The sequence below is a fragment of the Pinus tabuliformis genome, chromosome J (assembly GCF_031772625.1).
Source record: "Pinus tabuliformis cultivar Carrire ecotype Pingquan chromosome J, CPIR1, whole genome shotgun sequence".
Classification (NCBI taxonomy): domain Eukaryota; kingdom Viridiplantae; phylum Streptophyta; class Pinopsida; order Pinales; family Pinaceae; genus Pinus; species Pinus tabuliformis.
In genome coordinates, this window is record NC_142295.1 from 414,866,011 (window position 1) to 415,154,368 (window position 288,358).

The window sequence follows — 288,358 nt, forward strand, 5'->3', positions numbered from 1 at the left end:
TCTGTTATTGTTTGTTTGAGAAATTTTGTGCCTTTCCTCCTCTGCTTTTCCAACACAAGTGCATGACCTTCCATTTATGTTAATTATTTCTTAAGATTGTTTGCCATTATTTTTCCTATCCCACTTTTACCATCTATTCTTGTGGATGGCTCTAGAAGGACGATTAGCAAGGAAGTGCCACTTTACATATCCACAAGGAAAAATAACATCATATTCTTTCTAAAATAAAATATTATAACCTCTTCCACCATTGATGTCTCATTACTCCACATACATAATTGTGAAATTTATAGATGAATGCTGATATGACCAATCTCTCAATAGAACATCTTGGAGCCCTCGAAATACATATCTTGCGAGAAGCAAGATCTTTCACTATAATATGCAGTTGAAATCTGATATCATACAACACAAACTCACCTAACAGATTCATACGCTAACAACTACGGAACAAATGGAAGCTTAAGCTAATGATAGAATGAAAAACCATGACCTCTGACACTACGAAATAGAATTACCAAAAAGAACTAGTCTGCAGTTTCATAATCTTCATGCTAAAGTCAGTTCTGCTCGACTCTTATTGCACAATCCATCTTTGCTGTAGTTACGTTCTGTCTCTGCTGAAGAGAATGCCACTCTGTCACGATTTAAACTTGGTGAACTCTCTGTGCTGTTATTCATATGTGTTGTTACTACCACAGGTGTACTGCCAGTGCTGGTAGCTGGCATATGTGTTGTTACTACCACTGTACCACAGGTGTACTGTCAGTGCTGGTAGCTCCTGCAATGAAATTATTATATTGCAAATCCTTAATGTAACCCGGGCGAGAAGTAGCTGGGATGACCTCTACATCTCTAGTCAGCATTGCCCCCACTAGTGACATCGATGGACGCATTGTAGGCACGGCTTGAGTGCAAAGAAGGGCTACTTCAATCACACTGAGGACTTCTTTTGAGCATGTTGATTCTATGTCAGGATCCATCAATTCTAGTAGCCTTCCATACTCATAGAGATGCCAGGTCTGCAATGCCATGCAATATTGAGAAGCAAGCAGTTAGTAATGGCTAAAGTTAAATTACATGGATACCATATTGGAAGATAAGACTGTACACACCCAGTCCAGAAGATGCTTGATTCATGTCCCTTTCTTGGTTGCCAAAAGTGCGGGTTTTAGTATTCCAAAGGAAAACAAACATCAAAATCTTTTTAAAGTGACATTATAATCTTTTCATGCAGAATTAATGTCTCATTTCTGCATATACAAGTTTAAGTTTTGAAAAATATAGATGAAGGCAAACATGACCAATTCTTTGAACGGAGGGCCCTCGTTCACATATACATGTCCTAGGGAGAGGATGGTTTTTGGCTGTAATATATGTACGGAAGTCTCATATCATATAACACAAACTCACCTAATAGACGATAACCTAACAACTGTGTAGCAAATGGAAGCTTAAACTAATTACAGAATGAAATACCATGAGCTTTAAAGCTAGAAAGAGAATTCCTAGCAAACAGTCTGACGTTTCATAATATTAATGCTCAAGTTAGCTCTCATCGGCTTTATTTTCTATCACTATCAATCTTTGATGGAGTTACATTCTCCCTCTGCTGTAGACAATGCCAAGCTGTCATGGCTCAAAATTGGTGAACTTTCTACGCTGTTGTAGAATGGTATTGTTGCTACGACAGGTGTACTGCCAGTGCCAGTACTTCGTGCAGTGGCATTATTATATTGCAAATCCTTAATGTAACCCGGGCGAGAAGGAAATGAAATGACCTCTACATCTCTAATCAGCATTGCCACCACTCGTGACATCGATGGACGCATTGTAGGCACGGCTTGAGTGCAAAGAAGGGCTACTTCAATCACTCTGAGGACTTCTTCTTTCGAGCATGTTGATTCTATGTCAGGATCCATCAATTCTAGTAGCCTTCCATCCTCATAGAGATGCCAGGTCTGCAACGCCATGTAATATTGAGAAGCAAGAAGTTAGTAATGGCTAAAGTTAAATTACTTGGATAACATATTAGAAGATGGGACTGTACACACCCAATCCAGAAGATAAGCCATCTTTTGTGGCAAGCTAGTGTCTGTGTTGCTCCTACCGCTCACAAGTTCCAAAGCAACAACCCCAAAGCTGAATACATCTGCCTTTTCTGTGAGATGACCCCGCATGGCATATTCCGGAGACAAATATCCACTTCAAACATTATGGTAGAATGAGTCGAATTAGATTATTTAACATGGGTTAAATTACAGATAGATTCATACTCTATCATTTTCTTATGAGCCAGAAAATATATGACACTTTCGAGTATAACTTTGCACTCATCGGAAGTAATTTTGGATCTGTATAACAAAAATTATTGGCCGTTGTATTTAAACAGCACACCAAAATGTGATTTCAAACCATTAAAAAAATGCAAAAGACAGGCATTTTATGACCATCAGAAATCATTTAGTGTTCACATATTGACATATTTCATATAAGCATGCTTCATAATTTCAGAAGAGATCACAAATATAGTGAATATTAAAACAAATATATTTTAATTTCAAATTATGGTTGACAGAATGCCACAGGTTTTGATATATTTTTCGCTTCTGCATTTGATACATCTAAGTTTATGTTAATTTATTTATTGTCGCTGTCAAGATGTATGAGGTATAAAAATAGGTGAAGTATGTCATTTTGGGTTTTTAGTTTACAGATGCACACCAAATTGAAAATCTCCCCTGCCTTATAGAGCGTTATGTTTTCTCTAGATGCAAAAATACTATATATTTCGTAAGGAAACCAATACCGAAGACACTAGATTAGCTTACATTGTTCCGGCAACTCTGGTGCTGATGTGAGTTTTCTTCTCATCGCATAGCTTAGCCAAGCCAAAATCTGCTATCTTAGGGTTCAGTGACTCATCCAACAGAATGTTACTGGCTTTTATATCTCGATGAATTATCCGAGCACTGGACTCCTCATGAAGGTAAGCGAGTCCACGTGCAGTGCCAATACATATATTATATCGAGTAGGCCAATCTAGAGACTTCTTATTACCTGCAACATACATGATACCAGCATATTTGTTGATATGTCTTGAATGAATAAAAGGGGAAATTTTCAATTCAGAATTTACTAATACAGTTATATATATCTGTATACATAATTACCGAATAAAGCTTTTGCAAGACTGTTGTTTTCCAAATACTCATAGACCAAGAGCCGATTATTTGCTTCTAGACAACATCCATGCAACTTTACAAGGTTCCTATGTTGCACTGCAGATATTACAGCCAATTCATTTATGAACTCGCGTTTTCCTTGTCTAGAATCAGAAGAGAGCTGCTTCACTGCCACCATTTTACCATCCGAAAGATTGCCCTATTTCAAAGACACAATTTAGAATGACAAACAATATAGGAAGAAATAACACAATTCGATTGTATACGCAGTTTCATAACAAAGAGGAAAATGCAAAATATAGAAAGAGTAATAACACACCTTATAAACTGCACCATATCCTCCCTCGCCTAATTTATTCTCTCTATCAAAATCTCCTGTTGCAATTTTCATATCCGCGTAGCTGAAAATTTTCAGTTTTGATCGGATAACATTTATTGCTGACAAAAGAAGAAATCATCATTAATATATAAACACACAAGGCACTGTTTGTTTCTTGCAACTAAATTAAACCAGAAAATTTGAAGAGAAAACATTTTAGGAGAAGTATGCCCTGCAGGAGTCCACTCTTTTGTCAATACCTTCATCTTCCTCAACATCTGTTGCTGCGAGCTTTTGGACTCTCCTCCTCCAAATGAGAAGGACAAAAAATATGCACATCAATGCTGCAGCGATTCCAATTGTGATTCCAATCACTATTCCCGTCTTACTTTTAGACCCATCCACAGTGGAATTGATTTCTGCACATTTAAAAATCGAAGGTGACAAAGTAAGCTGAAACTGTCAATGTATTTCTCATTTCATAATAGAAAAACAATTTATAATTCTTCATATAAGAAACATTTTAATGCAACCGTCTTGAGCCTAGCCCACTATGCCCGTCCATGGTAGAAAACACTTTTGTCCAGAACTTTTTTGTTTAATGAAACACGCTATTCTTTATCTTTACCAGGCGTAACACTTATAGCTGATACTAATGGTCCATAGGTTCCTTGGACTGGAATACAGCAAGTTCCTTTTCCAGCCCAGAAAAAATGAATTTCGAGGAAGTTTGCTGTTACGCTGGTCTTGTTGAAATATTTAACAACGCCTATATTTGAACCTCCTGCCTCCTTTCGGATGTCAAAATCTGTTAATACTTTCTGCCCCTACAACATCAACATACATAAATTTATAACATTTAGTTATGGCATATATAGACATCATTCACGTAGAACAAATAAAAAATGCAAATATGCTTGCAGGCATTTTCAACTTAGGAATAGTATATTTATTAATAAATACAATCTAAATCATTTGCTAAAGACAAAGATCATATAGTTGCAACTATTCTATGCAAAAGAATAAAAAGATGCACACAGAAATAATCAGAGGAGGTGCACAAATAATATTTTATGTTTCGCAAGAAACAGCAATATCATTGTACCTGAATATAAACGTCAAAAATGCGTCTTCCAATAGTTTGCCAGATTGATGTATCTAAGAACTGTATCTCTGCAAACAGCAATTTTACTGTATATTGTCCATTCTCAAGTCCTAAACCATAATATCGAAGTGAGCTGGCAGACAGGCGTGCTGTCTGATACAGTGATGATTCCAATAACTTTGTGACTTGAGACTGACTAGTTGCTACATAAATTGGATTGCTAGAATAAATTGTATTACTGGAGTTCAAAAAATATCCAGCATTGCTGACTCCCCACTTATGTGTTTTGTCGACATAAAATGATGCAGAATTGAGTCTTTCGCTCTCCTGCTCAAAAACATCTCCTGGAGCAACAATCTTTTGTGGGCCTCCACAATTTAAAGAAAAGCCAGAATCTAAAAAATGACGATTCATAATGTGAGTTTTTTTTAAAGTGGAGATGTGCAGTAATATGTCCAGAAAGCTATACATGTGTCGAAATGTAGATATGAGAGAATCTAATTAATTTGTGCCATTTTTAGCTGTGCATTTGTGATTCACTTCACTATGTGACGAGATAGGAAAAACTAGTGTACGTATAACAGTGGATATCTGGTGATACACGATAGTGGGATAACCAAAGAAAAGCCAAAACATTGAATAAGTTGCAATATTCACAGTCAGTATATATTAAAAACAATATGAAAATATCAATCAAATATGAAACTTAAATATCTCAATAAGAATTGGTCCTCGTTTTTCATGTTTTTTCAAAATCCTTCCATAAATGTTTCAAACATAATCCGTCCACGTTCTTCATGTTTTTCAAAAACGTGTTTGTCACGGCCTTAGCAGGTCCGGGACATTAACACATGCACATTTATGAATTTCCATTTTATTTACAGCGAGAGTTTAGACGAAAAGGTAATCTCTTTGAAGAAAATTTCAAAAATTTAGATGTATTTTTTTATGATATGGATTTAAATAATATTATTAAATTGGTATTAACTAATCTAAATTTTAATGATGGGGATCTCTTTGAAGAGCTATCTTCTGCATCAGCAAATGAAATCATGGGTTGGATATAGAATAAGAGGGGAATAAAAAACACCATGGCAATGATGTGATGTGATTTTGTAATGGTTGTAATTTCAAAACTTTTATTTTATATTTATTGAATATTTTTATTTTTGTATTTCATATTATTAATGAAATAATTAATTATATCAATAGGTTTAAAATTTTTAGAAATTTATATATATATATATAACATTTTTCTTAATTTTTTTGTAATGAAACATTATTTGTATGTACATAGTTTAATGATATGACAGAGTAAAAATTTTAAGGAATATTAAATATGAAAAAAATTTAGTCAATAATTTTTTTAAAAGTCAATAATAATTTTGAAACACTGGTTTTTAATATATATGTATATTAAAATGTAGATGTTCACAGTGCTAGTTTAGGTTGGAGACAATTTCTGGAAAAATTTACATCTAGAAACTGCAATGTTTTATGTGAACCATTTATCTTGAAAATTTATGGCTAAGAGATAACCAGATCAATTAAGTCTAATTCTCTTTAAATTAACTCTGTTAATCTTGAATTTTCAAACTCACTGAAAATGGGTGAAGTATTGATCGGAAAAATCAGATATCACAATTTATCTCCAAACATAATTTTTATATACCATAAATTAAGAAACTATTTACTCATTCAATTCTCTATTTTATTCCCGTACTCTTATTATTTGTTATTAGAATTTATAAAGATGCCTATTGAAAGTGAGAAACCTTGAAAGGAGAGCGGTTATAAAACTAAAACCTGGGGATACACTTAAGTTTGAATATTTTTTGACCTACCTTAGTTGTCTTGAAAGGAGACACGTTTTAAAACTAAAACCTGGGGATACACTTAAAGTTGGAATATTTTGACATACCTTAGTTGTCATGCTAACTGTAATTGCTAATGAAGTAAATCTTAATGGTGGATTTATTTGGAATTGGAATTATTATTATTATTTTTTAATTTAAATTGGAAAGTTAATGGAGAAATAATATAAATGATTTTTAATATTTAATTAATCTTAAAATAATATTTTATTAAAAGAAAAATATCATAAGTATAATAATTATGAGTGTAATTTTTGCAATACTTATAATAATTATAGGTGTAATTTCTGCCATATTTATAATAATTATAGGTGTAATTTCTATCTCATGCCCATTTAATTAGTAGACATCTTTTTTATGGAAAATTGAGAAATGTGGAGATTTCTCAATGATTCTTTCCTATTTTTTAAATTATTATTGTTAAAGCACAAAGAATTGGATGGAATCCTAGGTATGAAGATAGAAAGTTGTAGATGCATAAATTCCCTAGAAGTCTATTCTCCTTTCACTAAAATTATTTTCACTCCTAAAGACATAGACTAAACTTCTTTTTTCATTTCACATATGTGATATTTCTTTTCTAACTATCAAACAAACTTAAGAATCATTTCATAAATAACTTCTCTTTTTCTTTTTCTTTTTTCAAGGAAAACCTCTGTTGGAACCCAAGGGATGCTACCTCAGATTATGGATGGAACACTCGGTAAAATCATTGGTGCATATTAGTGCACCTTGCTTAGGAGGATTCAAAGCAAATACTTGTTCTTATAAAACTAACCAAATCCCCAACAACATTAGCAACATCCAGTTGAGTTAGCCACTTGGGCTTAATATGTTTGGAAACATCTCATCTCATCTCACCCTCAAGCATGAGTGAGATGTTGAGTTAGCCCCTTGGGCTTAATATGTTTGGAAACATCTCATCTCATCTCACCCTCAAGCATGAGTGAGATTTTTAGCATCTTTTAAGCCCCCACTGAATCACAAGGGGAAACCATCTCACAATCAAGACTTCAATTTGGGTGGAGAGAATAACAAATTATCCTCTTAACCACCCAAATAGACCCAATTGAGAAATAACTTCCAAAGCTTACCAACCAAAACAATAATTCAACTCAAAACATCAACAAGGTTTAAAAGAATTCTAAATATTAGAAGTGGTATATGAATCACTATCCTTTGAGAATTTTTATTTTTCATTTTCATTTTTATTAAGGGATATTTTTCATCTATATTCCAGCTAGATTCTTTTTCATGGCTCCTAATCCCAAAAGGCCTCTTAATCAACCATGGTACCATGCTATCTAGATGGATGTGAATGATGCCAAGAAGGTCAAGTGAAAATACTAATCAACTATTATTTCCTTATCACAAATCCCATGTAAAGATGTCATAGTTGTTACTAATTCCCTAAAACTCACATCCCAAGAGACAATTATTTTAGAAAACATCAAATAAAATAAAACAAAGAAATCTAGGATGAAGTTGAAAATTGTAATAATTGGTAGATCTAAAAATCCATGTCCCAAAAGTTGTTCATCAAATGTTGCGAGTTTAACCATCACCTAATATTACTTTCATCCTTGCACAACCCCAAGAACTAAACCATTCTTCGAGAGTTAATGAAAAAAATATGAAGGAGGTAGACCATGCAGCAAGGGGGTTTCAATTCCCTAGAAACCCCTATTTAACCTCAAAAACTCACCATTTTTCATCTTATAAATGTTATTGCAATCAATAGTCCTGAATATAAAGCCCCCTCTTATAATACTTAGGGAGAAAGAACTAGATGAGGAGTTGGACTCTGACAAGAAAAAATGGCAAGGTATTACAAGTTTGTGGGAGTGTACTAGTTACACCATTATGTTAGATAGGGGCAAGTTAAAGGAATAGAACAACCATAAAATTCCTTGTAACATGCCATAAAGGAACCATGTTTTTGAAATGCATTGATGCATCATCACATGTCGAGGACATAAATCTATTGTATACATTATTGGCAGAGGTTGTTGAAGAAGATATCCCCAAACATGTTGTCTTAGTAATCACTAACATTGTTTTGATTGTATGGCAACTAGAAAACTACCATATGATAAATATAAAATCTTTTTGTACATACCTCACATGATGCTCATTGTATAGATCTCATTTTGGACTACATATATAAAAGTTGGCTTGTGTGCATGATATTGCGAAGGAATGCAAGAGAATAACCAAGTACATATATAACCATGCTTGGGTATTGAGCTTTATGAGAGATTCTGTGGAAAGCAAACTCCTTCATCCAATGGTCACATGCTTTGCAACAAACCTTCTTTCACTTCAAATTATTTTGAATGAGTACCAAGCATTGAGATAATTGTATATTATTTAAAAATGACTTTAGTGGAAAGACCACATAAAATTGAGGCAATGGTTGTTTCATTAAGGGAATTTCAAGGTAAAAAATAAGGCTCAAAACATAAAATGTATTATAAAATAAACTTTAAAAGAACCAATAGAATCAAGATGATGATGCCATCCCTAGGGGTAAATGTTTTTGGAGGGAAAAGAAGAAAATTAATTTTTTTACTTGTATTTTTTACTTCTCTCCTTATAGGTTTACCCAAACCTTAAGTAGGTACTCATTGGATGCATGAACCGTTTTTTCATGTATTTTCAATTTTATCAGTGTGGATCTACTCAAACATATGCAATGTGGGTACACATTGGATGCATAATTTAAGTATGCATCCAACAAGTACCTACACTTTACATTTGAGAAAACTTATAAGGAGATAAGTTGAAAATACAATATTAAAAAATATTTTTATTTCTTTTTCTCTAAAAATTTGTAACTCTTATTTATTATTTTCCCTATGAGACCCATTTTTTACCTCAAAATTCTACCGATGCAAGGTCAATTTTTAGAGATGATTTATTGCATTATGTCATTGAGGTTATTAGCATCATTGAGACTCTTGTGAAAGTGTTGAGGATCAAGGATAGAGATAAACTTCCAATGGGATACATTTATTAGGGTATGGATATGGTCAAAGAAGCCATCAAGACTTTGTAAGGGAGAGAAGGACCTAAATGTGGGATCTTATAGGAAAATATTGACACCATGTGGAACATGTAGCTACATTCACCATTGCATGTAGTAGGAGCATATCTCAACCCTTGCATATTCTACAACGATAAGGTTGACATTCAAAGAGATCTTTAGGTGATGAGAGATCTATGATAATCATTTAGAGAATGTACCTAGATCCAACAATTGAAGAAAACATTAATATGCCAGGGGGTTTATACAACGATTTAGCTTGAATCTTTAGATTTAAATGAACTAAATGGCTCAAGGACTAAGAAAATGTATGTAAGAGTTTAAATGTAAACTGTTAAATTATAGTCTCATAGTTTTCTCATCAAGTTGAGCATTGGAAAAAAATATAATATTTCTTTTGTAATAACAAGTTGGTGGATAGATGGGGGCACTAACACATCAAAGATACAAAAGTCTTTCATTAGAGTTTTGAGTTATCCTTGTAGTGTTTCAAGTCGTGAGAAAAATTGATAAGTTTTAGAGTGCATCCACCCCAAGAAGTTCAACATGTTGGAGCATGGGTAGCAAAACAAGATGTTTGTCATTTACTATAACATATTCAAGTCCACAAAATTGAAATCAAACGATATGGATCTATTGCATTAGACAAGATTGACCTAGAATTTGGTTGAGTGGTGAAAGATGATTGTCTTGATAATTTGAGCATTCTTCACACACAACCTAGTGATATCTTTTTCACATTGATATCTTAACACAATTTCACACACCAACATCTCAACATATTGAGACTAGTGCTCCCAGCCCTTGAGGGCATATGGTAAGTGTCCTCAGTGTCATTATATGACACTTAAGATCAGAGGCATTGCCTATTTTAAGTTTATAATTATGTCAAGTTTTATGTAGTAAAAATATTGATGTTGAGTATGGAATTTCATATTATTTAATTTATTTGAAAATTTGATTTATATTTAAACCTTAGTTTTTAAGACAAATTTAAAATTAAAAAATTATATTCACGATGAATATACTATTGGTTTATATATTTTATTTTATCATCATTATTTTTCTTGCACAAAAGTTCCTATATTTTGAGTATTTTCTATTTGTCAAATTTGGCCAATTATTTTTCTTGCACAAAAGTTAATATATTTTGAGTTTTTCCTATTTGTATTGTTTCGCGCTTCCCATGTCTATGCTATTTTACAAACGAAGAATTTGTGTCATAGATGTTAATATATTTTATCTGTAATTTGAATAGCCACCCTTTTAAGAAATAAAATAGCATAGGTAGTATTACCATTTTTCCAACCAATGTTCAAGAATAAGAATAACCATCCGTGGTAGAATCATGCTATAGACCAGGATGGGGTTATAAGAATAAATCACTTTCACTGTTAAAATTATTAGTTTTTGTAACATACATTTGGTAAAAGTTTCAAGGAAATAGTTGTACCAAAGTTTTTCAAAGGATAAGGATCATCAGCTATGAGCTTTTTTGAGTCATTATAAATTTATTCTACAAATTTATTATGTAAATGATGTTGGTAAGACCGTGCATGGATGTAATAACCTAAGTCTTTTATTTTGGTGACGAATTTCATCCTAAGAGGTTTTTCGTTTCATTGATTATTTGTGTGCTTTAAACACAGACGATCAGCATAGTTTTTGCCTCTAGCCTCACCCCAAAGCTAGGGTGGAATTTATCGCCAAAGTCTTAGGTGAGTCCTGGTGTTTTAGTCGAGTCTTCTGTAAAAGTGACTTGAGAATAATTTAAGCTAATTGCCTAAATTATTTTATTACAACTCACTCGGCCTACTAGATCATATTCTGTCGCAAAATTAGGTAAGTTATTTAAGGGTTTATAATGAATGAGCATTCCCCTTTCAGGTTTGAATTTGTAAAATATTATGTAAAATGATCCCTCATACTTAGACACTATGGCTAAAATATTTGAGGGTGGAAAAATAATTTATCCCCTCAAGTGTCGATCAATTAATTTTTCTCGCAAAAATAAAATTAAATCCTAAGCCAAAAAATTAATTAATTAGAGTCACAAATAAAAATGTTAGAGAAATAAATTCTCCAAGTGGAAAAATTCGCGGGTCTTAAAGAAATTAATTTTTGGAGGTCCCCACCTAGGGAATATTGAAAATTCTAAGAAAAATTGGACCCTTAGACCTTGGTGGTTAAGTCAAAGTCAAATTTTTGAGGGAATTAACTAAAAATAATGATTTTTAAGATAAGAAAAAATAGTTTTAATGAGAAATTTGAAAATTCCACAAAAGTAATTCTTTCGACAACAGAGATTAAAAGATCATCAAATTTTATCAATGGTCAAGATTATTTGATGGGGATCAAACCAACTAGCCGTTATTTTCCGCTTAGAAGAATTTCTCTATAAATAGAAGGTTTTTTGCTTCTATTTTCATATTGATCTTGAGCTCCACTATGATGTAACTTTGTAAAAGCTGGTGTAAAGTCATTGTCCCGTTGTGAATGTTTTGATCATCATAATAAAAGACTTTGGGGTGCATTTCATGGTGTCTTTGTCTCGCTGATTTGTGTTATGTGTTGGGTTGTGCTTAAAATATTAGTTAAATTATTATTTCATTGTAGATGATAGGAACATTCTATTGGTAAGTTTTGGGCTTATATTAGGTGATCTAATTCATTATATGTTCTAACGATTTTTCTTGAAAAAATATATAGAGTTTGCAGGTTCCTCGGCTCTTGGGCTCCACGTCCACAAACTGTGGGCACATGATGACTATGTTTAGATTCTAAATATTTTATCTGATTTTCTAACTTATCCAAGACTGTGGTTTAACATTTATTTTTTGAAATACGTCTAGCCATTGTCAAGGTTTACAAAAAATTATATTCTTCAAAATTTCTGTAAGCATTGTACATTTGTATATTTTGTATGATAACTTCTGTAAATTATTTTATATTCTAACCCTTGTTTTGCAGCTAGGGTTTTTTGGGTTTTGGGATTTTGAATTTTTTTGTATATATTGGGGTTGTGGGAACCTGTAAATTTATTTGTTTAGGTGAGATAAAAGGAAATTCGTTGGATTAGAACTAGATCTACACCCTTGAGGGTAAGATCTAGCCTCTACAATTTTTGCAGGGCTAGCAGCTGAAAATTTTTGCAGTAAGATTGAAGATTTGAAGCAAATTCAAATTTTTGAAGCCTCCAAGCCCAACGTCGATCGCTCCTTCCCTAGTCATCACCCTTTATAGCTTTCTGACCCTTCCTTTTTGCTGGTCGTAGCCTCTTAAGGCTTGCGGCTCCCGTTTAGGGTAGTTGTCTAGCCCTTAGAGGGCCTTGGCCACCTCCTTTCAGGCATGCAGTGGCCTATTTAGGCCTCTTTAGCCCCTCTGCCTCCCTCATTTTCCTTTCGTCTAACCTTGGCCCCCTTCAAATCCCTCTCGACCTCCCCTAAACCATTATCTGCAGGTCTCATTGAGGCCTTAAGCCTTGGCCACAACCCCTTTAGGGCCTACGGTAGCACCTCGTGGGGTCTCCTCCCTTAATGCTAACCCTAGTTGGCCTTTTCTTCCTTGTCGTGAGGCCTAACTAGGCCTTCTAGCCCTTCCCTTAGCCTTTCCCTTGCCTTATTCTTCCCTTCCCTTACCTCTATGGGTGTAGTTGATTTTCTGAACTAATTCTTGGTGGTTTTGCAAAGAAATTGAGCTACAAATTTATGTTTTCAGGTGTCACATTCATTCAGGGAAGATTGGACAAGTTGGGAAAGTGATATCCAAGGCCTATGGCCTTTGGTTTTACTTCTAAACCCATACATATCTCTATTTTGTTAAAACAGTCATATCTTTTCTTAATCGTGATAACAAATATAAAAGTGCCCTAAAATCAATTCATAAATGTTCTAACACACTGGCTAGTCATTGGAAAATTTTTGATAAGGATTTCTTAACTTATCTCATGAAAAGTAAATGACTATCAGGCATATTGAAGTCTGATATACATAGCAGTGACTGAATTATTTTTCATGAGTTACATTATATGCTAATTTCTCTCATCTAAGTCAAGGGAAAATTGATGGTTTTGGCACCAATTTGAGTTTTGAGTATAAATAATCTATTGTTGTCATACACATATTTGTTGCTCATTGGAAAGTAACTAGAACATAAGTCACTTCAAGTATTTTCATTGATTCATGCATTGTTGTAAGAAAGATTTTGTTTTCATTATTTAATGTTCTTGTTGACATTGGTAATATTGGATAAGAAAACTAACACTTGTTTGTTCATTATGAGTTAACTCATAATCTTGTCAATTTTGCACTAATTGGCTCACTATTTAAAACATATTAAGATCATAATCTAATGATCTTGGTTTCCTAAGTGAAATGAATCTAAAGATCTAAGTGTTCTTGGTTTAGGCATTGGAGTATCTTATTTCAAATTTTCATTGAGCAATCTTTGCAATATTTTGGGCATTTAAGTGATATTTACTTAAAGGATTTTAATCTAATTAAACATCTCTTGATAATTGGAGTTAAGCAACATTGGTGTTTATCTTGTTAAAATATCTTCAAAGATCTATAATTGTTTCAAGTCATAATCATTGGTATCTTGTTAAGCATTGGTTAAATTGTTCTAAGTGCTTCAATTATCATTGAATAAGTTATTATAGGATTTTGGCACATCCTGTAGTTGTTGAATAATTGTGGGCATTGTTGTATCTTGTTGGCACATTTTTTTGTGGTTAAAAGATTACATCTTGATTTTCATTAATAAGTACTCATTGTTATAATTGAAGGCTAATCATAACTAAAGTACTTAAACACTAAGCAATCTTAACTTAAAAATCATTCATAACCCTTGCATAGGCATTCTAAGTCTAGTTGCATTAATAACATACCTCCAAGCATAAGCTTGGTTGATATACTTTTAGGTCCACCCTTCCTCATGTAACTTGAGGGGCTTAGCGGCTCCTTAGTGGTTAACAAAGTGACCTTGCAGTCATTAGAGCTACAGTCTCTACAATGCCATAGGCATCAGGTATATAGAGCCTAACAGAAGGTATCATTAGTCAATTCATTGCTTGCTTCCTGTTGGCCTCTTTCCCACAACCTACTCTAGAGACTAGCTTCAAAATAGTTAATGGAAATGATACATCTAGAATAGGCATTTAATTAAAAGCAACCAATATTCTAGCATCACACCTAGCTTATAAGATTTGCATAGCATATAGGATAGTTAAGCATTCAAGTAGTGATTTCCCATTTGGTTACTTGGCATCTAATTAACAAACATGGAGTTGACTCCGTAAGGCACTGGTCTCACATTCGAATCAAATATAATCCTTAAGTCTCGCTAAAATTAACCAAGTAGCTAGGCCACTTAATTGTGTCTCCCAGACTCGTTGGTTGCTAACTTGTTCTTCATCTTCACATTTCGATAGGGACTACGCCCCATAGCCTGTTGTTGGGAGACAACTAGAACAGAGTGGGCGAGGATCAAAGTGACAGCTCCAACCCTGAGTTGTTGTCACAGTGTCTGTACAATTTGAGCGACAACATTTTATGGCACCGTTTCCGAGAATATATTTTTCTGTCCTTGGTCCTCAACAATTTTTCTAATCTTTTTCGCTATTTATTAGCCCGTCAAACGACACAACATTTTTTGGAGTCGTTGTTGGGGACAAATTTATCTTGTTCTTGGCGCTTCAACGACATTCTATCATCTTAGCATTTGTCATCTTTTATTATCATTTCGTTTTGAGATATTTCATCTTTTCATTTAGCCGGAAACTCCACAACATTTCTAGCACTGTTGCATCTTTTCATCACCTTATATTTTCTCCTCTCACTAGTATTTTTAGCTTCTCTATCTGCACCTTTAGCACCTGGACATTTCAGTTGGTTTCTTGTTTGGGTGGCAACTCCACTTATTCATCCATTCACAAGAGCTTACTCTAGAATAAATCCTAGTAGCTTGGTCAACCTTGCTTCTGATCCTGAAAAGGCTTTAAGAGCTCGGTTAAACAAATTACATTCTAGAGAGAATTTAATCTTTCTCGGACAAGAAGCCCTCCTTGATATCCACTTTCCTTACTTCAATCTTGCCAATCAAGATTCCATGGCTTATTAAGGTCATTGCAACTTTTCCAACATTCAAGGGGATCCTCACAATCTTCCAATTGTCACTTTGGACAAGCTTCACTTTTCCAAGGGAATAATGTGGTCGATGCTGAGACGCATATAAAAAACTTCACAACCTTTTTACATAGATATGTTGATGTAGCTACATGCAATAATGAGGATGTTAGAATGAAGTTATTTGTCCTCTCATTAGAAGATGTTGCATTGAATTGGTTCCAAGGCAAGCCTGGCAATGATTTTGACTCTCCGCGAGCCCTTACTAATGCTTTCAAAGACAAATTTGGGGATAAAAGAGTAGGAAAATATCTGGTTAAAGAACTTAACTCCATTAAGAAAAAAGAAAATTAGATGGTTGAAGAATTCAACCAACGATTTAATGGTCTTCTCAAAGATATGACTCAATATTACAAGCCAATAAATAAGACAATATTAGAGCAATATCTTGAAGCCTTTGGGGTTGACACTCAATATGAGATTGGACACACCAAGCCTACAAATTTAATTGTTGCCCAGAATATAGCTGAGGAGTTAGAAAAATATAAGAAAGCTTAAGGTAAATCAGAAATCCCTAGTTTTGAAAGAGGTCCGGTCAAGTCTAAAAAAAAAGAAGTTAAGGAAGATGACTGTGACTTAGTTAAAGAATTAACTCAAGTAACTAAGGAAATGAAAATTGAGCATGCTAGACAGATAAGTGATATGCAGTCTAGGCTAATTCAGATAGAAAGAAATCAAGTGCAAAATATGCAGCCAAGAAATAACAATAATAATAGAGAAAACAATAATCCATGTCCAAGAAGGAATCCCCCAAATGATTAGAGGCTTCCTATTCCACTTGAGTCTATCAATGTTGTTAATCAACCTATCCCGTTTTGCAAACCATGAGAAAGCTTCCATGAAGAAAATGCATGTGCTATTGCTAGAAAAATCTTGGATGAAGCAACAAATGAACAAATAAATAATGAAAGCCAAAATTATTCCAAGAAAAGTCGTTGCACAGACATGATTTCCTCATCCTTCACCATCAATAACTTCAGTGACAAAAAGGATCCCATCATGCAAGCATACGGTGAAAATCCATCTTAGGAACAAATTCTAGAAATTGTTAGAAGTAAGGGTTATACTTATCAAAGGAAAGGTAAAGAGCAAAGTCAAAATAAGCAAGTTGCATTTGAAGAGTACAAGTCGGGTTTAAAAGTTGATTGGGTTACATGGATTAATAGTATTAAGAGTTAGTCCCAGTCCTATAACTTTTGAAGATCCCGTTATAAATAGCTTCATTATTCAAAGCTTTAGCAATGGCCCAACAAGATAAAGTTGATTCACACCCTAAAGATGAATAAATTAAGTTAAAGGATTTGAACTGCTACATGACTAATGAGGATCATCAACCTTTATTTCTTACCTTGGATGTTAATGATCGTTTGCTTCACAACTGTATGCTGGATTTTGGTGCCTCAACAAATGTTATGACCAATAAAGTTATGGATCAGTTGAACTTAAGGATTTCCAGGCCATATCATAACATTTTCTCATTGTATTCGAAAAATATTGAAGTCCTTGGTGTGGTCAAAGATCTACAAATTTCCTTGGAAAATTATCCATATAATATCATCACCATGGATATAGCTATCATTGATCTTCCAGATGTGTGGGGAATGCTTCTATCAAGGAACTTTGCAGCTGATTTAGGAGAATGTATTCAGATGGATCTTTCATATGCTACTATTCCCGTAGCAGCTAGTGGTATGGTTAAATTGTATAGAGAAGTGGAACAAAGATACCATGTTGAAGTTCCAAAGAAGCTAGAAAATGGTGAACGTATTGAACCATAGGGTCATCCACCATAGTATGAGACTGAGTTCGTTTAGCCGGTTTATCACTTTTATCTTCTTCCATCATATTTTTCGAGCGGAAAGAGAAGTTGGTTTCAGTTTGACGGACATATGCAACGCGATGATAAACAAATTACACCAACCAAAGAGGGTCAAGTTTCAATAAGGGACATCTAGTAAGCAGCCTATTGATCTACCTATCAACGAGCAAATATTTCAGATTGTGCCACATCGATGGAATTCGATGCCATGACACATCTTTTGTATAGTTTCTCTAACCCTACTCATTTTCATTTTATGTCATTAGTTAGTTTTATTTTATGCACTTATGTTTTGTATCTTTATATTTTCAGTTTCTTAGAGTAGATTTTTTCTATTCTAACAAATTTACTATATGCATGATGATTTCTATTCTGAATGGATATCTATTTGAGGGACTTCGATTTCCTTGGAGACAAGATTATGGAATTCTCACATTACTTCATGGAAGCAACGTGTCCCCATATGGAGCTAGATGTTGCACACAATTTATCAAAGTTCCAAGGAACCAATTGTACCAAACTTTTTCAAAGGATCGTGATCATCAGCCATCAGCGTTTTTGAGTCATTGTAAACCCATTATGCAAATTTGTAATGTAAATGATGCTAGTAAGATTGTGTATGCATGTAATAACCTAGGTTAGCTTATTATTTTGGCAATGAATTTCATCCTAGGTGGTTTTTTGTTTCATTGATTATCTGTGTTTCTAAACACAGATGATCGACAAAGTTTTTCCCTCCAACCTCACCCCAAAGTTAGGGTGGAATTTATCGCCAAAGTCTTAGGTGAGCCTTAGTGTTTTAGGCGAGTCTTCTGTAAAAGTGATTTGGGAATAATTTAAGCTAATTGGCTAAATTATTTTATTACAAGTCACATAGTCTACTAGATCATATTGTGTCACAAAATTGAGTAAGTTATTTGGGAGTCTATAACGAACGGGTATTCCCCCTTTTAGGGTTGAATTTGCAAAATCTTATGTAAAAAATATATTAGTGGATGGTCCCTCATACTTAGACACCATGGCTAAAATATTTGAGAGTGGAAAAATAATTAATCCCCTCAAGTGTCAATTAATTAATTTTTCTGGCAAAAATAAAATTAAATCTTAGGCCAGAAAATTAATTAATTAGAGCCAAAAATTAAAATGTTAAAGAAATTAAATTTTCCAAGTGGAAAAATTCGTGGGTCTTAAAGAAATTAATTTTTAGAGGTCCCCCACCAAGGGAATATTGAAAGTTTCAAGAAAAATTGGGACCTTGGAGCTTGGTGGTTAAATCAAAGTCAATTTTTTTAGGAAATTAGCTCAAAATAGCTATTTTTGAGCTAATAAAAAATGTTTTTAATGAGAAATTCGAAAATTTATCGAAAATAATTGTTTTGACAGCAAATATTAAAAGATCATCAAAGATTTATCTATGACCGAGATTATTTTGATAGAGATCAAGCCAACTAGCCATTATTTTCCACTTGGAGGAATTTATCTATAAATAGAAGGATTTTTGCTACTATTTTCATCTTCATCTTGAGCTCGACTCTGATATAACTTTGTAAAAGCTGGTGTAAGGTAATTTTCCCGTTGGGAATGTTTTGATCATCATAATAAAAGACTTTGGGATGCAGTTCATGGTGTCTTTGTCTTACTGATTTGTGGTATGTGTTGCGTATGTGCATTCCTATATTGTGTCATTCCTATATAGTGCTTAAAACATTAATTAAATTGTTATTTCATTGTAGATGATAGGAACATTCTATTGGTAAGTTTTGGGCTTATCTTAGATGATCTTACTCATTGTATGTTCTAACAGTTTTTTCTTGAGAAAATATATAGCGTTTGTTGGTTCCCTAGCCCTTGGACTCCAAGTTCACAAACTGTGGGCACACGTTGACTATGTTTGAATTCTAAATATTTTATGTGATTTTCTAACTTCACTAAGACTTTGGTTTACCATTTATTTTTTTGAAATACATCTTACCCATTGTCAAGATCTACAAAAAATACTATTCTTCAAAATTTCTCTAAGAATTGTACATTTGTATATTTTGTGTAGTAATTTTTGTAAATTATTTTATTTTCTAACCCTTGTTTTGCAGCTCAAGTTTTTTGGGTTTTGGGATTTTGAATTTTTGTATATATATTGGGGTTTTGGGCACTTGTAAATTTATTTGTGTAGGTGAGATCAAAGGAAACTCATTGGATTAGAGCTAGATCTAGCCCCTACAATTTTTGCAGGGCAGTCGCTGAAGAATTTTGCAGTAAGATTGAAGATTTGAAGCAAATTCAAAATTTTGGCGAAGGTTTCAAATTTTTTAGGCCTCCAGGCCCAACACCAATCCCTCCTTGCCTAGTTGTCACCCTTTCTAGCCTTTCGGCCCCTCCTTTTTCCTTGTCGTAGCCTCTTAAGGCTTGAAACTCCCTTTTAGGGCAGCCGTCTAGCCCTTAGAGGGCCTCGTCCCCCTCCTTTCAGGCATGTCATGGTCTCTTTAGGCCTCTTCAGCCCCTCGGTCTCCCTCGTTTGCCCTTTGTCCAGCCTCGGCCCCCTTCAAATCTCTCTCGGCCTCCCCTAAACCATTAGCCACAGGCCTCATTGAGGCCTTAAGCCTTGGTCGCAACCCTTCTAGAGCCTACAACAACCCCTTGTGGGGTCTCCTCCCTTAACGCAGACCCTAGTTGGCCTTTTCTTGCTTGTCGTGAGGTATTTTAGGCTTTTAGGCCTTAGACGCACACCTAACTAGGCCTTATATACCTTCCCTTAGCCTTTCCATTGCCTCATTCTTCCCTTCCCTTGCCTCTATGGGTGCATTTGATTTTCCGAGCTAATTCTTGGTGGTTTTGTAGAGAAATTAGGCTACAAATTTGTGTTTTCAGGTGCCACATTCATTGAGGAAAGATTGAACAAGTTGGGCAAGTGATCTCTAAGGTCGAGGGCCTTTGATTTGAGTTCTAAACCCTTATATATTTGTGTTTTGTTACAACAATCATATTTTTTCTTAACAGTGATAACACACGCATAAAAGTGCCCTAAACTCAATTCATAAATGTTCTAACACATTGGGTAATCATTAGAAAATTTTTGATAAGGATTTGTTAACCTGTCTCATGAAAAGTGAATGACTATCATAGTCATCTTGAAGTCTGATATACATAGCAGTGACTGAAGTATTTTTCATGAGTTACATTATATGCTAATTGCTCTCATCTAAGTCAAGGGAAATTTGATGGTTTTGGCACTGATTTGAGTTTTGAGTATAAATAATCTATTGTTCTCATACACTTATTTGTTTCTCATTGGAAACTAATTGGAACACAAGTAACTTGAAGTATTTCCAATGATTCATGCATTTTTGTAAGAAAGATTTTGCTTTCATTATTTAATGTGCTTGTTGACATTGGTAATATTAGATAAGAAAACTAACACTTGTTTTTCCTTTGTGAGCTTACTCATAATCTTGTCAATTTTGCACTAATTGGCTCAATCTCTAAAACACATTATCATCATAATCTAATGATCTTGGTTGCCTAAGTGAAATGAATCTAAAGATCTAAGTGTTCTTGGTTTAAGCATTGGAGCATCTTATTTCAAATTTTCATTGAGCAATCTTTGCAATATTTTGGGCATTTAAGTGATATTTACTTAAAGGCTTTTAGTCTAATTAAATAGCTCTTGATAATTGGAGGTAAGCAACATTGTTGTTTATCTTGTTAAAATATTTTCGGAGATCTCTAATTGTTTCAAGTAATAATCATTAGCATCTTGTTAAGCATTGATTAAGTTACTCTAAGTGGTTCAATTATCATTATTATTACGAGATTTTTCCCCACCCCATAGTTGCCGAATAATTTCGGGCATTGTTGTATCTTGTTGGCACATTTTTCTTGTGGTTAAAAGGTTGCCTCTTGATTTTCATTAATAAGTAGTCACTGTCATAATTGAAGGCTAATCATAACTAAAGTACTTAAACATCAAACAATCTTAACCTAAGAATCACTCATAACCCTTGCACAAGCATTCTAAGTCTAGTTGCACTAATAACTTACCTCCAAGCATAAGCTTGGTTGATATACTTTTAGGGCCACCCTTCCTCATCTAACTTGAGGGGCTTAGCACTCTTTAGTGGTTAACACAGTGACCTTGTAATCGTTAGAGCCAAAATATCTACAACACCGGAGGCATCGGGTGGTTAGAGCCTAACATAAGGTATCGTTAATCAAGCCATTGTTTGATTCCTGTTGGTCTCTTTCCCACAATCTACTCTAGAGACTAGCTTCAAAATATTTAAGGGAAAGGATAAATCAATGTTAAAATTGGAAACTAGGACCAAACTCCATGTGGGTCACCTTATTTATGGCAGCTGATATTTTTCTTGGATTCCTCTCTCTGAGAGGTGTAGGATTGATCTAAAGATCATCCAATTCTGACAGGTATTTATGGAGATATGAATTTATTTGTATTATTGACAATTTGTCAAGGTTGGCTAGCAAGAAAATTACCCCCAGCTCAACCTCAACGTTGCATTTAAATAGAGGAGACCTTAAGTCATTTGAGACACACGTCACTCTTGATTTCTCTCTCCACTCGTTTGGGTTTGTCCTCTCACAAAGAGGACGTGGTGGAAAGAAAGGTCAAGAGGGAGACCTAGCCACAGTTAAAGGTTCCCTAGCCACAGTCAAGGAGGAGGCCTAATCTGCAACAAAAAGAGGCCTGATCAGCAGTGAAGTACAAGCCCTATACGTAGTCAAGAAGAGGTCCTATATGCAGCAAAAGGGAGCCCTAATCTACTGTCTAAAGAAGCCCTAATCTGCTGTCAAGAGGAGGCCCTAATCCGCTGTAAAAAGGATGCCCTAATCAGCAATCAAGAGGCCCTAACCGCAGTCAAAAGGAAGGCCCTAAACTATAGTCAAGAAGAGCCCTAAGACGCAGCAAGGAGAGGCCCTTAACCATAGCAAGAAGGAGTCTTAACATACTAGCGAGAATAAGCCTGGAAGGACAACGTGATAAAAGAGGTTGTTCAAGGCATGTTTTAAGGACTATTTGCAAGATAATGAAGCCGCAGTCATAAGTTGAAGAGATATGACCTTAAGGCCAAGAACAGATCAACATAGGGCTGAATAGTATATGCGGATTAGATGCTAGTAAGTGTTGATAGCAAGCCGAGTTCTTGTTGGCTTGATACTGTTGTTTTGATGATGCCTGTAAGTTGTTCAATGGAGGACCATAGGCCTAACTTGCTTCTATGCTAGGCCAAAGGCCATAGCCAGCAGCAAAGGTTGTTTTAAGGGTTGTCTAAGGGTTGCATTAAGGGTATCGAGTCAGACTTGACAATGTGGCAATGGTGGAGTCTCACCTTGGTGCACCGCATCCTTTGAAGTCCTGTACCATTAACTGTATGGAGGATGAGAGCTGAAGATTGCTGCCCTAATAAGTAATGCAGCAAACCTCAATGCTAACATATTGCAACAGTGTTTACTGAAGGGCTACTAGATTGATGAATTCCTCAAGGGTATGCTACAACACTCTTAGTGATTGTTTGAAGATCGTCATAAGAATTTAGGGCTGGATCAAGTGCCCTAACTAGAACAGTGATCATTAGTAGAATGCTATCAATATTATGAGCAACATTTTGGTTGATTGAGCTAGCTGTTGGAGGCTGAAGTTGACTAGTCCTGACCAAGCCATTTAGAGGAAGATTTTGTCCTGTTTGACCAGCATTGACTTCTCTGGTCAATGTTGTACTGTCGCTATCATAAAATATCAGATTTGTATATTTGTAATATCTCTCTCTTTCTACTAAGCTATTGAAGAATATAAGAAGAATTGATCAAGGGTTTCCCCACATTGGGGTTTGTCCCTAGCTGGTGCCACATCTTTTGTCTTCTTGTCTTGGCTTGTCTTCTATTGTTATGTTTATGTTCTCTCTGCATTCTACTATCATGCTAATGCGATTGCTAATCTGGATATTGATGTTGGGCTAGTAAGAAAATTGAAGTAAATTGCTCTAAGCATAGAACATACCAAAAATTTAACATGGTATCAGAGCTGAGGTGAAGACAAAGCCCAGGCAAGAGTGAAAGAGCAATCACCGAAGACAGTTGGACAAGGACAAAAGGCTCAATGGGTTCCTCATCCCACTTCCCGGTTGTAGACGAGCTCTGTGAAAAGTCTGACTATCACAGATGGAAGATGTCTCTTGATCTAGCATTGGAAGAAACAAGAATGGTGGAGCACGAAATACCTTTACTAAGGCATCCCTACTGCAGTCTCCGCTCATGCCAAAAGGAGATTCAATGTAGGAACTAAAGGTCATTCCCATGGAAATCCTGGATCTAAGGGAGGAAGGAAAGGCAGATGCTTTTCTTGCAATAAAGTTTGGCCACTATGCAAGGGAGTGTCCAAATAGAAGGGACACATCACATGATGATCACAATCATTCCAGGGGCATATTCAACAACAATGATTGAAGGAATGACAGGTACAATGGCAAAGGAAAAAGGAATGCGGGACATCAAGGAAATGGTCGACCCTCCAAGAAATCAAGGAACTCCAAGTGTGAAGAATCAAATGTTGTTAATAATAAGCAAAAGGATATTTATCTTATATCAGCCCTCTCCACTACCTCTCCTCTGGACACCTTGGGGAATTGGCTTATTGATAGTGGTGCTTCAAGGCACTTCACTGGATACAAGGAATCTCTCTCTAATCTGATAAAGAAAGAAACAAACATGGAGATTATTCTTGTAGATGATGCCACCTATCCCGTAAAGGGTGTAGGGAATATTATCCTTCAATTGAATCAGGATAACATGATTCATTTACAAGAAGTTCTATATGTACCTGATCTCAAGAGGAACCTGGTGTTCATTTCGACAATGGATGACAAAGGTTACAAGGTGGCGTTCATTGATGGAAAGGTACGTGTTTGGAAAAGAATTTTTAAAAATGGTTTTACTCTTGGATTCAAGATTGGCACTTTGTATCAAGTTGCAGGAAGTCCATTGGGAGCCATGTCTTGTGACACATCTCTACAATCTTAACTATGGCACCAGAGGTTTGCCCATATTCATTGTAAGGCCCTACCTGATGTGAGATAGATGGTGACAAGGATGCCTGAGTTCAAAGCAGAGCATGAAGGTGTATGTGCCGAAGGAAAACTTACAAGGGGACCATTCCCCTCAAGTAATAGCAAGACCACAGATATATTGCAGTTGGTCCACTCCGACATATCTGGTATGATGCCCGTAAGCTCTTGGAAGGATGAAGTAAACACCTAGTCTCGTCACTTCAAAAACTATGTGGAACAACCCGAGAGTTTGAGGTTCATGACCAGGAATCTCATGTATGGAGGTTGAAGAAAGCTCTCTATGGGTTGAAGCAAACACCCCAAGCTTGGTATGAGAGGATTGATAGCTATCTGATGAAGCTGAGATTTACTAGGAATGAAGCCAATCCAAACCTTTACTTTAAGGTTGTGGATGATAAATCTCTCATACTAGTACTTTATGAGGACAACCTCTTTTTAACAGGTGTAGACCCTCTCATTTACAAATGTAAGAGGGATTTGAATTCCAAATTTGAGATGAAGGACCTAGGACTGATGCACTACTTCCTAGGGTTGGAGTTCTGGCAAAAGCTAGGAGAATTTTTCCTATTGCAAGGAAAATATGTTGTGAAGATATTGGAAAGATTTGGGATGGTGGACTACAAGCTCGTGACTACCCCGATGGAGCTTAACTTTAAGAAGTTAGGCGGTAGTGCTGCCAGACCTGAATTGGGAAATGCTTCTGAGTATCGTCAACTCATAGGAGCACTCATGTTCTTGGTGAACTCCTGTATGGATATATGTTTTGTAGTTAACACGTTGAGCCACTATATGGTTGAGCCTCATCACTCACATTGGATTGGAGCCAAGAATCTTCTAAGATATTTTCGGGGCACAATCGCTCATGGACTGAGATACACTACCAAAGATGTGAGGCTGCATGATTATTCTAATGCTGACTAGGCAGGCAACGTGGTGGATCGCAAGAGCACTTTTGGGTGTTGTTTCTCTTTGGGTTCTGCTTCGATATCCTGGAAGAGTAGGAAGCAGAAGTCGGTTGCTTTGAGCACCGCTGAGCCCGAATACATAGCTGCGAGTATGGCCTCCTGTGAAGTTATTTGGTTGAGGAAGCTCTTCAGTGAGCTATTTGGACATGTGTTGGATACCACCATGATCCTTTGCAACAGCTAGAGTGGGATCCGATTATCCGAGAATCCTATATTTCATGATTGCTCCAAGCACATAGACATCAAGTACCACGTTATTTGGGATATGGTACAACGAGGAGCAATAGGGCTCCAACATATTGGGACTAATGAGCAAGTCGTCGATATTTTGACGAAGCCCTTAGGAAAGGTCAAATTATTGACTTTCCGAGAATGACTAGGAGTTGTGGAGAGACTCTCTCCTGAGGGTCCTGTATGCTATGGATATTGAGCTCTGGGAGTTTCGGGGGGCTTGGGGTACTTCTTGGAGCGATGAACAACCATAGGGTGAGTGGTTTGCTATATAGGCAAGATGAGTGGTTCATCCTTCTCCTGCTGAGACACAATCATAGGGTGAGTGATTTAGCCTTCCCCTAGTGATTTTTTGTGTACAAGGTGAGTGGTTCAGCCTTCCCCTGGGATACCCCATGGTGACATGTAGGCAGTATGAGTGGTTCATCCTTCTCTTGCTAAGACATCCTACCCATGCCATCTAGGACTCATGGGAAGTGCCTCTCATCTGGCCAATGAGTAGGGAAATGAGAATAGGGACCATAGAACTACCGATGGACACATCGTGTACTACCGTACTCCCTATGCTAGGATGATATTGATCTGGCATCAACTGGCACTGATTTCGGATCAGTAAGAGTGGTATGAGACACTATCTTTATTTGGAACCGATTTTGGATCAGTAAGAATGGTATGAGACACTCTCTTTATATGGGATTGACTTCGGGTCAGTAGAGAATGGTATGATACATTCTTGATAACTTCTTTTTCTTCATAATTCAACAGAGCAGAGCTAGGCATTGATGGCAAAGATAGTACCGACTAACAAATGGATTAGCAGATGGAGTTCTCCCTAATTGAGAGGGAGTGTTAAAATTGGCAACTAGGACCAAACTCTGTGGGTAACTTTATTTATGGCAGTTGATATTTTTCTTGGATTCCTCTCTCCGAGAGGTGTAGGATTGATCTAAAGATCATCCAATTCCGACATGTATTTATGGAGATATGAATTTATTTGTATTATTGACAATTTGTCAAGGTTGGCCAGCAAGCAAATTACCCCCATCTCAACCTCAACGTTGCATTTAAATAGAGGAGACCTCAAGTCATTTGAGATACACATCACTCTTGATTTCTCTCTCCACTTGTTTGGGTTTGTCCTCTCACAAAGAGGACATGGTGGAAAGAAAGGTCAAGAGGGAGACCTAGCCGCAATCTTGAAGGAGACATAGCCGTAGTCATAAAGATGCCCTAGCCACAGTTAAAGGTGCCTTAGCCGCAGTCAAGAAGGAGGCCTAATCCACAGCAAAAAGAGGCCTGATCAGCAGTGAAATGCAAGCCCTATATGCAGTCAAGAAGAGGTCCTATACGCAGCAAAAGGGAGCCCTAATCTGCTGTCTAAAGAAGCCCCAATCTGCTATCAAGAGGAGGCCCTAATCCACTATAAAATGGATGCCCTAATCTGCAATCAAGAGGACCTAACTGCAGTCAAAATGAAGGCCCTAAACTACAGTCAAGAAGAGCCCTAAGACACAGCAAGGAGAGGCCCTTAACCGCAGCAAGGAGTCTTAACATAGCGAGAATAAGCCTGGAAGGACAATGTGTTTGCTGTAGGTGGAAGCGTGACAAAAGAGGTTGTTCAAGGCATGTTTTAAGGATTTTTTGCAAGATAATGAAGCGACAGTCATAAGTTGAAGATTTCTGACCTTAAGGCTAAGAACAGATCAGCGGAGGGCTGAATAGTATATGCGGATTGGATGCAAGTAAGTGCTGACAGCAAGCTGAGTTCTTGTAGGCTTGATACTGCTACTTTGATGATGCTTGTAAGCTGTTCAATGGAGGACCATATGCCTAACTTGCTGCTGCACTAGGCCACAGGCCATAGCCAGCAGAAAACGTTGTTCTAAGGGTTGTTTAAGGGTTGCATTAAGGGGATCAAGCCAGACTTGACAACGTGTCAATGGTGGAGTCTCACCTTGGTGCACCGCAACCTTTGAAGCCCTGTATTGTTGATTGTATAGAGGATGAGGGCTGAATATTGCTGCCCTAACCAGTATTGCAACAAACAACAATGCTAACATGTTGCAGCAGTGTTTAGTGAAGGGCTGCTAGATTGATGAATTCCTAAAGGGTATGCTACAACACTCTTAGTGATTGTTTGAAGATTGTCACAAGAATTAAGGGCTGCATCAAGTGCCCTAACTAGAACAATGATCATTAGCAGAATGATATCAGTATTATGAGCAGCATTTGGGCTGATTGAGTTAGCTGTTGGAGGCTAAAGTTGACTAGGCCTGACCAAGCCATTTAGAGGAAGATTATGTCTTGTTTGACCAGCATTGACTTCTATTGTCAATGCTTTACTACTGCTGTCATAAAATATTAGATTTGTATATTTGTACTATCTCTCTTTTTGCAAACTATTGAAGAATATAAGAAGAATTAATCAAGAGTTTCCCCACGTTGGGGTTTTCCCATGGGTGGTGCCACATCTTGTGTCCTCTTGTCTTGGCTTGTCTTCTACTGTTTATGTTTATGTTCTATCTGCATTTTACTGTCATGCTGATGTGATTGCTAATCTGGATATTGATGTTGGGATAATAAGAAAATTGAAGTAAATTTCTCTAAGCATAGAAGATACCAAAAATTTAACAATCTAGAATAGGCATTTAATTAAAAGCAACCAAGATTCTTGCATCGCACCTAACTTATAAGATTTGTATAGCATATAGAATAGTTAGGCATTAAAGCAGTGATTGTCCATCTGATTACTTGACATCTAATTCATAACAAGCAAGAATTTGATTCCATAAGGCACTGGTCTCACATTTGAATCAAATCTAATCCTTAAGTCTTGCTAAAATTAACAAAGGAGCTAGGCAACTCAATTGTGTTTCCCGACTCTTTGGTTGCCAACTTGTCCTTTGTTTTCACATTTCCATAAGAACTACCCCCCATAGCCTGTTGTTGGGAGACAACTAGAATAGGATCAGAGTGACAACCCCCACCCTGAGTCATTGTTGCAGTGCCTGTACAATTTGAGCGACAATAGGCTGAAAATGGAGAGTTCATGCTATAGACACAAGGGTGGGTTATAAAAATTAATCCCGGCCATTGCTAAAAATTTTAGTCTGAAAATGGAGAATTCAGAAACTTTAAGTACTGAATTCTGCAATCTTTTCAATCGAGACCAACATTATCAATCTGAAAATGGTGGAGAATTTGGAAGATTGTTTTATAGTCGCTAACATGATATTGAAGTAATTAATAAATAAATGAAAAATGTATATCAAATATAATAAGAAAGTGTGGGGTTATTCAAGTAAATTTGACTTGGTCATACAATCAATTTACTATTGGTGGTTTTGGGGTTTTAGATTTTGATCCATGGTTTTTCTAATGGTATTCTTTTAATGTAACCTAATTAAAGGAGTAAAAGACTCCATTGTAAATATGCCTTTGGGCAATGAATGATCATTCAATAGTTTTCTAGTAAACATTTTCATGGTTAAAAAAACATCGTGTCCATGTTTATGTTGTATTTGTTTATTCATCTAGTATTATTATGTTATTAGTAACAACTTATATCAGAGTTGTGGTGAAAATTATTAGGATAGCATATATGTGTGAAGCAGTTTTTTGCTTGTTGGTGCACGATAAGAGAGATTTGTGGCAGAATTCACCCAGTGACTTAGGTGAAGAGGAAGCAAATACCATGCAAGGAAAGATCATGAAATTTGAGTAAAAAAGAGCATCCAATATTGAGTGTTGAAGTTCATGTGGGTCAGCAAAGGAAGTGTACAAAAGAAGACTTGCTGGTATTTGTTTTCTTTTCATTGTAATGAATCATGGGCGAGCCCACCAAAAGGGACCTCACCCCCATTCAGCTCGACTATCAGAGTTTGACACGAGCGGACTTGAAGGATCAAACGTTTTCAGGGGTTGCACAATACGTAGCCAAGCAGTGTGAATAGTTTGGCAAGGGTTTAGTTTTCCAATTACAGTTGCAGGAAAGTTCGATTTGTCAGGAATAGTGATTCCAGCTGGCAGATGGCGCAACAACTAATATTTTCGCTGAGCAGATTTCTTCTCTGGGCGCAAAAGGGTTTTGTTGCAGATTGTTAGAGAAAAATCAGTGTCGAGTGGAAGAGAAAGTGCCCACACAAAGAGAGATTTCTCTCAGGGGGTTTCACGTTCAGAAATCCAATATTTCCAACTGCCACAGGAAGTTGTAGAAGGCAGTTACTCTCACTCCAGAAGGGAGTGTGAATAGAAAAGCTAGCAGGCAAGCAAGAGAAAGAAGGAATTTTCATCCCAATTCAAGTTTTTGCAAAGATGGCCATAGTCGGGGTTAGAGATCAGGACAGGTTGGAGGGAACTTCCAACTATATCATTTGGAAGGCCAGGATGTCCTTCCTGCTAGATGAGCAAGGCCTGAAAAGCTAAGCAGATAACGTTGTGGCAGTACCTACTAATGTGGATCAACTGAAAAAATATAGGAAAGAAATGACCAAGGCGAATTAGATGATCCTAGATGGAGTCCGAGACCATATAGTCTCACACATATCGGCCAAGAATATGGCCAAAGAGATGTGGGATGCTCTCGCAGGGTTATATCATAATCCTTCCGAGCAACGGAAGATGTTCCTGAGGGAAAAGTTGAGAAACATCAGAATGCAGAAGGTTGAAAGCATTGATCCCTTTTTCACTAGAGTTCAGAATATTCGGGATTAGATTGCAGCTATAGGAGAAGCGACTCAAGATACAGAGTTTATGTGTTTGGCCCTGAACAATGTCTCTAAGGAATGGGAAATCTGTGTCCAAGGCATTTTGGGATGAGATACATTACCAAGATGGGACAGGATGTGGTGAAACCTGCAATAGGAACAGATGAGGTGAACTCTATTGAAGGTCTCGATCAGCGAAAACAACAACAAGGGATCGAAAGGTGTGACGGAGGAAGACAATGTGGCCCTTGTATTAAAGGAGAAAGAAAAAGGTCCCAAATAGGGACAAGGCTCTCAGGGAGAGAAGAAAAAGAATAAGGATTTATCTAAGATCAAGTGCTTCAGGTATAGCGAGTTTGGCCACTATAGTACTCAGTGTCCTCAAAGGAAGAAGGAAAAGCAGGATCAGGAGGCAGCGTCCATAGAGATAGAGAAGTTGTCCTCTAGGTTGGAGGAATATTTCACCATATATGCAGCTATACCTCTAGGAGAGAGGTGGGGTGATATGGAGCTTTAGTCCTAGAGGGTCTACGCAAAGATTTGGGCAGGAATTCAGTGAGGTGAGCATCGGATGGTGTTTCCTTATGGATCATTACCATTAGAGGAATTTTTAGGTCTAAAATGGGTCTCTTAAGGAAATGATAAAATAATAGTGGAAATAATAAAATAAGATTAGATTACATCATCAAATTTTAGAAAGAAAAAATAAATACTATTTTTTCAACTTGTATTTTCAACTTATCTCCGTATGGGTTTACTCAAACTTCGAGCGTCAACACTCATTGGATGCAAAAATTGATTCATCATCCAAGGAATACCCATGTTGCATACTTTCGATAGACCCTGCTACACAAAAAATGAGAAATACATGGAAAAAGTGATTGCAATCACGTTTTATCTCCCTAAGGTTTTACTCAAATTTCAAGCGGGCGTATTCATTGGATGCAAAATTTAATTCCTCATCCAAGGAGTACCCATGTTGCATAAATTTTGATGGACCCTACCACAGGAAAAATGAGAAACACATGAAAAACGTGATTGTAATCACATTTTTCCATGTATTTCTCATTTTTTGTGTAGCAGGGTCTATCGAAAATATGCAACATGGGTATTCCTTGGATGAGGAATTAACTTTTGCATCCAATGAGTACTCCCATTCGAAATTTGAGTAAAACCTTAGGGAGATAAGTTAAAAATATGAGTTGAAAAAATAGTTTTATTATTTATTATTTTTTAATCTTTTTACTTTTTTACTCAAAAAATGGTGAATCATCCCCCATGGTTGACATCATCATCTTGAATCCTATTGGTTCTTATAAAGTTTATTTTGGTTGTACATTTTTCTTAAGAGGTCCATTTTAGACCTCAAAATTCCTCTAATGCTCGTTACGGGGGCCCATAATATTCAGTAGCAGGAGGATCAGTGTCAGTTGATGCAATTAGATTCCAGAGTGATTGTTTCAGACTAGTGTCAGTCAAATACTAAGGAGCACACAACAGTTTTGATAGCAGAGGAAAAGGCTCAATGCAGATTCAGCAACAACGCAAATTTCTAAGTGGACAATGCAGAGGCTAGTATCAGTCAGATGCTCAGGAGACAGTTGCAACACAGAGACATAGTTGATTCAGTATTTTGGATGATTCTCAGTTGTAGTCGTTGCAACAGCAAAAACAACTTGAGAGGGAGTGTTAGTTGGGTTGCAGTGCACACGCAGAGTTTGAAGCAGTACAAGAGGTACAATGTAGTGTCAGTAGCAGCACAAATGCAGCAATTTGTTTTAGCTACAATCAATAGCAGATGAATCAAAGTTAGCACAGAAGTTAGTGGAAATTGGCAAGCAACTACAGTTATCAAACATCAGTAGCATGCTTTGAGGATATTGCAGAGACAGGGTGTTATGACAGTTGTGCAACACTAGTTGGAGAGAACACCTTCCTCGTTAAGAGGGGTGTTAGTTTTTGTAGCATCATATGGTGTTCTAAGCTCAAAACTTTGTGGAGAGGCTAAAACACATGAGTTCTCCAAAACCTAGAAATCATTTCTGGAAATTCCACCTAGAGATGGCTTAATTAAATTAATTGACCATAATTAAAAATTCCTAAGTTTAGCTTAAGAAAAATGGTTAATTAATAGTAATTAATTGAGAAAGCTCAGAATTCTCTAGAAACTCACACAGATCGACTTGGAAATGATCTCAACTATCAATTAAGTTTTAATCGTGGTCGTTAGAGTCCCACTTGGAGATAATAAGAAGAGGTTGATGGATAGATGGAGAACACACCAATGCAAATACTCAATTGCCTAGGAAGTTTGAATTCCCAGTAGCAGGAGTGACACAACAGTGTAGATTGAGCCAGTGGGTGAGTAGCAGAGGGGCAATAGAGCAATATTCCAAAGGAGTTTCTAGTTCTGGAGAGTCAGAAAGAGGAGGCCGAAATTTTCTCTAGGAAGCAGCACAGTGACTACATAATTGCTTCAACAGAGCAGTCGATTGGGCTGAAGGGAAGGTCATTTTTGGTTTTAGAGGTCGGGAATATTTTCCAAAGTGCTGGAGAGACAGTTTCCTAGTCAGCAACAGGAAGGACAACAATTTCAAGCTGAGTGTGAGAGGGTCTGGGCAAAGGTGATGCAGGGCATGCACAGAGGGTTTGGATGAATAGCTTTTCAGAGGAAGTCTAGTGTCGAGATTGCTTGGAGAGAGGGTAAATCCCTCAGTATATATTTGCCAATATTTCTCTTGGGTAGAATCGCTAGTTTGGCAACATTTTATTGTACTCAAAAATTTGTTGTTGCATAATAATTAAAACCCTCATTGTTGCACCGATTTGCCCACATTGGGTTTTTTCCAGGGACATTTGTCCAAAAATAATGGTGTCATAATTTTGTGTGTGTGCTAGCGTTTCTTAATTTCCAACAATTTTATTTTCGCAGTGTTTATTTTTATTTTTGAAGAAATTATAGTGTGAATAATTCGATATTAATCAAAAAATTAATAAACTGAATAATAAGTTAGGAGAATTAATTCCAGTTGTTGCACTTCAATGAATTTTCACATGGTATCAGACCTCATTTGATAGACAAGAGGCTCAAAGGCGGAAGGGAGGAAAATTTTGTTGTTCAGAGGGAGCAGCAAGTGAAATTTTCAGGGGTTGCATAGTGCCTAGCCAGGCAATGTGAATTGATGGGCAAGGGTCCAATTTTTAAGTTGCAGTTGCAAGAAAGTTCGATTTGTCCGAAATAGTGATTATAGCTGATAGATGGAGCAACAACTAATATCTTCGCTGAGCAAATTTCTTGTCTAGGCGCAAAAGGACTTCACTGCAAATTGCTAGAGCAGAATCAGTTCTAAGTGGATGAGAAATTGCACACACAGAGGTAGATTTCTCTTAGAGGGTTTCTAGTTCAGAAATCCAATATTTCTAGTTGCAATAGGAAGTTGTAGAAGACAGTTTTTCCCACTCTAAAATGGAGTGTGAATAGCAGAGCTAGTAGCCGAGTAAGAGAAAGAGAGAGATTTCTATCCTTGTTCAAGTTTTTACAGAGATGGCCACATTCAGGCTTAAAGATCAGGACAGGTTGGAGAGAGATTCCAACTATATCACCTGGAAGGCCAGTATGTCCTTCCTACTAGACGAGTAAGGCCTGAAAACCTATGCAGATAACGTTGTGGCAGTACCTACTGATGCAAATCAGCTGAAGGAATATAGGAAAGAAATGGCCAAGGCGAAGTGGGTGATCCTGGATGGAGTCTGGGACCATATAGTCTCACACATGTCGACTAAGATACGACCAAAGAGATATGGGAGGCTCTCGCAAGGTTATATCATAATCCTTTCGAGCAGAGAAAGATGTTCTTGAAGGAAAAGATAAGGAACACCAGGATGCAGAAGGGTGAAAGCAATGATCGCTTTCTCACCAGAGTTCAGGATATTCAAGATGAGCTTGCAGTTGTAGGAGAAGCGCCTCAAAATACAAAGCTTGTGCATTTGTTCCTATACAATGTCTCTAAGGAATGGGAAATCTTTGTCCAAGGCAATTTGGGACGAGATACATTACCAGGATGGGACAGGATGTGGTCAGACCTGCAACAAGAAAAGATGAGGCGAACTCTAGTGAAGGTCTCCATTAGTGACAATAGCAGGAAGGGATCAAAAGGTGTGAAAGAGGAAGACAATGTGGCCCTTGCACTAAATGGGAAAGCAAAAGGTCCCAGTCAGGGACAAGGCTGGCAAGGAGAGAAGAAAAAGAAAAAGGATTTATCTAAGATGAAGTGCTTCAGGTGTAGCGAGTTTGACCACTATAGTACTCAATGTCCTCAAAGGAAGAAGGACAAGTAGGAGAAGCAAGATCAGGCGGTAGCATCCACAGAGATAGACAAGTTGTCATCTAGGTTGGAGGAAGATTTCGCCATTTACGCAACTATACCTCCAAGAAAGAGGTGGGTCGATTTGGAGTTTTAGTCCCAGAGGATCTACACAAAGATTTGGGTAGGATCCAGTGAGGTGAGCATCGAATCGTGTTTGCATCAAATGGTGTTTCCTCATGGATCATTAACTTGCTATAGGGGCCCACAATATTCAGTAGCAAGAGGAATAGTTTCAATTGATGTAGTCAAATTCTAGAGTGATAGTTGCAGACTAGTGTCAGTCATATGTTGAGAGAAATGATGCAAAAATCGCGATATTATCGCTCGATTTTTATGTGTTTTTTTTTTTGCAATTTTTTCGGAAAAAATCGTGATAATTTAAAAATCACGGTAAAAACAAAATTATCGTGATTCAATGGAATTGTTATCATCGGGCCGGAGGACAGCGGGTTTATAACACCAAAAATCGATTTTTTTATTCATTTCGACAGACAGTGGCAGCGGTGGATTGGGAGTGACATAGGAGAAAAACCTTGGTTGATTGGGAGCTGATTGGAGGAGAAAAATGACTCAAAAACCCTGGTGGATTGAGAGCTGAGGAGGAGAGGATCAATTTTATCCAGCAAACTGGTATGGGCACCAAATTTATGTGTTTTGTTTTGGTTTTTTTTGTTTGTTTTTGGTTGGGTTTGGATAACCCATTGTTTATCAAATATTTTTGAGTTGATTTGATGGTGTTTTTGTATGTTAAATTGTCAGAAATTCAATGTGTTTTGTCATGTTACTCATGTATATAATTTTTTTTTATTTTTGTAACTTGCAATCCTTATTTTGCCATAGGTTCACCATTCAACTTCAAAGTTCAAAGTTCAAACTTCATTTTACAAATTTAAAACTCAAGAGTCAAGAGTTCAACCAAGTTAGAAACATGCAAAGGAAATTGGACCCTCCGTGGGAATTTGGTGAACCTGATGGAGGGTTTGATAGAATAAACTTGAGTTGCAAGTTGTGTGGGCATCATATGTAAGGGGTGGGTTATAGATTGAAGTATCACCTTGCACAAATCCCTGGAATTGATGTAGGGCTTTGCACAAATACAAATCTGGAAATCATCCGAAGAGCCATGAGATCATTGGAAGAATTAGAGCATGAGAGAGAGGCCAAAGAAGAAATAAAGAAGCAACTAGCAAAGAGGGTGTTAGGCTTAGGTGTACAAGGAAGTGGCACTGGTTCTATTTCAGCATCAATATCTACAACCAACCCAGTAGTTGCCTCATCATTTTTTGTTCCTAGAACCACGCCTGGTTCACAACCATCTATCACTTCAATGTTTAAAAAACTTGAGAAAGAACAAGCTGACAAGTTGTTGGCCAAATTTCTCCTTTGGAGTGATATTCCTTTCAGCGTTGCAAGGAATAATCCATTTTTCCAGCCTGTTGTTGATGCTATTGCAACTGTTGGCCGAGGGTACAAAATCCCTTCTTATGATGACTTTAGAGGCCGGATTCTTCAAAATGAAAAGGTTGACTGTACCAAAAGATTGGAGGAGTTTAGGGCATCATGCGCACAAACAAGATGCACTGTGATGTCAGATGTTTGGACCGACCAAAAGGGGAGAACCCTTATAAACTTCTTGGTTAGTTGTCCCAAGGGGACAATGTTTATAAATTCTATTGATGCATCTTCACATATCAAAGATGCAAAAAATTTATGTGATTTGCTGGATGTGTTTATTTTGGAGGTGGGAGTAGAACATGTTGTCCAAGTCATAGTGGACAATGCTGCAAATTATGTTGCTGCTGGTAGGATTGTTGATTTTAGGTATGTTCTATGCTTAGAGAAATTTATAAAGTTACCTCAATATCTTTTCCAAATTAGCAATCACATCAGCATTAAAGTAAACTGGAGATAGAACATAAACATAAATCGCAGAAGACAAGCCAAGACAAAAGGACACAAGATGTGGCGCTAGCCAGGGACAAACCCCAATGTGGGGAAACCCTTGATCAATTCTTCTTATATGTTCTTCAATAGTTCAGCAGAGAGAGAGAGATAGTACATTTACAACAGAAGTCAACACTTTGACTTATCTAGATAAGAGCATAGATCATCTCTAAGAAGATCATACATGAGATCAGTTGAAGACATGTTGCTTCAACTGATTCTCCAAGGTTACTCCTTCACCTATCGTTGTACTGCATTTCGTCATCATGCTGCACCTCACCATGCTGCACCCATCATCACTATGCTGCATCTCATCATGCTTCATTAATCATGACTGTACCCATCACTACACTGCATTATGTGCCATTGCTGCACCATGTTGCCATGCTGACCTATGTGTTGGTTGCATCTTTCTTGCTTGTTGTCCCTTGCTTGCTTATTGTCCCTAGCATGCTTGTTGTCCTTTGCATGCTTGTTGTTGCATGCTCGCTATAACATTGCATGCTTGGTGTATTTACTGCCAAGTACTATACAACTGTCCTAATGTTAGTTAGTTGTCCCTTGCATGCTACTCTCCTTCGGAGACAGATGCTCTGGCTGTTTCGGCAGTTTCGGCAGTTCCCAGCAGTTACGGCAGTTCCCAGTAGTTCCGGCAGTTTCGGCAATTCCAGTTATTCCAGCTATTCCCGGTAGTTCCAACAATTCTGGCTATTCCCGACAGTTCCAGCTTCTACCCTCTAGATTAGGGCAACGTTATCCCTTAGGATCTCTCCTCCTACTAAAACCCAAAGACAAGTAAAGAGGAAGAGATCCCAAGTGTGTTGAAATGACTTGAAGACCACCTCTATTTATACTAAAACGTTGAGCACAAGTGGGGTTTATTTGGTTGCTGGCCAACCTTGACGAAATGTCCCATAACACAAATAAATTCATATCTCCACAAATACTTATCGGAATCGGATGATATTTAGATCAATTGTACACCTCTCGATGAGAGAGATCCAAGAAAAATATCAACTTCCATTAATAAGATGACCCACATGGAGTTTGGCCCTAGTTGCCAATTTTAACACTCCCTCTCAACTAGGGAGAACTCCATCCACTGATCCATATGTCCGACTGTACTATCTCTGCCATCAGTGCCCTGCACTACTCTGCTGAACCATGAAGAAGAAGAATTGATCGAGAATGTCTCATACCATTCTCTACTGACCCGAAGTCAATTTCATCTTAACAGAGTGTGTCACATCACTCTCACTGGCCCAAAGTCAGTTTTATTGATCCCAGATCAATATCACAAGAGAGTGTCTCAAACCACTCATACTGATCCCAGATCAATGGAGGTCATCCTAGCATAGAGAGTACGGTAGATACATTGATGCGTCCATCAATAGTACTACTATGGTCCCTAACCCCATTTCCTTGCTCATTGATCAGATGAGAGGTACTTCCCATGAGTCCCAAACTGCATGGGTAGGATGCCTCGACAGGAGAACTAATCATTTTGTCCACAGGAGAACGAATCATCCTACCCCACAGTCGCCACGGGAGAACTAATCATCCCGTCCCACAGGAGAACTAATCATCCTATTCCACAGTCGCCACAGGAGAACTAATCATCCTGGCCCACAGGATAACTAATCATCCTGTTCCATAGTTTCCACGGGGTATCATAGGGAAGGTTGAACTTGTCATCTTGTACATAGCGCACCACCAGGAGAGGGTGAGTCGTCTTGTGGTCGTATGTTGCTCTAGTAAGTACCCCAAGCCCCCAGAGCTCCCAGAGCTCAACGCATGCAACATGCAGGACCCTTATAAGAAGGTCTCTCAATGACTCCAAGTCGTTCGGGAAAGTCATAGATTTGACCTTTCCTCGGGGCTTTGACAAAATGTACATTAGTCTCAATGCGATGGAGTGTCCTCGCTCATCGACTTACCATATCCCAGATAAGGCAGTATCTGATGTCTATCTGCTGGAGCAATCATCGAATACGAGATTCCTCAATAATCGAATCCCCCCTCTGGTTGTCACAGAGAATCACAGTGGTATTCATCATGTGTACAAACAACTCACTTAAGAGCTTCTGCAACCATGCAGCTTCACACGAGATCATACTCGTAGCTATGTATTCGGTCTCGGTGGTGCTTATAGCAACCGACTTCTGCTTCCTGCTCATCCATGATATCGAAGCAGAATCCAAAGAGAACCAGCACTGAGAAGTGCTCTAGTGATCCTCCACACTGCCTGCCCAGTTAGCATTCGAATAATCGTGCAGTTTCATATTTCTGACAGTGTATCTCAATCCATGAGAGATTGTGCCCCGAAGATATCTCAGAAGATTCTTGGCACCAATCCAATGAGGCTCAACCAAATATGAGCTCACCATGCTAACTGAAAAACATATGTTCAGACGGAAGCTCACCAAGAACATCAACGCGAATGAGTTTATGAAACTCAAAGGCATTTCCCAAATCTAGTCCAACATCACTACCATATAACTTCTTAAAGTCAAGATCCTCGAGGTAGTCACAGGCTTGCTGTTTATCATTCCACATCCGGAATCCAACTCCCTCTTACTTGTGCAAATGAGAGGGTCAGCACCTGTCAGAAATATGTCATCCTCATAAGGTGCTGGTATGAGAGGTCTATCATCCACAACCTTCAAACAATGGTTTGGATCGGCTTCACTCTTCATGAATCTCATTTCATCTAACAGCTATCAATCCTCTCATACTACGCACAAGGAGTTTTGCTTCAAGCCATAGAGGGCTTTCTTCCACCTGCATACATGAGATTCCTGATCATCAATCTCAAACCCCTCGGGTTGTTCCAAACCTGTGGACCTACTACATGAGGGGAATGGTCCCCTTGTAATATTTTCCTGCGGTACATCTCAGACATGTACTTTCATGCTCTTTTTGAATTCAGGCATTCATGTCACCATTTGACTCACAGACCTCTGGTGCTATGTGTCAATGGACATGGTCCCTAGTGGACTTCCTGCAACTTGATACAACCCTGAACTCAAAAACATCTTTGAAAATTCTATTTTCAAACACGTACCTTTTCATCGATGAGTGCCACCTCGTAACCTTTCACTTCCATTGCTAAAATGGACACCAGGTTCTTCTTGCGATCAGGTACATAAAAGATATTTTGTATATGAATCGAGTTACCCTCATTCAATTGAGGGGTAACATTCCCTACACCCTTTCTGGGATAGGTGGCATCAACTCCAAGTATAATCCCACAATTGTTTCCATCTCTGCCAAATTAGAGAGTCCACCCTTCTATCCGATGAAGTGCCTTGAAGCACTGGGGTTCCTTGCTTTCTTTGAAGAGTCAGCTATTTCCTTGATGACCTGCATTACTTGTCATTCCTTTGATCATTGAAGATGTCCCTGGAATGATTGTTATCTTCATCAAGAGATGTGTCTCAGCCATTCGGACACTCCTTCGCATAATGGCCGAAATTATTACAACCAAGGCATTTGCCTTTCCTTTCACCCTTAGATTCGGACTTCCCATTGAAGTGATGTTTAGGTAGGCCATCAGAAACTTCAGCTACACCATTCTGATAATATTCTCTGCTTTGACTTCACCCTTGGTGAATTTGAAGAGGGATGACGAATCCACTAATTCTTTTGTCCTTTCCCAACTGTCTTCGGTGATTGCTCTTTCACTCTTGCTTGGGCATTGTCTTCACCTCAACTCTGATACCATGTTAATTTTAGGTATGTTCTATGCTTAGAGCAATTTATACAGTTAGCTCAATATCTTTTCCCAATTAGCAATCACATCAGCATTAAAGTAAATTGCAGATAGAACATAAACATAAATTGCAAAAGACAAGCCAAGACAAGAGGACACAAGATGTGGCGCTAGCCAGGGACAAACCCCAATGTGGGGAAACCCTTGATCAATTCTTCTTATATGTTCTTCAATAGTTCAGCAGAGAAAGAGAGATAGTACGTTTCCAACAGAAGTCAACACTTTGACTTATCTAGATAAGAGCATAGATCATCTCTAAGAAGATGATACATGAGATCAGTTGAAGACATGCTGCTTCAACTGATTCTCCAAGGTTACTCCACCTATCGTTGTGCTGCATTTCCTCATCATGCTGCACCTCACCGTGCTGCACCATGTTGCACCCATCATCACTATGCTGCATCTCATCATGCTTCATTAATCATGACTGTACCCATCACTGCACTGCATTATGTGTCATTGCTACACCATGTTGCCATACTGACCTATGCATTGGTTGCATCTTTCTTGCTTGTTGTCCTTTGCATGTTTGTTGTTGAATGCCAGCTGTAATATTGCATGCTTGGTGTATTTGCTGCTAAGTACCATACAACTGTCCCAATGTTAGTTAATTGTCCCCTGCATGTTTCTCTCCTTTGGAGACAGATGCTCTGGTAGTTTCAGTAGTTCCCCGCAGTTCCGACAGTTCCGGCAATTCCGGTTATTCCGGCTATTCCCAGCAGTTTCGACAATTTTGGCTATTCCCGGCAGTTCCGGCTTCTGCCCTTTGGATTAGGGTAGCGTTATCCTTTAGGATCTCTCCTCCTATTAAAACCCAAAGACAAATACAAAGGAAGAGATCCCAAGTGTATTGAAATGACTTGAAGGCCACCTCTATTTATACTAAAACGTTGAGCACAAGTGGGTTTTATTTGGTTGCTGGCCGACCTTGACGAATTGTCCCATAACACAAATAAATTCATATCTCCACGAATACTTATTGGAATCGAATGATCTTTAGATCAATCGTACACCTTTCAATGAGAGGGATCCAAGAAAAATATCAGCTTCCATTAATAAGATGACCCACATGGAGTTTGGCCCTAGCTGCGAATAATGTTGTCGCTGGCAGGATGCTTATGGAGAGGCATCCTACTTTATTTTGGACACCTTGTGTTGCACATTGTATTGATTTGATGTTGGAGGACATAGGAAAAATTTCCTTTGTCAAAGATATTGTTGACTCATAAAAAAACATTACAAAATTTATATATAACGATACACCTATGCTTAGCTTGATGAGAAAATTCACCAACAACAAGGAGTTGGTGCGCCCCACCATTACACGGTTTGCCACCACTTTCATATCTCTTCAATCCCTCTTGAATTCTATGTGGGATGTGAAGAAATTGTTTCTTTCAGAGGAGTGGCGTGCTTTGACAATGAGCCGCAAACCAAAGGGATAGGTCATATACAAATTAGTTTCATACCAGGAAGACGTCTGGGCGGGAGTACAAGAGGTGTGCACCGTTACTGAACCTTTGGTAAAGGTTCTTCGATTAGTTGATGGTGAGAAGCCCACAATGGGCTATTTGTATGAGGCCATGGATATGGCCAAAGAATCCATTCGGGCCTACTATGATGATAAGGGAGATGAGGGGTTTCAGAAACAACACCTCCTATGGGAAGTGATTGATGAACGATGGAACACCACTCCATTGTCCCATTCATGCTACAGGACCTAAACCCCGCATTTTCTTACCCATTTGGGTTCATATTTGATGCTGAGATCATGGATGGATTCTTAACATGTGTTCAGAGGATTGTGCGATCTCCAGCAGAACGTATAGAAATATCCAAAGAAATTGAGACACACAGGATGGCAAGTGGCACATTTGGCTTTGACATGGCTGTGACTGATAGGACAACTAAAATGCTAGGTATTTTTTAGTTTGTTTCAAATTTCATTCTATTCAAGTTCATAACTTCATACTTTGCTTCAACTTTCAACTTTCAACTTTCATTTTTTTCTTATGTTTATTTAAAATTTTATTTGTAATTTTGTTGTAGATGCATGGTAGAGAATGTATGGTGCTAGGGTACCCCTTCTACAAAAGCTTGCCATTCGAATCCTCAGCCAAACATGTAGCTCCTCAAGATGCGAGCGCAACTGGAGTGTATTTGAAAAAATACACAACAAGAAGCGCAACAAGTTAAACTTAAAACTTAAAATATTGCAAATTTCCAAATAATTTTTTGAATTCATTAAACAATATTTCTTTTATAATTATTATTTCATGATCTTTGTACATACTATAGGTTGGAGTCCCAGCGACTTAATGACATGGTCTACGTCTACTACAATCTTCGATTGTGGGTGAGACAACTTGAGAGGATACTTGATATGGAGGCCATCTCATTGGATGGGATTGACACCATAGTTACATGGAGGGTTGAGGCCGAGAGGCCTCTTATGGAGTCTGCCGATGATTAGTTAGAGCAGGATGTAGTGGAAGGCATAGAGGGGGAGGAGGAGGTGATACCACATACCCGGGCTACCCCTACCACCAGTAGAGGATGTGGTCTACATCTTATATCTCCTAGTTCTTCAGCTTCTAGAGCACAACAGAGTCCACTGCCAACTCCACCAGTGTCTACATCTAAAGGGAAAGGGAAAGCTATTGCATTTTCTCGCAAGAGGGGGAGAGGAAATCAGTAGTATTAGACTTTAATTATTTGGTTCATTTCATTGTATATGACATTATGACTCATTATATGAGATACATTATTATATTTTTTGTTGATATTTCGAGGCTGAGTTGGGACTCAGGAGTCAGGACTTACTATTCAGGACATGATTCACTGTTATGTGTGATGTAGCACTAGAAATGACATTACACATCTTATATATTAGCTCTTTTTATCATATTTATGTGTCAATGTATCTATTTTATGTTGTAGATGCTTCAGATATTAAAAATTTGAAAAAAAAAATGAATATTTTTGTATTTTATGATTTTTTCCTGATTTTTTCCCTTACCGATATTATCCCGATAATGATAACTGCAACATTGGTTGAGAGCAATGTTGATAACAGAGCAAGAGACTCAATGTAGAGTCAACAGCAGTGAAAATTTCTCAGTGGATAGTGCAAAGGCTGGTAGCAGTGAAATGCATAGGAGATAGTTGTAGCACAGAGACACAGTTAATTCAATATTTGGATGCTTCTCAGTTGCAGTCATTGCAGCAACAACGAAAAATTGAGAGGGAGTGTCAGTTGGGTTGTAGTGCAGATGCGGATGCAGAGTTAGCAGCATTACAGGATGTACATTGCAGTGTTGGTGGCAACACAGATGCAGCATTTTGCTTCAGCTAGAGTAAGTGGTAGATGAATCAAAGTTAGCACAGTAGTTGGTGGATAGTGGCAAGAAACTACAGTTGTCAGACATCAGTAGCGTGGTTTGAGGAAGTTGCAGAGATAGGGTGTTGTTGTGAATATTTCGTTATCATAGCAACTGGAAATTATTTTTTTAATTGTTAATTTATTTAAAAATTTATCTATTGTCTACTATAGAAAATACCAAATAATTCACATTGTGATTTTCACAAATAAACTACGGAAGAAAATAGCGCTAGAAACTGAGAAAATCTAGCACACACATAAATTTTACACAATTATTTTCGGACAAATGTCCCCAGAAAAACCCAACTTGGGAAAACCGGTACAGTATCTAAGGGTTTTTAGTATTATGCCGTAGTGAAATTCTGAGTAGAATCTGGATGTCGAAAACTGGCAATCCACAGCAAGAAAAATTGGCAAAGATTTCCCTAAGCAACCCCGACACTCGTGCTGCCTGCGCTCGCGTTCCTGTACTTGCATGTTCTTGCACTTGCTCATTCCCGCATTCATGTTCCTCCACTTGCGCGTTCTTGCACACACGTTGCCCACACTTGAGCTGCTCGCACTGGGAATAAATCAGCCTCTTGTTGCTGCCTCTCCAGATCTAGAAATCTTCCTTTGGATCACTTTCCCTTACCCTAATTGACACTACGTCCCTCTCTGGCTCCAACTCTACTGTTGCTAGCTCGATCTGCACAAAGAACTGCTGCTCTAGTGTCTCTGGTGTATTCTCCAAGTGTCCATCGAATTCTTCTTATAATCTTCTATTGGAGAACTAATGTCCAAGATTAAGACTTAATCAAAGGCCAAGATCATATCGTAGTCTATCCAAGTGAGTTTCTAGAGAATTCTCACCTTGACTTAATTAATTTTGATTAATTAACCAATTTTCCTAAGTTTAGACTTAGGAAACACTAAAAATTAGGTTAATAATCTAATTATGCCATCTCTAGGTGGAATTTCTAGAAACAATTTATGGGTTATGGAGATTTCATGCGATCTAGCCTCTCTACAAGGTTTTGTGACTAGAACACGTATGATGCTACAAAAACTATCCCTCTTAGCGATGACTATGTTCTAGTGTTGCACTCCCTGCCACAACACTCCTCTGCATAGAGAAAAGGTCAACAGCAGCGAAGAGGCTTCAAAGGGTCAGCATAGAGTCAGAACTCCAGCCACGAGATGCATCATACTGAATACCAGTTCAGTAATTTGCGATGCTTCCCCATTGCTGATGTAGTAGCAGCAGCTGGAGGAGATTGCAGTGCAAATGCAGTATTGGCAGTGGCAGTGGTAGTGCCAGCAGCAACAGGGATGCAAAATTGAGAGGGTGCTGCAGTATGAATGCAGTGTTGACAGTAGCAGGGTCAGCAGTAGTACAAATGCAGCATTTGCGCAGTAGTTGGTGGACAGGATGTCAGACATCAGCAGCACAGAAGGAGATGTTACAGAACAGAGTCATGCATCAGCAGGTTGCATTGCTAGAGCACATTCCTTGCTAAGAGGGAGTGTTGACTTCAGGTAACATCGGATGTGTTTTAAGTCTCAAAATTTGCAGGGAGACTTAGACACATGAATTCTCCAATACTCAAAAATCATTTTGGGAAATTCCACCTAGAGACAGTTTTATTAAAATAATTAATTGTTTTTAATGGGACCCTAAGTCTAAACTTAGGAAATTCAAATAATTAATGGGTATTAATCTAAACTGTGAGTGTAACTTCTAGAAAAGGATGAGGATCAAGCCAAAATAATTTGAGCCATTGATTAGAAGTTAATCTGGGTCGTTGGTTGTCCAAGAGAAAGATATAAGAAGAGATGTGAGGAGCACTTGGAAAACGCACAGAGGGGAGATTATAAGTTCGATTTTCTGAAGAAGAGCAGCTACCGGAGAGATTTTCGATAATGATCTTTTGCAGTGAGGGGCAGGGATAGTATTCGAAGTGAGATCTTTCCCGGTCGGAGAATACTCAGTAGAGAAGGCAGAGAGAGATCCAGTAGTGGCAGCGCAGAGCTAGAGAGGTTGACGCAGGGACACGCATAGGCAGCACAAAAGACAAAAGGGAATCTGAAAATCAGCTAAAGGAATCAATTGCAGAAGCTGAAAGTCGGGGTGTGAGTTTGGGAGGTGAAAATTGAATTTCCTAAGCAACAGATTTATCAGCTAAAGGAGTGATGTTGGGCTGATGCAGTGACTATGCAGATGCAGCTCATTCAATGGCTGGATCAGCTAGGATTTCCAGTGATATCGTGAAGCAACCTCACTTATCCTTTTTCAGTGATATTCTTTGTAACTGAATTGCCTGGAAGGCATCCAGAGATTGTATTAATAAATCACTACTGCATAATAGTAAAACCCTCAGATATGTTGCACCGGTTTTCCGGCATTGGGTTTTTTCGGTGACATTTGTCCAAAAATAAATGTGTAAATGTGTTGTATCTCTTTCCTATTCAGTTTCTTGTTTCTGCTTATAATTTAAATGTTGTAGACTGCAGTGTATTAGTTTCGATATTTACTGTAGGAAACAGTAAGTAACTTGATTCAGAAAATAACAAGTAGGAGAAACTTAATCAATTGCTACAGTAGAAATTTAGGCATCCAAATTTTCACAGCATCTGCTCATAGTCAACCCGCTACTATGATATTGTGGACCCTTATAGCAAGAGTGATGGTTCTACTACAACAATTTGGAACTAATCTGACTAGTGTCCTTGTTGCAACTGCGCTGGACCCTATCCATCTGGCACACTGGAGTCTCATACTCCTACTCCACTTGGATCTGGTGCCCCACTATCTCCTATCGTGCCTAGTCTGTGGCTGGGACCCTTCCTTTCTTTGCAACTCGCACTTCCTCCGGCACTTGTCTCTAGCAACTGGAGGTCGATCTGCTGCCCATATCTGCATTTTGGCTAACTCGCACGACCTCTTCTGGCAATCTCATACGGGCATCCCTCCAAAGCTGCAGAAATATGGAAACTCAAAACTGGCAAAAATAAACCTAGAACCTCCCTCTCTTCCTTGCTCGGTTGCTAGCACTATTATTCACACTCCCTTCTAGAGTGAGAGAATTTACTTGCTGCCATTGCCATCTGCAACTGGAAAATTGGACTTCTAAAGCTAGAAACCCTCTGAGAGAAATCTCTCTCTGTTGTGTGTGTTTTTCTCTTCCACCTGATGTTGATTCTGCAACTGCAAACAACTTCAAAACTCTTTGCGTCCAACTAGAAATCTACTCAGCGAAAATTTATGTTGTTGTTGCTCCCTCTAACTGTTGGAATCACTATCCTGGACAACTCGACTTTTTTTCCAACCTGCAATTGAAAATTGAACCCTAGCCCCAGTAATTTGGTCTGCCTGTCTGGGTACTGCGCAACTTCTAACAATTTTGGCTTCTTGCTTCCTCTGAAAAGCGAAATTCTCTCCTCCGATTCTGCGATTCTCGACAATGAGTCATGCTTTGGTACCATGTGAAATTTTCATCTATCATAGCAACTAGAAATTATTTTTCTAAATGTTAATTTATTTAACAATTTATGTATTGTCTTCTACTGAAATACCAAATAATTCACTGTGATTTTCACAAATAAAATGCAAAAGAAAGTAGTTGGAAACTAAGAAAATCTAGCACACACACACACACATAAATTTTACACAATTATTTTTGGACAAATGTCTCCAGAAAAACTCAGCTTGGGAAAACCGGTGCAGTAGCTGAGGATTTTTATTATTATGTAGCTATGAAATTTTGAGTACAATCTAGATGCCAAAAATTGACAATCCACAGCAAGAAAATCTGGCAAAGATATTCCCTAAGAAACCTTGACACTCGCACTGCTTGCACTCGTGTTCCTCTACTCACGTGTTCCTACACTTGCACGTTCTTGCACTCACGTGTTCCTGCACTTGCACGTTTCCGCACTCACGTATTCCTACACTCACATTGTTCACACTCTCGTTGCCCGCACTGGGAATAAATCAGCCTCTTGTTGTTCCCTCTCCAAATATGAAATCTTCGTCTGGATCATTGTCCCTTCCCCTCACTGACACTGCGTCCCTCTCTGGCTCGAACTCTACTGCTGCTAGCTCAATCTTCACAAGGAACTGCTGCTCTAGTGTATACTTCAAGTGCCCATCTACTTCTTCTTATGATCTTTTGTTGGAACACCAACGGCCAAGATTAAAACTTAATCAAGAGCAAAGATCATATCAAAGTCGAACCATGTGAGTTTCTAGAGAATTCTCACCTTGACTTTATTAATTCTAATTAATTAACCAGTTTTCCTAATTTTAGACTTAGGAAACATTAAAAATAAATTAATAATCTAATTAAGCCATCTCTAGGTGGAATTTCCATAAACGTTTTATGGGTTATGGAGACCTCATGTATTCTAGTCTCTCCACAAGGTTTCCTGATAAGAACACATGAGACGCTACAAAAACTAACAGTTATGATAGTTATGCAACACTAGTTGGAGAAAACGCCTTCCTTGCAAAGAGGGGTGTTAGTTTTTGTAGCATTGGGTGGTGTTCTAGTCTCGAAACTTTGTGGAGAGGGTAAAACACATGAGTTTTCTAAAACCCATAAATCATTTCTAAAAATTTCACCAAGAAATGGCCCAATTAAATTAATTGACACAATTAAAAATTTCCTAAGTCCAACTTAGGAAAAATGGTTAATTAATAGTAATTAATTGAGGAAGGTGAGAATTCTTTAGAAACTCACACAGATCGACTTGGAGATGATCTCAACCATTGATTAAGTTTTAATCGTGGTCGTTAGAGTCCCAACTGGAGATTACAAGAAGAGGTCGATGGGTAGATAGAGAACACACCAGTGCAAATATTCAATTGCCTAGGCAATTCAAATTCCCAGTGGTAGGAGTGACTCAGCAATGGAGATTGAGCCATTGGGTGAGTAGCAAGTGACAAAGGGGCTGTAGAGCAATATTCCAAAGGAATTTCTAGTTCCGGAGTCATAAAGAGGACGCAAAATTTTCCTCCAAGAAGCAGCGCAGCGACTGCGCAGTTGCTTCAAGAGAGCAGTTGATTAGGATGAAGGGAAGGTCGTTTTTAGTTCCTAGGCCCGAAAGATTTTCCAGAGTGGCGAAGAGACAGTTTCCTAGGCAGCAACAGATAGGATGACTTGATTGGTAGCAGTTCCTAGCTGAACGTGAGAGGGTTTGCACAGAGGTGATGCAAGGCCTGTGCAAAGGGTTTGGACGACTAGCTTTTTAGAGGCAGTCAAGTGCCGAGATGGCTTGGAGAGAGGGTAAAATCTCTCAGTATATTTTTGCCAATATTTCTCTTGGGTAGATTCTCCAGTTTGGCGACATTTTGTTGTACTAAAAAATTTTGCTGCTACATAATAATAAAAACCCTCACTGCTGCACCAATTTTCCTACATTGGGTTTTTCCGGGGACATTTGTCCATAAATAACGGTGTCATAATTTTATGTGTGCTAGCATTTCTCAATTTCCAACGTTTTTATTTCCATAGCGTTTATTTTTATTTGTGAAAAAATTGTAGTGTGATTAATTCGATATTAATAAAAAATTAATAAACTGAATAATCAGTTAGGAGAATTAATTCCAGTTGTTGCATTTCAAGGAATTTTCTTAGTGAGAATGTTGATGAATCATGTACAAGAAAAAGTATCCTAGAAAACTGACAAATATAATGGGTAGTTACCCATGCATTCTAGGGGATAGTAACTCTTTTTACATATACTTCATTGGGACTAGGTTATTCTCCCTAAGTCCAAGTTTAAGGGGGGAATGGTTGGCATAGTTTAGGGAAACTTGACTCGGTCATAGAGTCAATTTTCTGTCCACATTTTAATATCTCGTGGTTTTTCCCATGTATTCTTTTCATGTAACACATTACATGTAACACATTTAAATGGGTAAAAACTCCATTGTAAATTTGTCTTTGAACCATGAATGATCATTCAATAATAAGAAATATTTATGTATTTATGCTATATTTATTTATTTTTCTCACATTATTGATATATTTATTTATTTATTTCACATTATTGATATTATCACTAACCACGACATAAAGTAAACCCTATATTTTTAGACTAAATAATAAAAGCTCATCTCCTCAAACGATTACCCGCAACTTCGAAGGTGTTAAATCCTATTTTGACAGGACTACATGTGTAAAATACAGAAGTTTTTCAAATAGCAACTTATTGTACTTAAAAGAAAACCAACTAGAATAACTCACAAATGGGAGCTCCTTTATTGCAAGGAAAGGTCCGCTGAGGCAATCTAATCCTCTCCCGGGAAATCTGCAATGAACAAATTTGTTGATAATCATCCATTATAATGATTAATTATGATGATTCTAACCTTTAAAAAAACAGCACTTAATGTTCTGACATATATAAAAGAGACTAAAATTCAAGCTATCAGTACACAGGTTGCAGAATCATGCCCTGTCCCCTGAGTAAAATATTAGATGGATGATTTTGTAGTCTATCAAAGTCTATTACCGTTCCCTTCAATGAATGAAATAAAATGATATTTCTCAATATTAACTCGATATTATGTGATGTGACATAAAAAGGGGTAGCTATGCTACCTATTGTTTGTTTCATTTGTTGTGAAGTAATTTCCCGCCAGATTCCTGCATATCATGATATTACATATTATAATGTGTACTGCATAGTTGATGGAAAAGAATTGTTCATCATGAAACTCAACAATAAATGCTAACATTTACTAGTAAACAAGGAAGATGATAATTATAACAGAGATGTAAATAAAGAGACGCGATAAGCAAAGAGGAAAAAAAAGCAAAGTGGAGACCGATATCAGAAAAGTCAATTCATGAATTTGTATTTACATACACTTTCAAATTATTGTCACTAAGCCATGTTGGAAGAGCTCCTGAAAACTGATTGTAAGATAAATCTCTGCAGACACGAAAAATTAGCAGTACAGTAAGACAAAATTGTTAATAAAATTAAAATTTCAGAAATAATGCATATCATCAAAATAAAGAGCAGCTTTATGATATATGGTGTTAGTAATTTATTCTTAATATATATTAGGTTAGTTATTAAGTTTGAACATTAAATTTTTAGAATTTGTTTTTTATTATCATTAAAATTTGATTATATAATTATTATTGAAATTATAATTTTGTATTATTTTTAAATATATAAATAAATTTAAGACTTTTAAAAAAATTGTAACATTAAAATTATGCTATCATACTATCTAATATATACAATTTTAATAATTTATTCATTAAAATTATATAATTGATAAGACATTTATAACCCTAACTCATTTTAAAGTAAGTTGAAAAAAATTGCTTTCACACACAGCTGCTATAATCTATCTCATAGGGAATCGCTGAAAAAACAATACATGCATATAAAGCGACTTCTAAAAATGAAATTTTGACTAAGATACTCAATGTAAAAGCCATTAGGGCTTGGTGACAAGAAATGAAAATTGTGGAGTAGAGGATTGTTCTTCTCAATATTACAAATCAATTAAATAAGATTACATTGGAAACATCAGTAATAAATGACTGGAGTGAAACTCAACTAAACTGAACTAACTGAAACTGAACTAGGACACTTGGATGGACGGTTTTGACATCTAGCAGGTGGTTGGAATTAGATTCTCCAACACTCCCCTTAATTATAACCACATAAAAATTTAATTAAGACATCTACTAGTCTATGTCCAACTAGGCTTACAATGTAAAAACTTTGACTTCAACTAGATTTACTTTTCTTCTTTTCTTCTTCTAGCTCATGTGGCCTCTAAATTATTTCAACATTTTCTTGTTGTATCCTTCAAACCTTAGTTTCTTCATTTGTTGGTGCAGGTCTTCCATTGTTCCAGGTTGTCTAGCCATGTCCTAGACTTCTTCAAAGAATGGCTTGTATGTGGTCTACTGCCACATATTTCACCATTAATATGTTGTAGGATAAGTCCATAATACAATTTCATCTCTTCAGGACTCCAATACTAGAAAATTTCATTGATGTTTTTATCATCCAAGTTTCCTCCAACGTTCATTTGTGCAGCTTCTATGCAGACTTTATCAAAGCATGGTGTTGTAAGCCATGCTTCAAAAAAATTAACTCTTCTTCATAATCGTCCTGTTTATCTGCACATTAGAAATCAATGTTAAAATTAAAAATATTTGCAGAACCACATTGATTCTGTTCATTTTGCTCTGTAGTGAGAGCTTTCTCTTGTTACGCTTCCAGCTCTACTTCTGCCTCTGTCTCTGTCTTTGTCCCTTCCACTTCTTTACTAACCTATGTTGTTGCAGATAGGTTGTCTTCCACTTGGTTTGCAGACTCAAGTGGGATTATCTCACCAAATAGCATCATGTCTATATCATGTTTTTGTTGCATCATCTGCAACCATACATCATGAAGTAACAAGTCTTCATCAAATTTTACATCAGCAACATTAATTGTTGGATTCACCATAATATTCACTGCTCCAATGACAGTTTCACTGTCATCAACAAGCTTAGTTGTTGAATTCACCAAATTGTCATCAGCGAGCTCTTTTGCCGGATTCACCAAATTTACATCAGCAAGCTATGTTGCTGGAATCACCAAGTTGTCATTAGCAAGCTCTATTGTTGGATTCACCAAATTGTCATCAACAAGCTCTATTGCTGGAATCACCAAATTTTCATCCACTTGTGCTTGTGCATATTGGGATTCACGAGCATTTATGTGCTCCTTCTCTGCCTCTTCTGCAAATTCTTCACTCATCATCCACTTGTGGTTGAGCATAGTGGGATTCACCAAACTCTTCATCTTCAACTGGATTACTCCCCTTTACATAAAACTCCACTTAAGAGTATCCTAGGCCTCCTTGGTCGTCTTTGATTCATTCATTCTAGCTATTGCTTCTCATCATCAATAAAAAATTCAAACATCTCTTCCTATTGCTTCGATTTTTTTTGCGTCTTGGATTTTTCCATTTGTTGAATGTTGGCGCACTACGGCTCAACAAGCCAATTAGTTTTCAAACATAGAAAATGGCTTCTTTACTACACAACTTCTGACTCTAACAATAATGGTTGTGGCTATTGCTCATGGTGGGAACATGTAGCAATGGTGGCTCAAAAATCCCAAATAGATTCTCCTTCACTTGATTGAAGAAAAACAAAATCATGAATCCCAAATAGATTCACATTTGTTACTCAAATATACCACTTGAATACTTCACCACTCAAACATACTCTTTTTTTTTTTTTAATCTCCGACTTTCATAAACGTGGCTCCTTTTAATATACCTTGAAACAAAAATCCAACTCTTTTAAAAATCCTTAAAATCTCCTTTTTTTTTTTTTTTTGGGAAAAAAAATCGTTGTGCCTTTTCACAACTCATGAGCGCTCTTAAAAAAATAGTGACAAAATGACAAAAATCAAAGGCTTTTGAAAACACTTGAGCCTTTTCAACGAAGGCATTAAAACATAATATGTGACCCAATTAATTTACCATACATTGGAGCCTTTGTCGTTTTATACTAAAGAAACTTCAAATAAAACGTGTGACGCCTATGAAAAAGAGTACGAGGAGTTTGAAAAGAAAAACTCATTTGTCGTTCAGTGGACTTGGCATAAACGATAATCCGCTTCGTCATTTGCACAGTTCTCAATAGGTTCTCTACGCAATTTTGTGCACTCCTTTGATTGACAGGGTGCGTCAATTTTAAAAATTCAATAATTTTGTAAGTTTGGACATTTTTGCGCATTTTCTTTTTTGCTAGGGTACGAAACTGACACATTGGGCTCTCTTGATAGATGCACAATTGTCGCACTTTCTCTTCTTCAAAGGTGTGGAATTCAAGTTGCTTTCGCACTTTCTCTTTGGCCTCTCACGACCCTTGCTTCTTCTTTGCAAACCCCAAAAAAATTTGAAGCACTGCTCTCTCTAGAGTCTTAAGCGACCTAGGGCTCTAATACCATGACAAGGAATAAAAACTAGGGAGCAAAGGATTTCTCTTCTCAATAGTACGAATCAGTTAAATAAGATTACATTGGAAACTTCAATGATAAATGACTAGAGTGAAACTCGACCAAACTGGACTAACTGAAATTGAACTAGGACACTTGGATGGACGGTTTTGACACCTAGCAAGTGTTTGGAATTAGGTTCTCCAGCGCTTGGGAGATGCTCATTATGCAAAGAAAACTCGGAAACAATATCCCATATTTTGATGCATTGATACTTTACCAAAGAAGTATGGAGCATTGTAAGGGGTTGACAAAAGCAACATGAAAATGGTAAAGAGATATGGTTGAAGATGCAATGGAGGATTGGGAAGAAGACCAAGAGGTCACCTGTGACAACAACCTTGTCCGTCTTGGGTTTAGCAGCGCTAACACCCAGGTATGTTGGGAGGGGTTCGAATGATTCTAACACATGACGATTTTCAGATATGTGAAGAAGATACTGAAATCTGTTATTGAGAAATTTCCAATTAATTTCATCTTTTGGGATTTGAAAAGTGAGATTTTGGAAGCGCTCCCAAAATTTCAAAAGGGATTCATCAGGTGCTTTCCGTAATTCTAGAATTTTTTTATTGAGTTCTTTACGATCATAATGATAGAAAGCACGGGCCAACTCTCCGATCATCTGATCATAAGAGTGAATGGAGGTTGCAAGCAATGTGACACACCATTACAGTGCGTGCCCTCTGAGCGTGAATGCGAACAACGAGCAGGCAATGTCATCCTCGAGGACTTCATTCCTTTCACGGAAACCCATGAAGGCAACTCCGTGACTAAGAAAAGTTGCTCTGCCTTCACCATCATATGTGTTACGTGACAAGTCATTAAAGAGATCCTCTGACACTTCAAAATCATGTCCATGAGACAGACATGTCGGAGGTTTAATTGTAATGTAAGTCATGAAGAATGTGCAGAGATTCAAAACAGACTTTGAGGACTCAGCTTATCATCTGGTCCTCCTTCTAGCGCCATAAATATTGACAGTGTTGGACCCGCCAACATGTCAGTGGGTCTCCCCGGTAAGAAGTCCCAATTAGACCTCAGACCGTTTGGAGTAGGAGTCCTAGCAGTGGGTAGTAAAGCAATTCCTTGACTACGATAGTGTGCAGAGGTAAGTGTGATATCTTTGTCGGAAGCAAGTGTGTGATCTTGCAAAGTGTCAAGTGATATGCATGGGGGTTCTAACACACGGAGGGAAAAAAGAAGTGTGTCCCTTAGAAGCCTGTAACAATACACAGGCTGAAAGGAACACACGAGTTGAATGACATCACAAGTTGGAGAGAAGAATAGTCCACAATCCAAAGTGATGGGTTAAACCAACAACACGTTTGCAAAAAGATTCATACAATTGAATACAAAATAGTTCATATACAAATGCGTAAGTTAAATAACATACATTGCTAAAGCAACCAGAATAGTCCAACTACAATAACAACATATGCATGAAAACGTGTTGGCTCTATTATATATCATTAAGTGAAAGTTCCATCCATACATACACCATTGACAACCACTAGCCCCAATAGTGGAACATTACAGTCAACACAGCCTGCTCCTGCAAAGAAATGTACTCGCTCTGCACTATGGAGAAGCCAAAGCTTGTCACAATACTCTCCAAGCCTTCTCGAAGCAATGCCTAGCCAAAAGCTTGGCTCCCAAAAGCCTGTACTATGATTTATGAGGTTCTATATATAGCAAAGGGTGGGGTGACCCTTGACATTCCCCTTTAACTCTTGGACTACCCTCATGACTCTTCATATTACATAGTAATTGTTCACATTCGACTAATGACACTTGGAATTTCACTTACAACATGTTCACAATAATACAATTTCCACATATACCCATGTGGGACAAAAATAGGCTTGAGTCAACCTGACAAGACAAATAACATCACTGGAGGTCTTGGGGAAATACCAACTCAGTAACCTCCTCGTGGTGATCTTCAGTGATGAATTGATACCAAGCTTGGTACTACGTTATTGTGTCCCCGTACTGTTTGGTGACATCTTTGTTGAGGCGGACTCTTGCCTCCATGGCTTCGGGGTATATGGTTCAAAAACCTTTGTCCATCTCATCCTGAAGCATGCGCACCACTGTCCTGAGTGTGGTTGGACCATTGATATACCTTTGCATGTTCTCTGCGTTGAGCTGCAAGTCATCGTTGGTGGCTTCGTGCATCAACTACTCTATGTACTTGTCGACATCCAACATGACTTGGTTCTTCTTCATGGCCTGGGTGAGGGTTCTGATGGAAGGGATCTTGTGCATTCACACTATGACATCCAAACTCCTGAACAACTAGGAAGCCTCAATGTTAGTGATGAGCGAAGGGAGCTGCTCATAGTTCCAGATCAACATCCGAATCCGTGTTTTGTCTAACTCATCCTCTGGCTTCATCCTCTTGTGCAAGTAAAGTGGGGCTCCCTTCTACCCCATGGTCCATTCTTGCATGTGCGCAATAGCAGTGTGAATGGCTTTGAGAGTTTGGGTTGTCTGCGCGCTGTTGCTGAAAGCCATATAGATGGATAACCGCTTTGTGCACAGTGACAAATATTCTATACACTGTTTGCATGGTAGCCTCCAAAGTTGATATCTCCGCCACTATTGCTTTCTTCATTTCTGTCATGGCGGATCCTCCGGACTGCTTTGTTCTATGCCTCGCCTCTTGCAAGTCCTTCGCCATTCGATCATTCTCTACTATCAAGAACTTGACCGTTGAACTCGTGGCTTCTACATAAGCCTTAAAAGCCTCAGCCATGGCAACTGAATGTCTTCTAACATTTGGTATAATCACCCTTTCTTCTGTGTGCGCAGGTGATGTATGACCATCTGGGAGCTACTTTCTTCGTGCTTGTACAATCCTCTGTTGTGATTCATCAAATGCCAGATTGTACACATCCGTCTCCGGATCATCATCAAGGAGAAGAAATTCTCCTTGCGTGCTCGAGATTGGTTGTGATTATGGAGGTGGCAGAGACTGTGGTGCGACCTCGGATGCCCTCGACATGAGATCGATGTCTTGGTCTTTTAGCTCATGTTCTGTCTCCATGTCTGTTGCCTCAATCAACTGCTCAACCTGCTGAGCAAGTTACCGAACCTGCACCTGCCCTGTTCATCATACGCTAGTTGCTTTGCTTCTTCAACGTGTATCTACGAAGTTTGTTTTGTCAGTGCGCCTTGTCCTTCTCTACGAACAGCTATGCATCTGCATAGATGGGCAAGTTCATTCGCACCTGTTCAACCACGTCTCTAGTGCTACTCTATACAATGTCCTTTGATCCAGCTCTCTTGGAAACCATGATGCCTGTACTGCTGAGAGACTGCTCAACAAATGATGTCCCTGAAGACAGAGGAAACACTCACGGCAAGCAAATGTTAGCTTAAAAACACAAATCACTTCAAGGATCGATCATGCAACAAGTAGGGTGACTGCTGGGCAAGATTGCGCAGTAGTGACTCTCAGAGTTATGGGACTGTCCACTGGAACTACGCATTGCGCAGTCCTAGCTGCCAGTGAGATGTGCTGCTGACTGGAACTGTGGAGAGCCCAGTCTAGTGAGGTTGGCTGTGGATTGGAATTGTGCAATACGTAGTTCAGTCTAGCTTGATTGTTGACTCGGATTGCGCATTGTGCAATCCTGGTGGGAAAGACTGGGCACTGTCTTCTAGAACTGCAGAGAGCATAGCAGGAGGCCAGTGACAAGCAGCTTCTATGCAATTCCTAGAGCTAAGACAAAGCCTTGAGATCTAGGAATATGTAGTGCATGCTAGGCAAAGCAAGATCTGAGCCAAGCCAGCCCAGATCTGCCCAAGAGAAACTTGAAAACGAGTAGATCTGAATGCATGAGTGAAGAATGGTGCAAATAGGAATGAATGATCATGCATGCAATCAAAACCAATGCAGGAATCATTCAAACGAATGAACAATGAAGTTGGTGGGGAGAGTCACCGCAACGACGACCGTTAGTGTAAAAACAATGTTATGCATGCGACGCTCAAGAAAGACAAATGCAAAACTTCAAATAGCACTTCTACAAGTTAAAACAAACTAAAACGCCAACGGTCATTCAGTAAAACATGCAAAACAACACTCACCAAGCCAAGGATATAAAAGCAACAAAAAAGGCAGCAAAAGACTTGAAAAGCAAAACTTACCCAGAAAAGTTGTGTCGATTGTGCCAAAGGTTCCTAGATGCCTCGGGAATGCCAGAGCTCCAAGATCAAATGTGTAGAATGAGCTCTGGGGTGTCCATTAAATAGATTTGGTAGATTCAGGGTTTATGACGCACATGCCAAAAATCTAGGAAAAAGTGACAAGTGGCGAGAAGTTTCTAAAAATGACTTGAGTGTAACTCCTAGTGCTAAAAATAGATCCCTATTTTTTAGGGATGTTTTTTTCTTTTTTTTTGCTTCTTCAGGAAAGGCTGCCATGCACGCATGGAGAAATTGCGCAGTTCTGGAGGGAACCGGGCAACTTGCCAACACATGCATTGGGCAGCAGCTGAAGGAATGCTTCTGCTCAATTCCTGGGTTGAGTGGCTCTAGCTGCCTCTCATGCTCTGCTCAATTCCTTAGAGCAAGGCATGCTGTTGGAGTGCTCTGCGCAATTCCTAAGAGTAAGGTGGGTTGCCCTCTAGGATTGCGTAGTTTTCCAAGACAATGCAAGAACTAGATGTAAACCAAGTCACAGGGTCAGCTTGTGGTTAGTCAACAAAGCAAGTAAGCGAACACAAGTTGCAAAGTGAAATATAAACTTGAATGAATAAGAAAAACTCCTAATATTTAGAGGAGGGAGGCTCCAAAACAAAGCGAAGGAAAAATTTTGGAGGTTGGTTGTAGCCGCTATAAAACCACGATAGAAATCAGCTTCTGAAACTGGCTCTACAGGTCGTCTTCTCAACCCCTACGCAGGCCCTTCTGCTCTGGCTCCGAAAAACGCTAATTGTGTTGAAGTTTCTAAGTTTACATAGTTAGAAACCCTCCATGCACTTTATCTGATTTATTCTTACCTACTTGTTATGTTACATAACAAGTTATTTACAAAGTAAATACTGAAAACAAACACTAGTGCATGCTCAACATATTACAGATCAGCAACTAAAAGAAACAAGAACAAACACACCACATGACACCATTATTTTTGGACCAATGTCCCTGGAAAAACCCAATGCGGGAGATATTTGAAGGTTTTCTTATTAAGCAATATTAGAGTACAATTTGGGTGCCAAAACTGGCCTACCCAACAGAGAATTTCCTTAGCCGCTAGACCTCACAGTTTGAGAGAAATCTCCTAGATGAAACCCCAGAAAATATTTTTGCCAGCTCCTCAGCACAAAACTGCTCTGCAACCCCAGCGTCTGCCCAATCTGGACTGCATCAGCCTCTCTCTATCTCATGCTAGCCCTGCATCAACCTTACTTGGCTTGTGTCAGCCCCAGGAGGCCTTGCGCCAGTTTTCTGGGCCTCTGCGTCAGATACGTTGGCCTCTCTGGTGCTCTACACAACACTTGGTTGCCTCTCCGTGGCACTGCGTGAGCCCTTGCTGGCTCTGCATCACTCTCCTTGGCTGCTGTGCTGCTCTCCCGGCACAATCTCCGCCTTCTCTGTTTCTCTGTACTCAATGCCCCTCAGCTACTCTCCCGATCATTGATTCTATCTCTCTTAGCCAACCCCAGTCTAGAGAATAGAATGACTGATCACTCTGGTGTATTCTCCAAGTGACCCTTAAGCCTCCTCTTATACTATTCCTGTTGACATCTCAACGGCCGAGATTAAGTCCCTAATCAACGGCTAAGATTAGATCTGGCTTGATCCATGTCTTTTGGACCATTCTAACACATATTCATATTAATAAACATTAATATTTTATTTTCCCTAAGTTTAGACTTAGGGACTCCATTAAAAATATTAATTATTTTAATATCTCCTAATCTGTTTAGAATCTGTCCAAACCCTTTCTGGGTATTGGATATCTCATGCGCCGCAACCTCTCCACCAAATTTCGTGGCTAGAGCACATCCGATGCTACCCCAAATCAACACTCCCTCTTAGCGAGGATTGTGCTTTAGCAATACTCCTCACTGAGTATAACTCTGATCATCCGGCATCGGTACCTATGATGATGTTAGGCCTTCCTGCCCATCATCCTCTGCACTTCTGCATCCTGTACTGCTGACTACGGTTCTGCCACTACTACTGTTGCATCTGTACAACAGCTCCCTCTAAATCCGTGTTGCTGCTGGTCCTTCCTCCCAGCACTGCATTCGCACTACACCTCCTCTCATCATGTTGCATCGTGCTGCCCACTACTGCACTACAACTCAGTTTCTGAGAAGTAAGTAACTGATCTCCCAACTGACCTCCCTGTTGGGCTAGAAACGCCCACTGATGTTGAAGCTCCCTTTGCCACTGACAAGTGCTTCCTCTCTCTGACCTCTGCGTTGCTGCAACAACTCCCTACATCTCGCACCGTTGCACACCTCTCTGTGCCTTCCTGCACTGGTGCAACACTCCTGTGCCTTTCGAACTACTGCAGCCTACTAGCTCTGCGTTGTCTCGAGACTCCTAAACTATAGCTCTCTTTTCCACGCCATTCGCATCCGTCTCTACCCACCCTAGTCAATCTTGTTACTCCTCATTAGGGCTCCCGTAGCAAGGTCTAATCCAAGAGGCTGGGTACCTCGAGGATCCTGCCCCTCATCGCCTGTAGTCCGCCTGACTACAGCTCGATGTCTCCCCACTTCTTCTCAAGTGGTGCATGTGCACTCATGGCACAATCATCATCTGTCAAAACTTCCTTCTCTACTTGTGCTGGCGCTGCCTTAGTCTTGGAAGACTCTCCCTTACTTTTCTTCCTTCGACACTGGGTCGCATAGTGACCCAGCTCCCCATAGTGGAAGCACTTGATCTTGGAGAGATCTTTCTTCTTCTTCTTCTCCTGCTTTCCCTCAGATGTTAGGGCCACATCCTCCTCCTCCTGCTTGATCTTGATCCCTTTTCTACTGCTACTTGTCTTCGACTGCCATTTGATCTCTTCCTGGCAAAGAGCTGCCCACATCTCGTCCCAAGGTGGGAGAGTGCCTTTGCCCGGGATACTCTGGACAAATACTTCCCAATCTTCTGAGACAGTATTCAAGGTTGTCCTCACCATAAGCTCCTGATCTGATGTCGCTCCTCTAGCAGTTAGTTGGTCTCAGATCTCATTCAGTCCTCCGAGGAAGGTGTCAATCGATTGACCCTTCTTCATCTGATACGACCTCATCTGGTTCTCAAGCAACATTCTTCTCTGCACAAAAGTATGCTAGTACAACTTCTTGAGAGCCTCCCACATCTCAAATGTCGTTTCCTTCTTGGCTATATGTGGTACCACATGATCCTTGACCCCGTCAAGGATAATGCACTTGGCCCTCGCCATCGCCTCTTCGTTCCTGTCATTATCATCGAGGTCGACTGGGACATCTATTACCTTCAAGGCGAAGTTCTTAACACGATTCCTGTCAAGCACTGATAATATTTTGGCCTTCCAGACTACGAAGTTTGATGCTCCATCCAGTCTATCTTGGTTTCTTATCCTGTGTAGTGCCATGATGCTCCTCTACTTCCCTCTTGGAAGTTCTCTGTTCAACTCCTCTAAGTCTCTACTTCCCATCTAGAAGTTCTTTTTTGGACTCTCTCTGAGTCCTGATTTCCCTCCTGGAAATCCTTATACCGCTTGTCGAGATGCCCCCTACTCTGATTGACTTGTGCAGCTGCACTTCTGATCTGGGTTCCTCAGCTAGAAACCCTCGGTAACAACTCCTCTAGCCCTGCTCTGTCAGGTACTGTTAGAACTATAGTACCTCACCAGCTCCACTCTGCAATATTCCTGCAGCGTTCTAGACCCCAGCAACTGCCTCTCTGTGAACTACGTCAGCCCCTCTGCCTCACGCTGGTACTGCGTCACCTCGGATGGGTCTCCATCAGCCCTGGGATGCCCTGCATCAACCCTCTGGCCCTCTGCGTCAGCAAGACTGGCCCCTCTGGGCTCTGCGCAGTTCCCGGATTCTTCTGCATGGCTCTGGCTGGCTCTGCGTCACACTTCCTTAGCTTCTGCGCTGCTAGAAACAACTTTTGTCACCTCGGGACAACCGTTTTCTGCTGCTATTGCTCCGCTCGACTGATGTCCTTTAGCCCTCCTGTGATCTGCAATCATGCTCTAATACCATGTTGAAGTTTCTAAGTCTACTTAGTTAGAAACCCTCCATGCACTTTATCTGATTTATTCCTACCTACTTGTTATATTACTTAACAAGTTATTTACAAAGTAAACACTGAAAATAAACACCAGTGCATGCTCAACATATTATAGATTAGCAACTAAAAGAAATAAGAACAAACACACCACATGACACCATTATTTTTGGACCAATGTCCCCGGAAAAACCCAATGCGGGAGCTATCTGAGGGTTTTCTTATTAAGCAATATCAGAGTACAATCTGGGTGCCGAAACTGGTCTATCCAACAAAGAATTTCCTTAGCAGCTATACCTCACAGTTTGAGAGAAATCTCCTAGCTGAAACCTCGGAAAATCTTTTCTGTAGCTCCTTAGCACAACATTGCTCTGCAACCCCAGCGTCTGCCCAATATGGACTGCTTCAGCCCCTCTCTCTCTCATGCTGGCCCTGCGTCAGTCTTTCTTGGCCTTGCATCAACTTTCTGGGCCTCTGCGCAACACTTGGTTGCCTCTGCGTGGCCCTGCGTGAGCCCTTGCTGGCTCTGCATCACTCTCCTTGGTTGCTGCGCTGCTCTCCCGACACAATCTCTGCCTTCTCTGTTTCTCTGTACTTAATGCCCCTCAGCTGCTCTCCCGATCACCGATTCTATCTCTCTTAGCAAACCCCGCTCTAGAAAATAGAATGACTGATCACTCTGGTGTATTCTCCAAGTGACCCTCAAGCCTCCTCTTATACTTTTCCTGTTGACATCTCAACAGTCGAGATCAAGTCCCTAATCAATGGCTAAGATTAAATCTGGCTTGATCCATGTCTTTTGGACCATTCTAACACAGATTCATATTAATACACATTAATATTTTATTTTCCCTAAGTTTAGACTTAGAGACTCCATTAAAAATATTAATTATTTTAATATCTCCTAATCTGTTTAGAATCTATCCAAACCCTTTCTGGGTATTGGAGATCTCATGTGCCCCAACCTCTCCACCAAATTTCGTGCCTAGAGCACATTCGATGCTACCCCAAATCAACAGATTGTTGTTGTCTTTGCCTCTGGAGATGATTCACTAGACCTTCTGGAATGATTCCCGAACTTTTGCAATTTAATTGAACCCTCCTCTACCTAGATTGAACTGTCTCTATGTGCTGCTTGCGCAGCCCCTAAATAGCCTCTTTGTGGGTAAATTTACACTCCCTCAAACTGATTCTTCTAGCACTGGAAACCTCCACCGGAATACTGTGTCACTCCTCTGCCACTTACAACTCAATCTCTCCTACTGAATCACCTGCACTAGAAAATCGAACTGTCTAGATCATTGAGTATCTATACTAGTTTGTTCTCCATCTACCCATGGACCTCCTCTTATAATCCCTAGTTGAGACTTCAATGGTCAAGACTAAATCTTAATCGATGATTGAGATCATCTTTAAGTTGATCTGTGTGAGTTTCTAGAAAATTTTCACCTTTCTCAATTAATTCCTATTAATTAACCAATTTTCCTAAGTTAGACTTAGGAAAAATTTAAATGATGGTCAATTAATTTATTGAGCTATCTCTAGGTGGAATCTTCAAAAGCAATTTATGGGTTTTGGAGATCACCCGTGTTTTAGCCTCTCCACAAAGTTTGAGACAAGAACACCATCTGATGCTACAAAAAATAACAATTCCATCAAGTCATTAAAGTAGGGAGAATTCTTAACCTAGTGCTAATTCAGTAGCTAAGTCACCTAACATGGGCACACGTGGCACGTAGGACACGAGAATTCGAGTGTTCGACACGGGCACGTTGACCCCCCGGAATGGGACATGTTAGGACATGTTATATATTATTTTATTATTATTATAAATATCTATATCTATATATATATATATATATATATATATATATATATATAAAATTAGATATTTCTTACACAAATTCTCATTCACAATACAAATTCATTGATTCAAACATAGATCTTCATCTAGATGTAAGTTTTACAAAGTAACATTATGCATACAAATATAATTGCGACAAATTTAAGTCATCTAAATCAAAATGTGTTACATAGGTAGTAGCAATGCCAATGGAAAATAGAAAGAGCAAATACAAAACAACTACAAACCTCAAGGCAGTAGGTAGTTCATGAGTCATCAATCATCATCATCAAAATCAACATCACTGTCATCATCATGGTCACCATTGCTCTCCTCTTTTGCATCCTCCTCCTCTGTATCCAATGTCATCTATGCATCTACGGGTGAGGAGGATGACCCCTCAACAATATCACCATCATCAAAAGTGACAAGCTCTAGCACTGGCTCATTAAGATCCAAGTTGGCCAATGCCAACTCAACACTGTTTTCCAAATCCATATCATCAGGAAAGACATCCCACATCTTTGTCTTTCCCTTCAACCACTCATCCCTCTGCCTATAAATAAGATGAATCACCTCCAAAATGCTCTCAAACCCTTTGTTATTAGGACCCACGCACCCATAGAAAGAGATACAAGTGAGGGATATATGACCCAAAACCAGCCTTTATGGGCCGCGCGACACGCAAATCAAGGGGACACGTGTCCTAGAATTGGGACACAATGGAATCGTTCCCAGGACATGGTCGGACACGTGTCCCACTAAATCGTGTCCAATTCGACCGATTTGAGACATGCAGCGGGTTTAGGATGAATCTAGTTTCTTAGTTCGCTAGGTGTTGGGTCTGTGTTTAGAGATGGAGGATAATTCGACTTCTCTGGAGAACATTAATGCCATCTTGGTGCTCAACAGGCTTCTGGATGTGACTCAAGAACTCTTAGCATCTGTCCAGAAATTGGAGGATATGTTTGAAAGGTAGAGGTGTCCCTTTTAGCTCTTTTTGGAGGCAAAATTGTTTAAGGCATCACACAAATATGGAGAAATCTCAGGAAGGTCTGCGTGAGGAAGCTCATTCTCTTTGTGCTCACATGTTTGCATTGGAGGTTTCCAGGTTTGGTAATGTGCAACAAGATTTGGAAGGAGCTGATGCTAGTGTTGTTGTGGAAAGAAAGAGTACCCGTCGCTCATGGAGTTCTGATGCTGCTAATCATGGTTGTTGTTGAGGTTCGTGGTTTGATTTGTTCAACGGAGTCTGATGTAATTCATTTCTCTTCTTTTCTAGGTTATTATGGAAATTTTGCTATATACTTGGTACCTTTTGTAGAGTTTATAGTGTTCATGTGTTTAGTGTAAGGAGGATTTGTAGCCCAAGAGCTGACAAGCATTTTGATTACACTAATGAGCTCAAAAATTTTGTATCAAAAAACCTGTGTAAGGGTTCTGGCCCCATTTCGAGTTTTTATTAATAGAAATACCCTTACCTGTTCATTTTGATAGAATAATAACAATAATTTGAAATAAAGTTATAATTTAATTGATTTTTAATTTTAATAATATGAGATGTACCATAAAGCAAGTGTTTTGATACTTATCTTAAATTTTAGCCTCTAGAAATTTATTAACCATTGAATTTAAATGACTACGCTGATTTAGTTGTTGGCACATAAAATTCAATGAGAGAATTTTCTATGAAATAAAGCCATACTAGTTCTAAAACAAGTCATACTTTTGGTTTTGTTTGCATCTTTTTATCCATTAAAACTTGTTTATATTAATTTATTATTTCTTTTTAATGCTACTTTATATTTTCACTCTTTATTGGAATTATTTTTGCACATTCTCATGCACATTTTAGTTATTAGACTTTTATTATTTGAGAATCTTCTTTGAATTTACCGAGTATTAGGTTTTAAACTATGTTGCATGAATTTCTGGAACGTGGGAACGTTGGGCACTTGGGTACGGGTGTCGGAAACCACTAGAGGTTTCCCCAAAATTTACAAGAAACGGCTAATCAGGAGCGGTAATATCATATAATAAAAAAATTAAAATTAAAAAATTAAAATTATATTTTTAATTATATAATTTATATAATAATCAAAATTAATATTAAATCAAAATATTCAAATATTAAAATCACTTTAAATATATAATCTCTTTTATATATAAATATATTCTTTGGGTGTCTCTCTCCCTGAGTGTCTCCCTTATATATATAAAATATTAAAATGTCAAGTTCATTATTAGTTCTCTGTTCTCTGACACATGACCAGTCTTTGAAACAATCTGCCTTAAAAATACAAAGGAACAGTTTTACCTATGTTTCTCTAGTTATTCTTAAGAGAAAAAGTAAAGCAACTCTAATGGTTAAGCATTGACTGCCACATACAATATACACACAATCTTTTGCGATATATATACATAAATACTCATCAGCATGACATCTCAGATATCACCCTTACATTGAGGTGCCACATGTTTCCTTAACCCATCAAGAGATTGCTCCAGTTTCTCAATTAAGGATATTGGTTTTAAGGATGTCTTTGGCCTTTCTTCGTGGGAAGGTTTCAACAAAGGCTCATGTTTTGTGAGTAGTTCAACATATTTGTCTACAGGCTTTGTATTCCCCAACCCCACGGAATGTTGGAACTCCAAAAAAACAGTCTTCAATAACTGATCATTTGAATACCTTTAATACTCTCTTGGTGCAGTTAGATAGCATAGAAGTAAAATTTGATTCAAAAGATAAAGCTGTAACTTTATTATGCTTGTTGCCTGAGTCATGGGATCATTTTGTTACTTCTATAAGTCTTAGTTCATCAGAAACCCTTGAATTTGATGATGTTGTTGGAGCTATGCTGTCTGAAGAAACCAGAAAAAGGTCAAATCAAGAAACCTCTACATCAAAAGAAATGGTGGTTAGAGGTCGATCTAAAGAAAGACGGTTCAGTAAGCAGAACAACTCTCGGTCAAAATCGAAAGGGAAGAAGAGTAAGTTAAAATGCTGGTTTTGCGGAAAATCAAGACATTTGAAGAAGGACTGTTGGAAGAGACAACGAACATCCAAAGGAGACTCTTCAAGAGAAAATAAAGAAGCAAACACGACAGATACAGGTATGACATCCGGTTCAGGTACAAGTGATGAAGTTTTATCAGTTAATTTGTTAAATCATGATCAACATTGGTTGTTAGATTCTGGTGCGTCCAATCACATGTGCATTCATAAAGAGTGGTTTAAAACTTATAAATCAATCAATGATGGAGTTGTTTACATGGGAAATGATGTCTCATGTAATGTTGTGGGAATTGGAAGCATATAGATTAAAATGTTTGATGGGAAAATTAAAATCTTAACTGATGTAAGACATGTGCCTGAACTCAAAAAAAATATTATTTCCCTAGGAGTGCTTGACACAAATGGATATAAAACTTTTATTCAAGGTGGAGTAATGAAAATTCATAAAGGAATCCTACTAGTAATGAAAGCAAAGAAGGTTGGAAATCTTTTTCGATTAGAAGGAAGAATAGAGTCAGATCATGCTTCAATTGTATCTGAAAACGACAGTGATTCTATTCGACTTTGGCATCAACGGTTGGGCCATATGAGTGAAAGAGGATTAAAAATTTTATCCGATCGTAAGTTACTTCCTAGTTTAAAGTATTTTAAGTTAGATTTCTACAGACATTGTATATATGGGAAACAGAGCAAGCAAAAATTTAAAACTGGAAAACATACTAGTAAGGGAATCCTTGATTATATCCATTCTGATGTTTGGGGTCCATCTCCTACAACCTCATATGGAGGATCATCATATTTTGTATCTTTTATAGATGATTTCTCTAGGAAAGTATGGGTCAACATGTTGAAAAAAAGTCTGATGTATTCACAGTTTTCAAGCAGTTTAGAGCATTCAATGAAAATATCACTGGAAGAACCATTAAATGTTTAATAACTGACAATGGTGGTGAGTTTAATTCAAAGGAATTTGAAAATTATTGCAAGGAAGTTGGGATCGAAAGACATAGAACTACTATTTATACTCCTCAGCAAAACGGAGTTGCTGAACACATGAACAGGACTCTCTTAGAAAGAGCAAGAAGTATGCTAAGTAACGCCAATTTGCAGAAGGAATTATGGACAGAAGCAGTATCTACGGCTTGCTATTTGATAAATCGATCACCATCAATTGCAATAGGATGCAAAATTCCTCAAGAGGTATGGAAAGGTCATCCTTGTGATTATTCTAAACTGAAAGTTTTTGGTTGTGATGCATATGCTCTAATTATGAAACATCAACGTTCTAAATTAGATCCTAAATAAAAAATATATATCTTTTTTGGATATGGTGTTGGGATTAAGGGATACAGGTTTTGGGATCCTACTACTCACAAGATCATCATTAATAGAGATGTTAAATTCAATGAATCTTCACTCAATAATCCAGATGTATATATTAATTTGAAACAAGAAAATGTACCTAAGTTTCAACATATTCAGTTTGAAATCAGTTCAAACATTGATAATAGTAAAGATGAACAAGTTTCAGATGAAGATCATGAAGAAGTTCCTATAGATAATAATCAACAAATTGTGGAAGAACCAGAAACATCTTTAAGAAGGTCCACGAGAATCAGATATCGTCCTAAAAGGTATGATGATTATGTTACTTCAGTTGCTTTAACTACTAATGATGATGAACCTTTATGCTATCAGGAAGTTGTAGAAGGTTCTAACAGTGATAAGTGGAACGAAGCTATGAAGGAAGAAATGAAGGCATTAGACAAGAATGCCACATGGGACCTCGTAGAACTTCCCAATGACAGAAAAACTGTAGGATGTAAATGGGTTTACAAATTGAAAAGGGGTGTTGATGATAAAGAAGACAGGTACAAAGCAAGGCTAGTCGCGAAAGGTTTTTCTCAGAAAGCAGGAATTGACTTTCATGAGATATTTTCACCAGTTGTTAAAATTGTTTCAATTTGGATTGTCTTAGCATTAGTTGCTTTACTTGATTTAGAATTACAACAACTAGATGTTAAGACTGCATTTTTACATGGAGATTTAGATGAAGAGATTTATATGGAACAACCTGAAGGGTTTGTTCAAAATCGCAACAAGAAATTTGTCTGCAGGCTCAAGAAATCATTGTATGGTCTGAAGCAGTCGCCGAGACAATGGTACAAGAAATTTGATTCTTTCATGATGAGCCAAAATTATATAAGAAGTGAATATGATCATTGTGTTTACTTTAAGAAATTAAGTAATGACATGTTCATTATCTTAGTATTATATGTTGATGATATGCTTTTAGCAAGCAAAAGCATAAGTGAGATCAACAAGTTAAAGGCTCAAATGGCTAGGATGTTTGATATGAAAGATCTAGGAGCAGCAAGACAGATTTTGGGCATGGAGATTATCAGAGACAGGAGCAATGGTAAGCTGTGGTTATCACAAAAGAAGTATATTGAGAAAATACTCTCAAGGTTTTGGTATGAACAATGTGAAGCCAGTTTCAGTCCCTTTAGTTTCCCATTTTAAGCTTTCTTCAAGTTTATGTCTTAACACAAATGAAGAAAAGGAATATATGTCTCGAATTCCATATGCAAATGTAGTAGGTTGTTTGATGTATGCGATGGTTTCTACACGACCAGATATTTCACATGCAGTTGGGGTTGTCAGCAGGTATATGGCAAATCCAGGAAAAGAATATTGGTCAGCTGTGAAATGGGTGCTTCGGTATCTGAGAGGCACAAGTGATTATTGTATCACTTATAACAGAAGTAGTGAATTTGTTTGCGGATATGTTGATTCCGATTTTGTAGGTGATTTGGATAAGAGAAGGTCAACATCAAGATATGTCTTTACTCTTGCAGGTGGAGCTATTAGCTGGATGTCAAAGCTACAAAACATTGTTTCTTTATCCACTTAGAAGCAGAATACATAGCTACTTCACATGCTTGCAAAGAAGCAGTTTGGTTGAAAGGTTTGTTTGGTGAGTTTGGTAGGTTACAAGACAACATTAAGCTATTTTGTGATAGTCAAAGTGCAATTCACTTGGCTAAAAATCCCGCCTATCATAGTAAATCAAAGCATATACCTATAGAGTACCATTTTGTAAGATAGGTTATCACTGAACGGGGAGTCTCTCTTGAAAAAGAGCATACAAAGGAAAACTGTGCAGACATATTCACGAAACCAGTTTTATTATAGAAGCTACGATGGTGTCTGGCTTCTCTTGGCTTGCAAAGAAAATGAAAAGAATAAACAGGAACGAGGTATCAGGCTAATTGTTGTCAAGGTGGAGATTGTTGAGATTTTGTATATATTAATTTGGCTAAAATCTCATGGATAATGCCAACAATAGGATTTGTTCCAAAACTGACTGCATCAAATCCTGATGAGGAGATATTCTATCCTATTTTGTTGTGATAGAATTTATTATTCAGTTTCTTCTATACATCTATAAATTGTAAAGCCTATAGAGGCAAATAGATATGTGAGGCGTGAGGAAGAGGAAATCTGTTGTTGTAATCTCCTGTTGAATAATAAGAAAGCCGATACCTCCATTTGGTGGATGTAGCCCAGATTGGTTGGGTGAAAAACGTTAAATGGTTGTCTTTATTTTCTGCTGTGTGTGTGATTTATTTATTTAGCTGTCTGCTGTGTATACTCTAACATTCAAAGCTCGCGGAACTTTCCCAAGCTCCCATTGTAGCTCCCCCCTGAAAAGGGAACGTTCTCATAGAGTTCCAAAGCTTCCGGGAGCACAGGAACCATTGGAACGGGTTTCCCACCTCTAGGGAGCTGTTCCCAAAGTTTTAAATTAAATTGATTTTTTTTCTTTATGTTAACATAAATAGTTGTATAAAAGTAATAGTTTGGATATTTATTATACTTTTAATCATCTCAGCAGCTGAGTTTTGATCCATTTAGTCTTAGCTTTTAAATTAAATTAAAATTTATTTTACACTTCCCTCTTAAAGTTAATAGTTTTGCTCTTTTATATATGTTCTAATTATTACTGTAATATTGATGTTGAAGGAGAAAGTAGCGGATTCCAAATTTATGTTGTTGTCAGGTAATCTTTCATTTTTCTTCATCCTTGGTACTTTCTTAAATGAAATTCTATTTTTTATTTTTCAAAAATTATTTCTTTCCCAAAAAGATAAGTATCGATGCAAATGTATCTTCACGCGCACTAATCTGGCCTTAGCAGCTATAAAGTAGTGCATCTAACTCTATTATTTATTCTTGTAATTAAGAGGGGAAGCTTGCATCAACATTCGTGAGAATCTATTCATTAACAAGGCAATCTAGCAACTCTATCTCTCTAATACGATCCATGAGTGACGCGCGCACTAATCTGGCCTTAGCAGCCATAAAGTACACTACATCTAACTCTGTTATTTATTATCTCTTAACTATAAGCTTGCATCAACATTGGTTGGAAAATATTCATTGCCAAGGCAATCTAGCAACTGTATTTCTCTAATACGACTCATTAGTGCGGTGACCTACTAGAGCAAACCTATTAGAAATGTAATCCCTTTATGGAACCATTGGTTTGAACCAACTTTGCTGCCAGCGAACACGAACATCGGACATGTATTTAGAGCAATACACATTAGTTAAGAAGTACATTATGGAAAGAGCATCTGAAATGCATATGCATCACCCCGAAATACAGTTTGCACTATGCATATCCATATGGATAGGCAGTCGCATCTTACCAAAGAATGTAAGAAATAAGCGAAGAAACGAACATATGTATATGTATTTACTTGTTTGAATGTTTCGTAGGTTGTAAGAGAGAGAATTTTTACATGTATGAAAGCGATGCACTCTTTTGGGAAGGAAGTTTCCCCGATAAGTTGTTATTTCCAAGGAACCTGCAATCATTGCAATGTAAATTAGCTATGTAAGCTACCTTGCAGGTAATTTTAGTTATGACTTGCCATATATTAGGTTGATAGAGTTTTACATTGCAGTTCACATAATTGTACGTATTTGATTGAAATAAATATAGTTTCGTCCAGCAATCCACTTACAAGAATGTCAAATTGTTTAACTTTTGGAGTGAATCTGGAATTCTTCCTGTGAAATTATTAAAGCTCAAATCCCTGACACAGTAACATGTTAAAAATTAGTAGGTCTGCGAGAATAAGACTCCTGATAAAAATTAAACTCAAGAACTTCGTAATACTATAAACTACATTATGATATTTTTCCAAATTCTAACTTCTGGCCACCTAAGCTCCATATAAGAAGGCTATACTCCCTTGCTCTAGAAGTATTACGTATTCAATTATGCAATGATTGCCATGTTCAAGAAAATAAATGAAAATTTGACTCTGAAAAATGAAGGTGGTTTAAAAATAATATAAAAAATAACAAGCGTTACTATAATCTTGTAATAATCAATATCATATAGCATCCTCTAGCAAAGTGCAGCCTGCTTCTTATTGTAAAAGCAGAAGAATGATATTATTCAGTAACAGTACTCAACATCCAGCTAGAAGCTAAGAACCACTTTTAAGCTACACATGTTAAGAGGAGAAAGTTTTGGAAATTCTAATTATGTTTTAGTTTAAATTGATTTTGTAATATCAAGAGCCGGGGTAAAGAATTGACGATGATCCACTGAACCTTTAACAGAATGATTATGGAAAGACAACGCATGAAAAATTGGGAAAACACGTCAAATTGATACGTCTACGTTTCAATGATTGTGTGGCTAATGCAATAAATCTATTGGATTGTTCTTTCATATAAATGAATGTATTTCTATACATGTAAATACATAAAAACTTTTCTTAAATACGGACGCAAAACCTTATTACAATCATAATTAATTAAAAAAGTGTCTTAACTACGCATTAAATTAAGAATTATTTTCTCTCTTATTTATCAAGCTTCTAAAACCACTCTAAAAAGTTATTCACATATAGAGATTTCTATTTGACAATTCTCAATAATAATAAAAAATTATATTACTAAATATTAACACATATGTCAAGTATGAATTAACTACTCCAATACTTGATTTAAGGAGTATTTGTCTTATTCAATGAGAATCATTATTCTCTAGTTTACTAACCAATGCTTCCTCCAGATAATGCTTTCTCAAGATTTCAAGGTGATGCCATATTACTCTTTATTTGGTCTAACATAGTATTTGTCTCTCTAGATCCCATACCCATACTCGTATTCATTAGTCTAACTTAGTATTTGTATCTCTAGTTACTTTCAAAGTGTTAAAGTTCATATACTAGGAATAACTATTGACTAAAATACATGGTTTCCTAACCATTGTAACCATTATTCTAGTATAAAGTCCTTCACTGGCATGGTTCATTCAACTCCTTGATAAACTACCAAACAACTCCATCAACAATTTCCAAAAACTAACACCTCACTATCTACTAACATTTACTCTTCGAATCAATCTTGATTCAATTTCGACAAACCTGGTCCAACACCACCATAGAGTTTACAGCCAGCAAATGGCTCTCCCAACACACAAGTGTTAACAACTCCTTATAATGGCAAACAATCTCTCGTTCAAGAAAAATCAACAATGAACATCAAACCTCTAGCTATGAGTCTAATGCCATAACCATTGTTGAATATCAGACCATAACCAAACTAGGGGTACATATGCTTATATAGAGCTTACAGTGATATGCCCCATTATATTATGCAACTTTTAAACCTTTCCCCAGAGACCATAGAAGCATAATGCTTTCCTTTGCTGATTTAATTGGTGTCTCCATATTTATCATTCTCACTATGTACATGCATAACAAGCTTGTCCAATGTTGGAGTGCCTAATTCCAACCTGGATGAATCCTTGCAACATTAAGTAAGGAAACACAATATTGCTTCTCATAATAAACCACTTAAGAAGAGCTACGCAGTTTTAACCCTTTCTCTAAAAGTGAGAGCTACTCCTTACACTCCTTTTGTTTACAACTTGATCATTGAAAACACATTAGAAAACATTGTATGTTATTCCTCCCTGAAATTTCAGTCCTTCTAACACTTTCTTTCAAATAAACATTACTAAACACTATACTACATCACAACCAATTATTTCCCATACAACCAATCACATCACAAAAGATACTTTCACTGCATCATGTTCTTGACCTTGTTCTTTTTATCTATCCCATTTAATAAAATAAAAAATTGTATAGCCAAAATTGAGATAATGGAATACCATATGCACTCTTGATTCAAATTTTATTTTCTATAGTCTCATTTTTCTATTTCACTCTCAACTCTTTTGTCTAATTTAAGGAAATATCTAAAGTTTCTTGCTCCTTTAACCCTATCAAACTTTCTTTAGGGTCACAATTGTCTTCTACCCATTGACAATTTTCCAATGATACAAGTTTTTATCAAATTTTAAACTATAGACATAAATATGTGTCTCTAAAAATAGTTTCCATTTTTGTCATGTTAGCATCCGTCACTTACATGCGGCGGGCATGTTCATGTGTCACTTGTTCCCTGCACCACCTTTGCAAGCCAGACACATTGGCTTGCCCAGTCATATCCAGATCTGAACTTTCATTTCTCATCCATTGTCTCTCTTCTTCTCTTCTCCATTCTTCTGGGTTTCAGATCTAGGCTTAGGCGCCTAGTCAACTGATCAAACATCTAGATTTCCAAATTGTTAATGCCTAAATCTACCTCAGGCTGAAGGAAGGCAGGTCTAGGGTAACATCAAACCACGCTTAACCTGGTAGCTAGCCCTACCAGGTCGGGAGAGGGCTCTCTCCTTGTGAATTTCAGTCAAGATGACTGAATCAAATATGGATTTTAGGCTAGGTATAGTAGCTCAGAGGATTTGATTGGATTTGTTTTGGGTCGAAACAGCAAGAGAAAGGATGATTTGGACTATGGAATTGATGTCAGTTTCTGTCGGCAAACCTGGGGCAAATTAAGTGCCATGTTCAACCAAGTGAAGATTGTAAATGTGAGAAGTATAGGGGAGAAAGTCCGCTGCCCTGCAGGCATCAGACAAAGGATGAATATGCAACATCAACTTTAGATGAAAGAGAATCACGAAGTTGCCCAACAGAGCATGAGCAACTAGCCAAGGATGAATTCTGCTAAGACAACCATTACAACTAACAGCAAAATCATCATGAAAGGAGCATCATTATGGATGAATTCCTAACATATCACTTAGATAATGCTGTAACAAGGCAGAAAAAACATAATGTGTAAATGAATTACAGGAAAAACATACTAAACATCAGCACCGTGATGAATCCCAGATCCAAAGGGCAAAAGACTGTTTTATTAAAATGATATTCAGGAAAAATTTTACACAAAGCCAAGACAGCCTCTCTGCTACCAAAATCAAACCTCTACACTATGAAATTCATAAAATTTATACATTTAGCTCATCCATGTATTAAGGGAATTGAGCTCAACCATCTTCTTCAAAATAGAATCAGTTACATTAAACTTGGACCGAATTTCTGAAAATAGGTGTTGAAGATGAACTCATATCTCCTAAACCATAGCACCTGTTACAAAACTGAAAGAGGTTTTTGTAGATAAGGTCATGTTGGAGAAAAACCTCTCTCAAATTTTGGAAATTCATTTCCAGTTGCTCGGAATCTGTGCCACAAAATCATCTCTAAAACAGAAAACCATTAAAAATTTAAATCTGTGAAAATGTGTTGTAAAGATCTAGTCACATATCCAAAAGTCACGACACCTGTGAACAAATTAAAAGAGGCTTTTGTTATATGGCTCATGGTTAACAAAAACCTCCTTGGGTTTTTCAAAATTACTTTCCATCTGTTGTAAAATGGAACCGCACTAAAATGACTAAAATAGTAAAAAATATGAAAATTTTGCTTTGTTTTAATGTAGGCTTCAAATATCACTGCATATCTTCCACATAATAATGCATGTACATAAATTGAAGGAGGTTTTTGTTATTTGGTATGTGATGGACAAAAACCTCTTTCACTTTTGAAAAATTCCTTACCATTATTTCAGAAACTGATCTTGTACTAAACTTGTCATTGTGTGTAGCGACTAACCTCAAAACATGCATAACCAAGAATCACTCATTCATTTCGATCATATCTTCTGATCCAGAAACCGGTTACGGGAGTGTGATATACCGTTGGAAATATTTTTCCGAGCTTCTTCTGATGGAAATACTTAAAATATGAGTTGTACTGAAGATCATGTGCAAACCATCTCTTAAAACTAAACATAGTAAGAGGCCCATTTTGATCCCTGGTGACAGCCTGCGAAGATTGGAACTAACACAAATCATCTGCTTATCCAAAAAAATAAGAAATTCCAACTAAAAAAAACCAATTCTTTGTATTTCATATCTAGAACATCCACTATTCACATCACTCGCCACGTTAGTATCCTCGGGCCTTCCACGTTTAGCACCAACACTCCTTTGTCATGCCATCAATGATGTCAACATAAGGTAATATCCGTGTGAGAATTTCTGAATCTACGCATTAGAAATCCTACTGCAATCACTGGTTTATCATCTCCTACTTGTTCTTTACATTCAACAATTTATTTAATTATTTAAACAACGATGAAAAACACTATTGCAGACTATATATACATGCAAATCATGAAATGAAATAAACTGAGACAAACACACAAGGGACACCGTTATTTTTGGACAATTGTCCCTGGAAAAACCTAATTTGGGAAAACCGGGGCAACATTTAGAGGGTTTGTAAGCAGATTTATGAATACAACTAGGGTGCCAAACCTGGCTCACCCAACAGAGAATAACCTGGCAGAAGTACCTCTATCAGGGAAACATATATTTGACAATTCCAACAACTAGATTATCAAACCCCACAGATGACAATTGTTGTTCCCAGTGCTGGGCAATGATGGTTGCTCCAAGCTCTGCGTTGGAACTGCATCACCTCCTCTAGGCATTGCGTCACCCTCCTAGTGAGCCTTCCTTGCTCAGAAGTTGATACGCTGAACTGTTACTCTCTCTGCCCCACAGAAAAACCCCAGCGATGCCTCTAAGGAACTGTGTTAGCCCCTCTAACTTCTACATCACCCTCTCTGGAGCTGCGATGTCTCTCCTGTTGCTTCTCTACCTCTCTGCTATGTATCCTCGGCCTTGGAATGAAGTCCCTCTACCGAACTGCCCCTCACTACAACTCAGATCAGTTAGCCCGACTTTCTCAACAAACCATGCCCCAGAAAAATCAAACTCTTTGATCTCTTGGCGTATCTCCAACTGACCCTCAAGCCTCCTCTTATACTTTTCCTGTTGATGAATCAACGACCGTAATATAATCTCTAATCAACGGATAAGATTAAAAAAGAATTGATCCTCGCCACTTACAAGTTTCTCACCCATATTCTTATTAATACCCATTAATGTTTTTATTTTCCTAAGTTTAGACTTATGAACCCATTAAAAATATTAATTATTTTAATAATTTCTCATCCAGGTGGAATTTCTCCAAACGATTTATGGGTTCTGGAGGTCTCATGTGTTCTAGCCCCTCCACAAAATTTCGGAGCTAGATCACATCCGATGCTACCCAAAATCAACAACCCGGACCATTTGGCATCTAAGAAAATCTAACAAATGTCATTTTTACAAAATTCTAAATTCTAGATTTCCATATGTCACGTCTCACATCACTGTGGATGCAACATCACCACGCTGCAACATCTTCATGCCATGTTGGCACACCATGGCAGCATGCCATGTCAACAATCACTGTCAATACTTGGATGTCTGTAATGACATCATGCCACATCATCTTCACCCATTCATACCGCTATGTAATGACACGTGTCTAGTTTAATTGGCATCTGTGTGTACCACGTGTACTCTCCACTTTGCGTAGAGATCCAGGTTTTTGTTTCATTTTATATTCGTTATGTGATAATTTTCGAGATCCTGAATTTACTACCGTTTCTGCTCTTAGAGTTCCTCTATGTGAGGTTCCAAAGTTTTAGGTTCTAACCCTCTGGACTCTGCTATCCAAAACTTTGAAAGATTTCCTTTAAATTGGTTTTTTGGATGCCTGGATCTTCAGATATCCAGTACATCCTTAAATTTCCACAATGTTTTACACTTAAGAAACACTGCAATGCCCAGACATCAAGTTGTTCAGATATCCAAATCATCTAACTTCCACTGATGGTTTTTCTTCAACCCTTCACGCTACAACAGTTGGTTTTGGTTATGTCCACAATTAAATAATATGACCGGGGTTTTGGGGCACTGCATTAGTTCACATTGTAATGGAATTTGATAGTATTTTCTAATAGAAAGGCTCTAGATCAAAAAATACACATGAAGCCATATACACAAGAATCAATCAAAGTATTACATAGTAATAATAGCGGATTGTGTTTTATTGGAATTGGAACCATCTTTGGCCGAAATAAGCATCGCCATTAAAATCCAGACATCATTTTTGGTTTGTCAAAACTCAATACATCATCTGTGGGAAAAACCTTCCAGAGGTCAAAAGTTAAAACAGTCAGAGTATACATTTCACAGTTTAATAGAATGAGGACGAAGTATACTTTCAAATAGTATTATCATCAAATCACAAGAAAGAAAGATGGATCTCTAAGATCGTGAAAACTATCGAGCATGAAAATGCCTAGTTTTTAAATGAAATATCATATCAGAAAGATGTAGAAATCTGCAACAATATACTAAAATCTTTATTCTATTTCTTTCATTCCACATAGGATATAGAGAAGAAAATGCAAACTTATAAAATATGCATTACTTCTAACAAAATACATTCAATTTTACAAGTTCACTAATTTAAAATACACAACAAATTTCCATTTGTTTACCCATAACATATTTAGAATATGTAACCAAAATAATGTGAGGAATTAGTAGAGATAGAAATAGAAACTTATATGGATGCAATGAAGATGATCAATAAAACCAAGAGATTGAGCAATTTCCACCCAAATCATAGTTAGTTTGTTGTAAAATTCTAGCCTTAGTCAGATTATGATCTCACAAGGGTGAAGTATGAACAATGGTTTTGAGTTTAGTCTACAAGAAATTCAACCTGGATAACTTCCACTGCCAAGTTTTACAAAAAATAAAGCAGCGAAAAGCACCCACATTACCTGCCACTCACAACATGATAGGACTTATCTGCTTCTTAGTCCCTCAAAAGTCTCTCCCCCTAGTACTCTTTAATGAGGGCATAGAAAGGTCCAATTGATGTTACGAACTTCCTTGCAAATTTCCTAGTTCCATGGCTCTTTCATCAAGAAATAAGGCTTAATTTCATGGCTCGTCTGATCTATAGCATCACGACACTCTTTTTGTTGCTAGTATGGTCACTTTGAATTCTCTTTTCCTTGCTTATTTCAGTCTCTCTCCTCTCATTCGACTTTCCCATGTGTTCCTCCTAATAAGAAGCCCTCCCCAACACTTCTTCTTGTTCCAAAAATGTAGGGGAGACACTTTGCTAAAGTATAGGAATAATGATTTAACTCTAGGAAAATGGTTTTCACCACTACCCAAAGCTTAAATGAGGTGAGGATGATGAGGTGAGATAGACGAAAGGAAAAAAAATCCTTTACACCCCTTACCTTTCCCAACTTGTAGTATCATAGCCCATACAAGCATTCATGTTCATGTCTACCAGTCTTGGTTATCATCATTATATTAATTGCAAAACTAAAATTGTTTACAATGGCATGGTATTTCTACCTCATGGTGATTAGTATAATAGAGAAATATCCACGCATAGTTCTAAACAAATTTTCAAAGGAAAAAAAAAGGGATGTCACATTCTTGATGATCTCTTACCATAAACTTGACAATCTTAGACCTTTGCTTTGAATTTGGAGTGTCCAATAACATAGATCATACACCTCAACTTCTCCAACTAATATCTTGACATTAACATACCAAGAGATAAACTAACAGTGAATAACAAGTCACCCATGATGATCTCGTTTAGGGTCACTAACCCCATCTACTGCAGCTTCCCCCTTGTGAACTTCTTAATAGTGGTGTGTAATGTTCCATCTAATTAAATTTTGCTAAGACAATATCACAATTTTGCAATTTTGGGTGTTGGGCAAATTTTGTGTACAAAACTTAGGGAAAGTGGGTGAAGAGACACTAATAGATTTTTGTGAGAAAGGGGCTCCATAAACATTAGGGAAATAAGAAAATTAGATGAGTAGCGGATTGTGGAAGCCACTTCAAAAGGCAATTCGAACTCCCTTGAGGAGAAAATCGAATTGGAGGGAAGAGAAGGAAGGAGGTCAAATGAGAGGGCCCACAAGGAGAGACAAGGCAGCAAGGATAAAAAGAGGAGAGGAGCTCCATTTTGGGACTTTTTTCCATTTGTTGATTGAACTCTAGTTAGCTTGAGTTTCTTAGCCAAGTCAACTCGTGTTGCTTAGCACAAGAGTTTTCATGGCGGGAATCTCACCTCCTCCTTCAGTGGACTTCGAGTGAAACTCTAAGGGGGGATCATATTTATCATTGTAGAGTCGTTCTGGAGGTAATTGCTGGGGAATTCATCCCAATTTTTTAGTAGACTGGGTGCAAGAGAAGAACTCCCACTCCTTGGGAGAGGTAGCTATAGTGTAGATCTAGTTCCATGAATTTGATTTCTCATAGCCTTTTGTTTTGGAGTGTGATGCATCTAGAGAGGGTCTTGGAGAAGTTTTGATGCAAGGGGGACACCTAATCACATTTGAGAGAAGGAATTTGTAGGCACATGAGAGATTGTATTCTATATACAACAAGGATATGTTGGCCATTATGCATGCGCTAGATAAGTTCTATTAGTATCTGGTGGGAAACCGGTTTAAGATGAAGATTGACCACAACAATGTCAGATTTTTCTTGGAGCAGAAGGAGCTAAGTGAGCAGCATCAGAAGTGGAACAGCATGATCCAGGCATACGATTTTAACATAGAGTATGTCAAGGGAAAACAAATTGTGGTTGCAGATGCACTATCTAGGAGGCCCGCTGCCCTTTTGCACATGAGCATTTGCTCAAGACTGGAGGGCGCATATACTGGTTGAGTACTCCAAGGACTGACATGCATGTGAGATCTTGGATGGCACAGCAGGTGATGACGGGTACAGGGCGATGAACAATGTGAACTACTACAAGGATCGAATTTATTCAGTACTAGGCTCCCAGTTGCAAGAGAAGATATCATGCAGGCGGCACATGACTCACCACTAGCGGAACATTAGGGGTTTCTCAAGACATATAGAGTCATCAAAGACCATTTTACTTGGAGGGGCCGCAAGGAGAATGTTTTGAGACATATTTAGGAATGTGACACTTGCTAGAGGAACAAGGGTGAGCAGACAAGTCCAGTCGGTCTATTACAACCCCTCCATATTCTTGAGAGGAAATGGGAAAGCATCTATATGGACTTCATCACAAGATTGTTGGTCGTTCAGGGGCAAGATTGCATTTATGTGGTGGTTAATAGGCCGACACAATTCGCCCATTTCTTCGCCATTCCAGCCTGATATTCAGCTTCATAGATGACCAAGTTGTTTTTTTAAGAGGTGTTCAAATTGCTTGGTCTCCCCAAGACCATAGTTAGTGACAGAGACAACCGCTTTATACCTCAAAATCCTTTTTCCAACTTTCCAGTGATTCCTTGGGAGACTCCATAAATATGGAAATGTAACTAATTTCATACATAACATTAGGTCTAGTTGCAGAAAGATACACAAGGCTATCTACAAGCCTCTTATACAATGTTGACTCAACTACCGATCTATCATCTTGCTTGTTTAATTTTGTTCCTTTTGCAATATATTTCTCTATTGGTTTGCATTTTCCATTCTGAATCTCTTTAAAATATCTATAGCATACTTTTATTGACATGAAAATCCTTTGAGAAAATTACTTGACTACAATTCCAAAAAAGTACTTCATGAGACCAAGGATTTTCATCTCAAATTCTCTTTTCATGGAGGTTTTGAAATCATCTAACACCAAATTCCCTATGTGTGTGTGTATATATATATATATGTCATGTCATCAACATAAATACCAACTACAAGGATTTTCTTGATCTGATTTAGTATAGAGAGTAGGCTCATTATTGCTCCTAATGAATCCATTGTTGAGTAAATATGAGTCAATCCGACTTTACCAAGCTCTTGGAGATTGCTTCAAGCCATACAAGGTTTTCTTTAACTTGTACACTTTGTAGTATGTACTCTTGGGCTTTTATTTCAAATCAAGGAGGTTTATCAACATACACATACTCTTCTAGTTTTCTATTCAAGAAAGTTGACTTCACATCCATCTAAGAAACTGGCCATTTGTTCTGGGTTGCAATGGCTAACACAACTCTAATGGTATCCAACCTTGCTACCATAGGAAAGGTTTCACCATAGTCAATACCTTGTTGTTGAGCAAATTCTTTGGCAACTAGCCCTGCCTTATATTTCTCTACTTTGCCTTTCTCATCTAGTTTTATCTTGTATAGCAACTTAACACCAATGTTGGCTTTAGCTATTGGGAGATCAACAAGATCCCATATCTCATTCCTTTCAATAGTTTCAATATTTTCATTAATTTCCTATACTTAATGCTCTTCTTTCACTGCCTCTTTAAAATAAGTAGGATTATAGGATAGTAAGACAATATTAGCTTGTTGATCCATGTCATCGTACTGCTCATATATTTCTCTTAAGCTCCTTGTTCTCTATTTTCTCACATAATATTCTAACTCACTACTAGAAGAAGGACTATTTTTGTCATTTCTTACCAAATTTGTTGACTCTACGATAGAAGGACTATGTTCTTGTCTTTGCACTTGTAATCTTAGCAATCTTGTTGGAGGAACATGTTGTCATGAAATTTCCATCGAATTATCTGTTGGGAGAGATGGATTTCTCTCAATGCTTCATTATCTTGATCATTCCAATATTTTTCTCTAATAATTTTACATCTATACTCACCAAAAAATTCTTAGATTGGATTATATAATCTATAGGCTTTGGACTGTTCACTATATCCAATAAAAATGAATATTTTACTCATTTTGTCAAGTTTCCTCCTAAGTCTTCTAGGACATGTGTATAAGAAATACAACCAAAAACTCTAAAATTAGAGACACTTGACTTTGCGCCACTCTTTTCTTCTTGAGGCACTTTACCTTTCATGTTGTTTGTTGGAGATCTATTCAATATGTAGACTGAACAAGCAACATCTTGAACCCAAAATTCATTAGACAAATTTCTATCTTCGAGCATACCCCTTACCATGTTCATAATGGTCTGATTCTTTTGTTCAACAACTCCATTCTATTGTGGAATATATCTAATGGTGAACTGTCTTTTAATTCCATGTTATTTGCAAAAGTTTGCCAACTTCCTTGAGTCACACTCTCCTCTTCCATCTAATCTGAGCACTTTTACATATTTTCCACTTTGCTTTTCTATTGCAACCATAAATGCTTTGAACTTCATGAAAGTATCTAATTTATTTTTTAGGATATCTACCCAAACTTCTATGCCAAAATCATCAATAAATGTTAGAAAATGAAAACTTCCACCAATAGACTGAGTTTGCATGGGTACACATAGGTCTATGTGTATTAAGAAAGTGTACCGAGGACCAGGGTTCCTAAGGCTTGGTGTCTAGCCTAGGAAAAAGTGTCCAACATGACCACCTTGACATAACTTTATGAGATATAAAGTTAATGTGACTTTATGACATATAAAGTCATAAAGTGACTTTTTGAATAATAATGAAAGGGTGACTTAGGGGATAAAGTGACTTAAGTGAGTCAATGAGAGAATAAATCCCCACCCTTGATCTCAATGGCTAAGATCAAATCTCAGCCATTGGATCTTAGGGTTAGGTCACTTTGTATTGGTGCTTCAAGAATTTGAGTTGTGGGACATTGTTGAGAAGTTGTGACACCTCCCAATGATCCAATACCGTTGGCATAATTCAGCAAGAAGAATGTTAAGGCAAATAGACTTCTCCTAGATGCCATTAAATATCACCTCATTCCTCATGTTTCAGGGAAGACTTTTTTTTTGAGATGTGTGATTCCTCAACGAACCTTTACTAAAGTACTAAAGAGAACAAGAAAATGGTATTGCGGGAAAAATTGAGGCAAACAAAAATGACCAAGACCGACATAGTTTCATCATACCTCACTAAAACTGCTCAAGCGAGAGATGAGTTGGCAGCAGTGGGAGAGGTCATTCTAGAAGAGTAGCTGGTTAGATCATCCTTGTGTGGCTTTTCCAAGAGGGATTTCTTTATTGATCGGATTGTAGCTCATGAAAATTTTCCAAATTGGGGGAGAAAATGGGACGATTTCAATCAAGAGGAGATAAGACAAAATTCCAAGAGTGGTAGGTAGCATGATGGGGCTGATGAGGAGAATGTTGCTCTTGCAGAAAAGGGAAAAAAGAAGTCCGAGAAGGGTGCCACGAGAAGGACATGAGCAAAGTGAGATGCCTTCCCTGTCAGAAGATGGGACATTATGTAGTTATATGTCCTAACAAGAAGAAGAAGAATGTTGCAACTTCAACTAAGGTGGATGAGTTTTCCACAAAGTTTGAGAAGGAGTTTTCCTTGGTGGTTAGTCTTTCCACTAGCGAGACATCCTCCAATTTATGGTACACCGACAGTGGAGCTTCATACCATATGACAGGTGCCAAGGAGCACTTTATAGATCTTACTGAGAGGGCTATAGATCTTGATGTGGTGCTTGTTGATGACTCCATAGTCGGAGCACTTGGTATTGGGACCGTATCCTTTTAAATGGTGTCACAGCCTCCCATGACAGTGACGGAGGTCTTACATGTTCTGGGGCTGAAAAAGAACTTGATATTAGTTTCCACTATTGAGGACAAGGGGTATGAGGTGGTGTTCTGTGATGGGAGGGCTCTCATGTATCCCAAGGGATTCAATATCACTTTGGAAAAAGTGATTGGAGTTTGTCATGGGAAGTTATACAGGTTGATGTTTTAGCCAACTAGAGCATTGGTTTCGACCACCTCCACAAGTGACTTGTGTGAGTTAGGTCACAAGAGGATCGCCCACTTGAATCATGGGGCTCTAAGAATATTGAGGGATATTGTTACGGGGTTACAATATTTCAGTACTAAGCACCACGATGTGTGCAAAGGGGGTGTGCATTGAGAAAGTACACCAAGATTGCTTTACCAAGCAAAGACAATTGGGTAGTAGGGATCCTTGATTTGATTCATTATGATGTTTGTGGTCCTATGTCTTCTATATCATTCAGTGGATATGACTATTATCTCACTGTCACTGATGACTTCTCCAAGAAGACATGGATTTTCTTCATGAAGACCAAGGGTGAGGTCTTTAAGAGGTTTCAAGAGTTCAAAGCTCTTATGGAGAACCAAAGAGGTAAGAAGATCCAGTTGTTGAGTTTGATAATGGGGGAAAGTATACCTCAAATGAGTTTAATAAGGACTTATGTGCGAGAATAGGCATCAAGAAAGAATTGACAATTCCTTACAAGCCACAACAAAATGGGGTTGCGGAGAGGAAGAAAAAGGCCGTAGTTGGGGCAATGAGAGCCATGCTTCATGATTAGGGACTACCTTTATTTATTTGGGCTAAGGCTTGTAACACTGTAATGTACTTGTAGAACAGGAGTCCACATAGAGTTTTGGGGAGCAAGACTACCAAGGAGGCTCTTTCTGGGACTTGAAGCATGAGGTTGGGAATTTAAGGATTTTTGGGTGCCTAAATTATTCCCATTTCCCCAAGACCTTAGAGGCTTACCGCATTTATATTCCTACCTTGAGGAAGGTTGTTGTGAGCTAGGATGTGAGATTTGAGGAGGAAAGAGCCTTGAGGAGGCCAAGGGAGTTGGATCAGGTAGAGCTGCAAACTCCTCAGTAGGGGAGTTCACCACATGGCACTAGACCATAGGGTACAAGATCATAGGGGTGTGGAGGATCACAGGTTTCAAGAGTGACAAGATCTCTGGTTACAGGATCACAACGCATAGGTTCCCAAGGTACAGGTTCACCATCAAATACAAGTGCATCATCTTCAAGGACAAAGTCTTCAGAGGAGGATATACCCACCAAGTAGTCAATGGGAAATCCCAAGATGGTTGTTACAGAGAATATACCACCAGAGCGGTTTCGTGGCTATTTGACCATGGGGAGTAGCATTGTTGAGTCTAAGCCTTCTAACTATGATGAGGTAACAAGCCAACAAGTCTGGAGAGATGCCATGGTGGAAGAGTATGCTTCCACATGAAGAATAATGTTTGGGAGATTGTGTCAACACCTAAGGGGAAGTTAGTGGTGACTTCCACGTGGCCCTAAAAGATCAAGTATGTTGCGGATGGCAACATAGGGAAGTACAAAGCTCAGTTTGTGGCTCGAGTGTTCTCATAGTTAGAGGGAGTCGATTATGAGGAGACCTTCGCTCCAGTTGCTCGGTATACTTCTACTAGGTTAGTGGTCTATGGCAATAGAGATGGAATGTGAGACCCTTCAAATGGATGTGAAGACTGTATTTCTGAATGAGATTATTCGAGAGGAGGTTTACATTGAGCATCCACAAGGCTTTGAGGTGCATGGAAGGTAGTCCCATGTTCGCAGATTGAAGAAGGCACTTTATGGATTGAAGCAAAATCCAAGAGCTTGGTATTATCGGATAGATTATTACTTGCAACAGGTGGGTTTCAAGAAGAGTGATGCAGATCCAAACCTTTATTACATTGTTGTTGGTGAGGATCCTCTCATTCTAGTATTGTATGTGGATGACTTATTTATTAAAGGTATAGAGAGAATCATAGAGTATTGCACGTGATATCTTGCTTTAGAGTTTGAGATGACAGATGTTGGACTAATGCATTACTTCTTGGGATTAGAGATTTGGCAAGAGGATGCACATATCTTTTTGGGACGGGGCAAGTATGCAACAAACATTTTCAAGAGATTTCACATGGAGGACTTGTTACCCACCACTTCGTGGGTGATATCCCTAGGAGAAAAAAATTCTCCAAGATGGTCCTCAACCGATAGCCAACAGCCACCAAATAGCTCGTTGTGTCATTTCTCCACCACCTGAGCCAGCCATGTGGTCCCTCACCCATCTGTGTTGATTGTATGTTTGAAGGTGGGCCTCCCGAACCTAAAGGTATGTTGTCATTTGGTAATTGAATATTGATCTTACTTATCATGGACACTTCTGGGCATGAACTAATGGTGGGATTCGACGTTAAGAGTGGGCTAGGTTTGTCCTTTTGTCCCTTAGACCTCTTTTGGATGGTACCATTAGATCTTAGTCCCATGTGATCTCCTCTACTGACCATTTGGTTTTAGGGTGGTACTACATGAAAAACCTCGATTTTGGTTGCGTGGTCCCGCTCCCTCATCCACATATATCACTCCCCTTCCATTTATTATAACCCCATCCATCATCTTTCACACATGGGTCCACATTTCCTCACTGGGTCCACACAGGGTTAGCCTCCCCTTTACCTTGCCCCCACCCTTGGATCAGGCTTGGAATGACGCCCTGAAGGTTGAAGCAGCTGAAAAGAAAAAGTAGAAGCATATATGGCCACATTCAACTGGAAAATGTACCGTAAGATGCAAAAGATGGTCGAGACAAATATATTTATCACGGGCAAAAGCCAATACATGAGCTCTACCCCATATCCATGGCCATCACCCTAGTTGCATAGGCCCTAGATGAGCTTCCTTTATCTTTCATAAACCCATGATTGTCCCAATCCCTGGTGGGCAATGAACCACCCTACATTAAAGGGGGTACTCACTACTATATATTACACATCATGTTTTTATCCTTTGAGCCCTAAGCAGTTAATCAAAGAAAAATCATAAAAGGAAAAAGGCATATAAATAAGGGTGGAAAAATCAAGGTCGGGGCACCCCATGTACCACGATTTCTCTCTCCTATACATTATATATTCAAGTGTGGGCTTCCCTTTTTCTAGCTACCCTTAGACCTGATATGTAACCCAAGATTACCTCTCTTCATTCGCTATTCCATTCACCTCTTTGTCACATGCCACCACCATTTGAAGGGTGTACCTTAGACATACTATCCCCTTTAAAGGTAGAAATCACCTAATAAGGTAGTTAGTTAACCCCCTTTGGAGCTTCGAGACATTCGCACATGCCAAAGCCCACTATGGAAGGGCATGCTATTATGAAGTGTCCACTTGTTGTCCATGGCTTGTAAGCCATTTTACCTGATTACTTTATGACTTTTTGTGTTGGAAGGCTAGGGGAGACATTGGATCTTATGCAGGATTGCAGATGGCTTCCATTTTGAGTTTGGTCTCCCTATACGGGGTCCTAACTCTCCAGAGGGCTATATTGGCACATGTAGGGTGTGTGTAGAGAGCCATGGGCCTCTATAGCAGTAGAAAGCACTCCATGGATCCCCAAAGATGGTCAGAGATTGCTTGAGATTCACCTATTGGACGAGGAAGATGCATCTGGTTCATCATGCCCAGCCGGCCCCATAGTTGTACCATGCACTTGGAAGATGACCCAGGACTTGTATCCTGATGATTCTCAGCTTCTCTTGGAGAAACATCTTCCGCTGCTTGGAAGAACTTTGATATATCATAGAGAGAGCTAGCCACATTTCCGTGGAAATATTCTTGTTAGAAATATGCGAGACTATATTATCTCGGATTCCATCCAAAATCATCTTCTTCACCTACGCCATTTCCTTCATGTACTCCTTCAACTGATCTGCATCCTGGGGGACTACTACGAGATTGTCCACGTAGGCTTTCAGGCGATATTCATCTAGAAGGAAGGACATCCTAGCCTTCTAGATGACATAGTTGGAGGCTCCCTCCAACCTATCTTGATCTCTAAGCCTAGTTGTGGCCATCTCTAAATCTGATCTAGAAACTCCCTCTTCCTCTGCTCGGTTGTTGCTCTGCTATCCACACTCCCTTCTGGAGTGAGAGAATCTACACTCAGCTACTGTCAATATGCTGTTGAAAAACCAGATTTCTTGGCTAGAAACCCTCTGAGAAAAATTTTGCCTCTGCTATGTGTGCTTTTCTCTTCCATCCGATGCAGATTTCGCTTTTGCAGATTGCTGCAAAGTCTGTGCGTCCAACCAAGGAATCTGCTAAGCTAAAATCTCATTTGTTGCCTCTCCCTCTGACTATTGGAATCACTATCTCGAGCAACTCGACTTTTCTGCAACCCTGCAACTAAAGATCGAATTTTCTACCTGAGCAATTCGGCCTGCCTGTCAATGAACTGCGCCACCTTTAGGAATTTCGCACTGCTGCTCCCTCTGAGTAGTGAAATTATCTCCTCCACTTCTGAGCTTCTCGATTGATCACTCACACTCTGATACCATGTGAAAATTCATCTATCACAACAACTAGAAATTATTTTCCTAATTGTTAATTTATTTGCAGTTTGCTACGACAAATACCAAATAATTCACACTGTGATTTTCACAAATAAATACAGTGGAAGAAAAATAGCATTGGAATCTGAGAAAATCTAGCACACACATAAAATTTACATAGTTTTTTTTGGACAATTGTCCCCGGAAAAACCCAACTTGGGAAAACCAGTGCATTAGTTGAGGGTTTTATTATTATGCAGCAGTGAGAAATTTTGAGTAAAAAAATTTGGATGTCGAAATCTAGCTATATCACAGAGAAAATACTGGCAAAAATACTAGAGGGAAATTTACCCTCACTCTGGGCAATTGCAACATTGGATTTCCTCTTAAAAGCAAGTCATCCAATTGGGTTTATACATGCCCTATGTCAAGCTGAAGCTGCCTGCTCTGCGTGCTTCCTGAAATGATTGTTAGTAAAGTCATCTTGCCCACTGTTGGCTAGGAAAATGCCTCGCCAGAACTCTAGAACCTTTGTCTGGCATCTAGAACTGAAAACGTCTTCCTTCCCAACAAATTGAATTGCCTTCTTGAGGCTCTGCGCAGCTTCCTAAAGAAATTTCGGCCTCTTTGCAAATGCATTGACTGGATCTAGAAAACTTCCCCCAGCCTCACTGGGTCTGCCCCTCATTGTCTTTGCTTCGATCTCTGGCTCTCCGGCAACTGCTGTTGCTCTCTGGAAATTGATCTGCCAAGGAAATTGAACTGCTAAAGTGTATTTTCCATCACCACCTTGATCATTTCTTATATCTTCATGTTGGGACTCCAACGGCCAAGATTAAATCTTAATCGATGGCCTAGATCATTTATGGATTGATCCATGTGAGTTTCCAAATAATTCTCACCTTGACTTAATTAATTATGATTAATTAACTAGTTTTCCTAAGTTTAGAGTTAGGGAACATTAAAAAAATAGGTTAATAATATAATTAAGTCATCTCTAGGTGGAATTTCCATAAACGCTTTTTGGGTTTTGGAGATCTCATGTATTATAACATCTCCACCAAATTTCGTGGCTAGAACACATCCGATGCTACAAAAATTAACAATCGATTCTTCTACTTTCAATTTGGAAAGATCTTTGGACTCCTTTATGACAATGACAACCATCTCAAACTTCTTACGTTGGCTCTTGAGAACTTTTTCCACAATTTTCTGATCTTCAATCATCTCTCCATGAGTCCTTGGCTTATTGACAGCTCCCATCTCTCTAATCATGAACTGATCAATGTTCTATATCTCCTTCATATTCAATGTTTCAAACTCTCTTTAGGGTTTGAAGCTTCACAATATTCCCTTGTCATTACCATGATATGCTAATGCCAAGATATCTCAATCTTGCTTTGCACGAATGCTCACATTATACATCTACTGATTCACTGAATTCTACATCCAAATCTTGGCCTTGTTCTCTTTTTTCCTCATTTTTGCATGTCGATTTGTCTGAGCCTTAGACATGGCCAGCATAGTTTGATTTGGCTCTACGAAGTAATTCTCCATTGCTTCTCAACATTTTTGTAATTGCAAGAAGTTTGTCACTCTCATAGACCAAAACTCATAGTTCTTGCCAATAACAATCTGTCCCATGTATTCCTGAGATTATTTATATAAGCCATTAAAAAATCTTATAATACCAAGGGAAAAATTTCCCCTCTCTTTAATATCCCTGAAATCACACCATTCCTTTCTTTTCCACTCAAAAAAATAAAATAATGTTTAAATAAAACCAAAACCCATTTTACCAATAAGCAAAATTCCTTTTCACCAAATACCAATCACCATATAAACCTATATAAAACGCCTTGTTACCTAAATAAAATATATTTTTGTAAAAGAAATTTTACCCTAAATAGAATCTTTATAAAATAAATATAACGATGCCCTTTATGCTTCAGGGAATAAACAATGTTAGTTTAAAATACCACAAGTTAATATGCACACGGCTCTCTCAAAACTGCAATCTCAACCTCAATCTCAATCTGACCTTCAAACCTTTGGATTTTCTCTTCAGAGAGTCTTAAACCTGCTTCGATAGCTTGTTGAATAGACAAGCAGAGGAAGGACTGAAACCAATTGGAAACACACGGAGTATTGCATGCCTTTCTCATCCTCAAATAAATTTTACAATAAATAAAGAATATTTTTTAATTGTCTAATATTAATCACTTTTAGAATTTTATAAAATGTCTAAAAATATCATTTAGAAAAAAGAAAAAAAACTGTTTAACTACTTCAATTAAGAGGAAACATTATACTTTAAGAGTTGTCATAATCATAATGATCCAAGACATCCCATAATCTTAGAATCTATAAAACAATAAACAACGACTTACAAGTATTGCAACCCACTAATTTCTCCAATGAATGAAGGAATTTCACCAGAAATCTGGTTGTTTCTCAGCACTCTGCACTAAAACATAATGTCATAAATCTTATTATGCGGAAGGCAAATAGCAAAGTCAAATCATTTGCATTAAGTTCAGGTCTATAAATTCAAAAAAGTTATTTCACTTACAGTTGAGTCAAATTCTTTAAGTTCTTTAAGAATGATAGTGAAGAGATGCCCGCAGTTATTTCACCTATTCTCCTGTAAGCATGAATACCATAAGTATGCCAACAAACACAGTAGTCTAAAATCAATTTATGATAGAATTTACTTCACACTTACAATTCCATTTCAAGTTAAAAAAGAAATAGCATAAATGCCATCGGAAATGTAAACAAATACATACAGGGTTCTCAAAGACGTTAAGTTGGAAAAGCTTGACGGAATTGGACCTTCGAGAGCATTCCCCTGTAGCATCCTGCATCACCAATTGATTCAACATGTAGAAGAATGTGAAACATAGAATGGACGAATTTGTGAATCAAATGTATCGGTACATAACAATGTATCGCTTTAAAAGTTTTATATATTTTTAATTTGGATAGCCTCTTACATTTTGAGAATTTTATTGACATCAGACTTCACAACAAATAAAAGGAACCAATGTTGCAGGAAGCGCCTACCTGTCCCCTTTATGTGAAATTGTGTTACAACTGCAGAAAAGTTAGGTGGAAACAAAAGTAACAATCACAAGCTAATAACTAAAGATTGTAAAAGAGATTAGAATTCAATTTCTCTCAATATCTCAACATGCATAAGTGGAATTCTACTGAAGTCAACTGACACCTACTCTTAGTTAACCAGAGAATCAACATGCAATCATCAGTCAACTATTCCATGGCCATGCATGACTCTATTCTAGTGAAGAGAAGTAAAACTCATGCATGCATGACTCCACTCAACTAGTCTGACTGAAGTACAACTAAGGGTAACTAAATAGGGAAAATACATAGAGATGTTATACACCAATACCCCACTGAAGCTTAACTAAGGTGAAAATAAAGTGGGTCCCAGCAATATGTAGCCATGTTAGGTACCCAACATACAATGCACCTAGTAAGAAAAAAATAATAGGAAAGAGGGAAAACCTAGGGGAACAAAACCCCCCCTCAAATGCTACTGAGACAACTGCTAGGCAATTATTGTAGCCTTCACACCAAGATCTCTCAATGCTACAAATCATTGTTCTATGAAGGGCTTGGCAAAGATATCTGATATTTGTTAGGTGGAGGAAAAATAATGCAAAATAATGATACCATCATGGATCAGGCTTCAAAGGAAGTGCATGTGACCTTCAATGTGTTTAGTACGCCATCACTGGACTGTATCTTTGCGAAATTTTAAAATACTTTGGTTCTCACACCATATGACCATTAGGCGATGGAACTGTCTGCCAAACTCTGTCAGAAAGTGTCGCATCCAGACAACCTATGTGGTTGCATTCGTTGCACCCCTGTACTCTGCCTCGGTTGAACATAAAGCAATTGCTGATTGCTTTTTACTTGACCGACAGATAGGCCCTAATCCAAGGCTTAAAACATAGCTTGAAGTGGACTTGCGATCTGTGCCATTGCCTACACAATCTGAATTTGCATACCCAGTTATATCTAACGAGTATCTTGTTGCATATTGGATACCATAATTTGTGGTCCCCTTAACATATCGAAGAATCCTCTTGGCTGCTTTCCAATGGAGCTCATGCGGCTCCTGCATGTACCTGGATACTACTCTAATGGCATAAGAGATGTCTAGTCATAAGCAAGTGAGGTACAAAAGACTACCCACCAACTTCCTATAAAGTGTACAATTTACCAATAGTGTTGTACTTCCATTTTCTAGCTTAATTTCAGATAAGAAAGGTGTGATTGTTGGCTTGCAGTCAGTCATCTTGAATCTAGCAAGTAGATCCCATGCATACTTTGACTAAACCAATGTGATTCCTGAATTAGACTGACTAATCTCAAGACCAAGAAAGTAGTTGAGAAGCCCCATGTCAGTCATGGAGAACTTGTCATGTAGAGCAGACTTGACAGCAACAATTGTTGAGGGTGAACTACCTATGATAAGTAAGTTATCTACATATAATACTATCAACAATAATGAATCAAATTGCCTCAACATATAAACATTTGGATCAAAATTACAGCGTTGGAAACCCTGAGAGAGAAGGTAGGAGTCCATCTTCGTGTACCATGCACAAGGTGCCTGTTTGAGGCCATACAAAGATTGCTCCAGTCTGCACACTAATGATGAGTATCGAACATATCCTTTCTGTTTCTCCATATAAATCTCTTCATTAAGATCACCATGAAGAAATGCGTTCCTCACATCCATGTGGTGAACCTCCCACTTCTTTGTTGCTGCAATTGCAAGAGCCATCCTAATGGAGTCCATTTTTTCCACCGGTGCAAATGTATCATCATAATCAATCCCATGTACATGCGAAAACCTTTGGCTACCAGCCTGGATTTAGATTTGTTGATCATTCCATTTGCTGCTCTTTTGGTTTTGTACATCCATTTAATAGGACAAGCTTTCAACCTGTTGTAAGTGGAACCAAATCCCATGTGTGGCATGAAATGAGCGAATTGTATTCCTCATTCATTGTTGCTTCCTAGTTGGGATTTCCTTCAGCCTCCTCATAAGATTGAGGATTAGAAGCTAATACCATGAAGCAGTTCATGGGCATGCATGGTTCCGTAGCTGTAAGTGCATGCAGAGATTTTCTACTTGAGATCTCGTGGCAAGATCATTTAAGAGATCACACATGAGGTGCCACTTATGTGCTGAAGGTGGTGGGGAATTTGAATCTTCTATGACCCACTCATTAGGTTCAGAATTTTGATCTAAAATGCATGAAGAATCATCATCTTGAAGACCGACATCTTGTGTTCATTTTCGATCGCTTGGTAGGTACTCCAAGCCCTAGGGTTTGGAGGTTGGAGCACCACAAAAGTCACTTGTGGGCTTGGAACCCAAGGTTGGGTTTTGCACCCATTGATGTTTGGGCTAAAACCATGGAGAATTAGGACATGTGATGGATGGAGATGATAAAGGACGTTGAGGAGAATCCATCGAAAATCATCGAATTTTGAGTTGTCTACGATGAGTTATGAATTTTTGAAGGTAATGATTGATTTTTGGCTAAGTTGCACGAAACGCCGAAACGTTTCGGAGTTTTTGAAACGGGTACGTTTAGAAACATCACCTCCAACTGGAAACATTGGCCGAAACGTTATCCAAAACGTCAAATATGTATATATATATATATATATATATATATATATATATAAGTGAATAACACATTATCTTGCAAGAAAAAAGGGAATAAGACCCATAGATGATATTTTAGAAGGAAAAAAATAATAATTTTCATATATGATTACATGATGGTCAAGTTTCGGTCAAGTTTCGACCAAGTTTTGGAGTTTCAGGTACGGGTACGGCCCGAAACGTCGAGTTCCTAGAAGTTTCGCGCAACATAGATTTTTGGGCATACAAGTCATGTAGGCTTGAGGTAGAAATGTCCAAAAGACATGTCTCTTTGTGAATTTGTTGGAGCCCTCTTGTTTAGTATAAATAAGAGGTGATGAGATTGACTTTAGATGTCCATCTTATGCAACATAAGGCAGCATTGAGGCAAGGGAGCAACTCGCACTTGGAGAAGGCTATCCTTAGATTGGCTGCAGGCTAGGAGGCACTGAGCGAAGGAGGAAAAGGATTGATTTGAAGCCTTTTCATGATTGTTTTGAGGGCAGGACTATCCTATAGCAAGGTCGAGAGGAGAGGGTTGTTTTGGAGGATGGTTTGGGTATCTTTTGGTGTGGTTTTCCTCCAGTGAAGAAGCCCCATCCTTTGGAGGCAACTCTGAATAGGCCATAGGCTTTGTTTGTGACTGGGACAGAGGGTCGAGAGGCTATTCTGTGGATCAAAATAGGCCACAAGCATTAAATCCAAGCACAGGTGGCAGCTTGGGCTTATTGAGGGCTAGTTTGTGCCCAGAACAACAGCGTGTGGGCAGGGAAGACTTGTGGAGGAAGATCGCAGTAGGAGAAGGAGTTATGAGGTGGAAAAGAGGGGTTGACGTGGTGCTATAGGAAGCCCTAACCAAATCACAGTGACTAAAGCAGTACAACACCAGACCAGAGGTATGTTTACCATTGTTTTCTCCTTATGGTGGGTCAAGTATTGACCAGGTTGGATAAGATTTGGGTAACTTGTGGAAGCCAAATGTTGATTTCTGGTAACATCTGATGTGCTCTAAGTCTCAAACTTTGCAGGGCGGCTTGGGCACATGTATTCTAAAGAACCCAGAAATTGTTTTGGGAAATTGCACCCGGAGACAATTTTATTAAAATAATTAATTATTTTTAATGGGTCCCAATAATTAATGGGTATTAATCTAACTGTGGGTGTAACTTCTAGAAGAAGACGAGGATCAAGCATAAATGATCTTGGCCATTGATTAGCTTCTAATCTGGGCCGTTGAATGTCAACGGGAAGATAATTTAAAGAGGCTTGAAGGTCATTTGGAACAAACACAAAGAGTTGATCAGTCAGATCGAATTGTTGAAGCTAGAGGCAGCGCAATGATTTCATAGTGATCACGTAGAGAGGGGCAGAGAGAGTTTTGGCTGAAGGATCTTCTTCGGAGCCAAAAATACTCAGCAGAGAGACATAGAGACACACAAAGGAGGCAGCGTTGTTGGCAGAGAGGGTGACACAGAGCTAGGAAGGGCTCACGCAGGACCCACGCAGAGCAACGTAGAAGCCTTCCATGCAAAGGTCTGAAATTTGTTGAGGAGGCTGACGTTCTAAGCCGGGAGGGTTGACGTCAGCTCCTGAGAGCAAATCAATTCCCAACAGAGGTGACGCAGTGCCTCAGAGGCTGTCACAAGCCCAAGCAGGGGCAGTGCAGAAGTAGTTAGGGAACTCGTTGGTTCAGCTGCTGGATCAGCCGAGACTTGCAGTGTAGAGTGAGGTAATTTGACTAATTTCTTCTGCCGAGTGATATTCTCTGTACTGGATTGCCAGCAAGGCATCCAAAGGTTGTATTCAGAAATAACTTCTACTTAATAATAAAAACCCTCAAATTTGTTGCACCAGTTTTCCCGCATTGGGTTTTCCTGGGATGTTTGTCCAAAATCAATTGTGCCATTTGTCTTGTATCTCTCTATTGTTCAGTTTCTTGTTTCGACATACTATTTTAAATGGTGTAGGCTGCAGTGTATGTATTTCAATGTTTGTCGTAGGAAACTGCAAATAACTTGTTCATGTAAATCTAACAAGTAGGAGAAATATCATCAGTTGTTGTAGTAGGGATTCTAGTTTAAGGAATTTTCATATGGTATCAGAGCAGTGCAGGGGAAGCAAGAAGAATAGTGCCAGAGAACCCAGTGTTGAGCAAAGAAGGAGATCGAATAAGCTGCAGGAGGCAGTGGTTGGAATCCCCAGAGGGTTTGCGCAGTCCAACCCAGGAGGGCTGAATTTTCGAGGAAAGTCTCTCTCTCAGTGAGTCGACAGATAGGAAGGGCTTCTAGATCAAAATCTTGTCGTGGCAGAGGGAGCAACGCCAAGCCTCAGCATGAGGAAGAGCTGGTGGGACGTTGTTTTTTTAGCAGGAAGATTGTTGGGTTGAAAAACATCAGAAGAGAAAGGAGAAGCACAGTGAGGGAATTCTTTCCTTAGTAGACTTCCCACTAAGAAGTCCATTTTATTATTGGCTGAGCAGCAACAGTAAGAAACAGAGAGGAGTAGTTCGACATTTTCGTGGCAGAGATGGCAACCAGTGGGCTGAGAGATCAAGGGAGGTTGGACGGAGCATCCAACTATGTCATCTGGAAGGCAAGGTTTTCATTCCTTCTAGATGAGCATTCTCTCAAGACCTATGTCGACAACGTGGTGGTTGTGCCTACAGATCTAGATTTGCTGAAGAAGTACCAGGCAAAAATGGTAGAGGCTAAGAGGATGATCCTTGATGGAGTAAAGGATCACATGGTTTGTCACGTCGCTAGAAGAGGGACTGTTAAGGAGATGTGTGATGCTTTGGCAACGTTGTATCAAGGATCTTCCGAGCAACGGAAGATATACTTAGAGCAGAAACTGAGATCTGCGCAGATGCAGAAGGGGGAGCCCATAGATTCGTTCCTCGCGAAGCTTCAGGAGACCCGGGATGAGTTAGCAGATGTGGGGTCTATACCTCAAGGTTCCTAGATGGTGAGATTGGCCCTAAACACAGTCTCAGAAGGGTGGCAAGTCTTTGTCCAAAGCATCCTAAGCAGGGTAGCTTTGCCAGACTGGGATAGTATGTGGGTAGCTCTCAAGCAGGAAGAGATGAGGAGATATCTAGTCAAGTGCAAGCTTGACGGAAGCAGCAGTAGTGGGTTGAAGCCCAAGGAGGAGGATGAGAATGCAGCCCTTGCATCCAAGGGGCAACAGGAGCATCGGACACGAAAGAAGGACGTCCTGAAGATCAAATGCTTCAGATGTGGTGAAATAGGTCACTATGAAACATAGTGTCTTCTCAAGAAGAAGGACAAAGATGAGAAGCACGATTTGAAGGCTGCACCCAGATCGAGGAGGAGTTTCCCATGACAGCCGAGATATCTCCAGGAGGGAGGTGGGCTGATTTGGAGCAGTAGTTTGAAAGAGCTACAGATGGGTAGGATCCTTGAGGAGTCCACCTCTCGGATCAATACCTTGCTACAGGAGCCTAGATTAGTAGTAGCAAGATGGACTAAGTGTCAGATGGTGCAGAGGAGTGTTGGAGCGACAAATGCAGTGGCTAGAACACCAATTCTGAGCAACATAGTGTAGAGTTCCAAAAGTGCAGGGAGGCACAGTGCAGTAGCAATAGCAACGCAGTGGCTTTAGAGGGATAGCGTAGGACTAGCAGCAGTCAAATATTCAACATCGAGATGCATCTATGATGAACACTTGTTCAGTAATTTGTGATGTTTTTTCATTGTTGATGCAGTAGTAGCAACAGTTTGTAGTACAGGTGTAGTTGGCAGTGTCATTACCAACAACAACATGGATGCAAAAATTCAGAGGGAGTTGTAGTATGCATGCAGCGTTGACAGTGGTGGTCTCAACAGTAGTACAGTTGCAGCAACAACATAGTAGTTGGTGGACAGCACATCAGACATCAGAAGTGCAGAGGATGATGATATTAAGTCAGGGTGATGCTTCAGTGGGAGGCATTGCTAGAGCACATTCCTCGCTAAGAGGGAGTGTTGATTTTTGGTAGCATCAGATGTGCTCTAAGTCTCAAATTTTGCAGGGAGGCTTGGGCACATGTATTCCAAAGAACCCAGAAAGCGTTTTGGGAAATTCCACCCAGAGACAATTTTATTAAAATAATTAATTATTTTTAATGGGTCCCTAAGTCTAAACTTAGGAAATTAAAATAATTAATGGGTATTAATCTAACTGTGGGTGTAACTTCTAGACGAAGATGAGGATCAAGAATAAATGATCTTGGCCATTGATTAGCCTGTAATATGGGTCGTTGAATGTCAACGAGAAGATTATTTAAGGAGGCATGAGGGTCATTTAGAACAAACAAAAAGAGTTGATCAATGAGATCAAATTGCTGAAGCTAGAGGCAACGCAGTGATTTCATAGTGATCACGCAGAGAGGGGCAGAGAGAGTTTTGGTTGGAGGATCTTCTCCGGAGCCAAGAATACTCAGCAAAGAGGCAGAGAGACACGCAGAGGAGGCAGCGCAGTTGGTAGAGAGGGTGACGCAGAGCCAGGAAGGGCTCGCGTAGGACCTACGCAGAGCAACGCAAAAGCCTTCCACGCAGAGGTCTGAAATTTGCTAAGGAGGCTAACGTTTTGAGTCAGGAGAGCTGGAGTCAACTCTTGAGAGCAAATCGATTCCCAGTAGAGGTCATGCAGTGCCTTAGAGGCTGACGCAAGCCCACGCGGGGGCAGCGCAGAAGTAGCCGGGGAACTCGTTGGTTCAGCGGCAGGATCAGCCGGGTCTTGCAGTGTAGAGTGAGGTAATCTCACTAATTTCTTCTGCCGAGTGATATTCTCTGTACTGGATTGCCAGCAAGGCATCCAGAGGTTGTATTCAGAAATAACTTATGTTTAATAATAAAAACCCTCAAATCTGATGCACCGATTTCCCCGCATTGAGTTTTTTAGGGGATGTTTGTCCAAAAACCACTGTGTCATTTGTGTTGTATCTCTCTATTATTCTGTTTCTTGTTTCGGCATATTATTTTAAATGGTGTAGGCTGCAATGTATGTATTTCAATGTTTTCCGTAGGAAACTGCAAATAACTTGTTCATGTAAATCTAACAAGTAGGATAAATATCATCAGTCGCTGCAGTAGGGATTCCGGTTTAAGGAATTTTCGCACCAAACTGGATGGGCATACTTGGTGGTTAGATGCCCTAACCAGTGGGTAGATTCTACAATGAAGTTTCAGTAGTTGCATTGGGCACCTTTGGATAGTTGGAGGGCAGCGTGTAGATGTCCAAAGTAGCCCTAGAGAAGCAAACAAGGACTTTGGACTGTTGCGTGATTGGGTGAAGTATCGAGCCTAATTTGTAGCTCTTTGATGGACGAAGGAAGCTATTAAGAAGGCAACTTAATGCTCAGGTATTGGTTAGCCTAGAGGAGTAGATTAGGTCAGCCCGTGTTAATTGTAGCAGAAGTGACTTGCAACAGCGATAGGTGGCAGCCATTCTGGAGTCCCAATGCATTGTTTCTTGATGGACTAAGGGGTAGCTAGATAGCAGATCGGAAGCGAAGGACCGGCAAGACAATATATGACATAGAAGTTGTGATTGTGCACTAAAGTAGCGAGATTGTCATTGTATCTTGTAATCTTGTACTTGTGGATATTTGAGGGCCATTATCCCTTGTACGGGAGCCCTAGACTGTTGTATTATATGTTGATAATATAATGAAGTTGGCTTACATATATTATTGTTATTGTTCTTATTGTGCACGTGATTGATTTACTGTGTTATATTGTTTCGCTGTGCTAAGATGGTTTTATTGAGATTATTTGTTTTGGTAGCTTCATAGATTTAAGATTCTATCCTAGACACCAAGGTTGTGGAAATTCAACATGGTTTCAGAGCGTGTCTGAGCTACTTTGGGAGGCAGTGAATCAAAGAGTGCACAAGCAAAGTACATCTTAAGAGGGAGTTGGTCACATTATAGGTGAAGGGCTCACTACAATGTTGAAGTTGCAGGTTGGTCTCCGATATGAGGACAGGTTGGAAGGGTTTTCCAACTATAGTCCTTGGAAGGAAAGGATCAAGTTGGTATTGCAGGTCAACAATATCTAGGAGTTTGCCGAAAAAGAGATCAAGAATCCAACCGACCCTAAGGAGTTGGAAGTGTACGAGGAATCGGATATGAAGGTGAGATTGATCATCCTAGATGGTATGAAGGATCCCCTAATACCTCATTTATCCAGGAAGAACACTGCACATGAGATGTGGATGGCTCTTCAGAATTTGTTCCAAAATAAGAACGACAATTGGGTACTGATATTGGAGGATAAGTTGAAGTCCACCAAGATGATACAGGGTGAAGGAGTGACTCTATATCTGACGAGGTTGTCTCAAGTCAAAGATGAGCTTGCTGTCGTCGGTGTGACTATTTCAGATTCTGATATGGTAAGTATTGCTTTGAAAGGGTTCACTGAGGAATGGAAGCTCTTCATCAAGGGGATTGTTGCCAGACTGGAATAGGTTGTGGGACAATTTCATTCAGGAAGATTTGCGAGACGAGGATCTTCATCTAAAGAAGAGGGCTTCAGATGATGATGTGGCACTTACAACACGAATGAGGGTAAGCAAAAGAAGGACTTGAGGAAAATCAAGTGTTTCAACTATGGTGAGATGGGTCATTTTTCGTCAAGATGTCCGATGAAGAAGAAGATGGGAGATGATGAGAAAAAAAAGGGACGCAGGTCATCGGTGTTGTCATTTCTGCTAAGATAGATTGTCTCACCAGGAGGTTGAAGGAAGAGGACTTTGCTATGATCTCTCATTTCTCGCAGGGTACCATCGATGAGGATGGATGGTACGTGGACAGTGGTGCATTGAAACATATGACAGGGTCATAAGAGGTATTTGAGTCTCTAGCTGAGTAGGACTCAAAGTTGCACATGGTGTTGAGCAACAAGAGTCAGAAGGAAATCTGAGGATCGGGAGTTGTGCCATTCAAGATGGAGTCAGGACGAGTGATGCGGGTCCAGGATGTATTTTTTGTACCAGGACTCAGATATAGCGTGATATCTATCTCAATGATAGAGAAGAAGGGGTTTGAGGTCTTATTCCAAGACGGGAAGGCAAGAATTAGGCCCAGAGGATCTATCTTCGCAGGTATTGTGATTGGAGTTAGAGAGCATGGTCTATACAGGTTAACGAAAAAGCCTATGGATAGTGAAAAGAAGAAGCAAAAGGACCAGGTACAGGTTCTAGAGAAGTAGTTGTAGGTGCAGGCTTTAGAGGGGCAAGTACAATTTCCATAGAAGAAGGTCCACATTCCAAAGGCTCAGAGGGGTTCGAGTTCTAGAGGGAGTTTGCAGGTTCAGAGGGAGACTTTATACCCCAAGAAGAGCACGTGGTCAGTGGGGAGAAAAGGTTCTTCTACAACTGCCAAGAAGGAATCATGGAGGGATTGGAAAATGATATAGGAAAAGAACAAGAAGCAGGAAGCTTCCAGTGATAGCGACACTTCCGAGAGAGGTCTAGTTCATGCTATAGGGATTTCTATAGTTATGAGCACCAAGAGTTGGGTGAGTGTTGCGAGTAGTGACGATGATGATGAGCTACTTCCTAGTCTTGGAAGTACCTCCCTCGCTAAGAGGAAGTGTTTATTTTTGATAGCTTGGGAGGTACTCCAAGCCCTAGGGTTCGAGTTTGGGAGGTTGGAGCATCACAAAAGTCACTTGTGGCCTTGGAACCCAAGGTTGGGGTTTTGCACCAATTGATGTTTGGGCCAAAAGCATGGCGCATTTTGGACATGTGATGGATGGAGATGATAAAGGACGTTGAGAAGAATCCAGCGTAGTGAAAATCATCGAATTTTGAGTTGTCTACAATGAGTTATGAATTTTTTAAGGTAATGATTGATTTTTGGGCATACGAGTCATGTAGGCTTGAGGTAGAAATGTCCAAAAGACATGTCACTTTGTGAATTCCTTGGAGCCCTCTTGTTTAGTATAAATAAGAGGTGATGAGATTCATTTTAGACATCCATCTTGTGCAACATAAGGCATCGTTGACGCAAGGGAGCAACTTGCACTTGGAGAAGGCTATCCTTAGATTGTCCGTAGGCTAGGAGGCATTGAGCAAAGGAGAAAAATACTTGGTTTGAAGCCTTTTCATGACTGGTTTGAGGGCAGGACTATCCTATAGTAGGGTCGAGAGGAGGGATGTTTTGGAGGATGGTTTGGGTATCTTTCGGTGTGGTTTTCCTCCAATAAACAAGTTGCAGACTTTGGAGACTATTGTGAATAGGCCGCAAGGCTTGTTTGTGACTAGGACAGGGGGTCGAGAAGTTGTTCTATGGAATAGAATAGGCCATAGGCCTTTAATCCTAGCAAAGGTGGCAGTGTGGCCTTATTGAGGGTTGGTTTGTGCTCAGAACAACAATGTGTGGGCAGGGAAGACTTGTGGAGGAAGGCCACAACTGGAGGAGTTGTGAGGTGGAAAAGAGGGGCTAACATGGAGCTATAGGAAGCCCTAACTAGATCACGGTGACTATAGCAATACAACACCACACCAGAGGTATGTTTACCATTCTTTTTGCCTTATGTTGGGTCACGTATTGACCAAGTTGGATCAAATTTGGGCAACCTGTGGAAGCCAAAGAGGAGAGGCATACTTGGTGGTTAGATGCCCTAACCAATGGGAATATTCTACAGTGAAGTTTCAGTAGTTGCATTAGGGATCTTTGGATTGTTGGAGGGTAGCGTGTAGATGTCCAAAGTAGCCCTAAAGCAACAAACAAGAAGGAGTTTGGACTGTTGCATGATTCGGTGAAGTATTGAGCCTAATGTGTAGCTCTTTGATGGATGAAGGAAGCTACTAAGAAGGAAGATTGATGCTCAAGTATTGGCCAGCCTAGAGGAGCAGATTGGATCAGCCCGTGTTCATTATAACAGAGGTGACTTGGAGTAGTGATAGGTGGAAGCCCTCCTAGAGTCTCTATGTGTTGTTTCTTGATCGACTAAAGGGCAGCTAGAGAGTAGATCAGAAGCGAAGGACCAACAGGACAAGATACGACATAGAGGTTGTGATTGTGCACTAGAGCAGCAAGATTGTCATTGTATCTTGTAATCTTCTACTTGTAGATATTTGGGGGAAATTATCCCTTGTACAGGAGCCCTAAACTGTTGTATTATATGTTGATAATATAACAAAGTTGGGTTACATATATTGTTCTTATTATGCACGTAACTGATTTACTGCGTTATATTGTTCCATTGTGATAAGTAGCTTTGTTGAGATTCTTGTTTTTGGTAGCGTCATAGATTTAAGATTCTATCCTAGACACCAAGATTGTGGAAATTCAACATTTGGAAGTGGCGGAGGTTGTGCAACAAGGTCCTCTGGAGTTGCATGTAGAGAATCTTCTTCAAACTTTACATTCCTCTCAAAAAGAGTTGTTCTATGGAAATATCTAGCAACTTGTACCCTTTGACTCCATATGAATATCCAACGAACATGAACCCCTTCCTCTGTGTCTCTAAAGTCTTTTGCTTCTCCAATGGAATTCAACCCATGTTTGCAATCCAAAGATATGGAAATGGGTGACTTTCAGTTTCTTACCGCATCAAGCCTCATAAGGAGTTTCCTCCTTCACAGATTTTTGTGGTACTCTATTTTGGATGTAAGCAGCACAGTTGATTGGTTCAGCCCATAACTTTGAAGGTAATGACCTTGCACGCAACATGTAGTTGGCCATTTATTTTAGTGTCTTGTTCTTCCTTTTTGCCTCGTCATTTTGCTACAGAGTGTATGACATTGTGTGTTGTAACTGAATAGTTACATCTTAACAAATCCTTTCCATGTGTTTGTTCACATATTTGCTGAATTTTCTACAAGATGTACAATAGATACAATTTTTTTTGCAAATAATTACTTCCTAATGAATTTTCACATAGTATTTTATGCCACTACTATCATTGAACAATTACAATTCAATAAATTTCAATAGTAAAGATCATAGAAAGACATCCATGCACAATAGAGACAATAATTTTAACTCGGGAAACCTGACCTTAGGAGAAAACTCAACTTTTCTTTAGAAAAAATTATTCTTCGGCAAGGTTTACAAATTAGCAATTTGCCTAGAAATCTTTACCAATATACAAGTCCAAATATCAGTCAAACATGGTCAAAAAACAACTAGTCAATGTTGATCAAACTAGCCAAAATACACAGAGGTCAACGTTGGCCAAACAATCAAACTTTAGCCTACGGTCAAGTTCAGCCTTGTGGTCAATGACATGTAGTCAACTTGGTCAAATTTGTATTGTGGTCAACCCTTCAACCTGGTCAACGGTCAAACATATTCACATGTGTGACTCCAATACTTGGTCAAAACAATTTAGTCAACTTCAAACAACCTCAGCTTCCTCACACCTGCGGATGCCCAAGAGAGATAAGATGATGATGAGAGAGAAGATGAATTGCTCTTGCTTGGTGGTAAAAATTAGATGTCACATAATCTTATTTATACTTGTCGAATGGGGTAAAATAATCCAAGGGACACACCCTTTCATTTGCTGGGCCAACTTGTCACCCCAAAAATAAATTTTTATTTTAATTTTTTCTAAAACAACTTGGAGACCCCTTTTTCCATGTGGGAATACCTCCCAATGCTACAAAAAATCAACACTCCCTCTTAGTGAGGGAGGTATTTTCCTTAGCTGCGAAAAGATTTCCTCTTAGCTAAAAATTTGTCCTCCACAAGAAAATTTCATGAACTTTCTATGTTAATGTAGTGTCTCCTCACATGCAAGTCTATATACATACATCACTCCATCCTAGAATAGGCAATGTGAGTAACCTGGTCCGTTTGCCCCTGGCCAAATCAACATGGCTTCTCAAGTAAATATATCCAACTCCCCTGGTCAGATCAACATGACCCAGTCAAATCAGCATGGCTTCTCAGTTGAAGGTATGCCCCTAGGGCATTTAACCCTAGCCAAATCAACATTGCCCAACCAAATCAGCATGACTACTCAAGTGAATGTATCCATCTCCCCTAGTCAAATCATCATGACCCAGCGAAATTAGCATGGCTTCTCAAGATATGGTTTGCCTGATCCTGCAAAGACATCAACACTCCCTACTAACGAGGGAGACATCTGCATCACACCAAGATTGTCGATGAAGTATACAAACTTTGATTTAGACAAAGTCTTGGTGAGAATGCCTGCAATTTTCTTGTCTATGGATATGTATTGGATATTCACCGCTCCCTTCTGCACCATGTCTCGGATGAAGTGATATTTGATCTTAATATGCTTCGACCTGTAATGAAAAATTAGATTCTATGAAAGATTAACACAACTTTGATTATTACAAAATATCAAGGTCGTCTCTAGCTCGTGATCAAATAGTCTTGCAAGTTTCTTTTGAAGCCACACTGATTCCTGACTTACAGAACTAACTGCGATATACTCCACCTCTGTTGCACTGAGTGTGATAGAAGTCTACTTCCTACTAAACTAGGATATCATAGCCAATCCCAAGATGAAGCAGCACCCAATCCCAAGATGAAGCAGCACCCCAAGGTGCTCCTTCTTCTTTTGCACTCCCAACCCAATCTGAATCTATATATCCCTACGGCCTCACTTCACCCCTAAGACATATCTCAAACCATATCCAACTGTACCACATAAGTACCTCAACACATGCTTTGCTACAACCCAATGTACCTACTTTGGCTTAACCATATACTAGTTCAGTGTGTTTACAACAAAGAAAATAGCATGTTGAGCGTTAGCCAGGTACATCAAGGATCCGATCAATTGCTTGTACATCGTGGGATCCACCAAATCTGAATTTGAAGCGGAATCACTCAGCTTGTTTTGTTTTGTCACCAAAGGTGTAGTCATTGACCTGTATTCCATCATGTCGAATCTCCTCAAAATCTGAACAATTTACTTCCCTTGTCTGAGGAAGATCTCATCAGGGATCTACCACACGTGTAATCCCAAGAAATAGTGCATCAGGCCAAGATCCTTCATCTTAAACTGCAACGCCAACTACCTCTTGCACCCAATAATGAGCCTCCTTGCCCAAGTGAGGAACAAATCATCCACATACAACACCAAGGTCAAAGGATCGCCATCAACAATCATGAAGTAAAGGTCAAGATTCACAACACTCTTGGTGAAACACAAGCTCATCAAGTATCCATCAATCTTGGAATACCATGCAGTAGGTTCCTGCTTGAGTTTGTACAAAGCCTTCTTCTATCTGCAAACATGGGATTCCTTCCCCTGTACCTCAAAGCTTTGAGGTTGTTCTATATACACTTCCTCCTCAATCACACCATTGAGGAATGCGGCCTTTACATCCATTTGATGTATCTTCCAATCCATAACTGAAGTAAGAGAAACAACAGTTCTAATGTAAGTATACCTAGCGACTATAGCAAACGTTTCGTCATAGTCCAGTCCCTCTTTCCGAGAGAAACCTCTCACCACAAACCTAGCTGTGTACTTCTCAATGTTGCCATCTATTGCATGCTTTATCTTATAAATACACTTGGAAATCACCACTGACTTCCCCTCTAGTCTCGGAACTATCTCCCACACATCATTCTTCATGATGGACTAATACTCCTCCATCATAGCATCCTTCCAAATTTGATGTCCTGCTTCCTTCTCATAACTGGAAGGCCTGAAATCTACGATGTTTCTCATCAATGTTGTATAGCTCAAGAACCTTTGTCGTCCTTTACTCTCTTTGAAAGTACCTCTGGGAGTTGCATGCTTCTTTGCATCCTGCAACGTGTCAGAAAGCCACGCTGGCCTCTTCTCAGTCCCTATAACATCTCACGATGGGTCCATTGCCTTTGTTGCTTCTACTGACTCCTCTTGATCATTTTAAGGATGAACAACTGGAATAGTACATGTACCTACATCCTTCAGAGGCCCTTGCTCCTCATTATTGGTTTACATGTGGGACTCTATAGACCTTTTGGCTCCTAAAGGCTACTTCCTCATCAAAAGTAACACCTCGACTAACCTCAATCTAACGTTGTCCTAGAATGTAGACTTTGTCGGCTTCGAAGTCTAATTGTATCCCACAAAATTGCCCTTATTACTAGAAGGTTCCAACTTCTTCCTTTTCTCCTTGGGCAAGTGAACATGTACTAGACAACCAAATATCCTTAAATGATTTACCTTTGGCTTAACTCTTGCGAATACCTCCTTAGTAGCCTTGTCCTCCAGTATCCGATGAGGACTCCTATTCTGAACATAAACAACTTTGTTGGATGCCTCTACCCATAATAACATGGGTAGATCGAGATCATGAATCATCACCTTAACAACTTCCACAATGGACCTATTCGTTCTTTCAACAACCCATTTTGTTGAGGGTTGTAAGGAACAATCTGTGAAAATTCGGAAAACCCTGAATCCTACTATAGCAACTGATTAAGTTTCTTATATTTGTTAAATATCTTGAACAAATTATTTATTGTATCCCATGGTAAATATCGAAACTAATACACCGCAGCCTTCACAAATACGATACCGCGGAAGAGAAATAATGTTGGCAGAATAGAATCACACACAAAAATATTGTTGATTTGGTGTAGCATCGGATGTGCTCTAGCCCCAAAATTTGGTGGAGAGGTTGGGGCACATGAGATCTCCAATACTTAGAAAGGGTTTGGGCAGATTCTAAACAGATCAAGAGATATTAAAATAATTAATATTTTTAATGGAGTCCCTAAGTCTAAACTTAGGGAAAATAAAATATTAATGTGTATTAATATGAATCTGTGTTAGAATTGTCCAAAAGACATGGATCAAGCCAAATATAATCTTAGCCGTTATTAGGGACTTAATCTTGGTCGTTGATATGTCAACTTTGCGGAAGCTTAAAGATTGAGCTATCGAGTTGAACAATATAACCAGAAGAAGAAGAATCAATGCAAAATACACATGAAAATACTTTGGGGAAAGCCTCAGCTAAAAACCCCACTATCTGTATTATCATACAAGGTGGAAATACATAGGAATTATACAAAGCCTTAGCTCTCACAGCTAGCCAGCTCTCAGTACAATCCTCACAGATGCTCACAGGCAATCCTGGCTTCTCACCAGCCTTCCTCTTTGCCCTCTAATCTCCTATTTCCTTGCGTTGTTCCTAGTGGATGATTCTCACCTCACCAAGTGGAACACTGCTCTAACGCACTGTCAGAACTACACAATCCTCCAAAGAATTGATTCCTTGACTTGCATGCATGAGTTTTCTTTATAGGAAAACACATTCAACTGATAGTACACTATCCTTGTCTTTAATCTCAACTGGGTCTTTCTCATAATAGACATGCATGAGTTTCTGATGAGGGAATCTTTATTTATCTGGAGTACAGAGGTTGAGTCATGCATGCATCAACTGACTAATAGCTAACAATTAGTTCCTCAATCAGTTTGGAACTAATTTAACTCGACTTAACTCAGTAAACTGAGATAACTAATTACAACTCAAATATAACTCAATCTTATCTCCTTAATTTAAGGGATAACTCTTGCATGACTTCAGAAAGACTTCTAACTTGAATTTCTCCAACTAATTAATCCATAATGAATTAATTAATAATTTCCAAGCAGCTGGTGAGGCTAAATTCGATTTTAATTCACAATTTTAATTCAAGAACAAATTAAAATTGGAATTTCTGGATTCTATTTTTATCATTTCTTGTTGCCATTTTCAGCACTCCCTCTCAACAAGAAAGGAATTCAACTCGATCCCGGTTGTGAACCTTTGGAATGTTATGCATGCAACACTTCTCTCTAGTGTTGTTGCTCCAGCAACTCTAGAAACAAAACAACATCCAACCTGAATCAGTATGATGCATCTGTCATCAAAGTCTCTAACTGCAATTGCCTCTATCAACTGAAAACTTTGCGCTTCTGCTGACTCTGCCTTTCTGCACTATTGTCAATCCTTCTCTGTGCTTTTCAGTATCTGACTGCTCTAGCCTCTATCACTTTGATCTTTGACTGCATCAATCCCACTGATTCCTCCCGCTACTATGTACTTTGGGCTCCCATACCAAGGTACAATCCATGAGATAAAACATCTCAATGGACCCTGCCCAATTTAAGCCTTCTTGGGACTATCACTTCACATCGCCCCACCTCACACCTGGAGGTATGGCTGCATGTGATCCCTCTGCCCACTTGAATCGAAATCCCCCCTAATGGAGGTATCTACATGAGTGAATCTCTTCACTCAGTCTCCTCTTTGCTTCTCCAATTGTGGTTCCTCCACAATTGTCTGAGACTTCTTCTGGGGCTGCATGTTGAGAGGTAATTTACTCTCCCTCTCAACCACCAAGTTTCTAACATTTGCTTTTCTCCTCAAGGCCTTGCATGCATCTTGAACCTCAAGAGCATACAAGTTCTTAACTCGTGAACCGATCTGTTTCACCTATCTCGTGGTGATGTGTCTAAGGAAAACCTTTCCCTTACTAAAAAACATATCATAGCCACGGTCTTCCAATACCGCGATTGAAACAAGATTCTTCTTTAGTCCAGGCACATACATCACAGCTATCAAGGTGATAGGAGCTCCATGCTCCCTCTAAAAAACACTTGTTCCCACTCTTGAAACACTATACCTTCCATCGTCACCCATCTCTATGCACATCTTGAGGTATTTCTCCTCCAAGGCACTGAATAAACTTTTATCACTGGTCATGTGGAATGAGGCTCCACTGTCAAGATACCAAACACAACCCATCATCGATGACACCATGCATGTGATGAGGGTAAAGTCCATTTCAAACTGAGAGGCTAATGCCTCACCTTCCTATCCTTCGGAGGATCCCTTCTTGGACTTCTTCAATGGGCAATTAGTCTCAAAATGTCCCATCTGGTGACAATTAAAGCATCTCACTTTAGACTTGTCACCCTTCTTCCCTCCATGAGAAGAATTCGATTTGGAATAGGAAGCCTTCCCCTTCCCTTTCCTTGCCTTACTTGCTAAGGCCAGATTTTCTTCATTATCATCCTTGGATGAAGAACCATCTCATGTGCTCCTCCTGATCTCCTCCTACATCAGATCTGACCACAGTCGTTCTAAATCCGGTAGTTTCTCCCTTCCATTCACATAGTCCTGGTAGCTATTCCAGCTCTTTGGAAGGCCAAGGAGAGAGAGGCTCACCATATCATCATCGTCACTAGTTACTCCCACACTGCTAAACTCATCTCTGTAAGTGGTGAGCTTGTTCAGATATGTGGAAGTAGTATCGCCCTTCTCCATCTTGATTCTTTGAAGCTTATCCTTGAGCGCCAATTTCCTCCGGTCGCTACTGTTCTGGTAGAGGTCCTTTAATGTCTTCCACATTGAAAATGGAGTATCCTTCCCATGGAGACTCGAGACAATATGGTTTCAAACTCTCTCAAGGATGATTTGTCTCGCCTTCGCCACACACTTCTTCCACTCAACCAACTCTTGTGCATTAGTTGAAACTGGATTTTGGATTTTTTTATCAATGAATTCCTTCAAGCCATTGTCTTGTAATACAACCTCCATTCTGTCTTTCCATGCTATGTAATTCAAGCTACCTTCCAAGGCATACTTGAGTCTCAAGCCATAGAACGCCATTGGCCAACCTTGAAGTATGATATGAATTCGATTTGCACCTGCGACCCCGAACTTCAAACTTTGAATTCTCTTCTCAGTATACTGTTCACTGCTTTGATAAACTTGGCTCTGATACCATGTAGAAATTCTGCAAATTCTCTACAAATCTACCTCTAAGACCATGTAGAAAATCTGCCTGTAAATTAACCCAATAATGCAATATAAATCAAAGCAGAATACTATAACCTACTTCTACTATCAACTTTGTGGAAGCTTAAAGATCGAGCTATCAAGTTGAACAATATAACCACAAGAAGAAGAATCAATGCACAATACACATGAAAATACTTTGGGGAAAGCCTCAGCTAAAAACCCCACTATCTATATTATCATACAAGGTGGAAATACATAGGAATTATACAAAGCCTTAGCTCTCACAGCTATCCAGCTCTCAGTACAATCCTCACAGATGCTCGTAGGCAATCCTGGCTTCTCACCAACCTTCCTCTCTACCCTCCAAGCTCTTATTTCCTTGCGTTGTTCCTAGTGGATGATTCTCACCTCACCAAGTGGAACACTGCTCTAACAAACTGTCATAACTGCGCAATTCTCCAAGGAATTGATTCCTTGACTGCATGCATGAGATTTCTTTATAGGAAAACACATGCAACTGATAGTACACTGTCCTTGTCTTTAATCTCAACTGGGTCTTTCTCATAATAGACATGCATAAGTTTCTGAGGAGGGAATCTTCAGTTATCTAGAGAACATTGGTTGAGTGCATGCATGCATCAACTGACTGATAAATCACAATTAGTTCCTCAAACAGTTTGGAACTAATTTAACTAGACTTAACTCAGTAAACTGAGCTAACTAATTACAACTCAAATATAACTCAATCTTATCTCCTTAATTTAAGGGATAACTCTTGCATGAATTCAGAAAAACTTCTAACTTGAATTTCTCCAACTAATTAATCCATAATGAATTAATTAATTATTTCCAAGAAGTTGGTGAGACTAAATTCAATTTTAATTCAAGGACAAATTAAAATTGGAATTTTTGGATTCTATTTTTATCATTTCTTCTTGTAATTTTCAACAGCAAGGGCTCACGCAGAGGCAACCAAGTGTTGCGCAGAGCACCAGAGAGGCCAGTGTGTCTGATGCAGAGGCCCAGGAAGTTGTTGCAGGGCCTCCTGGGCTAGCGCAAACCACGAAAGGCTGATGCAGGGCCAGCGTGAGACAGAGAGGGGCTGATGCAGTCCAAATTGGGCAGACGTTGGGGTTGCAAAGAAATTTTGTGCTGAGGAGCTGCCGGAAGGATTTTCCGGGGTTTCATCTTGGAGATTTCTCTCAAACTATGAGGTATAGCTGCTAAGGAAATTCTCCGTTGGGTAGGCCAGTTTCAGCACCCAGATTGTACTTTGATATTGCTTAATAAGAAAACCCTCAGATAGCTGCACCGGTTTTCCCGCATTGGGTTTTCCCGGGGACATTAGTCCAAAAATAATGGTGTCATATGGTGTGTTTGTTCTTGTTTCTTTTAGTTGTTGATCTGTAATATGTTGAGCATGCACTAGTGTTTATTTTCAGTATTTACATCGTAAATAACTTGTTAAGGAAAATAACAAGTAGGTAGGAATAAATCAGATAAAGTGCATGGATGGTTTCTGACTAAGTAAACTTAGAAACTTCAACAAATAACACTGTTATTTTTGGACCAATGTCCCCGGAAGAAACCAACTTGGGAAAACCGTTGTAGCAACTGAGGCTTTTATTTATTATGCAGTAGTAAATCTGTGTACAAATCTATGGAAGCTCAAATCTAGCTTTCCACACAGAAATAACTGACAGAAGATCTTGTGAGAAAATCTCACTCCCACCAGTGATTCGACACTGACCTTGGCTCAAGATGAACTGCCCCTTTCTGCCTCTTTATCAACCTACACAAATCTGCATCTGACAATTCAGACCAATGTCTCTCTCGCTAATTGATTAGCTGCTATATGGAAAATCGATCCTCCTAGCCTTCGGGCTCTTACTCCAGCTTCTAGCACTGAATTTCGACTTCTCCTCAGCGAAATATGGATCTCTCTCTGAATCTCTGTGCTGCCTCTCTGCTCTGTGCTCCCTCTTTGTGGCACTCACTGTCTCTCTGCTATGCACTCACCGAACTGAAGAAACTTCCTTCTGGCCTTACTATCCCTGCCCCTCTCTCACTACTTCGACTTCACTAAATCACCTCTGACAACTCACTATTGCTACTCTAGAGATCGATTTCTCAACAAAATTGAATTCCTTGTCTCACAAGTGTGTTCTCCAACCCCCATTGAGTTTCTTCTTATAATCTCTCGTTGAGACATCAATGGCCAAGATTAAAACATAATTGATGGCTAAGATTAACTAGAACTCGATCCATGTCTTCTTCTAGAAGATTCTCACCGTGACTTAATTAATACCCTTTAATTAATCAATTTTCCTAAGTTTAGACTTAGGCACCATTATAAAAAAGATTAATTATTTTAATTAAGTTGTCTCTAGGTGGAATTTCCAGAAATGATTTTTGGGTTTTGGAGAATACATGTATTCTAGCCTCTCCACCAAATTTCGTGGCTAGAACACAATCGATGCTACAAAAACTAACACTCCCTCTTAGCGAGAAATGTGTTCTAGCGTTGCAACCCATTGAAGCAACACCTTGTCTCTACACCACCTCATGTCACGCCATTGATGTATGGCTAGTGTTGTCCATCAACTACTATGCAACTCTGATAAATGTTGCATTCGTGCTGCTGCTGGCCCTGCTGAACTGCTACCAATACTACATCTGCACTGCAACTCCCTCTCCATCTGCTGCTGCTGCAACTGAAAAGCATCAAAAATATTGAATCAATTGTGATCAATATGATGTATCTGTCACCCGATTCCTAACTACTGCTAGACTTTGAGTTGTCACTGAAGCCTTTACGCTGCTATTGACTATGCTCTATACCATCTGCACTCCAACCAACTCTGCACTGCGCTGCCCAGTATCTGACCTGCTACTAGTTTTTGCGTCTGTCACTATTGCACCTGACTACACCAACTTCCATTGATCCATCCTGCTACTGCATGATTTGGGCTCCCGTGGCAAGGTATTGATTCATGAGATGGACCTCCTCAAGAATCCTGCCCATCTGTAGCTCTTTGGGGCTACAAAACCAAATCACCCCACCTCACTCCTGGAGGTATGGCTGCCAACATGGAAAAAGATGATATACTCATACTGTGGTTGCTACTGCTCTGTTGATGCTTCTGCACTGCCACTTCAAACGCTGCAATAATGAGTATGATCTCCCCAGATCTACAAGTACTAGCTTCCATAAGGCTGCCCCCTTTGAAACTAGACTCCCTCTAACTCTCGATCTCCCTATGGGAAATTTCTCTACTCCCTCCTGACAACTCATAGAGTCCTCCTACACTGGAAACTGGACTGCCAAGCTCTGTGTTGGGAATCTCCTTGCTGGAACTGCACCTAATACTACAATTGGGCAATTCACACTGCCTATGTTATTGTAACTATCTTCTGGGAACTGACTGCAACTAGCCATGCAACTGTCATTTGAATGACTAGTTGCGCGTGTTGACACTGTGATCCTCCTGCTACTGATTCTTTTGGGCTCTTGTAGCAAGAATACTGATCCATGTGAGATATCTGCAGCAACTAGATCTAATTCGTTGCTCTTCCATGGATCCTGCCCATCTGTAGCCATCTAAAAAAAATGTTGAATTCCTCCTCTTCTCCTCTGCGCCACTGCTGACTAGATTTTCGTACTCCCTTCTAGAGTGGGAAAATCTTCTCACAAGTATTGTTTCTCTGCTAGGAAAATTCGAACTTTTGGGCTAGAAGTCCCATGAGAAAAGAATTCCCTCAGTGTGTGTTCTTCCTTCCTCCTGGTGCTATTTTGCACTAGCAAACTGCTACAAAACAACTGTGTCCCAACTGAAGATCTGCTCTGCAAGGAAAAATATTGGCTCCCTCTGCCTCTGGTAACCTCTGATATGGAAAATCTATTCTATGTCGATTCTATCAGAGAAATAAATTTTCCTTAGAAACTGACCCTCTTGGCCCAAGGACTGCGCTGCCTCTAGAGGGTTTCAAACTGCTTCTTACGTAGAAATTTGAACCTCCTCCTCTACTACTAAAGAGCTCTCCGATTTCTATCTGTGCTTTGATACCGTGTGAAAATTCAGAAAACCCCGAATCCTACTGCGACAACTGGTTAATTTCTTCTATTTGTTAAATAACTTGAACAAATTATTTACTGCATCCTACGGTAAATATTGAAACTAATACACTGCAGCCTTCACAAATACAATAATATGGAAGAAAAATAATGCTGGAAGAATAGAACCACACACACATAAATAACAATGTTATTTTTGGACCAATGTCCCTGAAAAAACCCAACTTGGGAAAATCGGTGCAGCAGTTGAGGGTTTTATTTATTATGCAGTAGTAAATTTGAGTACAAATCTATGGAAGTTCAAATCTAGCTTTCCATATAGAGAAATAAATGATAGGAGATCTAGTGAGAAAAATATCACTCCCACCGGTGATTCGACACTAACCTTGGCTCAAGATAATCTGCCCCTTGCTGCCTCTACATCAACCTACGCAGGTCTGCATCCCATAGCTCACACTAGTGTCTTTCTCGCTAACTGATCAGTTGCTATCTGGAAAATCGATCCTCCTAGCCTCTGAGCTCCCACTCCGGCTTTTGGCACTGAATTTCGACTTCTCCTCAGCAAAATATGGATCTCCCTTTTAAGCTTTGTGTTGCCTCTCTGCTCTGTGCTCGATCTTTGTGGCACTCACTGTCTCTCTGATATGCACGCAATGGACTGGAGAAACTTCCCTCTGACCTTACTATCCCCGCCCCTCTCTCACTGCTTCAACTTCACTAAATCACCTCCTGCAGCTGACTGCTGCTACTCTAGAGTTCAATTTCCCAGCAAAATTGAATTCCTTGTCTCGCAAGTGTGTTCTTCAACCCCCATCAAGTTTCTTCTTATAATCTCTCGTTGAGACATCAACGACCAAGATTAAAACATAATCGATGGCTAAGATTAACTAGAACTCGATCCATGTCTTCTTCTAGAAGATTATCACCATGACTTAATTAATACCCTTTAATTAATCAATTTTCCTAAGTTTAGACTCGAGCACCATTAAAAAAAATTGATTATTTTATTTAAGTTGTCTCTAGGTGGAATTTCCAGAAACAATTTCTGGGTTTTGGAGAATACATGTATTCTAGCCTTTCCACCAAATTTTGTGGCTACAACAAAACCGATGCTACAAAAAATAACACTCTGTCTTAGCGAGGAATGTGTTCTAGCATTGTAACCCACTGAAGCAACACCCTGTCTTTGCACCACCTCTTGTCACGTTGTCGATGTTTGGCTGGTGCTACCCATAAACTACTATGCAACTCTGATAAATGTTGCATTCATGCTGTTGTTGGCCCTACTGAATTGCTACGAACACTGCATTTGCACTTCAACTCCCTCCCCATCTGCTGTTGTTGCAATTGCAACTAAAAAATCATCCAAAATACTGAATCAACTGTGATCAGTATGATGCATCTATTACCCAAGTCCTTGCTACTGCTAGACTTGCATAATCACTAAAGCCTTTGCGCTGCTGCTAACTTTGCTCTGTACCATCTGCATTGCTTCCAACTCTGCATTGTGTTGCCCAGTATCTGACCTGCTACTAGCTACTACATCTGTCACGCTGGCACCTGACTGCACAAACTACCATTGATCCATCGTGCTACTGCATGTTTTGGGCTCCCATAGCAAGGCATTGATTCATGAGGTGGACCTCCTCAAGAATCCTACCCATCTGTAGCTCTCTGGGGCTACAAAACCAAATCACCCCACTTCACTCCTAGAAGTATGGCTGCCAACATGGAGAAATATGATATACTCGTACTACGGCTGCTACTGCTTTGTTTATCCTTCTGCATTGCTATTGCAACTACTGCAATAATGAGTCTGATCTCCCTAGATCTAGAAGTACTAGCTTCCACAGGGTTGCCCCCATTGAAACTAGACTCCATCTGAGTCTCAATCTCCCTATGGGAAATTTATCTACTCCCTCCTGATAACTCACACAGTCCTCTTGCACTGGAAACTGGGATGCCAAGCTCTGCACTGGGAATCCCTTGGCTGGAACTGCACCTACATACTACAATAGGGAAATTCACACTGCCCGTGTCACTGCAACTAGTTCTACAACTGTCTTCTAGGAACTGACTGCAACTAGCTATGAAATTGTCATTTGAATGACTAGATGTGTTTGCTAACACTATGATCCTCCTGCTACTGATTATTTTGGGCTCCCATAGCAAGGATACTGATCCATGTGAGAAATCTGCAACAACTGGATCTAATTTGTTGCTCTTCCATGGATCTTGCCCATCTATAGCCATCTAAAAAAAATTGTCGAATTCCTCCTCTTCTCCTCTGAGCAGCTGCTGACTGGCTTTTCTCACTCCTTGCTGGAGTGGGCAAATCTGCTCACAACTATTATTGCTCTACTAGGAAAATTTGAACTTCTGGGCTAGAAGTCTCCTGAGAAAAGAATTCCCTCAGTGTGTGCTCTTCATTCCTCCTGATGCTATTTTGCACTAGCAAACTGCGGCAAAATAGCTACATCCCAGTTGAAGATCTACTCTACAAGAAAAATACTGTGTCTCCCTTTGCCTCTGGTAACCTTTGATATGTAAAATCTATTCTCTATCAACTCTCTCAGAGAAATAAATTTTCCTCAAAAACTGACCCTCCTGGCCCAAAGACTGTGCTGCCTCTAGAGGGTTTCAAACTGCTGCCTACTCAAAAATTCGAACCTCCTTCTCCTCTACTGCAACTGAGCTCTTCGGCTTCCATCTGTGCTTCGATACCATGTGAAAATTCAAAAAACCCTGAATCCTACTTCAACAACTGATTAATTTCTTATATTTGGTAAATAACTTGAACAAATTATTTACTGCATCCCGCGGTAAATATCGAAACTAATACACTGCAGCCTTCACAAATACAATACTGCGGAAGAAAATAATGCTGGAAGAATAGAATCACACACACATAAATAACACTGTTATTTTTGGATCAAGGTCCCCGAAAAACCCGACTTGGGAAAATCAATTCAGTAGATGAGGGTTTTATTTATTATGCAGTAGTAAATCTGAGTACAAATCTATGGAAGCTCAAATCTAGCTTTCCATACAGAGAAATAACTAACTAACAGGAGATCTAGTGAGAAAAATCTCACTCCCACCGGTGATCCGACACTAACCTTGGCTCAAGATGATCTGCCCCTTGTTGCCTCTATGTCAGCCTATGCAGATCTGCGTCCCATAACTCAGACCAATGTCTCTCTCGCTAACTAATCAGTTGTTATTTGGAAAATTGATCCTCCTAGCCTCTGGGCTCCCACTCCGGCTTCTGGCACTGAATTTTGACTTCTCCTCAACAAAATATGGATCTCCCTCTTAAGCTCTGTGTTACCTCTCTGCTCTGCACTCCCTCTCTGTGGCACTCACTGCCTCTCTGTTATGCACTCACCGGACTGGAGAAACTTCCTTCCGGCCTTACTATCCCTACCCCTCTATCACTGCTTCGACTTCACTGAATCACCTCTGGCAACTGATTGCTGCTACTCTGGAGTTCGATATCCCAGCAAACTTGAATTCCTTGTCTCACAAGTGTGTTCTCAACCCCCGTCGAGTTTCTTCTTATAATCTCTCATTGAGACATCAATGGCCAAGATTAAAACATAATCGATGGCTAAGATTAACTAAAACTCAATCCATGTTTTCTTCTAGAAGATTCTCACCATGACCTAATTAATACCCTTTAATTAATCAGTTTTCCTAAATTTAGACTTAGGCACCATTAAAAAAAAGATTAATTGTTTTAACTAAGTCGCCTCTAGGTGGATTTTCCAAAAATGATTTTTGGGTTTTGGAGAATACATGTATTCTAGCCTCTCAACCAAATTTCATGGCTAGAACACAACCGATGCTACAAAATATAACACAATCCACTCCCTCTTGATCCCTATCTCCTTGTAGAAACCACTGAAGTCTTTGGAAGTATAACCTCAAGACCTTGATCTTCTTCCCTATCTGATTCTCTAGCTGAGCCCTAAACTTGTAGAACATGTTGAAGACCTCATCCTTTGTTTTCATGAAATAGATCCAAGTCTTCCGAGATAAATCATCGATGAAAGTCACATAGTACAAGTAACCTCCCAAAGATGGTACTGTCATCAATCCACATACATCATGATGCACTAAATCTAAGATCCCATTAGACCTACTATCACTGCTCAGAAAAGATCCCTTGGCATTCTTGTTGAGTGCACACCTCCTACAAACCCTGCTCTACCTAAAGTCTTGGAAAACTTGTAACCATCTTCCTCAATGCTAGTAAAGCTCTGTAATGTAGATGAGCAAATATTTGATACCATAACTCACATAGACTGATATTGTCATGTACCAATGCTTGGTTTGGTCATCATATCAGTTTGTATAGCCCTCCCTCTCGAACACCAATTACTTCTACGAAGACTATGCTCGAGCCTTTATGCCATACAAGAATCTATCCATTACAAATGAAACTCTATATCCTTTATCCTCTAATGTTGAGATAGAGAACATGTTCTTCTTCAATCCTAGTACAAAAAAAACATCTCTCATGTGAAGTGAATCTCTCGACTCCAGCTGAAACGATGTTGACCCAACTCTTTTCACTGCATACTTGGTTTCATCCCAAAGTTCCACCTTTAATGCTGACTCTCTCTCTCTTTCAAATCAGTGAGAGCATCTCGAAAACCAGTTATGTGCCTAGAAGCACCATTGTCCACCAACCAAACATCATTGTCATTTGTAATAGTGCTTGTAATAGCAGAGATAAAGAAATATTCCTTGGACTTCTTTTGTGGTGTATGCTCATCATCATCATCAACATCAGTTGTTGATGCATGTTGCTTTCCCTTCCTTTTCTTCTGAGGACACTGTGATGCATATTGGCCAAAATTATGGCAATTGAAGCACTTGATATTTTACATATCCTTCTTCTTCTAACCTTGAGTTGGAGCAAGTCTTCAAATTGTATTCTTCTTATCAAACTTCCCAAAGTTTCTTCTTCCTTTTCCTTTTATTACATGAGTTGCAAGAGCTTGAGTTTCTTCTTGTGGAATCTGCAAACTATTTTTAAACAATAGTTTGGCCTCCTCTTGGACACAATCAATCCATAGCTTCTCAAACTTGTGTAGATTCTCTCATGCACAAATTCCTTGAACAAATGGATCCCATGAGGAAGGGAAACCATTAAGAGTCGCTATAGCACGTTTTGTATCATCAATAGAGTTTCAAATGGCTATAAGCCCATCTCTCAACTGAGAGACTCTCATAAGATAAGAAACAACAGAATCTAATCTAAGACATCATAACACTCTGAAGTCGATGCCTCAAGGTTGGCTTTGTGCTTGTGTTGCTCCTCTCGTACAATCCTACCAAAGCATCATATACTTCTTTTCCAGTCTTCAAACCAGAAATATGAGGAATCAAGTGATCCTTTATGGAATCTATCAAGATTCTCTTAGCCTTGGATTCATCCTTCTTGTACTTTCCTTTCTCCTCAGCTCCCTCTGGATTTGGAATGACTTTCTACACATGATCCTAAAGCTCATTTTCTTCCAAGATAAGGAGTACCTAGTCTTTTAAGATCTGAAATTCGTTCCACCATCCAACCTGTCTTCTACTCCGAGACTTGGCATCACTTAGACAAGAGATCCAAAATCAAATCAAGTTGTTGAATACTATCTCTTATGCTAACTTCAATGGCCACTCTTTCAACAAAGCTCTGATACCATGTTGATATTTCTACAAGATGTATAGTAGATACAATTTTCTACCAGATAATTACTTCCTAATGAGTTTTCATAGTATTTTATGCCATTGATGTCATTAAATAATTATACTTCAGAAAATTTCAACAACAAATATTGAAAAACAACCATTTAGAATAGAGACAATAATTTTACCCTATGAAACCCAACCTTGGGAGAAAAGTTAGCAACTTTTCTTTAGGAAAAAATATTCTTCAACAAGGTTTACAAGTCAGTAATTTGTTTAGAAATATTTGCCAATATACATGTCCAAATACCAGCCAACCCTAGTCAAACAACAAATCAATGTTGGTCAAATAGTCAAACTTTGGCCTATGGTCAACTCGATCAAATTTGTATTGTGTCAAATATATACTGCATTCAAATCCACATTGTAGTCAACCCTTTAGCTTGGTCAACGATCAAACAAATTCACATGTATGACCTCCAAAACTTGGTCAAAACAATTCAGTCAAGCTCAGCCTCCTTACACGCGCAATTGTCCAAGAGAGATAAGATGATGATGAGAGAGAAGATGAATTGCTCTTGCTTGGTGGTGAAAATGAGATGTCACATCATCTATTCATACTTGTTGAATGGGGTAAAATAGTCCAAGGGATAGACCCTTTCATTGGCTGAGCCGACTTATCACTCCAAAAATAAACTTTATATTAATTTTTTTCTTGGCCGACTATGAAATGCATTTTTCCATGCAGGAATACTTCTCGATGCTACAAAAAAAAACAATATTCTTGATGCCTTTTCCTACCTACTTTTTTGCCTGTACTTTGAAGTCCTTAAAATATGCATAGACCTCTGACTTGGATTTAATAAAATTTACCGAAGTATAGCGTGACTAGTCATCTATAAATGTAAGAACATTCCTTGCCTTACTCATATAGGGGAAAAGGTTCAGTGATATTGCTATGCATAAGCTTCAGGATTGATGATGCTCTTGTTACCTTTCCTTTCTCGAACTTTTCCTTTGGATGTTTGTCTATAATGCAGCCACAACAAACCCCTTTAGAAAATTGAATGTTGGGAAGCCCTGTAACCATTCCTTTCTATTAAATTTTTGGAGGTACTTATAATTCAAATCCATGAATCTTTCGTGCTACATTGCACTCTCTTGGTTTGCATGCATTAGTAACATAACCGAAGAAGATTCAGAAGCAATTTTTGAAAGAGAATACAACCTTGCAGAATGATCTGCTTTACCTACAACAACTGTAGAATTGTCTGTCATCTCAGAGATGGTAATAGTCTAAGGTGTAAATTCCACCAGCTTTACTCTATCGGAATGTGCCATCTTGTAGACTGATAGTAGGTTTATGGATAGCTACGGGATATGCAATACATCCTAAACGCAACCATTGTCCATATATACTCTTCCTTTTCCATGTACTTAGATAGGGGTATTATCTCCCATAAATATGGGAGGACCAAACACATTTTCCATCGTCGAAAAGGAATCTCATAAGGCAACCATATGGTGTGATACCCCACTATCAATAATCCAAGAATCAAAAGAAGACAAAATTGCTACAAGTGCATGAGATTTACCTCAATCATCTGACGCTTTCTCCTTTGTTTTGGCACCATCAGGAATGCAATCTCCAATATTGCGTTGTTGGAGTGTTCGTGCCATGATGTCAATTTGCTTCTTCATGCATGTAGATTTCTGATGAAATCCCTTATTACGGTAAGTGCACTTTTTCTTTTCCTTCTTCGATCCCCCATTTTTGGAGTTGGAAGACTCGTCATTGGATATAGAATTTGGTCCTTTTCTATCATCATGCTCCTTTCTTTGTGCTTATGTTTGCTTTTGTTTCTTCCCTGAACAACACGTGCATGCGCATTGGAACATTTGAGGGTTCCCATTTTGATAAGTTTGTCCTATTCTTGCATGAGAGACTCAATGAAAGAGTCCATCGATGACATCTTCCAAGTTGCACCCATCATTAATCTTGAAGCATGGAATGAAGAAACAAAAACGGAGTATTCTAGTCCAAGCTTGGAAAGAATCAAGAGAATAAGTTGATCCTCTTTCTTTCCAATACTGCATGCCTTGAGCTCTCGAAGTAGCAAATTGAACTTCATGAAGAAGTCTTGTAGGGTTTCAAAATTACTTAGGCTCAAAGATATGAGCTCATTCTCCAACTCATGTCCACGCATCATGTCCAACTTGCAGAAGGGAGTCAAGGGTTGTCCAAACTTTGTTCGGAGTGGTGGCAAACTCTACATGGAAGAGTAGATCTAAAGAAATGGATAAGCAGAGAAGCCCATACACTTCATTCTATTGAAATATTATCTTCTTGAGAGATGCACTCGGCTCAATTTCATTGCCCATAATGATTCTAAAGAGCCCCTTACTTCTAGGAAGAAGAAGGATTCTTGGCTTCCATTTATGCCAATTGAATGACGTGAGAATCACTTTTTGTTGAGACTATAGAGATTGATCCATCTTCTTTAATATTCAATCTTCAATACCAACATATATGACCGTACTTTGCTTCACCACCAACCTCACTCTAAGACCATGTGAAATTTTGTGTTACACCTACTGAGAATCTAGGTGGAAACAAAAGTAACAATTGCAAGCTAATAACTAAAGATTGCAAAAGAGATTAGAATTCAATTTCTCTCTATATCTCTATATCAAAAAATGAAGTATAATACAATGATATATAGCCTCCATGAGGACATGCACCTTGGTTGGGTGTCATAGTGCATGGATAACATCTCTCAATAGTGCATGGATAACATCTCTCAAGTATAGGCCTAGTTGACTAGTTAAGAAACTAGTTAACTAGTCCACTAAACTAGTAGAATCCTAGAGATAACTAGAGAATCAACATGCAAGTGGAACAATACTGAAGTCAGCTGACACCTGGTCCTAGTTAACTAGAAAATCAACATGCAATCATCAATTAACTATTTCATAGCTCATGCATGACTCCACTTATAGTGTGACTCCATCCATAGCGCAGAGAAGTAAAACTTATGCATGCATAACTCCACTCTAGTTTGACTGAAGTACAACTGAAAATGCACTTTTGAAATGCACCCATTTTAGGACATTGTGGATCCTAGGGCCACATAAAAAGTCAATCGTTGACTTCATGGTTAGCCTCTTCTCTAAGCATAATATACAATCTGGTTTCACTCAGTGTTTTAAGCCTATTTTAAAATTGTTTTAGTAAGGTAACAGGTTGAATTCAATATTTTAGGACTTTTTCAAGCCTATCTACAAAGTTAGTTGTTAACTTCATGGTGAGGCTTTTCTCTGAGCACAATATACATTCTGGTTTAACTTGGTATTTTAAGACCATTTCTAATGAGTTTAAACAAGACTTTTTCCAGAAGAGTGCATCAAACTTTCCAAATTTATTATTTTTTAAAATAAAATTTAAATTATAAGGTAAATACTAAATATTTAAATTATTTTTATATTTAAATGATCTTAAAAATATGATTTCATATTTTTAATTTTCAGTAAACTTCATAATTTTTCTATTTGTCCTAACATTTTGTAAAACCAGAAACAACCCCTCTCGTACACCCTTGATTTGGGCAATAAAATTATGAGGTCAAAATTTTAGCAATAATTAAATATCATTTTAAAGGAAAAAGTATTTCAAAATTTCCACATAAATAGGACATCCACAATCACGCATAAATCATCTAGCTCATACCGATGCCAGTGCCAGTGTCCAAAAAAAAATACACGTAATGTTATGTCAAGGAAACTCAGAGTAGAAGTTGCTTATGTCAACAAAACACCAAAGTAGACAATATAATTAAAATAATGAATTGTTCCTCTTTTACATTTCTTAATTTGTCATATACCTAATACTTATCACACAATTTCTTAATGTGTCATTGACTTCAATAGTTAACACACTTTAGTGTATTTCAGATTCTAGTATCTGTTTTAAAAACTGGGGACACTAAATCTATTTTGCAAACATTCATAACAATTGACTGTAGATTCTAATTTTGTAGTCGCAATATTTGTAATTTCCACTTTTACAGCAAGACAGTTTTGGAATTCACAGTAGATTATAGTTTTTTAATCATAATATTCGTAATTTTCACTTTTACAGTAAGACATTTTGGAATTGTTTCAGGTATACTTGCATGTAAACTTTTTTTAATCCACATTCGCATTTCACGCAGATTCATCTTCAAGACCAATTAAACTATGTACAAGAGCCACTTTATCAATTTTGCTATGATAATGAACCTGGGACAATTATTGTTTGCATCGTTATTTCATTCTACACCAATTATCAAATTTACGTACTTAATAGCCGTAGTGTAGGCACTCTCACAGTTTTCTATGTTGCATTTGCAAATACGCTTAGGTTGAGCTATAGCAAGAATGATGGATTTTGTTTGATAGGCACTTTGCCACGCAGCAGGTTCATTACTGTTTAGTAATTGGAGAATATTCGTTTCATTCCACTGCGATGTTGATGGTTTCTCCATGGTGCTATGCAGTTCTCCGTGTGTAGCAGATATCATTCTCACAGACAAGAACTTATGCAGTATCTCAGGATCAAGAACTAAAAGTGAGATCACTCATTTTCCTAGTTTAAATTGGAAATTTTTAAATCTTTCACAAAATGTAGTTTAGTTGAAACTGCACAAAATAGTGTAAAGAAGAAAGAAATTGAGAGAATAAAATGAATTCTATTCACAGGAAAAAAAAAAATGAGACATGCACTAAAAAAACTGAAGTCCTAGTTAAGTGGCCATGAAGTCATCAGTGAATTGTCTCATGCGAGTGTAACTTAAATACACTAATGTAACTTAAGTACAACTAAGTGTATGCAATATCTCCAATACCCCAGCCCCCCTTCAAGCACTACTAGGGAGAACCCAATGAATGTGTCTTAGGCAAGAAACCATGTAAGTTATCTATTTTACAGTGCATTTGAGTAACATAAAACTGTTGAAACGAGAGGAAAGAGGGAAAACCACTGGGAACAAAACCCCCCAAAATACAATGTTGAAAAAGAAATAAAAATGGTAGACCGTTGTGTCCTTCACCCTAAGGAGGTCTTGCAGAAAGTGAAGCTTTTACTCATGGAAAGTCTTTATGAAGATGTTGATAGTTGGTTCAAAAGTGGGAAAATACTGCAAGTTGATGACCCCATCATGTATCAATCCTTGGACGTAGTGCATGTGGATCTCGAGGTGTTTTGTTCATTGTTGTTGCACTGGATCTCTACAAAACTTTAGTGTGATTTGATTATTGACAGTTGGGTGATGAAATAGAATACCAAGCTCAATAAGGAAACTTTGCAACCAAATGGATTAAATGGTAATGTTGACTCCACCATTGTATTCAACCTCTGTGGATGACAAAGAAATCACATATTTCCTTTTGTTGGACCAACAAATGCGGTTGGATTACAAAATTGAGAACATATCCTAAAGTGGACTTGCAATCAATTTTATCGCCATCCCAATCTGAATTAGTGTGGCCAATGAGATCCAATGTACATCCTGCTACATAATGAATCCCATAGCTAATGGTTCCATGGGCATATCTAAGTATGCGCTTAGAAACTTTCCAATGTAGTTCATGCGGCTCTTGCATGTGTCTGGGAACTGTGATCACTGCATATGAGAGTTATGGATGAGAGCGAGTGAGATAGAGGAGACTCTCAACAAACTATATATACATGGTGCAATCAATCGATAGTATATCCTTTCCATCCTAAAGCTTCACACCCGATAAGAAAGGTGTAGTTGCTAGCTTGTGATTGATCATTTAAAAGTGAACCAAGAGATCTCTCACATAATTGGATTGCACAACTTTGCTTTAGCTTCACACCCAATAAGAAAGGTGTAGTTGCTAGCTTGTGATTGATCATTTAAAAGTGAACCAAGAGATCTCTCACATAATTGGATTGTACAATTTTGATTCCTAAATCATTTTGGTTGATTTCTAGTCAAAGGAAGAAGTGTAGCAGACCCATATCTATCATGGCAAACCTGTCGTGCAAAGTGGTTTTGATTGCAGCAATGCTTAATGCTAAACTACCTATGATTAGTAGATAATCTACTTAGAGCACTGTGATCACCAGAGAGATGTTCTTAGCATATAACATTTATATCAGATTTACATCAAATCAAATGTTGAGAGAGTAAACATAAATCCATTTTAGCATACCATTCTCTATGTGCCAACTTGAGGCCATAGAGAGACTTCTTGAGACGGAAAACTAAAGATGATTTTTTTACATACCCTAGCGGTTGCTCCATATAAGTTTCCTCTTTGAGATCACAATGAAGAAAAACATTCTTCACATCCATGTGGTAACCCTCCCACCGTCATGCTGCTGCAATGGAAAGAGCCAACCAAATAGAGTCCAGTTGGCCAATGGAGAAAAAGATTCATCATTATCGATGCCATGAACTTGCTAAAAGCCTTTGGCCACCAACTGTGCTTTGTATCTACTCACAAATCCATTTGTTGCTTACCCACTTGCATTAAAAAAGGTTACGATCCGAACAAAGGGGAAGCAAGTTCCAAGTTTGGTTCTTAATGAGGGAATTGTACTCCTCGTCCATAGCTACTTCCTAGAGAGGATTCTCGACAACTTCTACATAAGTCTCAAGGTCTAATGCTAGAACCATGTAGCAATGCATGGGCATAATTGGTTCAATAACTATGAGTACATTGGGTGCTTCCTCAAATTGAGATCTCGTGGCAGGATCACCAATGAGATCACCCATGAGGTGGTCATTTCTATGTTGAAAGTGGTCAAGGATATGAAGCTTTGCATGCATGCTCATGATCTTCTAGATCAACTTCAAAACTAAAATATGAAATCTGAACTAAATGATAGGATGCATTATCTCTTAGATCTGCTATAGGAGGAAGCAAAGAAGTTTCTACATGTTCCTTAGATGCATGTAAGGGTCTTTCTTCAAAGAAGACACTCCCATTAATGAAAATATTTTCTATTGAAAGATATAGTATTTTGTATCCCTTTACACCATCTAGATATCCAAAAAAGATGCACTCTTTGCTTTAAGGATCCAAAGCCTTCATCTTTTCTATAGGAATATGGGCCCATGTGCAAGATTCGAAAATACAGAAATATGTCACTTCTGGTTGCATGCCACTCCATGCTTCAAAAGATGTTTTCCCTATAATTGACGTGTGAGGAGATCTTCTTTGTATGTCCGAAGCACAATTGATTGCTTGAAAGGAAGGGACCTTGCATGGAACATGTAACTAACTACGTCTTTCAAGGATTTGTTCTTCCTCTTAGCTACCCCATTCTAGTGCAAATTGTAAGGGACTCTGTTCTACAATTATATTTCTATTTCATCACAAAGATGTTGGACATCCTTGTTGACATACTCCCCCCCCCAATTATCTATATAGAGGATCTTGATCATCTTTCTAGACTCTTTCTATGCATGTGCTTTGAAAATATTTAGATGCTCGAACACTTCAGATTTGAGTTTGACAAAGTACACCGATGTGTATCTTGTGCAATAGTCTATGAATTTTAGTACATATTTGGCTTTACTCATGGAAAGATCTGGAAATGGCCCTACAAGATCATTGTGAACAAGATCCAAGGGAGAGAAGGCTCTTCGTGCATGCCCCTTCCTAAACTTTTCTCATGGTTTCTTTCCACAAGCACATCCATCACAAAATCCATCGAAAAATTCTATGGCAGGCAAGCCCTTCACCATCCACTATTTGTTAAGTTGCTCCATGTATTTAAAATTCAAATATCCAAATATTTCATGCCAAATTCTACTTTCATCATTTTCATGCATCAATAGTAAGTGGAATTTGATTGAGAAACAAATTAAGAAAATGTGTACAGTTGACAAAAATGATTTACCTTATCAACTACAATTTTAGAGTTATCTTGCATCTCATATATACTTACTAAATCTAGTGTAAATTCAACTCTTCTTTCGATATTGATATTGGTCATTTGATACACAGAGAGAATATTTATTGAAATCTTTAGAATATGAACGACATTCTTGAAACTTCCATCTCTAAGATTTATCCTCCATTTCCCAGTTGCGTCTACTGTGTTGAAATTTCTAATTCTATCCGTTAGAAATTTTATCTGTATTCTTTTGGTTTATTTCTTCTACTTGTTAAATTCGAACAAGTTATTTAAAACATATAAATAACGAAATAAACACAATATAGTCTCAACATCTACAGATCAATAGCTGAAAGAAAACAAACGCACAAGTGACACCGTTATTTTTGGACAAACGTCCCCAGAAAAACCCAATGCGGGAAAACCGGTGCAGCTATTCTGAGGGTTTATTATTATGCAATATTTCCTTGAGTACAACTAGGTGCCAAACTGGCTCACCCGACAGAGAAAAACAACCAGCAGTAATACCTTTCTATCCGGAAACAAGTATTTAGGAAAACTGTCCCACGAAACCCTCTCTAGCAACTCTGAAGCACTGCGTCAACCTTCTGCTGCTCTGTGTCAGCCCTCTGAGGCATTGCGCAACCTTTGGGACCCTTTGCGTCACTCCTATTGCCTTCTGGGTGGATGACGCAGGCCCTCTGGCCTCCGCGCTGTCCCTGCTAGGCTCTGCGTGGTCTGTTTTGGCTGCTACTTCTCGCTCTCTGCCTCTGCACTGGTCTCTTGACACTATCTCTGCCTCTCTATCCAGTACTCACTGCCCCTCGCTGCTGATCACTAATTCGACTTTGCTTAGCAACCCCGCTCTAGCAAATCGAATTACTGATCACTCTGGTGTCTTCTCCAACTGTCCTCAAGCCTCCTTTTATACTTTTCCTATTGGTCCTTCAGTGGCCGAGATTACATCTCTAATCAACTGCTAAGATTAAATTTGGATTGATCCATGACTTTTGGAACCTTCTAACCTAGTTTTATATTAATACCCATTAATATTTTATTTTTCTTAAGTTAGACTTACGAACTCCATTAAAAATATTAATTATTTTAATATCTCCCAAATTGGTTAGAATGTGCCCAAACCATTTCTTGGTCTTGGAGATCTCATGTGCTTTAGCCTCTCCACCAATTTTCATGGATAGAGCACATCTGATGCTACCCCAAATCAACACTTCCTCTTAGCGAGGATTGTGCTCTAGTAATACTCCTCACTGAGCATTACTCTGATTATACGACACCGATACCTGTGCTGATGCTAGGTCTCCCCGCTCAACATCCTCTGCATTGCTGCATCCTGTACTGCTTCCCATGGACCTGCCACTGCCACTACTGCATCCGTACGGTAGCTCCCTCTGCATCCGTGTTGTTGTTGGTCCTTTCTCCTAACACTGCATTTGCACTACAACCCCCTCTCATCATGCTGCACCGTGTTACTGCACTGCAACTCAATTACTAAGAAGTAAGTAACTGATCCACCCAACTACTGACATCCCTGTCAGGCTGGAAACACTCTCGATGTTGAAGCTCCCTTTGCTGCTATCAAGTGCTTCCTCTACTGATCTCTGCGTTGCTGCAACAACTCCCTGTATCTCGCCCCACTGCAAACCTCTTTGTGCCATCCTGCACTATTGCAACACTCTCCATGCCTCTCGCACTGTTGCAGCCTGCTAGCATCGCGTTGCCCAGGGACTTCTGCACTGTGGCACTCTCCTCCGCTTCATCCGCATCTGCCTCTACCGATATCCACCAGTCCTGCTAATCTCTCTTCGGGGCTCCCGTAGCAAGGTATAAGCCAAGAGGTTGGGTACCTCAAGGATCCTGCCCCCCATCGCCTGTAGTCTTCTTGACTACAGCTCGATGTCTCCCCACCTCTTCTCTAGAGGTACATGAGCACTCATGGCACAATCATCATCCTCCTCTACCTCCTTCTCTGCCTGTGCTAGCGCTGCCTTAGAGTCAAATGCGTCTCCCTTAGACTTCTTCTTCAGACACTGGTTTGCATAATGACCTAGTTCCCCACAGTTGAAGCACTTGACCTTGGAGAGGTCCTTTTTCTTCCTCTTCTCTTACTTTCTCATAGATGCCAGAGTTCCATCCTCTTCCTCTTACTTCTTGATCCAGACTCCTTTGCTGGTACTTCCTGTCTTGCTCAACTGCTTGATCTCCTCTTGGCGAAGAGCCACCCACAATTCTTCCCAATTTGGAAGGTTCGCCCTACCCAGTATGCTCTGGACAAATGTCTCCCACTCCTCGGCAACTGCATTAAGTGTGGTCCTCACCAACATCTCCTTATCCGGCGTGGCCCTTATGGAAGTTAGTTGGTCCCGGATCTCCTTCAACCGACCGAGGAAGTGATCTATCTGCTCCCCCTTCTGCATCCGGTATGACCGCAGCTAATTCTCAAGTAACATCTTCCTCTGCACAGAAGTATGCTGGTACAACTTCTTCAAGGTGTCCCACATTTCCTTTGCTGTCTACTTCTCGGCAATATGTTGGACCACATGATCCTTGACCCCATCAAGGATGATGCATTTCACATTGGCCATTGCCTCCTCGTACTTCTCATTATCAGTCGGGTCAACTAGGATTGCCATTGTTCTTAAGGCGAAGGCCTTGATGCGATGTCTATCTAGAATGGACAGGATCCTGGCCTTCTGAAACACAAAGTTGGATGCCCCGTCCAGCCTGTCCTGATCCCTCAACCCATTCATGGCCATCTCTCTGCTCTTCTTTCAACTCCTCTGAGTCTCTCTACTTCCCTCTGGAAGTTCTCTCTTCGACTCCTGTTGAGTCTCTCTACTTCCCTTTGGAAGTTCTCTCTTCGACTCCTGTTGAGTCTCTCTACTTCCCACCTGGAAGTTCTCTGCTAGACTCCCTCTGAGTGTCAATTTCCCTTTTGGAAATCCTCATGCCAATTGTCATGTTGCACCTCTCCGATCTTCTGTGCACCTGCAACATTGATCCGGATTCCTTGCCTAGAAATTTGCAACGGTAGCAACTCCCTCTACCTTGGTTTTGCCCTGTTAGGTACTGTTCTACCCACAATACCCCACCAGCTTTACTCCCGCAAACTGCCCACGAATTCCTATGCCCCAGCAACTGAAGGACTAAACCTCTAGGCTCTGCGCAAACCCGACACTGGCAAAACTGCTCCCTCATCCAACTGCATCAACCTTCCTGGTCTCTGCGTGAGCCTTTTTTTGCCCTCCTCAGCCTTTGCACTGGCCTCTCTCTGGCCTGGAATGATGACGCAAAGCATCAACCCTCCTGGTCTCTGCGTGAGCCTTTTTTTGCCCTCCTCAGCCTTTGCACTGGCCTCTCTCTGGCCTGGAATGATGACGCAGTCACTCTGCGTAAAGCCTTCTCCTGTCGCTTTTATGCAAGGATCAACTTATGTCACTTGGGACAGCTGATTCTGCTGCAAATGCTCTGCTTAGCTAATGCCTTCGGCACTCCTGTGATCTGCAACCACACTCTGATACCATGTTGAAATTTCTAAGTCTATTCGTTATAAATTTTATGTGTATTCTTCTGGTTAGAAATTTTATGTGTATTCTTCTAGTTTATTTCTTCTACTTGTTAAATTCGAACAAGTTATTTAAAGCATATAAATAACGAAATAAACACAATACAGTCTCAACATCTACAGATCAATATCTGAAAGAAAACAAACACACAAGTGACACCATTATTTTTGGACAAACGTCCCCGAAAAAACCCAATGCGAGAAAGCCGATGCAACTATTTTGAGGGTTTATTATTATGCAGTATTTCCTTGAGTACAACTAGGTGCCAAACTGGCTCACCCGACAGAGAAAAAAACCGGCAGTAATACCTCTCTATCCAGAAACATGTATACAGAAAACTTGTCCCATGAAACCCTCTCCAGAGCCTCCGAAGCACTGCGTCAGCCTCCTGCTGCTTTGCGTCAACCTCAAAACCCTTTGCGTCAGCCCTTTGAGGCATTGCGCATCCTCTGACACCCTCTGCGTCACTCCTGCTACCTTCTGCATGGATGATGCAGGCCCTTTGGCCTCTGTGCTGTCTCTGCTTGGATCTGTGTGGCCTGCTCTAACTGCTGCTTCTAGCTCTTTGCCTCTGCACTGGTATCTCAGCACTATCTCTACCTCTTTGTCGAGTACTCGCTGCCCCTCGCTGCTAATCATTGATTCAACTTTTCTTAGCAACCCCGCCCTAGCAAATCGAATGATTGATCACTCTGGTTTCTTCTCCAACTGACCCTCAAGCCTCCTCTTATACTTTTCCTGTTGGTCCTTCAATGGCCGAGATTACGTCTCTAATCAACGACTAAGATTAGATTTGGCTTGATGCATGAATTTTGGAACCTTCTAACCCAGTTTTATATAATACCCATTAATATTTTATTTTTCCTAAGTTTATACTTAGTAACTTCATTAAAAATACTAATTATTTTAATATCTCCCAAACTGGTTAGAATCTGCCCAAACCATTTCTGGGTCTTGGAGATCTCATGTGCTTTAGCCTCTCCGCCAATTTTCATGACTAGAGCACATCTGATGCTACCCCAAATCAACATATTGAAGAATCATCTCCCATGAGAATAGGAGGACCAACCTATGGTTTTAATAATGAGAGGGCATCTTTTGTGGTTGCCATGTGATTTAGCTTCAAATTCTATGATCCATGCATTGTGAGAAGAATGAATAACAATTAAAGCATGTGCATTCCCTCTTATTTAAGGTGCTCTTTATTCCTACTTCTTCTTGGCACTCTCTAGAATACATTCACCAAGATTATTTTGGTGAAGATTTTGTGTCATGAAATCAATGGTCTTCTTTATGCATGATGATTCCAAATGGTAACCACGGTTGCAATAGTTGCATTTTGATTGCCCATTCTTGCCCATGTTTTCCTTTGAGTTGGTAGATTCATTTGGAGATTTGGGATTGCTTCCCTTTCTTGGAATTGGTTTTTTTTCCTTTCCTTTTCCTTTGGATTGTTGATTGGATTTCTAGTTGGTCTTGCCCCTTTCATGCATAGCAAATGAATGGGCTTTGGAACTATACAATGTGCCCATCTTTATGAGCTTATCCTACTCATCTAAGTCACCTGACACGGGGACACGAGACACGAGACACGAAGGACATGGGGATTTGAGTGTCGAACACGGACATGTTGACCTCCTGGAACATGACATGTTATATATTATTTTATTAAATATATATATATATTGATTTTTGGGTAGCATTGGATGTGCTCTAGCTCTAAAATTTTGTGGAGGAGCTAGAACACATGAGATCTCCAAGCCCCAGAAATCGTTTGGAGAAATTCCACCTGGATTGTATTTTATTAAAATAATTAATATTCCTAATGGGGTTCCTAAGTCTAAACTTAGGAAAATTAAAATATTAATGGGTATTAATGAAAATATGGGTGAGAAGCTTCTAAGAGACGAGGATCAAGTCTAATTTAATCTTAGCCGCTGATTAGAGACATAATCTCGGTCATTGATTTATCAACAAGAAAAATATAGATGGAGGCTTGGGGTTAGTTGGAGGTGACACATAGTGAGATTGAGGAAATCAATTTTTTGAGGTGAGAAGTTCTCAGGAGGGAAATTGATTGGGGAGATCTTGCAGCTGAGGGGAAGTGATAGTTCGAGAACACAAACAGAGAGGTGGAGAGAAACTTGCGGAGGCAGCGCAGTATTCGGGAGAGCTGATGCTGTGCCAGTCTAGGCCCACGCAGCCTTGATGCGGAGCTAGGAGGGCCAGCGCAAAGGAAGAGATGCCTTCCACGCAAAAAGCCAGGGAGCTGGCGGAAACTGCCAAAACGGCCGTGAAAGTTGAGGCAGTGGGCAATAGTGGTGATGCAGAGCCTTAGAGAGCTCCACGCAGGCCCATGCAGTTACTACGAAGGGGCAGCACAGTTCTAGCCAGGGCCAGCCAGATTTGTTGCCGGATCAAGCATATTCTACCGGGGGAAGTGAGGTAAAACTTACTCATATTCTCCGCCATTGTATTTCTCTATCACTGGTTTGTCGGGAGGGCAACCAGCATTGGTATTCATAACTTCTGCTTAATAATAGAAAACCCTCAGAGTTGTTGCACCGGTTTTCCCGCATTGGGTTTTTCTGGGGATGTTTAGTCCAAAAATAAGTGTGTCCTTTGCATGTTTGACTCATTTATTTTTCGGTACTTGATCTGTATAGTGGTGTAGGCTGCAGTTTATTTACATTAATATTTTTTGAATATTGTTAAAAATAACTTGTTAAATGAAGAATACAAGTAGGTAATGTAAATCAGTTTTTTGCAGTAGAATTTCTGGTCTGTTAGATTCATAAATTTTCACATGGTATTAGAGCGATTGCAAATCAAGAAGGACTGAAGCCATTAGCAAAAGGAAAGAGGAGAATCTGTGTTGAAGACAGCTGTCCCGAGAGACAGCGCAATTTTTTTTAGCCGAGAGAGCAGAGGAGGTGTGACACAGTCACCAAGGGCGGCTCACGCAGAACCTGCTTCAGTGTGTTTGTGTGGCATTGTAGCTGCAGAGGGCAGTGCAGTGATTGCTAGGCCAACGCAGAGACTCTTGTGTCTCGATTTTCCGGTTGTCCGGGCTAGAGGTGCAGTGCATACTTCATCAGGAGTTGGTGGTGGGGTGTTGATTCTGTTGGTGCAGAACAGTACCTAGTGGGGCAGAAGCAAAGTAGAGGGAATCATTTCCTCAGAAGATTTCTTGCCAAGAAATCTAGATCCAGTGCTGAGCAGCAGCAAAGAGAGATCGGAGAGGGATGGTTCAACAGTTGTTGGCAGAAGGATTTTCGTGAAGGAAATCAAATTTCAAAGGGAGCTTGTTCCTTAGAGGATTTCTAGCACCAAAGAAATCCAAATCCGAATTTTGCTGCGGTAGCAACAAAAGAGGGAGAAGAGAACCTGTTAGACACTCATTTGAGCAGAAATGACAGTTAATGGACTAAGGGATCAGGACAGGTTGGATGGAGCATCCAACTTTGTCATCTAGAAGGCGAGGATCCTGAAAGTTTTGGACAAAAATCGCATCAAGGATTATTCCTTGAAGATGATTGTTGTTCCGGTTGACGTTGATCCTCTCAAGAAGTACGAGGAGGCTCAGGCAAAAGCGAAGTGCAAAATCTTAGACGGGGTCAAGGATCATGTGATCCCACATTGTTGAGAAGGACACAACAAGGGAAATGTGGGAGGCCTTGACCACTTTGTACGAGGGAACTTTCGTTCAACGAAAGATGGTGCTTGATAGTCATTTGAGACAGTATCATATGTAGAAGGGAGAAGAAATTGATCCCTTCCTTCTTAGGTTGCAAGGGATCCGAGACTAACTAACTTCTGTAGGGTCTACACCAGATCCTGAATTCGTGGTCACGACTACCCTGAATGCGGTCACTGAAGACTGGGAAACCTTTGTCCAAAGCATCTTGGGCAGGGCTTCTCTCCCCAATTGGGAGGAGATGTGGGCAACTCTTCGACTGGAAGAGATCAGACAGTTGACCAAGGTGGGAAGCAACATCAAAGGAATCAAATTCAAGAAGGAGGAAGAGGAGGATGCAGATCTCACATCAGCCGGACATCAAGGGTAGCAAAAGAGGAAAAAGAAAGATATATCCAATGTCAGATGCTTCAAATGTGGAGAATTGGGTCATTTCGCCATTGAGTGCCCTCGAAAGAAGGGCAAGGAAGAGAAGTCTGACTCAAAGGCTGCTCCAGTGAAAGTTGACAAAGAGGACAATGATGAGGATTGCGCCATGAGTGCTCATGCACCTCTAGAGAAGAAGTGGGGCGATATTGAGCTGTAGTCTAGAGGACTACACAAGGGCGGGATCCTTGAGGTGCTTAAACTCTTGGATCACATACAGCGATGGGAGCCCTTAATGACAGTCGCAGAATAACGGGAGTCAGTTGATGCAAGGGATGATGGAGCGACAGTGGCAGAGCTAGAGTGCCAAAGTCTAAAGTAGCACAGTAGAGTGTTGAGTAGTGTGGGAGGCACAGAGCAGATACAACAACAGCGCAGTAGCATCAAAGGGTCAGCACAGATTAGAAGCAGAGGTAGCTTCAGCATCACGGGGTATCCAAACTAACTAGCATGTCAACTTTTGGGTGAATTTTCAGTTGCTTACTTCTCAGCAACTGAGTTGCAGTGTAGCAGTTAGCAGTGGTAGTGCTATGGGTAGCATAACGTAGCATATTGAGAGGGAGTTGCAGTACAGATGCAGCAGTGACAGTGGCAGTGTCATGGGAAACAATACAGGTTGTAGCAGTGCAGTAGATGAGGGGTAGCAGGTCGAGCATCAGCAACACCTAGGACCGATGTCATGGATCAGTGTGATACTTCTACTAGGAAAAATTGCTAGAGCACATTCCTCGCTAAGAGGGAGTGTTGATTTTTGGGTAGCATCGGATGTGCTCTAGCTCTGAAAATTTGTGGAGGGGCTAGAACACATGAGATCTCCAAGACCCAAAAATCATTTGAAGAAATTCCATCTGGATTGTATTTTATTAAAACAATTAATATTTTTAATGGCGTTCCTAAGTCTAAACTTAGGAAAATTAAAATATTAATGGGCTTTAATGAAATTATGGGTGAAAAGACTCTAAGAGACGGGGATCAAGTCTAATTTAATCTTAGCGGTTGATTTATCAACAAGAAAAGTATAAATGGAGGCTTGGGGTCAGTGGGAGGTGACACACCGTGAGATTGAGGAAATCAATTTTTTGAGGTGAGAAGTTCTCAGGAGGGAAATCGATTGGGGAGATCTTACAGCTGAGGGGCAGTGATAGTTCAGGAATACAGACAAAGAGGCAAATAGAAACTTGTGGAGGTAGCGCAGTAGGCGAGAGAGCTAACGTTGGGCCAGTATGGGCCCACGTAGCCTTGACGCAGAGCCAGGAGGGCCAACGCAGAGGAAGGGTTGCCTTCCACGCAGAAAGCTGGGGAGTTGTCGGGAACGCTGAGGCAGTGGGCAGTAGTGTTGACGCAAAGCCTCAGAGAGATCCACACAGGCCCACACAGTTATTGTGAAGGGGCAGTGTAGTTGTAGCCCGGGCTAGCTAGATTTGTTGTCGGATCAGCCGGATTCTGCCGGGTGAAGTGAGGTAAAACTCACTCAGGTTCTCCGCCATTGTATTTCTCTTTCACTGGTTTGTTAGGGGGGAAATCAGTGTTTGTATTCAGAACTTCTACTTAATAATAGAAAACCCTCAGATCCGCTGCACCGGTTTTCCCGCACTGGGTTTTTCCAAGGACATTTAGTCTAAAAATAATTGTGTCCTTTGCATGTTTGTCTCATTTATTTTTTAGTACTTGATTTGTATAGTGGTGTAGGCCGCAGTGTATTTACATTAATATTTTTTGAATATTGCTGAAAGTAACTTATTAAATGAAGAATACAAGAAGGTAATGTATATCAGTTTTTTGCAGTAGGATTTCTGGTATGTTAGATTCAGAAATTTTCACAATATATATATATATATATATAGATATTAAAAGTTAGATATTTCTTACACAAATTCCTATTCATGATACAAATTCATTGATTCAAACATAGATCTTCATCTAGATGTAAGTTTTACAAAGTAACATTATGCGTACAAATACAATTGTGACATAAATGATAAATCATAATACATATTCAATTCATCAATGATCCAATAGGAGAAATACAAGATAATGTAGTTTTCTCATTAAGTCATCAAAATCAAAATGTGTTACATAGGTAGTACAATACCAATGGCAAATAGAAATAGAAAATACAAAACAACTACAAGTCTACAAGCCTCAAGGTAGTAGGTAGCTCATGAGTCATCAATCCTCATCATCCTCCTCCACTACTCTCCTCTGCTTCATCCTCCTCCTCTGTATCCAAAGTCATCTCTGCATCTACTGGTGTGGAGGATGACCCCTCTACAGTATCATCATCATCAAATGTGACAGGCTCTATCAATGGCTCATTAAGATCCAAGTTGGCCAATGCCAACTCAACACTGTTGTCCAAACCCATATCATTAGGAAATACATCCCACATCTTTGTCTTTCCCTTCAACCACTCATCCCTCTACCTATAAATAAGACGAAGCTTGGTGTGCACATACACCATTGTCTCTACCTTGGACTGCTCAAGCCTGCTCTTCTTGACACTATACAAATTCCCATATGTGCTCCAATTCCTCTCGCAACAAGAGGATGAAGTCACCTAAGAGAGGAACCTCATGGCTAACTGTTGTAGAGGAGGGCTTGTTGCCCCATGAATTGCCCACCAAAAATAGGTCTTCTTAGCCCCCCTGTCTCTAATCATGTCATATCCTGCAAATCGACCAGTGCCAGTGGAAAAATCTGCAAAGAAATTCTCCACCTCATCAAGGGATGCTCTATCCTGAAAAATCCACTTGAATGCATCTTTCCTCCCCTGTGAGATTTCACCATCCATGTGAGGATGGAATTTGCAGGAAGGTCCACCATTCAGTGACTCATGGTCGTAGTATTTTGGGTTCAATGAGTGAGCCAAACAATGTAAAGGTGTGCAATTCTTGTCCCATCTGCTGACAAGAATATCATGTATGGTGGTGAAAATGGCCTATGATGATGTCTCATACTCGAGGAACTCACTCTGTAAAATAATTCTCCTCACAGACTCAATCATGGAATCCCATCCCTCATAAACCTCTCCTAGGATGGGTTGGTATATATCTACAAATTGAAGCAAAGAAATGATAGGTTCCATTATTTGAATAATTAGATCTACCCTCTCCCACCAAGCATCATCTAACACTGTGTCCTTTACTCTTTTAGAGGCTTCTTGGTCTGTCTTTCTCCAAAACGACCAAAACTTTGAAATAATAATGGCCGCAAGAGCGGTCTTGACCTCCCTCAACCTTTTCAACATGATGAATGAAGAGGCAAACCGTGTATCCAAAATCTTCAACAATGATAGATTGGTGTACTCCTTGTAGATAGTGAGGACATTTGTATGATTTTGTACAAATTTGCAGATATGTCGTGCATCCTCAATAATGCTTCCAATCGAAAGCACATCGGAAGTAATAGATTTAAGTGCTAATTTCAATGAATGGACAATGCAAGGTGTCCAAAACACTTGTGGATATTTAGCTTCCACAATCATGCCAGCAGTCTTGCAAACAGGTGCATTATCTATAATGATTTGCACATAAGAATCAACACCTACATCTTCAATAACTTTAATAAACAACTCATACATATATTATGCATCCTTGTATTGTCCAAGTGCATCCACTGATTTCGAGAAAACAGGCCCATTCAAGGAAGACACCATGAAGTTGATGAGTGGGTGTGGTGCTGCATCTGTCCATCCATCAGAAACAATGCTATCCGCAGATGTTGGCCATGCTAATTTATTAGACTCAAGCATTTTGTCTACCTCTTTTTTTTCCTTTGTCAATGTGGTTCTAAGCTTCTCTGACCCAAGAGGCACATACCCTGATGGAACCCCTTGAGTTAGAGCTCGGCACATCTCAATAAATAGAGGTGAGCATGTAACATTAAAGGATATGAAGTTCTGATAGAAAAAAAGGCAATGGTGAGATCAAACTCTCCCCGTTTCTCTTTCTGGAAAATCTTGTCCATTGGACCAAGTGAAATTGCCTTTCTTTTTGCTCCTTGTCCCCCACCAGAACTCTCAAATGGGAATTTGTTGTTGCTTTTCCTTAAGAATGGAAGGGGGTAATCATTCTTGTTTTTTTAGATTTTGTTGCCACATTTTCCATACCAACATTGGCCTCTCTTTCCATTTCTTGCCTCTTTGGTAAAGGCACCTTTGTACAAGTTGCAATTCCACAACTTGGTAAAGCCAACAAATGAGCTTTCACACGGTAATATGTGCTCATGAAATTAGTGTTGTAATAGCTAGATTTCCAAGCAACATTGCCTCCTCCCTTCATCTTGTTGCCTGGCCCTTGCTCTCTTGTGACATATTTCCACAAGGGATATTTGTTATCTTGAGGATGTTGTCTTACCTAAACATTTGAAGCTGACGTTGCAACCCCACTTGCAATAAAGGAAACACTTGCAGAAGACCTTGATGAAATTGAAACGGGAGGGGCATCTCCAATGCGGACATTCTTCCCCTTCCTTGCTTCCCTTGATTGAGCCATGAATGTTGTAAAAAAATAAACAAAAAATGCACAAACTTGTAAAAGAAATGTTGTAATAAAAATGCAAAAAAATAGAGACAAAATGCACTTACCTGTTGCTTGAATCTCCTTGAAAATTCTCCCACACCCTTTGCTCTTTGCTTTACCCACAACCAAGAAGAAAGGTTAATGTGATAATAGAATGGCCAAATCGGCCTTTTAACGTCGCGTGGAAGTGTAATTCTAGGGATTCCTGTCCCAGAATTGGGACACGCCCCGAACACAATCGTGTCTTGATCGGACACGATCGGAAGGACACGAATTTGATCGAATCATGTCTAATTCGCCCAATTCGGGACATGAGAGGCTAAGGGGACGAATCTGGTTTGATAGCTACTCATGTATGAGGCACTCAATAAAAGAATTTGAATATGGGCATCTTCCAAGTTGCTCCTATTGCAATCCTGACTATGAAAAGTGGAGACAAATGCAACATACCGTTGACCCAAATTTGACTAATGGCAAGAATTAATTCGCTTTCTTGGTTAGATTTATTGATTCTACATCCTTTCAACTAGAGTAACAAGGCTTTGAAACTTGTGAAGAAATGTTGAATGCTTTTGAAATTGCTCGGATCTAATGAGTTAAGGTGATAGATGAGCTCATTTTCAAGGATGTGGCCCCGCATCTCATCTTGTTTCCCAGAGAGTCTCCAAAGTGGTCCAAACTTCATTTGGAGTGGTGCATGCTTTTACATGAAACAATAATTCTGGAGAAATTGATAAGCATTAGAGACTGAAGACCTCGACCATGTAGTAGAAATATTTGTATTTCCAACCATGGAATTTGGTTCAATCTTGATTGCCATTGCTATTGTATGCAAGTCTCTACTTCTAAGGTAAAGCAGAATCTTTGGCTTCCATTTGAAATAGTTATATGGCAATTGAATTTTGGGAGGTGGAAACTTCATTCTTTGCGATAGCTACAATCTTGAGGCCCTACAAAAGGATTGATTTTGCTCTTTCTTCCTAGCTCATGTAGGCTTTGATACCATTGAAATTGTAATTGAATTTGAACATAGTGGATAGCTAGAAAACAATGTACAAAACTTGCAAGTAGGAAAGAAGAAATAAAATTGGGAGAGAATAAAATGAATTCTATTCACCAAAAAAAATTGAAAAATATAAATTACATACAATATACTCTACAAAACTGAAACTATTGTGCCATAGTAGTGAATCTAGAAAGATGTGGACATGCAATGAAAAAACACTGACACCTAATCCTAGTTAACACACCATGCAGTCATCAATTGACTCTCTCGTGCAATTGGAGATAAGTAAAACTCATGAATCCACTTGTGGAGTGCCCTCTTGGTGATAATAACCAGGTTGTCATGCATGACTCCATTCTACTAGTCTAACTAAAATACAACCAAGTATATGTAATATCGGCAATAAATTATCACCATGCTTAATGTTGTACTTTAATACTTTTATTACCGTGTAATTTGATGACATTTGGGACTTGGAAGAACTTAGAAAAATGGAGAGAGAGCATTGTTCACAGAAAACACAATTCACTCACCACATATTATTAATGAAGCAATGGTTATATATATATAGATAGATAGATAGATAGATAGGTAGGTAGGTAGATATGAATAGATCACTGACTTCTAGAAGATAAGATTTGAAGAAGGTGGATCTATGACATAGACATGACTCAACTACATATAGGAAAACCACAACTTCTATATTAACACCTTGGAACTCATAATCACAACCTGTCACATAGTTGTAAGATGTATGGAAGCATTAATTCCAAGTCTCTCCCTTAATGTTTACATATCAAACACTAAAATCACAAACTACAATAATAATATTGATCTTTGTCTGGTTAGTCTTCATTAACACTTACACCCACTCTAGAATCTCATAGACAATGCTCTTTCTTCAACCACCATCATCGAGCTACCACTTAACCCATTTAAAATATAATTGCTTCTGACCATCATTGATGTACTTGTAGAATTGGAAATATTGAAATACTCTGCTTGTTGGGGCTTCCATAAGAAAATTTGTCAAGTAATTGAATGGATATACCCCCATCTTTCTAACACTTAGCTTTCGGTTATACGTCAGTTTCTAGGAAGGCAATCTGGAAACTGAATGTATTTAGAAGATAAGCATACAACTTGACCTCTTAAACACACGAACATAAGAACTAATGTTCTTGAAATCGTGACTTCCAACTTATATCAAGAACTATCATCCCTTCTTCATAGACACACAAAAATAACCTGTAACCAGGGCTTCCGACTTATAATAGACTGTAGTCATAATTAAATTAGCATTGTGTTCATGAGGCTTCCAGAACTACCGACTTAATTATGTTACTCTGTTCTATTAATTGGTTCTTCATATTTCACAAACCCAAAAAATAAATATTAAAATATTATACAAGTTGCACACATTCTACTTATAGTTTGTTGAAAGTCTTAGCTTGAAGGCAAATTGATCCTTCAAAGGCATCAAGTAAAACCACGGTATGGCTATCTGCGATATTGAACTAGAGAACCCACAACAAAGGTTGTTCGTTGATTTTGGGTGCCTCTTGTGATTGTCTACAGCACAATCTATAGCATGCCACGACACTCAAATCTCACAATTTGAGAAGATCACCTTCGCTTGATAACTTTTTGCATGTTGTAACTTATACAAAATCATCGACATTATTGAAACCTATGACCACAATTTTATACTCTTTGATTGGGAACAACATAAGCCATAATCTAGACATCATTAGAAAACAACCAGATCTGCAATTCGAACAGGCTTCCTATTGAGCTATATCTAGAACAAACCCCTACTAAAACTTTCAAAGATATTTGGGCGCTCTAGGGTTAGTACCAACATCCATCAACATGTCTTCTATGACGCTAATCATTTTCCATGAAAATACATAATTTTGTTCGATACCTTCATGTTGAAGAGAACACATAAATAAATGAATCACCAGGACATAAAGAAACGCAACTCTAAATGGATTTGCTACAATATTATTGGGCAGTAGATATGCTTTAGACAACCACGGAGGTTCTTTGGATCTATTGATTTTCGTATTTCTTGGGCTCAGTTGTCCATGTACAGAAAGAATTCTTGCACAAATGAAAATCAATGTTGCCTCCAACACTGATCTTTCACTGTAATCCTTTTCGGTCCACCCATACCCACAACGTTTGCACAACTCACAAATCTACGGAACCAAACACACAAGAATACTGAAATCTCACACACTAACAATCCCTCTCCTACACTTAACCTAATCTACAACAGCATTGAAAATTTAAGGCTCTCGCATCTTCCTCGTTCTATCGTGAGGTAGTTAAGCCAGAACCACGGGGACTTCACTGGAGAAGCAATACCATACCATGAGCATTCATATTGGGGGATATATATTGGGGAAAAAATGGCATAATATATTGGGCATATATTAGGGAGTAAAGGGTTTTTATATTGGCACTATAAAAAATGGAGCTCAAAGTTAATGAAAAAGTATTAAGGGGTATACAAAATGTTAATGAAAAATGGATACCTGCCATATCTAGTGAAAGTAGAGTTTTTTAAATTGGGAAGGTGTATTAGGTTTGTATTGGTAGGGGGTTAAATAATGTGATTTTTAGAGGATGTAGTCAAAGTAGGGGTATTGTTTAATATGCCATGAACACAGGGATATATTAGAGATTCATTGAATGAAACTCTCGTGGCCAGAACAGGCCAACTTATAAAAATGGAGAGAACATGATTCACACAAAACACAATTCACACACTACATATTATTGATCAAGCAATGGTTACATTTATATATGAATAGATCACTGACTTTAGAAGATAAGATCAAAATAAAGTGGATCTATGACACGAACAAGACTCAACTACACATAGGAAAACCACAATTTCTAGATTAATACCTAGGAACTCATAATCACAACCCGTTACACAATTGTAAGACACATGAAAGAATTACTTCCAATTGAAAATGGACAAAATGTGTTTCATAAAATTTATTCCTATTGGAACATCTAAAGGCATTGCAATTATTAACTTCCATTTTGAAAATATGCAAACCTGCATAAAATTACAGCCATGCATCTTGTAAGTAACAAGCAAACCGTTCATGAAATCCATGAAGATTGATTCCATGGTCTAAACGGCACAAGCGAATGTCGGTTTAGTACAAGCTCTATGTTAAAAAACTTAGCTGGCTGCAAAGTGAGTACTTCCAAATGTGGTCTTCTACTTGACCTAACATAGGTGATGTAGCATATTTTGAATGCCAAAATGAGTTTCATAAGAGGAATGGTGAATTTCTAAGAGTGTCACTTTGCTTAGTATTTTAAATTGCGAATTAATAAAAACATTACAAATATGTGAAACAAATTCTCCTTCTTGACATGATTTTACTTTTATATAGTGTTAAAAAATTAGTAAATAGTTATTATTTCACTAATGTTGAGATATTATATTGAACTATATACTTACATACATCAGCACTACAATCGTTTTAAATTTTAATATTAAGCTAATACACTCAAACTTCTCTTAATACAGTACTCATCAATCACACTTCGTTTTAACATTAACCTATAAAATACACTCAAAATTCTCTTAATACAATACTCGTAAATCACACTTTTCCCGCTTAAAATCTCTTAACAAGACTATAAATTCTCGTCACTTTTAATTTTTAATAACATGATGGCCTCATTACGGTGGTCACAAGCCTTGAAGATAGATGAAGAAAATGAGGACCACATGGAAAGAAATCTACATGAAACAAGTTAATTAAAAATGGCGGTGATGCTATTGCCAACAGCTCAAAGCTATTCTTGAGGAACTCAGATTACAGATTTTCAAACGTCTCTTGTTTTGAAATAAGTTTGAAGATATGTGTAGATAGGATAAATCAAGAAACGTCACGATGGAGGTCTCTCTGTGATTAAGATTTGCAGTGGGGGGCTGTTTTAATAACATTATAGAGGAAACACAGATAAACCAACTGTGCAGTGTGAGGACCAAGGAGAGCAGAAGGGGACTTCTTTGGAAGGAAGTCTCATCTGAAGAACTTAATTTGGAATCTAAACACACTCGCTAATTCTTTTTTCTTCTCCAGTATCTATGTGTGGAGAAACTCCTCCAGAAATCTCTTCGGCATGTAACTGATAACTTTTAGGTGTTTACAATATCAGTCGTGGAGAAACAATGGTTACACCGCTAAGTATAGGCATTTTGCATGTTGCTAGCAATGAGCATTAAATTGAAGGAAACCCAACTACCATGCACAGAGACAAAATAAATGATGGTATGAACTTGAGTATACACGTTAACTAACATATACAATACATATTTACAAGTAATGTAGGTCAGATACATACAAGGCAACTAAGTTCTTCCAACTTCCAATAAAGTCTGGTATTCTTCCCGTAAATAGATTGTCAGATGCCCATCTACATTCCAAAGCCAAAGAAACGTTATCCAAACATGTTCATCTTAATATGTACTGCAGAACAATTTTGCAATGTACGGAATTCATTTGGTGTTCCGTATACGGAAAAAGAAAGGAAAGAACTCACTGACAATGTCAACAATAAAAGCAACAAAAACTCACAGAGTTTCCAAATTTTGTAGTTTTCTGAAAGTGGATGGAATTTCTCCACTTAGTCCTGCACTGCCAATGTGCCTGTTCGGTAGACATCGAGAACAAATGTTCGACTTAGCAATTTCTGGAATCATTTCTAAGTTCATCCTAATGAGAACACAAGGCTTAATTTGGACAAATTTTGCTTCCGGCCGCTTAAAAACAACTTGTGGAAAATAGGAATTTGTTGGCAAATCGCTAATTATATATGAAACAAACGTAGGCCATTGAAGCCATAATCGCGGTTTACCAGGGATTGTAAATATATCTTCGGTGCCACAATGACGTAATGGAGTGATATGGTATTTTTTAAACAATTTACAGACGCTACTTTACAGTCATAAAGTTTCATTACCTATGTGATCTAGTTCTCCTTCCTTTGCAATGAGTCAACCATATCCTATATTAATTGGCACATTTGCAATTAAATTTGACCAACATATATAGGGGTCAACCTCAAATAAATTTCTTATATGGAATGCTTCATTACTTCTCAAAAATTTAAAATTGCAACCACCCAGTACATGCTTGATTTATGTTTAAATACTATGTATTTAAAACAACCAACACAATAAATCGCGAATTTCTTTTCCGACTATTTTTAAAAGAAAGAACACAATAGATGGGAAGCTAAGACACCAATGTCCCAAGAACCAGAGGAGATGAAAGAGATGCAAGATAAAAAAAATTGGAAGACCGTAGAGAAAAAAAGAAAGTTACAGTACCAATCTCACCAAAAAAGACAAGGAGTCAGATAATTAAAAACTAAGAAAATTATAGGTCATCCGTAGACGTTAACCACCACCATCATCATCATTAGTGTTGCATTCCATGCAAAAAGTTATAAAACTCGTATTATGTTTTTTCCAAATATCTTCAACCTAAAACCCAAAATAGGCGTGGAAAAAAAAAAGAGTCCAAAAGACAGCATGATTGCTTTATTTATTTTTAAACGATATGTATATAGATAATGTAAATTCATCTTTAAATTTTAAAAATGGTTTTGTTTTCAAAAAGGATATATTCTTTGGACTAACTAAAAATAAATAAATAAATATTGCTTAAAATAAATAAATAAATAAATAAACCCAAGAAGGCATGATTGTTTTATTTATTTTTAAATGATAGAAAAAAAAAAAAAAAAAAATTATTTTAACATCTATAATGCTAAAGATCGTTTATGGGATAGATTGCTTCTTTATCTCTTTTTTCAGCTTTTTCTATGAAGTTTCAAAATAAATGCTCCCAATTTTTCGACAAATCTCTCGCTAAATAGATTACCTCAAGAGATAGCTGCCAACATATCTGTGTAACTTTCCATGTTGCCTTTGATATGTATATAGATAAGGTAAATTCATCTTTAAATTTTAAAAATGGTTTTGTTTTTAAAAAGGTCAAAGTATAAGATATATTCCTTGGACTAAGGAGAAGAATGCGTGAAAAAAATTAAATAAATAGAGTTATAATAATGAATAATAATAAAATATAAATTATTAAATAATGGTTTTTTAATTTAAAAAAATTACAATTCAGCAAAACCCTGGTGGGATGAGATTGAGATCCACCATAAGAATAAGATGCACACTTTCCAATTAAAATGAAAAGAATTCAAGAAAAAGAATAAACACTAGAACAAGGAGTTCAATGATATAATGGAAAATAAATAGGAACTGGAAGAAAAAGTACATCAAATCATCTTCAATGGTAGATCGGATGTTCTTATTCAAGAGGAAGGTCAATTGATCAATAGACTTGAAGAACGCGCAAAACAGGAGGAAACACTCTCACACTAGAAATCTCGAGTTCAATCGCTGAGAGAAGCATAACAGAATACAAAAAAATTCACAAATCCATGATTAAGCATAGGCAACATAATATTTTTTCCATTAAATCCAAAGATGGGCATTGTCTACTGCAGCATGAGGATATGGAGAAAGAACCTATGGATTACTATCAAGATCACCTTACAGAGTCAGTGCAGGACTTAAGTGAAGCTATTAGGCACATTACCAATCATATTCCACGTCTTCATTAGGGGAATTTTGAGGTCTAGAATAGGTCTCATAAGAAAAATATACAACCAAAATAAACTTTATAAGAACCAATAGGATTCAAGATGATGATGTTAACCATGGGGGACGATTCACCATTTTTGGAGTAAAAAAGTAAAAAGATTAAAAAATAATAAAACTATTTTTTCAACTCATATTTTCAACTTATCTCCTTAAGGTTTTACTCAAATTTTGAGCGAAAATACTCGTTTGATGCAAAATTTAATTCCTCATCCTAGGAATATATATGTTGCATACTACTGATGGATCATGCTACACAAAAAATGAAAATACATGAAAAACGGGATTGCAATCATGTTTTTCATGTATTTCTTATTTTTCATGTAGAAAGATCGAAAGTATGCAACATGGGTACTCCTTGGACGAGGAATCAAATTCTGAATCCAATGAGTGTTCTCATTTCAAATTTGAGTAAACCCATAAGGAGATAAGTTGAAAATATGAGTTGAAAAAATAGTTTTTTCTTTTTTCCCTCTAAAATTTGATGATGTAATGTAATCTTATTTTATTATTCCACTATTATTTTATAATTTCCTTAGAAGGCCCATTTTAGACCTCAAAATTTCCCTAATGATTAATCAAGATCAGAACAAATCTCTTATGTGGGAGATATCATATTCTAATGTTGAAGAGGTGGTCATGGCAATGCCGAGAAACAAAACTCCAGGCCTTGACAAATCTACGACTGGAATTTTATAGGAGCCAAGTTTCATGCTCTAGTTGAAGAATCTCGATGCACTCAAAAGGTATGGTCAAACATTAAGAACACTAATGAGGTAATCCCAATTCAATCTATCACAGGCTTTTGATAAGTCAAGTTTGATCATCATTCCAGGAGCTTTAAACTTCCTCAGAGAGTGGATAATCTGAAGAGCTATTGGAAGAAACCCACTGGGACCTTTAGATTTGCTAGATTTTGGATTTTCCGCACAATGGATTGCCTTGATTCATTCTACTTTGTCTTGCTTAATGGTTCACCTTCTATGACCTTCAATCCCTCCCGTGGCCTGCGCCAAGGAGACTCCATATCTCCATTTCTTTTCATCAAGGTTGTAGAAGGACTTGGCCGACCCCTGAAAGTCGCCTCCACACATGGCACACTTCAAGGGCTTCAGCAATGTGGGGAGGATTTGCCAATCAACTATCAACAATTTGTAGATGACATATTCTTGTTTTACAAAGTCTCTCTGAGTGAAGTCAAGAAATCAAAATCCATTGAGTGAAGTCAAGAAATCAAAATCCATCCTAGAGAAAGTTATGGAAACTTCAGGCACCTTGATTATTAAGGAAAAATATAACATATTCTTCTTTAATTCACATTCGAATGTCCAATCTTTCCTAACCACGACTCTTGGTTTCCAAGTGGGGCGCCTATCGATAAAATATTTAGGGGTTCCCATGATGATGTCATCTCTCAGAATGTCTTGCTGGCAAGAAATTATTCAGAAGCTCTCATCTAAATTGGAGGGTTGTTCTTTCAGAGCTTTAAACATGTTTGGTTGTCTTGTTCTATTGAAATATGTTTTACAAGCCATACCCACATATCAATTGTCGGTACTTGCGGCTCCTACACTATCTTGTAATTCTGTCTCAGCTTTCTTCAAAAATTTCTTATGGAAAGGGACTCAGTTTTTGTAATGTTCCTAATAGGAAATTAACAATGAATAACCAAAGACATGCAATAAATATAACACAGAAAAACTTCAGTAAACATCCATAAGACAAAAAATGCTCCTCAACACCAAAATGGGCAATTTTTATTAATATTCAGTTGTTGGAGTACAATAGGAAATAGAAAGAGTGCACCTGGGCTTGCACAAGGCAAGCTACAAGCCTCAAGTGATCAATATGTCAATGCCCAACTGCTGTAGAAATTCGTCCTCCAGAATTTCGCGTTGGCCCAGTGTTTCAACATTACTAGCTGTCTTGGGACCCTGATCCAACCCCTCAAATCTACCCAGAAAATTCTATAAAACTAGGACTCGAGTCCTTGCCAAAAACCTAGAAAAACCCTGAAAGGGTTTGCTCTGGTTTTGACCCTAGAAATTTGGCCTCAATTAGCTTGGCCCTATGTTTCTGCACTGTTGGTTGACTTCAGACCCTAATTTACCTCCTCAAAGGTGCGCAGAAAATTATGTAAAATTAGGAGTGGACTCCTTGCCAAAAACCCAGAAAGGGTTTTGCCTTGTTTTGACCCTCCAAATTCGGCCTCCCATAGCTTGGCCCTCCTCCAAAACCAGAAATCTACACCTGTAGCTGAGTTTGTTGTTTCTTGCTCCCAAAATGCTAGAAATCCCCTCCAAATAAGCCTCCAACCAAAATCCCAGCAACCCAACTCCTCAATCCTCCGGCCAAGACTCCCTCCGGACAACCCACACCAATGATTGTGCAATCCAGTAGGGGATGATGCAGTCCTTTGAGCACAAAAATCGTTCTGAGTGTTATGCTCCCTCTCTTGCTGAAGATTCACTCCTCTAGGCTGGAAATTGGTCAAGAAATACTCCGACAAAACTTCACACCCAATTCCCAACACCCTTAATCCTCCAAGACTGTGTGGCTTTCTCTATTGCATCCTTGTTGAACCAAGAAAACGTGGTTCCCTATAGGATATGTCTCTCTCTGTCTGCAAATGAAAAGGAAGAGCTTCCTAGGGTGGAACTCGAGGTCCACCGAAGAAAGGGTGAGATTCACTCATTGGGAAGCTCTTGTGCTAAGCATCACGTTGTAGCCTAGCTGAACAACCAACACAACAATGAGTTTTCAAATTGTCAAAAGGCTCATAAAATGAGAGCCTCACCTCCAATTTATAGCTAGCCATCCCTCATGCTCCTTGCGGGCTCCACCCATGAAATTCCTTCTCTCACCCAATTCGAATTCCTCCAAGGGGTGTGTATTCCCTTAAGCGGCCCCCACTCTCCACTTCCCATCGAACTTCTTGGCTTTTCTAATGTTTGGGGGTTGCACCTTCATAAATTTTCTTTTTTTCACCCACCTTTCCTAAGTTTATATGCCAAATATTTTATTAACTACCAAAAATTGCAAAATTGAGAATTCCTTGAGCAAAATTATTAATTGAAGACATGACAGTCCTCCCCACCAAAAATTGCTTGTCCTCAAGTAATGTTTGAACAAGCACCCCTCTATCAGCTTACCCAAATGGCTACTACAAACGATACCGAGGTCCCAAATGTGCCACTGAGTCATCCCTGTCCCCAACACTATCATGTCATGAAGGAGTCCCTCGATACTAGGACCCCAAGCCGTCCTGGTCAACGTGAAGCACTCATTTCTCCACTCACTGTCCAACCTGGTATAGGCACCTGAAGCCCTCTGCATACCATTAATAAAGAAAGCAACACGATCATATAAAGCCACGCCTTTCTCCCTGTGCAACTTCTCTACTGAGTAATCTATCTCATGTACTCGAAGGGTAGGCACCCAAAGATACAATCCAACCCCCGTGGAGATAAATCCTTGCCCAAACGAGCTTCCCCTAAACTCCCCCTGTTGGTCATCCCTCCATGTCGGTGAAGTCCCCCATGCTAATAAAGAATCACTAAAATCCAATGGAAGGTCAGAATGATCTCCCCCTGTCAAACCCAACTCACTCCCACAGGTAGTTGAACTGTCAAGTACTGTGATGCCAGGGTCCCAGGCTAATCTCAAAAGGATACCACCATGTCGACACTGCGCCACTCTGACCATGGTCAACTGCCCATAGTACTCATATTATATCCTCCCCTCTTGGAACCTGATGGCATAGAATCTGTGGGGGCCAAGCACATCCCACTGGTCATAAGACCACCCATGTGAAGTGTTATCCCATCTTGGGAAGTCCCTAAGAGGTATCATGCCTGTTGCCAAAGTGAGTCCCAACAAAATACCTGGATGTCCTTCCCTAATGGGAACCCTCTCTCCTAAGTCTGTGACCCAACTGCTCTGCCTTGTAGCTCCATGGCCTCATACTAATCTTGAAGTGATGTCAATGTGTAGAAATTACGCCACTCTGGGCATGACTACGACCCCCTTGTGCTCCCACAGATCCATTCACTCCCGTAATCCTCTGTCGCAACCCCATTAATCCAAGGCCCTTGACAGAGGTAAACATTTTGTAAAATGGTCCATTCCAGTGAGGAGACAATGTAAAAACCTCTATGTCAGGAACCTAGTACTAAATGCAAAGCTGAGGAGCATGAAAAAGAGTTTGGACAAGGCATGGGGATTGGTTAAGAAGTATAAGGAGGCAGCCAAAGCACCTTCACCTGGAAGAGTGAAAAAGCTGAAGTTTAAGGATATGACTGAAATAAAACCTACCCTGCCACTACCCACTGAGCAAATTGACCTCACACCTCAAGCTTCAAAGACCAAAGCTTCCACTAGCAAGACCTCTAGCAAAAGGAAGAGGAGGTAAAGGGTCCTTGACTGAAGCCTAGAATTTTTGTTTCAAAATTCAAGTTGCAGATGTTGTTTGGTCGGTGTAATGATGTGGTTCTGATGTTTGGAGTGGCTTATACTAGCATGATGGTGTTTTGTAAAGACTGGAAGGCATTTAAAAGATAGTTTTGAAAAATGCGCTACGCAGCTGCTACACAGTCGCTACGCAGACCCTGTCTATACACTTGCACGCATATTGGGAGGAAGCCACTTGTCAAGGTTTGAAGCTATGAACATGGAGTAGATGTGACAACCAACTCAGATCTTCAATAGCTAGCAACCTGTCAATTTTGAAAGGAAAAAGCCCTCACATAATCATTGCCCAGTCGCTACTCAGTCAGCGTTCAGTTGTCCCTACTTTTACTATTTGATTAGGTTCATGAAGATATGGTCTTCGAAGATAAACTTGTTTTACTTAGACATTTAGTTTTTTATATTTAGATGAAGTCATCATGCTTTATGTTTTTTGTTTTTGATCAAAAGAGGAAAAGGACTTGGAACAACAAAAAGCTTTCTTCTTTTTAAGTTTTGTTTCGATCGAATGTTGGATCAAACATGCAGTGAATCTAGACATTTATCATATTTTGTTTATGGTCTATTTAAACTGGTTAATACATATCAAAGAGGTTGTTGTTGGTTTCAATATTGGTGGGAGCTATTGTAGTATTATGTTGTGAGCTGTATTAATGAGTATGCTTTGATTTTGAAGAGGTTCCAGTTATATTGCAGAGATTATTGTGGTATGAAAGTTTCGAAATCGTTATCCTTTAGTTTAAGTGTAATCTCCTTTACGTTGTCTTCTTAATCTGCTTTAAAGGTGTATGGAATAGCTATGCTTGAATTCATTTAACATTCTCTTGTCTAGCTGCTCCGAAATATTTCAGTTGCAAATGGAATGTTTATACCTTTGAATGCTTTGTCTTTTTCATCTTCATATTCATTCATCCAAGCTGCAGTAATGAAATTCCATTTGTTCTGCGATTGTAGATGAGTGCCTTGATGTTCTTATTCTGCTAAACTACAAATTGTCTTCTTATTTCGAAACTGTACTAGTCAAGCCTCTATATATAAAACTAGTTGGCAAATGCATAGGCACGATGGACCAGGGACGTCATGATCACACACATTAGTTTTCTTAGAATCCTCTACCACCCCCAAATCAAAAAAATTAAACAATTCCAGATTTGGTCTCCACTGAAGTTTGTTTTTCAAAGTCTTTATCTCTGAGTTCACTTAGTGAGAGAGCCCCTCAGGTTGAAGAAGACAAGTCTATCAACCAAAAGAGGTATGTGGTTACCTCTATGATCATTTTCCCTTCATCGTAAAAGGAAATCATGGAGTGCTAACATATTGGCGTTGTTTTCGGGGATCGAAAGGCCTAATTTTCCGGAGGAATTGTTTATTTTCAGAATTACACCATACGCTGAAATTTTCATAGTTGTTTTGATTGTTAGTGAAATTAGCTGCATGCAAATTTAGATGAGAAGATTTGGCTTCTAGGAGGTATACCAGGCAGAGTCTTGATCCAAATCCCCCTGTGGTTGTTTGTGATCCTAAAAAATTACTTAGGAAGGAGAGGATTGTGGTTGAAAGTCAAGAAAGTAATATACCTCTTATAAGATCTGTCTCTTTACCAGAAATTGCTTCTAAAATTCCTCTATCCAAAACCAGATCTTGCTCCTTATATTCGAGATTCTAGTGGACTCATTTGTTGATTATATCACACCTCCAGAAAGGGAGTTCAATCGGAATATTCTTCAATAGTGTGGTAAACTGAAAAGTTTGGTTAATAAAGTTCAAAATTGTTGAAAATATAGTTTTATCCCAAAAAGCAGTCCGTTTATAAGTCAGTTCGAGTTCTAGTTCTGTCTTCTCATCTTTTTTGGTTCTTTTATCATCTATTTCAACTTCTACCCATCGAGTTTTTCCATCACCCGCAGTCTCTGTCACACCATATGCTAGTCACCCAACTACTCAAGTAGTAGTTATGGCAACGAGATATGCTCCTCTGGTTTTACCCGCTCAACTTCATGATTTGCCTCTTAATTATGGTCAAAGGCTTCCCCAATATGATGGTACAGGTGAAGTTACTACTAAGCAGCATGTTGATAAGGTCAGTGATTTTGTAGATTTGGAGGAAGTAGACCATGATGATGTTAAAGTTAGATTGTTTGCTCAAATCTTTTCTGGTGATGTCAAGAAGTGGTTCAAGAGTTGTTGCTCGGAAGATTTTTCTAGTTATCAAGAGTTGGAAGATGCTTTCCTTGCAAGGTGGGGTGAGAAGAAGAATCCCTTGCAAATTTTGGCTAAGTATAATAATCTAAAAAGACATCCTGGAGAAACTATCCAAGGCTTTTTAGTAAGCTTCAACAAAGTGTACAATTCTATCCCTGCAGAGATAAAGTTCCCTCCCGGGTTGGCTTTACTCCATTATCCTAATGATTTCGACCATGAGATGGCCTACCAGCTTAGGGAGAGGAATCCAACAACACTGGAGGACATGCAAAACAATGCAGTTAGTGTGGAGGCTAATATGTTGGCAAAGAAATCCAAAATGAAAGCAACAAAAGAGTGATAATAAAAGAGGAGACCATTACTTTTGTTGATGCTAAGTTTCATACATTGGTCAAAAGCATGGAGAAGATGATGGAGAAAATCTCTCTAGCTGACCGGGAAGCAGATAAAGAACATTAGATTGGTACACAAATTACAAACCAAAATTTTCGAAGGAAGCCACAATTACCAAACAAACCAAGAGACCAGAAGGGTCTAGAGCAATGACAGCAGCAAGACCACCATTTCAGCAGAATTACACTCAAGATCAAGATGAGGAGGATGAGCAATTTCCAGAAGATCAAATTTTGTTTTTGGTGATGGGCAACAAGATGTGTATTTGACTAAAGAAGATGAAGAGCAGGGGTTGCTTGAAAATTTTTAGGCAGAGGATGAAGAATTGTTGTTTTCTCAGTCTCAAAGTGATGTGTTAATAACTGAATCCGAGGAGTATAGGAAGGGATATCAAAATGCCATCATGCAAGTGCAGCGAAAATATAATTTAATGAATAGAACTGTGGGCAGCAATGCAGCGAAAAATGAAATACCAATCAACAATGCAACAAAGAAAGAAATGGAAACTAGTAATGTAAAGAAGGATGTCCCTAGTACAAGTATTCCAAAGAAGGGTGTTCCTACTACAAGTGCCGAAAGGAAGGAGCCACTTAGCACATCTTACAAAGGAAAGAAGATACATCCAAAGATGTTGTAGAAAAGAAGGAAGTTGCCCATAAAGAGGTTGAAAAGGTATCAAATCCCTTTAATCTTTAAGTTGAAATTGCTAAATTAATGATCTCCATTCCTCTTGGTGAATTGGCAAAGAACAATCAATATAAGTCTCAAATTTTAAAGGCACTTAGAGTAGACAAATCCTCTGATACAGACAATATAGTAGATGATCATCCAGGTATTATTTTTGGACCAAAGATTGATGACAAAGGGCAAGATGGGGATGTTCCTCCTTTTTATGTTAGTTTGAATGTGCACGAGCAAACATTGCATAATGCAATGCTAGATTTTAGAGCCTCACACAATCTAATGCTGAAAGTGATTATGGAGAGATTAGGCCTAGATATTACAAGGCCATACAAAGACCTCTATTCATTCGATTCCAGTAAGGTGAATTGTCTGGGATTAAGTAAAGATTTGGCAGTGTCTTTAACTCAAATTCCTTCAAAATGTATGGTTATGGATATTGTGGTGGCAGATATACCTCCCAGGAATGGTATGCTTTTGTCTAGATCCTGGATGGTGAAATTGCATGGAGCATTGCAAATGGACATGTCCTAGATCACAGCTTTAGTTTTCGGAGGGCATTCAAGGAGGTTATACAGGGAACCGCTCATGCAATACATGATCAGTAGTAAAGATAAACCCATGAATCATCCATTGTATGATGTTCATTCTGATCTGGACTAATTTGTGTTGTTCAATTTGGGTTGTCCCAATGATGAAGAGACTGCTTCAAATGTGGAAGAGGAATGGGATAGCGCTCAAAATTTAGAAATTTTGAGTGAATATTTTGAACAAGGCAGCAGGATAAAATCAGTTGTTCCAGACATTTCAAAAGAAGAAAACAACAAGCAAAACTATGAATAAAACGGTGATGGAATGGATGGATGGGACAACAAAAAAGGTGAGGAACAGAGGAGCCAAAGTGTCCATGAGAAATCTAAGAGTTTGACGGCTGAAACAAGTAATAAAGAGCAGAAAAAACAGCGTGTTTGGACCATGCATTTCGATGGGGCAGCAAGCAAAGAAGGTGTTGGTGCGGGGATATGGATAATCAACCCAGAAGTTGGTAAGTCAAAGCTATGCTCATACAAGTTAGTTTTTGACTGTACTAATAATGTAGTGGAATATGAAGCTCTTATTTTGGGTCTGCGAAATTTGAAGGAATCCGGAGCTAGAAGAATAGTTGTTTATGGTAATTCTGCGCTGGTTGTTAGACAAGTCAAAGGTGAATATCAAACAAGACATCCCCAGATGCGTGCTTATCGTAATGTTGTCTTAGATTATTTGCAGAATTTTGTTGAGTACAGTTTTTCAATTGTCCCAAGAAAGGATAATGTTGTTGCAGATGCATTGGCCACTTAGGCCTTTGATTTTGAAATTCCCAGTAGTGTTAAAGGGTAATACAATGTAGAAGTCAAACATAGGTTTGTTGTCCCAATAACATGAAGCACTGGCAAGTCTTCGAAAATGGAAAACAGTTGGACAAATTTTGCTAATGAAGGAAGAATTTTCCAAAATGAAATTGGAAAAGGATGGCAGATGGGAAGATGTAGATAAAGAGAGTTTTATTAATCAGCTGAAAGAAGAGTTAGATAAGCAAGGTACTAAGTTAAAAATATTGCAGCTCAAAGACAATGTCCTTCCAAGAGGGCTTGTACTTTTGGAGGAACTATTTGACTAGAATGATGTGGCCAAAAGGCCAAAACTAGCACCTTTAGGAGGATTTGAAGAATGCAATATAGGTACAACAAAACACCCAAAAATGATAAAACTGTCCAAGACCTTGAGCCTGAAATTGAAGAAAAAATACTTAGAATTGTTGACTGAATTTTCTGATGTATTTGCCTGGGGGTATGAAGACTTGAAGGTTTATAATAAAGACATTATCCAGCATACAATACAATCAAAGCAGATGAGAAACCATTCAAGCAAAATATGCGAAGGACAGATCCGGTGTTGTTGTCCCTGATCGAGAAAGAGGTAAGGAAGTTGTTTGATGTTGGCATAATAGTACCTCTTATATTTTCCGATTGGTTATCTAACTTGGCACCAGTCAGAAAGAAGACAGGAGAGATCAGATTATGTGTAGATTTCATTAAATTGAATAGGGTGTCTCTCAAGGACAACTATCTGCTGCCAAAAATGGACCATACACTTCAAAAAGTAGTTGGTGAAAAAAGAATGTCATTGAAGAATGGTTTTTCTGGCTATAACCAGATCTTGGTTCACCCAGAAGACCAAGATAAGACTGCCTTCACCACACCGTGGGGGACTTTCAAATATGCCAAGATGTTGTTTGGTCTGATGAATGCAGGGGCAACATTTCAACGAGCTATGGATATAGCTTTTGCAAAGGAAAAAGATAAGTTTCTTGTCATATACCTTGATGATATTATTGTTTATTCACAATCTGATGATGATCATTTACAACACTTAAGAGCAGTCTTTGAGAAGTGTAGGAAATATGGCATATCCTTAAATCCCAAGAAATCATTGTTTGGGCTGGAGGAAGGCAAGCTTTTGGGACATATTATTTCAAAAAATGGTATCAAAATAGACCCTAACCGAGTTGCAGCCATTCAACAAATGGACATTCCTAGGAGTAAAAAGGAGATCCAGTCCTTTTTGTGAAAAAATAATTTCTTGAGGAGGTTCATTCCGAATCTAGCCGATACTTTGAGAAAAACCACAGACATGTTAAAGCGGGATAGCGAGGTGAAACGGGGTGAAGCCAACAAGAAATCTTTTAGTGAAGTTAAGGTAGCATTGTCTCGTGCTCCCACATTGGCTAGCCTGGATTATACATGAGAATTCATAGTTTTTTCTTTTACTTCTGAGCACAATATTGTTGTTGTCCTATTGCAGAAAAATCAGCAGGGAGTAGAACAACCCATTTCATTCTTCAGCAAAGTGCTTATAGATGTTGCACTCAAATATGACATATTGGAGAAACAAGCTTTTTCTCTTGTTAAAACTTTACAGGATTTCCGAGTATATATTTTGCATTCTCATGTTGTAGCTTATGTGCATAGTGCTAGAGTAAAAAGCATTTTGACTCAGAGTGATCCGGATGGAAGAAGGGGCAAGTGGATCGCTTCTATACTTGAATATGAAATCGAGATCAAGCCAACAAAATTGGTTAAAGAAAGAAGCTTGGCTTGAATGAGGGCTGAATCCAATCTACAATCACTCCAAATCAATTTCTTAGTTGTCCTAGCGGAAGAGGATCTCTCAAGTACTATCCAGCAAGTTCCGGAAAGGTTTTCTGCCTCACCTTGGTATGTTGATATTTTATATGGGTTGCAACACTTACAGGCACCTCAGATTGGCCTAAAACTAAAGCTCACTTTCTAAAGTTGAAGGCAGTAAAATTCTGCATTATTGATCAGTTCTTATACTGGAAGGATCCAGGCAAAATGTTGCTCAATTTTCTGTTAGAACATGAGGCTCAAGCAACAATGGAGCAGTTTCAAAAATGAGACTGTGGCAGGCACTTGTATTGGAAAACCACAGCGAACAAGATTCTAAGAGTTGGCCTTTATTGACCTAGTTTGTTTGCGGATGTTTATAAAAAGGTGGCCAACTTTCGGGAATGCCAGATGTTTGAAGGAAGAAAGAAGTTGCTCTCGCTGCCCCTAAAGCCTATAGCAGTTGAGTCACCATTTTAGCAATGGGGACTCGATTTTATTGGTGAAATTCATCCCACTTCTTCTGGATAGCACAAGTGGATATTGACAACAACCGACTATTTTACCAAGTGGATTGAGGCAGTCCCAACCAGACAAGCTACAGACACGGTAATCATCCAGTTTTTAGAAGGTAACATTTTGTCTCGTTTTGGTTGTCCACAAAAGATTATCACAGATAATGTTGCTTTCAGATCTAAAAAGATGATAGAGTTCTGTCACAAATACAACATTATTCTAGGACACTCTACAGCCTATTACCCTCAGGGTAATGGCTTGGTAGAATCCTCGAATAAAAGTTTGGTAAATATTATCAAGAAAATGTTGCAGGAAGATAAGAAGAGTTGGCACAAAAAGTCGGTACATGCACTGTGGGCAGACATTGTGAGTACTAAGAAGTGATAGGCATGTCTCCATTTCAATTGGTCTATGGAACAGATGCACTCTTTCCTTCCTCATTGGGAGTCCCACTTATGAAGTTGTTGCAGGAGGCTGAGGTAAAGTCAAGTGATATGCAATGAAGGATTGGCCAAATGATTCAACTTCAGCAGTTGAGAGAAGAGGTGTTTAAAAATTCAAAGCTGATACAAGACAGAATAAAAATAATTTATGATAGAAGAACAAAGGCAACTGATTTTCAAATTGGAGATTTGGTAATAAAGTGGGATACCCGAAATGAAGACAAGGGCAAACATGGAAAGTTCAAAAATCTGTGGAAGGGACCTTTTAAGATTGTTGCATTCAGGGGAAAGAATGCTTATCTGCTTGAGGATTTATCTGATCAACTAGTTGGAGCAGGGCCTGTAAATGGCAGGTTGCTGAAGTATTTTCTCACATAATGTCACAATGGTAATATCATGTCATTGTCTATACCATTTTACTTTTGAATAATTCAAGTGTGTGTAGTAGGAGTTGGGGTTTGAAGCCTGAGGTGAAGGCCATGAGATCCTGGATTTCTACTGCCATAAATAAATCAGTTTGTTAGATAAGAGTCTGTTAGTTATGTTGTTTTTTCAGTCAGTTCGGTCACTAAATTTTTCAAATTTGTTAGTCTTTCTTTTAGTTTTGCTCATTGTTTCCGTTGCCCAATGGATAGGCTTCTGGTCTGCGGTGTCGTTCTTGGCACCTCACAGGGAGGCTGCCATCCCCAATGGAGCCAATGTTAGAGTCGGTTAGTTTATTACTAATTGAAGGTATTCGAAAATTCATAGTTTTGTTGTCATACAAAGGGTCAAAACTCACAAATGTTTTCACTGTTATGAGTTTGACTAAGCACTGCCTAGGAAGTCATTATGAAAGTGGTTTTCATTTGGTCATCAAATGCTTAATCATTAATGGGAAGGGGTGTTTGAGTTTTGAGAGTTTTCATTATGATATTTGAGGCAGGTTTTAGGGATTTGTTAGAGTCGTTCAACTGAACAATGTGTTTACAGTCAAAAGGAATGATGTCAAAGCAGCATGGTTATAGATATTATAGTTGTCTCCCTCTTCTTATATCATTTATTCCCCTCATGCTCTATTCCCTATTTGTCCCCATTCTCTATTCGTTCCCTTAGTCCTACATTTTCTATTCCCTTATCCCCTTATTCTTTCAAATTATTCCCTATTCCAAAACATCCATTCCATCCCTTATTCCTACTTAGGCCTAAATCCCCCTTATCCTAATCCTAAGTCCTTTTTAATCCTAGGTCTAAATTCTCCTACCAAAACATCATTTCGTATGATGATTGAAACACACCCAAATACACCATACGTTCATTTGGTTATCATACCCACATCATTATACCAAATCTTATCATGCCCCAAAGTTTAAATATGATGCTTTTCAGGGCGAGCGCTAGTTAAGCGACAAGTTTAATTACGTCTTCATAGATTTTGAATCATTTTCAAATCTCTCCAAAAGGCCGCCATTTTGATTGTTTTTTATCATAAGCGAATGAAATTGGTTCGTCGTGCAGGAGGTCTAAAGAATTGGTCATACATTGAAGGCGGATAGCAGAGAGTTTTAGAAATTGTGTTGCGTCGTCGCAATGCAGGGTGCTACGCAACTGCTACACAAAGTGTCCATGGAGCTACCAAAGCTCGTGCAAATTAGTCTCAACATTGTGGGAGGTAGGAGTCAGTTGCCCTGTTTGTGAATTTGTTGCTCAACAACCCAATTAAGCACAGTAAAGGTCTTGTTGTTCTCTCTTTGAAATTTTTTTCTATGCAAACCCTGATTGTCAACCATATGCATAATAGTTTCTAATTTAAAGCCTTGTCTTGTTAATGAGGAAATATAACCATCACGAAATCCTGGGTGGTTAGGGTAAATTGTAAAGGGAAATAAAGTGTATGCCTTCTCACCTTCGACATTCAAAGCAATCCTTATCATCACTATTTCATACATCTGTTTTGTTAAGTCTGCACTGTCACACTTGTAGAGTCTTTTACTCTCTGATTTGTACACATGACCTTTCATAAAGTTTCAGTCAAGCCTGCTAGGTATTAGGGTTAATGGCTCCCACTACCAGCAGAAAGGGAGGGGACATAGTATGCGTTGAACCCAACACCTTAAACCTCATAAATTCCTCCCCAGCCATTAGAGTTGCTTTCGAGAATGCTGGTTGCATTCCATTCTGTCAGAAAGTCCAGAAGGTGGGTCACAATACCGGATTGGCTAGCCTTTTCGCCCTGAACCTCCATGATAACAAGGTAAAGTTAGGGAATGTGGAGATTATTATTACAGAAAAATTCATTGCAGATGCTACAAGTCTCCCCACAGCAGGTGAAAAATGGTTCAAAGGAGATGAACTTGACATCTGAGCCTTTAAACAGTTTGTCAAGCCTGAGTTCAGTGACAAGTTTGCTACAAATTTTCCTACCATCTCCCTGCAGAACCATTACAGTGAACTGTTGAAAGTTATTTATCGATAATTTACGTGTGAGGGTAGATTCAATAGAGTATATCAGTATCATTTGAGACTCACATGGCACTTCACAGGCAAGAAACCTATGAACCTTCCCTTTTTCTTATTTAAAAGTTTGGAAAGGATGGCAACTAAAGTTCAAATGCAGAAAAATAATCATATGTCCAGAATTTTTCATTTCTCCCTCATAAAAATCTTGTTCAAGTCTGCATTTGATAAAAGGTTCAGATTTACTAGTCTGACTTCTTGTCTAGAATTGGTTTACTACCACAAACAAAATCTTCATCAGTAAAGATTTGTGAGGAGGAAGAAGCTCATGAAATAAAAGAGAAGAAGGTGACTCATTCAGTTGAAGAGGCCAAGATAGTTGAAGAAAAAGATGAGAAACCAAGCAAAAAGTTCAAAGGTAAACTTGGCAAACAGGGTAAGAAGCAGGTTTCGAAAGGCAAAGAGAAAACTTTAGAAACCAAGGTTTAGGTGGCATCATCTCAGACCACCAAGTTTCAGGTCAAGGTAGAAGAGACAATTAAGAATGAAGAGTTCGTGATGAGACCTAGGACTAGGTCAAGCACAAAGAAGAATGTGGAGGGGTCAGACCCTCAAGTAGTTGTTGAAATTTCCAAGGATAGAAAGGAAGAAAAACAAGAAGACAACAAAGAAGAGGAAGTGAAGCAAGATGAACCAATCTAGTTTGAACAAGGAGAAGACACAATGCAATATGAACAAGACACCATACAGTATGAGGAAGAAGACCCTAAGGTGGTCAAGATGAAAGAATCCCTTTCCAAATATCAGATGAAAATAGCATTCCTGAAGAAGAAAAACAAAGACCTGAAAGAAGCAACTCAACCAGCAGATGAAAAGGTAGAGTCACCTCCTAAAACTGTTACTGAGAGGAAAGGTAAACATGTCTCATTTGTTGAACAGGCCAAGGAGATTGCAGTGGAATCCAGTGGACCCTCAACTAGAGCATCCAAGTCAAAACTCAGTTATGTACAACAGATGAAAAAGGTGGCTCAAGCACCTGGAAAGCCACATTTTGATCAATGGAAAGAATATTAGAGATGCCTAGAAGAGCTGGAGGAAAGTCAGGAATAGGTCAAGAGGTTCAGGCAAGTGAATCAGAGTTACAAGAGATCTATGCAACATATTCTTGAGAACTGTGACAAAGAGGTTCATGAGGCATCCAGGGCCCTTGACAAAGGTAAATATTTTGTAAAATGGTCCATTCCAGTGAGGAGACAATGTAAAAACCTCTATGTCAGGAACCTAGTACTGAATGCAAAGCTGAGGAGCATGAAAAAGAGTTTGGACAAGGCATGGGGATTGGTTAAGAAGTATAAGGAGGCAGCCAAAGCACCTTCAACTGGAAGAGTGCAGAAGCTGAAGTCTAAGGCTATGAATGAAATAAAACCTACCCTGCCACTACCCATTGAGAAAATTGACCTCACACCTCAAGCTTCAAAGACCAAAGCTTCCACCGGCAAGACCTCTAGCAAAAGGAAGAGGAGGGAAAGGGTTCTTGGCTAAAGCCTGAAATTTTTGTTTCAAAATTCAAAGTGTAGATGCTGTTTGGTCAGTGTAATGATGGGGTTTTGATGTTTGGAGTGGCTAATACTAGCATCATGGTGTTTTGTAAAGACTGGAAGGCATTTAAAAGACAGTTTTGCAAAATGATCTATGTAGCTACTGCGCAGACCCTGTCTATACACTTGCACACATATTGGGAGGAAGCCACTTGTCAGGGTTTGAAGTTATGAATGTGGAGCAGATGCGGCAGCCAACTCAGATCTTCAGCAACCAACCACGTGCCAATTTTGAAAGGAAAAAGCCCCCACAGAGTCGCTACCCAGTCAGTGTCCAGTTGCCCCTTGTTTTACTATTTGATTTGGTTCATGAAGATATGGTCTTTGAAGATAAACTTGTTTTACTTAGACATTTAGTTTTTTATATTTAGATGAAGTCATCATGCTTTATGTTTTTTGTTTTGATTAAAAGAGGAAAAGGACTTGGAACAACAAAAATCTTTCCTCTTTTTAAGTTTTGTTTCGATCCACTATTGGATTAGTCATGCAACGAATCTAGACATTTATCATATTTTATTTATGGTCTATTTAAACTGGTTAATACATATGGAAGAGGTTGTTGTTGGTTTCAATATTGTTGGGAGCTATTGTAGTATTATGTTGTGATCTGTATTAATGAGTATGCTTTGATGCTGAAGAGATTCCAGTTATATTGCAGAGATTATTGTGGTATGAACGTTTTGAAATCATTATCCTTTAGTTTATTTGTAATCTCCTTTATGTTGTCTTCTTAACTTGCTTTAAAGGCGTATGGAATAGCTATGCTTGAATTAATTTCACATGCTCTTGTCTAGCTGCTTCGAAATATTTTAGTTGCAAGTGGAATGTTTATACCTTTGAATGCTTTGTATTTTTCCTCTTGATATTCATTCATCCAAGTTGCAGTAATGAAATTCCATTTGTTCTGCCATTGTAGATGAGTGTCTTGATGTTCTTATTCTGCTATACTACAAATTGTCTTCTTATTTCGAAAATATACTAGTCAAGCCTTTGTATATAAAACTGGTTGGGAAATGCATAGGCATGATGGATCAGGGAGGTCATGATCACATGCATTAGTCTTCTTAGAATCCTCTACCACCCCCAAATCAAAAAAATTAAACACTTTCCAGATCTGGTCTCTACTGAAGTTTGTTTTTCAAAGTCTTAATCTCTGAGTTTGCTCAGTGAGGGAACCCCCTCATGTTGAAGAAGACCAGTCTATCAACCAAAAGAGGTCTATGGTTACCTCTGTGATCCTTTTCCCTTTAGCCTAAAAGGAAATCATGGAGTGCTAACAAATATGTCTAGACAACTCCGCCTCTCTCAATCCAATGCATAAGTGTAAGATAATAACGTTGTAGACCTTGTCAGCATGCCTCCGAGGTGAACTGTGCTAAAATCCCAACGTGTGCTCTCAGTGTTGTCCCTCGTTAATGTCTAGCCCTAAGGAAAGTTGTGCATCCTTCTCCATCACAGCCTCAACTTGAGCCTCTAACTGCTCCACCGACAACCCATCATATAAAACATCTCACCTGTCACTTGTAGGTGATTGTCGTTCGACAACTCTGTCATAGATTTGGATGCCCCTGTACCTATCAACTCCTCATCAAATGTTGGAGATGATTCCCGACACCTCATCAACCTGTGGTGCACTGCTATCACCTGAAAACGTGGTCACAACATTGGGTACCTCATCAACTGTTGGAATCTCATCAATGGGTGTATACTCAACTGTTTCCTTGCCAACCATGGCCCCTTCAACAACTTTTTCATCTTCTGCCTTGATCTTCCTCATCATCCCTACATAATTCCACTGAATTGCCACTTATTTGTGCATGTCTCTTAGTTCACAGAACTCCCAAAAGGAGAGGGATGCCTGAATGTCATGTCCCAATGATTGGCATGCCCTCCAATTTGCTGCCAATAACTCCACATCATTTGCAATCATGTCTTGCCATCTTGATGCATTATCCATAAATTTGGAAAAAGTGGACTGTGGTATAATTAAGAATGGTTCTGATTCCCAATTGTGGTATGAATCAGCTACTCCCCCGCATCAATCATCATTTGTTGCATCCTAATCACCTCATTCCAGGTTACTGCCATGTTGTTTGATTTTAACCTTTCTTTGGATCCCATGATTTCTTAGCTTTTTATTCTAGTATTGTCACCACTTGGCTTAAGGCCCATAACTTGGCCAAGATCATGCTCTGATACCACTGTAATATTCTTAATAGGAAATATTAAGTGATAACAGCAAATAAAGCATAAACATGTAACCATAAAACTAACACACCAACATAATGACAAATTGCACCAGAAATTGTACCAAGAATTGAGACATTTTATTAACTGAGAAAACAAGGTATATATAAATGAAGAAGAGGAACTTGGGCTTGCTACAACAAACTAGTCAAGTCTCAAGTGAAAATGGAGTTTCCCAAGTGCTGGAAACTACTCTCCCTAAGTCTTAGAGTTGGCCTAGTAATTTTGCTATTGTTGACTAGAATAGAATTGGTATTTCGCACCTCTAAAATGTTTAGAAAATTCTAGGAAATTAACTGGATCCTCCTCACAATGAACTCAGAATAACCCAGAAAAATATCACAGACCCAAGTGGTGGAAATGGTCCCAAAATGAACTACGCCCTTCTCCAATAATTTATGTTGTTGGCTATTGACTAGAACATTGATTTCCGCTAGAAATACTGCCCATAAATTCTATGAAATTAACCCCATACTCCTTTCACCAAACCCACAAAAACCTAGAAAGGGTTTGGGTTGAATCCAATGACCCCCGGTGACCCCCAACAAATGCAAATCGCCAAATTTGGCCAGAAAATGCCCCACAGTTTGGATATAACAGAATTATGCCCAAAACTACCACTCGCTAAATTCTCCCTTGAGGTTTACCTCCAATCTCCGACCCTTCTCTCTCCACAATTCTTCTCCCTTCTTCCCTTGTGCAGGCTAAACCAAAAACCCTTACACACTTCCAAATGAAGAGAATTTCGTCCCAAAAATTTGTTGCTCTCTATCCTTGCAAAATCACCACAAAATTTTGGCTCCAACTAGGAAAATCCTCTTGCAAATAACCCTGACTTGAACTCATTGTATACTGTACCACAATGAGTAACTTGAATTGCCTCTACGCTGGGAAAATACACAAAGCTAGAAATATTGTTTTCAATGAAGCTCTATGAAAGCCTAGTAATGGACTCTCTGAATTCCCAACTAGGGAGGCACATGAAGTCCTCCAAAGATGGGGTGGAATCCCGCATGGAATTTTTGTGCTAAACAACACTCTACCCTTCTGCTAAATGGCTCCAAGAGAAGACGAAGTGTTAAGTGTAATAGTCAAAAGATGTTCCACAAAATTAATCCCTCCTTTTATATTTTCTCTCCATCCTTCTAGACTCCTTTTAATATTATTTTATTGGTGGGGGTCATTTTCCACTTAGTTACTTTTCCACCATTTTAATAAAATAATAATTTGTTGTCAATCTACAATAAAATAATACTCGCCACCTTTCTCCAAAATACTAGTTTCCCCTTTTAGTTAATATTACCAAAATTGGACAAAATTCTCATGCTCACAAAATTGGGATATTACAAAAAGAGTTGGTATATTACTTTGATTGACACAAGAAAGGTCAAGGATATAAATTCCTTCTCTCAAGATGACAAGGGAAGGTAAGAACAACATTTCATGTAGGTAATTTAATCGAGGAAAATTAATGAAAAAGTCAGAAGAAATCGATGAAAGAAATAAAAGAAGAAAAATGCATTGAGAATAAGATGAAAGAAGAATACAACATAAGTGGAAGGCAAACCCATGGAAACAAAAAATGAGCAAGAGGCAAGAGAAAAGAGACAAGGACAGGAAGAAAGTTTGATGCAACCAAAAAAAATGGAGACAAAAAAAGAAAAAGCAAAATGAGTTAAAAGGAAAGGAATGAAGAGTTAAGAAGAAGGGCAAGGTGACAATAAAGGAATGTGTTACAATAATTTCAAAACGATTATGCATCCAGAAAACATTGAGGTCCTCCTTAAAAAAATTTGTTGCTGATGAAAATAAAATGATCATCATTCTATGTTTAAAAAAGGTAGATTAGCCTAAGTAAACATGTGTTTGAAATTGTATGTACCCACTATGTACCTGAGCAAAATGGTAAAGTTGATATAACTGATGAGGTAAATATGCCTCATAATTTGAATGTTGAATGGTGTGTGGTAAACCAAAAACCACTTTTCATGACACGGGAAGGTTCAGGGTTAGCAAGAAACTATTTGACGTAATGCATTGTTTGTGGTGAATAGAAACCACCACTTACAAATTCTATTGGTTAATAGTAAAATAACATAAAACTTTAGTGAATGTAATGGTCAAGTGTAAACTAGAAAAGCTCAAAGTGTGGTTACAGTTAAGCCAAAGAAAATCCTAAGCGTGGTTATGGGTAAGACAAAGAAAAACTAGGATGACGATTGATGATGATGTAGGGGAGGTGAAAATGTTTGTGACTATATCAATGTTGTTGAACCAGGTATGAGGAAAACAATACTTAGAACCAGTAAATACAATGGTTGATGACCCATGTATTTTGATGAATGGCAACTTCTCTATATGGGATTCAACAAACATAATGTTTGATCTTTTGATAGGTGAAAAATGAAAATTGAAGGAAAAAGAAAAAGAAAACGAAGATAAAAGACCAAAGAAAAAATTGCAAAAGACAAAAAAAAAACATAATTTGAATGTTGAATGGTGCATCATAAACCAAAAATTACTTTGCACATTAGAGGAAGGTTCATGGTTAGCTAGAAAGCACTTAATGTAATGTATTGTTTGTGGTGAATAGAAACTGCCACTTAAAAATTATATTTGTTAAGGGTAGACAAATGTAAAACCCTACAGAATATAATGGTTGAGGGTAAACCAATGTAAAACCCAGATGATGTAATGGTTGGGGGTAACCTAGAAGAACCAGAGTGTGGTTATAGGTAAGCCAAAGAAAACCTAAAGTGTGGTTACAGGTAAGCCAAAGAAAACTTGAAGTGTTGTTATCGGTAAGCTGAAGAAAAACTAAATTGATGATTGATAATGATGTAGGGGGAGTGAAAATATTTGTGACAAAATAAATATTGTTAAACCATTATTGGAAAAGGTTTCCAAGAGAACTAGTGAATACAATGACGGGGGACCCATGTATTTTAATGATTGGCAACTTTTTTATATGGGATTCAGTAATAATAATGTTTATCTATTTACAAGTACAAGATAAAAACTGAAAAAGAATGAAGATGAAAATAAAAGACCAAAGAAAAATATTTTAAAGAACAAAGATAAAAACAAAGAGTATTGAAGATGAAAATCATAGAAAAGACAATTAAATAGATAGATGAAAATGATTGAAACACTAAATGTTAAAATAAGACAATTCAAAAAACAATTAAAGACAGAAAAAATAATTGAGACACAAAATGTTGTCATTGAGGAAGAGGAAAGAGGTGATACGAAGGATTAACCTCCACTAATGAACCATAAACAATATCTATATTATATAATAACTTTGCAATAGTGTTGACCTAACATAAAACTAATCATATACATAATTGGTGAACCATAAATAATGTCTATAATATATAATAACTTTGTACTAATATAAACCAAACATACACAAATTTTTACATAATAATATAAAAAAATTTAAAATAAAAATCACTTAAAAAATTCATATAAAATAATTATAAATAAAACTAAATACTAATTATAATATAATAACTTGTATAATAAAAAATACATACTCACTTGTATAATAAAAATACATAACTGATTAAATAAAAAATTTCCCATTTTAGTAATCAATAATTTCACCCCTTGCTCGCTTAATATATGTAATACCCCTTGCTTAACAAAAATACATACTTGTATAATAAAAATACGTACAAAACGATTGATTAAATAAAAAAAATCCCATTTCAGTAATCAATCACTAATTTCATCCCTTGCTTATTAATATATGTAATATTCTTTGCTTAAGGTGGTTGAAAATATATATTAAAAAAATTCAAAAATAAATATATAATATAGGGTAACTATGTAATTATGAAAAAGTTTATTATGAGTAATTTGAAGATATAAATTAAATGGTTGGTAAATATTGATGGTCATTAATCTATAATAAGCATCAAAACACTTATTTTATTATACATTTCAAGTTGCTAAAAAAAACATAAAAAATAATTAAATTATATTTTTATTTAAAATAATTATTATGATTAATGATAAAATATTTATATATAAGTTAAATATAAATACTTTAATAAAAACATGTAACAATAACAAGATTCCTAACTATAGAGATTCACTCTTACTTTATCATGGAGATTTTTAATTTAGAACTAAGTTTTGTTACAATACTTTGGCTTCTCAATACCACATTCCCAGAAAACTATAATTCATTTCATATGAGATTTTTTTAATTAATAAATTTAATTAAACCAAAAAGGCAAAACTATTTAAGAAATAAATCTCAAACTTTGATTTTAGTATACTATTAAGAATATTCTTAAATATTTAAAATCCCTATCATCCACTTAATAATTAAGAATATTCTTAAATATTTAAAATCCCTATCATCCACTTAATAATTATTGATAATATATCAACATAAATATATCTAAGTGTCAAACAACTTGAAATTTCTCAATATACTTTATGAATAAGACTTAATACTTATACAATTCTAAATGTATCACTTATTTTTTTTTTAAATTTGAACAATATAACCTCCTGTTCAAGTTTTAAGTATTTATAAAAATACTAAAATTATTTGTACATTCACAAATATATTTAAAAAATAAAAATAAACCAACAAAATAACATTTTCATCTAAAATTTTATTAGATGAATTTTATTATCAAATAACATTTTCATCTAAAATTTTATTAGATGAATTTTATTATCAAATTGGGACTTAAAAACCAAAACATTAAATAATTAAACTATATAACTTTTTGATTTTGATTTAAACACTATTCCATAAAAGCTTATTAAAAAATAAAAGACAATTACAGTTAACATTCTTACGTTATTTTAATATTAAAAAGCTCATGGTAACAAACATAACAATATCCAATTGGAGTTGAGAAAACACACTCACAATTTCAACGAATTTCTAAATTACTATGCTCACAGTATGGGGCATAAATATATTAAAATAACAATATCAAATTGTACTTACAGCTTTTTTAATGCTGTCAGGCTACCAATCTCTGGCGGAAGTGCCCCACTGAGACGGTTTGAACTAAAGCCCCTGAAGATAAAACCACCGTGTAAGAAATAGTTCATGTTTTCTTAATTTGATTGTTACTTTTAGTAATCATGGAAACCAGTTGTTTCTTAAGCACCCACAGATTGAATGAAGTTGTTGTACTACAATTAACTCAACTGATAGCCTGTAATTGATAAAGAACATATGCATTTCTTACAATAGGGAAAGCAGGAAAATGCGAAACAACAAATTAGTTTGGCAATTCTTTTTCCTTTCCCATTTAGTGCTAAAGCAGGAAAATGCGAAACAACAAATTAGTTTGGCAATTCTTTTTCCTTTCCCATTTAGTGCTTAATTTGATATTTGTGCAATGCATGTGTGTAGAGAGGGGGAGATCTTACAATGAAATCAATTTATGAAGATTTCCAAGCTCCTTTGGGACAGGGCCAGATAAATTATTTAGTGCAAGGGACCTGAATCAATGATGTCGCTGAACATCAGTGATGCAAAATTCTCTGTAGATGAAATCCGTTTTCTAATAAAAATAATTAATGATTTCAAGTATTATCACCCATATGAAAGATGCAGATCAGAAAATTTTACCGGATCCAGATAACTTTACCTCTATTCATTAACCTAGCTACTTATGCAAGAAGAATGCGAAGTTCTGCAGACTTTCATGATCTTGATTAATTTTAAAGAACATAGAACAGAAAGGGTATGATCTTACAAGTACTGCATCTGTGTGAGGTTACCAATGAACGCAGGTATTGATCCTGTTAAATAATTTTGTCCCAAGTTCCTGCCATGAAAATTCCACCAATTACTCTGTCAATATCTCACTTCAGATGGACAGAATAAATAAACCTTAAAGGTTTTTTATGTCAGGTGGCATGGACTGGAGAAGATGCACATCATAAAATCTGTTTGGTTCAAATGGTAGGAACATAATATAATTTTTTTTTTCTTCTCAGTTATTATAATGTAAGATGAACTTTTGGAAAAGAATTGTTTTCCAGAGTTTAGTTTGTCCAAAAAAATTGGATGTTTTTATGGACAATCTAATTTAGCAACACGAAACATAGACGATTGAAATTCGCCAACCCAATTCTTTTTCCAAAAATTCATCTAACAAAATAATACAATGTACTTGTGAAATTATGTTACTGGTCAATGATTTGGTTTGGGGAACCAGAGACATTATAGGATAGTTATATTGCACCCATTTTCCTTTGTTTTCCTCTGAAAACAAAAACAATTCCCTACAGCCGCTAGAAAGAAAAGTATTCAGTTTCATTGAAAAATCAGAAAGAGTCTTACAGATCCCAGAGGTAAGTCAGGTTAGCCAGTTCTTCTGGAATTTCTCCCGTTATGTCCATTGCAGAAACTTTCCTGCAAGAAAATGGCCGAGATTGGGTTAAAATATTTTTTTGCGATTCTGGTTTGAAAAGAGGCCACTTTGGGCTTATATATAAAATCAATCAAAGCCATGCTGATTAAATAGATAGATTAAAAAAAATCAAACTGGCATATTTATGAGAAGTTTTTACATTTGTACGATATGGCAAGTGGTTCCGTTGTTGAAGGTGCAATTACACTTGAAGGCGGGATTCAAAGAAGAATTGGGAAAGCTTGTACCATTAGTGGCTCGTCCCGTGCATGGATCTCCAGTAGGGTTGAATGTATCATAAGACTGTAGCTTCCACTTCACAGCAAGTGATTTTATTACAGTAACTGTCACCAGGAAAACGAAATGAAATGACCAACATAAATAATATTTATAAAACCAGAAGACATGCGAATGCTTACAGCTTAAAATAATATGAGAATTTTTTGGAAATATCTTCCGTGGTTACCTTCATTTGGGTCCGTGACCGCTGCTGCTTGAGCTTGCTGAATCGAAGTGAAACAACAAGCAATGCTCAGAAAAGAACAGAGAAGCCAAATTGGAGTTATGATTTGAGTCTTAGGCATGATGATGGCCGGGTCTCGTACGCGCGCTGCAGACAGCTCTGGTCATATTTGGTACATTGGGACGGATTGCATCTCTGGTCATATTTGGTACATTGGGACGGATTGCATTCGTTGTGGTGTACTGCGTTTTTATTGAAACATAAATGCTGTCTGACATGCAAGAGAATAGCAGTTGTCTTACATTTATATTTTCCTCAAAATTGATTTTTGACATTTTAGCAACAAGACAACTCCTATTCCTCTTGCATGTCCCTCGCATTTATGTTTCAATAAGATTGAAAATAGGAACTGCCTACTGCGCTGCTGCTACATGGAACTTGAAGAATCGAAAGAGACCGGATTGTGGCTGAAAAGCCACGAGTGTTGACAATTCCAATGTATATTGATGGATACCGGATTGTGATTGAAAAGCCACGAGTGTTGACAAGTCCAATGTATATTGATGGATAGTCATGGCGTGTGCCGGGTATAGCACCATGACATTGAAAACCATCGCATCCGAGAAAACGTGCACGCAGAGGATGCACAAATATCAAGGGGGAGCAGGTAAAGTTTTTGGCATTGGGGTAGCGGGCTAATGTGAATGTAATGAAATGAAATTTAATTTAATTTTAAATTTTAGTTTATGGAAATATCAAGGGGGAGCAGGTAAAGTTTTTGACATTGGGGTAGCGGGCTAATGTGAATGTAATGAAATGAAATTTAATTTAATTTTAAATTTTAGTTTATGGAAATATCAAGGGGGAGCAGGTAAAGTTTTTGACATTGGGGTAGCGGGCTAATGTGAATGTAATGAAATGAAATTTAATTTAATTTTAACTTTTAGTTTTTGGAATTATTAGTTTTTTTTGTTTGTAATTCAATATTTTTATTATTCTTAACTAGCTCATGTGAATGTAATGAAATGAAATTTAATTTAATTTTAACTTTTAGATTATAGAATTATTAGTTTTTTTGTTTGCAATTCAATATTCTTATTATTCAAATTAACCAGCTAATGTGAATGTAATGAAATGTTAATTTTTAGTTTATGGAATCATTAGTTTCTTGTTTTTTGTCTTTTGCAATTCAATATTCTTATTATTCAAATTAATGATGAGGTGACTCAACCTTGTAACATTCCTCTCACTGAAAAGACAATGCCGAGGCACTGATGTTAACACACTGTTGTCAATGTCTTTGAAAGCATCACATTCCAGAATGAAATGTTTTTTCCATTCCACTACCCCAGAACTGCAAAAAGTACACATTCGTTCTTCCCAAGCTTCTTTAGGTCTTTTCCAATGACTTGTTTCGCATGGTAGTTGATGTGAGTTCGTTCTTAATTGAGCAATAAGAATATTTGCTCTCTATGGAATGCTAGCTCCAATGTACTCTTTTTGTTGGAGATCACAAGTGGGGTTGAATTCTTGAACATAGTATTTATTTTTTCTACCCAACTCTTTTCCCCATATACATTTATGAAACTTCTCAATAACAGAACTCTTTAAATCCTTGCTATTTGTGGGACATTCAATGAGGTAAATATTCCATTTTTGCATCCATTTGTTGTTTTGTCTCATCCATCATTTCTTTCTTTAGCTCATTCTTTCATTGAATATAACTTTAGGCCATCTACCTTCTCCCATTTGTTCAATTTTTTGTAGATACCTTATGAGACACACCATAGAAATTGCTTTGATGAAATTTGCTCCCGTTTCACTCAACATTATCTTATAAGAAACCAAACTTTTTATTTTAAATTTGTTCATGATCAAGCATTTTTGGATTTTCTCAATTTGCTTCCATTTTGAGACATGGATGCTGCTAGCCCACAATTCAGACCCATATAATATCACTGTACAAACTAGGAGTTCAAAAAAAAACTTTAGTTGTTTTCCAATCCCATAAATTTGTCTCTCTATATTTGTTTTGAAGAGCATATAATGTTTTCCACCCTCCTAAAATTCTCTTTTCTGCAATGCTCCCAATTAAGCTTGTTGTTGAAGTCAATACCAAGGTACTTGTATTCATTTACTTTTTCAAGAATGTTGCCTTAAAAGAAGAACCTATGTATAACAAAAAATGAATAAAAGGCCCCAAATTGTTTGAATTCTACTTTCTACCTGTTTCAGTCAAAAATTTGATTATCAATTTTTTATATTTTGTTTTATATTTTAAAAAATAAGTTTATTCTAGTTTATAGATGAAATAGTATTTTCACTCAAATTTAGCTATACAATTTCATCCAAGAATGTGATTTTTTTGTTATTGAAAAGACATTTTTCAATACATAAATAGAAAATCTCCTTGGGTATTCGAATTCTACAAATTAAACAACTTAAACTTGAGTTTTTAAAAATCTATGTCTGATTTTGGTAAAAATTAATCAGAAAGATGTCATGAAAAAATATCATTTTGTCTAGTTTAGTTTAGTTTACAGATATTTTTAGTTTAGTTTAGTTTACAAATATTTCTTTTGTGCTAAATATTATATTTCTTTTTAAATAGAAAATTATATGAAAGTATTGAAATTTTTAAGTTAGTTGGTAATTAAGAGAAATTGACCATCTCCAAAAATTCAACCTAGGTAGAGAGGCAGAACATATGAAAGTGCCCAACAATTCAAAATTTACCATGTAGAGACTAAAATGTCAGTTTTTTCGGCCATGGAGACAAACTAAAAAAACTAGAGAAGAAGAAACCAAGGACATAACAAGAGACTAAATAGAAGGGTTTGAATCACTAGTTGTCACCTTGTGAGTCTGGGGATAGCGAATCTCTCTGTATAAGTTGCCAACACATTGTCTTCAAGGGAGAGTCCTACAGGAGGCTCTAGGTGGATGAAATTCTAGGTCAGGAATCAAGAATACCGTAATTAACCAGCATATCAGCAACCTTATTCCCCAATCTCCAAACATGGGAGGGAATAATGATTGGGATGTTGATGATTATGGAGGAGACCCTATGTAATAGTTCTTCCAACTGCCAAATTTGAAAATTTTGTACATAAGAGTGCCATTTTGGAGTTTGTAGAGCATGTTAACAATAAGTTGGGAGTCCCCTTCCACAAATAGCTTGGAGAAGCCTTGAGTTTGCGTTATTTCCAATCATGTGATAAGTGCAATGACTTCTGCAACATTGCTATTGTTGAGGCCAAGCGTACTACAGTATAGGAAGAGTGGAAGACCAAGGTGGTTTTTGAAAACATCACCAAAACCAATTAGACCTATATCCCCTTTTGAAGCACTGTCTAAATTCGATTTAAGGAAGGAGAGGGGTGAGGAAGACAAGGAGTTAGGGATAACAAGATCAAACAGATGAATAAATGCAGGGGATAGGGAAGGGGGAGAAGGAACAAGGTGCTAGTTGTTAAGGTGCCAGGCTTCTTGACCATATGCTTGCTAGTATTGGGGGGTCCAAGGGAGGGCAATAATGGTTTCTTTTATATTTATGAGTATGGAATTCCAAAGAGAGTCGAGGGGAATAGAAGAATCCTTGAAGATATAAGGTTATGCTCCTTCAAAAATCACCTAGAGTAGAAAATCAAGTGAGAATGTCCAAATGCAGTTGAGAATGGGATTAGAGAATGTATGGTTCCTCCAAAATGCAATGGTGTTAGGAATACTAAGAGGGTTCTTATCAAAGTGATTGAGACATTCTTCTGATCGAAGCCAAAAGTAGTTGGAGAAGGCGCAACTATTGAATAAATGTTCAAGACATTCTAAGTTGAGAAGATAGAGGGGACATCTGGAAGGCCCATAATGGTTGTGTTTTTATTTGTTATCCCACATTAAGGTCTTGTTTTAAACTAGCGCCCATAGAAAAAAGGATATTTTTGCCATGTGTTTTGCTGCCAAATTTTTATCTAGATCTCATTTGTTGGAATTTCTTGATGCTTGACTTCGAAATGATAGGCGTCACATATGGAAATGGAACCTCTTGAGATATAGCCCCATCAAAGTTCATCCAATTGGCAGGAGTAGGGGATTGATCTTTGTTGGATATTACACTAGAATTTATGCCACATTTCTCCCTCTAGCTTATGATGCCAGTATTCTTATGGTAACCATTGTCTCCATTGAGGACTTGTGTCTAAGATGATACAGTAATCAATTAGCTTTGTTAATCCTTGGGTTTCCATTTATATACACATATTGTCCATCTGTTGTTGATCTCAGAGTTTAGAGAACTACTGCCATAAGTCATCCCAAAACAACATAGTGCAACCATCCTTGACATCCCAAAAGCACTACTGCAAAATTAGGTGCATTCCTTTTTTAGTCGAGGTCCATATGGATTAGCCAGAGAATGGAAGTGTACTCAGATAAGATGTTGTGGGCATATGTGGGGTGCTGAGAAATCAATAGGGCTACAATTGAGGTGATTTCTCTTAAACTTGATAACTGCTTGTGATGTTTTTTTACTTTTTTCTTGATTATTAGCTTCTTCTTTTAGTATTATGTTGTTCTTATCATCAAACAACTACCAAGACATGAAGATCATAGTACACAATGACACAAGATGTAGGTTTCTAGCAAGGGCCAAAACCTCTCCTCTTGATAGGAAAACCCACAAATCTCTTATCTTCTTACATATTCTTCAAATGATGAATTCAAAGACCTCTAGACCAAGACCAAGACCCTTCCAAGACCAAGTCAAACATTCTGGAGGATGTGTTGCTTCTTACCAAGTCAAATCTCTTCCAATTGCAGAACTTCGACCCCTAGCTACAGATTTTTGGTCCTCACTGTAGGTATGAAATTTTTGGCCCTTGCAATAACTATTACTTTCACATGTGTGGGAGAATTTAGGGCTTCTAAGGCTTCTTCCTTCCTTCGCTTGGGCTACTTCTTCTTCTAGGACTTGTAGGAGACCAAATTGACTTATCTTCTTCCAACTTTGACCCTTTCCTTGCTACTTGGGAACTCTAGCCTTGATGCTAGAAAAACCCCAGCTTGCCTTCGCACGTGTGAGAGAGAGAGAGAGTGCAAAAACCCAAAAATCTATCTTCCTTCTTCCTTCTAGTCCTTCACTTATCTGCTTCTTCGTTTCCTTTGCTTCAATGATGAGTGAATGAGAAAATGAGATCGAATGGTCTCTTATAAATATCCCTTCTAGGAGTTTGAACTACCCTAATTAGGTCGACTTGGTCTTAGAGGGGTAATTTGATTCTTTTGACTAAAAAATAATTATTTTGACATGTTACAAGATGCCTAGTGGGGTATTTTACATATGACAATGACTATTTGAATTCTTGACTCAATGACAAAACCTAGAAGCACTCAATGGGTGCTTTGACCTAATATAAATTGACCTTGAGCATGAAACCCATGCTACAAAAATAATAATAATAATTTCTCATTTCATTTTACAATATACAAGAATCAAGAGTACATATGAAGACCTTACCTAGTTACATATTTCAACATGGGGGCGTATTTTCAATTCCATACACATTTCCATATATTTGAGCTTCCTTGTATTAACCTCCCACATTTCTTTCTCCCAGGACTATTTCCATGGTGGTGGGGTTGTGCAAGCCCAATCCCCCTTTTAATTCTGGCTAACAAAGTTTGTCCCATGCAACCAATGACCATTTTTTTCTAAGTTGGCACTTCTCCAAAGGAAGGGGTGTTGCATTTTATGAAGTTCCCATAAGATGGAGGCCATGCCATGAGTGCTAAGCATAATTAAAATGGGAGGGCTTGGATTACCACCCAACATTGAGGGAACTTAAAGCCCAACTTGCTAGTTTTTTATTAATTTTGTATAACAATTCGTCCCATAAGCTACATTTGATGGAGTTGTCAACTAATGGAGCACCTAGGTACTTTGAGGGAAGTTTTATTGTTTGGAACCCCAGGATTCTTGCAATATGTATCTAAATAGAGAGTGGAGTATTAAAAAATAATATTATTGTAGCTTTGGTTTTATTGATTTCCATACTTGAAGATTGTGCAAACTCCTTTAGGCTTTACGTGAAATTTCTTTCCTCGTGAATTATGGTGGGAGTGCCCATGTGCATGATATCATCAAAAAATTGTTAATGAGTTAGTGGGAGATCCTCTCCAAATAGACGTAGGAATTTTATTCTATTCTCTGAAGCCGCTACTTTGAGAGCTCTCCCCAAGCCTTCTGCTGACAATATGAAGAGGAAAGGTGAGAGCAAGTATCCTTGTTGAATGCCTTGTGATGATTTAAATGGATTGGTAGGGGAACCATTTACCATAATGGAGAAGAAGGCTGATGATAACAATTTGCTAATCCAATTTATCCATTCTTGATTAAATCCAAAAGCCATGAGAATGTTGAAGAGGTACTGCTAATTTAACTTGTTGAATGCTTTTGAAAGGTCTAGCTTAAGCAACACACCAAGTTTTTTTTAGAATTTCAAAGAGTGTATGTTTCGTGAGCAACCATGATGTCATATAATATTTAACAACCTAAGTCGACCTACCCTATTTGCTTCGCTGAGATGAGCTTTGGAAGGAAAGGTTTGAGCCTGTTTGCTTAATTTTAGTGATGAATTTATATATGAGATTGGAGAGAGCGGTGGGTTTGTATCCATTATGGTCCTCCAATTTAAATTTCTTTGGCACTAGCATGACAAAAGTAGCATCTAAGGATTTGAAGATGGATCATGTTTGTATGGATTCCTCCACTGTTTTCCAAACATCTTAACCCACTGTGGACCAACAAATTTAGAATAATTATATTTTGAAGCCATCTAGTCCAAGGGATTTACTTTCTGACATTTCTTTAATTGTTGCATCCACCTCTTCAAAAGATATTTCTCTAATTAGAGCCTCATTTTATTCTTGTGTTATCAAGGAGGGGATATGCTTAGTAATTTGGTGGATCATTTTTTGTCGGTTGGGAATGGGTTATGTAAGGATATCTTGATAAAAATGGATTAGATCCTAAGTTATATCCTAATGTTCCTATAATTTCACTTCTTCAATATTTTTGAGGGAGGAAATGTGATTTTGATGGTGATGTTGAAGCATAGATTTGTTGAAAGATGTTGTGCTTTCCCCCTTCCTTGAGCCATCATACCTGTTGTAGCATCCGTTGTCATTTGAATTTCATTTCAATATTATCACAAAAAATAAAATAAAAAATCAAATATTATGTTTAAAAATCAAAAGAGTTAGAAAGTCTGAAAACAATGATTTATTTTATATTATTGACGGCGTTCAAATCCAATATAAGGTGGGTCCCCGACCCAAATATTAAAGTTCGAGCGGTATCATGAGATATAAGAAAGTGAGGGCTCAAGAGGCAGGTAAAGTGCTCTGCGGGGGAGCAACGAGCACGAGTTATAACTCAGGCTCAACCCCCGCAGTTGACCATGACGTTAAGGTATTTGACTAAGATCTACGGCCTGAGACAGTTGCGGGGATTCAAGCCTGATGAACCTCCCGTACACTCCCTACCCCCGCAACAGGCCACCCCCATCATTTCACTCCATCTCATCTCCTCCACGTCATCCACCCTCATTCATCATTGTCCACCTCACCCACCGTACCCCGTCACCTCATCTACCACTCCATCAATTAGTTACATTAATTACAGGATTTCCCTTCATTTTGATTATCATATATACACAAGAAAAGTAAAACCTCGTTGCGTTAGTCTTTTGTTTTTAGTATTAAGCAACCTCGCATTCAGTTCAGCAGTTTGAGCCTGCAACCGTCCCGGCAACTGTCATCAGCAACTGTCACCAGCAACTGTCATCTACAGACACCATGGCCAAACAAGTAAGTTCTTCCTCAGTCATCCATACCCCATTAATGGATGTCGAATGTGATATTTCTGATACCCTCTGCACAATTAAGCATCTTTCACTGTATCAAGAGGTCATTCTGAACCATAAAAAGTCTCCTATATTCATGGAAATGGTTAGGTCAAGTGTTTTAGTTGCTTTTGTCCCCAAGACTCATTTATTCCCTGAATTTATTCAATGGCTAGCCTCAACAATGTACCCCAAGAAGTGTTTTGTAATGAATCAGTCAAGGGAGAGTGTTTTTCAAGTAACCTCACAATTAATACATCAAGCTTTGAATTACCCTATATCTGGAACTTACACCACCTTTACTGAAGAGTCTCTAGTTTCATATTATGATAACATGTCTCCTCATGAAATTTCTCATGTTACCTCTTTCCTGGCTCCTAAATCTGGTCAATTCTCCCTAGATGGGAATCTCTTCTCTTTAGAAATATTTGTAGTTGATATAAGACCTATTTTGCAAGTAATTTCTAAGATTCTAGGAAAAGAAGACTCCAAGCAGGTTGATAAAGTAGTGCTGGGATTTTTCTCTTTAATGATGAAGCCAGAGATAGTACTAGACATTCCAGCATTCTGGGTAGATACTATCAATACCCAATTTATGACTTTGCCTCTCACTGGGTCCTTCAAGTTTCCTTCAGTTATTACTTATTTATTTCTGTACCAGAATGTTGAACATTTTTCAGATTTGGGACTAAATGTTGTTGACATCAATAAAAAGAAGCAGTCAGTGGTATTCTGGACAGACCTGATAAGGGGTGATCCAGGAGATAGTGGTTTATTTGAGTTCACTTCTTTATTCCTTCCAATGGCTTATAAAATCTTGAATGGAACCTTGCCCCCAACTTTTCTTCCTAAAGCTTAGGAATTTCTTCAATTGAGTAAGGATGTGAGATGTGGAGATTGGTTCATCTTTGAAGAGCATGCAGATATTAGGCTTTATGGAGCCTCTGTCAAGCCTTACAGGTTACCAAAATTTGTGCCAATGAGGCTTTTTTCCCTTGAATTTATCAAGCAGAGCTTGAATGTAGATCAAGTTCATTTTGTTCCTATGAAGAAAGGATATTTCTTTAAGTTGCCTAAAGCAATGGGACCCTTTATTGTGAACACCAAACAGGTTGCCCATGAGGTCGAGAAATTATTGAATGATATGTGTCTTTTACAGGTGGTTGAGTGGGCTTATGACCCTCATCAAATTATTTCAAAGAGAAGGTTGGAGAATGGATATTCAGCCTTTGTACATGAAAGTAGACCTGAAACAGAGAAATTGGCAAATGGAGGTTTGCAAAACACTCAGGGGACAGAGATTGAAACCCCTAGTATCACAGAAAAAGGTGTCAAGAGGGTTAGAGAAGAAGTCATTGATTTAGATGAGGAAGAATCTGAAGCAGCAAAAAGGACTAAGCTTATGGATGCAATGTCTTCAGCACAACCTAGTTTGGTGATTCAATTAGGAGAAACAGAAGGAGTCTCGGCTTCCCCATCTTCCAAAGAACCTGTTCATGATCAGGTTCCTTTAATTCAAAATATGTTTGCTCAAATAGCTGAGAGAAACCAGAAGATGAAGCTAAATATGGAGGCTCAAGCTGAGTCTCAAGTTGCTCTTGAACAAACTAGATTGCTATCTGCTATGGATTTGGAGAGGAGCCAACTTAAAATTGCTTTTTCTCATCCTACTGAAATATCAGTGGGGTCCACTAGTAATTTCAAGACTATGAATTTAACTGTTGACACTCACAAGCTTCTAATGCTTGACAAAATCAATTTGCACATGTAAACTGGACAATTGATCGTAAATTATTTACATAAGACAAATGCAGCAGCTGTCAAGGCAGAAAAAATGATAAATAAGGTAATTCAACAATTAAAGTTGGAGAAAGCCAACTCCAGAGCTTTGAATGCTCAGGTGGATGAGCTAAAGAAAATTATCATTAAAATAGGTGTCAATCCTGATGACCAACCTGCTATTCAGAAATTATTGCAATCTGCTAAGTCAGAGATTGGGGTTTTGAAAAAGAAGTTGAATCTACCTACAAGTGAGCATCCCATTGCTGCAGGGATAGCTGAAGTGGAAAATGAAAAGGAAAAGCTCCTACAGGATGTGTTGCAGAAAACTGAAGAAGTTTCTTTACTTAAAGAATCTTTGGACAAGCTGCAACGACATGTAGACACTCATGTTTGTACAATAGTAATGCCAGCCAACACAAATGATCCAACAGCACAGATCCTACAGTTGGAAACATAGCTTAAAATGTCTGAGCATGATGTAAAGAAATCCCAAAGAGAATTGGAAACATCTTGCAAGCTATTGAATTTGAGTGAATAAGAAGCAAGAAGGGAGAAAGAAAATGCAAAGAAGTATAGGGAAGATCTTCTAAGGGTTGAAGATGAAATCAAAAGGCTAAAGGAAAAAATGAAGGGAAATATGTCCTTAATTCAAGCCAGGGAAATCCTATGGGATGAAGTCATTGAGGTTATCAAGGGCATTTGGGAATTTCTTGTTATTATATTTGAAGAGAAAACACTAGTCCGAGACATGGAAGAGAGGTGGTCATGCAAAATAAATAAAAAGATTTAGATAGATCAAAGTTTTCAAAAAGGATGATAGATTTCATTAATTCTAAATATATTGTGGAATTGAAGGAGCATGACATCCCAGACAGAACATTATGTGCAATAGATTTCAATAAGATGATTGTGAGAAATAATTATAGGAATATTGTTGAGAAGAAGATAAATGAGATGAAGGAAGCTGTTTCCAAGTTTAGCATCCTATTTGATAAAAGAGTTATAGTTGGAGTTCCCTCTTACTGGGATCTACAAGGAAACTTGCTGCCATGGAAGACATATGAGACTTTGCTAGTTGAGGCAAAGAGAAAAGTTGATAACACTCATGAAAAGAAAACAATATTAAAGGGAGCCACCATTGTGAACTACCTTAACAAAGATTTTAAGCTTCTTTGGATGGTGAAGACTTTGTTTACAGATAAGCCTACTTATAGTAGGATTACAGCTTGCAGAATAGCACTTGACAAGTTAGATTAAGCACCAAAATCAAATGTACCATTATGGAGGAAATGAAAAGAATGGATGATGGAGCAGACTAAATATGCATCAGCAAGACCATCTACTCAAGCCACAGATTCAAACAACGAGCAACAATCACCAATCATACTTTAATTTCTGTTACTTCATGTTATCTTATTTCTTGAGAAAAATGAGGTGTCTTTTACCCTCTAATGTAATATTCTATAATGACTTTTACTTTAGACAGTTAGAAGGTAGTTAAGTAGTTTGACAGTTTTGGTAGTTACCAATTGTCCCATGATGTATAAAAAGAGGCAAAATTATAGGAAAAAGGTCTGAATTTTGAAGAACCTGAAGACTATGCTATTGTATACTTGATAAATTGATGATTAATGAAAGAATCAGGAGTTTTCCACACAGTGTTGGGTATGATTTTGTTATTTCTCTGTTATGTGTCATTATGTTTCTTCCTTTCTTTAAATATGGTAATGAAGTTGCAGGTCTTTGTTTACTAATGTGAATAAAGTTAAAATTCCTTAAAAGAGCGCTCCCATATTTAAAGCTCCTACCTCTGTATTTCTTCTAAGTTACAGATAATAGTTCCTGTCAAATACAACATATTATCTTTAATTTCTCAAGGCATTCTTCACACAGCATTTATATCCAGCATCACATGGCATTTTGAGATTTTCATATCAGCTAAATATTAAGGGTTAAAATTCAGGTCATTCAGGTCCTTCACATGAAGATACATTATACAAATAAGTGACATGCATAATAAAATTAATGTCTTAAGCACAATTTCTCAATAGCCAAGAAATTGGTTTCTTAAGGGACAACATTAATTGGCACCATTGCCAGGGATCGAAAGCAAGAACATTTTTCCTTGGATTTTTAATATTTTCCTCTGGTTGTTCAGTGAGGAAGAAATATTTGGCTGTATTAAACAGAAAACAACAACTATCGCTTCAAAAAGGCCTCATATGAGGTCAGATACCTCACAGCAAAAAGCTCAAGCACTTTCACACCCTAAGAGATTAGTTTCCAAGAGGGTTGGAAAGCCAAAAACTCCATTTACACCAAGTCCTACATTGTTTGCACCTGGTAGTGGTTCAACTCATATTTCATCCAAACATTCACCTTTTATTGATCAAGAACTACCTTTTACATCCACTTTATTTCAAGAACCTAACTGTCAAGAACAATCTTTAGAGGTTGTATCTTTCTGAGTATTCAAAAATGTATCTGCTATAGTTGTTCAACCTGAACCTATATCTACATTTCCATCTTTTCATACTCCATTTACCACTCAGACAGGTTCTACATCTACTGGTACTCAAGGTTCAGTAAGTTCAGGTGCAAACATGGCAACACCTGCATTCTTATTGAATAGGTATGCACCTATTGAGTTGCCTCAAAAGTTGAATCCAATGCCTTAAGAATATCTAAAAAAAATTCCTCGTTTCTCAGGGGAAGATGAACAAACAACAGAGAAGCATATAGCAGTATTTTGTAATTTTGCAGAAAATCTCAATGTTGAACACCTGGATGTTGTTTTAAGACTTTTTGTGCAATCCTTAGATGGTGAAGAAAGAAAGTGGTTTAAAGGGCTTCCTAATAACTCTATTCCTACATGGGAAGAAATGGAGCGCCAGTTCACCTAGAGATGGGGAGAGAAACGAGATCATGGGTATTCACTTACAAAGTTCAATTCTATTAAAAAGAAATCTGATGAAAGTGTTGTTGAGTTCATCAGAAGGTTTAATAAACTTTACAACAGTCTTCCAATGGAGATCAAGCCCCCTCCTACTAGTGCAAAAATAACTTTTGCAGGGGCATTTGAATCAGATTTTGGGTTTACATTAAGGGAAAGAAGATCCACAACCCTTGATCAGATCCAAACTGATGCTTTAGAAATAGAAGCAAATATGGTGGCTGCAGGTAAAGCACCAGAGGCACAGCCTACCCAAGATAAGGGAAAGGCCAAAGTGGAATCCTCTCAAAGTCAAACATTAGAGGATATGAATAATGTGATTAAAATTTTTTCTAGCAAATTGATTAAATTGGAGTTGGAGAGTAAGAATTCTCAAAGGAAAGTACAACAAAACAGAAACTTTAATCCCCAATATAGAAGACAACCTCTGCAAACCTTGCAGACGGAAAGAAAAGACCAAGATCAAGTCCAAGCACCACTTTACTTAGAGGCAGATCCAAATGAAGTACCAAAACATTCCAAGGATCATGATGATCATATTTCCACATTGTATGCAGGAAATGAAGATGAACTAGGTGTTGAGGGAGAAGAATATACTGAAATAGATGCCATTTATGATGAAAATGAAATTGATGAATACTGGAAGCAATTTACCGATTTTATGCAGGCAGAATTACATAAGAAATATGACTTGAGATCAAGGAAAAGATCTAGAATTCAAGAAAATGAAGGTGAGCAGCAAGTTCCTACTCCCCTACAAAAGGCAACTCCACAAGAACCACAACCTGCAAAACAATTAAATAAAGGAAAGCAACAATAGAATACAAATAGCAAAACTCAGATACTTCAAGGTGAGTCTTCCCAAGATAAAATTGATAAAATTCCTTTAGAAAAAATTGTTTCCATTCCACAAGAGATTTCAGTGATGAAGAAAAGTGAAGATGAAACTAAAAAGAATACCAAACAGGTCCATGTATTTAGTCTCACTAAAGAGTTAGAAAAAATTAGAATTCAAGTTCCCCTCACAGAGTTTGTCAAAACACCAGTTTATCAAAGAGAGATTGTTGAGTTTATCAACCTGTCTCAAAATGTGAATATAAATGACACTGTGAATCTACAAGAAGATAAACCAGTAGTGGTTTTTGGTCCACATGTGGAGGAGGTAGATTCTTCAACACCTCCTTTCTACATTTCTTTATTGATTCATGATTTCCTCTTGCATAATTGTATGTTTGATTCAAGAGCTTCACACAACCTTATGCCACTATCAGTAATGAAACAGTTAAACCTACAAGTTACTAAACCTTACAGAGACCTATATTCTTTTGATTCAAATAAATTCAAGTGTCTCGAGGTCATTAAGGATATGGTGGTGTCATTAGCCCAAATCCCAGCTAGAAGCTTGGTAATGGATGTAGTGGTAGCAGATATCCCTGCTAGGTTTGGAATGTTGCTATCTAGGTCATGGGGGGCTAAATTGGGGGGAGTTTTGAAGTTGGATTTTACTTATGCTATCATACCAATTTTTGGTGGAGAGGAGAGAAGGTTGTACAGAGAAACAAGATTTGTTAAAACAATCACAAAGAACGGAGCAAGTAATTCACCTGTGTACAACCAAGAAAAAGATGACTTTTCTTGTTTCATGCTGCATGACAATGCAGAGTTGGCTGAAGATAATCAGAGGTAGCTTACTTTAGCCTGTGTAAATACAGAGCTGCAAACAGAAGGGGTGTGGAAGTGCTTCTTTGATGGAGCCTATTCTAAGGAAGGAACAGGTGTTGGTTTTCTATTAATTACACCTGGAGGTAACATGATCCCATTTTCTTTTAAATTAGAGTTTGAAGCAACTAACAATGTGGTAGAATATGAATCCTTAATCATTTCTCTTCAAACAACAAAACAAATGGGAGTCCAATCTATTTCTGTTTTTGGAGATTCAGAGTTGATTATAAAGCAAATTAAAAATCATTTTCAAACAAAACACCCTAGGCTTAGGGCATATAGAAATGAAGTGTGGGATTTAGTTGAGAATTTCTTTGAGGCTTTCAACATACAGTTCATTCCAAGAGATGGGAACAAGTTAGCAGACTCCTTGGCTGTGGCTACCAGTACCTTTAGGCCTCCTATAAATCCAAGGCTGAGATATGAGGTTGAAATGAGGCACAGGCCTTCTGTTCCAGATAACATAAAACACTGGCAGGTTTTTGAGGATGATCAGCAGATTAAGGAATTCTTGACTATGATTGAATATTTTCAAGGCACCGAAATTGATCAAGATGGAGATGAAACAACAGAAGGTGCAGAAGTAAGTGGTTTTAAAAATTCCATAGTTAATCAGAAAATTATTCAATTGAAAGATAATATTCTACCAAGAGGACTTGTCCCTCTTGAAAGACTTTTTAACTCTAATGATGTAGCTGTTAGTTCAGAGAAAGTTTCATAGGATGAGTAGATTCAAGATTGCAATATTGGAACCCAGAAGGAGCCCAAGTTAGTCAAATTGTTTAAAGGAGTTCCATTTAATTATAAAGAGAGATATAATAAGCTTTTCAAGAGGTACACTGATGTTTTTGCTTGGTCCTATGAGGATCTCAAGACATATGATGTAAGCATTATTCAACACAAGATTCCCTTGAAAGAAGGGATTAAACCATTTAAGCAGAAACTCAAGCAGATCAATCCTTTGCTTTTACCATTGATTGAGAAAGAATTTAAGAAGCTTCTTGATGCCAAGATAATAGTTCCACTCCGATACTCTGATTGGGTGGCCAATTTAGTACCTGTAAGGAAGAAAAATGGAGAAATAAGGTTATGTGTGGATTTTAGAAATCTAAATAGGGATTCCTTAAAAGATAACTATCCATTACCTAAAATGGATCATGTGTTGCAGAAGGTAACTAGATCATTCAGAATGTCAATGCTGGATGGGTTCTCTGGGTATAACCAGGTGGCTGTTGATAAAGAAGATAAGAAAAAGACTGCATTCACAACTCCTTGGGGAACCTTCATGTATGCTCGAATGCCCTTTGGGTTGATGAATGCAGGTGCAACATTTCAGAGGGCTATGGACATTGCATTTGTGGGTGATAAGTTTGTAGTGATATACTTGGATGATATCACTATTTTCTCTAAGTCAGATGAGGAGCATTTGGACCATCTTAAAAAGACTTTTGAGAAATGCAGAAAATTTGGGCTTTCTTTGAATCCTAAGAAGTCTATTTTTTCTCTAGAAGAAGGCAAACTGTTGGGGCACATTGTTTCTAGAGATGGAGTAAAGATAGATCCAACAAGGGTGCAAGCTGTGCAAAAAATACCCCTGCCCAGGAGTAAGAAAGACATTCAAAAATTTCTGGGAAAAATAATTTTTTTAAGGAGGTTTGTGTCCAATTATGTTGAAATTGTAAAGGAGATTACCAATATGTTGAAGAAGGAAAATGAAGTACATTGGACCAAGGAAGCCAGAGAGTCATTTTCCAGGATCAAAGAAGCATTACAAGCAACTCTAGTTTTGATTAGCCCTGATTATCAAAAGCCCTTTCAAATATTTTCATTTGCATCACTCAATTCAATAGTTGTTGTTTTGTTACAGAAAAATGATGAAGGAAAAGAGCAGCCAGTTGCTTTCTTTAGCAAGATTCTCAGAGATGTTGAACTCAAATACAATATTCTTGAAAAACAGGTATATGCCTTGGTAAAGGCCCTAAAGGCTTTCAGGACTTATGTGTTACAGTCACAGATCATTGCTTATGTGCCAAATGCTGCAGTGAAGGATGTCCTAGTCCAGAGTGATGTGGAAGGTAAAAGAGGAAAATGGATAGCTAAGATCCAAGAATATGACCTGGACATAAAGCCCACCAAGCTGGTGAAAGGGCAGGGATTGGCGAAGATGCTGATAGAGTCAAATTTTCAGGCATTGGGAATCAACTTGCTAACACCTGTAAATGAGGAAATAATTGAAGAGGGTGAAGAAAAATCAAATCCAGGTATGAAGATCTGGTATAAATTTTTATGTTCGGAATGGTACAAGCACATAGTTCATTATTTATGTTTTCTTTCTTGTCCCCAATGATTGGATAGAACAAGATATAGAGCATTAAAGATCAAGGAACAACCATATGTGATTGTGGAGGGCATATTGTATTGGAAAGATCCTATGGGACTTTTATTGCTATATTTGACAGAAGTTGAATCTACAGAGACAATTAAATATTATCATGAGAAGTTATGTGGTGGACATTACAGTTGGAAGGCTATTGCACAAAAACTCCTCTAGGTAGGCTTTTATTGGCCCACCTTATTTGGTGATATATATAAGTTTGTTAGAAGCTGTCAGAAGTGTCAGCTTTTTGCTGAGAAAAAGAGGTTAACTCCCTTGCCATCAATCCCAGTCTTCATAGAAGAACCATTCAATGGGGGCTAGACTTTGTTGGAGAAATTAACCCACCTTCAAGAGGATAGTACAAGTGGGTTCTTACAACTACTGATTATTTCACCAAGTGGGTTTAAGCTATACCTATTAAAAAGGCAAATGATCGGGTGGTGATGAAGTTTTTAGAAGAAAACGTTTTTAGCAGATTTGGGTGCCCTGTCAAAATCATAACCAACAATGCTTGATGAAAGGAGAAATTGCCCTAAGACAATATCCCTTTCATTTCCAAAATATTGATCGTGGACCTGTGGGTTATGGGCCCACGTTTCTATCGGAAGTGTTAATTGGAGCTTTTGCCTTAAAACTAGGACAACAACAGTCAGCACAAATACACAGAAATACATCGAGACCCGACCATAAACGCCTAAGGCCGAATCTCAAATAGAATAGGTCCGTATCCATAAACTTCTCGGGTCCGTCTCCTCACCTGAGCTCTATCGACTTCAATCTCCACCGTCCATCTTACTCTCTGATCTAATGGCTCATGCTTCATCGCCATATCGCAAACTCGCCTCATTTCATATCGTAGTTTTCCACCATCCGCCTGCACTTGACTTCTGCGAAATGCAATTTGCAATTAAATCTTGACCGTCGATTTGGTTCTCGATCCGACAGTTGATGTCTTTCCCTATCAGTAAACTAACCCGACACTTTATAACCGTTTGATCAAGATCCATTTGATCTGACGGTCCACAGTGATATCAGGTGGATCACTTACGTAACGTTTAACGTCTTTATGGACCCGATGAGAACTATAAGTCTTCAATATATAAAAGTTTGGTTTCGGGATTAACTTCCGCGCTTATTCCAACCCGATATCCGTCCGATCGTCCAACCAACGAACGGTCTGATCATCCCTGGATCTCAATTGGATTATATTCTAGTTCAAGCATTCATCGGGTCCGTCTTTTAAAAAGCCATTTAAAGCCCTTAGGTTGCCTGATGAACCACTTTCCTGTTGCAAAACCGCTTTCAATGATCCGACGACTCTTCTTCTGCACTTCTTCGCATATGATGGAATCGCATCAACACATAATTAACCCTGCCATTTCTATTCGACACTTCACACAACAATTGACTTGTTTAACTTTGGATTGCCATCGATCCTCACAGTGATCAATGGTCGATCAATCAACCCGCAACGCAGAAATTAACTAAACAACACATATATACACAGGATAACTTGAAAAAGAATATGTACACGGATACACGAAATTTGTACACACACGCTGATTTATATTATACAAAACTTGATTACATTCTAAGGCATTTCAGCCTTAGTCACACTTTCCCCTCTCGACTACATTGAATCCACACCCTGTTTACACAAATCTCTATCTGTCACTCTATCTCTCTCTCCTCACCTCCTTACACATACTCTCTTATATAGGAGATTACAAAAGGAAGGGATCGTTTACAATCAATGAAGTTCTCCCACAATCGCTCAACAAACCCCTAAATCTCTCTATATGCATACATGGAAGATTAAATTACATTAAATAAGTCTTCTAGAGACTTTATCCATTCCATCATTTTAGCTCTATTTTAACAGAATTTGTCCTCTGGTTTACACGTTTGTCCACGTCTCCTCCTTCTTAGCTTTAGATTCCTCTTTTAATGAAGAGTGCTCAGATGCTCCTCCATCAAACTCCCGTATGACCTCCTAGTCATATGCTTCTCCTTAATCCCATAGCAATTCTACCCACTTCCTTAGTGGAACTGCCTTCATGATCTTCTGTGAGCTACAACCAAACCTCTGCAGTAACAATCTTCTCTGCTACATGATACCTCACCAAGCTTTCTCCTCTGAGCTTAGTCTTTCGGCATCCTTCTGGTTCTCTCCTCTGGAACCAATTGAGCACTCCTTACTCTAGGTTGCTACAAGTCTTCTCACCTTCTGTTACCACTATCTGTACAATATTAAAGACCATAAACTCGCCAAGCTTTAACACAACTGTACCTCCTTCTCTTTCTGCTTGCACTACTTCTTCTACATGAAATCTCTTTTACGCAGGAAAACCTTTCCCTGCTCTAATACCACTTGATGAAAGGAGAAATTGCCCTAAGGCAATATCCCTTTCATTTCCAAAATATCGATCATGGACCTGTGGGTTATGGGCCCACGTTTCTATCAGAAGTGTTAATTGGTGCTTTTGCCTTAAAATCGGGACAATAACGGTGAGGGAAAATACACTGGAATACATCGAAACCCGACCATAAACGCCTAAGGCTGGATCTCAAATAGAATAGGTCCGCATCCATAAACTTCTTGGGTCTGTCTCCTCACCTGAGCTCTATCGGCTTCAATCTCCGCCATCCATCTTACTCTTCGATCCAATGGCTCACGCTTCATCGCAATATCGCAAACTCGCCTCATCACATATCACAGTTTTCCACCATCCGCCATCACTTGACTTCGTGAAATGTGATTTGCGATTAAATCTCGACAGTCGATCTCGTTCTCGATCCAACAGTTGATGTCTTCCCCGATCAACAAACTAAGCCGACTCTTTATAACCGTTTGATAAAGATCCATTTGATCTGATGGTCCACAACGTTATCGGGTGGATCACTTACGCAACGTTAAACGTCTTTACGGACCCAATGAGAACTATAAGTCCTCAATCTATAAAATTTCGGGTCCGGTTTCGGGATTAACTTTCGTGCTTATTCCAACCTGATATCCCCCCGATCGCCCAACCAACGAACGGTTCGATCATCCCTGGATCTCAACTGGATTATATTCCAGTTCAAGCATTCATCGGGTCCGTCTTTTGAAAAACCATTTACAGCCCTTAGGTTGCCCGATGAACCACTTTCTTGTTGCAAAACCGCTTTCAATGGTCCGACAGCTCTTCTTCTGCACTTCTTCACATATGATGGAATCGTATCAACACTTAATTAACTCTGCCATTTCTATTTGACACTTCACACAACAATTAACTTGTTTAACTTTGGATCGCCATCAATCCTCATAGTGATTGATGGTCGATCAATCAACCCGTAACACAGAAATTAACTCAACAACACATATATACACAACATAACTTGAAAAAGCATACGTACACAGATACACAGAATTTGTACACACACACAGATTTATATTATACAGAACTTGATTACCTTCTAAGGCATTTTTAGCCTTAGTCACACTTTCCCCTCTCGACTACATTGAATCCACACCTTGTTTACACAAATCTCTATCTGTCACTCTCTCTCTCTCCTCACCTCCTTACACACACTCTCTTATATAAGAGATTACAAAAGGAAGGGATCGTTTACGATCCATGAAGTTCTCCCACAATCACTCAACAAACCCCTAAATCTCTCTATACACATACATGGTAGATTAAATTACATTAAATAAGTCTTCTAGAGACTTTATCCCTTCCATCATTTTAGCTTTGTTTTAACAGAATTTGTCCCCTGGTTCACACGTTTGTCCACGTCTCCTCCTTCTCAGCTTGAGATTCCTCTTTTAATGAAGAGTGCTCGGATGCTCCTGTATCAATGCTCAAGTGTTCAATTCAATTAAGTTTGTTGCTTTTTGTCAGAATTATAATGTCATTTTATCTCATTCAACAACTTATCATCCTTAGGGAAATGGATTTGCTGAATCCAGTAACAAAACATTGATGAAATTCTTAAGAAAACTATTGCAAAGAATCAGAAAGACTGGGATTCGAAATTAAAGTTTGCTCTTTGGGATGTCCAAGTGACTACGAAAATATCTACAGGGAAATCACCTTTTGAGTTAGTGTATGGAACTCAAGCTCTGTTTCCTAGTCAGCTTGTGAAGCCTGTGCTTGCAATGATTCAGGAGGCAAAATAAGAACTCGATGCTCTAATAAGAAGGATGCATAAGGTAGTGGAGTTGAGTGAAAACAGAGATAAGGTAAGAGATAATTTGATTGTGTATCAATAAAAAATGAAGGGTATTTTTGACAGAAAAGCTAAATAAATTGATTTTAAAGCTGGATGGTGTTAAGGTGGGATACTAGAAGAGAAGATAAGGGAAAACATGGGAAGTTTGATCCTCTCTGGTATGGCCCATTCAGGATTATAGAAGTAAGGGAAAATAATACATTCTTCCTGGAGAATATTGATGGTGAAACTTTACAGCTGCCTGTCAATGGGCAGTACCTCAAACATTATTTCCAATTCTGAAGCACAAGCATCCTGTCATTGTAGATACTAGAGTGAATTCATTGTACAATTTCCATAGAATTAATTTGGCAAAGCAATATATGACTCCATGCCCGAGGTGAAGGCACTAATCTACGGTTCTTAGTGCTTCCATGGAAAAAGCACTATCCCCAGGTGGAGCCAGATGTTGTAGCATCCATCGTCATTTGAATTTCATTTTCAATATTATCACAAAAAATTAAAAAAAAACAAATATTGTGTTTAAAAATCAAAAAAGAGTTTGAAAGTCTGAAAACAATGATTTATTTTATATTATTGACGGCATTCAAATTCGATATAACGTGGGGCTCCGACAAAAATATTAAAGTTCGAGTGGTATCATGAGATATAAGCAAGCGAGGGCTCAAGAGGCGGGTAAAGTGCTCTACAGGGGAACAACGAACACGATTTATAACTCAGGCTCAACCCCCGCAGTTGACCATGACGTCAAGGTATTTTATTAAGATCTACGACCTGAGATCGCTGTGGGGGTTCAAGCCTGATGAACTTCCTATACACTCCCTACCCCCGCAGCGGGCCACCCCCATCGTTTCAATCCATCTCATCTCCTCCAAGTCATCCACCCTCATTCATTACCGTCCACCTCACCCACCATACCCCGTCACCTCATCTGCCACTTCATTAATTAGTTACATTAATTACAAGATTTCCCTCTGTTTTGATTATCATATATACAAAAGAAAAGTAAAACCCTATTGTATTTGTATTTTGTTTTTAGTACTAAGCAACCTCGCATCGAGTTAGCAATCTGAGTTACAACCGTCCTAGCAACTGTCATCAACAACTGTCACCAACAACTGTCATCTACAGACACCATGGTCGAACAAGTAAGTTCTTCCTCAGTCATCCATATCCCATTAATGGATGTCGAACATGATATTTTTGATACCCTTTGCACAATTAAGCATCTTTCCTGTGTTAAGAGGTAATTTTGAACAATAAAACGTCTCCTATATTTATGGCAATGGTTAGGTCAGGTGTTTTAGCTGCTTTTGTCCCCAGGACTCATTATTCCCTGAATTTATTCAATGGCTAGCCTCAACAATGTACCCCAAGAAGTGTTCTGTAATGAATCAGTCAAGGGAGAGTGTTTTTCAAGTTACCTCACAATTAATACATCAAGCTTTGAATTACCCTGTATCTGGAACTTACACCACCTTTACTGAAGAGTTTCCGGTTTCATATTATGATAACATGTCTCCTCAGGAACTTTCTCATGTTACCTCTTTCTTGGCTCCTAAATCTGGTCAATTCTCCCTAGTTGGGAATCCCTTCTCTTTAGAAATATTTGTAGTTGATATATGACCTATTTTGCAAGTAATTTCTAAGATTCTAGGAAAAGAAGACTCCAAGCAAGTTGATAAAGTGGTGTTGGGATTTTTCTCTTTAATGATGAAGCCAGAGATAACACTAGACATTCCAACATTTTGGGTAGATACTATCAATACCCAGTTTATGACTTTACCTCTCACTGGGTCCTTCAAGTTTCCTTAATGTATTACTTATTTATTTTTGTACCAGAATGCTGAACATTTTTCAGATTTGGGACTAAATGTTGTTGACATCAATAAAAAGAAGCAGTCAGTGGTATTTTGGACAGACCTGATAAGGGGTGATCCAGGAGATAGTGGTTTATTTGAGTTCACTTCTTTATTCCTTCCAGTGGCTTATAAAATCTTGAATGGAACCTTTCCCCCAACTTTTCTTCCTAAAGCTCAGGAATTTCTTCAATTGAGTAAGGATGTGAAATGTGGAGATTGGTTCATCTTTGAAGAACATGCAGAGATTAGGCTTTATGGAGACTCTGTCAAGCCTTACAGGTTACCAAAATTTGTGCCAATGAGGCTTTTTGCCCTTGAATTTACCAGGCAGAGCTTGAATGTAGATCAAGTTCATTTTGTGCCTATGAAGAAAGGTTATTTATTTAAGTTGCCTAAAGCAGTGGGACCCTTTTTTTTGAACACCAGATAGGCTGCCCAAGAGGTCGAGAAATTATTGAATGATATGTGTCTTTTACAGGTGGTTATGACCCTCATCAAATTATTTCAAAGAGAAGGCTGGAGAATGGATATTCAGCCTTTGTACATGAAAGTAGACCTGAAACAAAGAAATTAGCAAATGGAGGTTTGCAAAACACTCAGGGGACAGAGATTGAAACCCCTAGTATAACAGAAAAAGGTGTCAAGAGGGTTAGAGAAGAAGTCATTGATATAGATGAGGAAGAATCTGAAGCAGCAAAAAGGACTAATCTTATGGATGCAATGTATTCAGCATAACCTGGTTTGGTGATTCAGTTAGGAGAAACAGAAGGAGCCCCAAGTTCTCCATCTTCCAGAGAACATGTTCATGATTAGGTTCCTTTAATTCAAAGTATGTTTGCTCAAATAGCTGAGAGAAACCAGAAGGTGAATCTAAATATGGAGGCTCAAGATAAGTCTCAAGTTTCTCCTGAACAAACTAGATTGCTATCTGCTATGGATTTGGAGAGGAGCCAACTTAAAATTTCTTTTTCTCATCCTACTGAAATATCAGTGGGGTCCACTAGTAATTTCAAGACTGTGAATTTAACTGTTGACACTCACAAGCTTCCAATGCTTGACAAGATCAATTTGCACATGAAAATTGGGCAATTGATCGTAAATGATTTACATAAAACAAATGCAACAATTGTCAAGGCAGAAAAAATGCTAAATAAGGTAATTCAACAATTAAAGTTGGAAAAAGCCAACTCCAGAGCTTTGAATGCTCAGGTGGATGAGCTAAAGAAAATTATCATTAAAATAGGTGTCAATCCTGATGACCAACCTGCTATTCAGAAATTATCGCAATCTGCTAAGTCAAATATTGGGGTTTTGAAAAAGAAGTTGAATCTACCTACATGTGAGCATCCCATTGCTACAAGAATAGATGAAGTGGAAAATAAAAAGGAAAAGCTCCTACATGATGTGTTGCATAAAACAGAAGAAGTTTCTTTACTTAAAGAATCTTTGGACAAACTGCAACGACATGTAGACACTCATGTTTGTACAATAGTAATGCCAGCCAACACAGATGATCCAGTAGCACATGTTTTAAAGTTGGGAACAGAGCTTAAAATGGTTGAGCATGATGTAAAGAAAGCCCAAAGAGAATTGGAAACAACTTGCAAGCTGTTGAATTTGAGTGAAGAAGAAGCAATAAGGGAGAAAGAAAATGCAAAGAAGTATAGGGAAGATATTCTAAGGGCTGAAAATGAAATAAAAAGGCTAAAGGAAAAAATGAAGGGCAATATGTCCTCAATTCAAGCCAGGAAAATCCTATGGGATGAAGTCATTGAGGTTATAAAGTGCATTTGGGAATTTCTTGTTATTATATCTGAAGAGAAAACACTAGTCCGAGACATGGAAGAGGTGGTCATGAAAAATAAACAAAAAGTTTTAGATAGATCAAAGTTTTCAAAAAGGATGATAGATTTCATTAATTCTAAATCTACTATGGAATTGAAGGAGCATGACATGCAAGACAGAACATTATGTGCAATAGATTTCAATAAGATGATTGTCAGAAATATTTATAGGAATACTACTGAGAAGGAGATAAATGAGATGAAGGAAGCATCTTCCAAGTTTAACATCATGTTTGATAAAAGAGTCAGAGATGGACTTCCCTCTTGCTGGGATCTACAAGGAAACTTGTTGCCATGGAAGACATATGAGACTTTGCTAGTTGAGGCAAAGAGAAAAGTTGATAACACTCATGAAAAGACAACAGTATTAAAGGGAGCCACCATTGTGAACTATCTTAACAAAGATTTTAAGCTCCTCTGGATGGTGAAGACTTTTTTACAGATAAGCCTACTTATAGTAGGATTACAACTTGCAGAATAGCACTTGACAAGTTAGAGGAAGCACCAAAGTCAAATGTACCATTATGGAGGAAATGCAAAGAATGGATGATAGAGAAGACCAAAGATGCATCAGTAGGACCATCTACTCAAGCCACAGATTCAAACAGCGAGCAACAATCACCAATCATACTTTAATTTCTATTACTTCATGTTATCTTATTTCTTGAGAAAAATGAGGTGTCTTTTACCCTCTAATGTAATATTTTGTAATGACTTTTACTTTAGACAGTTAGAAGGTAGTTAAGTAGTTTGACAATTTTGGTAGTTACCAACTGTCCCATGATGTATAAAAAGAGGCAAAATTATAGAAAAAAGGTCCGAATTTTGAAGAACCTAAAGACTATGCTATTGTATACTTGATAAATTGATGATTAATGAAAGAATCAAGAGTTTTCCACATAGTGTTGGGTATGATTTTGTTATTTCTCTGTTATGTGTCATTATGTTTCTTCCTTTCTTTAAATATGGTAATGAAGCTGTAGGTCTTTGTTTACTAATGTGAATAAAGTTAAAATTCCTTAAAAGAGCGCTCCCATATTTAAAGCTCCTACCTCTGTATTTCTTCTAAGTTACAGATAATAGTTCCTGTCAAATACAACATATTATCTTTAATTTCTCAAGGCATTCTTCACACATCATTTATATCCAGCATCACATGGCATTTTGAGATTTTCATATCAGCTAAATATTAAGGGTTAAAAGTCAGGTCATTTGGGTCCTTCACATGAAGATACATTATACAAATAAGTGAAATGCATAATAAAATTTAATGTCTTAAGCACAATTTCTCAACAACCAAGAAATTGGTTTCTTAAGGGACAACAATATCCTTGATATTTGTTACCAAAGAAGATCTTTCTGCTTTCGATGCTCCTCAAGATAAATAAGAGTGGTGACCTCTTCTTTAATTAATGCCTCTGATCACCCATATATGATGGATTCCTATTGTATTTCCTCCATCTTTTTTTTCTAGTTTGTGATTTTCCTCCAAAAAGTTATTGAATTTTGTTTTCTTCTAGTCTTTAAGGTGCCATTTAATGTATTTAAGTTTCTTTATGAGCTTGTACATTAATGTACCTTCCAATGTTGCCTATTCGTCCCACCATTACTTTATGTTAGCTTGAAAGTCTAGATGTTGTAGTCAAAACTTCTCAAAGCGAAAGGGGCATGTTATGAGGTTTAGAATTTATGTTAATATTTAGACATATAGGCCAATGGTTTGAGCCATGACTTGAGATTATGGATGTTTCTAAGAAAATATCTCATGTCATAATGGATTCCATGATTAAGAAATGATCCAGTTTAGAAGCCACTTGTTGTGCTCCTCCTTGTCTAATATTCCAATTGAAAGTTCCATTTATAGTTTCAAGATCGACTAGGTGAGAAGACACCATTGTTTCCTAGAACTAGATGGAATTTCCATCAAGTCTTCTTGTTTCTCTTTACTTTTCTTCTAGGGTTTTTATGAGGTTTAAATCTCTGCCAAGGATCCAGGGAGAAGGAGAGAGGCTATAATAGGTGCTGCCAATGGGTTGGAGGTAGAGGGATTTGTCCTTGTGTGAGGGAAATTCATAAACATTGGACATATGTCAGGTCTTGGTTGAGCCAATGAGCTGAAATTGGATGGTGAGAATTTGAAAGGAGGAAAACATGTTAAGAATGAGAATTTCCTGAGGATTCCATATAATGGAAAGGTCACTTGATTGTCCCTGAGCATTTGTAGTAATCACTCTGTAGTCTCTTCCCCATTTTCTTGTTAGATTGGTGATTACATCACTTGAAGTTTTGGTTTCCTGAATCATCATGACTATGGGGTTTTCAAAGTAGATTTTTTCTTTAAGGAGCCTTTGTTTTCCTTTGCAATTGAGGCCTCTCATCTTCCAAGAGATAATTTTCATGTCAGAGATATGTTGGAAGTGGGGAAAACCTATAAAATCATTTTGATTAATCCTAAGTTTACTAACATATCTCCTAATTATTCGAGGAATTGTTGATTACTTTTCCTGTCTTTTTTCTTTTCTACCCTATGGGGTTTAACGAGGTCCTTCATTGACTAGGATTGAACTCCTAACGAGCATGTGTTAGATTTCCCTGATGCCAATTTTAACGGAAAATGGAGCGATTTGAAATATGCTCGGCCTAGTACCTTGACTTGATGTTTTAGGAGAGTATGTGGGTCTTTTCCTTTCTAGGCTTTGGTGATTTCTAGAAGGTCAAGAAAATCTAAATCCATATCCTCATTAAAATATAAGGATTGATCTGTGCCACCTTCTGAGGTAGCTCGATGCAAGCGATGGGAGGTAGGGGCACGAAAGAAGAGGGTGGTGTCTAAGGAAGGCAAAGGCAGATTGTAATCTTTCATAATGATTTTAGGGGATGACAAGGTCAAGGGAGGGTCGGGAGACTCCATGGAGGAGAGCGATTCGAAGTGGTTATTAGTGGAAGGCTTCATCCATGAGGCGTTGGGTTGTTAGGGAGGGATTTTAGGGCCCTTGCACTTGCCTCCATCTTTTATGAAGCCATCATCATCAAGAGAAGAGATAAGATCAGGGTTAGCAATTACAACTAAAAGAGGGAAATTACAGTAAAGATGGCCATATTTGTGGCCCCTTTGAAAATGAAAGGGGATATGCTCGTAATCCCAGGTTTGCTTCCAAAGTTCATCCTAGTAATAAATATTTATGGATTATGGGAGTGGCTCAGAGCTATTCATGTAAAAATATATATAGGCATAAGAAATATACCTAGCTTGTTTTGTTTCTTTTGAAGCTTTGGCAAAATGGCCAAGGGCGTTGCCAATACTAGCTAGAATATTGCCGTCTTATAATTCCTACGACAATGAATACATCCTAATCCAGACTAGAGTTGCTATGAAATCTTCCTTATCAAGTATAAATATTTCCATCTAAAAGCAAAGATATAACCCAACTGAGAGGAAAAAGTGTAGGACATTTTCAAAGGCTCGAGTTTTATATTCAATATTGGTGAATACTATAATGAAAAAACCTTTGCTCCAAATTATAATTTAATCTTCGCCCTTGGAATTCCATTTTAACTGGATCTAATGGGAGATCACTTTCTCTGAAGGAGAAATGCCAAGAAGTTTTCTGATTGGGGTGTGATCCCTCATGTATTGGATATGTTTTCTTTGATATGACTAGATTTAACTTTGAATTTAGAGTCTACTGCTACTTTACAAAGACAACTCCCGAACATTCATTTTTCTGACTAGGTATTGGGATGCACAAAATTTTGTTGTTCCCATTAGGGTTTTGGCAAAAAACATTGGGGTTAGAAACAAAAGGTTACCCAAAATGATTATATCCTATTGCAATCATGTTATAGAAAGGAGATTTGCTCTCTCCACTTACATTTTCCATAAGAAAAACGATTAGAGAGCCAACAAAAACACATTTATTAATGTTGAGTTGCATAACCAAATTTTACAAACCAATCTCATGTTATTTGTGAGTGAAACTTCTATAATAATTCATAAATATACTTAATTAAAATATAATATTATTAAAAAAAGTTACATTTATTATTTTTTTATCAAATTTATTTTAAATTGTGATGGGTAACAATGGGTGTCATACATAAATTAGATTAAATGTCATTTCCATGTAAGACTCTTTTGTAAAAGTTTCTCTTATTAGTCCCTGCCGGGGACTATAAGCGATCGATAGATCGCTGACTTAGGGTTGACCGCGGCGAGTTCGGGAAATATTTGGGCGTTTTCCTAAGTGAGAATAAGGTTTACGGGGCGGCAACGGTGGAAATATTTCGCATTTTTCTTAAGTGGAACTAAGGTTTACGGGGCGGAAGGCATTGGGGGTCTTATTACGCGCTTCGCATGGATCGAGGCGAATGGCACGTGGCGCGCGTGAGGGGCACGTGATTGCATGCGCTCTGGTGGTCTGATCGGCGGCCAGGTGTTCATCCTCGAGATTGGGAAATGTTCGGGCTTTGTTTTACTGTCTTCGCGGCATTTGGGTTGATATTGTTACTTGCTTGTTTCGCTCTGCCGTCTGTGCGATGTTTGGTCTGCGGTGGAGTTCCTGCAGTCTCTACCAGAGTCTCTTCTGGCTACAGGGACCTCGGTGTGGCGTTACGGAATTTACTAGCTTGGTTACTTGCTCCCACTCGAACCACTGTAACCGAGGTAATTTCCTTTTCTTTTGTTACTTAATGCATTGAGGATGTCTGTTGTTTCTTTCGATTTTTTGTTCCTGCGACAAATAATGTATTCGTTTTGACTTGCATGTAGTATATTGTGCTTCCCTGCAATCGTATCAGCTGGGTGTTTCAGGTTACACCAGGGTTTTCAATCCCTTCGGTTGTCTGGTTCATTGCGAATCAAATGTCGACCATAACTGTAGCCTTCTCGTCTAATGGGTATGGGTAGTTTTTTTCCGTTCCCTCTAAGTTTGCTCTTGCGCTAAGTACCTTGGGTACCTCCCCGTGTTTTTCTCTTTATGAGCAAGGCTGTTCTTGGAAATTTTAGGTACTCTGACGGGTTCGCTGCATATGAGGATGTTTGTTGTTTCTTTCGATTTTTTCTTCCTGCGACAAATAATGTATTCGTTTTGACTTGCATGTAGTATATTGTGCTTCCCTGCAATCGTATCAGCTCGGTGTTTCAGGTTACACCAGGGTTTTCAATCCCTTCGGTTGTCTGGTTCATTGCGAATCAAATGTCGACCATAATTGTAGCCTTCTCGTCTAATGGGTATGGGTAGTTTTTTTCCCTTCCCTCTAAGTTTGCTCTTGCGCTAAGTACCTTGGGTACCTCGCCGTGTTTTTCTCTTTATGAGCAAGGCTGTTCTTGGAAATTTTAGGTACTCTGACGGGTTCGCAGCATATGAGGCGGGTTTGCGCCATTTCTTTTCCACAGACCCTTCTGTCTCTATGGCAGTTGTTGTTCTAGCATATAGTCCATTTTTTCTTTTCATCTTGTTGAAGGTTGTAATCTGTCAGACTCCTGAGAGCTTCAGGAGGTACTTTACGCGATAGACACTTGGTTCTTTGTTGGTTTAGATACGCAGTTAAATATGTATGAAAGCTTGCCGATTTATGTGGTTATTTGTTCTACTTACACAGGCATTGTATCATGTATTCACTTCAAGGGTTTTATCTTCCCTTTTCTTTTTACAAGGGAAGAAATCCATTTACTGTTAATTCATAGGGTGCAGTTGTGCTACTTTTCAAATGACTGAATTCGAAACCCAGAACTTATGATTCCGTTCCTTTCGTTGTTAATTTAATTATGCATGCAAGCTTTTTTCCTTCTCCAGTGTATAAATGCAAAGGTCTCCTTTATTCGCGTAGCCATGATTATTTGCTTTATGGTTTATTTTCGTTTTGTTTTCTTTTTATGGCCCGATGGGCTCTGTACATAGATCAAAACAAACTTTTGTTTACAGTAATATGGGGTTCGAGAATGGGTAATGTACATGAAGCACACAGGATAATCGTAGTTCTGAGCCATTACAATGTTTAGCTTTGACAGGTTTCAATGTTTAGCTTTTACAGATTTCAATACCACGGTACAAGTTTGTACTGGAAGAAAATTATTTATCCTCAGCAACATTATTTCCATTTGTCAGCGTGGAAATCAAGTGACTAATACAATTAATAGACCCACAGACCCTTCTGTCTCTATGGCAGTTGTTGTTCTAGCATATAGTCCATTTTTTCTTTTCATCTTGTTGAAGGTTGTAATCTGTCAGACTCCTGAGAGCTTCAGGAGGTACTTTACGCGATAGACACTTGGTTCTTTGTTGGTTTACATACGCAGTTAAATATGTATGAAAGCTTGCCGATTTATGTGGTTATTTGTTCTACTTACACAGGCATTGTATCATGTATTCACTTCAAGGGTTTTATCTTCCCTTTTCTTTTTACAAGGGAAGAAATCCATTTACTGTTAATTCATAGGGTGCAGTTGTGCTACTTTTCAAATGACTGAATTCGAAACCCAGAACTTATGATTCCGTTCCTTTCGTTGTTAATTTAATTATGCATGCAAGCTTTTTTCCTTCTCCAGTGTATAAATGCAAAGGTCTCCTTTACTTACTGTATTTCTAAAATTTGTTATCGTGACTTGAATTTGGTAGTTTTGATTATAGCAATGATGTTTTCTTTTAGCTCTTCTTTCAATATTATAGTTAATGGAATTCAAATTATTGTTTCAACGTAACATCTCGACACTGGAACAACTCTAGAGTTAGATATGCCACATGGAGTTTTTCTTTTCTTTTCTTGCAGTGAACTGTTAACATTAATAATGCCGTTCCATTCTTCTCCCTTTGTCTTCCTCAACTAAGATAAAATCGCTCTACTAATATTACATCTTGTTAATTTTGTGATTTTTTTAAATGTGGCATGTTAAATGTGGAAATAATTAAGGTAATTTTGTCAAAATTTTGTTTCGCACATCATATTATTTGATTGTTCGTGCCTGATGTTAGAAAATTGACAGATTTTTTATTAAATTTTAAATAAAGTCAGTTAGAAAGTATATGTTAAAAAAATATATAATATTAAAAAATGAAATATTTTAACAATATTTTGATAAAATTTTATAATAGCAAATTTTAATTTTAAAAATATAACATATAATTTTTTAAATTATGTTGTTATCTTTAGCTTATAACTAACCACAAAGGCCACTTAACATTGTATGCACTGAACAGTACGCACTCCATCCTTCCACACAGGTTTACATAATATTCTTATTTTTTCTTAATGGTCGCAGAGGGTTCTGTCCCACTCAACCATCTAATCGTATGGGACAACCTTTGTTTTCTCATATATATATATTCTTTTCCAATACCCTTATGATACCTCACCATATCTACCTATCATATTGACAATTTTACATTGAAATTATATCAAAACAGGGATTAAATAATTTAGACAACAGACAAGCAGTCATTTCTGTAATCTTATTCACAATAAGTGCACTGTACATTTCCAATAGAACCTCTATTCTTGAACTTCAAACAACACAATTTAGACTTAACACAGAACTTTTGTTTTCCAAACTTCAAATAGTATAAGTTCTACCTATCTGCAATTCTTGGAACTGATTGAGACAGTGTACCCATAATGAGACCAATCCACCCTTCCAACGGAACTGGAAATTTCGTCCAGATTCTCCCCTAGCAATCATTTGGCACAGTTGGATGTAACCAGTCCAAGTTACCCTTCCAAACCTCAGGACTCTACTCCACTCTGTAACTTCTCAGAAATTAATCTGATTGGTGAAATTTATTTTCACTGGTCCCAACCAACTCTGGAAATAATTCTGCATTTCTCATGTATCTTTCTTCTTCACGTGGTTTCCCCCTTCTGGTGGCCAACCCCTCTTAGTCCCTCAGAAGTCATTTTTATCTCCAGGACTTTAGAAGAAAGGAAACTGAATGATACTGTTTTCCCCAAACTTCTTTTATCTTATCTTGAAATCTTCATTCTGTTCTAACTCTTAACCATTTTCAGAATTACCTAAAAGAAATTCATTATTAATTATTGTAATTTCTATTTTCCCATTTCTTTCCATAATTATAGAAACAAAAGTAAAATACTAACAACAATAACTTTATTTTTTACTCCCATATCCAAGGGTGTTACATTTATTAAATTAATTATAGAAACAAAAGTAAAATACTAACAACAATAACTTTATTTTTTACTCCCATATCCAAGGGTGTTACATTTATTAAATTATTAGAGGTAATAGAAGAAATGTATCATTCGAATGCATTAATCTACAAAATGTTGTTTTCTAATAAGCGTCTGTTGCAACCACGTAAGAGTTATTATCATTTTAGTTGTAATTTGTTGCTATGTTTATTTATTGTGCTAATATATTATTATAAATATGGAATTCTATGTGTCTTTGAAAAATGATTGGATCTGATAAAATCTTTCTTCAAAAGGTTTTTGATATATATATATATTTCATTCTATTTTTATTTTTACATATGTATGGTTCTATGGTTTTAATGTTCTTGTTCAGTTTTTGCTTCTAGTTTGCACTAAATATATGTTACTATTCTATAACATAGCCTAAATCTTCAGAGACGAAACGAAACAATTGAAGAAATAGAATGCATAACGCAATTAGAAAGGGCAAGCCAACCACTTGTTTTGCAAAGGTATGTCTATGACAACTATACAAATATGCTGATTTGTATTTAGAATAATAATGTTCAGCAAGGCATGTTTATGACAACTATACAAATATGCCAATTTGTATTTACAATGTTAATGTTTAGTATATATCCATTCTATCTTTACATATGTATGGTTCTATGCTTTTAATGTTCCTTGTTAACTGTTTACTTCTATATGCTCTTTGAAATTGAACTAAATATATGTTCCTATTCTATAACATAGCATAAATCCTGAAAAAGGAAAACAAACAACTGAATATGCCACATATGCCACAGACCATCTGAATATGCCATATATCTGGAGACTGCTGACATGATTTGCAGTTTACAATCTGAACAATGCTCACATGGTTTCCAATCTACAACGCACAAAGGACACAATGGCTAATATACATTTCTGGTAGCTTCCACTCATTCCATTGGTATTCTTGCTCGGACTCAATGCTGAATTTCAAATGAGTAAGTTTATCTGAAGCCATTTCATTTTTTCTATCATTTGAAGTCTGAACCTTATTTCAGAAGTTTATGGCTTTGTAGGTTCATGGTTTTGATCTCTCCTTGTGCAATGCCATGTTTAACTAGTTAGCATGAATATGAAGTTTGTGTTTGTTGTTGGTGGTGTTCCTGTTCTGCTTGTTTAGCTTGACATTATTTTGAAATTTTGTTGTCTAATTAGCAGCACTGTTGCAATGACTTCTGAAATGAAGCACAGAACAGTTGCCAATATTAGAATATTACCAAGAAAACGCCTTGCTCAGTGTGCTTTCGAAACTAATCAGTTGGTTCAGGTATATACAATACTGACTTTGTAATAAATTGTTTTTGCAAATTACAACAGATCTCGTCAAGATTGGAAAACTGGAACAAGCCATGTTAGAGATCTGTTTTACTCTTATACAGCCATAAGTATTGCAGAAGAAGCCTTAGTTCAGATAACTCCTTAACATGCTTTCTCTCAAATATGTCCTCTGTTCAATTTACAATGTTATCATTTTATTCTAATCAACTGTTTCTTCTACAGATTACAAAATGCAGGAACATGCTGGCCTTGAAATTGTGTTGTTCCCTGCTCACATAAGGCAAGTACAATCTGCAACTATTTGATGGTTCTTTCTGTTTGCAACTATTTCAGGTTTTTTTGCAAATACCATATCCAGACATCTTTGTTTTATTTATGGATCAAGATATTATCAGATGCAAAATTGAGTTGAGATGTTTTAGGTTACACTTCCATGTTATTTCAGTCTTGCATAATTTGACTACTGTTTTGACTCAACTAGTTTATTTGCATCAGCAAGTGCAGTTGATGATATAAAGTGCAACTTGTGACAGAGCATCATGATGATGTCACATGTGTTTATTCTTTCCCAAATATTTCTGTTAGCTTACCTAAGTTGTCAAATTTTTCCATCGCATGGAGCACCGCATCAAATTCTGTTGGATTCGGATATAGATAGAAATGACTTTTTTGCAATTCTTTATCTTCTAAACCAGAACGGCTCAGAGTTCAACGTGAAAGTACGTTTATTTTCTGCTTCGGTTGATTTTACATATATGTCTCTAAAACTTTCCTACGTGTTAGTCTGGATTTTGTGTGCATTCTGTTTTAGTTTAATTGCATTCATTTGACTCGAGAATAAAAAAAGAAAGATCATGACACATAGTTATTTAGAAATAATAAATAAAATGATGCAAGCTTTTAAAATAAGCATGATAAAGAATGTCCAAGTAGTAAGTTTACCTCAACACATTTCATTTTTTATATAATTTGAAGTGCACTTCATACACAATGTTGTATATGCAAAAGCTACCTTTGGAGTACTTGGGCAAGGGGACTTGAACCTTTTTATGAAACCCGTGCCTAAAATTTCTAGTCCGTTCTTTGCATTTAATTGCCTACATCCTCAGCATTATGCCATATTTTTAGCCAATGTTTCTATTAGACCTCATTGAAAAGCACGTGCTACAAGCCTTGTTCCCAAAGTTTATGGCTTTGTAGCCTCACACTTTTGATCTCTCCTTCTGCATTCTCATGTTTAGCTAGTTAGCGTGAATCTGAAGTTTGATCGCAGATACAGTTTTGTAACCAGTAATAGGATTGCATATGATAAAGTACGTTTTAGCAACTTGATCTTATTTTGTAATTATGTTGTCTAATTGGCAGAGGTGCTGCGTTGACTTCTGATATGAGGCACACAACAGCTGCCAACAGCCAATATTATAATATTACAAAGAGAACAGCTTCCTTGGTGTGGTTTCGAAACTGATCACTTTGTTTGAGGTATGTACAATACTCACTTTCTAATAAATTGTTTTTGCAAATCAAAACAGATCTCGTCAACATTGCAAACCTGCAACAAGCCATCTTAGGCATGTGTTTTAGTCTTATACAGCTTTAGTCAACAAAGCAACCTTCCGTTCTAGGAGTAATATCAGAGTCGAATATTCATACATACATAACAGAATCACAAACTTAAAAAAACATTATGCACCAAAGTAAACATACACATAAATTATACAAACAAAAAACCTTGAATACACGCCATAGCTTCACCCAGGTCGTCTCGCTCCAAATGCCGGTCGAAACCGACATTTACAGAAATTTGGAGCGAGACGACCTGGGTGAAGCTATGGCGTGGAGCGAGACGACCTGGGTGAAGCTATGGCGTGTATTCAAGGTTTTTATAAAACCCATGTAGCTAAGACAAGCCCACATGCCGCTCGAAACCAACATTTACAGAAATTTCCATAAAACCCATGCAGGTAAGACAAGCCCACACTATCACAGCAGGCAGAAATCGCATTGTGTTTTCACCGCAGACAATACAACAAATAGAAACGAAAAATAGCAGAGATTGCAGAGCTAAACAACCAAGTAACAATAACAACCCAAAGGGCGTGAACATGGTCCGATTCATACCAACGTTACATAACCGCTTGGGAGTCACTGGACCACGTGCTCTTCACCTCGATGCAGGTAACAGAAATCCTCAGTATTTAACCCGAATGCCATTAACTTATAATGCTCAAATAACCATGGACCGTTGAGGGAAACGAACAGACAATACTGCTGCACCTACGAAGCAGGCAAGTCTGCAGAGCTAAACAACCAAGTAACAATAATAACCCAAAGGGCGCGAACACGGTAAAACCCAAGTCGAGTAACTTTCCAGGATCTCGACGAGGGGCAGTTGTCCGCCCACAAGACCACCACAGACAAAAAATCGCACAGACTGCACAGCTAAACAAGCAAGTAACAATACCCAAGCAACCAGGAACTCCACCGCAGACGAAAAATCACACAGACTGCAAAGCTAAACAAGCAAGTAACACTATCAACCCAAAGGCCACGAAGACAGTAAAACCCAAGCCGAACTTTCCAGCATCTCGAGGAGAAACAGCTGGCCACCGATCAGACCACCACAACGCATGCTGACCACAGCTAAGACAAACCCTCAGTATTCAACCAGAATGCCATTAACTTATAATGCTCAAATAACCATGGACTCTTGCATGCTCAAATAACAAGCTCAATTGTTGATGCCTTGCTATGAACACACTTTATTTACTGATCATGTTTTGTTTGTATGGTCAGATTTCTCATGCCAAAGTTAATCTTCTTGAAGTTAGACCAGGAAAATCTGAATCACTGATTGAAATTTCAGGCAATCCACAGCAAACAAGTGCACCAATTTTGTATGCAGTTCTTGATCTCCCTCCAACATTTTCCAACATTTGCCAACAATTCGTCTACTGTCCCTCTGTTACTACTTTTTGATTTTGATTTCTTAGAACAAAAGCAGATTCCTTGATTCAATTAAATTTCTATTTAAGATAATTAACCATAAATCTGTCTGCAAACACGAACCCCTGCAGTACTAACTATATGCTTTGTTTCAAAATTCAGTCAAATCGCAATATAAACAACATTCGCAATTTCTCTGAGTTTGAGGAGCCAATTCTTCGTCAACGGACTTCTGCCAGATTTGAAAGGTACACAACATTTGCAAAATTTTGTCAATTGCTGCTATCATAGTGGTTTTGCTGATCACTATTTCTGTACTAATGTCCTTGGCATTGTATATCACCTTTGGCAGTCTGACAGAAGCTGGTCAGCTTATCACAAAAACTACAGTTGAAGTTGTAACATCTGAATGCACAGTTGTAGCCATTCTAGGAAAGTCTGGAAATGATCTTGTTAAAAGTCAGCAGTTAAGCTAGTATAAAGAAGCATAAATTTCTGCAAATTCCTTGGCATCCCCTTCAACTGAAATTTTTGAAACATGGAAACTTGGAATGAAGTGCTGTCATTGCTGACAAAATGAGATTGTATTGACAGAATGTCAAAATGTTACAGCACAAATCCTATGTTCTTAAATGATCATCTTGTATCTGAACATTCATCTAGTCAAATGTTGTATTAATTATTAGTTGATAAAAATTGGCATTGGCAATTTTTATTTTGTCTCTATGGCTCTTGATTCATTATGCTAATGTTTAATGCATTAATTATTAGTTGATAAAAATTGGCATTGGCAGTTTTTATTTTGTCTCTATGGCTCTTGATTCATTATGCTAATGTTTAATAAATTGGCATCTTTATCTGTTATATATTTGATTTTATGTAGAAAACCAATGTTATAATTCAATTTGAACAAGTTCCATAAATATAAATTACTATCTGCTATATTTAGTTACTTGAAATCATTTATCTAATATTTGGGTTTGTTTGTTTCTAATATTTGATAGCCATGTTGCTCATGCTTTACCATCATTCACCATTTTCTATCTACTATATTTAGTTACTTGAACTCATTTCTTTAATAGTTGGGTTTGTTTATTTTTAATATTTGTTAACTACATTGGGCATGCTTCACCATCATTCACCATTTTAATGATGATTCACCATTTTGACCATGGATTAGCGAGATGACCATGCATTAGCATCACAACCATGTTAATTATGATAAACACTTTTTACTATTATTAATCATGATAAACATGCCAATTATAATTAAATTTCAATATCTCTAATCCAATATAAAAATATTATTATTATTTATTTTTATTTAATTATAATATCACACTCTATCTTTGATGTTTAAATAAATAATGCATTTTATAATTTAAATTAGCCATATAATATTAAATACTGCTTATCCATTCATATTTACTTATAACTATTAAATTATTTATAGTTTTAACTAAGTATAAATTTCCTATAATATTTTTATTATTCAGTATTCATAATGCAAAGATTACACTTCCAATCACAAAGAAATAAAATTCCTTGAATAAAAAGATTCTCACGTTGAAATGAACTCTTATCTATTTTTTAAAACAGTATTAATTGAATATGACTTTCATAATTTATAACATGTAATATCATTTCTCCCAGTTGTGTTAACCTGCAATAATTAGCTTATGCCAAGGTAAGCCTTTCTTGTCACCACGTATAAAGTTTAATAACATAATAACTTTTAAAAAATCAAGCTGCCAAAACATTATTTCTAACTAAAAAATAGAGTAATTTGAAGTGGTATAGTCAATCCCCATTCTTTTATTATTTTCAATTATCCCAATTTTCGTCATTCTATATGTCATCATACCTCCTATGCTTATGCTATGCCAAATAAATGAATTATATTAAACTATACCCCCTTATTAAGATAATCACAAAATAGAAAAACAACTATGTTTAATGGCATCTGTTTATCTGTGATGTAAGTCCTTTCATTATACTTCGAAAAAATTTCAATAAAAAACTAACTTACTTAAATGGAACACAGATATTGCAGAAAGCAAGAGTACACAACACCAAAAGATAATGAATTTTTCCTTGCAGATCATGATCAATTTACATTTCATCTCGTAGAGTTTGAATGTTTTTTTAATTTTAATCTGTTTATTTTAGTTTTTAATTTATAAAATAAACTTATCAAAATTACTTTGCTGTTGTACTTAGATCCTATATTTACTAACCCAAAACTATAAAAAAGACCAAAAGTCATGTCCTTTTGCCTCACAACAAATTATTAATTAAATGCAACAAGTTACTAATTAGAATTCCCCAATCATTGACATTAACCTGAATGGTATCACTTATGTCCAAACATGTTACTAGATATCTAATCTTTTGACCATGAAATAATTCCCCAATCATTGACATTAACCTGAATGGTATCACTTATGTCCAAACATGTTACTAGATATCTAATCTTTCAATCATGGGTCCAAGACTCCATAATTTTTAAATGCTTAAGTTCTTCTTTGACTTTCGACAATCGTTTATCTAAATATTGAACACTCTCCACCACGGATTTAATCAACAAATTTATATTCATAATAATGTTTATTTGCTAATTATCATTTTATGAATATTTCCATAATATTCAAATGTAAAAAAATAACAAAATTCTATCTTTTACCTTTTATAGTTTTTTCCCGTCAAGGTTTCCATGATTCACTCTTAAATTTTATTACATTTTAATTATTAATCTAAACATTTTCTAAATCATGACACATTGGAAAATTACATCTAAAACTAATCTTACATTTATCACAATTCTTACTTAACAAAAGCAAAGTTCATTATATTTCACTCTTTGCATAAAGTCAAAACGTCCATACAACAATTCGCTATTCAATTCACTAAATCTTAATACAAGTAAACATGCCTAAAACACATTAGTAATGCAAACCAGCTCTGATGATAATGCAAATTAAACACAACTTAAATCTCAACCGGCAGGGACTAGCGCCACAACAGTGACTCCTTGTTATTCCTAATCAAATATAAAAAAGTTATCGGTTAAAAGGTAGTGTTTATGGGAGGTAAATGAACATATTAATGGTCCCAAATGCACAAATATCTTGTAAAAATAAAAAATGTATCTATGAGAAATTATCATTTGACAAATGAAAATGTATCTCTGAAATATTATCAATTTATCAGAATATAGAATTTTTAAAAATCTTCGTAAGTGAATTACTTATATATATATATATATTAAAATTATAAAAAATCAATTTTTAAAATAAAAATGAAAATTTTAATATATTTGATTATAGCGAACATATTATTTTAGAGGCTTAGGCGTTCTCTAATTACTATCTTTGTTGCAAGGCAAAAAAATAGCTTATTCGATATGGCGTTGAACATAGATTAATATTGTTTTGATTAAAAATTAAATTCGCAATTTCTAACGTATATTTTATAAAAAAAATAATTTAATTTTGATTCTATTTATTTAAAGTCTGATTGGCTAACAAGGCTAGACTCTTATTGTGAAATCATAGCTGAAGTATAATTGTATTCAATTCATTTTGCATAACTATTGTTCAATTCATTCCGTTGCTAGCATTCTTTTTTTAGTGTGATGTTCTACTACACTGATCTCATCAATCACCTGTAGAGGATTTGACTCATTCCACATAGCACCTCACAGTCATCTAACGTTGTTGTACGCCCTCCCAATTTTGGCTGGAACACATGTGCATCAAAGCTGCCAAGCTAAAATCTCCAAGTTGCAACAACTATTCCAGTCCCAAAAAAGCTGGCTTGTATTTGAATGGTAAAAAAAAAATCACCCGCCAACACCATTAAAGATAATGTGACCATAACAAGATTGATGGATCTTGTGCATGATGTGACTGCACATACCATATGGATCCAATTCACTGTCACATATATATCATGAACTTTGTACCAATGTCTACATTATTTCACTCCCTAATGAGTCCACGTTGTCTATCGGCCAAAGCAGCCAGTGAAAAGCATAAGAAAAATTTACAAAAACATAAGAAAAATACAGGCTCCCTTTTTGTATTCCCTTTTTCTTTCTTATGTTTTTTAAATGTTTTATTTTATATATATATATATATAGGTTTATTAATTAAATTTAAATTTGAAGTTTTAATTAGTTTTTAGTGTAGCTGAATTGATATTGGCCTTGTAAATGAAATACTATGTAGGAAGAGGTTTGTTCTTCAAATCCCTCTATTTTACTTGTGCACTGAGAGAGCTCAATTGTTGATTTTTTTTAAATACAATAAATAAATAAGTATGAAATTCAAATTGTTATTATTATATATATAATATTATTATTTTAATTATATTAAAACTTATATATATATATACTTTTTTCTATAAAAAAATATTTTAATTTTAAATCTCATATATATATATATATACACACGAATATGAGTATTAAATTTTTAGATGATTATCGACCAAATTGAAATATAAAGCTATGAAATATTATGATTAATAATAGAAAACGTCATCATTAAAAAGAATAATGTAATATGCATATTATGAATTTTTTTTCTAAAAAATATATAAAGAAAAATTTGAATATCTCAGCTAATGTATCACAACCTAATATAAAGATGAAAGTATAATAGTGTATAGTGGAAAGGGTTTGAAAGAACTTATAAATTTCAATTATTAACTAGTATCTATATAAATTAATTGGTTGTTAAACACTCATTGGCATCAATCTACAATAAACATAGGAACGTTTACTTCATGATACATCTCATGTTACTAAAATAAATAAATAAAAATTAATTAAATTATAACTTTATTATTATTCTTATTATTATAAAACAATTAATATATATATGTTTGTTGGCTCTCTCTCTCACACATATAAACATGTAACAAGATTCTTAACTACGAAGATTCACTTCTTCTCTACATGGAGAGTCTTAATCTGTAAATAGGCTTTGTTACAATATAATGGGCCATTACCATGGCTTATTGGTACCACATCCCCAAAAAACTATAACTCATTTCATATGACACTTGTTCATGTGGAAATTTTTTAATTAATAAATTTAATTAAGAGAGAAAAAGACCATAACTACTTTGGAGATAAATCTCAACCTTTCATTTGTGAATACTGCTAACAATATTTTATAATATTCCATGCAAGTTAAATCCCAACCGTTCACCTAATAAATATTGATAATTAAATTAAAATTATGGAAGACCTATTCCAAAATTAACGCTGTAAATATGACGGGGAGTTATTATTGTAATAAATTTTTTATAATTTTTTTGAGAACATTGATTCATCTTGGTACTTGATAGATATAGGCTTAAAATGGATTCTCTCTCTCTCTCTCTCTCTCTCTCTCTCTCTCTCTCTCTGTATATGTGTGTGTGTGAAAAAACACTATCTTTTATTAACAAAAGTAGTTACATATTGTGCAAATTTATGAACTCGTTTTGCAGGAACACAAAAAGGGAATGCCTAGATGGGAAAGGAGATGCAAGAAGCATCATAGCCTAGCCAAAACTATGAGAGATCATATACACAAAATGGCAACCAAAAAACTAGAGAAAGTCTGCTGACTACCAAAAATCTACCTAGAAAAAATTAACATGCTGCTAAAGTAACATGCCATAGACTAAGAAACAAAACAACCATTTTGCTAAGAGCCAAAAAAGGCTAAAACAACTCCTTAAAACCTAAAGCTTTCATGCCCATTGGAAATTCCATTGACAATAGATGAATAGAAGAAAACACATAGGGGAGTAGATCTCCCACACTTGGAGAGGAGATTTTCCTCCATGTTCTGCTCACAAAAGATATAAGAGAAACAAATGCTTCTAAAAGAAATTAATAGAGCATGAATTTGTTGCTTCTAGTGGTGAAGGTCAAGTGAACCAAAAGTTGAAAGGCCTTGAGCCCATTCAATAACAAATTTTGAGTCTCCAACAAAAACAAGCTTCTCCACCGACAACCAATTTTCACACTACAATAGACTCCATAGTGCAAGCAATTCAACCCTATTGTTGGAGACTTACACCCACACCAGTAGAACGAAAGGAAAGGATGGGATTTACGAATAATAGTGCTCCACACCTGCAAATCCCTACAAAGGATGTGCCATCAAAAAATCCCACTGACAAAGACTAATCAATCTTCTTATAAAGACAAAAATTTGCCAATAGGTTTAGGCCTCCAAGGCCCGATCTCCTGGAAGTAAGCCATAATCCTCAAGCTAACAATCCTCAAATATGGGACCACATGTTCAAAACTTTAGGCATTCCCGCACCTCCATATTCCGTAATAGATATAAAAGGGAAGAGACCTATACTATTTTTTCCCAGCATACCAATGTTGTAGGTTCACTCTAATTGAAGTTCTATCCACCTCAACTTGTAGATTGAGCATCGTAATGACCTCATTCGAGATTGAAACTACAAGATTGTAGGAGAGGAAAAGGTGAACTACCAATTCATTCTCCCTACCACATAAAGACCAAGTGTCAGGCCCCTGGAATCCTCTTGTGTTAAGGTTATCCCACGTGAGAATCCTATTATAGAAAACCCACCACATGAAACACCTCAGCTTTAGGGGAATATCCCAACGCCACATATGGGACAACCAAGAAGGTCCATTTTGTGCCCTATGCTCTTGAGTGATATACGAATAAGCTTCCTTGATCATAGTTGACCCTCAAGACTCACACCCCCCATGCTAATATATCCTCCTTGTTTGTTAACATAATACCTATGAGGCAGAGTCTATATATGAATCATAACCATTTTGTATTTGTTGTAGGGAAAACCCAACACCCTCATTTTTTACTTATTTATTTCAAATAGTGGGGACCCTTTCCATAATTTTTTGGCTAAATCACCTTTTAATATTTTCTTTGGTTAAGTGTCCTATAATTTTGCCATTTTTTTTATTGGATTTTTATTTTGATTGATTCATTAAGTTTGACTTTTCACTATCTTTCCATCAGTCCTTGTTTCATCTCATTTGTTTACACAATTTGCTAATAGTACTCATCCAAAGTTCAATAATTTTTAACGTATAGGTTAAAAAATGTACAAAATGTATATTATTTTAAATTTTATAATTAAATTAGTAATTCATTATAAATATTAATTCCTAGTCAATTTTCACTAATTTCTTCATTTTTCACTAATGGTCCTACAAAATCGCCCAGCAAAATTGTAGAACAGTTAAAATTATGCGTTTTCGGGATCTCAGTAATTTATTCCAATTCCTAATTTTAAAAGAAATTACAAGAACTGAAATCTCAAAAATGTGAAGTGGTTGTAGTTCATTTTGTATTATTTTTAATTACCAAAGTGGACCCCACTTCACCTCACCTCCTCCCTTCTTTTCCAAAAAACTCGTTATCAAAAGACTCGATATAAATTTACCCAATATAAAAACTCTCGATACAATTTTTTCTGATATTTCTTATATATTCAATATCAGAATATCAGATATTAGGTTTTTTGTTTGGCTCACATCTTAAAACTTATGGTATTAAGTTTCTTCCGATGTCTAATACAAAATAGGTTACGACTATTTTTTTTTAACATAAGTTTCCTCACCATATGACTCCATTTCCTCCTCCGTACATCATTCTCGTTCATTAAAGGCTCCCTCCTCCATTTAGGATATGAATCTAAAGCCACATATTGTTTTTGGTTTCGAATTTTGTTATATGAGATTTGAAATTTTAATATATCTATTATATTATATTATATATTAATTATAATCATAATTATATTTTTTATATAATTTATTATAATTTTAAATATAATATAACTTTAATTTTAATTAATTTTTAATCCATTTTAATTTTTAATTAAATATTATTTTAATTGTATATAATTAATTTGTAATTATTAATTAAAAAATAATTGTGATTTAATTTAGGATTCAATTTTAATTGAAATTTTCTACTTTTAGTTCACACAACAAATTTCCCAAAATTCTAGCAACTTTGATACTTCAACTTTGGGAGCTCATAAGTTGAGTTTTACTTGGCCAAATGAGGCTCGAGACGGCTCATTGGATAGATAAAATCATGGAGAATATTTCTAAGGCAGTTTCATGACCAAATTTAGTAATTTAATAAATCTAAAATTTAGCATAAAATTAAGGTCTGAATTTTTAAACAAAATTAATTCTCTGAGTTTAATTTTTTGCATTTTCATTTGCTCATAACCTCTGTTGAGTACAGATCCATTCTACTATGTTCTCCTTGACCAATAATATATTTATAGGGATCAATGGGAAACTCATATTTCCTTTTTATTTATTTATTTAATTGATTTTTAATTGAAGATGTTTTATTTTCCACATTTGATATTTTTTTAATTTGTATTTGTATTTTAATTGAATTTTGATTGGTTTTGGCAGGAAAATATTTGAAGAGATGAGGAAAAGAATATTTTAATCAATTGCCCCATAAATAGAAGAATAGGAATTTGAACCAATGAAAATTGTTGGAGCAAGATTACTCTTCAATGACTCTCCTACTTGGAATTCATTTTGCGATTTATAAATAGTGATTTGTAGAATGTACAAATGGTTTCTCTTCTCTGCAATTACGGAATTCTTAAAAGCACTATTGTAATAGGAGCTTCATTATTGTAGGTAGAGAGGATCAATCTAAGATCTATGGATTATTGGGATTGTTCTTTTCATTCTGAACTATGTATGTGAGGAGCAGAGATTGCACTATTGTAGCTCTTGTTTTAACAACAGAGTTTATGAGTTGTAGAGGATTGTTGGAGATCAGAGCTAGAGAAACAGGTTCAATAAATTGGTATTTAAAATACTATTGTTTTAATATTGGTTTCATTTTATAATAGCAGAAACGTGTCATTTTCATTCATATTTGTGCACTATTGTCGATGTGAGTAATCCGCCTCAATAAGCTATTGTTATTTGTCTCTACTCTTGTGCATTGAACCCTAATTTTTTAGTAACTATTTACTCAGAAATCAGTGTTTTAATTCTGATTTAACAAATAGTAATATTTTGTGAACTATTTCTTTATATTATTGTTTAATCATTCGAGTTATTGATTCAATAATCATCATCATTTTGTGAACTACTTCCTAAATGTTGTTAATTAATTATTCTTGTTAATAAATCTCTGAACATAATGTGTTTTGGTATTCATAATATCAGTTAATTAAACTAATTCGTTAGCTTGATATTCATTATAATCCAGCCATATTTAAATCCCAATCATTTAAATACTTTTCTCTCGGTTGGGTTAGATTTACATATTCCTAATTGAGATAGGCTTAGGATCTTTTTCCTTTTTCCTCTTATCAAAGAGACAAACTTTAGTTGTGGCTTGGCTGAGCCCTAGATTAGCTTAAGGATCACTTTCTTGTTTGATCAGCAAGAGGGTTGATCTTATGTATCTTCTCTATTGGTAAGTGAAAGTCATACTTTAAATTAGTAGAGATAGAAAGAAGGTAACTGGACCTAGTTTAACCAGTTGGAACCACGATTCCAAATGGAAAAGGAGCTGCTCTAAGGTCCCAACTGGGTGGTCTCCCTTATAATGTTGAGGTAGAGAATTTCGAGCCTTCAACATTTTTGGTGCTAGAAGGAGGGCCTGATAAATTATTTTCTTTGAATAAATTTCATTTTATTACTATGGCCCCATGTAAAAGACTTCCTTAGAGTTTCTTTATTTGACTTCATCCAAAAACCACTTGAGGAAAGGTAGTCAAGATCCCGTCGCAGGTAAAATACAATGGTAAGACATCTGCTTTTAGTCATCTCCTTCAATTTATCTTAAGTTGCAATAATTTCAATATTAACGAAGATATTATTTGCAGGATCTTCACTCGTACTTTGACAGGAAAAGCCAAAGATTGGTGCTTATCACTTCCAGTTGCCTTTGTACGTAGTTGGGACGAATTTTTGAAGATTTTCCTTCACACATTTTAGGAATATGATTACGAAAAGGTGTGTGATCAGTTAGAAGAATTGCATAGGATGGAAGGTGAGACTTTGGATATGTTTTATGTTAGATTTAAATTAATTTTAATGCAATTTCGATCCAAATATTTGCCTCCTCAATTCCAATTAATTGGATGGTTTAGGAATTTAGTGTCTCTATCCTATGATAACTATCAAGAACCAGAAAGTATAGCCTTTGTTGATAGTGATACACTTTCTCAAAATGACAAATTCGATTCTTTACAAATTGAAATTACAAATGATAATCATTATGCCAGAAATGCTCCAAATTTACATAATGTTGATCAAGTAGAATTTTAACAAAATGCACAATCTATTAGCAACAATCAGCAATAACTAAATCAACAGCAATTAAATCAACCAGAGAATGTTGGCAATGCACAGTCTACTGCTAAAATTAATTCACAATATGTTGATAATAAATTGCAAATGATGGAGCAGCTCAACAACAATTTGCAAATTGATCAAATACATGAAGAATCTGAATTCTCTATTTTGGAAAATCAGAAATCACATACGCATAGAGAAACCTTCAGGTATATATCTTCAAATTCCTTTTTTTCTTTCTACCTCAATATTTTTAACAATATTAATTTAATTCATGATCAATCAGTAGTCTCTTTGAATTCAAATTTAATTGTAAACGGAGGAACTGATATTAATAATGAATTATTAAAAATTGGTAGAGAAAATTTAATCGATACTTCAATTAATAAGCTTGAATATTCTCTTAATTTGGTAATCAATCACTTGCGTGGTTATGATATATTTAATTGAGAGGAAATGAAAACTTATGAAGTTACTTATGATATGGAATTGGAAAATGAAAATGCTCAAGCTCTTTTTTCTTCAAAAATGGGTTTGTTTGATTCCTGAGGTGAATCCATTTTTGAAGGTAAAGAGAATTTTAATCAAGGATTTATTTGAGACTATTCCAATTTTCAAACATTCAATCATCATATTAATTTTGGAATTCAAGAACCTATTCCAATTTTTAATTCCTATGATGATGAAATGCCCTTTTTGGATCATAAGCTTGAAATCTTCCCATTCTCGCAAAAGAAAGCAAACAATGAGTTTAATTTTATAATTTTTATTGATGCTTGTGGGAAAGAAATCTTCGCATATGAATCTAAGCCATGTTGTACCATTATTTGTAACATTAATGTAAACTTGAATTTTCTTCGTTTTCAGTCCCTCAGTTTGAATTTGTTTTTCTTTTGAATCTCATTTTTCAATTTCTGAGCACAATGTACCAGTATTTTGAACATGCAAACTCTAGACACTCATCAGGTGCATTAATAAGAATATATGAAAATCAATCCCAAAGTTTCAGGCTAGGACATCAACTACTTTTTATTTTGAAATTTTATTTTTTCATGCTTGACCAATTTATTTCTTCTTTTCAAATAAGTTTATCACAAATTCTGGCACTTGAGAGTGCACCATTTCATTCTGACCAACAATGGAATACTTCTAGAAAACTTTTAAATATTCATCCATTCTTTATCAATCCATTTGAAAAACATTTGGAAGTTCCACTGCTCAAGAATATTTCTGACTTTGCCAGTGTTCAACAGGCTTCCATATTTAAAAATGTATCATTCAACCCAGGCCTGATATTTCCTCTTCCTTTGAACTTCTTCCAATTATTCACTGAAATACATCTTGATTTTCATGATCCTATAAGAATATGTTTGGAATAATTTCAAGGTAAGAATATTGTAAATAAGTTTAATTCGTTGAACTTGTTAGTTGTATATAGTAGACTGAGTTTTTCTTTTAATAATTTAGTTTCAGTTTTACTCCTGTTGATTGACCTGTACATACATACAGGAGTTAAAATGAGAGAATGAATACATTGGAAATACGACTATACCTAGTCATGTTTATTTTCATTGAGTTAGCAATAGGAATAGATTAATTTAGATTAGATTCTCTTTCTGTTTGCATTTATTTCATTATTTCAGATTTTTTTTTTAATAAGCAAGTAATGAATCCGAATTTTCCTTGGCATCCCCTTTCATGTTCTGGCAAAGTGGCTTAGAACATATCAAAGTTCTTATATAGTCGGATCATATGCACTTGTGAAGCACTTGATTGTCTTGTTTTTGAAAAAAACTTCATCACATTGTTAAAAATGTTTTTGAATCATATATGAAGAAATTCAAAGGAATTATTATGGCTTGGAAATTTTTTATTCACAAGTGTTTCTAAAAAGCTCATAATCACCACACTTGTCCTCCGATGTAAATTTGAGGTGGATACAATATGAAAGTTCATTACTTAGAATTTTGGATTAAATATGTTATCACAATAAACATTTCACATTTTTAAATATTTTTGGAAAATGATGACAATTGTAGTGTTAGTATTTAAAATTGTAATAAATAGGGAAAATTTCTTGATAGCAGGGGTGTCAACATTTTTTGGAAATCCAAGTAAATAAGAAGAGAAGTTTGCAGTCATATTCTAAGCAGAAGAAGGACTCAAAGCCTACATCAGACCCTCTCCATTGGAAATTTCTTTGAACAATCTTTCCAACAGTATGTGGAAGTCCAAAAATGGACTCCTGGATCAAAAGATATGGTATGTTGAAGTTTCAAGGATTGAAGCCTTAGGAAGGAAAGAGACATCTATGATCGCATATTGGAGGTCTAGATCATATCGATGATCGCATATTGGAGGTCCAGATCATATCGACGATTGGATATCGCATGTTGGAGGACCAGAATATTGCTGATCACATGTTGGAGGACCACTAAATCAGCAATTGCATATCAGAGGTCTAGAGCATATCGACAATCGACAAATCAAAAAATCGGAGAATCATAACTTCTTAAGGTGAAAACCTTTAAAAGGTTGTGATATGCAAATGTGGTGATAGTGTTAAAACTATTGGGGAATGCCAATAAAGGTTGACAAAGGATTTTATTGGAAAACCAAAGGTGTACAGGCCCTTTTCTCTCTCCTTTAGCAAGACACATGGTGGCATATGATTGGTCCCGATAAGCTACAATGGCATCTGACGTCAACATGATGTGGTGGTGCGGAAGGACATGCGGCAGACAGTTTTTGCATTTTTAGGGGCATAGGGAGAAAACCTGGGTGACACATGTCACCACTCATGAGGTTCCACGTGGAGTGATGGCATCATATCAGAGATTACATATCGAAGGTTGTGGAATATCACAACTCCAAAGTAAATCCTTCGATTGGAAATTTCTGATGAGAGGGGCTCCGATATTGGGATGGCACATGGTCAAGAGGAGTTTAAAGAAACTCAGGAACTAAGCACTTAACAAAGGAAAAATAGCCCCCGACAGCGAACAAAATGCCCTAACACCTCAAGGCTAAGCGATAGGTCACAGCCCTCGGTCCTATGGTGAGAAATGCGGGAAGGGTTAAAGCATAAGGAACCTGGACAAAATCGAAACTTCACGTTAAGTTGCATTATAAAGGGGCTCTAGTATGGCATTAAGCCGATAGTCACTACCCCAGTCATATAACAAAACAAATGCCAAAGGAGAAAACTACAAGGGGCTGAGGGGTATCGGCTAAACAATAAGGTGGAAACTTCTCTGATAAGACCATACAGAGAGTTGAAGGCGTATAAGTTGCAAGCTGCTGAATCGCAGGAAAAGAGGGGTTGGTAGTTTGAATGAACAATCAACAAGTTTTTGCGAAAAAAAACTTCAGCCATTCGAGATTCCAACGCAGAGGATAAGCATTAATGAACCAATTTCCTGATTTGAAGGCTAAAGATTTTCCAGCAAAATTGAAGAAGAACAAAGGAGCAATTTTGATGGATTGTTGCAGACGGCCCTGTTATGCTAATAGAAATGCTAAATTACAGTTTAGGGACTTGTTCTACTTTCAAGGGAGGTAGTTGATCGGATATTTATGTTTGCCTAAATACAAACATATTTTCCTATAGTTATTATAGGAAAGACAAAATATTTTTAAGTTTATCTTTTACATACATGAACTTGAAAGATATTTAAAATATCTCAGTTTCTGTAATTATGTGATGACTATTATTTTGCAAACTGTTATGTAAGCACTATATAAACAGTTTATGAATATTGAAACAATGTTGGCTTTTATTGGAAAAACACTTGTAGTCCAAATATATTTGAGAAAATCTTGAATGTATTCACAGTGTTTAATGAGCAGTTAGTAGGAAATTCATGTGTTACTTCTCCCTGTGAGTATTTTTCTGTTATATAATTGTTTTCTTCAAATGTCTCAGAATGTTAGTTTATGAGATTGGATTTCATTGACGCTCCTCTCTTAAATTACCAGTCATTAATATTTGTTATTCTAGTCATCTATAAAATTTGTTTTCCTTTAGTCATATTTCTTCTAAATCTCCCAAACAATCAAAGGACTTGTGACTTTTCATGGTTTGTACAACCTTCTCATTGAAGTTGTGATCTCATTTGTTTAATAGTTGGGCCTAATGGTTAAGAGCATATGTTTCCTCCTAAGAGATCACAGGTTCAAAACCAAAGGGGGGTAGAGTATGTATGCCTTCATAGACTTAACAGTCAAATCGATGCGCGGAGGTGGGTCCCTTGTCCCACAAACAAGGGGGTCACATACACCAATTCGGTGTTTGGCTTGGCTGTGACCTTAAAAATGGATATTATTATTATTATTAGTTAGACTCCATGTCCAATGGTTTTGAAGATCATCCAACCAATTTATTCCTAGACCTAAATCTGACCATTTGAACTCAATTGCACAAAACCTTCTACTACCGTGACCATAGGGTAATTGAATTTTATGGAGATATCCCTCTCCGAGTTGAAGGGCCAACTTCAACCTAAAAGAGGTTTTGAGGTTACCTTAGGGGTTTTCACTATAGCCAGGGTTTTTCATGAGTGATAACGTTTTGGCGAAGTTTGATGTCAAATTATCCCTGGGAGAATGACAAAGATCATATCTTCTCTTTGATGTTGAACAGAGGACAGAGATGGAAAGTTTTTGCATCATTCACCTGGCGACTCCATTCTCAACTGAATCTAGAGCTCAAAAATTTCACGACGACTCCACTAGCCGAAGACTCAGTTGTCTGGAGAATTGTTTGGTGACTCCACTATCTCGAGATGGATCCACAATCTGCAAGGTATTCTCCTATGAATCGTTCTCATATTCTTGGCTTTCCAAATCGTATTCCTCGCATATATTGGCAGACATATCTGTCAAGATTTAAAGATGAAGAAGGAAATGATGTTGCTTTGCATCTGATTAAATTTCATATACATACACGAAAGCTAGAGGTTGAGTTGCATGAGGATTGTTTAATGAAAATGTTCATGGCTACTTTGGAGGGAAATGCATGATCTTGGTATGAAAGTTTACCACCTGCTAGCATTTACTCCCTTGAATATTTCTATTCAAAATTTTGTGTAAACTATAAAGAAAGATACCCTTTTATAGTGTTGGTTAAAAACTTTTGTGGAAATCTTGAAAATATTTTTTCAACCATGGGAATTGATATTGATGATGAGGATCTAATGGAGGATGAAAGCAAAGAAGCCCTTTATGAATTGCCTTCTTATCATGAAGAAATTATGGAAGATAGTTGTCATGTTAATCAGGTCACTGTTTAGCAAACAATAGCCTCTCTCTTGACTAAAAATGAAACCGATCAAGATCCTTTTGTAGACAGACATGTTTCATCCCATGAACTTGATAAAGATATGCAACGAGTTTGTCATTCTCCATGTGATCGATGTTGGGTTGGGTTATATTCTTTCCATGACTATCCCACGTAGTTAACCGAGGGGTTAGAAGAGGGTGGAGCCCCCCCTTCGTTGCGCCAATTGCGTAGTGGGGGAGGGGTCACAAGGGGTTTGAGGGGTGCAGATAACCCCACTCTCTGCTGTGGAAAATTTTGTTTTTGGACTCTATATTAGGTTGGGCGGACCTAACTATGGTTTTGTGCATGATTTTTCGCACATGGTTTTGGACGCGATGGTTTTTGGTCCATGGTTTTGGGCGCGATGGTTTTCGGTCCATGGTATTGGATGCTTCGAAATGTATAAATATGTATTGTAACATTGAAAGGAACATAATGAAAAATCAAGCTAGTAGTCCCGGTTTTGAGATCCAGGGGAAAATCTCTATGTATATGTGTTATGCTCTCACATTATTTATTTTTTGTGTTTTAGAATTCGTATGCAGGTAATTTATGTGTGGGGCTAAAACCTATATTTGGTATCAGAGTTGTTTTGGCTTCAAGGGGACGCCTTTGTTACTGAGGGGTTTCGCTCAAGCCTGTGGTAGACCCTGTTCAGTGGGAGATCTGCGAGATCGATTCTAGTGGTAAAAGAAGATGGCGAGCAGTGGAAAGATAGAGAGCGAGAAATTTAATGGTCAGAGTTTTGAGTTGTGGAAACTTAATATGGAGGATCTGGATAAAGATCAGTGGATCATGATAGATCTAGGTCCTAAACCAACGGGAGTGTCCGATGAAGAATGGAAGAAGTTAGATCGGAAGGCAAAGAGCACAATACGATTGTGTGTCTCAGATTCAATATTGTTAAATGTATCAGGGGAAGCTACGGCTAAGGCTTTGTGGGACAAGTTGCGGGACTTTATACCAATCTAAGTCTCTGGTGAATAAATTGTTCCTACGGAAAAAGTTGTATACCCTGAGGATGAAAGATGGAGACTCGGTGACAGAGAATCTAAATGCATTTATACTGTGGTAAGTCAGATATTATCTGTTGATATTAAAATTTCAGATGAAGATAAGTGCATCAGTTTGTTGTGTTCTCTACCAGATTCGTGGGATAGTTTGGTTATTGCAATTGGTAGCAGTGCAACTGCCTTCAGTTTCATGAAATAGTCTCATCCTTGCTAACGGAGGAGATGAGATGTAAAAATATGGAGAGCCAGAATGGTGATGCCTTGTCTGTATGAGGATGGTCCTAGAATAGAAACAAAAATAAGTCATCGAGTGGGAGATCTCAATCTAGAAGGAGATCCAAATCTCTAGGAAAACCTATAAAGGTGGTGTGCTGGAAATGCGGAAAGGAAGGGCACTATAAAAGGGGTTGTAAATCTAAAGCTCCTAATAAAGGAAAGGGATATGTTGATGCTCCTTCTGCAGAGGCAAAAACCACCTCAGATGAAGATGGGGATGTGTACTTGGCTTCTTCAAGTACACATGTAGATCATGAGGCATGGTTGATTGACTCAGGTGCATCCTTTCACTTCACTCCCCATAGAGAGTGGTTCTACGAGTATGAGAAATATGATGGTGGTGATGTCTTTTTGAGGGATGGCAGGAAGGCTAGAATCATTGGTCGTAGAAAAGTAAAGTTGAAGTTGCAAGGTGGAAGGGTTAAAATACTTTCGGGTGTTCTGCATATTCCTGCATTAACTAGAAATTTGATTTCTGTAAGCAAGTTGGATGATGTAGGTGTAAAAACAGTGTTCGAGAAGGATACCTGCAAGATGGTTTGGGGAACATTGGTATTGATGAGGGGAGTTTGGATTGGAACTCTGTACAAGATGCAGGGCAACATTGTTGTTGATGGGTGCAACAGTTCTGTGGTTCCTGAAAGTGGAGCAGAAAATCTAGTGGTCTCTGGAGAGAAGACCATGTTGTGGCATCAAAGGCTTGGACATATTGGAGAGGAAGGCCTTCGAATACTTCATGGTGAAGGTATGGTAGAAGGTATGAGTAATAGCTCTCTGGATTTTTATTTTTGTGAAAATTGTGTATATGGGAGGAAGAATCAGGTGAGTTTCCCCTCTGGTGGTAAGAGGGTGAAACATATATTAGAACTTGTGCACAATGATGTGTTTGGACCTATGAAGGTTCCATCACTGGGTAAGTATGTGTACAATGTATCATTTCTAGATGACTTCTCAAGGAATACATGGATATATTTCCTTAAGAATAAATCTGAAGTCTTTGACAGGTTTAAAGAATTTAAGGCTCTGGTGGAAAACCAGACAGAGAAGAAGATAAAGGTGTTGAGGATAGATAACGGTGGAGATTTTTGCAACAAGGAATTTGAAGAATTCTGTAAGAAGTGTGGTATAGCACTGCAGAAGACTACTCCATACACACCTCAACAAAATGGAGTTGCAGAAAGAATGAAAAAGACGTTGATGGAAAGGGCAAGAATCATGCTCAGTGGTGTCGGGCTAGGATAGGAATTCTGGGCTGAGGCGGTGGAGACAACATGTTCCTTGGTCAACAGGTCACCTTCATCAGCGTTGGAGGATAAGACTCCACAGGAGGTATGGATTGGTAAGAAACCCTCTCTTTCACATCTGGGGTATTTAGATGTGATGCATATGTACATGTTCCAAAGGAGAAAAGAACCAAGTTGTATAGTAAATCTGAAAAGTGCATCTTTATTGTGTATAAGGATGGTTTAAAGGGTTATAAGCTTTGGAACCCAAAAAACAGGAAGGTTGTGTACAACCAAGATGTGGTGTTCAGAAAGGTGAAAGATGTTATTAAACATGAAGTCCAACTAAAGGAACCTAAGAAGATAGAGTTTGAGCTAAAGGAGGAAGAATCAAACTCTACAGTAGAGGAGGAATAAGAAGATGAAGAGCCACAAACTCCAAGTGTGAGAAGATCAGTTCGAGAAAGAAGGCAGCCAGAAAGGTATAGTCCATCTGCGTTCTGTTCAAATTTTGCTTTATCTATTATTGATGATGATCCAAGAACTGTGAAGGAAGCAGTAGATTCAGCGGATGGAAAACTCTGGAAAGAGGCCATGGTTGATGAAATGGCATCTTTGCACAAAAATGAGGCTTGGGATCTAGTGGAGTTGCTGGCTGGAAGGAAACCCATTGGTAGCAAATGGGTGTTCAAAAAGAAGACAAATGCAGAAGGAAAGGTCGAGAAATACAAAGCTCGGTTGGTAGCAAAAGGTTATTCCTAGGTGCCAAGAATTGATTTGGTGATATTTTTTCTCCTGTTTCCAAGGTAGCTTCTATTATATTACTTTTATCTGTTGTTGCTGCTTTTGATTTTGAGGTAGAACAGATGGATGTGAAGACAAGATTTCTTCATGGGGATCTGGAAGAGGAGGTCTACATGAAGCAACCTGAAGGTCTTGCAGTAAAGGGTAAGAAGGAAATGGTATGCAAGTTAAAGAAGTCTTTGTATGGGTTAAAACAGTCACCAAGTATCTAGTATCAGAAATTTGATACATTTATATGGGGACTTGGCTTCACTAGAAGAAAAGAAGATCATTGTGTGTATTTTAAATTAATTGGTGACCGTGTTATTTATCTGGTCTTGTATGTGGATGATATGTTGCTGGTGGAAATGACAAAGAAATTATCCAGGATTTGAAGACCCAATTGTCCTCCAAATTCGACATGAAATATCTTGGTGCTGCAAACTATATTTTGGGCATGGAAATTAAAAGAGATCGAGCAAAGAGGAAGCTCTGGTTAAACCAAAGGAAGTATGTCGAGACAATATTGCAGAGGTTTAATATGCAGGATAGTAAACCAGTGAAGGTTCCTATTCCTGTAGGTGTAAAGTTATCTGCCGAACAGTGTCCCAAGACACAAGAAGAGGAAGAGGACATGTCTCGTGTTCCATATGCAAGTGCAATCGGTAGTCTAATGTATGCAATGGTCTGTACTAGACCAAACATTGCACATGCATTGGGAGTATTGTGCAGGTTTATGTCAAAACCAGGGAAGGAACACTGGACAACAGTGAAGCGGGTTTTCAGGTATTTTCATGGCACTAATGATTATGGTTTGTGCTACCAACGAAGATCAGGATTAGACAGAGTGTTGGATATTCATGGCTTTGGTGATGCAGATTGGGCTGGAGATTTGGATCAGAGAAGATCTACATGTGGGTATGTGTTTAACCTATTTAGAGGTGCATTCAGTTGGATGAGTAAGAAATAATCTGTAGTGGCACTATCAACTACAGAGGAAAAATACATGGCAGCCACTCATGCAAGCAAGGAAGCAGTTTGGTTGCAGAGATTGTGTTCAAGTATGGGGTTAGTATAGGGAGCTATAAGGATAGACTATGACAGCCAAAGTGCAATTTTCTTGGCAAAGAACCTTTCTTACCATTCAAAGACAAAGCACATTGATGTTCAGTATCACTTTGTGAGGGATATGATAGAAGACAAAACGGTGTTGCTGGTAAAGGTGGACACTTTGAAGAATACTGCAGATGCATTGACAAAATCTGTGAGCTCTGAGAAGTTCTCTTGGTGTAGAGAAACAATGGGCATTGTAGGGTTGGATAAATGAATAAGCTCTCTTGTGGCCCCCCGTGGAAATAAAACAACAAGTGGGAGAATGTTGGGTTGTGTTATATTCTTTCCACGACTAGCCCATGTAGTTAACCAGAGGGTTAAAAGGGGGACAAAGCCCCCCCTTCGTTGCACCGATTGCATAGCGGGGGGCCACAGGGGGTTTGAGGGGTGCAGGTAACCCCACTCTATGGGGTTCGATGTAGCGCCCCAATTTTTTTTGTTTTTGGACCCTATATTAGGTTGGGAGGACCTACCTATGGTTTTGTGCATGGTTTTTCGCACATGGTTTTGGACGCGATGGTTTTCGGTCCATGGTTTTGGACGCGATGGTTTTCAGTCCATGGTATTGGATGCTTCGGCATGTATAAATATGTATTGTAACATTGAAAGGAACATAATGAAAAATCATGCTGGTAGTCTCGGTTTTGGGATCCAGGGGAAAATCTTTGTGTATATGTGTTATGCTCTCGCATTGTTTATTTTCTGTGTTTTAGAATTCGTATGCAGGTAATTTCTGTATGGGGTTAAAACCTACAATCGGGACTGGGATGAAGACAATCATTCAAGCTATCCTTCATATCATTCATATACCAAATTTCTATCTTATGAAGAAACTTATGAAAATCAGATCCTTGAAAATCCAATTCATTGTGGTAGTTATTCACAATTGCAAGATCATGTGCAGCAAGTTGTTTTTTTTCATTCTTTTGAAAGTCAAAATGATAGTTCTCAAACAAGGTTACAAGAGGTTAATGAGACAATTTTAGAATTGTTTGATAACCAAAAAGATAGTCTTCATTCAAAAAATGTAGATGTTGCATTTGAAGTTTCACAAGGAAGTATAGAACGTTTCCCCAATGTGCAGGATAATACAAATGAATAGATTATTTCCTTTCGTTCTGAAAATAGTCTTGAGTTGTATGGAATAGGACAAGGAAAAGCAATTAAAAATTAAGGGAATGTTTGCATTTTTTCTCATTTTCAAGAAGTGGTAGATTTTCATGTTTTCCAAGACCCCGTGGCTAGTCTACTAGAATCATCAACAATGGTAGAGTTTGATTTTTTCATCGACAGAGCGGTTGGATTCAAATTCCACTTTGAGTTTCCATTTCTTAAATTTTTCTTTCTTCTTAAAGAAAATGTGAGCATAAATCAGTTAAGTAACCACTTACTTGCATGGTTGCATTGGGTTTTTTATTTCAATCGACTGGGAAGATACTTTTAGTAGGTTAGAGTAGGAAATGGTGTGCAATAAGTGTGGTTTTTCAACAATGAGTTTTTTAATTTCCATTTTTAGTTTTTAGTGTGCATCAGTGTACGATTTTCAGCTGTAGAGTTAATTGGTGTCAAATAAGGTTGATGGTTTCAGGTAAAAGGTTGGGAGTCACCCAATGGATGAGGCAACTAGTGTATGGGGAGTTCTTGCTACCATCATTGATCAACAACATCCCTGTGGAGCCAACTGTTATCATAATAAAAATTTCACATTTTTAAATCTATTTTGGAAAATGATGACAGTTGTAGTGTCAGTATTTAAAATTGTAATAAATAGGAAAATTTTCTTGATACCATGGCTATCAACATTTTTTGGAAATCTGAGTAAATAAGCAGAGAATTTTCTAGTCATCTTCTAAGTAGTAAAAGAAATCAAAGCCTACATCAGACACTCTCCATTAGAAATTTCTATGAACAAGCTTTCCAATGGTATGTGGAAGTCTAAAAATGGACTCTTGGATCAAAAGATATGGACTATTGAAGTTTCAAAGATTCAAGCCTTAGGAAGGAAAGAGACACCGACGATCACATTTCGGAGGTCTAAAGCATATCGATGATTGCATATGAGAGGTCCATATCATATTGGGAATTGCATGTCAAAGGACCAACATATCGACAATCGCATATCAGAGGTCCAAAACATATTGGCGATCGACGAATCGACCTATCAATGAATCAGAACTTCTTAAGGTGACAACCTTTAAAAATTTGCGATATGAAAATTTGCCAATAGTGTTAAAACTACCAGGGAATCTCGATAAAGGTCAACAAAGGATTTAATCACAAAATCAAAGGTGGATGGGCCCTTTTCTCTCTCCTCTAGGGGGACACATGGTGGCATATGATTGGTCTCAATAAGCTACGATGGCATCTGATGTCAACATGATGTGGAGGTACGGAAGGACACATGGCAGGTAGTTTTGGCATTTTGAGGGGGCCTAGGAGGGAAAATCTAGGTGACACGTGTCACCACTCATGAGGTGCCATGTGGAGTGATGATGTCATATTGGAGATCGCATATCGGAGGTTGAGGAATATCGCAACTCCAAAGTAAATTCTTCAATTTGAAAGTTTCGATGAGAGGGGCTCTAATATTAGGCTGGCACATGGTCGAGAGGATTTTAAAGAAACTCGGGCACTAAGCTCTTAACAAAGGAAAAATATCCCCCAGAAGCAAACAAAACGCCCTAACACCTCAAGGCTAAGTGGTAGGTCACAACCCTTGGTCCTATGGTGAGAAATGCAAGAAGGGCTAAAGCATAAGGAGCTAAGACAAAATCGGAACTTCACATTCAGTTACATTATAAAGGGGCTCCAATATGGCATTAAGTTGATAGTCACTGGCCCAGTCATATAACAAAACAAATGCCAAAGGAGCAAAGCACAAGGGGCTGAGGAGTATCAGTGAAGCAATAAGGTGGAAACTTCTTCGATAAGACCATATAGAGAGTTGAAGGCGTATGAGTTGGAAGCGGTTGAATCACAAGAAAAGAGAGGTTGGTAGTGTGAATGAGAAGTCAACAAGTTTTTGTGAAAACAACTTCAACCATACCATATTCCAAGGCAGAGGATAAGTGTTAATGAACCAATTTCTAGATTTGAGGGTTAAAGATTTTCCAGAAGAATTGAAGAAGAACGAAGGAGAAATTTTGATGGATTGTTGCAGAGGGACTTGTTATGCTAGAAGGAATGCTAAACTATAGTTTAGGGACCTTTTCTACTTTCAAGGGAGGCAGTTGACCAGATATTTCTTTTTGCCGAAATATAAGGATATTTTCCTATAGTTATTCTACAAAAGACATAATATTTTTAAGTTTATCTTTTGCATACATGAACTTGAAATATATTTAAAATATCTCAGTTTTTGTAATTATGTGATGACTATTATTTTGCAAACTGTTATGTATGCACTATATAAATAGTTTATGAATATTGAAACGAAGTTGGATTTTATTGGAAAAACACTTATAGTCTAAATATATTTGAGAAAATATTGAATGTATTCACAATGTTTAATGAGTAGTTAGTAGGAAATTCATGTGTTACTTATTCCTATCAGTGTTTCTCTGTTATATAATTATTTTCTTAAAATGTCTGAGAATGTTAGTTTATGGGATTGGATTTCCTTTATGCTCCTCTCTTAAATTATCAATCATTAATATTTGTTATTCTAGTCATCTATAAAATTTGTTTTCCTTTAGTCATATTTCTTCTAAATCTCCCAAACAGTCAAAGGACTTGTGACTTTTCATGCTTTGTATAACCTGTGCATTGGAGTTGTGATCTCATTTGTTTAATAGCTGGACTCCATGCCCTATGGTTTCGAAGATCACCCAACAAATTTATTCCTAGACCTAAATATGGCCATTTGAATTCAATTGCACAAAAAGTTCTACTATAGTGACCATAGGGTAGTTGAGTTTTACGTAGAAATCCCTCTCTGGGTTGAAGGGCCAACTTCAACCTAAAGAGGTTCTAAGGTTACCTTAGGGTTTTTCCCTGCAGTCATAGTTTTCCCTGAGTGATAAGATTTTGGTGTTGTTGTTGGGGTGCGAAGTTTCATGTCAAATTATCCCTGCGAGAACGAAAAAGATCATATATGTTCTTTGATGGTGAATAAAGGACAGACACAGAAAGGTTATGCATCATTCACCTGACGACTCCATTCTCAACTGAATCTAGATCTTAAAAATTTCATGACGACATTGTTGGCCAAAGACTCAGTTGTCTGAAGAATTGTTTAGCGGTTCCACTGTCTTGAGATGGATCCACAATCCACAAGATATGCTCTATGAATCATTCATATATTCCTGGCTTTCCAAATCATATGGAAGACATATCTGTCAAGTTTTAAAGATGAAGAAGGAAATGGTGTTGCTCCGCATTTGATTAAATTTCATATACATACATGAAAGGTACAGGTTGAGTTGAATGAGGATTGTTTAATGCAAATGTTCATAGCTACTTTGGAGGGAAAAGCATTATATTGGTATGAAAGTTTACCACTTGCTAGCATTTACTCCCTTGAATATTTATATTTTTTCATTTGTGTAAACTATAAAGAAAAATACCCTTTTATAGGGTTGGTTAAAAACTTTTGTGGAAATTTTGAAAATATTTTTTCAACCATTGGAATTGATATTGATGATGAGGATCTAATGGAGGATGAAATCAAAGAATCCCTTTATGAATTGCCTTCTTATCATGAAGAAATGATGGAAGATAGTTGTCATGTTAATCCAAACACTTTTCAGCAAACAATAGCCTCTCCCTTGACTGAAAATGAAATCGATCAATATCCTTTTGTAGACAGACATGTTTCATCCCATGAACTTGATAAATATATGCAGCAGGTTTGTCATTCTCCATGTGATCGAGACTGGGATGAAAACAATCATTGAAGCTATCATTCCATTGTAGGGAAAGCCCAACACCCCCCATTATTTAAATAATGGGGACCCTTTCCATTAATTTTTGGTTAAAGCATATTTTATGATTTTCATTTTTGTTAATTGTCTTACAATTTTGTCATTATTTTGTTTTAATTGGATTTCTATTTTGATTATTTCATTGAATTCGACTTTTCACAATCTTTCCATCGATACTTGTTTCGCCTAATTTGGTCAACCGGTTTGTAAATAACACTCCTTTGAAGTTTGAATTTTCTTGCTTGAACTAAAAAATATAAATAAATGGATGATATTTCATTTTTTGCAATTAAAATAGTCATTTATTATAAATATTAACTCTTAATTAATTTTACTAATTCTTTTATTTTTCACTAATGGTCCTACAAAATGACCCAGCTAAATTGTACAATAGATGAAAACACATTTCGGGATCTTGGTAATTTACTCCAATTTGTTATTTTAAAACAAATTGTCAAACCCAAAACCCCAAAATTCCATAGTGACTGAAGTCCAATTTGTAGGATGGTTAATTCACGAGGCCCCACTTCACCTCCCTTCACTTCCCTCCAAAAAAACTTGCGATAAAATTATGTGATTGCGAAATGGCGATATCACAATTTCATTAGCACCTTATATTAATAACCGTCGAACTCCAATTTGTGATGCGATAACTTTTTATATGAAGGGTTTTTTATTTTATACTATGATTCTCATTCACTCCTTATAACTCCCATGCCTACGTCACTTCACATCGCCCTCAGACCTTATCCCTCCACCTCACTTGCCTCACCATCACCCTCACGTCATATCCATTAATATTCTCACCATAACCCTCCACTCCTTGTACCTCCCTTACTTAACTCTCTCCTCCATATAACTCCTCCTCACGTAGCCTGGTTTAGGGTTTGATTCCAATGGTTTGGTTTTATAATATATATATTTTAATTGATTTTTAAATCAATTTTTTTAATTAAGTTTTGTTTATAATTGATTTTGTGAATAATTAAGATTAATATTGAAGTTATAATGAGATAAGCATTAATTAAATAATCACTGTAATTTAATTTACGATTAGAATTTAATTAGAAAATTCTGATTTTTAGCCTGAGCAACAAAAATCTCAGAATTCTGGCAATTTTAATATACCAACTTTGGAAGCTCATAAATGAAATTTTACTTGGCCAAATGAGGCCCAGGATGGCTCATTGGAAAGATAAAATTATGGAGAATATTTATGAAGTAGTTTCATTTCCATATTTGATCATTTATTGGGTCTAAAATCTAGCAGAAGATCAAGCTCTGATTATTTTAACAAAACTAATTTCTAAGTTTAATTTTTTGCATTTTCATTTGCTCACAACTTCTTCTGAGTGTAGATCCATTCACCTATGTTCTCCTTGGCCAATTAAATATTCACAAGCATAAATAGAAAGCTCATATTTCTTTTATTTTAATTATGTAATTAAGTTTTTATTGGATTTATTTTAATTCCAAATTTGGCATTTTGATTTTATTTTTGCATTTTAATTTAGTTTTGATTTGTTTTTGCAGGAAAACAGTTGAAGAGACGAGCAGAAGAAGATTTAAATCAATGAGGATGCTCCAACAATAGAAGAATAAAATTTTGAGCCAATGAAAATTGATGGAGAAGATTTATTCTTCAACAAACTTTCTTGTTGCAAATTCTTTTGTAAATATTATGAAAACAGATTGTAGAATGTACTAGGGGATTCTCTTCTCTGCAATTATGAATTCTAAAAGCACTACTATAATAGGTATTTAGAGTTGTAGGTGAGAGTAGAGAAAATATCAGATCTGGAGATTATTAAAGATTTTTCTTTTGCATTCTGAATTATGTATGATGGGCAGAGCTTGCACTACTGCAACTCTTATTGTAACAACACAAGTTCAAAGATTGTAGATGACTATTGGAGACCAAAGACAGAGAAATGGATTCAATAAATTAGTATTTCTAATACTATTGTTTTAAATTCTAGATTCATTTTATAATGGCAGGAATGTGTCATTTTATTCATATTTTTGCACTTTTGTCGATATGAATAATTCGTCTCAATCATATGTTATTATTTATCTCTTCTCTTATGGGTTAATTCTGATTTCTTAGTAACTATTTACTCAAAAATATGTCTTTTAATAGTGATTTAACAAATAATGATATGTTGTGAACTATTTCCTCATATTATTGTTTAATTATTCGAATTACTAATTTATCAATCAATATCATTTTGTGAACTACTTCCTAAATGTTGTTGGTTGATTATTTCAGTTAAAAGGTCTCTGAATAGAATATGTTTCAGTATTCACAATGTCATTTAATTGAACTACTTCATTAGCTTGATATTCATTATAAGCCAGACATATTTAAATCTCAATTATTTAAATATCTTGCCCTCAGTTGGGTTAGATCTATATCTGCCTAATTGAAATAAGATTAGGATTTAGTTCCTTTTCCTTGCATTTTAGAATTATTTAGAATATAGATTAATTCTACATTCCTAAAAGTCCTCTTCACAAAGAGGAAAAATTTAGTCATGGCTTGGATGAGCCCCAGATCAACTTAAGGATCACTTTCTTGGCTGATCAACAAGAAAGATGATCTGATGTCTCTTCTCCATTGGTGGATGAAATTCATATTTTAAGTCATTTGTAGATTGAGAGAAGGTAAATGGACCTATTTAAATCAGTCGTAACCACCATTCCAAATGGAAAACGAGCTACTTTAAGGTCCAGACCGGGTGGTCATCCCCAATGTTGTTGCAGTGAATTTCAAGGCTTCAACATTTTGGCGCTAGAAGGAGGGCCTGAAACTTGTTGTCTATTGGAGTCTTTGAATTCTAACATTTTATTTAATTACGATGACTCCTCTTAAACTTCCGATTTGAAGTTGTATCCACAGACGTGCATCTTCCAATACTCCATCAGAAGTGGTAAGACTTTTGTCTCAGGTAAAGTTTAATGGTAAGAAGAATGCATCTACATTTAATCATGCTTTACAATTCATTAAAAAATTTTCAACTTTTACTTTTCAAGGAATTGATGAAGTCATTTTATGCAGGATTTTTACTCTTACATTCTTGGAAAAAGTTAGAAGCCGGTGTCAATCGCTTCCAGTTGCCTCATTTCACAGCTGGGATCAATTTGTTACAATGCTCCTTTGAAAATTTGATCGTTATACGAACAAGTATGCGATGAAATCGAGGATTTACGAAAGTTTGAAAATGAGCCTTTGATTGATTTTACCATTCGATTTTGTTTGAATTGCTTGAGATTTAAAATTAAAGAAAAACCTTCAGAAGAGAAGCTATTAGATTGGTTTGAATATATTTGCTCTCTTCCTCCCATTCATAATCTATGTGAAATTATTTCAAGCTTTGCTCAATCTCCTTCCAATTTCATTAACATAATTGAGAATTCCAATATGGAAGTGCAAACAAATGATGACGACGTGGTCTCTATTATGTACGATCAATTTCTTCATTTAGTACACACTTCCTAAAGTATTAATAATGATTAGGATGCACCTTCACATGTCAGTGAATCTCAATCACAAAGCTTAGAGAATTTTACTATTCAAATGCAAGAAGATATTAGCAATAATCTTGAAGAAACTACCGCATTGAAATCTGAAAATCAGTATGCGTTAAATGCAGAAATCAGAACATAAATCAACAAGTACAAGCAACAATCAAAGTTTTCAATAACACGCAATCTGCAGTACAAATTTCTAAATTCTTTTACAATGAGCAAATGCCAAATTCAGAACAACAAAGCGACATTCTAACGCAGTTGAATCCCAAAAATGATATCTAATATAATGCACTGCGTAAACCCCCATACTTAAAAAAAGAGCAACATTCTTCAAGAAAACACAAGCACACAAATGAATCATCTCAAATTTGAAATTTACAATGAAAAAAATGCACAAGAGTTCTCAAATAGAGACACTTTTAAATCCATTGCTTTTGATTCTCATTTTTCTCTTTATCCTGATATTTTTGCTGATAACAATTTATCCGCTCTTCACATTAATGATATTTTAGAAAACAGAGAGGCTGACCTTAATGAATTGCCAATTAGTTTTTATCAAGATAGAGAATTAACTATTGATCATTATTTTGGAATTAATGAACATGTGCTTTATATTCCCTCTTGTGTTGATACATTGGATGAGATCGAAAGGTATTCTAATGAATGTCGTGAGGTCATTTATGATAGTTACTTTCACATTGAGGATATTGATTTGTTATCTTCACAATTGAGTCATCATGATCAAAGTCAAATAAAATATGAAAATAAAGAGCACTCTAATTTTGAAATTGTTTCAAATAGTTCTCATTTTCAGACAATTAATCATACTCATGATTTCAACATTTGAGAAACCATTCCAATCTATGATTTATATGACGATCAAGATCTCATTCCTATTCACAATCATGATTCTCTTTCTAATTCACAAGTTGGTATTAGAAATCATTCGAATTCTATTATTTTGACCAAGTCTTATGAAAAATAAATTGTTTTAAATCAATTCCAATTGTGTTGTAACAATAATTGTAACACTAGTGTAAACTATGATTTGATTTTATTATTTTTCCTTCACTTATTTTGTTTAAATTCATATTTGTTTTCTGTTTTTAGTTTTTGATTTTAGATACTTTGTGCTGGCATATTGAGAAACTCAGTATTGAACACTCAATTGATGCATTGCCTGAATGAGAAAATGAAGTTTCACATTATAATCGTGAACATCAAGAGCTATTAATCTTCCAATTCCAACTGATGTTCATTTATTATCAATTACTTCTTTCTTCCCGAAAGCAGTCCCAACAAGAGAGTGTATTTTCACAATATAACCAACAATCTAATTTAATTAATGATATTCCATTGTATCTAACAGATTTCCATCCATATTTCATAAACCCATTTAAAAAATATTTGGAAAGTTTTCATTCACGGAAGATTGTTAATATTTTAACGCTTGCACATAACACTAACAAATTTATACAGACCATTGTATCTAAAAGCTCATTTCCATGATTTGGTCTGTCATCTTTTATTTTGAATCCCTTCTAATCATTAATAGAAATTCATCAAGGTTTCTATGATCCAATTGAAATTCAGTTGGAAAGGTCATTTCAAAATAAGGTAATTGTAAATAAGATATTAGCAATAACTGTATGTTCCTTATTCAGATTTAGTTTTCTTAGTTTAATTATATTTGTATTTTTGTTACTAATGATTGATCTGTACATACATGCAGGAATTAAAATGCTTACATGGTTACATTGGAAGTATGACTATACCTAGTCATGTTTCCTTCATTAAGTTAGAAATAGGAATAGAATAACTTAGATTATATTCTTTTTTTGTGTGCATTTATTTGTTTATTTCATATTTTCAATAAGAAACTAATGAATCTGACTTCTTCTGGGCATCCCCTTTCTTTTTCGGAAAGTGGCTTAAAACATTTTAAGCTCTTGGATCATGCATATTTGCGAAAGCACTCGATTGTATTGTTTTGCAAAAATTCACCACATTGATTGTACACATGAAGAAATTCCAAGAATTTGCGACAACTTGACAATATTTTGATTCATAAGTATTTCTAAAAGGAGTTTGTTTTCACCACTCTTGTCTTCCGATATAAATTTGAGGTGGATGCAATTTGAAAATTCATTATTTAGAATTTTTAGATTAAACAAGTAGGTGATGTTGAACTTATGCGAATTTTGAGAAAATTTGGGAGAACTTGAAGATCCATGAGGTAAATTCACAATCAAAATTCTCCGAGGTATGTGTTTACAGGTTCATTGTCATCTATTATTAGTTTTACTTTTTCAAAGTTTATTTCTTATTTTTTGTTTTGTTTCTTTTTCCTGGTCTTCATTGACTTGATTGCGGAGACTTAAGATAAGAAGTAGCCAAACCTTTTCTAAATTTGCTTCATGTTCAGGGAAGTATTTATGATTTCATCTAAATTTGAGGATTATCTAATTTTCCTTTTATTCATTGAAATCCTGATAAGTCTTAATAAATTCTCGGAAAAGTCTGGTCATATCATTATATTTCATAACTCTCTACATAAGAAAGTTCTGATAAAATTAAATTATTAAAGGGTTATTTATTTAAAAGAAAAGTTAAGTTTGTTGTTTTATTTTTGAATTTAACACCTCAAGAAATTATCGGACCCACAAAATTTCGCGTCTCATATCACATTTCGCATATTGGAGGTTCTCAAATGAGCATATTCCAAATATCTCTGGTTCCCCAATCTTCCCATCCCCTCCAATCTCCAATGAACCTTTCCACCCAAGATCGCATCATCCATATTGCAAAACCTCTGTATCGCAAACATTTGATTGAAAGCAACTCTTAACATTTCCTGATAAGAAACTACAGATGCAAGACCTCTGATATTCCTTTGCAATCATTCTCCAATAAAATGAGGTTGCCAATATTGTGATGTCCACACAACCCCAGACCCGATACGATAGTTAAAATCAGTTTTAAAAGATTTCACGTCCGCTCATAAATCACAATTTTAGTTGAGGCACATGTTTAAAACTTTCGATATCCTAGATCCGATATGAGATTAAATCCATATAATTAAATGATCGGTTATGTTCTATATCGCATATTGACGTATCAACGATTACATCCCGTATTCAAAATCTTTAGATTTCCGATTTCTTATCAAATTCAAAGTTGGTCCCACTAGTAAGCCACGTCATCTATCACAATCCCATTATCGCAAGAATCATATCAGCATTTCCTTTCGTTAATAATTTCGATCATTGATATGACTATTCTCCTATATAGCAATCGCTCCATCGCAATTTCTCATTGCATATGCTCATATCGCAATCCCACTATCGCAACGCTTCTATCACATCACAAAACTCAAATGACACCTTGCCTTGACATCCTCCGATGTGATAAACTCCGGTATATGTCTCCCTGCTTTTATTTTTTAACTATTGTATAACACTCAATCGCATACCGACAAAAGTTGAATCTCACAGTTTGAAGTTATGCATGGTAAAGAAACTTGCGATACAAAATATCCAATGAGGCGTTGTCTTGTATAAAATAATTTAAGGCACTCTTGGGCGACTGTTGTGGTAATTTAGAAATTCATAAGAAATTTGGAACATGGTTAAATAATTTTAATTTCTCTTATATTTGAGTTTTAGATATATCACTCTATATTTAATATATGAAATTCAAGACCTCCCCATCTATGATCTGCATTTCATTATCTTGAATTTGGTCTTAATTCTGAACAACTTATGAAAATCATAGAGTTGATATGAAACTTATAATATTATGAGAACATTCATTGTTGTGATTCATTAAGAAACATTCTTTCATTCTCATTTCTGATGGATTTGATTTATTTCTGATTCCGTGAACATAAAGCATTGTATTATTCTAGTTTACTTCTCGCTTTAGTATAGATTTAATAAATGATGATTTTGGGTTAATAAGATTTCAATTAGTTCAACTTCTTCGTGCTTTTAATTCTAATTAAAGTAAGAAGTTAGATAGTATTGGAAAATGGTATATTTCAGGGAAGATTAAATGCAATTCTCCAATGGTAAGTTTCATATGACCATTTTCATTATTGTACTTTTGTTTTTAGTTTAGTTTTTTTTTTGGGTTGATCCTGAACTCCGTTTTTACAGGTCTTCATCAACCTTTTACACCTCTACCATATCAATTTTGAAGTTCATTCTCTTTTGTTTAGTTTTCTTTGAGATTCTTGAAAGAAACAGTAATGATCCGCATCAAATAAGCTAAACTGGGGAGTTTTTGAACCTCTAGTCTGTTTCTTTAAGCATTACTTTTATAAAAAATGGTTAAGGTGCTTTTTGCAAGTTTTGCTTCAAAACAATAAAGTTTGTAGCAGATAGAGAATTCTCATTTAGCATATTATCTATCATCACAACTATTTCACCCTCTCCATTTTGAGAGCCTCATTTCTTATAACTCTGCAAGATAAAAAGAAAAAAATTAATCTTAACATTAGAAGGAACGTACATATGATTATTTTCATTTGTTAAGATATTTGTATAAGTACCCTTGTTGGAGTTTATATTTTAAGATTGAATTTTTCTTTTACCTTTCGCCTTCTTGAGTTTGTTGATTTCATTTCTTACTTTAATTTAGGAATTATTTTCCTTTTCATTTTGGTTTTGTTTTCATTTTGGTGACTCTGCCATGATTTATGTGAAAGACATTTTTTCCTCGCCCCACAATGATTAGCATACATGGGAAATCTCCTAACTCTATCTATTTCAGTGAATTTCATTTATCATTAAAGGCATATCCTTATGGAACCATAAGACCATCTTGCTTTGAATCTTTTTCATGGAGGAACACACATCCTTACTAAGTGATGGAGTTTATTTTTTCAAGGAAAAAACTGATTTGAGTTTAAACACAATGAATCTCTCCCACCCCTCCACATAAAAGCCTCTAACTGATAGTTGCAGGGAAAGAATTTGGAGTAAACATTATGAAAGTATTATGTCCATTAAACATAAATATTTGTTACCATCCCACCTCTTTCACTCAAATACATCATAAATTAAAAGCTTGCAAATGCACTTATCAAAAGAGTGATTAAAAGAGGAAGCATGGGAAATATATGTAAACTCGTCGAAGATATGGATGCTCACTAGAAGCGGGACTACACTTGTATGGCATAAAAAACAACTTAGTCGGGGCACTGTCCAAGCTCACTGGCAGCAAAGCGATGCCAGAGACAATCATAAAATGGATATATGCTTTATCAAAAACTCCTATCTCTACCTTCTTCTATTATTATATGAGGTAGTTTTAAAACAAATTTTCCCAAATTTGGATTCATGACTTTTACTCGAATCTGTTTTGAGTACTTATCTTTACAAACTCATATTGCTTAATCTATTTATGTGGGACCTATGGAAATGTTTTACTGTTAGACGATTTCGTGATCTCCATTATTTTTAACCTTTGGGTAAATTAAAGTTCATTATCTTTAACCAGAGATAACTGGTTCTTTCTAGTGTGTCGCCATTGTTGTAGGGAAAACCCAACACCCCCCATTATTTAAATAATGGGGACCCTTTCCATTAATTTTTGGCTAAAGCATCTTTTATGATTTTCATTTTTGTTAATTGTCTTACAATTTTGTCATTTTTTTTTTGTTTTAATCAGATTTCTATTTTGATTATTTCATTGAATTTGACTTTTCACAAGTTTTCCATCAATACTTGTTTCGCCTAATTTGGTCAACTGGTTTGTAAATAACACTCTTTTGAAGTTTGATCATTTTCTTGCCTCGACTAAAAAATATAAATAAATGTATGATATTTCAATTTTTGCAATTAGAATAGTCATTTATTGTAAATATTAACTCTTAGTTAATTTTTACTAATTCTTTCAATTTTTCACTAACGATCCTACAAAATGACCCAGCTAAATTGTACAATAGATGAAAACACATTTCGGGATCTTGGTAATTTACTCCAATTTGTTATTTTAAAACAAATTGTCAAAACCAAAACCCCAAAATTGCAAAGTGTCTGAAGTCCAATTTGTAGAATGGTTAATTCACGTGGGCCCCACTTCACCTCCCTTCTCTTCCCTCCAAATAACTTGCAATAAAATTATGTGATTGCAAAATGGTGATATCACGATATCGCATATTTCATATCACAATTTCATTAGTGCCTCATATTAAAAACCATCAAACTCCAATTTGCGATGCGATAACTTTTTATACGACAAGTTTTTGATTTTATACTATCATTCTCGTTCGCTCCTTATAACTCCTGATTTTATACTATCATTCTCGTTCGCTCCTTATAACTCCTGAGCCTACGTCACTTCACATCGCCCTCATTCCTTATCACTCCACCTTACTCCCCTCACCATCACCCTCATGTCATATCCATTAATACTCTCACCATAACCCTCCACTCCTTATACCTCCCATACTTAACCCTCTTCTCCATATAACTCCTCCTCATCTAGCTTGGTTTAGGGTTGATTCCAATGGTTTGGTTTTATAATATAATTATATTATAATTCTAATATAATTTAATTTTAATATTAATATAATATAAATATATTTTAATTGACTTTTAAAACATATTTTTTAATTAAGTTTTGTTTATAATTAATTTTGTGAAAAATTAAGATTAATAGTAAAGTTATAATTAGGTTATCATTAATTAAATAATCACTGTAATCTAATTTAGGATTAGAATTTAATTAGAAAATTCTGATTTTTAGCCCAAGCAACAGAAATTCCAGAATTCTAGCAATTTTAATATACCAACTTTGGAAGCTCATAAATGGAATTTTACTTGGCCAAATGAGGCCCATGACTGCTCATTGGAAAGATAAAATTATGGAGAATATTTTTGAAGTAGTTTCATTACCAGATTTGATCATTTATTGGGTCTAAAATTCAGCATAATATCAAACTCCGATTTTTTTAACAAAACTATTTTCTGAGTTTAATTTTCTGCATTTTCATTTGCCCACAATTTCTTTTGAGTGTAGATCCATTCACCTATGTTCTCCTTGGCCAATTAAATATTCACAAGAATCAATAGAAAACTCAAATTTCTTTTATTTTAATTATGTAATTAAGTTTTGATTGGATTTATTTTAATTCCAAATTTGACATTTTGATTTTATTTTTGCATTTTAATTTAGTTTTGATTTGTTTTTGCAGGAAAATAGTTGAAGAGATGAGGAGAAGAAGATCTCAATCAATGAGAATGCTCCAACAATAGAAGAATATAATTTTTAGCCAATGAAAATTGATGGAGCAGATTTATTCTTCAATAAACTTTCTTGTTGAGAATTCTTTTGTAAATATTATAAATAGCATATTGTAGAATGTATTAGGGGCTTCTCTTCTCTGCAATTTTGAATTCTAAAAGCACTACTATAATAGGGATTTAGAGTTGTAGGTGAGAGGAGAGAAAATCTCAAATCTGGGGATTATTGAGGATTTTTCTTTTGCATTCTGAATTATGTATGATGGATAGAGCTTGCACTATTGCAACTCTTGTTGTAACAACAAAAGTTCAAAGATTGTAGAGGACTGTTGGAGACTAGAGCCAGAGAAATGGATTCAATAAATTAATATTTCTAATACTATTGTTTTAAATACTAGTTTCATTTTATGATCGTTGGAATGTGTCATTTTATTCATATTTGTGCACTTTTGTCGATATGAATAATTTGTTTCAATCATTTTTTATTATTTATCTCTGCTCTTATGGGTTGAATTCTGATTTATGAGTAACTATTTACTAAAAAATATGTTTTTTAATAGTGATTTAAGAAAAATTATATGTTGTGAACTATTTTCTCATATTATTGTTTAATTATTCAAATTACTAATATATCAATCAATATCATTTTGTGAACTACTTTCTAAATGTTGTTGGTTGATTATTTCAGTTAAAAGGTCTCTGAATAGAATATGTTTCAGTATTCACAATGTCAGTTAATTGAACTACTTCGTTAGCTTGATATTCATTATAAGCCAAACATATTTAAATCCCAATTATTTAAATATCTTGCTCTCGGTTGTGTTAGATCTATATCTGCCTAATTGAGATATGATTAGGATTTAGTTCCTTTTTCTTGCATTTTAGAATAATTTTGCATATAGATTAATTCTACATTCCTAAAAGTCCTCTTCACAAAGAGGCAAACTTTAGTCGTGGCTTGGATGAGCCCCGGATCAGCTTAATGATCACTTTCTTGCCTGATCAACAAGAAACCTGATCTCATGTCTCTTCTCCATTGGTGTATGAAAGTCATATTTTAAGTCATTTGGAGATTGAGAGAAGGTAACTAGACCTATTTAAACTAGTCAGAACCACCATTCCAAACGGAAAAGGAGCTGCTTTAAGGTCTGAACTGGGTGGTCATCCCTAATGTTGTTGCAGCGAATTTCAAGGCTTCAACACCTTCATGTCATTCATATACTGAATTTTTGTCTTATGAAGAAACTTATGAAAATAAGATCCTTGAAAATCCAATTCATTGTGGTAGTTATTCACAGTTGCAAGATCATGTGCACGAAGTTGTTTTTCTTCACTCTTTTGAAAGTCAAAATGACAGTTCTCAAACAAGGTTACAAGAGGTTAATGAGACAAATTTAGAATTGTTTGGTAACCAAAAAGATAATATTCATTCACAAAATGTAGATGTTGCATTTGAAGTTTCACTAGAAAGTACATAATGTTTCCCTGATGTGCATGATAATACAGATGAACAAATTGTTTCCTTTCGTTCTGAAAATTATCTTGATTTGGATGTAATAGGACAAGGAAAATTAATTAAAAATGAAGGGAATGTTTGTCTTTTTTCTCATTGTCAAGAAGGGGTAGATTTTCATGTTTTCCAAGACCTATGGCTAGTCTGTTAGAATCATCAGTGATGGTAGAGTTTGTTTTGTTCATTGACAAAGGGATTGGATTCAGATTCCAGTTTGAGTTGCCATTTCTTAAATTTTTTTTTCTTTATAAAGAAAATGTGAGCAGAAATTAGTTAAGTAACCATTTACTTGCATGGTTGCATTTTGTTTTTGATTTCACTTGATTGGGAAGATACTTTTAGTAGGTTAGAGTAGGAAATGGCATGCAATAAGTGTGGTTTTTCAATAGTGAGTTTTTTAATTTCCATTTTTAGTTTTGAGTGTGTAGCAATGTGTGATTTTAAGCTACAGAGTCAATTGGTTGCAAATAAGGTTGTCAGATTTAGGTAAAAGGTTGGGAGCCGCCCAATGGATGAGGAAACTACCCTATGGGGAGTTATTGTTGCCATCATTGATCAACAACATCCCCGTGGAGCCAACTATTATCACAATAAACATTTCACATTTTAAATATTTTTGGAAAATGCTGACAGTTGTAGTGTCAGTGTTTAAAATTGTAATAAACAGGGAAATTTTCTTGATAGCAGGGTTGTCAACATTTTTTGGAAATCAAAGTAAATAAGCAACGAATTTTGTAGTCATCTTCCAGGCAGCAGAAGGACTCAAAGCCTACATCACACCCTCTCCATTGGAAAGTGCTATGAACAAGCTTTCCAATGGTATGTGGAAGTCCAAAAATAGACTCTTGGATCAAAAGATATGGTCTGTTGAAGTTTCAAGGATTGAAGCCTTAGGAAGGAAAGAGACATCGGTGATCGCATATCGGAGGTCCAAAGCATATCAATGATCACATATCAAAGGTCCATAGCATATCGATCATCGCATGTCGGAGGACCAGCATATCGACGATTGCATGCTGAAGGTCCAAATCATATCGACGATTGGCAAATCGGTGAATCAGAGAGCCATAACTTCTTAAGGTGACAACCTTTAAAAAGTTATATTATGAAAATGTGTCGATAGTGTTAAAACTGCCGAGGAACACCGATAAAGGTTAACAAAGGATTTCATTGCAAAACCAAAGGTGGATGGGCCCTTTTCTCTCTCTTCTAGTGGGACATGTGGTGGCATATGATTGGTCCTGCAAAGCTACTGTGGCATCTGATGTCAGCATGATGTGGCAGTACGGAAGGACATGTGGCAGGAAGTTTTGGCGTTTTGAGGGGGCCTAAGGGGGAAATCTGGGTGACATGTGTCACCACTCATGAGGTGTTGCGTGGAGTGATGACATCATATCGGAGATCGCATGTCGGAGGTTGAGGAATATCATAGCTCCAAAGTAAATCCTTCAATTAGAAAGTTCCAATGAGAGGGGTTCTAATATTGGGCTGGCACATGGTTGAGAGGAGTTTAAAGAAACTCAGGCACTAAGCACTGAAGAAAGGAAAAATAACCCTCGACACCTCAAGGTTAAGTGGTAAGTCACAACCCTCAGTTCTATGGTGAGAAATGCAGGTAGGGCTAAAGCATAAGGAGCTAGGACAAAATCGAAACTTCACATTAAGTTACGTTATAAAGGGATTTAATATGGCATTAAATCGATAGTCACTAGCCCAGTCATATAACAAAACAAATGACAAAGGAGCAAAGCGCAAGGGGCTAAGGAGTATCAGTGAAGCAATAAGGTGGAAACTTCTCTGATAAGACCATACAAAGAGTTGAAGGCATATGAGTTAGTAGTTATTTATTCGCAGGAAAAGAGGGGTTGGTAGTTTGAATGAACAGTCAACAAGTTTTTGCGAAAAAAAACTTTAGCCATTCTAGATTCCAAGGCAGAGAATAAGCGTTAATGAACCAATTTCTAGATTTGAAGGTTAAAGATTTTCTAGAAGAATTGAAGAAGAACGAAGGAGAAATTTTGATGGATTGTTGTAGAGGGACCTATTATACTAGCAAAAATGCTAAACTATAGTTTAGGAACCTTTTCTACTTTCAAGGGAGGAAGTTTATCAGATATTTATTTTTCCCAAATACAAGCATATTTTCCTATAGTTATTCTAGGAAAGACAAAATATTTTTAAGTTTATCTTTTGCATACATGAACTTGAAAGATATTTAAAATATCTCAGTTTCTGTAAATATGTGATGAATATTATTTTGCAAACTATTATGTAAGCACTATATAAACAATTTATGAATATTGAAATGAGGTTGGCTTTTATTGGACAAACACTTGTAGTTCAAATATATTTGAGCAAATCTTGAATGTATTCACAGTGTTTAATGAGTAGTTAGTAGGAAATTCATGTGTTACTTCTCCCTGTCAGTATTTCTTTGTTATATAATTGTTTTCTTCAAATGTCTGAGAATGTTAGTTTATGAGATTGGATTTCATTGATGCTCCTCTCTTAAATTATTAATCATTAATATTTGTTATTCTAGACATCTATAAACTTTGTTTTCCTTCAGTCAACTTTCTTCTAAATCTCCCAAACAATCAAAGGAAGTGTGGCTTTTCATGCTTTGTACAACTTGCTCATTGGAGTTGTGATCTCATTTGTTTAATAACTAGACTCCATGCCCAATGTTTTTGAAGATCACCCAACCAATTTATTCCTTGACCTAAATTTGGTCATCTAAACTCAATTTCACAAAATCGTCTACTATAGTGACCATAGGGTAGTTGAGTTTTACAGAGAGATCCCTCTCCGGGTTGAAGGGCCAACTTCGACCTAAAAGAGGTTCTTAGGTTACCTTAGGGTTTTTCCTTGCAGCCAGGGTTTTCCCTAAGTTATAACAAAATAAGTAGATGATGTTGAGAAATACATGGGAGAACTTGAAGATTCATGAGGTAAACCTACAATCAATAGTCTTCCAGGTATGTATTATCAAGTTCATCTTCATATGTTGTTAATTTTTCTTTTCATAGTTTACTTCTTATTTCTATTTTGTTTCTTTCGCAGGTCTTCATTTGCTTGATTTTGGAGACTTGAGATAAGAAAGTAACTGACCCTTTCTAATGTGAAACATGTCTAGGGAAGTATTTGTTGTTTCATCAGAATTTGAGTATTCTTTAATTTTTCTTCTATTCATTAAAACCCCAATAGGCCTTTTTGTATCAAAATTATTGCATTATTGGAAGATTCATATTAGATCCTTATAATATCATAACTTTCTTCATAAGAAACTAATGATAAAATCATTCTTTGATCTAATATTTCTGATAATTAATATAATTATTAAAGGGGTTTTTGGTTAAAAGGAAAAGTTGAGTTGGGTGCTTTCTTTTGAATTAAATACTTTAAGAGTTGTCAGCCCCACAACTGCCACATGGCATATCGTCCCTCGCAAATATCGTAACTTATAAAGTGTACTATGCTCAAAACTCTCGATATCCCTATCATCCAATATTTCGATGCCCCGATACCTCCATCTTTATCATATCATAATTTTTATAAGAAGCACCTATTCATATCAGATTCTTGCTCTTTAAATTCCCAATATACTATTGCTAATATGGAAGTTTTGATATCACTTCCCGCCTCCGCTTTTTTCTTTAAATATGATTTATCGAAAGTTTGATATATCGTAACTTTCTAGAGTATAGCCAAGTGATTTCGCTGATATTTTTCTTTCGATATGCTCATGTGTGCATACCCACGTGAATTCATGTTTTTCACTTAGCAATATGAATCAATAATCATATTCTGCCTCTCATCGATGCAATTGAAATGAAACACTTACACTTTTTATTGCTCATATTTTCTACAAACAGAGGAAAATTCACACAAAACTCTTGCAGCGAATGATCTTATCCATGATTTTATCTATGCCTGTTTTGAATCTTACAATTTCCAAGTTGAGTTGAAACATTACATCACACTCATTCATATTTTTTTCCCTTTAGTGATATTCCTTTCTTCTGAAGGGACTCAGATCCTCTAATTGGTGAATTTTGGAATCCTAATCCTCTAGTTTTCATTTATCCAATATCTTTCCTCAGAATTTTAGACTTTCTGACTTATTGGACTCTTGTATTTTTATTATATCAGAAGCATTTAAAATAAATCCTAATATTTACCTCCCTGAGATCCACATTGCTTTTTCCTCCATTATCATGTCCATTACACTTAGCAGAGGAAATGGCCCCTATTTCATTATATTCATTGGAATCTTATGTTCTCAAAGTCTTGTAAATTGATTTGAGCTTCAAAAAGATTTCGAGATCTTTGACACCTGACTTATTCTCATATTTATTAAATCTCAAACTCCTTTCCTCAGAAGCTTGTGTTACAGGCAAGTGTAAGTGCTCTTGCAATAATTTTTACAAAACTTCAAGTTATCTCATTATCGAATGAAAGACATCAAAACTATTTTATAAACTCTTATGAAGATTTTACCTCTAATATGTGAATGTTTAATGTACAAGAAAAGCAATGTTCCCACATTATACATTTAAAAAAAATTGTTATCGGGCATGACCAATATCGTAAGTTTTGTTTGTAAAAGTTACAAAAAACTTTTGTCCCAAGATCTTGCTTCCCTTTAACATTCTAAATATCGAGACTTCTTATATCGGATGTGAAATTTAATTAAACTTCTGAAGAACAAATGTGGTCGAAAACATTATCAAACAAAGTTTTTTGTTTATCAGAGTTTTTCATTAATAATTTTTGAAAACTTGAGCTCTTACCTTTCACTTTGATTCTCTCTGAAACTCGTAACTTCATAATATCAGGTTAAGTATCTTTGTAGGTCTCTGATCAATTCATTCTGATCTTTCACTATGCTCGCATGAAGTCCTGTTTAATTATCTTTGTATATATATGCTACTTTCATGTTATCATGGTGGTCGAGAGCTTATATGTATTTTAATCATAATTTTGTCATATCCAATTATTCATTCTTCATTATGACTTTGTGACTTTAGGGATATACATTCTTCATAGTATGTGCACATGGGCCTCTTTTTACTCTTCTCGCAAATCTACTTCGCTAATGAGAAATTTCATCACATGTGGTTCATTTATGTTTTTTCCTTTGACTCATTATTGGATGTACATTTTTTTTTTTTTTTTTATCTCAATCATCTTTTAGTGAGCATCTTCATTTTCTTTTCAAGGCACCCTTGAGCAACCCCTATGGTAAATGCAACAATTGATAAAGAATTTGGAACAAGTAAAGGTAATGGACCATGGTTAATTCATGTTTGAATTATCATTTATTTGAATTTTTGATATATTACTCCATACTTATCATATAAAGATTCAAGTCCTCTTCATATACATAATTGTCACATTTCTTGGGACTTTGAATCAATTTCAATATTTTGGGGCTCATATAAACTCAGAATGAAAAAAACAAAGAGAACAATCATCGGTGCAATTCATGAAGAAGCATATCTTCATTCTCTTTTATGATGGATTTGGTTTACTTCATATTCCTTGGACATGAAACATTGTTTTCTTCGAGTTTATTGCTTGCTTTAGTTTAGATTCAATAAATGATGATTTTGGGTCGATAAGATTTCAAAAAATTCAACTTCTTCATGCTTTTAATTCTAATTAAAAAAAGAAGTTATCTTTTATTGGAGAAGATGATATCTCTCAGGTAAGATTAAATGAAATTCTCCAATGGTAAGTTTCATACGCCCACTTTCATTCAAATTCATTTTTTTACTTTTGGTTTCAGTTTTGTTTTTAGTTTTTGTTGATCTTAAACTCTGTTTTTGCATCTCTCCATAAACTTTTCACACCTCTACTAGATCAGATTTGTATCTCATTCTCCTTTCTCTGGTTTGCTTTCAAGTTTTTTGGAGAAGCAGTAATGATCCTCATTAAATTAGCTAAACTGTGGAGTTTCAAAACCTTTAATTTGTTTCTTAAGCATGCCTTTTATTAGAAAATGGTTGAGACACTTTTATGCAGGTTTTGCTTTGAAACAAGAAAATTTATAGCAGACAAAGACTTCTCATTTGGCTTAATCTCATTGCATGACTGTTATTTCCCTTATAGTTTCAAAGCCTCATTATTTATAACTCTACAAGATTAAAATTTACTAAACTCTCAACATAAGGAAAATACACACATGCTTATCTTCTTTTATTCGTTTGTTGAGACCTTTGTAAAGTTAATCTTGTTGGGGTTTTCCTTTTAAAATTTGGGTTTTTCTTTCAGCTTCTCCTTTCCTCATTTTTGAGTCTAGATTTATTTTTATTTTTGCCATTGCTTATGGTGTGATTTTGGTGACTCCCCATGATTCATGTGGAAGGTCTTTTCCTCACCCAACAATGGTTGGCATACATGAGAAATCTTTACTCTGTCTATTTCAGTGAATTTCATTTATCATTAAAGGTATATCTTTATGGAACCATAAAGCCCTCTTGCTTTAAATATTTTTCATGGAGGAACACACATCCTTTCTAAGTGATAGGGTTTACCTTTTCAAGGAAATAACTGACCTGAGTTTAACTCAATGGATCCCTTCCACCCCTCCACTTTATAAAAGCCTCTGATTGATAGTCGCGAGAAAATAATTTGGAGTCAACATTATGAAAGTATTATATCCATTAACATAAGTCTCTATTACCATCCCACCTCTTTCACTCAGGTACATCATAAACTAAAAGCTCGCAAATGCGCTTATCAAAAGGGTGATTAAAAGAGGAAGCATGAGAAATACAAGTAAACCCATTGGGGCTATGGACGCTCGCTAGTAGCGGGGCTAGGCTTGTATGATATAAAGCACAACTTCGTCGGGGTACTGTTCAGGCTCATAGGAAGCGAAGCGATGTCAAAGACCATTCATAACAATGGATATATTCTTTATAAAAAAACTCCTATATGTACCTTCTTCTATTTCTCATACGAGGTAATTTTAAAATAATTTTTTCCCAAATTTTGGATTCATAATTTTTACTCAAGTATGCTTTTGAGTACTTATCTTTTCAAACTCATATTACTTAATCTATTTATGTGGGACCCATGGAAATACTTTATTGTTTGATGATTCAACAAACTCTATTATTTTTAACCTTTAGGTAAATTAAAGTTCATTATGTTTAACCAGATATAACTAATTCTTCCCATTGTGTCTCCAATGTTGTAGGGAAAACCCAACACCCCCATTTTTGACTTATTTATTTCAAATAATGGGGACCCTTTGCATAATTTTGTGGTTAAATCACCTTTTAATATTTTCTTTGGTTAAGTGTCCTACAATTTTGACTTTCTTTTTCATTAGATTTTTATTTTGATTGCTTCATTAAGTTCAAATTTTCGCTAGCTTTCCATTAGTACTTGTTTTATCTCATTTGGTTACACGGTTTGCACATAGTACTCATCCGAAGTTCGATATTTTTCACTATTCAATTTTCACTAATTTCTTCATTTTTCACTAATGGTCCTACAAAATCGCCCAGCGAAATTGTAGAACAATTAAAGTTATACGTTTTCAGGATCTCAGTAATTTATTCCAATTCCTAATTTTAAAAGAAATTACGAGAACTAAAATCTCAAAAATGCGAAGTGATTGTAGTTAATTTTGTAGAATTTTTAATTGCTAAAGTAGACCCCGCTTCACTTCACCTCACCTCCTCCCTTCCTTTACAAAAGACTCTATATAAAGTTTCTTGATATCAAAAGACCTGATATAAAAACTCTTGATACATTTTTTTCCAATATTTCCAATATATCGGATATCAGGTTTTTTTTTGTTCGACACACACGTTAAAACTTATGATATTGCATTCCTTCCAATGTTCGATACAAAATATGTTGTGGCTATTTTTTTTTAACATAAGGTTCCTCACCTTATGACCCCTGCTCTTCCTCCATATGTCACCCTCCTTCATTAAAGGCTCCCTCCATTTATGATATGAATCTAAAGCCACGTATTGTTTTTGGTTTCGAATTTTGTTATATGGGATTTGAAATTTTAATATATATTATATTAATATTATATATTAATTATAATTTTTATATAATTTAATTAGAATTTTAAATATAATATAATTTTTAATTTTAATTCATTTCAATTTTTAATTAAATTTTATTTTAATGGTATATAATTAATTTAATTTTGCAATTACAATTAAATTAGTATTAATTGAGAAATAATTGTGATTTAATTTAGGATTAGATTTTAATTAAATCTCTTAATTTTAGCCCAGACAACAAATTTTCTAGAATTCTGGCAATTTTGACACTTCAACTTTGGGAGCTCATAAGTTGAGTTTTACTTGGCCAAATGAGGCCCGGGACGGCTCGTTGGATAGATACAATCATTGAGAATATTTATGAAGTGGTTGAATGACTAGATTCAGTGATTTAATGAGTCTAAAATTTAATAGAAAATCAAGCTTCGAATTTTTAAACAAAATTAATTCTCTGAGTTTAATTTTCTGCATTTTCATTTGTTCATAACCTTTGTTGAGTACAGATCCATTCGACTATGTTCTCTTTGACCAATAAGATATTTACAGGGATCAATGGAAAACTCAAATTTTCTTTTTATTTATTTATTTAATTGAGTTTTATTTGAAGATGTTTTATTTTCCATATTTGGTATTTTTTTATTTTAATTTGTATTTTAATTGAATTTTGATTGGTTTTGGCAGGAAAACAGTTGAAGAGACGAGGAAAAAAAGATTTCAATCAATGGGATTGCTCCAACAATAGAAGAATAGGAATTCACACCAATGAAAATTGTTGGAGCATAATTACTCTTCAACATCTCTCCTATTTGGAATTCATTTTGTAAATTATAAATAGTGGTTTGTAGAATGTAAAAGGGCTTCTCTTCTTTGCAATTCTGAAATTCTTAAAAACACTATTGTAATAGGAGCTTAATTGTTGTAGGTAGAGAGGATCAATCTCATATCTGGGGATTATTGGGATTTGTCTCTTTTTAGTTTGAACTATGCATGTGAGGAGTAGATCTTGCACTATTGCAACTCTTGTTTTAACAACAGAGTTTATGAGTTGTAGAGGACTATTGGAGATCAAAGCTAGAGAAACAAGTTCAATAAATTGGTATTTAAAATACTATTGTTTTAATATTGGTTTCATTTTATAATAGCATAAACGTGTCATTTTCATTCATATTTGTGCACTATTGTCGATGTGAATAATTTGCCTCAATAATATGTTGTTATTTATGTCCGTTATTATGTGTTGAACTCTAATTTCTGAGTAACTATATACTGAGAAATCAGTTTTTCAAGTCTAATTTAACAAACCATAATATTTTGTGAACTAATTCATTATATTATTGTTTAATCATTCGAGTTACTGATTTAATAATCATCATCATTTTGTGAACTACTTCCAAATGTCGCTGATTAATTATTCCTCTTAATAGATCTCTAAACAGAATGTGTTTTGGTATTCATAATATCAGTCAATTGAACTATTTCGTTAGCTTCATATTCATTATAAGCCAAACATATTTAAATCCCAATCATTTAAATACTTTTCTCTCGATTGGGTTAGATCTACATCTTCCTAATCGAGATAGGCTTATGATCTTTTTCCTTTTTCTTGCATTCTAGGATTAATTTGCATTTAGATTTAATTCTACATTTCTAGAAGTCCTCTTATCAAAGAGGAAAACTTTAGTTGTGGCTTGGCTAAGCCCCATATTAGCTTAAGGATCACTTTCTTGTCTGATCAACAAGAGGGTTGATTTGATGTCTCTTCTCTATTGGTAAGTGAAAGTCATACTTTAATCCAATAGAGATAGAGAGAAGGTAATTGGACCTAGTTTAACCAGTTGGAACCACCATTCCAAACGGAAAAGGAGTTGCTATAAGGTCTCGACCGGGTGGTCTCCCTTATAATGTTGAGGTAGATAATTTCGAGCCTTCAACAATATCCAAGGACATAGGCATCCAAATATCTTTGGCATGCGTCCAATGGGGGGGTGGGGGGCGAGGGACAACAAAGATAAACATTGGAATCCAAGCTGGTTTAGATATTGTCGCCTTGATTGGAAAAGGAAGCAAATGATGGGCTTTGAATGTAAATGGACACTATCCATGCCTTTGATGGCATCCAAGCCAATGGAAATCCTTTCACTCCTACCCACCTTCCACTTCAGATTACCACAAAGCTAATGCTTGGCCTACATCAAACTATGCCAATTGTGTGAAGCCTTCCTCTTCTCTAGGGCTCCCACACTAATCCAAGAATCTAGAGGGTGATGGTTAAGGTATTTTTCACTAATTACCTATTGCCATGAACCAACACCTCTAAATTCTCTCCAAAGGTTTTTGACAAGTAAAGCCAAATTGAAGCTATATGTATCTCTGATTCCCTAACCTCCTTCTGCCTCAGTCTAGGAAATTATTGCTAGACGTACTAGATAAATTTTATTAGGCTTACTAGTACCTTATCAAAGAAAGTTGGAAATGATAACATCTATTCTTTTGATGACAACTTTGGGCATTTTTAAAAGGTGCATCCAATAGACGAAGATGCCCTAAAGAACTTCCTTAACCATAATCAACCTCCCACCCAACATAAGCCACTTGTTTTCCTAAAGGGCCAAATTCTGAGCAAATTTTTTGATTAGCCATTCCAAATTCTGACGCTCATAGTTACTTGGCTTCAAGAGGAAGCCCAAATACCTAAACCCTCTGAACATCATTGTATGATGTGTTTGGTTTGTTATGAGTCCCAGAAACACCTTCTTTACAGTTGGTTGCTTCCTACAAAGAGTATACAAACAAATGAGATGTGTTAGTGGATAACCATGGATAAATAAAGCATTGAAAGTAATGGAGACATTGCATGAACAAAACTAAACTAAAACTAAGCTAAATAACACAAAACAAGATTGTGAAGCAAAACAAATCAACAAGGCTATAGGAAGAATATCATTTTTATTGATTGATGGTGGTGGAAGAGTTACAATAAAAGTATCGAAGACACTTGAAGATAGTTTATTTGAGAAATGGTGCTCAAAATCTCTCAACAAGGATTTCCCTTTCTTAATCTCTTTCGCAAGCTCTTTCTCTCTCAAAGAAGCATAGAAAACTCTCTACAATGGTGGAATTCTCCTCACAATGGTATGTTAGATTGCTTGGGAGCAATTTTGGCAGCATAACAATGCACAACTTCTTATTGTTTTTGGCTCTCCGTGAACTTGTATTTATAGAAAATTTGAACACTCCTTCTCTCCTATGGATCATTAATGTGGTTGTTTGCCTTATAAATGAGATGAGAGCTACCATCTATTTGCCATTAAGGCTTCTTGGGGCTCAAGGCTCGAATGGTCAACCCATCATGTCAATAGGTGAAGTGTCTTTCAAGCAAGTTTGTTTCCTGAGGTGCTGACTGGGCTTTTTGTGACCCTCGAAGCTATCAAAGAAAAGACCATGAGGTAGTTAATTTCCAGTAGTGGTGCACCTACGAGGGTCAATTTTTTAGCCAAGCCTTAGGAAATATTTTGATATTTGGGTCTTCATGATGTTTCTAGCTGAAAATGTAACCTCTTTATGCACTGATCACTAACTCTAAGTGTCTTCGATTGTGTACAGATGAGTGCACAATTTTCTCATGATAATAATCGTTGTCATTTTCACTTCAAAGATACTGGAAATCTCCTTTGTACTATCCACATCTAGCCTGTTAGAAATTAGTTCAGATTTATCCTTGTTCATAATAAATCCTGTTGCAACCCCAAAGTTGGAAAAAACTTTATGAACCACCATTTATTCACCAGTTGAAGTTTCCCCATGCGAAGAGCACATCATCAAAAAATATAAGATGGGTAATACGGGTATGCCTAGAAATCACACATCTTGTAATCAACCCTCTTGAACAGGCCTCCCAGATCCCCTTGCTAAGACCAGCTATGACCAAGATGAATAACAACAGAGATAGAGTACAACCCTAATGAAAACCCCTATATATTTTGAAGAAATATGTCGATATCCCATTGATGAGAACAACCAAGTTTGTAGATGTCATACAAGCCATAATCTGGTGTATGTGCCAACGAGCAAAACCAACTTTGTGGAAAATCAGTTTGAGGAACTCCAAATCAACTCTGTTATAGACCTTGATCACATCGATTCACATTAAACATGCATCCAACCTCTAAGTTTTGATAGAGTGTATACACTCTTATGTAATTGCCACAACATCTTGAAACTGTCTAGTGGCTATAAATCCAAACCGATTTGGTGTGATGTGTTCCATTAACATTTCTTTGATCATGTTAGTTATTAATTTAGCCACCATCTTATACACAACCTGTGTTATGGGACTCTTCAGCCAAAGCTAGTAGGTCTGTACCCATGAACTCAATGAAATGGATAAAAATCTCAATTGACCAACCATCAGGGCTTGGGTGTTTATCCCTTCTCAGGCTTTTCATCACCCCATGTAACTACTCCATACTAATCGACTTACCCAACAAGGCATTGGCCTCTTCACTGACCATTTCTGGAAAAGGATTGATGAACTCCATCTAGTTGACAATGTTAGTTCCTGCTTGATCCCTATATTGTTCAATGAAGTAGTGTACGACCTCAGACTCAATATCCTTATGTTTTGTTAGGACGCTATTGTTCCAAACTCAGATGTGCCAAATGGAATTAATCTTCCTCTTTTACGCCAAACTCTGAAAAAAATGTGTGTTCTTAGCTCCATATATATATATATATATATATATATGTATATATATATATATATATGTATATGTATATGTATATGTATATGTATATGTATATGTATATGTATATGTATATGTATATGTATATGTATATATGTATATATATATATATATATATATATGTATTATGGAGCTAAGAACACACACACACATATATATATATATATATATCCTTTGTTTTGAGAGCAACACACCAATAACAAATTTTAACCATAAGATTTTTATTTTTATTTTTAATTACTTCTTTCAATTATTTTTTGCATTTTTTTAGATATTAAGTTAACATTAAATTAGGGAAATATTTTATTTATAGTCAACATTAATTTTTTTAATCTCTCAGTGGACATATGAAGTTGATATTGAAATCTTATTTAATATGGATATTCTGATATTTTATCCAAAGTATGCATTCATCTAATTCATACTAGAAATTAAATATAAAATAAGTTTTCTACTTCCAATTTCCTCATCTCTATGTATTTAAAGTTTATATAAAATGATTTTACTTAATTTGGAAATTGAAATATTTTGTTTATGGCTAACAATAGGATATGATTTTGTTAATTATATTTATTTTTAATTACCACATGTTAACTCTATGTTGAGCATGGGAGGCATTTCACATCTCCTTTATAATGAGTTGTAATATCAATATTATTATGAATGTCACATGTAAACTCCATATTGAGTACTGAAATAATTACACAGCTCAAAAGTAGAAAGCATTATGGATAAAATTAGAAATTTTTACTATCAATTAATTTATCTCTTTATATATAAGTTTGATGTAAAACTATGTTATTTAAGGTATATATTGAAGCATTTATATATAAGATTGATTTAAAATTATGTTATTTGAAGTGTATATTGATATATATTTTTTATGGATAACATTAAAATATTTTTTCCCTCGGATCTAGGTGCTCATGGGACTACTAGCACGACTCCCCAATATCGCTGTCAGCGGCCACCACCTGGCATGTCTCCCTCACCAAGTGCCATTCATGGCTTTTAATTCACCTCATTGGCACATGTAGTCCCAGTACTAGACTCCCCTGCTCACTCGCTCCTACAATAAATCGACAAAGTCCATGGAAATTTTATTCTCCAAACATCATTCTCCCTATTGTTTTTCCACAATACTAGTGTCTAGGATAGAATCTTACAATCACTGATGCTACCAAACCAAGTATCACAACAAACTACTTTGCACAACGAAACAATATACAATAGTAATCTACTAGTGCACAAAATATACACAACTTTTTACATAATTTTGTACAATAACCCAACTTCATTATATTAATCCAACTTAATAATACAACAGTCTAGGGTTCCCATAATAGGGATAAAGGCCCTCATACATCCACTGATACAAGATAAAAAAAATGGGGCTCGGTTTTAGTCCATTGACAACCAATCGACCCTCAACAAGATACTCTAACCATCTGGTCGATGTAGCATGAAATCACAACTTCTCTTGGTCATACCCTGTACCTGCATGGTCCTTCAACTCCTCATTCGCAACACTACCTCTATCAATGATCCAAGTCCATCTGGCCACTGAATCTCAGCTATCCAATCTTCTCACTAGTTGTGCCTTACTCCATCAAGGGCAGAACACATCAAGACTTTTGTCGAGTTGTTCACAACTTCGTTTATAAACAACTCACAATTTCGCATTGCTTCTCCTCAACTACTTAGGGATGTCAACCCACTATAGTCTTCCTGTGTTGCTCTAATGAAGACTAACATAGGGCACAAAGAGATGCCACCTATCACTGCAAGATGTCCTTCTCCCACAATCCCTCTTATGCTCTAGATGTCCTTCTCCACACGATAAGTATAGAGCTACTCAAACTACTCTTGGTTGATCAAACCTTGAGCTTAACAACTGCCACTCTAGCAACTACTTTTGTCCACAAAAGTTCTATGCACCAGGATCTAGCTTCGACACTATCAATCTTCCCTCCAACGGATCATAAGTTCCCAATCCATTGTCCACACTTGATTCACTCTCACACTACCCTCCAATAGACCACGAGTGGTCGATCCTTGTTGTAGCATCTGCACTCTAATTAGGGCATCCAAACATCTAGGTTACCCTTCCTCTTGGTTGTCAACAGACTCCTCAAACCATCCACCTATCAATCAAACATCTGCAAGAGGTGATTGTTGCTCCCTCTTTCCTTGGGATCTATGCTTTCCTGATCTCTAGTTAGGGAAGACCAGTAGCCCTAACCCTACTTCAATTCATTGTGTTCCCTTGCTAAACATTGTTTCCTCCTTTGTTGTACCTATTAGGTCTTCTCCACACACTATTTAACCCTGGTATCCTCTTCAAAGAACGTTACAGTTTGCGATTATGCTACAATAATAGGTCTCGGCCTCCTTGCAAGGGTTTACACCCCTATTCAACTGAGTCGAGCCTTCTTGTGATTGCAACTTGAAGGGAAGAGCCTCTTTAGGCCTCACGACCCCTCAAACATGTCACCCAACCTGCTGTTATAGCTCTTCTCCTGTGGCCTGAACAAAGACATCATACCATACACAAATAACACAAAATTCACCCAACTTACCTCTGCTCCTACGTCCTGATCTAGCAAGGAAGATGCACTCACAATCTACCCTCAAATCTACCCTTAAGCCACTTTTCTGGCTACCTTAGAGTTGCAACATTTTCCACAAAATATTCACACCAAAACCACATAGAATTCCTCTCCAAACTTGGTTGTGTTGTCTCCTCTCCTTTGCCTCAGACTCTCACACTATTTCAGAGCTCCTATTTCATGATAAGTGCACTTATGATCTACACAAATGACTTACATTCACCTTATATTTATATCCAATACAAGGGCTCCATCGAATTGAATTTTAGGGATTGTCCAAATATCATTAGGCCTCCTAACAACTAGGACGACTTAACTTCTCCTTGTGCAAGCCCATACATAGCCTTAAAAAATCAATATCTTGACTTCTAGACCTCAAATTTGGATGATATTTTTTTCCTTCGATTCCTCGCGGGCTCATAAAAAAGTATCTCATGTTTGTCTATTTATATGTTTGAATCTTGAATATTAATGAGAAAAATATTTGATACTTCATAGGAAGAGAACATATTTGATGGAAAATTATTTCATATGATTCTAGGGTTACAAGAACAGAACATACTTGGGATATTGGAAACTACAACATCACCCCACTTAACCCAGTGGGATGGTTACTGATAAATCTAATCTTGCTTGTTCTATTAGAAAAAAGAGATTTTTTTTTGTGTGTCATATATACATTCTCCTTGTTGAGGATTAAATTGATTTAATTAGGTTTAATGGCATCTCCTTTTTTTTACACCTAAGCACAAGACTCATATCTCAATAGCTTCATTTTATTTATTTATAAATAGCATTGCTTGTATATATGTATATATCTATATATGTGTGTGTGTGTGTGTGTGTGTGTGTGTGCTAGTCCCACATGTACATATATTAATCCTTGGGACCGCTAATAATTTTCCACGCCAACACACTCTAGCAGTCATCAATGGTGCATAAAAGGCGTGCAGTTCCTAGATGGATCCCTGCATGATTGGGAAGTGAAGTCATCATAAGCAACTTCAACAAGGTAAAGTGCACAATGTTTATGAGGAGGTCACCCCTCAGAATGGTCAGAAAGAAGAAATTGTCGATCATGAAATCGATGGCTTATGTTAATTTCGACACCCTTCGTAATTTTTTTGAAACCATTGTAAGGGGGTGTCGCAAGGCAGTTTCCAGTTTTCCCAAATCACTAATGGGTTTGCTAACATGTTCTTACAACACAATGGGGCCACTCCTCTTCCTGGGTACCATCCTGCCACATCATCTTGATTTTTCTCCCCCATTGTTCTCCTTACACCTCCATCCCGATCCCATCACCTCGACGACTCCTTGCCTTCTCCTCTTTTGCACCTATAGGATGGGACCTTCGGGACATGTCATCCTAGTCCTATCCCCTCGATGATTCCTTGCGAATTCTCCTTTCTAACTATTCGGGGTGGGACCTCTAGGATAGGTCATCCCAATCCCGTCACCCTGATGACTCCTACCAAATGCTCCCTTTTTAACCTTCCGGGAAGGGACCTCCAGGACACGTCATCCCGGTCCCTACATTCTCGGCATGCCTTTGACATAGAATATGTGTATAGTTTTATTAATTTGGATCGCCTACAAGCTTGTATGCTATTCATTTGTGTCCACATAGTCAATGAGTAAGCATACAACACCCAGGTTTTGTCTATATCACCAATAGTGCCATGGATTGACACCAGGACTTGACTCGATTGTATATATATATATGTGTGTGTATGTGTGTTCTAGATGCCATAGAACCATTAAAACAAGTTTTCACTTACTTGTGAAAAAGTTGTTCTAGATGAAATAAAACAAACCAAAGAAAAGCATTTGTTTGTCTGGTACATAGTGGCATGATTTTACATTGATGTATTTACTAATTATAACTAGCATTATACCATTGCCTTTAGCTATAATTCTCTTTCCCAAACGACATTAATGTGAGTTGTGACCAAATAAGCATGGAAAGCTATTACATAGTAATGTCATTGTTCCAATCCAGAAAGAAACATACTTTCATTAAAAACATACTCTTAGGTGCACTAGACACCTCCCATGAAGCATTGTACACAAACTAGATAAAGTTTGAACCAATGGTATTGCAAGATCTCATATATACATTCTTTTTGTTGAGGATTAAATTGATTTAATTAGGGTTTATGACATCTCCTATTTTTTACACCTAAGCACAAGACTCATATCTCAATAGCTTCATATTATATATATATATATATATATATATATGCCACACAACCATATTCGACAGGTCCCACACGTACATATATTAATCCTTGGGACCACTAATAATTTTCCATGCCAACACACTCTAGCAATCACCAATGGTGCATAAAAGGCATGTAATTTCTGGATGGATCCCTGCATGATTGGGCAGTGAAGTCATCATAAGCAACTTCGACAAGGTAAAGTGCACAATGTTTATTAGGAGGTCACCCCTAAGAATGGTCAAAAACAAGAAACTGTCGATCATGAAATCGATGGCTTATGTTAATTCTGAAACCCTCCATAACCTTTTTCTGAAACTGCTGTAAGGGGGTGTCGCAAGGCAGTTTCTAGTTTTCCCAAATCACTAATGGGTTTTCTAACATGTGCTTACAGCACAATGGGTCCCATCCCTCTATCCTCTTCCTGGGTACTAACCTGACACATCATCTTGATGCTTCTCCCCCATTGTTCTCCTTACACCTTCGGGATGGGACCTTCGGGACATGTCATCCCGGTCCCATCACCTCGATGATTCCTTGCCTTCTCCTCTTTTGCACCTATAGGGTGGGACCTGTTAGCGCTTGAAATTTCACCTCAAGCTGAGAAAGGCAAACTCCAAGGCAACATCAAACCACTTAGCCTCGTAGCTAGCCCTACGGGGCAGGAGAGGGCTCTCTCCGGTATATCTCGACAAAGATCTTCAAAGGGCGGAGATAACCAATAAAGAACACTGATTTTAGGCTAGTAAACTGATAAAAGGTTTGATTTGAGATTTTCGGGATTTTGGTGGAAAATCGAGGAAAGGCAATTTTGGGTGCGAGGATTGGACACAGTTTTTGCAGGGGGTTCTTTGGGGCAAGGTAGGAGACTGTATTGATGCCTTTTAAAGAGCCATATGGGCAAGAATGACTGGTGAGGAGCTAAGGAGAGCAAGTAAACACCTTGAGTTCTCCTTAAACAGATGAAAACATTGATATTAAGCAAACTTAAAAGCAGAGCATGGCAATCATGAATTCTACTTTAACACTTCATTTGCCTAATTTGCAGAAGGAAAAGTAAGAAGATGATTCACATAACAAACTTATAAGTACAAAGAGAAACACACCATCAATACATGTAACCACAGGAATCCCAAAAAGGACTGCAAAACCCTGGTCTTTCTTCCTTTGCCAAAATTGCAGAGATACAATGAGTAATACAATAGAAGCTTTCTCCCTCAAGAGTCCAACCATGAAAATGACCAAGAAAGTACATAATATAGGAAATCTAACATCTTTCCTTGCCTCTAGGGGTCGAGCTCACTATCCTAGGAGTTGTTTCAACCAATTCTAAACTGAGCACTGAAAACTAGGTAGTCAAAACAACTTGCCTCTATAAGCTAGGAAACCAATTCATTCATTAAATTTTTGCCTATCTCATGAATGAATCTTCTAGAAGAGATAAATAAGTGTCAAAATATCATAAAATTACATCATTTACAACAAGGAAGATCAAAATCTACTCCAAAAAGTCAAATCCAGTCAAAACTGCGTTTTGCTGAGCTGTAGGTGAATTTATGTGAAAACTGCCCAACACGTCGCGCCCTGATCCTGAACGCGTTGTGCGCCTTTGGAGCTGCTTTTGAGGCACTTCCAGGTGTCCAAATGAGGCAAAAGTGGGCTTTTTGGAAAGGTCTGAATGTCTACTTTCTAACCCAAGTGGAATTTTGGAATTTGGTGTCCATTTGCCCCTCCAAAATTGCAATCTCCCAAGGCTGCTTCCTGTGTGTCAAAAAAGTGGCAGAAAGTCATTTTTTGCATGTTTTTTGACCTTCTAGAGGCTCAAAACTTGGTGAAATTTCTTGGAAATTGCTGAGCAAGTGTATTTTTGCATGAAAAATCAAAAAATTTTGAGTTTTCCTGAAATGGAGTTGCCCATCAAAAGGGTCGCGCGCGACGCGCGATGCGTTGGGGAGGAAAACCTGTGTTTGGCACAAAAAATTCACAATTGACAAAATTTTCTCCAAATTTCTTGAAATTTGGGCTGGGAGTCCCCAATCAAGTACCATGCTCAGTCAAAGAGGCTTTGGCCAAAATTTGGAGTGGATCGGGCCTTTTTCGTCATTTTAGTGCCTTGGCCAACCGTCCTTGGATCTGGCGATTGTATTTTTGACATTTCTCTAAAACCATGACACCTGTGTAAAAAGTGAAGGAGGTTTTTCTTCTTTGGCATGTTGTGGACAAAAACCTCTCTCAAGTTTCCAAAATTCATCTTTGATTGCTCTGAAACATCTTTTGAGTGAAACTTATCCCGATGTGTGAAACAAGGAATTTTGTCGAAATGAAGCGAAATGAAGGGGATAGGGGGCTTCTAAATTCTTGGGGTAATTTTTGGGAGTGGGGAGGGATTTTAGGAAGCAGGGAAAAGTGGAATCTCAGAGATTGAGTGAGGGGAAGGGGTCCAAAAGGGCAAAACACAGGCCAAACCTAGAAAATTGCCAGGTTGTAGCTAGAAACTAGGGTTTGTGCAAAAATGAGGAATTTGGCGGATCTAAGAGATGGGAAGTGTTTGATAAGGTACATGAAGGATAAGGGAAGGTGTATGAACATCTGGATACAAGTTTTGCTAATGATTTGACCATCCAAGAGAAATTGCCTTCAAAACCCTAGGAGAGGGAAATAACCTTGCCTAGGTGCAACTGAAGCATGAACAATGTGTAAAATGACTCATTAGACACTGAGATGATAATGACAACCCTATGAATGATGATAGACTCAGCTGAATAGTGACATAGATTGGCATTTGGGCAACTTTGAAAAGAGTGAGAGCAAACCCTAGACCTAATGCCTAGTGACCAAATTTTGCTTGAAGACTCACTGAAATGACAAAATTTGACATTGACACTTCAAAATCACTTTTTAAGAGCATATTTGATCACTGATGGAAGGCTGGAAAGACTGACACTAACAGGACCTTCGGGACATGTCATCCCAGTCCTATCCCCTCGGTGATTCCTTGTGAATTCTCCTTTCTAACTATTTCGGGTGGGACCTCTAGGACAGGTCATCCCAAACCCATCACCCTAATGACTCCTACCAAATGCTCCCTTTTTAGCCTTCTGAGAAGGGACCTCCAGGACACGTCATCCCGGTCCCTACATTCTCAGCATGTCTTCGACATAGAATATGTGTATAGTTTTATTAATTTGGATTGCCTACAAGCCTGTAGGCTATTCATTTATGTCCAAAGAGTTAATGAGTAAACATACAACACTCATGTTTTGTCTATATCAACAATAGTGCCATGGATCAACACCAGGACCTGACTCGATTGTGTATATATATCTGTATGTGTGTGTGTTCTAGATGCCATAGAACCATTAAAACAAGTTTTCAAGTACTTGTGGAGAAGTTGTTCCAGATGAAATAAACCACACCAAAGAAAAGCATTTGTTTGTCTGGTACATAGTGGCATGATTTTACATTGATGTATTTACTAATTATAACGGGCATTATACCATTGCCTTTAGCTATAATTCTCTTTCCCAAACCAGATTAATGTGAGTTGTGACCAAATAAGCATAGAAATCTATTACATAATAATGTCATTGTTCCAATCCAGAAATAAACATGCTTTCATTAAAAACATACTTTTAGGTGCACTAGACACCTCCCATGAAGCATTGTACACAAACTAGATAAAGTTTGAACCAATGGTGTTGCAAAAAGTGTCTTAACAAAACATTATATAACCAACTAATCTACACCCCCTAAAGACATATCTTTATATTAATATTAATAATACTTCTATAATATTTTATCTATATCAATAATGTATCAAAATATCTCTATAAATAAATAATAATAATACATGTAATTATTAATAATGTGTTTATGCATATATAAATCATTATCAAAATCATAATGTTATCAAATAAACAACTTTATTTAATATGGTTCAACCATGTTATCTCATATGGTTCAACATCTTTATCTAAAATGTTCAAAGGGCATAATGTTATCAAATATTTATATTAATAATAACAAGTGAAATAGTAGCAAAGTTGCTTATACTTTCCTTTTAAGAAGGTTAGAAAATTTTGGTGATGTGTAATTTAAATAAAATAATGTCTATTTCTTTTATCATATTATTTATTAAATTTTATGATTTTGTTATTTTTATTTTTTTTAATAGGCATAAATTTAGTTGTGCTTCATATTTCAGGAACCCAAGAAAGACCTATATAATACTAAAGCTTGTAAAACTTTATCTATTTCTTCAAAAATGTGCATAGAGATTTTTATTTGAAAAGAGTAATTTAAGTTTTAATTTTCCAATAAAAAGTGGATTTACAAAAATATATTTATAAATTTACTTTGTCGTTAGTGACATTATTGTAAGCATAAGGTGGAAAGAACAACTACCATGCAAGTAATTTATTTATACTATGGAAGACTATTTCTCATGTTTGTCTATTTATATGTTTGAATCTTGAATATCAATGAGAGAAATATTTTCAAATGATTCTAGGGTTACAAGAAGAGAACATACTTGGGATATTGGAAACTATAACATCACCCCACTTAACCTAGTGGGATGGCTGGTGATAAATCTAATCTTGCTTGTTCTGTTAGAAAAATGAGATTTTTTTTTTTTGGTCTCATATATAAATTCTTCTTGTTGAGGATTAAATTGATTTAATTAGGGTTTATGGCATCTCCTTTTTTTACACCTAAGCACAAGAATCATATCTCAATAACTTCATTTTATTTATTTATAAATAGCTTTGCCTACTAACCATTTGAACTTAATTTACAACACTTCTGCGTTTCTAACCATTTTGATAGTGGTGTTGCTTCGTAATTGTAAAGTGGAGATCCCCGATCTCAGAATTTTTGTAGAAGCAGCAGTATTGATTTGAAGGTCTTCTCCACGAGATCCCTATTGAATTTTCCTTTAGTTGATTTTTCCCGATCCATCAAGGGCATCCCCGATCCATCAAGTGCGCAGCGGCAGCAGAGCGTTCCAATCTGTCCGCTGAGGTGCGATGATCCGGAGGTGAAAGATGATGTGCAGGGTGCACTAAGTTCTGAAACCAAGTCGTGGAGACCTCGTTTAGTCGTCTGCATACCAGCCATCTGACAACTTTTCCACGATCTTAAATTTCATTTTATGATCTGGGTTCGATTCTCTATTCGCAGTGTGAGCCTGCGGAATTTCCAGAACACGTATTGCGACAGTGCATTGCAGGAAATCAGACGGTCCTGCAGAGCCCGCGTGATATAGCTTCTCCATCGTCCATGAACGGCTTGTGGGCATCCCCGATCCATCAAGTGCGCATCTGGTTCTTAATAATTCTGATCCGCACTCGCTGTTTAGGTGAGATCTGGTTAGTCACCGGCATCTGAAATTTTGAGTGAATAAGTTTGTTTGCACATTTTGGGTTCTAGATCTAATCTTCTGCGGCTAGATCTAGATCTAGGCGGCTAGGTTCTAGATCTAATCTTCTACGGCTAGATCTAGATCTAATCTTATCTTTTGCCTTATTTCTCTGCGGCTGGGGTCTACGAGCAAGTAAAATATGGCTCTCAGCTTCGCGAAAATAGTTGCTGGCTCATCCGCTTCTGGAGGGCAAGCTCCTGCCCATATCGTCAGTGAAGCCCTAGCTCCAACTGTCCAAGTGGTCCAAGCCTCACTTAATGAGGCTTTGAAGTTTTCCAAAAGTGACCTCATCTACTAGTTCAATGGTTTTTGGCCGTGGTTGACAGCTCTCCACAATTGGATCTCAAAGGTATGGAAGCCTGTCATTTCTGATGAAATTAATATCTACCCCTGTGCTAGGGGTTTCTTTATAGTAGATTTTGAAAATCCTGAAAGCAAACAATGTATTCTAGATTCCGGCCCTTGGTTTTGGGAAAAATCAGGCCTATTCATGAAGCCATGGAACCCATCATTCGATCCCTCTACAACAGTCATAACCTCAGCACCAGTTTGGGTGAGATTGCCAAGCCTACCCTTGCATCTCTAGAATCTCTCCTCGCTAAAAGCCATTGGAAATGCAATTGAGAAATTTTACTGCAGGTGCCCAGAAATAGAGGAATATGCTAGAACCACCTATGCACGCATTTGTGTGGAAATGGACTTCAGCGCCGGATTCCCAGCTGAAATAAACCTAACAAGTAAAGACTATATGTGGAACTAGAAACTCGATTATGAAAGTGTCCTCTTCAGATGTCGATCCTGCTTTGAGACAGGCCATCTAGCCAAAAATTGCCCAAAAGCCTCCCAGAAAAATTCTGCTAGAAAAAACCACCACAGATCTACATGGTGGGAAGGAGCACAAAAAGAACACTACACTGTCATCAAAGAAGAATACTCTAGAGAAAACTCTGAATCACAAGAAATCGGACAAGAAAGAAACAACTCCCAAGACAAGCAGGGAGAAATCCCCGCCCAACAAATCAACAACTATGAGGATTCGAATACCGCACAAAATAAATCTTCATTTAATAGCAAAGCAGATCTCCTAGACCAAACTTCTTCTCCGACTATCTTCAAAAGGACGAACACAATAGATCACGAAGCTAAGACACCAATGTCCCAAGAACTAGAAGAGATGAAGGAGATGCAAGATAAAGGAAGTTGGAAGACCGTAGAGAAAAAAAAGAAAGCTACAGCACCAATCTCGCCAAGAAAGATGAGGAGCCAGATAATTAAAAACTAAGAAAATTGTAGGTCCGATAGACCAATTTGGTCTCAGTGGACGTTAACCATCATCATCATCATCATCATCATCATCATCATATATATATATATATATATATATATATGCCACACAACCATATTCGACGGGTCCCACACGTACATATATTAATCCTTGGGACCACTAATAATTTTCCACACCAACACACTCTAGTAGTCACCAATGGTGCATAAAAGGCGTGCAATTTCTGGATGGATCCCTGCATGATTGGGTAGTGAATTTATCATAAGAAACTTCGACAAGGTAAAGTGCACAATGTTTATGAGGAGGTCACCCTTCAGAATGGTCGGAAAGAAGAAACTGTCGATCATGAAATCGATGGCTTATGTTAATTCCGACACCCTCCGTAACCTTTTCTAAAACTGCTATAAGGGGGTGTCGCAAGGCAGTTTCCAGTTTTCCCAAATCACTAATGGGTTTTCTAACATGTGCTTATGGAACAATGGGGCCCATCCCTCCGTCCTCTTCTTGGGTACCAACCTGCCACATCATCTTGATGCTTCTCCCCATTGTTCTCCTTACACCTCCGAGATGGGACCTTCGGGACACGTCATCCCGGTCCCATCACCTCGACAACTCCTTGCCTTCTCCTCTTTTGCACCTATAGGATGGGACCTTTGGGACACATCATTCCAATCCTATCCCCTCAGTGATTCCTTGTGAATTCTCCTTTCTAACTATTCGGGGTGGAACCTCTAGTACAGGTCATCCCAATCCTGTCACCTTGATGACTCCTACCAAATGCTCCCTTTTTAACCTTCCGGGAAGGGATACCTAGGACACGTCATCCCAATCCCTATATTCTCGGCATGTCTTCAACATAGAATATGTGTATAGTTTTATTAATTTGGATCGCCTACAAGCCTGTAGGCTATTCATTTGTGTCCACAGAGTCAATGAGTAAACATACAACACCCAGGTTTTGTCTATATCACCAACAGTGCCATGGATCGACACCAAGACCTGACTCGATTGTATATATATATCTGTGTGTGTGTGTGTGTTCTAGATGCCATAGAACCATTAAAACAAGTTTTCAAGTACTTGTGGCAAAGTTGTTCCAGATGAAATAAACCAAACCAAAGAAAAACATTTGTTTGTCTGGTACATAGTGGCATGATTTTACATTGATGTATTTACTAATTATAACGGGCATTATACCATTGCCTTTAGCTATAATTCTCTTTCCCAATCTAGATTAGTGTGAGTTGTGACCAAATAAGCATAGAAAGCTATTACATAGTAATGTCATTGTTCCAATCCAGAAAGAAACATACTTTCATTAAAAACAGAGGTATGCCAAGAACACTTATCTTAGAAAGTATGGGTAGCTGAGTCTAGGAGAGGGACTCTCCACCCAACCATAGATAGTTGTAGCCAAAGCTCACTTGCATCTATCACCCTTAAGCGAGATTCCAGAGACTGAGGGGCTTGCTGAAAGGATTAAAACACCAACCATCAGCTGAAACAGGGACTGCAGAGGTCCTCCTTCCTTCACCCACTAGTCACTCGACGATTAACCAATATATAGGGAATCTAGAGGCCAGTTGCCTCCACCCTCCAGTTGTTCAATTGTATCCAACCAATACATTCAAGGAATCTAAAGGCTTGTTTCCTCCACCCAAGAATATCAAGGGAGTCCAGAGAGAAAGTCTCCACCCTTAACACAAAACATAGTGGTTCCACCCACCTTGGGGAATCCAGAATCCACTACAAAACCAAACAACTAGGAAGGCTCCAAAGGTCATCCTTTTAGGAATCCAAGGAATAACCCTCCACCCCAACCATCAAGGAAATCTAGAGAAAGACCATCTCCACCCTTTGGCTATACAGGGAATTGAGAGGCCATTGTTCCTCACCTAGGAGATACCTTCTTCCTGCTAATCTTGCCAACCGAAATTATATCATTGCATTTTTTTTTCTTCCTGCAAGTCTTCTTTTTGTTGTTTCTCCTACTTTGCTCATTGAATGATGATCCAATGTATCCCTTTCCTTTGAAGTTAATTTTTTTTCTTCCTTTTTCTTTAGCTATCCGAAACCTCTAAGCTTCATAAATTACTTGTCCTTTATGCCTTGTAAGTGTTTACCAAAGCAACATGAGCCTACATGCTTCTCTTGTAGCCCAAATTAATTCATGACCTAGTCATTGAAAACACACTAACCAACCTTTAATATTTGTCAAAACAGTTTAGGTTTCCTGTAATAAGCAAACCTCCTCAGTCCTGGAATATGTGTCCCTTGACTCAGTCACCCCCTTTTTAATTTATTTTTTCTGTAAAATTATTTACATTATATTTCATGATAGAACCACGGTTAGGGTTCTCATAGAAACATTGGACATATGCATCAACAAATATGTGCAAGAATATATTCAAACCTAAAAACATAGATAATAGTGGAATCTATTATTATTTAAGCATTAAGCGATAATAGACTTGTGGAACAACTTTTTAGCACTTGTAGATATGAGTAGGAGAGAGACATAAGTGTTTGTCCACTATCTTTGAGTTGTGATGAATCTAAAAGATTGTCATATCAACTACAAAGTTACAAATTCTCCAAAATAACTTTTTGTAAGGAGTAGTCTAACAAGTCGACGAAACACCCTTTGTGTTTTGCACTGACTCGTCGCCGACGAGGATCCTCCGATAAACTCCTCCACCCTTGTCGAGACCCGTGGGCCTCGTCTCCTTGAGGATATGTCTCTGTCTTTGTCCACCAGAACTCTCCATTTTTTCCATTGTCATTACCATTTGCACACCTATAGTTCTGTTTTCACCCTCGCCTTACCGTTTTTGCACCAGACTGCCACACGACAAATGGCAAGACATCTCGCTTACCATAAGCAACAAATTTTTGTGGCGAATTAATGGGAATGGAGAATTCACGAGTGGTGCTCGATTTTGAATTTTGAAATTTATGAAATGAGAGGAGGGGATGATGGTCACTATTGACGATGGGATAAAAAAATTTATGGACTTGCGTCCCTCCCTGCTGAATTCGTCAACTCATTTGTATGAGTCGACGATTTCATAATCGTTCACTCATGACAACCTAGAGTAATTAAAAATCGAGAAGAACACACATTTAATTTCAAATGATAACATGCCTCCCTCTCATTTCTCTTATGTATTTGTATTCTTTCTCCTCCTTTGCCGAGACTCTCCCCAATTTCGTTTGCAGCAAGAATTCAAGATACGACCCAACTATGGAATTTCTGTTTGCAAGAGACGTGGCAACCCAACTATAAGAATTCCTTCCGTTGCTAGCAATAAATGATGACCCAACAGTGGAATTCTTTCCGTTTGTGAGAAAGGTTGGAAAAAGAAATGAGGGGAGAGAATTTTTCCCATTTGGAGCAAAAAATGTTGACCCAACTGTAGGAATTCTTTTTAATTGTGGAATTATTTCCGTTTGCAGCAAAGGTAAAGTTACTACATTTTTTTAGAAAATTTATGCATTTTTTACAATTTTTCTACATTTGTTTTTTCTCTTGTTAGCAATTTTTCTCATTTTTGTTACAAATTTTTAGGTTAAAAAATGATATGGGTTCGTTAGAATGCACCAAGACGATTTGCAGGGCATTGTATTGTCAAAATCCAATGAGAAGAGGTAAATTTCTACCATATTTTGTTACATTCCTCTTTTTTGTTGCCGCTAATTTTGTTAAAAAATTTCAGTGAGTTGTCGCAACGGTGACCAATGAGTTTCCGCAATAGTGACAAGCTAGTTGCTGCAACGGTGAGCAGTGATTTTCCGCAATGTGACAAGTGATTTGAAACAACAATGCCCAAGGATAATTTTAGGGGCGAATGTTCGCCCTTTGGCAAAATTAAGGGGTTTTAAATTTTTAGTGGGCGAATATTTTGTATCATAGTACATTTTTACAAATCACCTCAAATAGCCCACCTTATTTTAAGGGAGAGGGTAAAAAAGGTAAATTTAGCCCTTGAAATTAGGACTTACAACCTTCCATTTGCCCATTTTCAAGAATAGGTTTTATTTAAGTGAATCCATTCGCCCATTTTCAAGAATAGGTTTTATTTAAGTGAATCCTATGGACCAAATACCATATTTATAAAAGAGGTATGGTAAATTAATAAATATATAAATAAATGAGAGGTATGGTAAATAAATAAAACATTTTTTATATTTACTCCATAAGTCACCTTATATACATGTAAGGGTGTAAACAAATAAATATATAAGTAAAGTGGAGGTATGGTAAATAAATAAAACGTCTTTTTATACTTACTCAAAAGGTATGGTAAATAAATAAAAATATAAATAAACTAGACGTATTGTAAATAAATAAAATCTCTTTTATATTTAGTCCATAACCCTAGTTCTATTTATGAAGGCTCAAGAAAGAGGTTTTATTTAAGTGAATCCTATGGTCCAAATACCATATTTGTAAAAGAGGTATGGTAAATTAATAAAAATATAAATAAACGAGAGGTATGGTAAACAAATAAAACATTTTTTTATATTTACTCCATAAGTCACCTTATATTTACGAACACTCAAAAAATAGGTTATATTTAGGTGAAACCTATGGCCAAAATACTATGGGACAAATACCATGGACTAGATTGTTATCAATACCATGCAAAAAACCATTATTAACCCTAATATTAGAATTAATAAAAATAAAAATGGCACATGGTATTGAACCATGGTATTCACCAAAATGGCACATGGTATTGACCCATGGTATTCACCTGGAATGTAGCCTATTTAAATGGGGGAATTAAACCAACATGTAGCCTATGCTAACATTCACTAGGACTTTACAAAGTTTTATTATTTAGTGAAAGACTCGCCAAGATCTTACAAGATTTTATAATTGAGTAAAATATTCGCCATGCCCGGTGAGAGATTCGCCAAAAAATTATATATACATATTATATTATTGATAAAATCGCCTTCCATTTTTCCTATATACCATGGAGATTTGCCCATTTATTATATTTATAAATTTAGGGGGGGTTCTTAAAATTTTCCCTGACAATGCCAGTAATTTGCCGCAATGAAGACCCAATGAATTGCTGCAACGGGTTAACCAGCGTGACCTCTTTGCATCGCCATTGCAGCAACTCACTGGTCACCGTTGTGGAAAATCAGTTGTCAATATTGTGGCAACTCACTGGTCACTGTTGTGGAAATTCGCTTGTCAATATTGTGGAAAATCTGTAGTCTAATGAGTCATGCTCATGTTACATATTTTCAGCCAAATTTTCTCATGTCGTTGCTTTATGTGTTGATTTTAGCCAAAAAAATGAACAAACTTACAAAGGATTGATAGCCATAGTTGAACAAATCTCTCCTAATAATTTCAGTAGCAATTGATCCAAACACTACAACGATGAATACTTAGATGAACTTGATTATCATTTGATTGTTATTATTATGGTGATGATTATTTCATAATGTAATTATTTTTCACTAATAAGAGCTAAAAAAATTATAGCATTCAAATTATTAAAAATTATATATGGATATCTCAAAGTTGGAGGTCAATTAGATATGCTTTTAAAGTTTATGTCTTTTGAGATTTAGACACCAATAAAATTAGCACAACCACATTAATAAAGTTGTTGAAATGCGTGGATATGCATCATTTTCCACCTTTTAATGCTATTGATAAGCGTATTGAAGGTGGAAAATGACACCAATCAATGTATTTAATGACTTTATTAATGTGGTTGCGCTAGTTAACAATAAACGTGTGTGGTGAGGATTAGCATGCCATGGTTGACTATGGCTAAATATTTTCAAGTTATTGTTGAGGAGGGTTTATTATGGAAAACATTTTGTTGACTATAGATGACCAAATTTCTCCACATTAAACTTTAGTAATCTATGATAAATTATGATTGACTATGGTTCATCCTCATTGTCCATGTTTGATCATGTTGAAAGCAATCAACAAAGGTTTACAATAAGCAACCATGGTGATAATGGTTGACTATGGCTTACCTAGAAAATCTAGTAAACATAGTTCGACCTAGTAAACATATATCAACCTTAAACTTAAGTCAAACTAGTAAACCTAATAAATCTAGGTCAACCTTGTAAACCTAACTCAACCTATTAAACCTGTAAAGCTAATAAACCTAGGTCAACCTATTAAACATAGGTCAACCTAGTAGCACTAGGTCAACATAGTAAATCTAGGTCAATGTAGTAAATGTAGGTCTACCTAGTAAACCTAGGTCAACCTAGTAAACCTAGGTCAACCTAGTAAATCTAGTAACCTAGTTAACTTACTAAATCTTGTCAACCTAGGTCAACCTACTCAACCTAGTTCAACGTAGAAAACCAAAGTCAACCTAGTAAATCTATGTCAACCTAGTAAACTTAGGTAATCTTGATAAACCTAATAAACCATGGTTAAACTAGTAAACTTAGGTCAACCTAGTAAATGTAGATCGACCTAATAAACCTAGGTCAACCAAGTAAACCTAGTAAAATTATTAAGCCTTGTTACTTCACTTGTCTTTATTCCAAAAGGAACTACAATGGTGGAAAAATCCTACCAAAATAGACCTTTAAAAAATTCTTATTATGGTATATCTAAAAACAGTAATGTAAAAACTTCATGAATTCATAATGTCTATAAGCTTACTATTACTGAAAATCTAATGCCAATATTGTAGCACCTGCATAAGTTGTATGCTAATATATATTGTTATTTTCTATGTCACAACTTAATCAAAATACACATATCTTCTCAGAACAAGACCTTATTCTAATATGAAAAGCCAGAGTTGTAAATCCCATAATGCATTATATATATATATATATAGATATATATATATATATATATATATATATATATATATATATATATATATATATATATATATATATATATATATATATATATATACACTTTGCCTATCATTGTGCTTCGAGTTTTCCATGCCTTCTTTTTTCCATGATTTCCTCATAGCTGTTGTGATTGATGTATAAGCACATGCACACAATGATTAACAAATGTTTTAAGGTGATGATATTTTTTTCGATATGCATTTCAAATGTCAAAATTTGATGGTATTGTCTAACAATGTGGATGTTTGTCTCTTAACATGCCTTGAATTTGGAAACTTAGGAAGTTAATATGCCTTGCAACCTTTTAAAATTCTAGTTCATTGATATATGATTTGATTGACAATATGAAAGCATATTTTTTGTATTTTCATAATTATGTGTCCATTTCCCTCATGAGTCGCCACCACTGTAACAAGGAGTTGCCGCCACTGTAACAATGAGTTGCCGCCACTGTAACAGTGAGTTGCCACCACTGTAACAGTGAGTTTCCACCACTATAACAGTGAGTTGCTGCCACTGTAACAGTGAGTTTCCGCCACTGTAATAGTGAGTTGTTGTAACATAGTTTCAACAAAATCTAAAAATATTTAATGTAATTGTTTTCTTATTTTGTAGATGGTGAAGAAGTGGACCCTGACCATTCAGGTTTGGTGCCATCTAAACCTTGGTCAAGCATGAATTAGATTTGTGCTTGACAATGAAGCACCAAGTCAAGTATATCAAAACAATAGAGAAATTATCGGCAAAACAACAAATAATGATGCTTACTATATTTCCCTAGTTGATGGGATAACATCAAAGAGAAATTATGGTGCAAATTACATTGTCATTTACACCAATTCGGAATTGATATGAAATCAAATGACCAAAATTTATCAAGTTAGAAGTCAAAATCTAAAACCCCTTCATAGAGAAGCAAAAAACATTGCTTCTTAGTTTCAAAGCTTTACCATAACTTAATAGTCAGATTTTCAAAGGGTTGTTGATGATCTACTCTGTGAAGCAACATCCAATGGAGGTGGATGTGCAAGATATGTGGAGGAACCAACATGTGCTCCACCAATTGTCTTTCATGATAATCGATATAGGCGACCTTTTAATGAATACATTGCTCTTGTGGTTGCTATCAGGGTTATGGTGTTCTTTTTTCTTATGATGTTATTGTAGCAACATAAATAATCATTATGACCATCCTTTTTAATGTACTTATATGAGCTCACTTAAATTTTTGGTACCTTTTTGATATCTAAATGCAATGTGTATGTAAGGAATGTAATTTTCAGTCAAAGCGAGTATTGGAATTACATTGTGATTATAGTTAAAAAGTGTCATTTTTATTATAATTAAGTTATGTCTAATAGTTCAATTCAATTGAATTGTGTCATTTTGATTACATTTTAGTTGTGTCTAACTGTTGGAAATACTGGGGGGCGTGAATCATTATTTCCTTTTACAATTGTTATTTTACCAGTTAAGATCACTTAAAACAGAACAAAAAATGAATAACAAAATAAATATTTTTATTAACAAATGGTGAGGACTCTAATCCTCAATTACAACAATTCAATTTCCAATTTGTACGATCACACCTATGATTCCTTCAGAGCTCCAACCCTATAAGAAGACTTCAATCTTTAGCAAACCAGGCTCCAACCTATACTTGAAGTCTCCAACCTTGTGCTCCAGCAAGCTCAAACTTGGGCTTCTTGAGGACTCCAATACTCTGTGCAATATAGGTTCCAAAGATAATCCTTCAAGTCTAAAATTATTTCAAATTATGTTACAAAACAAGACCTTAGAATGTCTTCAATAATTCTTCAAATTTCAAATCAAAGTTTGTAACAATTTACTACTCTAGAGGTTAGCTCTATCATAAAAATTACAACACCCAAAGTTCCACATATCCGAGGGTACAAAGGTTTATTTTTGGACAGGTATGAAGTGTGCTGAGATGGCCCAGGTTATAGAGAGATACCACAGTCTGAAATTTTAGAGATACATAGTCCAAAATTGCAAAGGAATACTACAGTTCGAAATTCAGTGATTTTTCAAATGTCTCATTTTCAAGCCAGATGGAGGTCTCTTACAGGTCCGGATTGTCTTCTCCACAAAACAAGGTATTTTTGTCCACCATCAAAATTGGGTATGCATAATAAAAGCAAATAGCCATTATAGAAGCATAACCACAAAAATATTCCACCAAGAACCTTTACTCTATTTCTCTCTCAGACTTTTCTAGTTCACGAGATGTGAACTATTCTACTCCTTGCTCCTTTATCTTTTTATTTTATTTTTATCTGCGGTTGGACTGATCGTTGAAATGAGTATTCACACTTTCTAATTATACAAATTTCCCTCAATGAAGAGACACGTTTGTGGAAGAGAGCCGACTTATGTAGGCTTAGGTCGACAAGGGCGTAATGTCCTCTACAAGTTGGTCTAATAGTTTTTCCAGGAAATGATTTCTATAGTTAGAAATTTTAATTTTATTTTCTTCACACGAGTGTTTTCCATAACAACCCTATTTTAGGGTTTTCTTTTATGGATCAAGGGAATCATCTAGCTTGGGTTTTCCCATCATATTGAAATGCCTTTGTTACCGGGAAAAGTGTCTATTTAGAACTGCTCTATCCGACTAAGGTGTGACAGCTGCCTTAGAAACAAACATAGAAAACTACTTTTGTATTTCCTTTATGAATTAAAGATAGAGGGGGATAGAAAGAACCGATCTGTGTCTTGCGCTAATCCTTTGATCCAATCCCTCTCTTATTTGACAGCTTCCAGCTACCTGCTCCCTTACTTGCCCAGCTTCACCAAGTTCCTGTAAGATCACAGAAGAAGAAAACTATACAAAGACATGGATCTATATTCATAAACAGTTTAGGATCAGATTTAAGCTAAACATACAAATGTAACAAGCATCAATGATACACAAGCATGTAGGAGAAACTCAAATAGTTTTTATTGATATACAAGAAGATCCAGGAGGAGTTACAACCGATGATTCCTGACCCAGCATCAACCTCCCAGCAAAGAAGCCCCTCTTCACCTCCAACAAAGCATAAATCAACCAATACTCTGATCTCTATCTCAAAACCAACAACAATTCCTTACAATGTGCAAAATTCCAGCCTCCGGATCTCTGGGATGAGGGATCCATATATAGATGTATGCAAGGAGGATGAGTCAGCTTATGATTTGATTAGTGTCTTCTCTCTGTCAGTTCTTGCTTCCACTTGGAGACTGAAAGCCTCTTACTCATCCTTGGTCGAATTCAGTGAGGCAAGTGTCATTGGAGAAGATTTTGGAAGCTTCCATTGTCTTTCCACCTTGCGGAATGGCACTGCCATTTTTCATTTCCCGCTCAACGCACCGTCATAGTGCATTTAGGTGCGTTGTAACGCACCTAGCTAGTGTATTTAGGTGCTATGCAACGCAGCTAGCTAGTGGAGCAGCTGAAATGATCCTGTTTTGACTATTCTGAGCAATTTCTGGTGGAGAACTTCTGGGAGAAGCTGTAATTTGTTGACCTTGTTCCTTTAGGGGTTGGAACAACACTTTTAGGGACTTAGGATCCCTTGGTTTATGGACATTCATGCTTGGAGCTGCAAGGCACAAAAATGTCTATAACAGTTGCCCCCTAAAGTATGAGGTCGTTAATCGGGTGAAATGCTTTATTATGAGGATCCGAAGTTCTTTCAATGCTGGGAGGAGACCTGTAATAAGATACAATACAATACATTATCTTCATACTGTTTTTCATGATCTAGCTGAGGCGGGCATTCCCATGCTCAGCTTTATAAATTCATTTTCATGTACATAGGACAAACAATCGTCTGAGTGTAGACTGATGATTCTGATAGAGCCATCATCCTTTTGGTAGGATGATTATCTGTGCTGCAATGTTGTACATTTAATGTTTTTATTTTCCTGAATATATATCGCAGCTCGGATGGATGAAACTAGATCCGGGGTCTTCAATCTCGTCCGATCTTCACTCGAAGTACAAGTCGATCCATGTGAGAAATGTTTTGAAGTCGAACATGGAAAGACATCGCTTGATTACCAGTCAATGATGTAAACTGTTAACAAGCGCGAGAGGAATCATCGATAATGATAATGACCCTCAAGGTACTACAGTACAATTCACGTGGTGTGAGTAGAGGACTTGGCGTCGAACATCACGCAAAATCTTTCGGTCGAAGGCCATTGATGTAAACCTGTCGCCGGAAGTGAGAAACTTGCCATTAAGGCATGCAAGCTTCAAAGTACTGAATGGGGTGTTCCTAGACCAACTTCTTGGATAATGAGCTGATGTCGACAAGAAGTGATCCGTCAAAGGAGGGCCTTAATGAATCCCACATCAATGACACAAAACGGAGCAAATGATTTTGATGGAGTTGAAAACAATCTGATGATATACGGTTCAGGGTGGCGGTCATGAAAGTATGGAGTACAATGTATGGTAGTGGGTGGGACACAGGTGACTTCTCTGGATGACTTCTCTTGAACATGTCGGCGACACTTATGTCATGGATTGGTAGCATTAACCCCAAATGTGGATGGTATGGCGTGACCATGGCGATGTGACCGGTGAATGAAACAACCCAACCCGACTCGGACACGGAGTGGAAGTGTCATGTTCAAGAGCGACTTGCTACCAATAAAGATTCTTTGAGTTTTCTTCCCAATTTTTCCCCAGTCATCGCTGACCAGTACCTCTTTATTTTTGTGAAGCTTGAGGAGGATAACATATGCTTGTTCTATAATTTTCCCTTCGGGCAAACCCATCGCTATGTTTTAACGAGCCTAGCGATAGTGAAACTCGTTCTCGTCTAAAGACAAGTTTGTCGCTATTAATCTTTTTAACGAGTTTAACGACAAAGATAACTCGGTCCTTTCTTTTTTAGAGAGTCTGAAAAGGTACGTAAAGGTAACTCAAAAATTCCTTTTTCGTCATCTAATCCCTTAAGTCCGAAAAAATATAAAACAATACAGAAGGGATGAATTTTCGATAGTTTTAACGAGCCGAACAAAACAAGTGCTCGATCTTTTTGTGTAATAATCCCTCAAGTCCAAAAAGATTAAAATCTAGAGGAGGGATAGAACTTCCTGTCCCTTTAACGAGCTGGAGAGGCCAATGGCTCGACAATCTTTTCATATTTTACGAGTCAATTGAAAAGAGCTTAAAGGAGACTCGTCTTTTGAGGAACGAGTGATAAAATGGGTAGCAGCTGATTCCAGGTAAGGTTTGGAATTTTCCAATCACGGCAGTGTCACAAGGATGGCTAGTGAAATCACTCTTCGTAGCTGCTCCTCAAAATGGGTAAACAATCAAATGGAGGTGAATGATCGGCCAATGTAAAAGTGGAGGTGACGGTGCAAACACGACCAAGGCTTTAATGGCTGAAGTACTACATTCACGGTGGTTATTTACCAGGGAATAGTTCATTTTTTAACGAGCTTAAACGCGGGTGGAAACATTTGCTCGGTCCGGGTTTATTTTTTAACGAGCTTGAACCTCGCGGTAACACTGCTCGATCCGGGTTTATTTTTTAACGAGCTTGAACCTCGCGGTAATACTGCTCGATTAATCTAGTCATCTGATAAGAATGTCTCATATAAAAACGGCAACTTTTAGATTTTTTCCCCACATCCTTTCTTTATGCAAGTTAGGAGACGACCAATCCTATGAGTTTAAAGGGTTAGAGGTCCTAAAAAAAAAAAAAAAATAGTCGCTCTTTGCTTGCACTCCAAAAGGTTTGCATGCCCCCAGGTATAAAACAGAGTTTCAAGGTTACCTCTACTTCTCTCCATCAAAACACTTGTTTTGACGAGAGAGGCCTACCTCTTACAGGTTACCCAAAGATTGTTCTATTCGCGGCGCAAACAAAACACTTCTTCGGCGATATCTACCGAGATAAACAAAGGTGAGTGGCGGTGCTCGCCAACTCACACAACTTTGACAAGAGAATCCTGTACTAGAATAACCCCCTCTTCCACTCACGGACGGGGATACAGACTAGGCATATTCTCCCGCGGAAACCTACCCTATACCCGAAGTTTTCCTGCCGAAGCAGACCAGGATGCATGCCCCCTGGGTTTCAGTCACATCCCTCCGAATTACTCGCGCTCATCGGGAGGACGGACTGGAGATTGAGACATTTCTTGCGTGAAAATACCATTCAGGGATGGTATATGACTATTTGCTCTGTATGGTCCGGGGAATGAAAGCTGGTCCACAAGCTTGACCACTCTTCCTTCGTGCGGAAAACACATTACTCTAAAGAGTGAGGAGACAATCGCTCCCATGCAATAAATATAGTCTCGTCCAAGGAGTAGATTGTAATCTAGGGGTCCTTGAACTACCATTACGTTCAGGAGAACAGTTTTCCCTCTCAATGTTATGGGCACATCAGGAAGGATCCCTAAAGGTCGACTGGTTCCTTTATCAAAGCCTGTCAGAGTTCTCATCTCAGGCAAAAGCAATGGCGAACCAAGTGCTTTCCAAGCAGTCGAGGAAAGGATACTCACAGAATCCCCCTCATCTATGATGGTACCAGCCATAACCATTCTATATATTTGAACGATAATTCAGAATGGTATGCTTGCTGGTAAACGGGGTCTGCCTAGTTGATTCCAGTCGAAGGAGACAACTAGGTTGCTTGGAGGTGGAACCGAATAGACGACCGGGTACGACTCTGACGAACTTCCTTCCTACGGTAAAGGAACGGGTAAATTGCCCCCATGTTCGTTGGAGTCTATGCTTATGAAGAGAATTTGGACGGTGTCATCCTTGTTCTCCTCAGTGATCATATCATCTGAAGATGAAACCTCTGGATTCAAGACTGGGTCAACTGCCGCCTCGACCTTTTGACTTTCGTCTGGTATGGATCCAGATGGTTTATCTTCAATGATAGGTGCTTCAGCCGACCACTTGAGTGGGGCAGCCGGATTTTCAACTAGTGATGGACTCGGCAAGAGTTTTTTATATCCAGGAGGAAGTCGTAACGGTGAAACCGGACGATCATCCAAAACTCTTTTGGCTTCGTCTAAGAAGGGACAACGGTGTACGGCATGATCGCCTTCGCACAGCCTACAAGGAAATCTATATTTTCCTTTTTGTCTTGGGACTTCACTTTCACTAGTTGATGGTGTGCTTTCAACATGATCATCAGAGGTTGACGACACTGGGTTGTGCAATCTAGGAGACCAGTCCCTTAATATCCGAGGGATGCAAGGACAATCTCTGTGAAAGTGGTCTCCTTTGCAAATGACACATGGCGATTTAGGCCTGGTCGGTGCAGTGTGTGTATTTTTGTTAGACGACACTCGTTTTCCCCCATTCGCCTTTGGCTCCTTCTTCTTCTTCTCTTTCTTTTTCTTTTCCTTCTTCTCCTTAGGAACTTGACTTTTGGCTTTAACAGCCCCATCAAGCGAAGAGGAAGGAGGAGAGGAAGAATTAGAGGAAGTAGAAGGTTGGTGGGCAACTCTGGACTCGTCTAATTGCTGATTCGATTGTTCAGGAATAGTGGTGTTCTGAACGACAGAGGTTGAGAAGAGCCATACAGGCAAACCAATTGTCAGTCTTGGAAGTGACAATGTGGCCATATGGGGTGCACCAACATCTCCCCAAGAGGAGAAGGGACTAGGATTTCCTCCAATGGGAATTCCTTGGTTGGTAGACTCCATTTTCTCAACCCAAGATCAACGTAGGAAAGGGGTAATGAATATTCCGTTTAAAATAAATTTTTAGACGCTTTGACACAACTTGTTTTTTCAGTTTTAAAGAGTCGAGAAAAAACAAAAGATGACTCTAGTCTCCTTTGATTTTTAATGAGCCTGAAGTGACAAGTGCTCAGATGGACCTTTTCCGTTAAGGAGTCTGAAAAGGAACGAAAGGGAATGCTCTGGAGATCTAGGTAGAGGGAGTACCAAACCAATCGCAAAACTGCAGAATACTTTTTACAGTACGGCAGTCAATCTTCCCAAATGTTGTGTTCAGTGCATTGCGATCGATAGGGCGGCAGACACGGCTTCCTATGGATAAAGGATTTAAGCCTATAGGGGTCTCCCAAAATATACTCCACGGTACGTGGGAGCACAAGTCCGTACTGGCACTTATCGTCTCAAAGTGGAGGAATCACCCAACCATCAGTGAGGACAACAGTTACCAGGCTTTACGACGCCGGAATACGTCTCTAGCCTAGACCTCTAAATGTTGTGCGTTAAGTTCCAAAGCGTTGTTAGATTCATTGAATTTATTTTAAGTTGATCTTTCTTATGAAGTTTGCCTTTTGGGTTC

General features: G+C 37.2%; 1 protein-coding gene across 7 annotated transcripts; it reads right to left on the bottom strand.

The window, feature by feature from the left end:
• Positions 1–266: 266 nt before the first annotated feature.
• On the bottom strand, positions 267–174,883 carry LOC149227595 (putative LRR receptor-like serine/threonine-protein kinase At1g56140). Of its 7 annotated transcripts, XR_016247807.1 has the most exons (24): positions 174,500–174,877; positions 174,194–174,377; positions 173,964–174,035; positions 173,374–173,445; positions 173,045–173,116; positions 172,614–172,685; positions 147,384–147,455; positions 147,151–147,222; positions 92,235–92,306; positions 92,018–92,089; positions 91,836–91,907; positions 72,109–72,180; positions 71,884–71,949; positions 50,832–50,897; positions 50,564–50,608; positions 50,207–50,270; positions 4,133–4,331; positions 3,765–3,923; positions 3,505–3,623; positions 3,174–3,384; positions 2,832–3,060; positions 2,055–2,205; positions 1,116–1,961; positions 272–1,022 (listed from the first exon to the last, which is right to left on the bottom strand). XR_016247807.1 is itself a non-coding variant. In XM_089377821.1 (23 exons), the coding sequence occupies exons 1-23, from the start codon at positions 174,615–174,617 to the stop codon at positions 1,581–1,583; spliced, it is 2,712 nt and encodes a 903-aa protein (XP_089233947.1). In that variant the 5' UTR covers positions 174,618–174,877; the 3' UTR covers positions 1,029–1,580. The 7 variants fall into 7 exon arrangements, 6 of the variants coding, with proteins under 6 accessions (XP_089233953.1, XP_089233947.1, XP_089233950.1 ...); XM_089377821.1 differs by lacking the exon at positions 272–1,022 and having other exon boundaries at positions 1,029–1,961; XM_089377824.1 differs by lacking the exon at positions 272–1,022 and having other exon boundaries at positions 1,029–1,961; positions 174,194–174,348; positions 174,500–174,585.
• Between the last annotated feature and the right edge of the window lie 113,475 nt (positions 174,884–288,358).

Coding starts and splice junctions, on each gene's coding strand:
- LOC149227595 (XM_089377821.1), bottom strand. CDS start 174,617: ATGCCTAAGACTCAAATCATAACTCCAATTTGGCTTCTCTGTTCTTTT. Junction 3,385..3,504: donor GATATGGTGCAGTTTATAAG/GTGTGTTATTAC, acceptor TCTTTGAAATAG/GGCAATCTTTCGGATGGTAA. Junction 1,962..2,054: donor TGGCTTATCTTCTGGATTGG/GTGTGTACAGTC, acceptor ATGGCGTTGCAG/ACCTGGCATCTCTATGAGGA.